At 36.7% G+C, this 288,358-nt stretch overlaps 1 pseudogene; it reads right to left on the minus strand.

Annotated features, from left to right (window-relative positions):
- Nucleotides 1-34,543: 34,543 nt before the first annotated feature.
- LOC133753955 (U2 spliceosomal RNA) lies at nt 34,544-34,700 on the minus strand (annotated as a pseudogene).
- Nucleotides 34,701-288,358: the final 253,658 nt, after the last annotated feature.

Genomic DNA, 288,358 nt, shown 5'->3' on the forward strand with positions numbered 1-288,358 from the left:
CTTGCTCATTGCCCCAGAGATAAACGTTGGAATGTATTCCTTGTCCTTGAATCTCAATTGGGTTTCACACCCTATTGCCTTCATACCTCACCCCCCACAGCCACCTGAAAGACCAGTTGCTTGCAACACTTGGAAGACCAGTTCCTGGAATTCCCCTCCACCTGCTGCCCCCTACCCCCAGCCCCAGCCCTAGCCCTCCTTAAAAAGGCCCGGCCCCTGGGTTTGGGGCCTTCTGCTATATGCTCCATCATGTACACACAAGCAGTTGGTCACCCACCTCTACGGATTGATTTTCTCTGAATAAATTTGGTCTGGCTGTAAATTCATACACTGCCTCTCTATTCTGCCACTCTTTTTCTAACATTTTGGTGCCCCATGTGAGGCACCAATCTGCAACTCTTTTCCTAACAGTTTCGATCTGTTTTTCTGTTCTACCTTCTCACTGTGTCAATCTCTCTTACACGATCTGCTGCTTCATGCCTATATGCCGGTATTGACAAGCATGCCATTTTTTAAGGACTTCTGTATTGCAGCCACCTCTATCTTCAGAAAGGAGATTTTTAAGAGATGGAACTGCAGGGAGAGAGGATTCATACAAACACTGTCTCCAAAACAACCAAATCCTAGGCTTATCAAACTATCTCTGAGAACAAATTGGAAGCCACACCAAATATGCCGAAAATATTCCACTGGTATAGTCCATTTGCCAGATCAACTAGATGCCAACATCTTCCCTACTATGCTTTTATTTCAACTTGCAAGTCAATAATTTTTAAAAAATCTTCCATCAACGTCTGAGGAAAAAATTAAAGGAGTGTGCTGTCCAGCAGCCTTGCTTTACCTTTGAAAGAAATAATTAGTGTAAAGATAGATACAACTCTAAATACAAATATCCTTTTTTAAAAATACTAATAAAAATCATATGTAAAATTTAAATTTCCTTGTATCCTTGTTTCCAAAAGTCAACTCTGTAGATAACAGTAGCAATGTCTGGCATATTGCACATTTCTGCTGGGTCAATATTCTCATCACAGCCTATGTGAATGGCATCCCCTGGAGGTGCAAAGTGTGCAAACTGCAGGGCAATATCTGGAGATCCTGGTCAGCAGAACAGATTTAGGGTAACAAAGGACCAATGCAAAAGAAGCAATTGATTACGAAGAATGCTGATCTGTATCAGTGATATTTCAAGTTCTTGCAAAGTCAAAGAGCCTGCTAACACTTGCAGCTTGTAAGCTTGAGTACTAGCCTGACCTGGCTTTGATGAGCCAAGGGAATTATAATGAAGTGCAAAGCCCAAAACTGTGGAGTTTTATTTGAACCTTTTCTTAACTCTTCAAACCTCCAGGTGTTAGACACCTCAAGGGAACTAGTTTTCCTGTGAGATTTTGTTGTAATTTCCATTAAAAGTTCTTAAGAGGGAAAATATATTTAAAAATATTTATTCATTTATTTTTAAGGCAGAATGAGAAAGAGAGAGAGAGGTCTTCCATCCATTGGTTCACTCCCCAAATGGCTGCAATGGCCCAAGCTGGGCCAGACAGAAGTCAGAAGCCGGGAGCTTCATCAGTGTCTCCCACATGGGTACAGGGGCCCAAGGACTTGAGACATCTGTTGCCTTCCCAGACGCATTAGCAAGGAGGTGGATCAGAAGTGGAGCATCTGGGATTTGAACCAGTGTCGATATGGAATGCCAGTATCATAGGAAACAGCTTTATCCCCCTATGCTACAAGGTTGGGCCAGGGCAAAATATGTTAAGAGACAAAGGGAAGGAACTCCAGTATCTCTAAGAACAGCAGGGAATCTCGTCATACATAAAGACCTTGGAAATCAAAGCCAGCTCTGAAAACAAGGAAGTACCCTTGCTGCTCATGGGCTTTTCATGGCTGAGTAATTTCTGCATCCCTCTGCCACCATTTGGGGGCAACTAATGTCTAAAATCATCTGATTTAAGTTATTTCATCTACCCTACTCCCAGATTCCCTGTTATGCAAGGGTACATCAAAATATTCATTAAACATGGAACAAAAATTAAATTTATTTTGGTGTAGAAATAATTTTGAAATCCATGCATAGTATTTTTATCATACAAATTTCCCATCAGCTTCTTAAAAACCCTTCCTATGCATGGATTTCAAAATTAGCTTGAACCAAAATAAGCATATCATTTAATTCCATTTGCCATGAATTTCTTGAAGTACTTAGAATTTGGCAACTGCTTCTGCCCGTGAACTCTTTTCTAATGGCTGACTAGCATTTAGTTTGTATCTGAAAATACTTTTGCCTTGGTTATGGTTTGAATATCCAGTCTGCTATAAGTGGTAAAAGTGAAAAATGCACTTTAAAAACAGATTCATTTATTTATTTATTTATTTATTTCAAAGGCAGAGTTGAGAGCAAGAGCGAGAGAGAGCTTCCATCCACGGGTTCACTCCTCAAATGATGGCAATGGTTATAGCTGAGCCAGCCAGAAGCCAGAAGCCAGGAGCTCCATATGGATATCCGATGTGGGTGTCAGGCACCCAAGCATTTAGGCCATCTTCTGCTATTTCCCAAGTGCATTAATATGGAGATGAATTGGAAGTAGAACAGCCAGGATTCAAACTGGAGCTCATATGGGATGCAGCATCACAGGCAGCAGCTTAATTCACCGTGGTATAACACAGACACCAGAAACATACTTTTAAACAACACTACAATTTATCAAATACCTACTGTGCCCCAGACATAAATTTAAATAATTTTACTTATTGCCTCAGCGTTAGGAAGCAAATCCAAGAGTGTTTGACACCATGGTCCAAGGTGTTGCAGGTATAGTGTACTATCTTTTTTAATAGATTTAAAACATTTTATCAGCTCCATTAACATACTTTAAGCTAGGTGAATCAAAAGCTTATGCCTTCATTTTCCCTCCATTTTCCGTCTTCCTCATCTATCTCAACTCTGTCATTAAGTAATAATAACAGAACCATGACAAAGAGCTCAAGAGGATTTTTAGGTACACAACATATATCCATGAAATAAAATAGAAAGTAAATGCACAAAATGTGAAACTGCTCTGGAGCTTGTCATAATCTTTTGACTAGTTCTTACATCTAAAATAATAATTTCTGTGTACATTTTATTGCATGGGAAAATTGAACTATTTATTTTCATGACTTTATTATCATCTTCAATCCTCACTGTAAAAAGAAAATTTACAGAAGCTTTAATAATGAAGAGTCTGAGAGTCACTGATATTTATTTTTTAAAGAAGAAAAATGGAGATATATTAAGGCAAAATGTCCTTATCCATTTTGGAGCAAAATCATAGACTGAAAGAGCCATTTGGACTGAGAATGACCTTAAGAAGGTCTGCATTTCCTGAATAGATTCTTAAGCATTCCACAGTCTGGCACCCATCTTTATTGTATGGCAGGTTATGGAAATCACAGACAGCATTATAGTCGCCATGACTTTAAATTGGAAGTAACGTGCAGATGTAGCACCACCAAATATTAACATCACCAATATTACTTAAAAATTACATTAATATATTTGGAATAGGATGGGTAACTGCATTCTCTATTCTCCCAGAATCATGTACAGGAGATTATATCTTTTTTGACCTATTTTCATTTATCCATGTACCACCCATCCTTCTCCAAATTCATTTTTTCCCCTGGCATTAACAATGTCACAGGGATTCAATAGCGCTGTATTTTTTGGCTAAGAATAGATCAGGCCTTGGGAATTCTTGACTTATAGCCAGAGATTAGACACATTAACATTTTATGTATTCCTTGGGTTTCTATCCAGTGGAATAGGAAAGTGGATAATAAATGTCATTTAAAGTGGACAGTATCAATAGATACCATTTGATTGACAAAAGTCAGCTGTGTATCACTCTTTCATTATCATATTTGTTTCTCACAACAATCCTGCAAATTAGGTGGTGTGAGCTCCACTTATCAGATAAGAAAACTGAGCCTCAGAAATGTTGTAGGACTTAGAAATTGAATTAAGGTCATTTTGATTTCGTTCTGAGTTGCATGACCTTCTAATGCCTATCTTAAATTGCGTTTACTGCCTTTTAGGCCTGTTCCTTTTTGTCCTGTCCTTAGAGGTCAGAAGATCAGAGTTTCTGATTCTCATGCTATTTTTTCTTTGTTAATCCATATCCTTTCTTTTTTAAGTTAAAACAATTACAACAAAAAAGAAATATAAATGGAGCCTCAAAAAACAAAAAATAGAACTCCCCTATGATTCAGCAATTCTGGGTGTATATCTAAAGAAACTAAATCCATCTGTTGAAGAGACAACTGCACTCCCTTGTTTATTAGAGCACTATTCACAATACTCAGGAAATGGAAACAATCTAAGTGTCCATCAACTGATGAACAGATAAAGAAAATGTGCTACATATACACAGTGGAGTACTAATCAGCCATAAAAAAGGATGAAATATTGTTATTTGCAACAACCTGGATGGAACCGAGGATCAATATGCTAACTGAAATAAACCAAGCACAGAAGGACAAAAAAGGTGGTATCATGGAAGTTAAGAATAAAATGTTGTTATCAGAGGCTAAGCAGAGAGGAGGAAGCAATGTGGAAAGTGTGATTGATGGCTATTGGACATAGGTAGATATGAGTAAAAAGTTCTGAGGTTCTATTGCACAGTAAAATGACTATAGTAATGTTGATTTACAGCATTTCTCTCTAAGAAAACTAAAAGACAAGATTTTTGGATATTTTCACTGTAATAAATATTAAATACTTGTAAAGATAAATGTATCTGGGGGCCAGCCCTGTGGGTTAAGTAGTAGTCTGAAGCACTGGCGGACCCACATGAGTGCTGTTCTGCTTCTGACCCAGCTCCCTGCAAATGTGCCTGGGATGGCAGCTCAAGATGGCTCGAGTGTTTGGCCCCTGCACCCAAGTGGGGACCAGAAGAAGCTTCTGGCTCCTGGCTTCAGGTTGGACCAGCCCCAGGCATTGAGGGCATTTGGGGAGTGAACCTGTGGATGGAAGATATCTCTCTCTCTCTCTCTCTTTCTCTCTCTCTCTTTGTAATTCTGCCTTTCAAATAACTAAAAACCTTAAAAAAAGATAAGTGTATTTACACTTATTGGACATTGCACAACATAGACACAAAATGGCACATCATATAGTATCCTACAAACATGTACAATTTTTATATCCATTAATTTTTTAAATAAAAACTTATCAAAAAATTAAAAAATCCAACAAAGAAAAAGAAATTCAAACTGAATATCCCTCTACCACAGAAATTCTCCAATGTGCTTTGTTTCATTAAATTCAATACTGGAGCAATGATTCAAGTGAATTGATACTCTAGCCATTTTAAACTATTTTTTATTTTTTTAATATTTACCTATTTTATTTGAAAGGCAGAGTTACAGAGAGACTGAGGTAGAGAGAAAGAGAGAGAGAGAGAGAGAGAGAGAGAGAGAGAGAGAGGTCTTCCATCTGATGGTTCACTCTCCAATTGGCTGTAAAGGCCAAACCTGTTCTGATCCGAAGCCAGGAGCCAGGAGCTTCTTCTGGGTCTCCCACATGGGTGCAGGGGCCCAAGGACTTGGGCTATCTTCCACTGCTTTCCCAGGCCATAGCAGAGGGCTGGATTGGAAATGGAGCACCTGGGACTCGAACTAGTGCCCATATGGGATGCCAGCACTGCAGACAGCGGCTTTACCAGCTACGCCACAGTGCCGGACCCTAAATTAATCTTGTTTCCTTCCTCCTGCATGTTTTTAAATCTCCACTCTTTTAAGGAAGAATTTAGGGGAAAAAAGGACTGATGTAGCATTACAGAAAAAAACATATAAGTTCATTTTATTCTCTTTGGATCCCTTTCTTGTAATGATTAATCAAAAAGGCAAAATAGTTTATGGGCTTCTTGCTCTCCAATTGTCTACACTTATGTCAGATGGAAAATCTTTCCTCATTAGGAAAGACTTGCCAAAATATGTTGGGTTCTCAGTTGCAAGTATAACTACATATGCCAAAGTTGCTTAATGGTCATGTTTTTGCTACATACTGCTAGGTGGTCTCACCCAAAAGTTCAGCTATTTCAAATGTTCTGTCAGTTTCATTGTGGAAAGATTCACCCAGTCTTTTATCATATCAACTCCACTCTACTCCACTCCCCCCCCCCCCCTCAACTCAATTGCAAAGGCACTTAAATGTGCATTGAAAGGCAAAGAGATTCTGTTGCTTTATGATGTCTAACCTTCAATTGGAATTTTTGCTTGGAATACTATATTGCTAGGCCCTGTTGACATTCACCCTTGCTTTGCCCTTAGGAGATATGATAAATATTCATGGATTTTAAGGAGCTTTCCTTCTCTTGATCCTCCATCCACAAAATCATCATGCTATGTGACGCTGTAACTATTTCTTTGTCCAAATATATTAAATTGCCAAGGACTTACTGTATGTCTTGTAAAATATTAGGAAATGACAGCACAATCTCACAAAAGAAATAAAAATAAAAAATGCTAATATTGGCAGAAGTCTCAGAGGAAATTATTTGTCTTTAAAGTTATTTCAGTTATTCCCTTTTAAAATACAATACATAATTCTATGAATATATTACATTTTAATATTTTTTAAGTTTCCCATTCTAAAATTCCCATTTATGTTTACACATGGAGACAGGTTTATAGCTTATGGTTTGTGATTTATCCTCCCGTTTTTGGAGTGCAACTGGCTTTTGAAAGAAATTATTTTCTTTTTCAATACAATTTGGTTGCTTATTAGTGAGTATATTATGTTATTTCCCGGAGACTTCTCTCCCAAGATAACAGGAATGAAAGACATCATTTGATAGGAACAAGAGTGGCAAGATATTGGAGAAGTTGTTAAAGAATCAGCCCCCATCCTCCAAGTGGGCCCACTCACTCATGGCAAGCCAATCATTGCACCTGGGTGGTGGGAAAAAAGTAGGCGTTTATTGTAAAGCTAACAATTTCTGGACTCTCCAAATGATTAATGGCAGTGAGTCTTATAGGACAAAGTTGGAGCTGAGTGGTGCAAAATCAGTTCTAGTTTGTCTACAGTGCTTGTGGACTTTTTTGATTGGTCAGTGATAGAGGACAGTATGCTTATTTAAAATGGCAAAAGTGTGCTCCAGTCTGTCTGGGTCATAGGTAGATTGTATTATTTTGTGGGATCAGGGCCTGTGAGTTCAGGCAAGCTTCTCAGAATATAGCTAGCTTTGAGATATTGACTATGTTAACTACAGAGTCTTTTTTTTTTAAAAAAATTAGTTTATTTAATGGTAGAGTTACAGAGACAGAGGCACACACACATACACACACAGAGAGAGAGAGTCTTCCATCCACTGGTTCGCTCCCTAGTTGGCTGCAACAGCCATGACTGAGCTAGGCCAAAGCAAGGAGCCTGGAACTCCATTGGGTCTCCCAAATGGTTGGCAGGGGCCCAAGAATAATGAGCTACACTTTGCTGCCTTCCTAGGCACATTAGCAGGAAGCTGGATCTGGACCTGACACTCTGCTATGGGTTGCCAGTACTATAGGCGACCACTTAGCTCACTGTGCGTAAAGATGGAGTCTTCATGATTCAGGGTCTCTTTTTGTCTTTACCCATGTGTCACTTTCTTAACTTAATGAATGAATCTACAGAGATTCTGCAAGCTAAGGAAGAGATACTAGCGCCTGACACACTCCACAAAGCATTAGGATAGGAGCTCAGCTTCAGCACCAATGGCAAACATTTGAGAATGGAAATTTCAGGGACGGCACATGTGAAAAACAGTGATGGAGGCTTTAGGATTGGTAGCAGTTTGAGAAAGATGCTTCTAAACACTCAAATCCCTACAGGAGTGAGAATTGAGCCCCACATACAAGGTTATAGCAAGAATTTCATAAATTTCCCCTAAACCTCCAATTTGCATTTCTCACAATATCAGAAATTTATCAGCCAACTGTCAAATTCAAGAAGTTGTTTTAATTAAAAGAGAGAATTAAAGCAGATGTAAGAGTCAGGCTTTGGGTGTGTCTACCCAGGTAAATCCAGTCTTGAGAAAAGCTCATTGGCCCATTGATGCAAATTTTAAAAACAGGGTACAAGCAGCAGCTACCTCCTTGCTACAACTCTAAAACAAAAGTGAACATGCCTTAACTGTAGGAGAGTATGTTATTTTGTAACATTTTAACATTTTGCTGCAGTGGCAAAGCTGCAGCAGCAGCAGCAGCAGCAGCAGCAGCAAACTGAGCAGTTTTTCTGCATGCAATGCCAGACTGAAAAGCTTTGCAGCAATTCTGGGGCCTTTCTATTTACCCAGTGATAATGAATGAAGATGGGACCAGGTCAAGTGTGAGGTCATGGCTTACAATGGACCCATTGAAAGAAGATCAAAAAGGTTTTCTGATTGGAGTTCTCAAGATCTGTTTATTTAAAGAGAAATATTTGTGAACAGATTAAGCTGTGTAGAATGAGTATTTAATCAGGAAAACACATGCCACAAAACTGAATGTAGCACACAATGGAAGGATTTCAAAAATAAGCTCATTGGCTACAAAATATACAAACTCTCATAACTCTATCTGGAATAAAACTCTGTCATCTATCCAAACATTAGATGTTTCTCAGAAGCACTTCTGGACACTTGATAAAAGTAAATAAATTTTCTTATTGTTCATAGTTGTTCTAGCCAGATCTTTGAATTAAGTGGCTATAATTAACTTAACTCTTCAGGTGCTGGGGCAAATATACATGAAATAGAAGTATAATCTAACTACTAGCTTACCTCTTTATTGTTAGTCAATTATGATAACAGCATTGTCTACAGGATCACATTCAAGCTTTAAAATGATTGCATAAAGGGAATCCTATTGCTAAAATACAAAGTCTGGCAGAAACACACCACTATTTTAATTGTCTTCAAAATAGTTAAAGGCCAAGATTCCCCAAGGTTTTACTTGCTGAGTAGAGACCACACAGAAAATGAAGGAATGATGACATCTATTGTCACGTTCAGTTTTTAGTCTGCTTCTACTACATACTTCCATTTTTTGTCCTTAAAATATGCCCCTTCAAGAAGACAAAAAAATCTGCAAAACAAAGAGGGGGAATAGGCTGAGATGCAGGTGTTGTGGCAAGTGTGTGTTTATTGCAAGTTCTTGTCTTCCTGGTTGAGTTTATTCCAAGTTCTTTACTCAGCATGAAATGGAGACCTAAAACAATGCCTTGAATGCAGATTCTACATATCATCAGGCTCCAGGATCCTAGCCACTCTCCCTTAGTTTAACTACCTGAACTCAGGAAGTGGTACAGATAGACACACAAAATTCTAATCTCTAGACACCAAGGGTCTTTTGCTTCTCTGATAGGTGATACCTTGGTTGCCAATATTGTTTTGAGAAGCTTTGTTTAAAGAATTCCTGGTCTAGGCAGAGGAGTTCCAGGTCTGGGGCAGAAAGTAACTAACACTTGCATGTCGCCCCCAGGCTGACTGAAGCCCACTTGGCCACGATAAAAATTTATTGAAGAGTGTGGCACTGCTGACCAACCGGGAACTTAGACACAAGCTGAATATGTAACCAGACCAAATAACTGCTGTGACTCCAAGCAGCCTCTTATCAGCTACCTGGAGACCAACATGCAGCTGTCCCTGTCCTTCACTGCCCTTATTCCTGATACCCCTTTCCTTGTAGCCTCCTTGAAAACATCAAAGCACTCTCTTTCAGCAGGACAGTAGTTCTTGAGACTCAGAAAGTCTGCTATTGTTCTCATCTGTCAATAGATAGATCATAGTTACTTATTTTGATTCAGTATCAGGGGCAGAGACTAAGCTTTCAGTAACGGGCACGAGAAGACTTCTAGGCAAAGGCAAAGATAGAGATGCAGGAGGGGAAGATTTACTTAGAGATAGCACACATTCAGATGTGAGTGCAGACAACCTCTCTCCATGAGGAAAGAATGGCAATTGTCCCTACAAAAGTTGGGGTCACCCCTCTGTAGTTTAGGGGTGTTATCCTGAGTATTAAAATGGGGCAGAGTTTGGACAGAGCTTGAGTACTGCACTTTTTTTTTTAAAAAGATTTATTTGTTTATTTGAAAGAGTTACACAGAGAGAGGAGAGGCAGAGAGAGGGAGAGAGGTCTTCCATCCACTGGTTTACTCCCCACTTGGCCGCAACGGCTGGAGCTGTGCCAATCTGAAGCCAGAAGCCAGGAGCTTCTTCCCAGTCTCCCACATGGGTGCAGGGGCCCAAGACCTTGGGCCATCTTCTACTGCTTTCCCAGGCCACAGCAGAGAGCCGGATCAGGAGCGGAGCAGCCGGGACTAGAACTGGCACCCATATGGGATGCCAGCGCTTCAGGCCAGGGCATTAACCCTCTGCGCGACAGCCCCAGTCCCACACTTCTATGTCCCCTTTCTTTGGTGAAATCTTGGAAATTTCCCAGTGTCTCCACATGGGGCTGCAGTATACACGTGCTCATCATGGCATCTCTTTTATGATGGGAAGTGAGGCTCAGGTGTATAATGGGGAATGGGTATGCTGAGCCCACATCCTTGTTGGATCAGCACAGACAGGTGTGGGGTTTGTATGTGCAAGGCTGCAGCACAAAGGCTGCTGGCAGTCTCTCAGTTCCTCTTCACTCACTAGCTCCCTGACTGCTCACATCACAGGTATATTTAGAACATTTAAGTTTAACTATTATCCTACTGTAAAATAAGGTATCAATTTACATTTCCAAATGTGAGAATATGGAGTTTCAGTTTCTGACTTGTGATGGTCCATCAATCCTTGCTGAAGAAACTTAAAGCAGTCTTTATCCATATTGCTGTCCAGAAATGAAAGAGGTTTTCATACCTCATACTTCATAAATTTAAAAAGTATCTTTGTCATTTTGAAATTTGCCTTTTTAGCTAGATCTAAATTTAGCAAATGACATTTCACAGGATGCAGGAATGCCTTGTGTTAAGGGATGGCTCTCAAGGAGATATAAAGAGCTAATAATATATGTATAAGCCTGCTAAAGGTGGTATACAGAGATGTGCTACTAACTTAAAAGAATTTACAAAGGCCAGCATTGTAGGAAAGCAGATTAAGCTGCCATCTGCACTGCCAGTATACTATATGGGTGCCAGCTCAAGTCCTGGTTGTTCCACTTCTGACCGAGCTCCCTGCTAATGCACCTGGGAAAGCAACAGAAGATGGTCAAGCCCTTGGGCCCCTGCACCCATATGGGGGGCCCAGATGGAATTCCTGGCTCTTGGCTTTGGCCTGGCACAGCCCCAGCAGGTGCAGCCATTTCGGGAGTGAACCAGCAGATGGAAGATCTTTCTCTCTGTCTTTCCATCTCTCTGTAACTTCGCTTTTCAAATAAATAATTTTTTAAAGTAATAATTTAAAACATATTTGCAGGAAAAAAGTTAAAACACATCAACAGGTCTTGCAAATATACATCTTATAATTTTGTATTAATACATTTCATTAAAATGACTAAATTATGTTTAAAGTATATGATTTATAGTTAAATGGAGGCTCCAGGAATAGCAACTGATATGTAGTAATTGTGTATAAGACAAAGCTATGGTAAACAACTCAAGATCAAATTTTTGTATGTTAACATACCCAATTCAAATTGTACTTGATAAGCCCTTTAAAAAACCTAAATCCTTTAAAGAAAAAATAAGAGAGTATGAGAAGAAAGAAACCTTTCCCAGTAAAGGAGGGACTTCTAGAAAAGAGCAGGTTCAAAAAATACTTTCTTTATTGCCTACTCAAATAATTTATTTGCACATAACTAACCCTTCTCCAAATCTGTTTTTTCCCATTACGTGTAAAACTAAAAATACTTGTCTAACAAGCTGAGTGTGTCTAAAATATAAGATATTTTCTACAGGACTATTTGGTTTATGATCTAATTTCATCACTTTTTGTTTTCCTCAGTAGATATGCCCATGCCCCCAAAGTCTGTTGTTGCCTTTGGGAAGTCCTAAATGATCAACACCTTGGTGTATCTTAAAAACGATTTGATGGCAGCCATATTTGTATTGTTATACAATGAGGACCCAAAAGCAACCAAGACCTATACAGTTTACCACTTTGTCATATATAAATTCACCAGATCAGTGTAGAGCTTCCTTATCAGACTCAAATCCAATTTTCAAGATGTTCATCATGTAGTCCATAATATCTTCTTCTCGACTAATGCTTTATCTTTGTGCATTTTCTGTTGGTGTTTATGAGCCTTAAATTTTCCTATTAAAATTATTCGAGCATACTTTTATTATCTCTCCATTTTTATTTGAGGACTTTTGAAGGCCAAGTCTAAGTCTTTTACAATTTTTTAACTATCCAAGCACCTATCACAGTATTTTAAGTACCTAAGGTGCTTCACATTGGTATTTGTTTGAAGAAATCATACTTCAACTCATTCTGCAACCAATTCAGCATGAACTGCATACTATTATTCATGATGCTGGAAGGAAGCATTTGCATGACACATAGAGAGAAGTGCATTGACCTCATTAGTTTACATACATACTTATGGATCTGACCTGAAATTGATCACTTAATATGAAACAAATAACTATTTCTTCTATTCCAAGGTAGGAACTAAGCCAAAATGGAAGAGTTGGCATCAAAGACTGTATCAGAAAGTGGACTGAGGCATAAAACGAGGCTAATCCAAACCTTGTATAACACTCAGTCCACAGAAAAGTTCTTATCTCAGTCCTTTGAAACAAAACAACAAATGCAAAATTGATTCTGTTCTCAGCCAGGATTGACAAGGGCTTTGAGGTTTGTGCATGTTATAACCTACACAATGCTAGAAAAAGAAAGATAAAATAAGACTTTCCTGTTCATGGTTATCTATTCCTGAATAGCAAGCTGTAGATGCATCTACCTCCTACATGATTCATTTCTTGAAACAGACAAAAAGCTCCATGGGTTCCCTCTGATTTGTCTGAACTATACTGCCAGTCTCTGATCCTTCCCTTGCAAAGTTGGCTGACAGCATGAGGTCTTGTTTTCTGACTCAAAATATTCAAACTAAGGTTGTTGAATTGCAGAATGTAGGATACAATTGGAAAGCATAAATGAATCAAACTTTCTCACTTGAATTAACACATAAATCAGATTTATTAGGCTGATTTGTACAAATGAGGGGGGGAGGAGAAAAGTGTACAATTTATAAATCAGTAAATTCTACGTGGGAGGGCAATTACTTGGATTCCGCAACTTTCTACAGTCTGTAGATTGCTCCCAATGTTTCAGCTATCTCATCTTTTCAAAGATTAGTGAGCTTCAGCTAGACACTGGCACAGCTGCAGCTGTTAGAGCAGCCTAGCCAATGCAGCAGAGAAGCCAGGAGAGCACAGAACTAGAAATCTGCATGCTCTCTTTCCTCCAGCCTGACCATCTGTGTATGGATGTCGAGCATCATAGTTGTGCAGCTGTGCTGATAATGCCCTATTATGAAAGGAAATCATTTATCTTCAGATGTAATTCATTTCTCTGCTGTCCATAGCTATAGGACAATACTGAGGCAGTGGTAGGGGCTTTGGGGTGGGGTAGAGTGTGGAGAAGATCCACCACACGTTTATACATGAATACCATAGACCTATGATATAACAACGATGATTTGAGCCTGGGGGTGTCCTCTCTAAAATCCACCTACACTGATTCAATTATCAGTTTGCAGGTGGTAAGCACATGCTCTACTGTGAACACTCTGTTTTGACAATGAGAAGCAGCACTTTTAAAATGTCCTGGGAGCATTGTAATGATAACCTCACTGGCTTTCTAAAAGTAATTTTGTTCAAAGAGACAGCATCCACCCTGGTTCAAAAAATTTAAAATTTATATTTATCTGCATATTATATGTATAGAGAGTATAGTTTTAAAAACTAAAATAACAAGCATTTATATCTCCTGGGCTATAGACAGACATATCTGTAAAAATGGCATCTGCTGTGACATGACTGCATATAATTTTGCATCCAAGTCTCAAATACCAAGTGAAATAATTGAAAAACCTAAGCTGGGGATGTATGTTTTAGTTTCTAGTAGGATAATATTTCACTGAACAAGAATCACGTCAACTATCTTTGAAATTCCTACGAAAGTTCTAGTAGATGTGGTTTTGTTTGTTTGTTGATTTATCCTAACTCTCTGAGCAGAAAGGTTGAAAACTATTCCAGGACCAAGATTCAGTCAGAAAGATATTCTATCTTAAAAATAAAGGCCTTAAAATATATGGACTCATGATCCCCCTTAATCTCAATTATTATTCTGTGTAAATTGTATATTTAAAACGTAAAACCAGATAGAATATGGATTACATATTTTTAAAAATACATAAAAACTAAACAAAAACATAAGATAACAGTCATGCATGGGGAGGAAAATTCTTTAAAAAAATACATGAATTAGAACATTCTGTTAGAAAATACATGAGATTTCATTTAATGGTCTACTCTCAGGTCTATATTTTCATGCTACATACCTGTAGCTGCCATTTTATGCATAGCAGGGATCTGATGATATGGTGCATTAAATTCTATAGATCAAGAGGAAGGCTTGGGAAACTTAATCAGGCCCCTAGGCAAGAAAATTATATGTACCGTAAATACCCACATTTTGCTAGGCTGTAGTTAATGAGTAATATCATACTACTACTGATATCTGTCCCTTATGGTTCAGCAATGTAGAATTTATTCTTTTCTCACCCTATTTGGTGTATGTCTCTTTATGCCATAATATTGCCAATATGAAAAATTAAGTTTGATTGTTTCAGTCTGTCAAGCCTCGTGAGTCCTGTGTTCAATATACTTTGAACTGTTAATACCATTCCAATGGGGAAAAAAAAATCCATGTTAATTGCTTCCCATGCTTAACGCTTCTCTAACAGTGCTTATTCACAGTATGATTTGTAATCTGAAAGGTACTATAAACAGAAGATCAAAACCAGCAAAAAATGCAAAAAATTTACTATTTTTCTTATCTTACTGTGATAAGATGAACCATAATATCTACCCTCTAACAACTGTCAAAGTATATAGCAGAGTATTTCTAACTATAAGCATAATGCTGCAGAGCAGATTTCTACAATCTTTTCATTCTGAGTAAAACACTATACCCATTGAACAGTAGCACCCCATTTACCTAACCTCTCAGGCCTCAATAACTATCATACAAACGTTCTGTTTCTGTGAGTGTGACTACTGTAGATACTTCACATAAGTGGAATCATGCAGCATTTGTCTTTCTGTAACTAGCTTATATAAGAATAGTGCCGGCAAGATTCATCATGTAACATGATACAGGATTTCCTTCTTTTTTTATGGATGGATAATGATACATTTTATGTATATGCTACATTTTCATCATCCATTCATCACACAATGAACACTGGATTTGTTGCCATATATTGTCTATTGTAAATAGTGCTGCAATGAAAATGGGAGTGCAAGTATTTTTTTTTTTTTTAGATTCTGGTTTCAATTATTTCAGATAAATATACAGAAGTGGGCTTGATAGATCATATGCTAATTCTATTTTTAGTTTAGTTTTTTTATGAATCTCCATACTGTTTTCCATAATTGTTGCACAATTCTACATTCACAAAAATAGTTCATAACGCTTCTGGTTCCTCTGCAGTCTGCAAAATAAACATTTTCTGTTTCCCATCTGGAAGGAGGGATGTTTTATATTACAATGACCTTGCTAGTATGAGTGAGGTGATGCCTTTTTGTAGTTTTATTTGCATACTCCTAATGATTAGTGATGTCCAAAATGTTTTCATGTCTCTTTTCTATTTTTGTCTTTGTTGGAGAAATATCTATTGAAGTCATTTGCTTACTTTTCAACCAAGCTGTTTGCTTTTCTGTTACTGAGTTATAAGTGTTCTTTATATATTTTGAATATTAATCCCTTATCAGATGTGTGGTTTTAAAATTTTTTCTCCCATTCCATGGGTTGACTTTCATTCTATTATTCTCTTTGCTGTGCAGACTATGTTTAGTTTGACTTACTCCTCCTTGTTTACTTTTTTTCTTTTGTTTCCTGTGTTTGTTGTTGTTATATATAAGAAATTATTGCCTGGACCAATGTCATGAAGCTTTCTCTCTACATTTTCTTCTTGATTTTTATATTTTCATATCCTACATTAAAATAAACAATTTTTAGTTGAGTTTTGTTTATAGTGTGAGGTAAGCATCCAATCTAATTTTTCTTCACACTCATAGCCATATTTCCTGACATTATTTGTTAAAGAGACTATGTGTTTCCATTGTGTCGTCTTGCAACTCTTGTTTAAGATCCTCAGGCTATGTATGAGTGGATTTATTTCTGGGCTTTCTATTTTGTTCTATTTTTTTAAAGATGTATTTATTTATTTGAAAGACAGAATTACAGAGGGACAGGAGGAGAAACAAAGAGAGAGAGATCCTCCATCCACCAGTTCACTCCTGAAATGGCTGCAATGGCCGGGGCTGGACCAGGCAGAAGCTGGGAGCCAGGAACTTCCTCCAGATTTCCCACCTGGGTGCTGGAACCCAAGTACTCAGGTCATTTTCCTCTGCCCTCCCCAGTGAACCAGCAGAGAGCTGAACTGGATGTGGGGGAGCCGGGACTCAAACCAGTGCCCACATGGATGCTGGCATCACAGAAGGTGGGCTTTATCCAGTATACCACAACACTGGCCCCAATATATATCTATCTTTATATCAGTACCATGTCTTTCTATTGCTATAGTATTGTAATACATTTTGAGGTAAGAATGTGTGAATATTCGTTGTTCTTCTTTCTCAAGATTACTTTGGCTATTCAGTGTCCTTTGGGATGCTACATAAATATTTGGTTGTATATGATCCTTTAATGTGTTCTTGAATCCAGTTTGTAAGCATTTTGCTGAATATGTTTGCATCTATACATATTCACTCAGTATACTGTGCTGCAGTTTTATTTTCTCATAGTGTATTTTTTGGCTTAGGTATAAAGGTATGCTTGCTTCAGAAAATGAGTTTGGAAGTGTTTCTTCCTTTTCAATTTGTAAGAAGAATGTGAGAAAATTTGCTCTTAACACTTTAAGTATTTGATAGAATTTTCCAGTGCAGCCAAAATGGACCAAATATTTATTTGTTGGAAGGTTTTATACTGCTCATTAAATCTCCTAATTATAGTCTGTTCAGATTTTCTATTTCTTCGTGACTCAGTATTAGTAGATTACATCGTTCTAGCATGTATTTAGTTGTGTAATCTCCATGTAGAACTGTTTGAGGTTAACATTGATGAAGATGGAGGGAGTCCTCAGCAGCCAATATTGTGCAAGTCCATAGTGGTAGCAAAGATTATTGAAATTTTCATTGGTAATGCTGCTAAGGTCCTTAGGATCTCTTTTCTTTCACAAAAGAAGTTTTTAGTGATGTGATCCTTCTTTTTTTTTCATTTTAGCTTTATTTTATTCTAAATGTTTGATGGTTTTATCTTTCATAGTTAACATTTTCCCCCAGAAACCTTTTTATTTAAAAAATACAAACTTCATGCATTTCAAAAATATGTCTTTAGGAACATGGTGATTCTTCCCACTGTACCCACCATCCCACTCACACTCCCACCGCTCTTCCACCTCCCTCTCCTGTACCCATTCTTATTTTTACTAAGATGTATTTTCAATCAACTTTATACAAATATGATTAACTCTATACTAAGAGATCAACAAATAGTATGAAAAAAACCTTGTTCCTCAACAGTCAAGACAAGGGCTATTCAAAGTTATAACATCTCAAAGTGTCAATTTCGCTTCTACAGAGTAGCTTTTAGGCACTCTATTAGTTGCCACAGATCAGGGAGAACACACAGTATTTGCTTTTGGGACTGGATTATGAGACAAGATGCACCTTTCAGGCATGATGTTGGCGATGGTGGCACTGTTCGATAAAGAGCCCCATGGAATGGCCATGGAGCTGAGGCCTAAAGCACAGGCCTGGGCAGGGAGGACTATGAATTTGATGTCGGAGATGGTAATAGAAATTGTGCCTGGGATGCAGGCATCACTGTTACTGTGACTGTAACAGTATATGAGGTACAGATGCTTGTGAAGCAGCCATTAAGCTGAGAAGATGTGCACGAATATGTGCAAACTTACAGTGGTTCTGAAGCAGTGCAAGGTATAGTTCTTTATGGCAGATGAGTTGGTGGCTGGAGGATGAGAATTCTCAAAAGAGACCTGTGATCTAGAGACAAAATGAATAATTCACTAACGCAATGACTCTGGTATATGACGTGGGTATGCACAGTGCAGCCTCAGTGGTGAAGTCAGTTGGGTTATCTGCAGCCTGGGGATAAAGTTACATGCAGGAATGGGAACTGTGGCAGCTTTGGTTTGGAAGAGCACACGAGTAGCTGCTTCCTGAGAGGCATTGGGAAGTATGGAAGTGTTTCAGTGTTTCTGGTGTTCTTCAGAGAGAAAGACTATTGCTTACCTCAGTAGGCAAAAGATACTGGTGTCCTCTGTGGAGCAGGATGCTGTAGAGTGTAGTGGATTTTGTTGCATGACTGATTCTGATAATCTCTTCTTTGTTTCTAGTCATATTCTGGCATCCTGAGACAGCTGATCTCATCATATTCATCTCTGTTCTGTCTTCTTTGATCCACTGTGTTGCTACAGAATATTTAATGGAAACTTGATCCCCTCTAGAGCTATTTTGGTTTGTAGATAGCTGTATATATTTGATTTTGAGGGTAGTGATGGAAGCTGTTATCTTCTAATCTGCCAATTTGATGATACGCAAGCCATGTATCTTTTTCTTTTGTTTGTTTAGTATTTGATGACAACTATTTTGGCTTCTGTGTGTTTAATTCATATATCTCCAATTTTTAGAGTGAGTTTTTACAGACTTATTTTGTTCAAGTGTTTGGATCATGTTTCTCTGTTTCTTCTTGTGTCTCACAAATTTATACTAGGATCCATGCATTTGGAAAAAAGTCCACCTCTCACAGTCTTTAAGAACTTTGTACAGAGGAAAGACCTTACCAATACCCCTTTACAGAGATTCTAGAGGTCTTTGAGATCTTTTTTTTGGGGGGTGTACATTCTTTGAGAATATGTATGCAGTTTCTCAAAGAGGCTTACTGGTTTCTTTTTCAAGAGCTCATAATCTCTTTCTCCCTCTTCTGTCTATTTGCAGTACTGCTGATTATTTTTCTCCCATCATCCTCATGTAGATACCAAATTGTGAAGAAGTTAAAGCAATACTCAAATATCCATATAACTATGGCTATGTAAATACTTTTCACATTTATCTGAGTAACAGCGAATAATTATATTTAATTTCTTATAAAACATATCCCTATATATACATTAAAAGGTAAAAATTGCCCATTTTTGAATTAGTCTTCTATGAAAATGTTTTCAAATTTGTAGAGAATATACATAATAGAAGATTAATACATGACCAAGTTCTAGTCTAAGCATTTTAGTTATATTAAATCTTTACAGTAGCCCATCATGGTGAATACAAATATACATGCAAACACACACATACACTCAGTCCCACATCATATATTATATAGTAAGAAATTATTGTTGAATTGTCATTGTTTTTAAATTAATGTTCAGTCTTCATTGTTTTTAACTTTAAAATATGGTACTGTTATATAATCCTTGTAGGCTTGTTTACTTTCTGTTTTTGATATTATACTGCTAACATTCATCCATATTGATGCATGTAACTTCATCTCTTTTCTTGACTCATACATAACATTATATTGTTTGAATAAACTATAATTTATTTCTCTATATTCTGGTTGATAGACATTTGTATTATTTATGGAGTTTTGAAATTATAAACAATCTTTTGCTATGAATAATTTTGTGTATGTTCTCTGGGGAACATATGAAAATACTTCTCTTAAATCTCCAACAAAGAGTGAAAATATGAGCTCATATAGTATATGAGTATTCATCTATAAGATAATATCAACCATCATTTTGCAATTCCTCGAGCAATTTATTTAACATAATTATTGATCCACATCTTCTGCAACACTAAATATTAAGTTCTGTTAGTTATTCATAGAATTTATCATCTTTTAAAATGTTTATTATTTTATTTAGCTGATGGCTTTTATAAATTCTTTCAATTCTATAAAAATATAGCCTTGCACCTTTTAATGGGTGAGAGTGCTGAATTTTCTCTGTCTCGTCTAATATTCTTCTTTTTACTTTGGTCAGTTTCTTTTTAAAACATTCTTTCATAATTAAACATTGCTTCAAATATATTGTGAACTTTGGGTGTCCATTTATGGTTAAAACTGGTATATGCTTGGGCTGGATCTGTTTGTATTGTTGGTATTCATCACAATGACAATTTAGTACAACTCTTTCTATTTTTTACCCAGAATCTCCAAACATGAGTTTTTGGGGTTCAGTTCTTTCAGTTGGAATCTCTAGTTACTTACCTATGAAACCACAAGCCTGGTTGTCAGTATTCTGAGAGTTAAAGATGGTAAGGGGATTTGACATTTCACTGTTCAATGTGTTGACTTTCACTGAATTACACTGTTTCACAACAGCACTTCTCACAACTTTTCCCTGTGTGTGGCCTGGTGTCTCTAACTTCAGAACCTCTCTGACTCTTGCTGCTGCTGTGAGGAGGGAGCACTGAAAGTCTACTTGCTCTGTAGGCTGATTTTCATGCACTTCTACTGTTTGAACTTTTGTCTCATCCTGAGCTTCTAGAATGACTAATGCCTTCAATTTTGAGGCTTTCTGAAATTCTATTGCTCAAATTGATTGAGTTCTATTTGGTATTTCCCTCTTCAAGACTTTAGATCTTAGATTTCTCTAGTCTCCAAGTCATTACCATTGATCTATCCTCTTGAAAAGTGTTAATATCTTTCATCTCTTACTATCATCTCCTTTTTCAATATTTCTATTTGTAGATGCATTATCTTAAAAGTCCCAAATTTTGTCATTTTAGTGGAGTTTCTGGAGGCAGGATTAACAAAATCTGCCATATTTAATTAGAAGATCCAGATGACACAGCAAAGACCATGGCTGAAAAAGAGGCTCCAGCAACCAGCTGTCCGGAGAGTCAGTGATTTGAACAATACATAGACCAAGTCACCTTGACAAGAGCTATGGAAGCCAGGTGAGAGGCCACTGTGCCTCAGCTTTTGATAATCATAAGATCAGGCATATTGAAGAAAGCAAGAGGTAGACTTGTATGTATCCTTCCCCCAGGTCCAAAGAGCATGGTGTGGAGAGACACTTCTTCTTTGGGAGAGGAAGAGGGAACTATGTCTTAGGGCCAGGCCCACTGCAAAAAAAAAATATTCAGTCAAGTTGCTACCTTCAGACCTTTATCTGTGGAATGATTACTTGGATCTTCCTCAACTGGTTGCCTCCATCATCCCTCTACCAACCACCAGAAGACAGCAGAAACACCAGCTGTGTGGAAAGGCTGGGACAAAGAGCTTACAGCCACAGCCCAAGACCAGCACCCAATAAAGGTGCTATACCAAAGGCCTCTATCACCCAGGTGGTTCTCACATATTTAACCTCTAGACTTGCCCAGCAACAGGCAGAAATCTGCATTCCAGTGAATCAGATTCATTTTGGATGGGTCACTGCCAGCCTCCAATAAGCCTAGAGGGCATCCCCAGAATTTTATGGGTTCCAGGAAGTGTGGACCCCAGGAGTGATAAGCCTAGGCCAGTCTGGAGAGTTAAGGGCCTAGACTTATCAATCTGCTCCAAACTTGTTACATCAACAAAAGATAGGACACTCTGTCTTGTAAATCAGCAATAGGCTGGTGAAGCCCAATGCAGTGCAGATCCTAATGGTTTCCATCCCTAAACTGGTGCCTAAGAATGGAGTCTCTAGATTTGTTCTAAAATCAGGCAAGACCTGAACCTTTGTTGGCAGATATGTTTCTGTGTGTAGTGGCGCCAGTCTCTCATGGGCCTAGCATGCACCCTCAAGTCTGAAAACAGGCCAGGCCACTGTAAGAATCACAGTGATCCTCTTGGGCCTACCTGAGTAATTGAGGGGCTACCTATGTCATCTCTCCTTTTACCTGGAGCAGACACAAAGGAATCTCAGGACTAATCTGACTCAGTGCTAGGCTAATAAAACCAGCATTGAACAGATTGTAATGGTCCCTGTCACCATGCAAGTATTTGCAGACTGAGTCTCTGGACCTGCACGTAGCCAGTAGAGTCCCATGGTCCTGGTTGAGCAGTTTTATACCCAAGCCAGCATCACCAGTGACTAATAGATACAGCATCAGACAATGGGTCTGCCTCAGAAGAACAGACTGCTTAGAATTTCTAGAAAGACAGCCACAAAAGGAAGACAGATTACTAAAACTAATTCTTCAATGCATAGATAACTTTCTACTCTAACAAGCATTAAGAGCATTCAGGGAACCATGACCTTACCTCAAGAACAAAATATGGTGCCAGAACAGAGCAATATAGGAATTGAAATTTCAGGTTGCTTGGATGCAGATATCAAAGTAGCCATTTTAAGGAAACTCAGTGAAATTAAAGAGAACACAGAAAAACAATTCAATATTCTAATGAAGAGGCTTGGTAGAGAAATGGAAATAAGTAAACAATGTCAAGCAGAAATCCTTCGTCTAAAACACATACTAAGTGAAATTAAAAATGCAATAGAAGGCACCCAGAGCAAAATAGCTCAAACAGGTGAAAAAATAAGAGAGCTCAAAGAGTGAATAGTTGATATCACATTTTGGAGAAGAAAACAAAAGAATCAAGAGGAATGAAGAAAACTTACAGTAAATATGAGGTAGCATGAAAAGAGTAAATATTCGGGTTATTGGGATTGAAGAGTGACATAAAAATGGCCAACTGTTACATAAAAAAATACTCATCACTAATCATCAGGGAAATGCAAATCAAAACCACAATGAGATATAATTTCTTTCTAATAAAATAGGTTATTATCAAAAAAGATAACAAGTGTTAGTGTGGATGTGGAAAAAGGCAATGTTTGCACACTGTTGGTGGTGATGTAAATCAGTACGGTCATTTTGGAAAACAGTATGGTGGTTCCCCTAAAATACAAAACTACAATATGATTGAGTAATCTCAATTCTGGATATATAACCAAGGAAAATGAAAATCATCTATGGGAGAGGCACATATACTCCTGTGTTTCTTGTAGCACTATTCACTATATCCAGAAAATGTAAATAACCTAAGTGCACATCATCTGATAAATGGATAAAGACAATGTAATACACACACAATGAAATATTACTGAGCCATGATAAAGAATGAAATCTTGTCATTTGCAGCAATATGAATCAAACTGGGGGTCATTATGTTAAGTGAAATAAGTCAAGAACAGAAAGACAAATAAATGATCTTACTCATGTGTTGGGTCTAAACAAATAGGTGGTATTATAGAAGTTACAAGTACAATGATGGTTATCAGAGGCTGAGGAGGGAAGTGGATGGGGAGGGATGGAGCAAGGTTGACTGAAAGGTACTAGGTTATAGCTATATAGGTTTAAAAAGCGCTGGGATATTATTGTACAATAGAGTGAAGATAGATAATGTTAATTTACTGTATATTTCTCTATAAAATTATAGAAGATAGGATTTTTGGATGTTTTCACTGTAATGAAATGTTAAACATGTAAAAGGATAAATATATTTACCCTGATTAGATATTACACAATGCATACATATAACAAAACATCACATAGTACCTCATAAATATGTGTAATTTTTATGTTTCTTAAATTTTCTTTTTTTAAAAACTTTTATTTAATGAATATAAATTTCTAAAGTATAGATTATGGATTACAATGGCTTTCCCTCCCCCCCATAACTTCCCTCCCACCCGCAACCCTCCCCTTTCCTGCTCTTTCTCCCCTTCCATTCACATCAAGATTCATTTTCAATTCTCTTTATATACAGAAGATCAGTTTAGTATATATTAAGTAAAGATTTCAACAGTTTGCCCTCACATAGCAACATAAAGTGAAAAATACTGTTGGAGTATTAGTTATAGCATTAAATCACAATGTATAGCACATTAAGGACAGAGATCCTATATGATATTTTTAAAAAATTGATTAATTTTCTATGCAATTTCCAATTTAACACCAAGTTTCTTTTTCATTTTCAATTATCTTTATATACAGAAGATCGATTCAGTATATACTAAATAAAGATTTCATCAGTTTGCAACCACACAGAAACACAAGGTATAAAAATACTGTTTCAGTACTAGTTATAGCATTACTTCACATTGGACAACACATTAAGGACAGATCCCACATGAGACGTAAGTACACAGTGACTCCTGTTGTTGACTTAACAATTTGACACTCTTGTTTATGGCATCAGCAATCTCCCTAGGCTCTAGTCATGAGTTGCCAAGGCTACGGAAGGCTTTTGAGTTCACCGACTTTGATCTTATTCCAACAGTGTCATAGTCAAAGTGGAAGTTCTCTCCTCCCTTCAGAGAAAGGTACCTCCTACTTTGATGGCCCCGTTCTTTCCACTGGGATCTCACTCGCAGAGATCTTTCATTTAGGTCTTCTTCTTTTTTTTTTTTCCCAGAGTGTCTTGGCTTTCCATGCCTAAAATATTCTCATGGGCTCTTCAGCCAGATCTGAATGCCTTAAGGGCTGATTCTGAGGCCAGAGTGTTGTTTCAGACATCTGCCATTCTATGAGTCTGCTGTGTATCCTGCTTCCCATGTTGGATCGTTCTCTCCCTTTTTGATTCTATCAGTTAGTATTAGCAGACACTAGCCTTGTTTGTGTGATCCCTTTGACTCTTAGACCTATCAGTGTGATCAACTGTGAACTGAAGATGATCACTTGGACTAGTGAGATGGCATTGGTACATGCCACCTTGATGGGATTGTATTGGAATCCCCTGGTACATTTCTAACTCCACCACTTGGGGCACATCCGATTGAGCATGTTCCAAATTGTACATCTCCTCCCTCTCTTTTTCCCACTCTTATATTTAACAGGGATCATTTTTCAGTTAAAATTTAAACACCTAAGGATAATTGTGTGTTAATTACAGAGTTCAATCAATAGTACTAGAACAAAAAAAATACTATAATGGATAAAGTATTGCATTGTACATCAACAGTCAGGACAAGAGCTGATCAAGTCACTGTTTCTCATAGTGTCCAATTCACTTCCACAGGTTTCCCCTTTGGTGCTCAGTTAGTTGTCACCAATCACGGAAAACATATATTTGTCCCTTTGGGACTGGCTTATTTCAATCAGCATAATGTTTTCCAGATTCCTTCATCTTGTTGCAAATGACCAGGTTTCATTGTTTTTGACTGCTGTATAGTATTCTATAGAGTACATGTCCCATAATTTCTTTATCCAGTCTACTGTTGATGGGCATTTGGGTTGGTTCCAGGTCTTAGCTATTGTGAAGTGAGCTGCAATAATAAAAATTTTAAAAAGAAGATTCAAGTTAGTTACTTCTGCATTTTACATTATATGAATAACTTTATACCATGACTAACATGGAATTCTGCATATGATTGCCTTGGTAGCTGATGCTAAGTACACAATTGGTCAGATTATGAAATAATTGGTTGGGTTAATTATAAGCTATCTATATAAGAGCATGATACTGTAGTACAGATCATATCTATTGTTACTATAAAGACTAAAAACAAATCATACTTAGCTAATCAGCCCTGCTCCATAGATGGGATTTGATTTGTTTTTAGATCATATTTAGTCTGGCACTGTGGTATGATGGGTAAATCTACCACCTGCAGTGCCAGTATCCCATGTGGGCACTGGTTTGAGTCCTGGCTGCTCTACTTCTGATCCAGCTACCTGCTAATGTATCTGGGAAAGCAGTAGAAGATAGCCCAAATTCTTGGGCCCTTGCACTTGCATGGGAGACCTGGAAGAGCTTCCTGGCTCTTGGCTTCAAATAGGTCTAGCTCTTGCTGTTGCAACCATTTGGAGTGTGAACCAGTTGATGGAAGATCACTCTTTCTCTCTCTCTGCCTCTGTCTCTCTGTAACTCTGTCTTTCAAATAATTAAATAAATCTTTAAGAAAAACATATTTACTAAAACACATACACATACACTTCATTCTATACTGAATACTATTCACATATATATGTATATACCCATCAAGTTCTAATGTTATCAAATATGGTACACTGCAATCTTTTTCTCAGTGTGATATAAGAAAATAGTACTTATAAATAATATTTGAGTTACACAAATGATTAATAATTACCTTTTTCTTTTTATGTTAAAAAGAAAAAATCTCATACAAAAGTTTTTCAAGCTTCTATATCTTACATACTATTGATCAAACTTTCAAGAAAACACTGGCACTGAAATGGAAGTTAACATTACTTGTATTCTTAAAATTGTTTTAAAATGAGACATATTAACCAATTTGCTTTTAAATTCAGTTGATAAATAGAGTGTATATGGGCCTCTAAACAAAACATAAAATTAGAAACAAAAGAAAAAATAATCTTTTTCTTTATCTTGCTATGTTTTTAGCACTGAAAGTAACTAATTAGCCAAATTTTTTATTTTTCTCAATAAACTCTCTCTAGTCTGTGGTTGATTGTCTATATGTAAGAAATAAAAAATAGCTATCAATAGAAGTGCTATTCAATTATAATCTGTGCCCATTATGAAATTTAACAAGCAATAATATTAAAAGAAAAAATGACTAGATTATTTGAAAAAAAATCCAAAAAAAGAGAAAAGAATTATAATTGTGGTTCTGTGATGGTTAATTTTAAGTGTCAACTCAGCCTGGCCTCTGTGCCCAATTATTTGTTCAAGCATTAATCTGACTATTTCTGTGAAAGTGATTTTTGGAAAGGATTGATATTTAAACCAAGAATTCTTTTAAAGCAGATTATTTTCCATAATGTTGGTAGACTTCATTCAAATTGTGTAAGGCTTAACTAGAACAAAGAGGGGCTTTTTGGGAACAAGAAGGAATTCTGACAGATAACTGATTTTGCTTTAAACTGCAGCTCTTTAGTCTTGAGCATGCAAGCCTACTCCATCGGATTTTGGAATTTCAAAACAACAAGCTAAGACTCTCTGGCACTACGTAATACATGGCACATAGTAGGTAATCAGTGATAATTTCTTGAAGTTATAAATAGGGTACTGAAATTTTATTACTGAAAGTAATATATTCGGGCTCCAATAAGTCAAAAGTCATAGAGAAAATATTTTCCCATTATCCCTTTTAAGATAAACATTGTTAATAATAGGCCCTCAGTGTTTTTTCCTCTGTGCTCACACAAAGGTGTGACAAGTATGTTCACATATAATGCTTTTATTTCAGTTTTGACAAAATAAGATATTGCATGCAATATTTTTTTTTGACAGGCAGAGTGGACAGTGAGAGAGAGAGACAGAGAGAAAGGTCTTCCTTTTGCCGTTGGTTCACCCTCCAATGGCCGCCGCGGCTGGCGCGCTGCGGCCAGCGCACTGCGCTGATCCGATGGCAGGAGCCAGGTGCTTATCCTAGTCTCCCATGGGGTGCAGGACCCAAGCACTTGGGCCATCCTCCACTGCACTCCCGGGCCATAGCAGAGAGCTGGCCTGGAAGAGGGGCAACCGGGACAGAATCCGGCACCCTGACCAGGACTAGAACCCGGTGTGCCGGCATCACAAGGCGGAGGATTAGCCTGTTTAGCCACGGCGCTGGCTGCATGCAATATTTTTCCATGTGATGTTGGAATCTACGCCAGTACATGTAGAATTAATCTTTCTTTGTAATATCTGAATCCTTTGGGTGGACTACATTATATCCATTCACACAATCTATTTTTTGATGGCTGTGGCATTGCTTTTGAACCCTGGGAAGAGTGGCTTCTCCTGAGGGTCCTGGGCTTCAGAGGGCCTAATTTTAGCACTCCTTCAGCTGTTCCACTACTGATGAGGGAAGACTTGTGACGCCAAGAGGAGATTCCAGCTAAAATCCTGGGAGTTCTATTAAGATGACACTTTGTTATTCAGAATTCCAGAATTCCCTTCATAACTTCACTGAGCCCTTCTCCAGGCCAGTTCAAACCTGTTCTCTGTGATCTGTTCTTCCCTTGTGTTCACCAGTAGGCTAAAGGGAATATAAAGAGCTGCTTCTTACACAGATTGTGAATGGACTCTAAGTGAAGTCTTGGGATTTCCTATAGGAGCACACTAACACTAAATTCCTTTTGAGTGACAAAGCTGAATGTGGAAAAAGAAAAAAGACAAGTGGGCCACAGGCCAGGGCTCTGAATAAGCTCTACTTGAATTTCCATATTATGGTACAAGATTCTGAGAAGTACAAAAGTTTTAAATTCACACCTGGCCTTTCATGGCATGTTTAACATATACTTGTCAAAGGAAGTGGAAAAAAGTCATTTAAAAAATTATACATGTGGTATATAGAGGTATCCATTTGTACTCTTTCCTAGAGCTTCTAAAATATTGGTGGAATATCTGCATAATTAAAATATAGGCTAGTGTTTTACATATCATCTTACTATATTTTACATTATTTAAGGGGAATTTGTGATAGACCACTTTGTATTTATTATAGAGAGTAGTGTAAAATCTTTTACATAGTAGACACATAATATATATTCTGTTGAATGTATTAGTGAATGAATTATCTGCCCTAGTACTTACTATATTAGTATTAATCTGATAGCCATTTAATATATATTGTTGAATTGACTAATGAATATGTTTTCCACTGTATGAAGTTCTTTCTGTTTGCTTACATATGAAGATTTTAAGCCATAAATTACATTCCAGCATTTCCTTTGAATGGTAAGGAAAATTGATTTTAATGATAGAGATGCATTAGCATATTATTCATTTAAAATTTATCTATTTTTGCACAGTGCTGTGATGCAGTAGGTTAATCCTCTGCCTGTGGTGCTGTCCCATATGGGCAGTGGTTTTAGTCCCTGGTGCTCCCCTTCTGATCCAGCTCTCTGCTAAGGCCTGGGAAAGCAGAAGAAGATGGCCTGGCCATCAAAGAAGGATTTACTTTTCTCTGAAGGGAGGCAAGAACTTGCACTTTGCTTTTGGCCTTGCCTAAATAATGACGGTTTGTGGATTCAAAAGCCTTCCATAGCCTAGGCAGTTCATGTCAAAAGACTTGGGTGATCACTGACATCATAAATAAGAGTGTCAATTATTAAATCATCAACAGGAGTCACTGTGCACTTACTCCCCATGTAGGATCTCTGTCCTTAATGAGTTATACTATGAGAATTAACTGTAAAACTTGTTCTCAAACATTACATTAGGCTTTGTGTGTCTGTGGATGCAAATTATATAAATATTTACTTAGTATAGAGTTGGTCTCCTGTACATAAAGCTAATTAAAAATGAATCTTAATGAAGAATGGAATGGGAGAGGGAGTAGGAGGTGGACTGGGAGTTGGGGTGGGAGGGCAGGTGTGGAGAGGAAGAACCACTATATTCCTAAAGCTATACCTATGAAATTTGTATTCATTAAATAAAAGCTTTCTAGGAAAAAAAGAAGATGGCCCCAAGTGCTTGGCCCCCTGCACTCATGTGGGGGACTGGGAGGAAGCTCTTGACATCTGGCTTCGGATCAGCCCAACTCAGCCCATTGCGTCCATTTGGAGAGTGAACCAGCAGATGGAAGACCTTTCTCTCTCTCTCTCTCTCTCTCTCTCTCTCACTGTCTGTAACTCTACTTCTCAAATAAATAAATAAAATATTTTTTAAAGATTTATTTTATTTTTATTTGAAAGACAGAATTACAGAGAGAGGTAGAGACATCTGAGGTTCACTTCTCAGATGGCCGCAATGGCCAGAGTTGCGTCGATCTGAAGCCAGGATCCAGGAGCTTCCTCTGGGTCTCTCAGGTGGGTGCAGGGGCCCAAGGACTCAGGAAATCTTCTACTGCTTTCCCAGGCCATAGCAGAGAGCTGGATCGGAAGATGAGCAGCCAGGACTAGAATCAGCACCCATATAGGATGCCGGCGCTTTAGGCCAGGGCTTTAACCCGCTGAGCCACAGCGCTGGCCCCAATAAAATCTTTTTAAAAACATATTTATCTATTTTTATTTGAAATTTAGAGAGAGAGATTTCTTGTTCTCTGATCCAATCCCCAAATACCTGCAACAACTGGACTTGAGCCAAGCTGAAGACAAGAAGCAGTAACTCAATCTGGGTCCTCCATGTGGGAGGTCAGAGCCCAACCACTGTTACCATCCAGGATGTGTATTTGCAGGAACCTGGAATTGGGAGCAGAACCAGGACTCCAATTCAGAGACTCCAAAATAGGATGCAGGCATCCTAAACAGTGTCTTAAGAGTTATAGCACATATTTAATTTTAAATGCTAATTTAATCTTTTTCATGTAGAACTTCACCAATGTGTTTACTACCCTTGAAATTATGTTTTCCAACTTGACTGAGAGAACAATAAATCAAAGTAACTTCCCAGACACAAAATGAGCTCCCACTATATTAAATGAACATGCCATCTCCATCTTATAATTTGATTAAAAATAGCCTATTCCAATAAGTTTGATGGAACAGTCAAGAATAGAATCATACTTTCTATCATTGGATATTTTGCATAAACAAACAAATATGTGGAATCATTGCTTTTTTCCTTAAGCATAAGCTAATGTCACAAAAACTCTAAAATAATGTATTTTTATATACTTAATTGTAATTTCCATGAATACAGAGAACATTGACCCAAGTCATGTAAATATGTATATACCAAATCACCATATTTTGTTAGATTGGCCTTAACTGTTGCCCATGAGGAATAGATAAGTGACTATATCACATAAAATAAACACAGTCACACAAACATGAAAAAAGGAAGCTTCATGTAATTTCTCCCATCTGTTGCTATTATCCATCTCCCTCCATGAGACCCATTCACCTTTTATCATGTTACCTCTTCTATCAAATTGTTTTCCAACAGAAGAGATAAACTAGGCTTCAAGAGTTAAGCAGAGTCTACCGCTGCTATTTTGGGAGTGGAAAAGTGAAAAGGCTTGTATACAAGTGTTCTTCTAGGAATCATAGACCTCTATGTCAGCAATTTCAAGAATGTCTTCATTGAGCTCTTTTTTTTTTTCTATTTTTGCTACTTTTTATGTCTAACTCATTGTCACTTAGCAGCAAATTCCATAAGGAAATGACAATGCCTAGATGAATCAGATGTTGGAATTATCTGACAAAGATTTTCAAGCAGCCATCATAAAAATGCTTCAATAAACAATTAGGCACTTTTGATAAAAGCAGAAAATCATAGAAGGAAATAGAAGTTATAAAAATGAACAAAAGGGAATTTATACAACCAAAAATAAATAACTAAAATAATAACAACAAAAACTCAAAGGAAGGTCATAACAGAATGGAAACGATAGAAGTTAGAATCAATGAACTTGAAAACAAATCAATTAAATTTACCCAATCTGATGAGTAGAGAGAAAATAATAAAACAAACTTCATTTTTTAAAACTTTTATTTAATGAATATAAATTTCCAAAGTACAGCTTATGGATTACCATGGCTTCCCTCCCCCATAACTTCCCTCCCACCCGCAACCCTCCCCTTTCCTGCTCCTTCTCCCCTTCCATTCACATCAAGATTCATTTTCAATTCTCTTTATATACAGAAGATCAGTTTAGTATATACTAAGTAAAGATTTCTACAGTTTGCCCTCACATAGCAACACAAAGTGAAAAATACTGTTGGAGTATTAGTTATAGCATTAAATCACAATGTACAGCACGTTAAGGACAGAGATCCTATATGATATTTTTTTAAGAATTGATTAATTTTCTATGCAATGTCCAATTTAACACCAAGTTTCTTTTTCATTTTCAATTATCTTTATATACAGAAGATCGATTCAGTATATACTAAGTAAAGATTTCATCAGTTTGCACCCACACAGAAATACAAAATGTAAAAATACTGTTTCAGTACTAGTTATAGCATTACTTCACATTGGACAACACATTAAGGACAGATCCCACATGAGACGTAAGTACACAGTGACTCCTGTTGTTGACTTAACAATTTGACACTCTTGTTTATGGCATCAGCAATCTCCCTAGGCTCTAGTCATTATGCTGAGTGAATTAAGCCAGTCCCAAAGGGACAAATATCATATGTTCTCCCTGATCGGCGACAACTAACTGAGCACCAAAGGGGAAACCTGTGGAAGTGAATTGGACACTATGAGAAACAGTGACTTGATCAGCTCTTGTCCTGACTGTTGATGTACAATGCAATACTTTATCCCTTTTAGTATTTAGTACTATTTTAGTATTTAGTACTATTTAGTATTTAGTACTACTGTTTTAACTCTGTAATTAACACACAATTATTCTTAGGTGTTTAAATTTTAACTGAAAAGTGATCCCTGTTAAATATAAGAGTGGGAAAAAGAGAGGGAGGAGATGTACAATTTGGGACATGCTCAATCGGACGTGCCCAAAATGGTGGAGTTAGAAACGTGCCAGGGGATTCCAATACAATCCCATCAAGGTGGCATGTACCAATGCCATCTCACTAGTCCAAGTGATCATCTTCAGTTCACAGTTGATCACACTGATAGGTCTAAGAGTCCAAGGGATCACACAAACAAGACTAGTGTCTGCTAATACTAACTGGTAGAATCAAAAAGGGAGAGAACGATCCAACATGGGAAGTGGGATACACAGCAGACTCATTGAATGGCAGATGTCCTAAATAGCACTCTGGCCTCAGAATCAGCCCTTAAGGCATTCGGATCTGGCTGAAGAGCCCATGAGAGTATTTTAGGCATGGAAGGCCAAGACACTCTGGAAAAAAAAAAGAAGACCTAAATGAAAGATCTCTGCGAGTGAGATCCCAGTGGAAAGAACGGGGCCATCAAAGTAGGAGGTACCTTTCTCTGAAGGGAGGAGAGAACTTCCACTTTGACTATGACCCTGTCAGAATAAGATCAAAGTCAGTGAACCCTAAAGGCTTCCATAGCCTTGGCAAAACTAAGGGCTTTTAAGAGATGTGGTGTGTGTGTGTGTGTGTGTGTGTGTAGGGAGAAAGAGAGAAAAAGAGAAAGAGAGAGAGAGGTTTTAAGAAATGGTTTATGATTATGAAAGCTATATGGCAAGTCCAAAATTAACAGAATGGGTTTTCAGTCGTAGACACAAGGGAGAAACAATGTTGAAGTTAATATTTTTTTTTTAAAAAAGGCCAGCACTGTGGCACAGTGGGTAAAGCCACAGGCTGCAGTGCTGGCATCCCATATGGGTGCTTCCTTCCTTTCCGATCCAGCTCCCTGCTAATGTGCCTGGGAAAGCAGTGGAAGATGGCCCAAGTCTTTGGGTCCCTGCACCCATGGGAGACCCAAAAGAAGCTCCAGGCTCCTGGCTTCAGATCAGCTCAGTTCCAGCCCTTGCAGCCATCTGGGAAATGAACCAGCAGAGGGAAAACCTTCTCTCTCTCTCTCTCCCTCTCTCTCTCTCTCTCTTTCTCTCTCTCTGCCTCTGATTCTCTGTAACTCTGCCTTTCAAATAAATAAATCTTTCAAAAAAATTTTTTAAAATCTTCTTGCAGAATTCCTTTTATTCAGGACAGGTCCTTTTTTCGTCTATTAAAACCTTCAACTGATTGAACAAGGCCCACTTATATTATGTCAAGAAATACACAGTATTCATATTCCATGGGTTAAAATGTTAATTTCACCCACTCAATACCCTCACAGGAACATTCAGAATGTTTTGCCAAATATTTGGCTACCATGGAACAGTCAAGTTGACACATATGTTAACCAACACACTGAAATGCAGGCTAGGAGCAAAACGAGTTATTGGTACATACCTATCAGAATGAATACAATAAAAAAGTAAAAGCCAAGTAAATGGCATCCAGAATGTAGAAAAACTGTTTAACTCCTATATTGCCAATGGGAATGTAAAATAGTACTGTCACTCTAAATCCCAATTCAATATTTTATTCTAATACTAAACATTCAATTTTCATATGTCCCAGCAAGTGCTCTCCTGAGTACTTATTCAAGAAAAATGAAAAGTCAGTTAGCACAAAAATATGTACAAATTACAGTGTAGTTTTATCCACAATAAGAAAAAACAAGTAGAAACTCCAATATCCTGGATGTATCATTGTACCATAATTTTACAAGATGCTACCATTGGATGAAACTTGGTAAAAGATACATAAGTTCTCTCTATTATTTCCTATAACATAGAAATCAAGGATCATTTTAAAATTTTTAGTTAAAAAATATAACAGTCCGGCGCTGCAGTTCAATAGGCTAATTCTCCACCTGCGGCGCTGGCACACCGGGTTCTAGTCCCAGTCGGGGCGCTGGATTCTGTCCCGGTTGCCCCTCTTCCAGGCCAGCTCTCTGCTGTGGCCCGGGAGGACATTGGAGGATGGCCCAGGTCCTTGGGCCCTGCACCCGCATGGGAGACTAGGAGAGGCACCTGGCTCCTGGCTTTGGATCAGCACGATGTGCCAGCTGCAGCGCACCGGCAGTAGTCGCCATTACGTGGTGAACCAACGGCAAAAAAGTAGACCTTTTTCTCTGTCTCCCTCTCTCCTCTCACTATCCACTCTGCCTGTCAAAAAAAAAAAAAGAATTATAAAAAAATATCTACACTTGATCTTAGCCAAAAGGCCGAGAAGCGATAAATATCAAAGACATTTTCAGATAACTAAAGACTTAGAAAATGCCATAAATGGGTATCTTGCATGGTGTATGAATTATATCTCAATAAAACTGATTTTTAAGGTATAGAAATTTAGAAAAAAAGTAAAAACACTTTAAAACATATTACAATTTTCCTATGTATAAATTTTTTAAAGGAAAGATTATTTTAGTAGTGAGCACTGAAACACACTAAATACATGTAATTTAATTGTATCTTAAGTTATATTGAGAGTTGTGACAAGGCAAATTGCAAAAAAAATAGTTCTTGATTAAAAACACAAAGAATGTATACTTAGCAATCTGTGTTGTTGCACAGAAGGTTAAACCACCATTTGCAACAACTGCACACAATTTAAGAGTGCCAGTTTGAGACCTGGCTGCTCTGCTACCCATACAGCTTCTTCCTAATGTCCCTAGGAAGGAAGCTGAAGTTGGCCCAAGACTTAGGCCCCTGACACCCATATGGATACCCAGATGCAGTTCTTGGCTCCTACTTTTGGTCTGGCCCAATCCTGGCTGATGGAGCCATTTGGAGAGTGAACCAGTAGACAGAAGATATTACTCTGTCTCTGTCTCTTTGTCACTCTGCCTTTAAAAGAAATTAATTTAAAAAATTATAAAGTTAATAGTCTAATGATAATACTTCACAAATTATATAAAACAAAACAGAAATTGTAGGAAAAGAAGCAGATTGAGTTACTGTGTGAAAACATCTTCAGTTTTCATATACAGACATTAAATATTAATTAATCCTAGGTCATTTTAAAATGTGTTCATGTTTCAAAAAATGTAAAAATATTCAAACCAAAAAATGAGGAAATCACAGTATAAATATTAAAAAATAGATAACAAAGAAAAAATCAAAATGTATAAAACAAGTTTACAAAAATAAAAGCTTCAACACACAGAAATTTTGAAAATAAATATTAATGGAATGAACCAGCTCAAAGACAGAGCTCTCAAATTTATAGAATCACTAAATCAAATTATACAACTTCTTAAGATATGCAACTACAAAATATGTCTTAAGCAAAAAAATTTAAAAAATGACTCAAGTTTTTCCACAAAAATGAAAATTATAATGTTCAGGTCATAATGATAATGTTTTATTTTATTTTAATTGATATAATATTTTTGCTTATTTTTGGGATATAGTATTATATACATGTATGTAATGTGTAATGATCAAATCTGGTTAATTAGTATTCCTTTCTCAGATGTTATCATTTTTATGTAATAGGAACCTCTTTTCCTTTAGTTACTTTGAAATGTATAGTTAATTATTAGAGTCTACAGCCATCCTAATATTAAGCCATAAAAACTGAAGAAATATTGTCATTTGTGGCAACACAGATGAAATTGAGGACATTTTACTAAGTGAAGTAGGCCAGATGCAGAAAGATAAATGCCACATGTTGTCACTCCATTGTGTGAGTTAAAAAAGTTGATCACATAGAAATAGAGAGTAGAGTTTATTATAGGCTAGGAAGTGAAAGGGGTGGGGAGATGGTAACAGGGTGGATAATGGGTATCATAAAATTTTGAAACATGATGGTGTTTAAGGCCAAATATAATAAACATGGGAGAGAAGTACATGTGTTCATAATTAATGAGTAATAGCCTTGAAATTTCATGCAGTGATGTGCAACATGGCATTTGACATGGTAATTTTAGGGAAAACAAACATAAAAGTTGAAAAAAAACTCCATAAATTATAAATTGTAGGAGATTACAAGATGACAGAATAGCAATAGGATGGTTTGACTTACTCAGGGCAAAATTATTGTTTAAAAAGAGGAATAAATACATTCATAGAATAGAGCCCTGGTGAAACTTCAGCAGTAGACCCAGTGCGAGCAATAGAAATGTTCCAGATCTGCAGCAAAGGAGCAAATAAACAATAGAAAACAATAGAAGCTTGGATCCTGGGAGGAAGATGCCCACCTTCGCAAACCCTGGTTAGAGGGGAATCCACAGCGCTGCTGATACAGCTGGAGGGAGTGCTTGGTGATTTGCTTTTAAAGTTCCATGTGAATTCTCCAAGACAGCAGAGGTGGAAGAAAGAAAAAAGAGAGACAGTGCATCCTTCTCCCTCCCCGCCTTCCCTGCTACAGCAGAGATCTGCAATCAGCAAGGGGAAGGGCTCACAGAGTCACGCCACTTCTTTTTTTCTTTTTGGACATAAGCAAGTAGCTGTCACCCCACCTCCCATGCGTGCACCCAACCCAAACAAGAGGGCTCCAACAATTCAGAATTTCTTCCCACTCTGCACCACTTGCATTGAGCCAGTTGCCGGGCAATGGGAAGGGAGGGAAAGTCACCCCTATGGAGGGGAAGCGCCGACTGTGGGACTCTCCTACCCACACAGCATCATTGAGAAGTGAGAAGGGCTGCAGTAGATGGGCCCCTTACATGCCCAAAAACCACAGACCTAACCGGAGAACTCCCAACCCTCCGACACACACACACACAGACACCAGAGCTGATTGGTAAAACCACACACAGACAGTGGCTCTGGGAACACCTCAGTTTCCACATAGACAGGACTGGCTAGCAAGGCAGATTGGCCCCACTGACAGTCTACAACTCAAAGAGCCCTGGGAGCTGAGTCTGAGAAAACAGTGACTGCATAAGATGAGACAGAGTGTGGCTAGGCCCTGGGAAATGACAGAGTGCCACTCCACACTCTCTGAGCTCCTCAGTTACCTATAACAGCTCGTAGGAGAGGGAACCTTGCCCACAGGAAAGACTCCACAGATCAAATGTGCAGTTTATTAAGCAGAGTGGATGAGTGTTGAGCACACTGGGGACTAACACCGGGGTCTCCATCAGCTCAGAGGAGAGCTACCATGCCCAATGGGGGTCTTACCCTGGATACTTGCCCCACCCTGGAATACTGAACAGAGCACCCTCGACACACCTAGCACATACCTCTTGGTATTCACTGAAAGTGTAGTTGTCCCCCTAAGCCACAGAGATGAAGGCCAAAGACAAAAGACACCAGAGCAAATGCTAAAGAATAAAGGAAAATAATCAAGAAATAAGAATAAGCAAGTCACTATGAGCCCCCTAAAGGAACACTACAACACTTCAATATTAAAAGCTGAAGATGAAGAGATTGAGGAAATGCCAAAAATGGAATTTTCAAAGTGAATCATCAGATTACTCAGAAACAATCAGAAGCAAATTCACAAACTAAAGAAAACTATACATAATATGAATGAAAATTTTCCCGTGAAATTGAGACCTTAAAGAGAAATCAAAATGAAATGATAGAAACAAAGAATTTAATAGGTCAAATAAAAATGCAGTGGAAAGTTTTAACAACATGGTTGGTGAGGCAGAAGAGAGAATATCCGAACTAGAAGACAAATCTCTGGAAATTTTACTGAAAACAAGAAGAAAACTAAAAAACACTGTTGGAGATCTACAGGATACCATCAAAAAGTCCCAACATATGGGTCTTACGAGTCCCTGAAGGCCTGGAAAGAGAGAAAGGATTAGAAGGTCTTTTCAGTGAAGTAACAACAGAAAACTTCCCTAATTTGAAGAAAGGGACATCCAAGTACAGGAAGCACACTATTCACAATAACATCTGGATAAAGAAAATGTGGTATATACCCACAATGCAATATTGCTCAGCCATAAAGAATAAAGTCCTTATATTTGCAATAAAATAAGTGGAACTGGAGAGCACTATGCTAAAAAATGAGCCATAAACAGAAAGACAAGTATGTTTTATCTCATATGTGGAAGTAAATAAATAACTATATGCTTGTGTATTAAAAATTAAATACTGTGAATTCCTTATTATTTAGTATATGGGTATTTATAAACTTTGCCTCCAAATTGTACTCCTTACATAATATGACCTTCTTCCCTCATTTTATGAACTTTGCCATGAATCCCACATAATGTGATATTAATACACCCACTACTGTTTTCAAGAAAAATAGTGGGGTCGGCACTGTGGCGCAGTAGGTTAATCTTCCACCTGTGGTGCCGGCATCTCATATTGGCACTGGTTCTAGTCCTGGCTGCTACTCTTCCAATCTAGCTTTCTGCTGTGGCCTGGGAAAGCAATTGAAGATGGCCCAAGTGCTTGGGTCCCTGCACCTACGTGGGAGACCCGGAAGAAGCTCCTGGCTCCTGGCTTCGGATCAGTGCAGCTCTGGCCATTGCAGCCATCTGGGGAGTGAACCAGCAAATGGAAGACTTTTCTCTCTGTCTCTCCCCCTCACTGTCTATAACTCTACCTCTCAAATAAATAAATAAAAATCTTTAAAAAAAAGAAAAACAGTATGAATCTCTGTATCTATATACATAAATGAAGTTTACACATGAAATGAATAGAGTAAAATGTCAAAAATCAAGTTTATGTGTTCTCACAGGACTCATACTTTTCTGTATTGTTTGAAATATTTTAAATAAAAATGAACAGGAGAAAAATAAAGTATGTCTCATAGACAAAATATAGTTGGAACATATTTTAATTGATTCTTTCAATCACTATTAAGTTCGTCATTTAATACATTTATATTTCATGTAGTTACTGATAACCTAGGATTCAAAACTGTTTTGCTATTTGTTTTTAATGTCTTCCATCATCTTTGTTCCACTATTTCTGCATTACTGCCTCAGTTTTTTTAACAAATATGTTTGAGTGCATTATTTTAACTGCTTTGTCATTTATTTTACTAACATTTTTGAGGAGTTTTAGTAGTGACTGCCCTTGTGATTACATATAACATCATGATTTATAATAGTTATTGCTGTGTTAATAATAATGTGATTTCAATAATACACAAAACATCTAGTTCATTCCATTCTCCTTCCTTATTTTTATTATTTTCATAATATTTATAGCTATCTACACTAAATGACCATCCTTACAGATTTACAATTTTTGCTTATGCAGTTATCTTTAAATAAAACAGTAGAAAATGGAATTATAACAAAACTAAATTTGTTATCTTTTGTATTACTTATGTGTTTATAATCACCTTACTCTTTATTCATTCATGTGGATTTGAGTTACCATGTGTCCTTTCATTTAGGCCTCCAGAACTCTATTTTGTTTTACTTGCAAGGCTAGTGACAGATTTTCTCTGTTTTTGTTTATTTGGGAATATCTTAATTTCTCTATCATTTTTCATTGATACTTCCCCTGAAAATAAAATTCTTGTTTCATAGTCTTTTTTGGGTACTTGAATATGTCATTTCATTGCCTACCATTTCCATGATTATTGAGGATCTAATGTATGCAATTATTTTTTAAAGATTCTTAGCCTTTGTCTGTGTATAGGTAAAAACCTCTGAGTTTATTTGATGTAGAATTCATTGAGCTCCTTGGATGTATAGATTTAGGTTTTTCATCAAGTGATCATTATTTACACATTCTTCACCTTTCTCTATCTTCTGTCCTTAGACTCCTATTATCTGTCCTTTGGTTGTTTGATAGTTTTTTTTTTGTATATTTTTTCCTACTCCCTCTCCTCCCCCCACCCCCGAACCCATCCAAAGTTGCTGTTACTGTGTTTGTTTTTCTTATGTCTATTATTTTCTGTTTCTCTAATAGATTGATTTCAATTTTTTTCCTTCGGCCAGCTCAAATCAACTGTTGATGATCTCTTACAGGTTTTCATTTCAGATATTATACTTTTTAAGCCCATAATTTGTACTTGGTCCTTTGTTACAAATTCTATCTCTTTATTAATATTCTCTGTAATGAAATACTTTTTTGTAATTTCCTTTATGTATTTAGATATGGATTAAAACAGCTAAATTTTAGTGTTTTTATAGTGTATCCAAAGCATTTAAAGCACTGATTTCTGGATATGGGCTAGCCAATGTAATTTCGTTGCCTGTGTCCACATTTTTTGATGATAGCTTGACTATTTTAATAACACAATGTGGCAATTCTGGGAACCCTTCTCCTTCCCAGGCCCAGGTTCTTTTGTCATTGCTCCTTGTTTGCTTTTGCTATGTATTTATTGACTTTGCTGAACTAATTTCATACTGTATTCCTGTGATATATGAACACTGAAGTATATTTGATTAGTGGTCCACTAGTGGCTGATAGGGACCTCCTTTTTTAAATTTGATTTAAGATATGCAAGTTTAATGTATTTTGTATATACAGATTTAGGAACATACCGATATTTCCCATCCTACCTTCTCTCCCATCCATACTTCATCCCTTCTTCCTCCTCCCTCTCCCATTCCCATGCATAATTTTTACAAAGATCTACTTTCAGTTTAATGAATGATCAGAAGGTTAAACCTACACTAAGTAAGAGAGTTCAACAAATAATATGATGAAAACAAAACAAAACAAAACAAAACAAAAAAACTACACTGTTCCTTAACAGAAGAGACCAGGAATGTAAACAATCATCAAATCTCAAAATGCCTATTTCACTGGAATATTTTACATTTTAGGTACTCTATTAGTTACATTGGACCATGGAAAACATATGGTATCTGTCTTTTTGGGATTGGCTTATTTCACTTAAGTGTAATCATTTCCACTTGCATCCATTTTGATGCAAAAGACAGGATTTCATTTTTTTTTAACTTTTATTTAATGAATATAAATTTCCAGTGTACAGCTTATGGATTACAATGGCTTCCCCCTCCCATAACTTCCCTCCCACCCGCAACCCTCCCCTCTCCCGCTCCCTCTCCCTTTCCATTTGCATCAAGATTCATTTTCAATTCTCTTTAGATACAGAAGATCAATTTAGTATAAAGATTTCAACAGTTTGCGCCCACATAGAAACACAAAGTGAAACATACTGTTTGAGTACCAGTTATAGCATTAAATCACAATGTACAGCACATTAAGGACAGAGATCCCACATGAGGAGCAAGTGCACAGTAACTCCTGTTGTTGACCCAACAAATTGACACTCTAGTTTATGGTGCCAGTAACCATCCTAGGCTGTCGTCATGAGTTGCCAAGGCTATGGAAGCCTTCCAAGTTTACCGACTCTGATCATATTTAGACAAGGTCATAAAAGACAGAGTGAGGATAGTAACCAATGATCCTAAGAGTGGCATTTACCAGGTTTGAACAATTATACAGCATTAAGTGGGGAAGAGGACCATCAGTACACACAGGTTGGGAGTAGAGCCATTGGTGGTAGAGTAGAGGTTATGATTACAAAGGAATGAGGCCCAAGTGCACTAGACAGGGTCTAGAACAAAGGACAGAGTCATTATTAGAGGAGCTAAGAAAGGTGCTGTGTAAGCTACAATTAATTTTTCTGATTTAGAGGCAAATAGAACCTGATAGAAGGGGCTTGATAATAATCTGTTGGGGTTTAGGCCTCTGAATTTACAAGGCCTAAAGCCCAACAGGATTTCATTTTTTTAACAGCTGAGTAAGTACTCCATAGTATATATATACTATAATTTCTTTATCCAGTCTTCAGTTGATGGACATCTGGGTTGATTCCATATCTTATCTATTGTGAATTGAGCTGCAATTAACAGATGACTCTTTCATATGCTGATTTCTTTTGGTTTGGCTAAATTCCCAGGAGTGGGATGGCTGGATCTTATGGTAGGTCTGTATTCAGATTTCTGAGGTATCTCCATACTGTCTTCCACAGTGGCTGCACCAGTTTAAATTGCCACCAACAATGGATTAAGGTACCTTTTTCCCCACATCCTCACCAGCATTTGTTGTTTGTTGATTTCTGTATGAGAGCCATTCTGACAGGGGTGAAGTGAAACCTCATTGTAGTTTTGATTTGCATTTCCCTGATGACTAGTGACACTGAGCATTTTATTCAAGTGTCTGTTGGCCATTTGAATTTCCTCTCGAAAAATGTCTGTTCAAGTCCTTTGCCCATTTCTTAACTGGGTTGTTTTGTTGTTGAATTTCTTGAGTTCTTTATAGATTCTGGATATTAACCCTTTAATAGTTGTGCAGTTTGCAGATCTTTTCTCCCATTCTGTTGGTTGCCTCTTCACTTTGCTGAGTGTTTCTTTTTCAGTGCAGAAGCTACTCAGCTTGAAGTAATTCCATTTGTCAATTTTCATTTTGATTGCCTGTACTCCTGGAGTCTTTTCCAAGAAATCTTTCCCTATGCCAATGTCTTACAGAGTTTTCCCCACGTACTCTAATAATTTGATGGTATCAGGTTGTAAATACAGGTTTTTGATCCATTTTGAGTGGATTTTTGTGTAAGGTGTAAGGTAGGTGTTTAGTTTCATACTTCTGCATGCGGAAATCCAGTTCTCCCAGCACCATTTGTTTTTTGATTTCTGTGTGAGAGCCATTCTAATTGAGGTGAGGTGAAACCTTGTTGTGGCTTTGATTTGCATTTCCCTGATGGACTTTCTTAAACTTTTCTTAGGGATATAACTCTCCCAGACTTTGTAGAGAAGTTCTGAGAGTGTATGTGTTGTGGCAGGCCTTCAATGATCAGACACACAGTTAACAGTCTTTTATTCACTTCCTGATTGTTCAGAGATAAAAAGTGAGCCAGAGCTGAGAGTTTAGGGCTTTCTCAAGCTTTTCTTTGGCCCAGTCCAAAGCCCTTGGCATATTCATAGCTCTGTTTATGTGCCTGGTCATCTACATTCACAATAATCTATCAGAGATCTTCTAAAGCCCCTATGAACATCTCATTCTCCACTTTAACCTTTTAAGTTTTTTTGTTGTTCTTCTTGCCTTCCACAGTTCTTATTGCCTAAGGCTTTAGCAATATAATCAAATATTATCAATTGCTTAGAATTATTTTCTTTTGTTTAGAAAATTAATTTATTTGAAAACAGAGAAATGGATTTTGGAGGGGGCAGAGAGAGAGAGAGAGAGAGAGAGGGAGAGAGATTTCCTCCTTCTTCTGGTTCATTCCCCAAGTTCCCATAACAGCCAGGGCTGTGACAGGCCAAAACCAGGTGCTCAGAATTCATTCTGTGTTTTCCATGTGGATGACAGGAACCCAACTACTTGAGATTATCACCTGCTACTTGCCACGGTGTGTGTTAGTAGGATTCTGAAATTGGAAGAGGTACTGGTTGGGACCCAAACCCAGGCACTCTGATATGGGGTATGAGTGTTCCAAGTGGTGTCTTCACGACTCTATAAAACTCCCTCCCTGATGATAATTACTTTCAATAGATTCACCTAAGAAAATGCTGTTTGTGCTGACAGAACCCTGGTCAGATTAAGTTAAGGAGCAAGTTGAGAGTGGGAGTTTACAGGAAACTGCCGGTCATCACAAATAATAATTCTCTCTCAGAACAGGAATTTGGGAGAGCTCCTTATAAGCCATTTTGTTTCCATTCAGCAGTGCTATGCTCCTGCTTTTAACCATATTATGGGGCTGTTGGTTTTCAAGGAGCTGGGCACAGGGTTGTGTGAATAGGGCAATTAAATCTGCACTGAGCTCACCATTCTTAAGCTTCAACTAGTTTTATTGATTAAATGCCTTTTGGATTTTGCAAGTCTTTTGTAAACTTTCAGGGTTTTGAAAACAATTTTGACAAGATTTTGTTGTTGTTGTTGGTTTTACCGTTTCCAGGGGATTAGATTCTCAGACATACTTGCATTATTATCCTTGATATTAATCTCATAAAATATCTATTATTACTATAAATAAATTTCTCACACAATATCTAAAAAGTATAAATCAAAAGAAAAAAGTCTGAAACAAAATTTTTTTGGATACGATTTAGTTTAATTATTAAAAATCCCCTCACCCCAAAGTGATAATCATGGAAATTCACACTAAAAAAAGAATTAGATTTCATCTACTGTATTGGCAAAAGTTAAAAGGCCTGATTATATCAATTGTTAGTTGAGATGTAAAGGGAAAAGAGAACTCTCATGCATATTCAGCTGGGAGCACAAATTGCTGCAAAATCATTTTGGATAGTGACTTAGGGTCATCAAATGCATTTGAAAATATAAACATTCTACAAACCAGATATCCTCCCTATAGGTATGTGTCCTAAATAAACTCTTGTATATATGTATTCAGATACTTGTACAGGGATACGAATTGTAAAATTGAAAAATTGTGGAAGAGAAAAACAAGTTATCATTTATTTAATTTTTTTAATTATGTGACTCATTTTAAATGGATAAATTTCAAAAAAACATGTCAATAGGATAGTAGTCAAAATATAATTTGGAGTGAAAAGCAAGCTGCATAACAATATGTAGAATGTGATAACACTTGTATAATTTAAATTATACAAAGCATCATTGTATTGCTTATGGATACATGTATTAAATAAATTTTTTATAAAATGTTACTTTGATGGTGAATTTTACGTGCCAACTTCATTTGGTCAATTTTTATTCTGGGTGTTTCTGTGAAAGTGATTTTGGATACAATTAACATTTCACTTAGTAAGAGGAATAAAGAATATAATCTTCCTTAAGGTGGATGGGTAGATTGTCCAATCAGGAGAAAGGCCTCAATAACACAGAATGAACATCCCCCAAGTAGGAGATAATTCTCTATGCCTGATGCCTTCAAATTTAAATGTCACCTTTTTGTTCCTGTCTTCAGATTCGAAATATGTCTCAAGCCTGTGGGTCTTTGGACTAGAACTGCATCATCAGTTCTCCTGGCTCTTCAGCTTGTCAGCTCACCCTGCAGACTTTGAGCCTTGAAAGCCAGCATAATTGTGTAAGTCAATCCCTTATAATACAACTCTCTGTTACCTCTACATTCATTTCTCTATCACTAACTATAATCTCTCCTATTGATCCTTTTCTCTGTAGAATCCCAATACCGTAGGATATGAGGGTGCTTCAAAAAGTTCATGGAAAAATGAAATTGAAGATAAGAGCTTTTTGGGTCTGAAACGTTTTAAGCTCCATGCATAGTTTTTTCATAATATGCAGTTTTTATGACTTTTTAAAATATCCCCTCATATTCATGAATCTCAAAATTTTTGCACCAGCATAAACTTATAATTTCATTTTCCATAAGATTTTTGTGGTACCCTCATTTATGCCACAATTATGAGACAATGCTTCTGAAGAGTCAATGAAGAGCAAGTGATTGGTGAAGAGAACAGGAAAAGTCCAGCTGTTCTTCTATTATCTTTGCTTCTACACACACACATACAAAGTTGAAATACAAGTGCAAAAGTGTTAACATTTCTAATTATGCAAGAATTTGTTATACTATTTTCTCTGCATTTCTTTATTTTTAAAAATATTTATTTAAATATTTGGAAGTCAGAGTTAGAGAGAGAGAGAGAGAGAGAGAGAGATCTTCTATCCGCTAGTTTACTTCCTAGATGGCTGCAACATCCAGGGCTGGGCCATGCCAAAGTCAGGAGGCAGGAGCTTCATCTGAGTTACCCACGTGGGTGGCAGATCCCCAAACACTTGGCCATCTTCCATTGCTTTTTCTAGGCCATTAGCAGAGAGCTAGATCAGAAATGCAGCAGCTGGGACAAGAACCAGTGCCCATACTGGATGTCAGTGTCACAGGTATGACTTTACCCACTCTCCCTTCATGCTGGCTCCAGAATTTCTGTACTTAAAGCCTGTCTAAAAAAAGAGTTATCTACATAGTATTTTCACTGGTATTTGATTATAAATTTTCTATCATTTCCATTGTAATTTTTCTTTTAATCTATGAATTACTTAATAATGCAATTAAGGTTTAAAAAATTTAAATATTAACTTCAAATTTATTTATAGCACTGTTAGTGACTATAATGTGCATATTACCTATAATGACCTGATATGCAGTCAAATGCGTAAATTGTCCTTGTGTATATGAAGATATTTTATGATCTGCACTTGTGATGTGTTTGATAAAGTGTATTACTGTTGTTCTAATGTTCTGTTTGCTTGCTTTTTGTCTGTGTGAACCATCAGTTTCTAGTGCAAATGTGATAACATGACTTTCTATTTTCTATGACCTCTGTGAGGCAGGCCACGAATCCAGATCATTTTATCCTGTTTGTCTACCAACAGTAGGATGTTTCCAATATTCCTGGTCCAAGAAAGCTCATAGTTTTCACAATATTCCAAGTTGTAGAATAAAGGAAAAGAAGAAGGGCGATGTTCACTGACTTGAAGGTCACCTCTTATCATATATCCTTGGCCCAAACTTGGTCATGTGGGCACACATGCATGTAAGGAAGACTGAGAAATGTCAACTTTCTTTTTTGTGCTCATGTATGGAACTCCTATCAGTGTTGCTCCCTTAATAATGTTAAGGGAGGCAGGAATCTAGGAGTTAGGGGCAAATAGCAGTCTCTATTGGGCGTTTTCATCAGAAGGCCACTTCTGGAGTTAGTGACTGCCAGCTGTTTTCAGTATAGTTGTCCTTCACCTCAAGTCAACTTCCAGGGAGAGAGCATCAGATTGCATAGCATGCGCTCATCCTTCGGTTAGGGGTTGGGGTGTCAGTGGATGATGATTACTTTGCCACCAGATTGTCTCAAATGGAAAACAGGTAATTGATCAAAATGAAATTGAAGTGCTCTTACAAAGAATGAACGGATCCTAAACAATCAAAAAACAGCAAATGTCAGATACAAGAACAAATACAATTTGTTCAGCCATAAAGAACCATTTGTAAAGTTGCTACTATTCACCAGGGATTATGCTCTGTACTACAAATACAAAAACGACTAAGATGCCATTTTTGTCTCCATAAAACTCACAGCTGAATGCAAAAATCTCAGTGTTATATAATAAAAGTAATCTTTTAAAAAAAGTAGCAAATAACTTGAATGAATTTGCTTTCCAGAACCCCAAATTCAAAATAACCTCTATATTGTAAAATCTATAGGGGAAGAGCCGCTCTGAATCACCCAGTTGATTCATTCTCTGACCTTTTGTCCCTTTGTTCCCTCTCTGAATCTCACATTATACTAGATATTTTAAAAACTCCATTTATTTATTTATTTGAAAGGCAGAGGAAAAAGAAGAGAAAGAATAGGTAAAATTGTGAAGATCAAAAAGGGTAAGCGCATTATGAACTTCTGTTACTCAGTGAAACATCTGAGGTGACTGAATCTTACAGGGTCAAAGCCCATCTTTGACTGTTCTGATGAGGAGTTCACTCTCCTCACCCCAACATTTCATCCACTTTATCCTTAGCTATAACGTTTTTCTTCATAACTCAGATTTCAGAAAACGCCTGCCTCATTTTACTAGAATTTTACTTGATTGTACTGGTGAGAGGCAAAAGATGGAAGCTGAAGAAACCCAATCCTGTAGTTAAAAAGTGGCATTTTCCAATGGTTTAGGAGTTAGTTGAAAATTTTCTTAGGACGAAGTAGAAAGCAGCAAGGAACCTTGAAGCAAAGGAACAAGGCTAGGGACAGTTGGGGTTTACAAGCAAAAAAAAAAAATAGTAAAAGGTTAAAATATTTTTCCCTTTAACTTTTGGCACAGTCATATTTATCAAATCCTTTTACATTTTTCTTTCCAATACTGGAGTTTCCTTTTATTTTTGGTAATATTTTATTAAAATCTACTGTTGTAGATCTTAAATACTCAGCACTATTATACAGTGTAAGGGTGGATGTTTCCACATTATTCCATGAAAATAGGCACATGTATCAGTAGCAGAATGCCATGAAGGAGTACGTAGTGTTAGAGTTCCAGATAGTGTCTTTTACTGATGTTAAAAGAGATTCTCAGTGAAGGTAGAAAAAAATAAAACAAAAAACACCAGCTTGAGAGGCAGCTATCAGGTGGATAATCCAAGAAAAAGTGTGAGATAAAATTAGTTCTTGCCCAGTATACTAGGTAAAGGTGATTGTGCAGGTTGGGAAGAAGGCTGAATCTGGATGACCAATATAGCTCCTTATATTTATGTACTTTCTGAAATAAAATTTCTTTCACTTACACAGTGGCATTCACACTTAAGCACTCATTTTGCTCTTTGACTATTCCCAAAGTCAGGAATAAAAAGTTATCTCTCCTGAGAGATAGCAAAACTGTACATGAGACTATCATTCATGTATTGGTGGATTGTTACTAAACCAAGAACTGAGGACAATATATAAGGCAGTATCCAAGATTGCCTACTTTGCTCAGGACTGCATTTTTTTCTGAGCCCACAGCTATGAGCTCAGAGAATGGAATACACATTTCCATAACGTTATCTCTGAACACATGCCAAGTGGTATTCAGATGGCTAGCTGTTTATCACTGAAGGGTACCTTTTTCTTTGATAGATGGGTCCCTTCATTAGTTATTGATGTTGACACACCACGGTTTCCACTCACTCTTTTTGGTAGTCTGTGGCTATTATTAATATATTCTGCAATGCCATTTAGTGTAAACCCAAGATTAATAACAACTCAATGAATTAGTGCCTGCATTTAATTACAGTTTCTCTATAATCTGTATTTTTTAAAAATAAGCTAATTATAAGAAAATAAATCAGTATCAGGGTTTTACAAATTTTCTTTATTTGTTTCTTTCATAGCCCTCTAGTCAGACAAACACAATTTGAGTTGCTGCAACTTTTGTATTTAAAAAGGAAAGCCCTGTAAACAGAGTATGTAATTGCCTCCATAATACAATCTACCACCAGTCATTTCACTATTATATTTCACTCCTTTAGGGCTTTTCTTCTCTTTCATGAGTTGCCTTTAAGAAAATACCAATAACAATGAGATGAGAAGTGCTTTAAACTGGTTATTTCCTAACACTCTAATTATTAAATACCAACTGAGTTGACATCCGGGGAACAACAGAAGTTGGTTAGGAAATAGGCAACTTGGCACAGAGAAGAGAATGCCAAAATGGAAAAGATGGTAATGGGGGTGAAGTGGGCTGGAAAATAGCCAAACACAAACTTGGCTTCCTTCAAGTTCTTTTGGCAGCCAGGCCCTGTTTATATCAGCAAGAACTTAATGTTAACAAGGATTAGCCTAAGGCAACTAAACAATCCCAACCCATTAACAAAAGCCCCAAATTCTATTGACTAGGCTGTGATTACAAAAGTAAAAGAATGGACACATAAGGTTTAGAAAGTTATTCCTAACCCAAATCATAAGAGACAGGGTAGTTCAAAATGAAGTTAAACTAATATTGCCTTTGGTTTGAGGGATGAGTAAAGACCACAAAGGTTTTTGCTTTCCCTTCTATCTTCAACTCTTGCATAAAATAGGCTTTCAAATGTTAATTGCCTGATATGTTTACACAGATGATACTTTCATAAGTCCCACAAAAAGTAAACTTAATACCAATTTATCATGCTGACTTTGAAACACCAACATAAATGATCCCTTGGAAAAATTCTGTAATACAGAGAAATGACCTATCATCCTATAATTTATGTCATTCCCCCATCCATTATTTTGGAATAGAACAAATATGTCATCATCTTCCACTTTTCAGATGTTGACAATAAGATGCAGAAAGTTTTAGTAACTTATTCAAGTTTCCTCAACTGGTAAGTAATGGAATCAGAGTTCAATTCCCACATCTTTGTCTTATAAACTCATCTTGTTTTCATCACATTTTGTTTTTTCTGTTAACAATAAAAGCTTATCCACAGAAGTTTTTCATTTTTTACCACTATAATTTTTTCTAGGTTTGATCTGAGAAATAACATACTTATCAATATGAAATCACATCCTGTGGAACCTGCTTGAATGGCCTTGGTTAACACGTTCTATTTTGAAAAAGAAAGAGCTAAGGAATGACCTTTGGGACTAAAGACCAAGTGTGGAGTATTGATAGAAAGCAGCATCCACTTTAATTAATGCCCTGTATTTAACTTCTTCACAAAGGCTAAGTTTAACAAGGACCACGTTGGTGATTCCCATTGTCATCTTGTGAAAATATTGTCTGTCTTATTAGGAATCAAGCCTCCTAAATTTATACATAATTATGAAAGTCAAGCACACTTTCATTTACTGACAGCTACTGATGCTTCTAATGAAGTCAGGTGACTTTAGTTCAAATAAACAAATGATTATGGTTGACAGCCAAAGTGTAAACAAGGCCCTAATTAAATTAATGAATATGCTAACTGTTGTGATTATCCCCTAGGACACAATAACTTGTATGTAGTTATCAAAATTTCCATACAAAGGGGAAAAAAATGAATGCTCATGCCCAGAAAGTCAAAGTCCATAGAATGTTACATAGGTAAAAGTATAAGAATCACTGGAATTTTGCCAGTTTATAGACTCCTTCTACATGTGGATTGATAGTTACATTCTTTTTTAACCTTTCAAGCAAAGTGCTCAAACAATGAGGATGGAAGGCATCCTTTCAGGCTTGCATTATACTTGCCCTTTGGTGCTGGAAAAAGAGCACATTACACAACCCTGTTCTTAAATTCTAGTGAAATTACTGGGCCTCAAGCAAAGGAAAAAATCCCCTGAGCATATAGATTAAAAAAGTATATGTGACTTAAAATGGAATGAAAATTAAATTTTCATCAGGCTTTTTTTTTGGTAACAATACTTTATGCTACAAGTAAACAGGATCACATATTTTAGATACTCAAGCAAAGAACACATGAGCCAAGATTATGCATCCTAATTGATTTTAGTAGTAAAGTGCAAAAACTGAAAAGTTACAGAAGTGCAAGAACCTAAGGAATATCTTTCCAAAGTTCACTTTCTGAGAAATCTGGAGTATAAGCTTCAAACAATCAAAATGACTAAATAGACTGCAACCTAAGGACCAGTGGTGAGTATTAAATATGTAATATTTTGTGGAAATGAGATCACATGAAGATTAAGACAGAAAAACTATGTATGTAAACAGATATATGTTATATGAATGTAGCTATAACACAACTGTAAGAAAATGAAGAGAATATGGATAGAGAACATATACAAAAAATTCAATTATTTTCAGTAACCAAATTGGAGTAATAAGTTTTGTATTGTTATTCTGGGACTGTTTTGTGTGCTATTGTAGCAAAGAAATGAACAATTGTGTTACAGTTGAATTCTATCAACCTCTGTATTTCTGAGAAGCAGGATTCTTCATGTGGATAAAAGGAGTTATAGAAGTAATACAGCAAAGAATAAATAGAAGCCGCAAACAACTGCATTAGAATTGGAAGTATTGACATGAATGTACAAGCACTTACATACAGAGATAAGAAATTATATCAATGCAATTTATGTGTAAAATTATAATTATGCACATATATTATAGATTCTATATATAATATGCTATGCTATATAATTTATACATTATATCTCATATATTATAATATACAGTTTATATGCAAATATAAATCATATTAAGTATATATTATATCATAGACATGATTTCATATCTCTAATAAAAAATTTGAAAGCAATGGCCAATACTGTAGTAATGGTTTTTAAATATAATTTCCTACTAAAATGAAACATGGCTTTTTGAAGAATTATATGACACCATTTCTCTACAAAGAAAAGACATTGGTAGGAAAGGTATATGATAAACTTCTAGCATGTGATTATATCAGATAACAAGAAAACTATAAAAATCTACTTTGGCCCCATCAAATTGGACTCAGGAACAAAATTAAAGAGCAACTCACTGGGCAGAGATGGAACAATTTGAGTTTAAATAAGAACAATAAATACAGTGGAATGAGGCACATAGAGTATATTTAAATTCATGATATCCTAATATAATATTAGTATATAATAATTAGTAACCTAAATAAGATGTTAGCTTACCAATTCATTTTCTGGTAAATAAAGGGGAAAAAGGATTTATCTTTTCTTTCCTATATAAACTTTATAACTGGGTAACCAAACTGGTTTATAGGGAGAAATATCACTTTATGATAGCATTCCAATTAATAATTTAAAAACAAATGATAGAATTAGAATATTACCATATTACAGTTGCTATTAATTAATAAATGCATGCACAAAGTATTACGAATTTCTAACAACAAAAATAGAGATCATTATTCCTTATGTCACCTTTTTTTAAAACTTTTTTTTATTTATATGAAGGGAACAAATTTCATGTATTTCATATATACAGTTTTAAGAGCATAATGATACTTTCTACCTTCCCTCCCCCATTCTTTTCTTAGTTTTCTTTTAATTTTTATAATGATATACTTTCAATTTACTTTATAATCACAAGCTTAGCTCTCTGCTAAATAAATAATTCCACAAGTGGTAAGTAGAAAAACTACTGTTTCTCAAAGAGTATAGACAAGTTCTATGAACAATAATCAAATCTCAAGATGTCAGTTTCACTTACATACATTACACTTTCTTTGTATTTTGTATATTACCTAGCACAAATCAGGGGAAACATGATATTTGTCTTTCAATACAATGCATATCTTGCCTAACTGATCAAACTTGAGTTTAATCAAGCTTTTGGACCCTGTTAGTAATTTTCAGGAAGTACTAAGAACAGAGGAATATATTAAACAACCCCATGAAAATGCAATCAGCAAAATCCAGACTGTAGGAAACCATTAGTCAAGTGACCTGAGCTGTACAATAGATCAATTTTAAGAGGGAAATTTAAACAAAATGAAGGAGAAACTTGTCAAATTAGAAATATAAAGGACATATTAAGTGAAAAAAATGGAATGACTATGTTTAAGCATGCACGTTTGAGTGATTAAAAAAACAAAAAAAATTGAGTGATTTTCACTTTTGTTGTTACTTTCTAAAGAAGGAGGTTATAGTTAGGGTGAGGAACATGGAAAGGCCTTTGCATGAATGACAAAATTTTGGTTTTCAGTTGAGTGATGGTTACAAGGATATTTGTCTCATAATATTTCATTAAGTCTGTGTGCCTGTGTTTCTATACATTTTTCAATGGAAAAAGTAACTTCAAAAAATGACTACACTCTAGGACCAAGTAGAGATTTTTGAGAAATACTTTTGACATAACATTCAATGTGAAATGAAAAGTGAAGGAGCAACTGTAGAGCTAAATGAAGAGGTTTTGAGGGCATAGGGCAAATTATTTGGTTTTCCTGGAAAATCACTGCAAACAGATACCAGAGGATTATGGGAGTTATGCTCTTGGAAATTTCCAGTGGAGAAAGCAAGGAGAAGAACGGAACATTGAGAAGAAGCTGGGCTGTTATGTAGTCTCAGAAATTCCTCAACTGACTTCATTAGGAATGGTGAGAGGGCCTTTAAAGGTTGTGTCACAATGGAAAAAGGGTCCAGAATTTTATATTCCTCCTTACTGGACAATAAACTGCTGTGAAAGGGAGAGTATTGTTTGAACACAGCCAAGACAATCCTGAAATGGGCTGAAAGATGAGAGATGATTGCTCACAGAACTCCTGAGAGCCAGAGGAATGAGTTTTTCAATTGTTAAAGTCATCTGGATAATTCAGCACTGCGTTCACGACATTGGTTAGTTCCTGCCTCTCTTTCCTTTCTTAATTTGTATGTCTACCCCTAAACTATGCTAGTCACTTTACAATCACATGTAAATCATCTCGGCATATTTGTGATTTGGGGAACTCTTGGTGCTATTTTAAAGATAGAAAAATAAAATATTCAGAAAGGTTAATATTTATAGTAACTCCATTGTGGATAACTTTGGAACAAGCATGCCACCTATATTATTTATTTGATCATCTCAATAGCCTTATGAGTTAACCTAATTTTTTTTTGACAGGCGGAGTGGATAGTGAGAGAGAGAGACAGAGAGAAAGGTCTTCCTTTTTGCTGTTGGTTCACCCTCCAATGGCCGCTGCGGCCGGCACATCTCGCTGATCCGAAGCCAGGAGCCAGGTGCTTCTCCTGGTCTCCCATGCAGGTGCAGGGCCCAAGGACTTGGGCCATCCTCCACTGCCTTCCTGGGCCATAGCAGAGAGCTGGCCTGGAAGAGGGGCAACCGGGATAGAATCCGGCGCCCCAACCGGGACTAGAACCTGGTGTGCCAGCGCCACAAGGCGGAGGATTAGCCTGTTAAGCCACGACGCCGGCCCATGAGTTAATCTTGATTGAGTCCTTCACTTTACAATGAGGTAAATGAAGTTAAATGATTTGCCCAGCTAGTCATCAGTTGGGCCAGGCTTATCATCAAGTTTGTATAAACCCAGCACTCTACTCTCAACCAGTTTGTTACATATCTTTGTAGAAATCATCTTTATTCACAGAATAGATAAAAAGGCTGATGCAAGAATTTAATTTTCATTTCTTATCTTCCAGTGTTCAATGTTTCTCCTCTAACTTCTCGAGGATCTCATTTCCTGAGAGAGGTCTTTATTTAAAGAATCACTGATTTACTATATTGCCATTTTTAACTAGCAAAAAATAGTCTTCAGTGACTTAATCCAAAGAAGTTTCAAAGGTAAATGTTGTATTCAAAATATTGGACTAAGGGGTAAAATTGTTTTGGGGGCATGGAGGCCTATTTGGACCCCTGTGATGCCACCAAACGTGCTATATCAATTCTTCCTATATGGTAGCCAACCCTACAGGCCATAGAATAATTACGTGGGTAGAGGGCATAATCAATAAGAACAAACTGCAAAAAGATCAAAAGTCTTCACTCTAGATGAAATGAAGATCAAAGGTGAATTTTTCTAAAGTAAGTAGAAGTCTATATTGTGTGGAAAAGATGAGAGCAGACATATATCTTATGTCTCAGAGTTATCAGAAATATAGGGAGACTTTTGTAGATTCAAAGAGGTCAAACTGCGACAAACAGAAAGGAAACATTACTGTAAACTGCAGGTTGCTAATCACCAAATTTCATCACACTTCATAAAGCAGTATAGACTGTCATAAATTGGTTCAAGATGATTCAAAACAATTTATGGATGAGAAACTTAGAATAAAATGAGTGCAAACTTGTGGAAATTACCTTATCTGTTTTTCCTTGTGATGTCTTCTGGTACATCTCTCTAGTATGGAGTTTAAGATTATGTAGACCATAGTCCTGATTAGTGCTCAGGTATGGGCTCCCTTTATTTTCACTGAAAACACATAGCAAATTCCTTGTGCCTCAGGGCAGTCGCCTCTGCTTGGCATCCTGTATTCTGATTTCTTTATGTGTAGCTGATTCCTTTTCTTTTTATGCATCTCACCACATAAACCATCTCCTGCTCTACCCCAGGTTCTGTTGCTCTTTAACTTATATTCTTTTATTCCTTCAGAATATAATCTGTAATTAATTTGTGTTCTTATTTTTTTACATGTTTATTATCTGTTGCCACAACTGGAATATAAGTTTTATGGGGACAGGGAGTGTGTAGGAGGTTCGTTCACAGCCATAGCTCTGGCATTTATCTGAGTGCCTATCACAGGCATATGCATTTACTGAGTAAGTGAATGATTGGATAAATAAATTGAAACTTCTAGAATTCCATTTGGAATAAAGTGAAAATCCTTCTCTCTAAAATAAGGTTTCATAACCTGGGATTTTGTCTTTTACTTTTATCAGTTATATTCTTTGGTTATATTCCTGGTTTATATTATATTTGGTTTACATTATATTCATGATTTTTTGGAGTATTTGTAATAACCTTCTAAGAAATAATTTTACATAATAGCACATACACATACTCACAAGAAAAAGAACCCTTGCTCTTTCTGTTACTATGAAGTGTTTTGATGGATGTGGGCAAATATGCATGTATTATTTATGCATATCTTACCTGGAATTATTTGTCCATTATGTTTCCTATACCAATTATTTGTATCACCCACACACTAACAGTAGCTAAGGACTGTATAGGCGGTATGTTTCTGTAGAACGCACTGTGCTTCTTTGGCAGTGTCTTTAAAGTACAGTACTTGGAATGCCTAGGGAATCTGCTTCCCCTGAAGAATCCTCCCTAAATTGGAATAGACACCTGATTACTGTGGTTGCCAGAATGCATGCATCATCCTGTAGTAGAAGAGAGCTTTGTAAAAAGACAGTCCCTTCAATTTACAGCAAGTAAGTAAATAAAAAAACTAACTAAGTAAAAAAAGCAAACTAAACAAATAGAGTAAAATAAAAACAGTTCTAGTACTTTGGAATAAAGTGCAGAGATCTAAATGTATGTGACTAGTGGAATGTGAGATTTTGATTGTTCAAAGTGAATTCCAACTTGCTGTTTTCCTTAGATGGAGTGGTTCTGATTCTTTATAGAGAGCAATGTTGCAGTTCCTCCAGGATACAGCTAACCATAAACAATGAGTTTTTCAACTCACCAGCAATGTCATCTCAGGACTGATGTTGATTTTGACATGAATATTAAGGGAAAAAAAGGCCTCATAGGGAATCTCCTTTTATAATTTCTTCAGTAACAAGAAGTTAGAATGCCCCTGTGGGTTCTTTTGTTCTGTAGATTCCGCAGTCTTACAAAGCATTTGCAGGTATCTCAGCTTCAAGTGCAGCCAGTGTGCAGCAGTGAGCACAGAGCCAATCAGGATATTTTAGGTCTTGCTGTTGGGGTGCTAGCAACTGGTTATGTAAAAATGAATCATTAAGAATCAACAGGAAAAAATACAACTCATAAGCAACCTTTTTGGTAAAGAAATGATAGTGCCAATTTGCTAAAGTCTAACCACTAAAGAAGGATATGGAAGTTTGATTGTAAGAATGAGATACAGAAGGTACAAGGAGGTATGACATAGGAAAAAGGAACTGGTTCCTATAAAACTGTTTTATTTCCTCCAGCTTTGGCATTTTGTACCATAAGCAGTTATTGGATTTTTATCTGAAATATTTTATGTACTTAAACAAAAAATCTGAAGTCTACGAAGAACTAGGATGAAATTCTTCATGAATTAAAGAGACAATACATGGTTAATGAGTCATCATATAGTCAAAGTGATGACTTATGACTTCATACTCTAAATATGGGAATTACAGGATACCTGCTAACAGTGGACTGAATAGGAGAGTCAGTGAATCTGCACATTAATGTTTATTGCAGCTCAATTCACAATAGCTAAGACCTGGAACCAACCCAAATGCCCATCAACAGTAGACTGGATAAAGAAATTATGGGACATGTACTCCATAGAATACTATACAGCAGTAAGAAACAACGAAACCCAGTCATTTGCAACAAGATGGAGCAATCTGGAAAACATCATGCTGAGTGAATTAAGCCAGTCCCAAAGAGAAAAATATCATTTGTTTTCCCTGATCGGTGACAACTGAGCGCCAAAGGGGAAACCTGTTAAGTGAAATGGACACTATAAGCAACAATGAACTGATCAGCTCCTGTCCTGACTTTAGATGTACAATGTAATACTTTATCCTTTTTAGTATTTGTTGTTGTTGTTGTTGTTCTAGTACTATTGGTTGAACTCAGTAATTAACACACAATTATTCTTAGGTGTTTAAATTTTAACTGAAAAGTGATCCCTGTTAAATCTAAGAGTGGAAAAAGAGAGGGAGGAGATGAACAATTTGGAACATGCTCAATCGGACTGGCCACAAATGGTTGAGTTAGAAATGTGCCAGGGGATTCCAACACAATCCCATCAAGATGGCATGTACCAATGCCATCGCACTAGTCCAAGTGATCAATTTCAGCTCACAATTGATAGCTCTGATAGGTCTAAGAGTCAAATAGATCACACAAACAAGACAAGTATCTGCTAATACTAACTGATAGAATCAAAAAGGGAGAGAAAGATCCAACATGGGAAGTGGGATACACAGCAGACTCATAGGATGGCAGATGTCCTAAACAACACTCTGGCCTCAGAATCAGCCCTCAAGGCATTCAGATCTGGCTGAAGAGCCCATGAGAGTATAGCAGGCATGGAAAGCCAAGATATCATGGAAAAAAAAAAAGACCTAAATGAATGATCTCTGTGAGTGAGATCCCAGTGGAAAGAACGGGGCCATCAAAGAAGGAGGTACCCTTCTCCGAAGGGAGGAGAGAACTTCCACTTTGACTATGACCCTATCGGAATAAGATCAAAGTCAGCGAACTCTAAAGGCTTCCATAGCCCTGGCAACTCATGACTAGAGCCTAGGGAGATTACTGACGCCATGAACAGGAGTGTCAAATTGTTAAATCAGCAACAGGAGTCACTGTGTACTTACACCCCATGTGGGATCTGTCCCTAATGTGTCGTCTAAAGCCAAGTGATGCTATAACTAGTACTGAAACAGTATTTTTATACTTTGCGTTTCTGTGTGGGCACAAACTGATGAGGTCTTTACTAATTATATACTGAAGTGATCTTCTGTATATAAAGAGAATTGGAAATGAAAAAAAAAAAACAACCTGGTGTTAAAATGGAAATGGCATAGAAAATTAATTAATTTGAAAAAAAAATTATGTAGGATCTCTGTCTTTAATGTGCTGTACATTGCTATTTAATGCTATAATTAGTAATCCAATGGTAGTTTTTTCACTTTATGTTGCTATATGGGCAAAATGTTGAAATCTTTACCTAATATATACTAAACTGGTCTTCTGTATACAAAGAGAATTGAAAATGAATCTTTACATGAATGGAAGGGGAAATGGAGCGGGAAAGGGGAGGGTTGCGGGCGGGAGGGAAGTTATGGGAGGGGGGAAGCCATTGTAACCCATAAGCTATACTTTGGAAATTTATATTCATTAAATAAAAGTTTAATAAAAAAAATAAAATGTTTATCAGGTAATTTTAACAAGAAGCATATGGTCAAATCATAAAAAGACTATTTTGAAGAATATTGAAAGCATATTATGTGTAGTTTGTAAAATATTTTTCAATAAAAGATAGGCATTTTTCAAAAAAAAAAAAGTTTAGAAAAGAGGGGCCAGCACTGTGGCGTAGCAGGTAAAGCCGCCACCTGTGATACTGGCATCCGATATGGACACTGGTTCCTGTCCTGGATGTGCCACTTCAGATCCAGCTCCCTGATAATGGCCAGGGAAAAGCAGTGAAAGATGTCCCAAATATTTGGCCCCTGTCACCCATGTAGGAATCCCAGGTGAAGCTCCTGTCTCCTGGCTTTAACCTACCCGAGCCACAGCCATGATTGTCATCTGGGGAGTAAATCAGCAGATGGAAAATCTTCATCTCTCTCCTTCTCTCTATAGTTCTGAATTTCAATAAATAAATCAATCTTTAAAATATTTAAAAAAAAAAGGAGAGTCAGTGAATCAAAAATTTCTGCCAATGCTATTTTTTGTTATTACTCAGCTATGCTATTCTTTTCAGAGAATCACTTAAAGTTTTCATAGGTCTTGGGAAAGTGTGAAATAAACCCTATAAACATCAGGGCTTCAATAAGAGTCCACTGTTAAAAAAGAATTTCTTATTAGACCCCAGTTCATCGCTCTTCCAGTTGCAGTTTAAAAATTGGAAAATATTTTGTTTACTCTTTCCCTCAAACAAGCTATATCCTATGAAGCATGAAGAAAAGTAATCAAGTTGGCATGAAATAAATGCATATGCCAACAACAAGACTCATCAGAATGTTTTGTTCTGTCTAGTGAGAAGTCTAGGTATAAGGAGTTTGCTCTTGTGTAGTGCAGAGTTGAGTTTGAGCCTTTTCCATAGTGTTACTAAGATGTCAAATGCCACTAAGAGGCGACCCTCTGACAAAGGACACATGAGTTTTCTAAATCATTCTCAAATGACTCCTTGGTGAGTGCAAATCAAGTAATACAATGAAAGCAGGAGCAGCATAAACTGCCTCAGTACCCCAGGAGTATCAACCTCAATCCTGTTAAAAATGTTTCACACATAAAATGTAAAACTGAATTTAAGAATTTGGTGAAATCATTTCATAGTTATCACTAGCCTAAGACAAAGCTCTAAGCCTAAAGACAGGTTTCACTTCTAAGTGTTCACAGACTTCTCAATGTATAAGGCGTCAGTAGGTAAGAAAGAGCAAAGAATTCATACATATAAAATGATCAAAGCACCTTCACAAACCCTTCCCTATTCTTTCAGGGGTGCAATAGGACAATTATTATATAAAAAGAATTGATCCACAACTGCCAAATTAGAGATTATCTCTCTGAGGTACAGAGTAAACTAGAAAAGAATGAGAGTTTTGAGTAAGGGAATATTGTTGTACCTTCCAGAGAAGTGGAATGCCAACTAAGTGATCAGCAGGAGGACTGTTCTCCTTTTGTTCTATCATCATACAGAAGGAGTTGAATTTTTGTGCTTAGTCACAGAAATGTGTACCCTATTCCTATATCATTGGGAGGAGAATCATAGAAATTCTGCATTATTCTAATAATGATGAATATAATGATGGTTGTGGTGATGATGGTGATGACGTTAAAGACATCAGAGACCAAAACTGTGTAAGTCACCATAAATGCAGTATTATTTGAACCATAGATAAGGGAGGTAGGAAAGCATTTTGTCTAACTCATGAGAGTGTATCCTCAGTCTTTTATATAGCTTCCATTGCTTCTTAAATTGGCTTCCCTGCTGCACTTCACACCAATGACATGACATCAAAAGCTTCTAGACTCTTCCTCTGGCCTTTGTGCTCATCAGAATGAGAGTGTGAGAGTGCTAGATATTACTGCTTGTATTCATGTCAGTTTCTGCTTGGGAAAGTGTTTTCAAGATGCAGTAATGTCAACCTCATGCATATGGTCAAAGGTTCTCCTTGTATAATGTTGTTGATACAGAACAGTATTGCGTTCTCCCCCTGTAGTCGCATGCATGCCATTTCAGTGGCATTTCAGGTTCACAGGACACTTCCTGGGGAATTGTTATGTCGACATCCTTGGAGCCCAGAGCTCTACAATCAATTGCCATTGTGAAAAAAGATATATTGTAACATTCTGTGCCAGTCAGCGAACTGTGTTGTGACTTTTCTGTTACCCCATCTATAAACCATGGGGTTTATACATGTCACCTCAGGAAGGTATTATGAGAGTTAATGAACCAGAGGTTGTAAGGGGGATTTTAGCTTGTCGGATGAAAGGTGCTGCTTAACTACAGAGCATTCCTGTTTTATGTGGCCTGATTCTTCAGGGCCAAAGCAACATATCAGGAAGTCACAGTACTGCTATTAAAGGGCAGAGGGCACCATCAGTACATTCTCAATGTAAGGTGTAAACACAGTCTCCACAAGGAGCCGTTTGGGATTTTATAACTTACTGTTCAGTGGTGGCTTCTTTCTTTGCTGCAGCTGCCACATCCCCTGCATGATAAAATTAGTCTCATTTTGCCCAATTTGTCCTGGGATCCCTTGACACATCATGCATTCCCTGAAAATCCCTTCTGGATGAAATGAGCTATGGTACAGAAATATAAGGTGTACAAATACATCAGCTAAAATGGATGATAAGAGAACAAACCTGCAGGGCAAGCAGTGCCTCTGGCAGGTTTTTTAGCTGTTCCTTTTGAGATACAAAAGCAGGAGGACATCTGCAGCTGAGATGCATTAAAGAGCTTTTGTTATCACAACAGTGAGAGAAAGTACAGTGAACCAAAGGGGGCAAAAGTGATGTGCTACCTCCAAGTAACATTGGTGAGTCTTGTAGCAAAGGATGCACACACTTAGATTATGAAATATTTCTAACAGGCCACTAATTCTGGTTGCAAGATTTAGCACTATGACAATTCTGCAGAGCACATTCTATTTGATTTGGGGTTCATTTTCTGCTGCACTGACTCCCCTATGAACCACATCATCTCCCATATGCTCTGAACTCAACCTCTTCTGTTCTGCATCGGCCCCTCCTAATAATCCCTCCCAAATGGCTCCTGCTGAGGTACCTTGAGTCCACTGTTTCTTGGGACAATCATTTATTAACATTCTAAATGATTGTATTTGAAATATATTCCAAGAGCTCACATTTATAATGAGATTAGCTGTAAGGGATTTAGAATGCTATTTATTTGTAATTTCTACAGACACTTCTCCGTTTCTATAATATAACTGGTTTTCCTAACCAGGGGAAAAGACCATAAATATTCACAAGTTTGGAGAAAAATCTTTTTTCTTCTGAATATTCAAAGAGAAAGACACAGAAAACAGAGAAGTTGGGGAACTATGCTTCATGTTTGTTTGTTTGTTTTCCCCTATGTGGGGCCTCCTTGCATCTTTTTCTTTGTCCTGCTCTCCTTACCCAAGTAAAGCAAAAATAAAAGACTCCCTCTTGGTTTCCCCCCACTCTGAGATACCCTAAGGCTTACAAGATGATACTTTCTCCATTATAGCCAGTTGCTGTAAATCAGCTGTGTGAATAAGAACACCTGAATCCTTCTAGACCTGTATGTTTACTAAGTTTTACAAGCTGAAAAGCATGGGCTCTTGGGGTATTAGGGGGTGTTTCAACATTGAAACAATTCTGCGGGTTGCTGTGAATACAGCTACAGAAACAGAAAAATCAGTTGTCTCCTTCCTTTGCCACGGAGCTGCAATTTTTCCCCAGGAGCCTTTGACATTTTCTACTTTATGCAACACTTCTTCTTATAGTGTGTAATCTCTTCCCTATTCTTTGAAGAGATGTTTTAATGTTTAGTATTCATTCACTTTTTTTTTAAATGGGGAGACTACAACGTTTTGCATGTTTTTGAGAATTAAGTGTGTTTACTCCCCAGTATATGTAGTTAAACCACTTTGGTCACTGCCTACATTTTGTCTCTGCTGCAGAGCTTAGAGAGATCCCTTGTGCTACATCTTGATTCTTTAAGTCCCAGTTCTGCTTAGAGGAAAGATTTCCAGCCGCTGTGATGTATACAGAATCGCAGAGTAAAACTTGTTTCTTTTGCAGAGCATGGGGCTTAGGGAACCTGATTAATAGCTGAATTGTCAGTGAGTCAAACATAAGGAAAGAAGATGTTTCTTTCATTTTCCTTTGCACTAGTTAATTTGTAGAGCCACTGATTTTCCTTTTCACATTTATAAAGGCGAGAGGCACATTTTTTGGAATGGCACAAAAGAATCAGATGGGAGAAAACTGCCTAACTAGAAAGGAAAACACACACACACACACATATATACATATATATATATATATATATATATAATATATCCTCATGAGTAAATTCTAGAGGATTTTCAGTTTAGTTTGGTTTTGCTTCTATGGCTATTAAAATTTGGGTCTATAAAAGTACCCTATGCTTTTAAAGTGCAGATCAAAGGCTTGATGGAGTTGTACGTTTGCTGCCTAGTACCACACATGAAATGCCAGCAAAGCAATGTTACATTGTGGGTACGATTTCTTTGCTGCATTTAACTCCAATTCGCACATTGTGCCATTGACCTATAGGCTTTTTCATTTAGCAGTAAAACAGAAAAAGGTGATCTTTCTGGAAAATAATGCATATGAAAGAAATGAGAGGTCTCATACTATGGATATGAATACTACCCAAGTATCCACTCATGAAATTATCAGGTTACCAATTTCCATCAGGGTTTCTTGCCATTGAACAAAGAGTGAGTAAAGTTCCGGGGTGCTTTACATTTCAGAATTTAACCTCTACAAGGATCTCAGAGGTATAGAATGTCCTTCCTGCTCTGGAAGCTAGAGTCTGGTGAAGAAAAAAGTAATTGTACAGTGCAAGAAAAATTAAAACAATATTTGGAACACAAGCAGAACCATGCAGTCATTTTCAAGTGAATCTGTGCCTGTGAAATTCCTATGATTTTACAGACATGTTCTGGCATCCACTGACTATATTCAAGAAAGAGGATATAAAGCAATTCTTCAATTCCATACAAGCAGGCAAATTAGGAACCTGCACAACATATTCCTTATTCAGCTGACACTCATATTTGCCTCCCTCACTCCCTGGCCTTTTGCCACACTCTGTCTCACTTTCTTCATGCTGTCCATTTATTGTTATATGCACAAACATTTTCCACCTGCTAGCCTCTCAACTCTATTGAGAGCATGAGGTACGTCAGGTGCTTCAACAAGTTCATGGAAAAAATATCAATCCATGCATTTTGTCTTAATATTTATTTCCTATGAACTGCCCTGGTATTTTATCTAAGTTAACAAATACAGGTAAGTACAACTATTAAGTGGATAGACAAATACATATAATGAATTGCTCAAAGTCACCATTCTAACAAAATTCTCTTTTTTTTTTCTGGTTCCTTTTTATATTACAAAGTCTCTGTCACTATAATGCCTGAGGTACTTTAACTGTCTATGTGTGAGGGCTGATGACAAGAACAAATTTAGGGAATGCAATTTGTTTTAGATTTATCAGCATGCAGGCTAGTGATGCCAGTATCACTCATGGGAACCTCTTAGCACAGCCCCTGGCACATGATAAACCTGGAATACATAGTAGCATTCTTTCTGTTAGTTGTTGCTGTTTCTATGGTAGTTGTTTTTGTTCACTAGCATATAGTTTTTTCCACTAGAGCTGCTTAGATAAAGAAAAGGCCTACTGCTTTATAGGTGTACAGGTTTGCTATGTAAAGCTGCTCCTTCTCTAACCATTGAACATGACTTCTCACAGTTTTTCATTAGTGAAATTCCTGAAAACCTATATGCACAGCCAACTTTATTCTCCCCCTCCACACACTCTCTCTTGCCTTCCTGTTTACTCACCATATTGCTCATCATGTTGGAGGCGAGATGACAAGTCTAGAGAAATTATCCTAAGTCTTCAGACTTAAAGTATGTGGTCTACTTCTCAAACTTTCATTTAGATGAGTGGAACCTTTTCTGAACTCCTTAATGTGCACTTTACTTTAAATTGCTTATTAAACTTAACATCTAGCAATCTTGATACTAGAAAAAACAGTTAAAGCATGATGGGTTATAACATTCTATAGCATTATAGAATAACCATTGTTGACAACGCTTAATTACATATTTCAAAATAGCTAGTAGAGATGCTCATGAATGTTCCCAATAAGAAGAAATGATAAATATTTGACATGCTAGATAAGAAAATTATGACAATCTTATTTTAACTATCACACTGTACTGTACAAATAGGTACAATTTTTTTATGTTACCCAAATAAAAATTTTTAAATTAAGAGCAGACTCAACGCACCAGCGCTGGAACGCGAGGTGAGCCGAACCACAATAGCCCGAGACACCAGCGGGCAAGCGGAAAGAGGAGGCTAGAGGGAACGAGGCTTGAAACTCCGTGGGGAAAAGTTCACCAGGCTAACTAGAAGAGAGAGAGGAAAAAAATAAAAAAAGCGACCGATACGGACACAAGTTTCTCTCTCTCCGCTCACCTCTCAAAGGCGAGCAAGACAGAGCAGGCGCCATTTTGGACATACGTCATAAGCAGGGCGACCTCAGGTCTGCACCAGCCCTGAGCCTAGCAGAAAAACCTGACTCTGGGGGGAGGGGTGAAATAACAGGAGATTAGCATCTAACTTGGCAACCCAGTGGGAGATTTCAGGAGAATTGGAGCCCACACTGAGGGCAGCAGAGATTGCCTGTGTGGTCCCTGGGAAAGAGCTTCCGATCTCTGGCTCCTGTGGGTATATCATTTGCCTGCTAACTACCTCCAATTACGTTCAGCTGTGCGGAATTACTTCCCTTTTGAATCAAAAAAGAGAGAGATTTACCACACCTTTGACACACCCTCAGCCCTGAGAAACCAAACACAGCTCTCAGTCCACGCTCATCTCAAGCCTCTAAGGCACCACTGAAAGCAGACAGTACACTTAATATAGAGCCATAGTGTAACAAGAAAAAACACCACAGTGAAGAAATCAAATATCTCCAACATGCCAAACAACAAACGCAAAAACCAAGCTAACAAGAACAAGGAAGACACTATGACACCCCCAAATGAAAAAGACACCCCAATTCAAGATTATGAAGATGAGGAGATTGAAGAAATACAAGAAGCAGATCTCAAAAAATTGATAAGAACATTAAGAAGTTCTCAAAAACAAATTCTTGAACTACAGAAATCCCTAATGGACAAGGTAGAAAATCTCTCTCGTGAAAATGAAATATTAAGGAGGAATCAAAATGAAATGAAACAACTAGTGGAACAAGAAATGGTGATAGTGACGAGAAATCTTAATGAAATGAAGAATTCAATAGATCAAATGACAAACACATTAGAGAGTCTTAAAAACAGAATGGGCGAAGCAGAAGAGAGAATATCAGACTTAGAAGACAGAGAACAGGAAAGGAAACAATCAAATCAAAGAAAAGAAGAAGAAATCAGAAATCTAAAAAATACTGTCAGGAATCTATAGGATACTCTTAAAAAACCCAACATTCGAGTTCTAGGAGTACCTGAAGGCATGGAGAGAGAGAAAGGATTAGAAGGCCTTTTCAGTGAGATACTAGCAGAAAATTTCCCAGGTTTGGAGAAAGACAGAGACATCCTAATACAGGAAGCTCATAGAACCCCTAATAAACATGACCAAAAGAGATCCTCACCACGACACGTCGTAATCAAACTCACCACAGTGAAACACAAAGAAAAGATCCTAAAATGTGCAAGAGAGAAACGCCAGATTACTTTCAGAGGATCTCCAATTAGACTCACAGCTGACTTCTCTTCAGAAACCCTACAAGCTAGAAGGGAATGGCGAGACATAGCCCAGGTGCTAAGAGAGAAAAACTGCCAGCCCAGAATATTATATCCTGCAAAGCTCTCATTTGTGAATGAAGGTGAAATAAAGACCTTTCACAGCAAACAGAAATTGAAAGAATTTGTCGCCACTCGTCCAGCCCTGCAAAACATGCTTAAAGATGTGTTACATACAGAAACACAGAAACACGGTCACCAATATGAAAGAAGGTAAAGGTAGGAAACCTCACACCAAAAGATCACAGGAATCTCAAACCATATATTAGAAAGTATCTTTGGCTAATGGCAGGGCAAAGTTACTCCTTCTCAATAGTCACATTGAATGTTAATGGCTTGAACTGTCCAGTTAAAAGACACCAATTGGCTGATTGGGTTAAGGAACAAAACCCATCCTTTTGCTGCTTACAAGAAACCCATCTATCCAACAATGATCCATACAGGCTGAGAGTGAAAGGCTGGAAAAAGATATACCACGCCAACAGAAATGAAAAGAGAGCGGGCGTAGCCATCTTAATATCGGACAACATAAACTTTACCACAAAAACTGTTAGGAGAGACAAAGAGGGGCACTATTTAATGATTAAGGGATCCATTCAGCAGGAAGATATAACGATTATCAACGTATATGCACCTAATTACAGGGCACCAGCTTATTTAAAAGACTTGTTAAGGGACTTAAAGGGAGACATAGACCCCAATACAATAGTACTGGGGGACTTCAATACTCCACTCTCAGAGATAGACAGATCAACAGGACAGAAGATCAACAAGGAGACAGTAGATTTAAACGACACTATAGCCCAAATGGATCTAACAGATATCTACAGAACATTTCATCCTACATCTAAGGACTTTACATTCTTCTCAGCAGTACATGGAACCCTCTCTAGGATTGACCACATACTAGGCCATAAAGCAAGTCTCAGCAAATTCAAAAGAATTAGAATCATACCATGCAGCTTCTCAGACCACAAAGGAATGAAATTGGAAATTGGCAACTCAGGAATCCCTAGAGCACGTGCAAACACATGGAGATTGGACAACATGCTCCTGAATGAACAATGGGTCATAGAAGAAATTAAAAGAGAAATCAAAAATTTTCTGGAAGTAAATGAGGATAACAGCACAACATACCAAAACCTATGGGATACAACAAAAGCAGTGTTAAGAGGAAAGTTTATATCAATAGGTGCCTACATCAAGAAATTGGAGAGGCACCAAAAAGATGAGCTTTCAAGTCATCTCAAGGATCTAGAAAATCTGCAGCAAACCAAACCCAAACCCAGTAGGAGAAGAGAAATAATTAAAATCAGAGAAGAAATCAACAGGATTGAATCCAAAAAAAATTACAAAAAATCAGCCAAACGAGGAGCTGGTTTTTTGAAAAAATAAACAAAATTGACACCCCATTGGCCCAACTAACTAAAAAAAGAAGAGAAAAGACCCGAATCAATAGGATCAGAGATGAAATGGGAAACGTAACAACAGACGCCACAGAAATAAAAAGAATCATCAGAAATTACTACAAGGACTTGTATGCCAGCAAACAGGGAAATCTATCAGAAATGGACAGATTCTTAGACACATACAACCTCCCTAAATTGAGCCAGGAAGACATAGAAAACCTAAACAGACCAATAACTGACACAGAAATTGAAACAGTAATAAAGGCCCTCCCAACAAAGAAAAGCCCAGGGCCAGATGGATTCACTGCTGAGTTCTACCAGATATTTAGAGAAGAACTAACTCCAATTCTTCTCAAACTATTCAGAGCAATCGAAAAAGAGGGAATCCTCCCAAATTCTTTCTATGAAGCCACCATCACCTTAATTCCTAAGCCAGAAAGAGACGCAACATTGAAAGAGAATTACAGACCAATATCCCTGATGAACATAGATGCAAAAATACTCAATAAAATTCTGGCCAATAGAATGCAACAACACATCAGAAAGATCATCCACCCAGACCAAGTGGGATTCATCCCCGGTATGCAGGGATGGTTCAACATTCGCAAAACAATCAACGTAATACACTACATTAACAGACTGCAGAAGAAAAACCATATGATTCTCTCAATAGACGCAGAGAAAGCATTTGATAAAATACAACACCCTTTCATGATGAAAACTCTAAGCAAACTGGGTATGGAAGGAACATTCCTTAATACAATCAAAGCAATATATGAAAAACCCACGGCCAACATCCTATTGAATGGGGAAAAGTTGGAAGCATTTCCACTGAAATCTGGTACCAGACAGGGATGCCCTCTCTCACCACTGCTATTCAATATAGTTCTGGAAGTTTTGGCCAGAGCTATTAGGCAAGAAAAAGAAATTAAAGGGATACAAATTGGGAAGGACGAACTCAAACTATCCCTCTTTGCAGATGATATGATTCTTTATTTAGGGGACCCAAAGAACTCTACTAAGAGACTGCTGGAACTCATCGAAGAGTTTGGCAAAGTAGCAGGATATAAAATCAATGCACAAAAATCAACAGCCTTTGTATACACAGGCAATGCCACGGCTGAGGAAGAACTTCTAAAATCAATCCCATTCACAATAGCTACAAAAACAATCAAATATCTTGGAATAAACTTAACCAAAGACGTTAAAGATCTCTACGATGAAAACTACAAAACCTTACAGAAAGAAATAGAAGAGGATACCAAAAAATGGAGAAATCTTCCATGCTCATGGATTGGAAGAATCAATATCATCAAAATGTCTATTCTCCCAAAAGCAATTTATACATTCAATGCAATACCCATCAAGATCCCGAAGACCTTCTTCTCAGATCTGGAAAAAATGATGCTGAAATTCATATGGAGACACAGAAGACCTCGAATAGCCAAAGCAATCCTGTACAACAAAAATAAAGCCGGAGGCATCACAATACCTGATTTCAGGACATACTACAGGGCAGTTGTTATCAAAACAGCATGGTACTGGTACAGAAACAGATGGATAGACCAATGGAACAGAATAGAAACACCAGAAATCAATCCAAACATCTACAGCCAACTTATATTTGACCAAAGATCCAAATCTAATCCCTGGAATAAGGACAGTCTATTCAATAAATGGTGCTGGGAAAATTGGATTTCCACGTGCAGAAGCTTGAAGCAAGACCCATACCTATCACCTTACACAAAAATTCACTCAACATGGATTAAAGACTTAAATCTACGACCCGAAACCATCAAATTATTAGAGAGCACTGGAGAAACCCTGCAAGATACAGGCACAGGCAAAGACTTCCTGGAAAATACTCCAACAGCACAGGCAGTCAAAACCAAAATTAACAATTGGGATTGTATCAAATTGAGAAGTTTCTGTACTTCAAAAGAAACAGTCAGGAAAGTGAAGAGGCAACCAACAGAATGGGAAAAAATATTCGCAAACTATACTACAGATAAAGGATTGATAACCAGAATCTACAAAGAAATCAAGAAAATCCACAACAACAAAACAAACAACCCACTTAAGAGATGGGCCAAGGACCTCAATAGACATTTTTCGAAAGAGGAAATCCAAATGGCCAACAGACACATGAAAAATTGTTCAAGATCACTAGCAATCAGAGAAATGCAAATCAAAACCACAATGAGGTTCCTTCTCACCCCGGTTAGAATGGCTCACATTCAGAAATCTACCAACAATAGATGCTGGAGAGGATGTGGGGAAAAAGGGACACTAACTCACTGTTGGTGGGAATGCAAACTGGTTAAGCCACTATGGAAGTCTGTCTGGAGATTCCTCAGAAACCTGAACATAACCCTACCATACAACCCAGCCATCCCACTCCTTGGAATTTACCCAAAGGAAATTAATTTGGCAAATAAAAAAGCCATCTGCACCTTAATGTTTATTGCAGCTCAATTCACAATAGCTAAGACCTGGAACCAACCTAAATGCCCATCAACAGTAGACTGGATAAAGAAATTATGGGACATGTACTCCATAGAATACTATACAGCAGTAAGAAACAACGAAACCCAGTCATTTGCAACAAGATGGAGCAATCTGGAAAACATCATGCTGAGTGAATTAAGCCAGTCCCAAAGAGAAAAATATCATTTGTTTTCCCTGATCGGTGACAACTGAGTGCCAAAGGGGAAACCTGTTAAGTGAAATGGACTATAAGCAACAATGAACTGATCAGCTCCTGTCCTGACTTTAGATGTACAATGTAATACTTTATCCTTTTTAGTATTTGTTGTTGTTGTTGTTGTTCTAATACTATTGGTTGAACTCAGTAATTAACACACAATTATTCTTAGGTGTTTAAATTTTAACTGAAAAGTGATCCCTGTTAAATCTAAGAGTGGAAAAAGAGAGGGAGGAGATGAAGAGCTATGGGTTATTTAACTATGTGCTTATTTTCAAAGACTTGAATAATCACCTTGTAACAATGATCAGATTTGGTCTATGTTATGTCATGATTTTAAGGAATCTTATTTCAACCAGATATTTTGGATTTTGATATTGGTCTATTATGCTATGTTATATGTGCGTACATATTGTATGTCCACATGGGGAAATTTTATGAAGAGTTTTATTTTAAATGGCTTTTAGATAAGATTGTCCATAAATTTAAGCTGCTAAAATCAATCAAAGATACATTTTAATTTGTATGACCTGAATCTGTGTATCATATGTTTTAAACTTGTTGGTAGAAAGAAACTAAAAACATTTTATATGGTTGTGCTTAAGTTTACTGGTTAAACAAACTACACCATGTTAGATATTTAAGAGGTGTTTTCAAATACATGATTCTTAAAATTTATAGAAGGCATTGGACCTTCCGGTAAATGTTTTATTAAGTTCTTATCTAAGGGTTGAAACGGTTTGCTAAGTATTCATGTAATATTGCTATTGTCAGCAAGTGATCTAGGACTTGCTCCCTCATTTCTCTATTCTAAGCCCAACTTGTTCTTTCACTTCTCTATTCTCTTCAAGGTAGGGAACTAATTCTATTATGAAGGAATCTGTGGGACGCACAATTTAATCTTTAGACCTTATAAGCGATGGCTGACATTTTTCTGTAATAGCATAGCTAAAATAAGAACTTAACTAATAATCTCATAGCGAGATTCACTTCGCCATCAGCGAAGTATACAGTAAGTAGAAAAAAAAAACCTCCCTTTCAGACCAAAGGGAAAGAAAGTTTTAAAGTGAGAATATAATTTTCCTCATGGGCATTGTCTACCTTAGAAAAACTACTACAGAACATGCCTGTGACTATAGACTTGTAGTTCAGGCCACCGAAGATTAAAGATGGGACACGGGCACTCCCTTGACTTGCATCCTCTGGTCAGCTTGAACACAAACCAGGAGGAAAAGAAAGCTAGGCATCAGAAGCAATGGGTGGCAGGCCTATTAATGGCTGATCTGTGCAGTGATCTGCCCCCTCAAGGAGACCCAACAGGCCAGTCCACTGCAGTGGCTTTCAATGTGGTAAGCCTGGGCTTCAGCAGAAGTCAGCTTGTGAAGAGCCCTGGCAGCTCTGCCAAGAGTTGGATCACTGGAAATGGACCTGCCCTGGAATCGAAGGATGCCCAGGTCAGAGCCACAGATCTTATTGGCTCCAAGCTGAAAAGCCCTTCACTCAGCCCAACTTCCAAAGTGACCACTGCAGCTGAGGGTATGGTCAAGTAGGGTCAGCAACATTGAAGGCAGAACTGTAAATTTCTTGTTAGAGATGCCACCTGCCTTTACCTGGCCAGCTCTCCTCCCAGGCCAGCCAAGTAATGAAAGTCAACAGAGTGCCTTCCCCTAGGAGGTTCACACCTCCCTTAGGATATACCCCATGTGAAGAGATAGATAGGTCTGAGCCTCTTAACTTACAAGGCCTAAAACCCAACAGATTATTATCAAGCCCCTTCTATCAGGTTCTATTTGCCTCTCAATCAGAAAAATTACTTGTAGTTTAGACAGCACCTTTCTTAGCTCCTCTAATAATGACTCTGTCCTTTGTTCTAGACCCTGTCTAGTGCACTTGAGCCTCATTCCTTTGTAATCATAACCTCTACTCTACCACCAATGGCTCTACTCCCAACCTGTGTGTACTGATGGTCCTCTTCCCCACTTAATGCTGTATAATTGTTCAGACCTGGTTAAGGCCACTCTTAGGATCATTGGTTACTATCCTCACCCTGTCTTTTATGACCTTGTCTAAATATGATCAGAGTCAGCAAACTTGGAAGGCTTCCATAGCCTTGGCAACTCATGACGACAGCCTAGGGTGGTTACTGGCGCCATAAACTAGAGTGTCAATTTGTTGGGTCAACAACAGGAGCCACTGTGCGCTTGCTCCTGATGTGGGATCTCTGTCCTTGATGTACTGTACATTTTGATTTAATGCTATAACTAGTACTCAAACAGTATGTTTCACTTTGTGTTTCTATGTGGGTGCAAACTGTTGAAGTATTTTATACTAAATTGATCTTCTGTATATAAATAGAATTGAAAATGAATCTTGATGTGAATGGAAGGGGAGAGGGAGCGGGAGAGGGGAGGGTTGCGGGTGGGAGGGAAGTTATGGGAAGGGGAAGCCATTGTAATCCATAAGCTGTATACTGGAAATTTATATTCATTAAATAAAAGTTAAAAAAAAAAAACTACTATAAACATTCACCTGAAAAAAAAAAAAAAGAAAATAAATACCACATCTTCACCTCTGAAAAAAAAAATAAAAATTTTTAAATTAAAACATATGATGGGATTTTGTTTCATTTTCAGTGGAAAAAATACACTAAACTACTAGAACATCCTGGCATATGTGACCACAAGTTTATTCAACTGAGTCAGAAAATTAGAGTCCCACCATTGGGATTCAAATAAATTCATGGGACCTGTCACGGCATAGCAGGTTAAGCTGTCACCTACAGTGCCAGCATCTCATATGGGCACCTATTGGAGTCCAAGCTTATCCACTTCCAATCGAGCTTCTTGTTAATGTGACTGGGAGAGCACTGGAAGGTAGTCCAAGTCCCTGAATCCCTGTACTCACGTGGCAGACCCAGAGAAAGATCCTGGCTCCTGTCTTTGGATTGGCCCAGCTCTGGCCATTGTGATCATTTGGGAAGTGAACCAGATGGAAGATTCTCTCTCTCTCTCTCTCTCTCTCTCTCTCTCTCTCTCTCTCTCTCCTTCCCTCCCTCCCCCCCCTCTGCCTTTGCCTCTGTATCTTTTTCAAATAAATAAATAAATCTTTAAAAACAAATAAATTCACACTAAGAAGTTCACATATCATTTTTACTTTCTTTCAAATCACTTTTGAATGTGTGGTAAGAAACTCATGGGGGCTTCTAGAGAATCATTATTTCTATGTATGAATCCGGTATGTTTTTAGTAGAAAGATTCATCCTGCATTTTTTTTTTGACAGGCAGAGTTAGACAGTGAGAGAGAGAGAGAGACAGAGAGAAAGGTCTTCCTTTCTGTTGGTTCACCCCCTAAATGGCTGCTATGGCTGGTGTGCTGCGCTGATCTGAAGCCAGGAGCCAGGTGCTTCCTCCTAGTCTCCCACGCAGGTGCAGGGCCCCAAGGACTTGGGCCATCCTTCACTGCCTTCCTGGGCCACACCAGAGAGCTGGACTGGAAGAGGAGCAACCAGGACAGAATCCGGAGCCTCAACTGGGACTAGAACCGGGTGTGCTGGCGCCACAGGTGGAGGATTAGCCAAGTGAGCCGCAGCCCCGGCCTCATCCTGCATTTTGACATGGTATTTCTAGGTTAGAAAACATATTTTTTTAATTATAAAAATGCTATTCTTGTGTCGAATGATCAGAGAGGACTTCAAGGAGGACAATTTGGTTGCATTTCTATTGGTGTTTATGAATATTATTGTTATTTTCCTAAGTACTCCTCTCAGGAAACATGCACTTAAATTTTCCATTGTTTATATTTGGGGGCATGTTTTACACATCATGAAAAGGAAAGCATTAGATACTGAATTTCTTTAGTCACTCTCTTCATTTCCTCCCATGAGATGCTATTTTAATATGAGCACATCAGAGAAATGCCTTCTTAACCTCCCACCACTATCCTTACAGTAGAGTAAGTAAGATTCGAAAAGACTAAGTAAAAAGCAGGATGGAAAGCCACTGGGATATCCTTGCTCACTGATTTCAACCAATATTCAGTGTGTATCATGTATGTACCATAAACTATTTTCCTAGAGCATTATGTACCTGGGAGATAGTAGTGAACAAAATCAGCAAGCTCTCTGCCTTTATGGGATTTAAAGTATACTTAATTTAAAGTATACTTTAAAATATATTTAAATGTTCCTAGTCTAACACTAAAGCTAAAATAGTGTGTATCGATGCTCACAGTTAGTCTTTTTATTTTAATTTTTTTTTGAAAGGCAGAGAGACAGGGAGATAGAAGGAAAGAGATCTCTTGTCCACTGGCTTACTCTCAAAACCTTTCACAATAAGCTGAAGTCAGAAACCATGAATTCAAACTGGGTCATCCATGTGGGTAGGAAGGCTCCAACCACTTGTGCAATCACCCTCTGTCTCCCAGGGTATGTATCAGCAGGAAGTTGTAATGCAAAGTGGAACCCAGGCACTCTGACATGCAGTGTGGGTGTTGCAAGTGGTGTTTTAACTGCTGCACCAAATGCCTGGTCCAATAATTTGTATAAATATACATTTTACTTGCATTCTCCTCTTAGTATTATATTGTAAGGGAAAAGCTGGCTATATCCAGTAACACTAGGCCAGTGGTCAAAGTACTGGTACTTTTGGATGTTAGCTATTATTTCTGAATATTGTGACTATCCTGAAGGTCCTGTTCCTGCTGAGACTGAAAACAAAAAATGGGCACTTCTTTTCCTTCTAATGAGGATGTACAAAAGAGCAGTGTCTGATAGAGAAAGCTCATTTTTATGCTAACAGGTGCTTTACCTTTCCCTGCCTATATCCCATTTAATGTTTGCAATCAGGGTAATATAAAGAACAAATGTTTAAAAACTTTGAACACTTCAAGACATCTTATTTTTCATACAATGAGAAATAAGGAAATTTTCTGGATGTATTCTGTGCAAAACTATTCTTTCTATTCCTTTTAATTTTTTCCCTTTAATTAATGAAAAACATATCTTGGGCACTAAACAAGAGTCAGACAAACCTTTAGTTTTCCTAGAGCATCAATCTCATGTTCTATTGCCCTATGTTTTTAGTTTCTTTCATCCCTTTTGCTTGTATTTTTGGCTATTACTAGTTATGTGAACTTAGCTATCAGAGGTACACAACTAAAGGTTTTCTTTTCTAGTGTATTCCTATAGAACATATCCACATGAAACAGTTGTAACACTCATTAAGCAGCCCATTGTTTCTTTATCATAACAAATATGAGGACTTTGATGGCATTCTCTTTATTTCCACATCTACTATTTTTACATTTTAAGGAAGAATCATATTTCTTTAAAGTATGTAATATTTATTCCTTTAAGTTTTCTAATCTTTTTATTTATTTATTTATTTGACAGGTAGAGTTATAGAGAGAGAGAGAGACAGAGAGAGACAGAGAGAAAGGTCTTCCATTTGTTGGTTCACTCTCCAAGTGGCCTCAATGGCCGGAGCTACGCGTATCCAAAGCCAGGAGCCAGGTGCCTCTTCCTGGTCTCCCATGCAGGTGCAGGGGCCCAAGCACTTGGGCCATCCTCCACTGCCCTCCCGGGCCACAGCAGAGAGCTGGACTGGAAGAGGAGCAACTGGGACTAGAACAGGAGCCCATATGGGATGCCAGCTCTGCAGGCGGAGGATTAACCAAGTGAGCCATGGTGCCGGCCCCTAAATTTTCTAATCTTATACAGATTATTTTTCTCATCAGACTAACAATATGACAATATTTTCTGTGAGTTTCTAGTATTAAAATTTCCATGAAAAATCATCACTTTGTTCAGCTTAATAATTAGATAATTTATTGTATGGCTTACTTTGGCTTTGTTTCTATTTGACATGCTTTGAAACAGCTTGTAATTTTGATTTTTTAAAATTATTTATTTATTTATTTATTTGAGAAGTAGAGTGAGAGAGAGAGAGAGAGAGAGAGAGAGATCTTCCATCTGCTGGTTCAATTTCCAAATGGCTGGGCTGGGTCAAGCTGAAGCCAGAAGCCAGTAACTCCAACTGGTCTCTTACATGGGTATAGGGGCCCAAGCACTTGAGTCATCTTCTGATGCTTTCCTATATGCATTAACAGGAAACTGGATCAAAAGTTGAGCAGCCAGGACTTGAACTGGCACATCTGGGATGCTGGCCTTGCAGGCGCAGCTTTACCCTCTGCACCATGATACCGGCCCCTGATTTTCGTTTCATAAGAATCAATTTCATGTTTACAAACAGTTGTCAACAAATGAAGTAAACAATCAAAATGATGAAATAGTCTTCTAAATATTATAGCTTGAGACATGTTACTAGGTGCCCAAAACCAGCAATACCAATAATATCCACAAGTTTCTGAAATTTCTTCTTTTCATTGATTTATTCACTCATTCAATGATATGTTATTGAATTATGGGCCCACTCTGCAGCTGTACTTGTTCAAAGTTTGAAGGAAATGAACCAATATATATATGTATACACACACACACACACACGCATCCAAGAGCTCAGAGAGGCTAGTGTTATGTGGCTGGTTAAGATGCTCTTCTGGCATCCCACATCTGATTGCGGGTTCCAGTCCCTAATGCACCACTTCTGACCCAGCTTCTTGCTAACGCTGTTTGGAAAGCAATGGATGGTGGCCAGGGTGTTTGGATCCCAGTACCCACATGTGAAGCTGGATGGAGCTCTGGACTTCTGGCTTTTGTCCGTCCCAGGCCCCGCTTTCGTGGCAATTTGGGAAGTGCACCAGCAGACAGAAGATCTCTCTGTCTCCCTGTGCCTCTATCACTCTGCTTTTCATAATCTAATAAAGCAGAGGCAGATAAGTAATAGGACTCAACAGTGTAAGTACTATAATATAGGAGTAGTGAGCATTTTCCAGGTCATGAAGATATAGGAGAAAAGGAGGTTAGGGGGTTTTCCATAGGAAAATATTGGGTAACTTTATCTATATATTTAGTTAATTCAACTGATATGCAAGTAGTCCTTCTCTGAATCCCTCTATAACCCACTCCAACCTTCACTGAATTAGTGATAAATACATTAAAATTATTACCCAAATATTTTTCATATTAGAAATTCTAAGTTACCCTGTACTTAAAGAAGCCTACAGATTCATGACTACTCAAGAGGTAGAAATCAACTATATTATATTAAAAGAAACTTTTAAAATTAAAAGGTAATTTAATGTGGAACCCTCAGCTATTGAAGAGTGATTTTACAGTTTCTTCAACTTATGACCCCATTAATGCTCCATTCTCACCTATTGGGAAACTTATGTTAAGGTCTGGTGGGGTTACAAGATGGAGGGAAATGTAAGATGATCATTTACTTCTGAAACCCAATAGCCTTCCTCATGTAAAGGATGCAGTTCGCATCTGTGCTGTTTTTCCACGTATACAGGTCGTATCTGGCTATGAAGCCAGAGACCATGTAGTACGCTTCTTCTAACCTCTCACAGTTTCAATTACAATATGCTGTGTATAGTAGGCTTGCAAAAATACCTACTGTTTTTTGATAAACAAGAGAAAGAAAAAGCAAGCTATGAAGTACACTATAAGAATAGGTTGATTTAAAGATGTAGCCTAAGACCACAAGGATGAAAAGTAGCTGTCACATTTGTCTCCTATAGGCAGCATTTTGGCTATTCCAAGATTACAACTTAGGTTTACCACGTTGTAACAAGAGATCTTTACACTCCATCCACTAGAGGGCAATCAATACATTAGACACAGATACTTTCCCCCACCCTGACCTGGAACCTGGTAACTTTAAGAGGATCAAGTAGACATAAAGAAGAGGGAGATGGCATGGGTTTCATCTACTGAAAACAGCACCATAGTCTCTTTCAGACTCCTTTCATGGATACTGGGCCTAGAAGAGGCAACTGAAAGTAAGCTAGAACCTTCCGTTTGGCAGCAAAACTAAGCCTCTTCTAGACACTTAAAATAGCTCAGAAGTAAATAAACATACCACCTGAGGTAAATGAGATTTCACTCTATATGAAGAAGCCTTTGAGTTTCTCACACAGTCCACTGTATCTGCTACTCTGCCAAGAGGCAATGGTATTGCACATGCAGAGAAAATGTTTGGTGATTAGACCGCTTTTCTCTGATGACTTTTTCTACTAGAGAAAACTCACTAGATTTTGCTAAGGCTGCCATCATGCATGCAACAATAGTTTAAAGAACAGAATTTTAATGCTTTTATGATTGATAAAATCCTGAAAGGACTTAGAATCAGAAAAGAGTATGTGAGCTGCTATAGTACAGGGAGCAGTCACATCAAATATGGCTGACCTCATGGACAATTATATTAAGGCTTCAGTAAATTTGGGAATTTTCTACTGATTCCTTGTTGGGATATGTCCAAAATAAGTTGTAGGTCACTCATTCCTCTTCTGTGAATAGGTACAATGTCTTCCCATGTCATGCAAAGGCTTTATGAAATTTTTACAAGCAATAAAATAGTTCAGGATGCTTAGGAATGGCAAGGAGAGATATCTTCCTTCAATGAGATTGGCTGTGAAACTTCAGGTGCACATGGCATTTTTATCTCTTGACATTTTGTGAAATTGTAGCTGTGTTCATTTATGCTGTGCACCACTATATAGTAAAATCTTAGGAATTTAGCAAACATTTAAAATACATGTATTCAAAATATATTAGATATTTGTAAAGAATAAAAACTGCAAATCTCAAAATATTTTTGAGACAAAGCTACTCTTTGGCAATTGCTCTTTGAAACTAGTTCTTAATGATTTCATGATTTAATGATAATGTTCATTTAGCCTAAGGCTACTCATACTTCCTTAGGTAGCTTAGGAATCCTTTCTTGGGAAAACAGCTGCTGAATTTAATGTAAAGACCTAGTTTCCAAGTTTTCATTAAGACAATGTGAATTTCTAAGCTCTTGCCTTTCTCTAGACTTAGTTTATCTAACATCTATAACTACAGGCATGTGCTAACACATCTAGTTCACACTTACTCCCAACTTCCTCCATGTTTCTAATTTTAAATCTAAAGTAATGCTTCTCATTTTATTACTAAGGTAAATGAATGTAATTATTTCAGCACTTCTGTTATCACTTGTACATAGTGACCTCTTTCTAGTTTTAGGCTCCTGACTCAACATAAAGGTTGCAAAGAGGAGGAATAGGCATTTGTATTATACTGAAACAAAATTGGCTTTGCAATCAGACCCATGAGTTTGACTTTTGGCACCACAGTATACTGAGTAACCTTGGGCCAAACCTTTCTGAGCCTTTTGTTTCTCATTGAGTTATTATGAGGATTAAAAGCATATAATAGCTAATAAACAGTGGATTCTTTCTCTTTGCTGAACCCAAATGCACAAATATTTCAACAAAGGGTTCATTTGTCTCTCTGTCCTTTCCTATCCCTACCTTTACTGTCCCATAAAATCTTAGGAAACATTTAAATTTGCTTTGTGTGTTTTTCTCTCCCCAAATGAGAAAAAAAAAAACATTTTATTGGCTGTTCAAAGAAAGACAAATGATTACAACATGGCAAATTCATCCTTTTTTCTCATAATCACTTTAATTCTACAGAATTTATCAAGTGTCTATGATGTATAAAAGTACTGTACTAGATTCAGGAGAAAAAGTTTTTAAAAAGTTATTTCCTTTTCCTTGCAGGAGCACCTAATTTAGTTAGGGAGGCTGACTTGTTCATCATGCCTGGTTGAAATCAGACTGGAGTCAGCATTCTCACAAGGGTGTAAAGGAGCTGTTTTAGGAGTCTGTGTCTTTATCCATTTTGAATTGTGATTGGTAGAAGTGTGAGGAGAGCCAGGATTCAGGACCCAGGCTTTTTTCTGAACCAGAGACATAGAATTTACTGTGAGGAGTTAGGCAAATATGAGGTTGCTTCAGCCCGTTTCTGTAATCACTGCTTTATAATGTAGTATCAAAAATCGAGAATGTGAATATTCTGAGTGCTAGCATTGTCCCTTTGTTTGTAATAGATTGTAGTTTCACTATCCTGTTTCCCTGAGTGTCTGCCACCACACTGTCTCCTCTCAGCTGGCATCTTGTTGGGTGTCTACTTTCCAGTGTACAGAGAACTTTGTGCAATGAGGAGCTAATGTTGCACCTTCCTACCTGTCCCCCTAGTCACCATTTCTGAAAGGCACAGCTCCTAATGCAGAAAGCTAGTGATAGCTGTAGGGACACCTGGGGGACAAAGTCATCAAATCTGAGCAGTAATCCATGGTGCAGCAGTCGGTGGCATTAAGGCTGTTAAGGCTGTCAGCTACTTCTGCTGCATTGGCAGCCTCCAAAATTCGCCTGAATTCTAAGAGTTCCAGAGTCAAGCTTCTTTTTAGCATTCACAACTTTTTTCATGCTACACTAAAGAAAAAATTTAAGTTCAGGTATTTAGTATACTTCCCCATTACTTTCATGTATTAGTGTTCCACTGCTCTGAGTTTTCTCAAAAAGAAGGGTGCTTAGAAATTTTGTTTCACTTTGACTTGCATTTCCCCCTAGGAATTTCTTTTTATAATGAGAGTGTTGTACATATAACACTTCACATAAGTATAAAGCTCTTGGACCATTACCCAAGGATCTCAAATGCTATGATTTTTTTAAACCTTAAGGAATTGTTGATGAAATCACATAACTAAGGAGTATACATAGACATTCATCTGTAAGTATATATGCATTTCCATATGTATTTGAAAATAATTATTTTCAGGAGAGAGAGATTCCTCTTTTCAACCTTGACAAAATGCTGATAATATGTACCAGCCTTGGGGGAGGCCACACGTATTTTTGCTAAAGGTTTCCTGGTGACTAGAGATATGAACCTTAGTTTTCTAATTGGTCAAGAGTAACTTTTGAGGGCCTGCGCTGTGGCGTAGCTGGTAGAGCTGCCACCTGTAGTGCTGGCATCCCATATGCGCACCAGTTCAAAACCCGGCTGCTCTGCTTCTGATCCAGCTCTCTGCTATGGCCTGGGAAAGCAGTAGAAGATGGCACAGGTCCTTGGGCCCCTGCACCTGCGTGGGAGACCTGGAAGAAGTTCCTGGTTCCTGGCTTCAGATTGGTGCAGCTCTGGCCATTGCAGCCAATTGGGGAGTGAACCAGTGGATGGAAGACCTCTCTCTCTGCCTCTCCTTCTCTCTCTGTGTAACTCTGATTTTCAAATAAATAAATAAAAAGTCTAAAAAATGAGTAACTTTTGGCTTAGCTAACTCATTGGGTGGTTGTGAAGATCAGCCAAGTAAAGCTAAGCAAAAAAAAAAAAAAATCAGGAAGCAAGGGAACGTCTACTTTGTGCCAGACTATTACACATTCCCACCCTGCACAATTTTGTAAATTGAGTCAAGTGAATGAAAGTTTAACTAGTTCAGATTCAAATATCTAGTAAGTGAAGGAGCTGTTTTCAACTTCAGATAGAGCTGATTTCAAAGCTAGCTAATGCTGCCTCTAAGCGACTAAAAGAATTAATTGTTTCTGAGGGGAAAAATCAGGCTTTTTTTGTTTTTTAGGACCATTTATTTATTTATTTATTTATTGACAGGCAGAGTGGATAGTGTGAGAGAGACAGAGAGAAAGGTCTTCCTTTTTGCCGCTGGTTCACCCTCCAATGGCCGCTGTGGCCAGAGCATCGTGCTGATCCGAAGCCAGGAGCCAGGTGCTTCTCCTGGTCTCCCATGCGGGTGCAGGGCCCAAGGACTTGGGCCATCCTCCACTGCCTTCCCGGGCCATAGCAGAGAGCTGGCCTGGAAGAGGGGCAACCGAGATAGAATCCAGCACCCCAACCGGGACTAGAACCCCGTGTGCCAGCGCCGCAAGCAGAGGATTAGCCTGTTAAGCCATGGCGCCGGCCAGGACCATTTATTAAACACTGACCTCTCATTGTTTTTGAATGCAGTATGGGAGGGAATCGGGGGTGGTTGGGTTTTTTAAATGATTTGAATGGAAATTTAACTTTAGAGAATATATGGTTATGAAATATCTACAAAATGAAGATCAAAATCGGTAAATTAGAACATGATAGAGTGGTGGCAATGGCACAATGCCCAACATACCTTCATTTACAGAGGAATGATGAAGTATAAATTATCAGTCTATCAATATACCTACCATAAAAGCCAAATTTCCCTTTAAAAGAAATGCTACACACACATACACACACACACCCCAGAGAGAGAGAGAGAGAGAGAGAGAGAAAGAATATAAATGCATGAATACAGTTGTCCTGCAAAAAATGACCAGTGCAATGAAGAATAAAAACAGGCTTTTTTGCATAGATATTGTCATCCTTGATATTAATTTAAGTGCAATAATTATGAGTTTTTTTGTGAAGTGTGTCACATCTACAATATCATAGCAATACTAAAACACAGTGGCTGTGTGTTCTCAACATTAGCAAGCTACATTCAAAAATACATTCTAAATATATGCATGTTGCCAAAGTGTAGGATAGCAGGAAAGCAGAAGATGGAAGATTCAAAACAGCTACAGAAAAAAAAAATCATTATTCTAAGCTCCAAACACAAGTAGAAATCTAAAACTCCTATTTTTTTTGCATACTGACTCAATATATAGGGATAAGACTATTGATTCACAGAGGGTCTCCAGATTCTTGTTGGAAATTTTGGCTCTTTCTGCTGATTTTTTTCCTTTCTTAAGTGAGGAATAAGCACGTACAAAGAACATCGTTCTTAAGCATTTCACTTCATCAGAATTCATTAGAGCTGATCTGAAGGTTTCATTAGTCTTTAAGAGTACATTAATAAAATCAGCACACACTTATTTTTAATACTATGTATATGAATTATTCTGACAGTCAGTTGCAAAGCCAACATATCAATCCTGAAATTAAAAATGTAGTAGGACAAATTAGTATGTTCCAGCCACAACAAGCCAAGCTGAACAATAAGCTCTCTACTTGGAAATCAGGACAGAGCCATCCTACAAATGAAGAATAATAGTGACCACTAAAGTGGCAAGAAGCTAGGGCCTCATTGGCATTTGAATAAAAAATGCACATCTGCGTATTAAATGTCCTTTCTTTCTAGCCCTATAGTTTATTATTCCCTTTACAAGGAACCTCCCCAAAGCAAGCTTTCAGCCATGTCACCTGTGTTTAGTGCGTCCATTTGTGAAAATCCTAACACAATGCTTACAGTTCACACAATTACAGAATTGACAATGGCCATCTTTTTGTCTGTGGTTTCCCTCTCTCTCTCTCTCTCTCTCTCTGTGTGTGTGTGTGTGTGTGCGTGACAAGCCATATTAAAAAATATTTGGAATCAAAGTGTGTTGCTAACTTATTGCTCCATGAAGTAATGCACCGCCCTAGGTTGCATCAGTTCTCTAGGTCTAATCTGGCTTTCCCCAGTGGCTCCTGGTGCCCCGGGGAGAGACACTGTATCTGTTCCATTTATGAGTAGAAAGATAAATGGTTTTGCCCTTAATAAATGTAGAGGACTAGATGAAGAGCTCAGGACAACCTGCTTTTTACTCCCTTAAGCAGCAAGACCTTTTTAATCCTCCTCATTCCCTCCTCCACTAATTTTGCATGAACTATGCTGTTAGCCACAGAAGATGATGAATGTTTGAAATAGTCCAGTAAGGCTGAGCTAATGAGAGCGTTGTCATTAAAACTGTGCACTATAGCTAAGAGGCAGAATCCAAACTTCTAAGGACACTGATGTTTTATACTTTTCCCCCACTTCTGCTGATGTAGCATTACATATTTAGTCCTTTTCAGCATTGGGACTTCCTTATTCAATGAAGAGACAATTTCTCATCCAGTGTTGATGATGTTTTTGACTGCCTTTAACTAGGATTTTACTGGTGTCCTCTGTGCTGTGTGTTCCCTGTGCAGCAGCTGTGTGCCAAACCTGTCCCTACAGTGTCACACTGTGAACTGTGACTGTTAATAAACTATTTACTGTGTCTCCTTTTACAAGTTGGTACACTTCCTCAGGTGGAGAAGAAGATTTGCAGGGGTCAGGCATGATGCTAAAATGTTTTCTATCTTATTAGGGAAAATTATGTGACTTCCAGAGAGGCACTTTCTCTCTGCTTTAATCAGCTAGAACAGATAAAAACATAATAGACTAAAATAAGTTGATCAGCAGTAATTATAATCATCAATTACATTGGTGTATATATTTCCTTTTTTGAATTTATAAAAGGTACTCATCATTGCACACCCTTTGGGCACAATTAAAGAAGTTAATTAAAAGTTTAGTGTAGTAGAAGTGTTGGCTTTCTCTACTTCAATACAATCTTTCTTTTTTAAATCTTATCAGTGACACAGTTTAGCCTTAAATCTAAATTATTAATATATGATTTTCTCACTTTTTTTGAAACTGGAAAGTGAGAAAGCAATATATGTCTGAATACCTGTTTACTCATATTTCTGTTTAATCTGGTCTCCCCCCTCAACAAACTCATTAAAGGGTCACATAAATAAATAATGGATTCTGGCATTTAAAATTATTCTTATTTTACATATCCTAACACATCAACCTTAAAGTGGTTTGTCAGCAGCTTTATATAGTCATTTAATTGAAAAATGATGTGAACCTTTTTAAGTAGTACAACAAAATGTAGTGTTTATTTTACAGTAAAAATTGCGGGGGGGGGGGAGAGAAAGAGAGAAAGAGAGAGAGAGAGAGAGGAAATGAAAAGCCAAAAGCAATCTTTTTGCCATACAGAATTAATTTCAGAAGATTTTCAGATTATCACATCAAAGTAAGTTGATGTACCTAAATTAATGATACTAAGGTTATTATATAAATCCTTTGATGCCTTAAACCTTTAAAAAAAAGAATTTCCCAACTTTCTGTCTGTCTGCTCCCTCCTCTTCTCTCTTTTCCTCTCTTTTTTACAAACTAATAAAAGATATCTCTAGATCAAACACATGAAAGTCTTCTTTGTTTTGTGGTGAGTTCAGTGGTGGGTGTGGGAGTAGACAAGACTATGGTACATGAGATAAAGGGAAAAGCAAAATATGACCAGTTGCTGAAGTATTATTTTGGTTGATCATGCAGCAATATGAAATACACATGTAGTGAGCTAATGAAACTGACAGAAGTGCTGAAATAACCATATCAACTGGTTACAGACAATTGTGTTTAACCACAAATGCATTGATATTTAGGCTATACATATGTAACTTAAGGTTACAAAATAGCAAATGAAAGAATAGTTGAATATTAGTCATTGAAGAAAGGCAGGTGAGGTATAATTTGACTTGATAAAACGGACTTTCCCTACCATTATTATCATGTGTGTATGTATTTATGTATATACCAAATTAACAAGATCCATAAAACTATATTTTCCCTCCAGACACAGTTTCAGTTAAGATCCAATTTCCTTGGTTTAGCTCTCAGATTTTCTTTACAAATTGTCTGTTCACCTCAATGATCAAATTAACTGGATACATTTTTTAAAAACAACATATTTTGCTCTAATAGCCATAGTTTCAGTGAAGATCCAATTTTCTTAGTCCAGCTATCTGATTGTCTTTTCATCTTGCCAATTTCTTTTGAGTCATGAGCAGCTGGACATGTGGTAATTTGTGCTGAATGTCTAACACAGTGGTTAGTAACATATGTAGATTTCTTTGATAATAGTCCATCAAACTATCAGTAGAATCAAAGAGGATATTGTTTCAACTTTATATGGGATGCCAGATGCCATCGGCTCCATCAGTTTAAATATTTGACGTTTTATAAATTATAATTTGTCACAAATATCCCAGTCTCAGTGTTAGCATGAAGATCTCTAAAACTGTTTTATCTATTCACAGTTTCTGAAAAGAACCATGAGAAATTCAATTTAGTCACATTTTTTATTCTTTTCATGACAGAGCATAATCATCAACAAAATAAAAACAACATAATCTTGGATTATAAGGTTACATAGCCACTCCAGGATCTATTTATGTCACCTGTTTTGGTGATGTTGATCTGACAGCTAATTACTGACTAGCTCATCAGTTCTGTCAACAACCATTCATCTCAGTGAAATAATTTGTCATGATTGTTGAAAGACTGAATTGACCATTAAATTCTAGTCAATATTTAATCAATTCAGTATATATGCATACATACACATGCACACATACAAATGTATTTTAGAAGTCATTTTTAAACTATGTCCACAAGGAAGATAAGCGAAATAAGACAAAACATTCTAGTATTTTTAGCCAACTTCAGTATTTAAAAAAATACTTTTTATTTATTTGAAAGGCAATGAGAGAGAGTGAGAGAGAGAGAGAGAGAGAGAAGGATCTTCCATCCACTGGTTCACTCCCCAAATGGTCACAATGCCCTGAGCTGGGCCAGGCCAAAGCCAGGAGCCAGGAGCTTCATTCGGGTCTCCCATGTGTGTGCAGGTGCCCAATTACTTGGGCCATCTCCACTGCTATCCCAGGAGCATTATCAGGGAGCTGGATTGGACATGGAGCAGCCAGATCTTGAATTGGCACCCATACAGTATGCTGATACTGCAGATAGAGGCTTACCCTTCTACTCCACACTGCCAGCTCCCACTTTAAGCATTAAATGAGATCAAATCCAGTTTCATTAATATGACTGGATGTATGTCCAGAAACTGGATACATAATCAAATGTAAGGCTCAATAGTGTGCCAGTGCCCAAAAAGAAAAAAAATGAAATGAAAACTTGTCTGTAAGATAGCAGCAATTTTTCTAAATTATAATATAATGAAATAATATCCAATTTTCTTTGTATTCAATTTATTAATTTCATGTAAAATCCCACAAAGAAACTAATATTCAAAATATAGATGGTTAGTTCATCTAAATGATACTTCTACTGCTTATGACTTTAAAGTTTTGCATCTCAGTAAAATATAAAAATTTTCTAGCATTAATAGATTTTTACCATATTTTGGACAGTAATAAAATAACAACATGGCTTTAGAACTCTAGACTTATTGAAGAATTGCATGATAAGCCAGGTCAAGCAAAACTGGAAGTTACAGATTATGAAGTTATCTATTGCATAGAGATCATAAAAGCAGTGACTCAAATAGAGTTATATATTTCCCAAACAGCCCCATTCCATGACTTGGTTGTTCTGGACCAAGTTACTATGATTGCCTATATGACATTTCATACCATTTACATGTATGCCAAAATAGGGGTGCTGATGCTTCTGCTATTGATGATGATGGTGGTAGTGGTGGACTTGGTGATAGTGGTGCTCATGGCAGTAAATGTGGCAATTTAATAACAGTACGCTTCAAATTCAAATGAACAGAAATGTATTTTTTCTTAATCAGTGTCCCTGCATTGGTTAGAATATATACCAACAAGAAATGCATTTGGAATGAAGTAAAAATAGATTGTAGACAGGAGCATACATTGATTTTCTTTTTGCAATAAACAGAAACTGCCACCAACAAACACATTGATGGCTAAGCCTACATTCAAATAGCTAAACCTAGCTTTTTCCACTGTACCTTCTGTCTTAGTCTCAGAATTGATACATTATACTTAAAAAAGACACATTAATGTTTTAAAGGAAACTTATTTTAGATCTAATCCCTTTTTAAAAGATACTTCCTGTCCATGATCTATAAGTCTAACATTTCATTGACAACCACTACACAATGAAGGACAGCAGAATATTAGCCAATTAGTACCTTCTTATGAGCTCAAATACATAGATCTTTCCATGACAACTTTTTAAGCTTAAGATATTGCTTCCTTTTTTTTTACAGGAAAAGTTTTTCCTATCCACCAACATCTGCAGTTATGTTTGTATAAATTATTTTTAAAAAAGAGAAAATGGAAATATATTAATAAATTAATCTTCCTTTTTAAAACAATTAACAATGATTGTACACATTTATGGATTACAATGTGGCATTTAATTTGTATATAATGAGTAATGATCAAAACAAGGGAATAATATTTCAACTTCTTTGACATTATTTTACAATAAGGTTGGAGTTTGTGAACTCAAGAGGCTTCCATAGCCTTGGCAGCTCATGACAAGAGCCTCAGGTGATTACTGATGTCATAAATAAGAGTGTCAATTCTTAAATTAACAACAAGAAAAAGTAATAAAAAAAACTTACTTCACTCAAGATAATATCCTCCAGTTCCATCTAGTTTGATGCAAATGGCAGAATTTTTCTTTTTTATAGCTGAATAGTATTCCATTTTGTACATACACCACATTTTCTTTATCCATTTATCTTATGATGGATGCATTCATTGATTCCATATTTAAGCTGTTGTGAACAGTGCTGCTATAAACTTGGTGGTGTTAAGTACCTCTTTAATATAATATGTTCATGCCTTTTGTGTCTATACCCAGTAGTGGGATTGCTGGACCATATGGCGAGTATATTTCTAGTTTGCTAAAAAGTCTCCATACTTGCCAGTGCTGTGGTGCAGCAGGTTAACGCCCTGGCCTGAAGTGCCAGCATCCCATATGGGTGCCAGTTTGAGACCTGGCAGCTCCACTTCCGATCCAGCTCTCTGCTATGGCCTGGGAAGGCAATGGAAGATGGCCCAAGTTCTTGGGCCCCTGCACTCGTGTGGGAGACCCAATGAACTAGCAGATGGAAGACCTCTCTCTCGCTCTCTCTCTCTCTCTCTCTCTCTGCCTCTCCTTCTCTCTCTGTGTAACTCTTTCAAGTAAATAAATAAATCTTAAAAAAAAAGTCTCCATACTGTTTTCTACAGTGGCCGCACTAATTTACAATCCCACCAATAGCATATAAGGGTTCCTCTTTCTCTACATTCTTGCCAGCATTTGTCACTCTCTGTCTTTTGGATAATAACCATCCTGTCAAGGGCAAAGGGATATCTCATTAGGGTTTTGAGTTGTGTTTCTGTGATGGCAAGTGATATTGAGCTTTTTTTTTTTCATATATTTGCTGGCCATTTGTATTTCTTCTTTTGAGAACTGATTCTTCTTAACAGTTGATGAGTTTCCAAGTGGATCTGATGTACTACTTTTCCTTAACATAGCCATTACAGTTAAAAATTCTTCCATTAAACAACAACAAACGTAAAAACAATTTTCTGGAAAATCTAGGCTTTTTATTCTGGTGCTCATTTTGGCTTTCATCCTGTTCTTGCACAAATCAAATTTCTCTTTTTAATGGTAATATTCAGACAGCCCTAACTAACATTTTTCCAAATATTTTTGTTTGTTTCTTTGTTTGAAGGTTGGGTTGACAGAGAATGAGAAAGGGAGAGGGAGAGAGAGACAGAGAGAGAGAAAGAGAGAGATTCTGTCCGTTAGCTACTCTCCAAATGGCCACAATGACTAGGGCTGGGCCAGGCCAAAGCCAAGAGCCAGGAGCATCATTTGGGTCACCCTTGTGGATGTAAGGGCCCAAGCACTTGGGCCATCTTCTGCTGATTTCCCAGATGCATTAGAATGGAACTGAATTGGAAGTAGAGCAGTCAGGACTTGAATAAGCACCCATATGGGATGTCAGCACTGCAGATAGTGGCCTAACCTGCTGTGCCATAGTGCCACCCCCACCTAATTGTTAATTCATTAAGACAAAATAGGTAGAAAAATGTTCTGATGTTCCTTCCAAATGGATAATTGCATTCTGGTGAACCTGAGTTCTCTGAGGTATCCCCAATAAGGAGAAGTTATAAGTCCATGGGAAGAGTCAAACATATAAATTCAATGAAATGGAAGAGTTGACAGTGGTATGAACTGCAAATTAGTTACATCCTTCATGTTTGGTACCAACATCTTTGTATCTAATCAAGAAAACTAAAGATATTTCATCCTTCTAATTTTGACTTCATGCTTTTCTCTGCAGAATCAGGAATCAACAACATTATGTATCTCTGTTTATATCTACTATAAAGACTAGTAAAAGCCTTCCTCAAAGAAAAAGGCATTTCATTGTTTACCAGAAGAAATTTTTGTGTGACGACAAGATTGAATGCTACAGAAGCTATGTGAGTTTCAATTCCGGCCATGTTGGAATAACAGACCAGGCTTACCTTAACTCCCTAAAAACAAAACATAACAAAATTACAAATATTAAACAATGATTTTCAAGACACTGAATAATAAGCAACGGAAGTCAACGATCCTTAAGAGACAGGACAAGGTGTGCTCTATGATTTCCCAAGTTTACTACATTGCTAAGTTTTCAGTATGCAGAGCAGGAAGGGGGGTACAGGTGGAGCACTGTGAACCCACTGAAATGAGAAGACAAAGCTAAGTATACAGAGAAGTCAAGGTAGCTGGATATCACAGAAAAGACTGCAGCAGAAGAGTGAGCTGCACAGAAAGCTCGTGAGAACCATGGAGGGCACCCTTAAAATATTCAGCAGATTACTGACCAGTGCATATGTGTAAAGAAACTACCTACACACTCATGAAAGGCCAAGGATAAATGGAAAGCCACGACCTTGTGGCAAAAAATATCCTACATGGAGGATCTCTATGAGACCTCAGTGGAAAGGAAGGGCCATCAAAGAAGGATGTACTTTTCTCTGAAGGGAGGAGAGAACATCCACTTTGCTTATGGCCATGTCCAAATACCAATGGAGTCTATGGTAACAAAAGGCTTCCATAGCCTTGGCAGCCCATGGCAAGAGCCTCGGGTGATCATTGATGACATAAATAAGAGTGCTGTTAAAGGAACAACAGAAGTCGCCAAGCACTTACTCCTCATGTGGGACCTCCGTCCTTAATGAGTTGTACTATGAGAAGCGACTGTAAATCTTGTTGTCAAACTGTACTCTCTCTGTTATGTGTTTGTACAAACTGTTGATATCTGTGCTTAACATGGAGTTGGTCCTCTGTATGTAAAATCAAACTAAAAATGAGCCATAACGAAGAAGGGGATGGGAGAGGCAGAGGGAGGTGGGATGAGAGTCGGGGTGGGAGGGTGAGTATGGTATCTCCTAAAGTCGTACCTATAAAAAATGCATTCGTTGGGGCCAGCTCTGTGGCTCAGTAGGTTAATCCTCTGCCTGCGGCGCCAGCATCCCATACAGGCGCCTGTTTTAGTCCTGGCTGCCCTCTTCAAATCCAGCTCTCTGCTATGGCCTGGGAAAGCAGTAAAAGATGGCTCACGTGCTTGGGCCCCTGCACCCACAAGGGACACTAGGAAGAAGCACCTGGCTCCTGGCTTTGGAAGGGCACAGCTCCGGCCATTGCAGCAATCTGGGGAGTGAACCAACAGAAGGAGAACATTTCTCTCTGTCTCTCCCTCTCACTGTCTGTAACTCTACCTCTCAAATAAATAAATAAATAAAAATTTTTAAAATGCATTCATTAAATAAAAACAAACAAACAAAAAAGGCCAAGGATAAGGCTTGTTCCAAAAGCCATGGAGAACATCATGCTCTACAAGGAACTGAGGCAAGTATATGAAAGAGTTTGCTTCAATAATGGGGATAATTAACTTTAAACCAAACATTGCTACATTCCCACCCAAAAAATCTTAAAAGCAACACCAGAAGGGATCAAACTGTTTCCAAGTAATTTTAACTGCACTCTAGAACAAAGCTAAAGAATATTTTTGGAATACAAAATTATGTAGCATGCAAGGCCAGCTACATAATTGGAAGAGTTCAGTGGAAAGTGAAATATGGGGCTTTTTGTGTAAGAAGCAGGAAAAGGTGTCATTAACCATATGAAAGTAGAAAGCTTGTATCCCATCCTTCCAAACTCTTATCATGGTGTTTTCTATTTGCTATTTAATGCCTTTCTATGTAGAGAAAAATTAAAATTTTAAATTATTAGCTGAGATTTTACCATTTACCCATATTTTGTACAAAGGTGATTTTGAAATGCAAATGCAGTAACATTTAACTGATATTCAGAAACAACAAAATTATACAATTCTTCCTGGAGCCTGTCAGATCAGATGGACATAAACCAAATAGGAAAATTTGCGAGGGTCTTCCCAAGCATAGAATTAGCTAGGGAGCTCTCCCTTGGATACAATATACTACTTGGCACAGGGGTTTTTTCCTTAGGCAGAATGTAGACCCTAACAGGAACTTTGTGGCTTTGCTCCATGAACTTGTGGTGTGCACATTCACTGGAACTCAATAGCTGCTGGTTCCACTTCCTCCTACTGCCAAACTTATGTGCTTCATTCATTAGGCCCTGGGCAAGGCCATTCAAGAATCTCCTGTCCCCACAGGTTGCCTCTGCAATCCACCATGAATGGATGACCCCAAGAATATTGAAATGTGTTGTTTTGGGACACGCTAAGTTCTTGAATAGAAGGTGGGTGACAGGTTCACCCCACTGTAACACAGCTTTCTGGAGAATGCTTATTAGGCAGGAGACATTGTCAGTCCAAGGTAGGGAGAGCTCCTGCCTTGCCTTCCCCAGAGAATTCCCACGAATAGCTGACCTCTGTTGTGAGACCATTTCTTCAAATAAAAATGTAAAGAGAAATCAAGTATCTAAATTCTTCGATGGGAAATACATGTCTTGTGCTCTCATATTTCTTTGGAGAAACCTCAAGGATTCTTAGGAAACAGTTTTAAAAACATTATTCTAACCAGTGGCAAAGAACTAGGTTAGCTAGAAAAAAGATCTATACATTATTCTAGGGGTAAAGTTCCCCAAGGAATGGATTCTTCCTCTGTTCTGCATTGGCAAGCAAAGCATTTGGGTTTTGGCATACTTTCCCACACCTATTTGTTTTCTAAACTGTTGTACATATGCTATAGTACTGCATTGGATTCTTCCCCACTGATAAGAGCTGGTTGGGTCAAGGTGGACTCTGATAAAAAGGAAGCACCAAAATGATTGCTGGATGAACATGAATGAGGAAGTTTGCCCGACCACAGATACACTAACTCAACCTTATTCTTATTTTCATGAATTAGAATTGAGGGATGGGTATTTGGCTTCATGGTTAAGATGCTTGCTTCCCACCTGGGTTTGATACCCAACTGCAGTCTTGACTCCATGTTCTTGCTAATGCAGACCCTGGGAAGCAGTGGGGATGGCTTAAGTAATTGGGTCCCTACCACTAATATGGGAGACCTGGATTGAGTTACCGGCTTGTGGCTTTGACCTTGAACCCATCCTAGCTTTTATAGACACTTGGAGAGTGAACCAGGGGATGCTTGTGCGCGCTCTCTCTCTCTCTCTCTCTCTCTCTCTCTCTCTTTGTGTGTGTGAATAAGTAAATCTTAAAAAAAGACTTGTAGTGATCTTTATAATTTCCCTGCAATGTGATTCCCTTCTATCATCTCATTAAATTCTAACTATTCTTCAAATCATAACTTAAAAATGATTTCCCCTTTCCATTGTGGGAGAGTGAAACCTTTCATTACAGCCTCTGCCACATTTTTCTAGGTCAAAAACTTTGTTCCATTCATCTAGAACATTTACCTCCAATTGTAATTATATGTTCATTAGTATAATTAAAAATAAATGTCATTGTTTCTCATTAGATTCTAAGCTAAATGAGATGAGAGATGTGTTCTATGTGTTTGCTTACCATTGAACACATATCATTCCAAACATATTTGCTGAAGGAATGTGGAAAGGAGAAAAGGAATTGGGGGATGAGGAATATGAAAAAGGAACATAAATGCACAAATATATATCATAGACTGTAGCAGCTACAACTATGTCATTCTTACATGTTTATGTAGAGGCAGTGAGACAAAGACAGACAGACAGACAGACAGATATAGAGAGCTCTCATCTACTGCTTCATTGCCCCCAAATAACTGCAGTGGTTGAAGTTGGTCTTGGGGCCAAGGAGCTGAAAATTCAATCCAGGTCTCCCAAGTGGGTGGCAAGAACCCAATTACTTGAGCCATCATTGCTGTCTTCAGAGTCTACATTAGCAGGAACCTAGAATCAGCAACTGGAACTGGGAATCAAACCCAGGCATTCCACTATGGGATGCAGGTGTCTTAACCAGCGTATTACCATTAAGCAAAATGCCTGCCCCCTATATTGTTCTTGATAAAGAATTAGGAGTTACTCAGCAAAAGGGTGTTCCTCTTCATGTACTTGGGTTATTGTAGCATACTCTATGATACCAGAAGGCAATAATTAAAGAACATCTTGCTTTTGTCACACCTCAGAAAACTACTCTTTTACTCAAACTTTCCCTTTATCAGTTAATTTATAACCTTTAATATTATTTTTGTGGAAATCACCAGTCATTGAATTATGTTTTAGTCTTTTGATAGAAATACATTTTATCTTGACAACTGAGCCATTAATATGTCAAGTTGTCACATTTAGACTGCATTCTTCTTAATTCTATAGTACTTACCATTATAAGGTACATGTATACAACATCTGGTGTAACACTAGTTTTGGGAAAGCACAATATGTTTCTGTTAGAGCCATCTTTTTTCTTTCATACAATCCTATTAGGCACATTTTATAAAATAATTTTTGATAAAATAGGCTCTAATGGCTTGCTTAGTATCATCAGGGCCATCAGGTATTAGTGCTTACTACATAATAAAGTGATCCTTTTTTCAAATGCCTGATCTCTTACTGCCCAAGACTGCAAAGCAATGGAGTTGTTTCTTTGTTTTGTTGTGTTGTGTGTTATTTAGCTAACTCAGATTATAGAGTAGTATTTTCAGTGTCACAAAGCTAATAGCACTTCTACTTCTTGCTCCATAGAGTGAGAAAATAGGCAGAAAAGGATGAGTGGCTCTTTTGAATCCCACATTGTCTTAGCCCAAATTTTGGTTTTATCATGTATTAGTGTGGCAACCGTGGGGAAGTTGCTTAACCACTTTGTATTTTAATTTGCTCACCTGTAAAATAAGTATTGTAATAGTGTTAACCTTCCAGGATTATCTAGTGAATATTCCATTACATAATAAATTTAAAATGCTTAGGATAGTAACTGATAACAGGAAAAGTTCTCAATAAATATTAGCTATCATCTTTATTATTACAGTACATAAGGTGGTAACTAAACATAAGAGAAACACAAATGGACTAAAATTATGATTCTTGGGCAAAACATGAAATTTAGTAAAGTATTTGATGAGCTTCTTTACTGTCTGGTGCCAGGTGCAAGAGTACTGAGCTTACATTCAAGAGAACACATGTCTGAATGGTAACTAATTTGGTGTAATTCACATATCCTCTCTGAGTTTCAGTTCCTTGTCTCAAACTAAAAATGTGACCTGTCTTTTCTTCCTTAAAGACTGATTGGGAGAACCAAACATTATCTGTGAAAGCCCTCTATCTACTGTAAACCTCTATTCAAATTTGAAGTAGTATCATTAAAAAAAAAAGGCGGTAAGATCAATTGCTCAATGAGAAATTGCATGAACTACATTATGTGCATGCCTGTGATTGTACCTCCAGTGTATAATGCCTTGATCCTCCTTAAGAGAGTATAAAAATCACAAAACTGGTAGCCAATTAATTAAGGTTCTCTTTTGTAGATGGTCACCAATTAGCTGCATGACCCGAGAAAATCGTTTTCCCTCTCTGTGCCTCAATGTTCTCATGTAAAACGAATATGTGTAGTCTGCTAATCACTAAGGTGCCTTCCAGTCTACCACTAAAATATCTGTTAGTCCGTGGAACTAACTCTAGGGGAGGGGAGAATGTTACCTGAGGTACTTCTAAAGTCAGTAGTGAAAGTGCATTTTAACCTGAGCTCTATCAATAATGATAACCAGTAGGGCACACACAGAATCAATTCTTTTGGTAGCTATTTCTGGCTCTGATTATAGCTCAAAATCTGATCAATGCTTAAGTAACAGAGTTGGTCTAATAAGTCTCCAACAAGTTGCACATATTGGAGGAGGCTTATAAAGCCATTCGTAGACTTTAATCCACAGACTGCTAAAGATGTGTGGTCCCCTTGATGCTTCCCTCATGGAATTAAAAGCGAGTCTTATTTAGAACTACTCAAGCTGTATTCATGGGAGCTCATTATGTGCTGGTCCCCTCAGAACAGTATTTCTGTCTGAGCCTTCAGGTGGAAGGCAACTGGAATGAGGAAGTTAAATATGTTGGCTGCCCTGCTGATGCTTTGCTGGGCCTTCCACACTGTGTAGAGTAAGTCATTTGGGGACTTTAGGCTCTCAGCCGTCCTCTTAGAATAGTTGGAGCAATTACTTTAGTGGCAAACATGGAGTAATCATTTTGAAATTCCAGTTTAAGTCCACAGCTTTTTTGAGTTACACAAGCACTAAAATGACCACAAGAGATTCACGTCTCAGGGCCTGGTGACAGCCCACAGCCCAGCATGGCTGGCAAATCTTTCAGTACCACAAATGTGCAAAAATGCTTTCCCTTCCTTTGCCACTCTAAAAGCACATGGCCAGAGCTCCCAGTAGATTCTATGGTGGGGAACTGAGACTAAAGAGTGACTCTACACTTCAAAAGAATATTCTCACTCATGAATTGTTATTATTAGCAAAGGAACACTCAGACATATTATGTAGCTCTGATAAAGTCATCACTCATGTATCTGAATTTATAAGATGCATCATTTCATTCGTGGTCTTACTAGGGAGTCCTATATCTAGAAAAGTTGATTCAGTATCTGCTGTTACAGTAGCCAATATTGCAGAGTGATGTTAACGTTAATGATAATCTGCAATTCAGTAACAGAGTCTCCCTCTCACTTAACAAATATCAGGGTATGTGCCAATCCCGGGAATAAAGGTGTTGTTGGAAGAAGTGTGCATTTCTATTGGTTATCTGGAATTGAATAATTCCTGTCTTAGGCACTGGAATGGGAACTAGGGAGTTGTCATAGGTGCCTCAGTCCTTAAAATAGGCATTCCAAAATGAAGCTGATCAAGTGAAAAAGGTGAAGTCTTCAAGAGGGGAGCTGCTAAAACTTCATTTTACGTCACCAGAGTACTTCTTCCATAAACACTACAGATAAAATAGAAACCATGCTTTCTTTAATTGTGACTGAGACTTGTCTTTACTAATCAAGGGTTATTTAATGACACCCCATTTTATTCTCTACTTCACTCTTATCTCCCTAGAGCACAAGCACCATTTGACCAAAGGACATACTGTAGTTCCCTTATCCACTTATTTCAGTGGTTTCTAGCATACTCTTTGGCAAATTGTAGGTGCTCAATAAATCTTTTCTGGGTGACTGCTTTTCTTCATACATACAAACTAGGTGCTATATCTAATTGCGGAACCTAGGGGGTTTATCTAATTTTGAAATGTTAATTTCAGTGTTAATTCTATCACAGCTTTGGCTGCGGTGATAGAGCCTATTCAGAAGAGAAAAAAGAGAAACTGCTCCTTCCTGGGTCATTTGATTTCGCAATCTGCTTCTTCCTGAAACAATGAAGTGGAAGCTTTTTTTGCTGCTGGACGTTTGTAATACTGAAAACTTGAACACTATTGTACTTAATATGAAACACCCTCTCTTCTGGAGAAGAGGCCGTTATTCTAACTCTGCGCTAAAGAATACCAGATCAAGTTACCAGATCAGTGAGTGCACTGTATAGCATTCTGTTACAAGCTAGATCTCAGAGCCTGAGATTGGATGGCAAACTGAATATCATCCAGTTCACAAGCTTCTAATCATGACCGGCTGGTGTTTATAAGTCTTATGCCAATAAAGGAGTCCAAAAATGACAAATGTAACTGGATCAGAGAGCATTTGGCTCCAATTCACCGTCAATTAGAAATAAAATGATGGATTCCAGATTTTTTTTTCTGAATCGGTGTGTATGTTAAATTCAGCCTCCACCCCTAAACAATCTCTGCAATGCAGAAAGAATGGATATTACGTGAAAAGGCATTCAGGATGAAGAGAAGCAACTTAATTTTTTCACTCTGTAAATTTACAAATGATTCCAGTCTTTGTAGTCATCTTTTCTAAACCTTAATATTGCCCTCTTAATGGGAAAGAAACTTGAATGGAGAAGAGGAATTGTCAAATTGTAATGTGATTTCCAAGGACACCAAAAAAGAATGAAGAAAAATGAGTAAGGTGGTAAACTCTCTGTGAACAAGTATGATGAGGCTAAATCTTCTAAAATCTCAAATACATTCCTTTATAACACTGACTAGTTAAAATTTACTTCTATATTTTGACTGTGTATTTATTGACAAACATAGTCATAGAGGCACTTAAAGAGAAAATATATATGTGCTCTCACAACAACGATGAGTTTTGAGAAAGCCTAGGGAAATATTTAAGGTCTATCTAATCAATAAGTGCAAATAAGTACAAATTCATATTTGGCATGGGAAATTGATGCTAATGGAGTTTTTAGTAAACAGAAGGGGATCAACTACAGAAGGCTTCTGGAGTATCTGTTGAATTCAATACATTCTATCCAAACCTAGCACAGGACCCTAGTCCAGTTAATAGTTGTCTTATACGGATTACTGAAATAGATATCCAGGTGATTTCAATTTCTCCTGTTCTGCACCCTTCAACCTTCAAATAAACCCATCAAATTGACTTTTTTAAAATGCCAGTTTTATACATTTTCACTTCTTTCACAAAACCTTTTTTTAATAAGCATCTCGTTTCTCCCAGAATAAAGTTTAAGCTCTTTGTGCTCTCTCTCAAGAAATACTTTTTTGATATAGTACTAAAAAGCCTACTTCTTCATCTTGTATTAGTACCATCTCTCATATCTATGAATAATTCATTCATTCAACAAATACTTATTGACCATCTACTATGTATCAAGTACTGTTCTAGGTGCTGAATATAAAACACATCTTAAAAACTAGCAAAAAATAAAACAACAACAACAAAAATAAAAACAAACCTCTGTCCTTACTAGATGATATTCAAGTGGGCAAAGAAAGAAAATTAACATTTTAGTTTCAACAAGGTGATACATTTTGTGTAAAAAAAAAAAAAAAGCATAGAAAGCATGAGCAGAAAAGGGTCCCAATTAGAAATATAAGATCGCAGACGAGGTACCTTTTCAGGAAAGACTTACAGGAAATATAGTAGCACGACTTGCAGCTCTCTAGTTGAAATACGTTCAAGGAAAAGGGAACTGCAAGTTCAAAACCTCCAAAGCACAAGCATTTTTAATGTGTTTAAGAAACAGCAGGGGGTCAGTGTGGCTTGGAAAAGCATGAGTGAGGGAAACAATACTAGGTGAGACAGAGAGGGGACAGTTTGTATAGGTCCTTACGGATCACTATGGGGACTCAGCATCTATTCCTAGTTAACTGCAGAGCCATTGCATGTTTTGAGCAGAGAAACAATATAATCTGGATTGCTTTTTAAAATCTTGGTTTCCTGTGACAATTTTCCTTTTTCAAATTGAGATATGATTTGAATGTATTAAAATTCACATATTTTAGCATATAATCCTGAGTCTGACAACTGTATATAGTCGTACAACCAGAACAGTTCCACTTTCTCTCCTCCAAATCAGTAGTCTGGCTTAGTATCTGGTAACCACTGATCAGTTTGTGATCCTGTAATTTTGCCTTTTCCATGTGCTATGTAAGTGGAATGAGAACATATATACCCTTCTGGGTGCACCTTATTTTCCTCTGCAAAATGTATTTGAGATTAATTATGTTGTTGCATGTGCATCGGTCACACATTCCTGTTTATTGCTAAGTAGCATTTCATTATATGATTATATTACTTGTTTTATCCATTCACCCTCTGAAAGCCTTTTAAATTGTTCCCACTTTCTGGCTATTATGATAATTAATAATGCTATGAACATTCAAATAAAAGTGTTTCTTTGGGTATATGAGGGTACTGAAAAACATTCATAGGAATCTATGATTTACGAAAAAAAATGCATGGATTTCAAAGATTTTTGCACCAAAGTAGCACTTATCTTCTAATTACTTTTTTCCCCAGGAACATCTTGAAATACTCTCAAATGTTTCATTATCTTGAATAAACACTTAGATAAAGGATTTATGGGTCTTATGGCAAGTCTATGGCAAATTGTTTTCCTAAGTGGTTGTAACATTTTACATCCTTAATGCATGAGAGTTGTTGCTTATCATGCTTGATGTAATGTTGACTTTTGTTATTGTGGTTTCCACTTTACTATGCATGTAGTGGCTTCTCTTTGTGAATCTACTTTGTTATTCCCTAATGAATAATGTTATGAGTATATTTTCATACTCTTATGTGAAATTTATATTCCATTTTTGGTAAAGTTTTTATCAAATCAGCAGCTCAATTTGTTTTATTGAGCTGTCTTCTTAGTATTATATTTTGAGATTTCTTTAGAAATTCTACATACAAATCCTTGTTAGATATGAGCTTTGAAGCTATTTTCTCCTGTTTTACTGTTGTATTTTCATTTTTTTTTTGACAGACAGAGTGGATAGTGACAGAGAGAGAGACAGAGAGAAAGGTCTCCCTTTTGCCGTTGGTTCACCCTCCAATGGCCGCTGCGGCTGGCGCATCTCGCTGATCCGAAGCCAGGAGCCAGGTGCTTCTCCTGGTCTCCCATGCGGGTGCAGGGCCCAAGGACTTGGGCCATCCTCCACTGCCTTCCTGGGCCATAGCAGAGAGCTGGCCTGGAAGAGGGGCAACTGAGATAGAATCCAGTGCCCCAACCGGGACTAAAACCCGGTGTGCCAGCGCCGCAAGGCGGAGGATTAGCCTGTTAAGCCATGGCACCAGCCGTATTTTCATTTCTTAACAATGTATTTTTTACATAATACTATGTACACTATACATTAAATAAACTGCATACATTGAAAATATATATCTTTCCTAAGTTTGGCATATGTATACATGTGTGAAAACATTACCATATGTAATATGGTGAACGCATTCATCATTTCAAAGGTTTTCTCACACCTCTTTTCATTAAATCAGTAGATTGCTTTGGATATTATGAACATTTTAACAATATTAATTCTTCCAGTCAATGAACATGGGATATTATTACAATAATTTGTATTCTCTCTGATTTCTTCCACTCATATTTGGTAGTTTTCATTGTAGATATTTCACCTCTTTGGTTTATTCCTAGATTTATTCCTAGATTCTTTTTATTTTCCATAACTACTGTAAATAGGGTTGTTGTCTTGATATATTTTTAGATGGCTCAAAATTAGGGTATAGAAACAATTTTGATTTTCATGTATTAACTTTGTATCCATCACATTTACTGAATTAATTTATTAGTTCCAATATGTTTTTGCTAAGATTGCATCATTTGCTAAGAGAAACAGTTCGACTTTCTCCTTTCCAATTTGGGTATACTTCATTCTCTTGCCTAAATTGCTCTGGAACTTCCAGTACTATGTTGATTGAAAGTGGTGAAAGTTAGCCACCTTGTTTGTTCCAGATCTTAAGAGAAAAGTTTACCATTTTTCCTCATTTCATGTGATTTTTACCTTTGGGGTTGTCATATATGGCCTTTATTGTGTTGAGGTATGTTCCTTTTATATATACAATTTGTTCAGTATCTTTATCATGACATTATATTAAATCTCATCAAATGTTTTTCTGAATCTGTTGAAATAATCATATGGGATTTATGCTTGATTTGTTCATGTGATGCATCACCTTTACTCATATGTCTTTTTAAAATTACTTATTTATTGGAAAACAAGGTGCATGTGTGTGTGTGTATGAGAGAGAGAGAGAGAGAGAGAGAGAGAGAGAGAGAGAGAGGGAGAAAGAGAGAGAGATCTCTTCTATCCACTGATTCACTCCCCAAATGGTCTCAATGGCCAGGGCAGGGCTAGGCCAAAGCCAGGAGCCAGGAACTTCAGTTGGGTCTCCTACATAGGTGACAGGGGCAATCCACTTGAGCTAACTTCTACTACCTTCCCAGGCACATTAGCAGGTAGCTGGATCAGAAGTGGAACAGTCAGTATATAAGCCTGTGCTTATATGGGATGTCTGTTTTATAGGCAGGCAGTTTAAATCGCTCTGTGACATTTTCAGCCCCCTAATTTACATATGTTAAATAATCCTTGCATCCCAGGTTTGAAACCCATTGGAACTTAGTGAATGATCTTTTTAATGTGCTGTTTAATTCGATTTGATAGTTTTTTAAGAGAAATTTTTTTTCTATGTTCATTGGGGTATTCATTTGCACATTAATTTTTCTTGTGTTCTTGTCTGGTTTTGGTATCAGGGTAATGCTGGCTTCGGAGGATGAGTTTGGAAGTAATTCATCCTCTTCAATTCTTAGAATAGTTTGAGGAGACTTATCCTTATTTCTTTAAGTGTTTGTTAGAATTCATAAATAAACATCATGTTCTGGCCTCTGATGAAAAAATATTTTTATTACTGTGTTAATTTCGTTGCTCATTATTGGTCTTTTCAATTCCTCTATTTCTAGGCTGGCGCCGCGGCTCAATAGGCTAATCCTCTGCCTGCGGCGCAGGCACACCGGGTTCTAGTCCCAGTCGGGACGCCAGATTCTGTCCCGGTTGCCCCTCTTCCAGGCCAGCTCTCTGCTGTGGCCAGGGAGTGCAGTGGAGGATGGCCCAAGTGCTTGGGTCCTGCACCCCATAGGAGACCAGGAGAAGCACCTGGCTCCTGCCTTCAGATCAGCACAGTGCGCCGGCCGCGGCAGCCATTGGAGGGTGAACAACGGCAAAGGAAGACCTTTCTCTCTGTCTCTCTCTCTCACTGTCCACTCTGCCTGTCAAAAAAAAAATTCCTCTATTTCTTCATGATTCAATTTTCCTAGTTTGTATATGCCCAGGAATTTACCTTCCTTTGATGTTCTTCAACTTGATGCCATGTAGTTTTTCATGATAATCTCTTAACATCCTAGAGAGATTGAGAGAGAAAGAGAGAGAGAGAGAAACTGAGAGATCTCCAAATGACTTCAACATTTTGGGCTGAACCAGGCAGAAGCCAGGGCCAGGAACTCAATCCGAGTCTCCCACATAGGTCTAAAGAGCAACAAATTCCTGAAGCAACACCAGCTGAATCTCAGCACACACATTTTGAGGAAGGTGGAATAGGAAGCAAAACAAGGGCTCAAACGCAGGGACTCTAATATGGGATGCAAACATCCTGAGTGCCATCGTAAACAATATAGAGATTTTATGGCTACACCAATTTTTCTTTGTTTTTCTTTTTTTTTTTTTAATTTTTGACAGGCAGTGTGGACAGTGAGAGAGAGAGACAGAGAGAAAGGTCTTCCTTTTGCCATTGGTTCACCTTCCAATGGCCACTGCGGCCGGCGCACCACGCTGATCCGATGGCAGGAGCCAGGTGCTTCTCCTGGTCTCCCATGGTGTGCAGGGCCCAAGGACTTGGGCCATCCTCCACTGCACTCCCTGGCCACAGCAGAGAGCTGGCCTGGAAGAGGGGCAACCGGGACAGGATCGGTGCCCCGACCAGGACTAGAACCCAGTGTGCCAGCGCCACAAGGTGGAGGATTAGCCTATTGAGCCATGGCGCCGGCCATTCTTTGTTTTTCTAAACTTCCATATTATTTGTTTTTGCTCTTACATATATTATTTCTTTCCTTCTACTAATTCTGAGTTCAAGTCGTTCTTGTTTTTCTAATTCATGAGATGTGTTTTGAGGCTGTTCACTTGAGATCTTTCTACATTTGTGATATATTTATTATGAACTGCCCACTTAGTATCCCCTGTGCTGTATTTAATAGTTTGGAATGTTGCATTTCCATTTTCTTTTTTTAAAGAATTATTTTATTTATTTGAAAGAGTTACAGAGAGTGGTAGAGCCGGACACAGAGTTCTTCCATTCTGCTGGTTCACTCCCCAAATGATTGCCAATGACCAGGGCTGTACTGATCCGAAGCCAAGAGTCAGGAGCTTCTTCCAGGTCTCCCACGAGGGTGCAGGGGCCCAAGGACTTGGGCCATATTCTACTGCTTTCCCAGGCCATCGCAGAGAGCTGGATTGGAAGAGGAGCAGCCGGGACTCGAACCAGCACCTATATGGGATGCTGGTGCTGCAAGCTGGGGTTTTAATCCACTGTGCCACAGCACCGACCCCACATTTCCATTTTCATTTCTTCATGAAACATTTTTTAAGTTATCTTTTAATTTGTTCAGTGATTCTTTGTGCAGGAGCATGCTGTTTAAATTCTATGTATTTATACAATTTTCAGAGTTCTTCCTGTTGTTGATTTTCAGTTTCATTCCATTCTGGTCATGATAGATACTTAATATAATTTCCATATGTTTGAATTTCAAATAAATGTTTTGTGCACTAACATATGGTAAATCTTGAATGTTTAAGTGTCATTGAGAGCAATGTGTGTTTTGCAAACGTTGCACGGAGTGTTCTGTAGATGTTTGTTAAGTCCTTTTGGTCTAGTATCAATGCAATATATTTTGTTGATTTTTTCTGTCAGGATGAATTGTCCATTGTTGAAAGTGGAGGGTTGAAGTGCTCTACTAATATTGTATTGTTCAGTATCTCTCCTTTAAGATCTATTAGCGTCTGTTGCATATATTCAGGTACTCCAAAGTTAGGTGCTTATATATTTACAATTGCTGTATCTTCTTGCAACCTTGACTCTTTTATCATTATATAATAGTCTTATTGATTTCTTTTAATATTTGTTTTTATAATTTTGACTTTAAATTTATTTCATTTGATAAACATATAGGTATTTCTGCTCTCTTTTGGTTTTCCACTTTGCATGGAATATCTTTGTACATCCATTCACTTTCATTCGGTGCCTAGTGAAGTGTTTCCATTGTATGATGCATATAGTTGAATCTTCTTTTTTCATCCATTCTGGTACTTTGTACTTTCTATTTAGATAATTTAGTCGATTTACATTCAAGGTAATTATTCATAGGTAGGAACTTACTATTGCAAATGTATTGCTTGATTTTCAGTTGTTCTGTAGACTCTGTGCCTTTTCTTATTTTGTAGTTAGGTGATTTCTTATAGCACTGTGTTTTGATTTCTTGATTTTTAGTTTTAGTATGCATATAACAGACTTTGTTATCATGGGGCCCATTTAAAAAATCTCATAACATGTTATTTTATTTATTTATTTATTTATTTGACAGGCAGAGTTAGACAGTCAGAGAGAGACAGAGAGAAAGGTCTTCCTTCTATTGGTTCACCCCACAAATGGCTGCTATGGCCAGAGCTATGGTTATCCGAAGCCAGGAGCCAGGTGCTTTCTCCTGGTCTCCCACACGGGTGCAAGGCCCGAGCACTTGGGCCATCCTCCACTGCCATCCTGGACCACAGCAGAGAGCTGGACTGGAAGAGGAGCAACCAGGACAGAATCCGGCACCCCAGCTGGGACTAGAACCCAGGGTGCCAGCGTCGCACGTGGAGGATTAGCCAAGTGAGCCATGGCGCCGGCCATAGCAGGTTATTTTAAACAAATAACAATCGGACAAAAGAAAAGATCAATCTCTACACTTTAACTCTATACCCTCCACATTTTGAATTCTTGGTGTTTCAATTTACATTTTTATATTGCTTATCCATTAATGTTATTATAATTATTTTTATGTATTATGTCCCTTAATCTTTTTATTTAGCATATAAATTATTTATTTCCAATATTATATTATAGTTTTTTGGTTTTGTATGAATGTATACTTTTACCTGTGGATTTTATATCTTTTTTTTTTTTTTTTTTTTTTTTTTACAGGCAGAGTGGACAGTGAGAGAGAGAAACAGAGAGAAAGGTCTTCCTTTGCCCATGGTTCAACCCTCAATGGTCGCTCCAGCCAGTGCACTGTGCTGATCCAAAGCCAGGAGCCAGGTGCCTCTCCTGGTCTCCCATGCGAGTGCAGGGCCCCAGCACTTGGGCCATCCTCCACTGCACTCCCTGGCCACAGCAGAGAGCTGGACTGGAAGAGGGGCAACCGGGACAGAATCCGGCACCCAGATCTCGGGACTAGAACCCAAGGTGCTGGCGCTGCAGGCGGAGGATTAGCCTATTGAGCCGCGGCACCGGCCCAGATTTTATATCTTAAGGTGTTTTTGTATTTCACACTAGTATTTCCTTTCAATCAGTAGAACTCAATCAGTAGAACTCCCTTTAGCATTTCTTGTAAGACAGGTGTGGTGTTAATTATTCTCTCAGCTTTGGTTTGTCAGGGAAGTCTTTATCTCTCCTTCATGTCTAAAGAGTAGCTTTGTCAGCTACAGTAATTTTGGCTGGCAGCACTATTTTTTCCTTCAGCATTTTGCCTATATGAGTATCATATCATCCTATTCTGCCAGCATGGTTTTTGCTGCAAAGTCTGTGTTTAGTTGTATTGGTTCTTCTTTATTTGTGACACATTGCTTATATCTTATTTATCTTAGAATTATTTATCTTTGATTTTTGATAATTATTTCTTGTGGTTAACTCCCCTTTGGGTTTATTAAATTTGAGATATCTGTGCTTCCTGTTCCTGGATGTTGACTTCTTTCCTCAGATTAAGAAAATTTTTTACAATATTTCTTTTTTTAAAAGTTTTTATTTATTTGAACGGAAGTTAGAGAGAGGCAGAAGCAGAGGCAAACAGAGAGAAACATCTTCCTTCCGATGGTTCACTCCCCAAATGGCTGCAACATCCAGAGTATTATTTTTCCTTCCCCAATTTGAATGCTTTTATTTTATTTTATTTTATTTGTAATTTGTCGGTACCTCCACTATGATGCTGAATAAGAATGGTGAGAGTCAGCATCCTTGCTTTGTTTGTGATATTAGGGAGAACCATTCCATTTTTCACAATTAAGTATGATACTAGATGTAGAATTTTTTCCCATACATGTCCATTATCAGATTGAAGAAGCTTCCTTCTACTTCTTAAGGAGAATTATTATTATAAATGTTACATTTTGATAAATATTTCCTTTGCTTCTACTAAGATGATAATATAGCTTCTTCTTTATTCTCATAATATAGTGAAACACTTTTATTATTGTATTATGTAAATTTCTTTATTTATTTGAAATGGGGGCAGGGAGAGAGAGACAGAGACAGAGCGAGAAATTTTCCATCAATTGGTTCATTGATTCACTCTTCAAATGCCTGCAATATATTGGACTGGGCCAGGTCAATGTCAGGAGCCAGGAACTTCATTTAAGTCTCCCATGTACATGATAATGACCTACCTACTTGACCCATCACCTGCTACTTCTTGTGGTATGCATTACCAAGAAGTTGGAACCAGAAGTGGAGCTGGAACTCAAACCCAGGCACTCCAAAATGGGACGTGAGCATCCTAAGCAGTAGCTTAACAACTGAGCCAAATGGTGTACGCTTCCCCATTGACTTTTTTGACATTGAATAGGATTGCATTTCTGTGATAACCCTCTGTTGTTTGTAAGATATTGTCCAACATATATTTCTGTATTTAATGTGCTAGCATTATTTTGAAGATTTTAAGTCTATGTTCATGAGGGATACTGTCATCTATTTTGTAAGGTTTTATATTTTGTAAGGTATTAGTATCAATTTTTGTCTGACTTTGGTATCAGGGTAAGACTGACCAAAAAAATATGCTAAGTGGAATTGGCTCTAATTTACTGGAGATTTGTTCAGATTAGTGAATCTATTGTAGTCCATTCCTTTCTGTTGCTGAGTAGTAGTGTATGATATGGATGTATAATAGTTTTTTTGATTGTTCACTTGTTGAATAGTGTCTAAGTTGTTCCCAAAATTTAGCTATTATGAGTAAGTCTAGTGTAAACAAGCCAGAGTTTACTCATACTTCATTTTCTAGAATGAATTTGGTATGATTTATTTCTGAAATGGTTGATGAAATTTGTGAAGAAATATGAACTCAGAGGCATTTGGGGTTGAGGATTTTTGTATAAAATTTATTTACTTAATAGAAAATTATTTGTATCATCTAATTTTTCTGCAGTGAATTTTGGAATATTGTTTCAGTAAATTAGTCCATTTATTTTGAATTATAAAATTAATTGGCATAATGTTGTTAATGTTCCATTTGTACTCTTTAAAGTCTCTTTAGTTTCTATAGTAATATCCCCTCTTATATTTTTGATATAGAGAATTTATATATTTTCCCTTTTTTAGTGTGGACAGAAACTCAAGAATTTTATTAATCACATCAGAGTCATTGAATTGTTTTATTTTTTTAATTTCCTGAATTTATGCTGTTACATATATTGTCTCCTTCTGGTTGCTTTGGGCTTATATTCTTCTTTTTCTACTTTATGCTTTAACGTTTATTTGAGAGACAGATACACACACATACACAGATAGAGAGAGAGAGAGAGAGAGAGAGAGAGTTCCTGTCTACTGGTTCACTCCCAAATGTCTATAACAGCTGAGTCTGGGCCAGGGCCAATGTTCAGGGCCTGGAATACAATCCAGGTCTACCATGTGGGTAGCAGGAACCCAATTGCTTGAGTCATACCCCTTCCCCAGAATCTACATTGGCTGGAAGCTGGAATAAGGAACCAGAGTTGGGAAGTAAAACCAGGTACTATTAAGTGGGACAGAGACATCTTAACTACTACATTAAATGGGCACTCATCTTTTTTTTTTTTTCTAGTTTCTTAATGTGTAACCTTAAGTCATTGATTTGAGACTTTTTATATAAGTATTTAGTGCTGTAAATTGCTCTGTAAATGCTCATTTACTTTGCACATCAAAGATTTTTGATTTCTTTATCCAATATTCAGTTGATTCTAAGATTTTTTTTAAAATTTGATTCAAAATTCTAAGTTGAACATCTCATCTGAGACTCAAAGTAAACTATTCCAGCTGTGAGCCCCTGTAAAATAACAAATAATTGTAGCCATTTTGCTGCAAAAGACAGGATTTCATTTTTTATGGCTGAGAAATATTCCATGGTGTAAATATACCACATTTTCTTTATGCAGTCATCAGTTGATGGACCTCTGGGTTGATTGCATATCTTGGCTATTGTGAACTGAGCTGCAATGCACACAGGAGTAGAGATAACTCTTTCATATGCTGATTTCATTTTCCTTGGGTAAATTTCCAGGAATGGGATTGCTGGGTCATATAATCTATTTTCATCTTTCTGAGGTATCTCCATACTATATGGCAAATATACACTATGGAATACTACTCAGCATTTAAAAAAATGTCTTTTGCAACACAACCGACACAACTGGAAATCAATACACTTAGTGAAATTAGGCAGTCTCAAAAAGACAAACACCATTTGTTTTCTCTGATCTGTGGTAACTAATATAATAGAGTATCTAAAATGTAATGTCTCTACTGTTGAAGAACAGTGTTTTTCCTCATCATACTATATGTTGAATTCTTTACTTACTGTAGGGTTAATCTTAATGAGTATAATGAAAACAGAAAATAGATTTTTGTAAAAATTAAGAGTGGGAATAGGAGATGGAAGAAGGAGTATGGGCAGGAAGGAGAGTAGGGTGCAAAGAATCATTATGCTCCTCAATTTGTATATATGAAATGCCCTAAGTTTATATACCTTAAATAAAATATTTTTATTATTGTATTTTAATTTGCATTGAATTCAAAATACTTTTAAGTTCCCTGGTGACTCCTTTTATACCCAGGGTTTTTCTAGAGGTACTTTTAAAAATTCTAAATATTTAGGTATTTCACAGAGATTTGTTGTTACTAATTTCTACTTTAATCCTCTCATGGTCAGAGAACACATGAATGACTTTATTTTAAATTTACTAAGTTTTAGTTTACGATCCAGAATATACCATGTACTATCATTTATGTTTTATGATTACATGTAGAGAATTTATAATCTGCTGTTGGATGAAATGTTCCATAAATATCAATTTAGCTAAAGTCAGTTGATATTGTTGCTCATGTGTTATATATCATCATTGATTTTATGTCTACTTATTCTTTTGATTACTTAGAAGTGAGTTTTAAAGTCTCTAAAAATAAATTTTGATCTTTCTGTTTCACCTTTCAGTTTCTTCAATTTTTTGCTTCATGTACTTTTAAGCTGTTTTTCTGTGAATAAATAATTCATGTTCTTGTTTCTTCTTAATGAATTGGACATCCTTATCATTATTTATGCCTTTTTATCCTTTTTCATATTCCTTCTGAAATCTATAATTTCTAATATCAGCATAGCCAATCCCATTTTCATTGGATTAGAGTTCATATGGCATATTTTTCCATCCTTTCACATTCACAATAATGATGCCTTTATTCTAAAGTCAGTTTCTTGGTTAACTCTTGTTTGTCTTCAATCTGACAATCTCTGATGTTAATGAGTGTACATAGGCCATTAATATTTAATATAACTGAATATGTTTCATCTAAAATATATCATGTTCTCAATAATTCGTTGTTCTTTGGATCAATTGGTACTGTAATTCTATTTTATCTCTACTTTTAAACTATCATTTTTAATATTGTTTAAATTAAAAACATTAAATTATAGTCAGTAACTCTAAAATTTATGGCATAGATCTTTATTTAATCACAGTCAATCTTCAGATAATAGAGCACTTTATACAATTATGGATGAGATTTACAACAGTATAATCTCAATTCTTCCTTCCCATCTTTTTTATGTTTCTCATGTTTTTCCTTCGACATATGCTATAAATACTCATCACATGGTCATTATTTTTAAATAATCTATAAACTTTAGTGTGATTAAAATAAAAATGAATTTTATGCATTTTCAAATTTGTTTTGATTTTTTGATGTGTGCAATTTTTAAAATAAATATTACATTAAGGGGGGCAGTGTAGTTGCAATAGCAGTTAAAAGCCACTGCCAGTGACACCTGCATCACGTATGGACACTGCTTCGAGTACCGGCTACTCCACTTCTTATTCAGCTCCCTGCTCATGGCCTGCAAAAAGCAGCAGAAGATATTCCAAGTGTTTGCACCCCTGCCACCCACGTGGAAGACCTGGATGAAACTCCTGACTCCTGGTCTCTGGCTCCTGACTTCGGCCTGGTACTGGCCCAGCCCCAGCCGTTGCAGCCATCTGGGGAGATCTTTTTCTATCTCTCCCTTCACTCCATTTCTTCTTTTAATATTTCATATTAACATCCTTATCACACACAATTTATGAACTACATCCAATTTCCCCTTTTCTTTTTTAAATCCAACATACTTTTTTTTTATTTATTTTAAATTTTCAACATTTCTAGCAGTCTTTATTTCTTCTTCGGGATCCAGGTTTCTTCCTGCTATCATATTCTTTTAGTCTAAAGAATTTATTGAACATTTCTTAACTTATACTTCTGTTACAATCAGTGATCCTGATTTAGATTTCTTAAAAAGTCTATTTTTGAAACCTAATTTCTTGGTTCATAGTCACTTTTGTCTGTTTCAGGACTGTAATGATGCCACACTGTTGAGTTTTGCCTAGTGTAGTTTATGACAAGAAGCTTGCTGCTATTCTTATTCTGTGTATAATGTGTCCCTTTTACCTCCAAATAATTTCAGGATTTTTTCTTTATTTTTCATTTTCAGCAGCTTAAATATGATCTCTCTGTGTATGTACATGTGTGTATTAATGTGTGTATATATGTGTGTATGTGAAAGGGGAAAGAAAGAGTTTGTGTGGTGGGGGTGTTTTTATTCTTGGTATTCTTAGACGTTCTTAGACTAATCAAAAACTTTGACTACTTTTGGAAAGTACTTAGTTGCCATTTTAAATATTTCTTCTGTATGGTTTTCTCTCTCTCTTTGTTGGAATCCAATTACTCATACATTGATGTCCAAATGTTTGATATTTTTTATAGCTCTGGCAGTTTGGTGTTTCAGTCTAGAAAATTTCTATCAATCTTTCTTAAAATTTCATCTTTCTTCTGTTCTGTCCAGTATAGTGATGAGCTCATCAAAAGTGTTTTTTAACTTCGTGGCCATACTTTTTTCCAGAATTTCTATGTAATTATTTTTTATATTTCCCATATCTTTACTGAAATGACCTGTCTCAATGAATTTTTTTTAAGATTTATTTATTTATTTGAAAGTCAGAGTTACACAGAGAGAGAGAGGAGAGGCAGAGAGAGAGAGAGAGAGAAAGAGGTCTTCCATCCAAAGGTTCACTCCCCAATTGGCAGCAACGGCAGGAGCTGCGCCAATCTGAAGCCAGGAGCCAGGAGCTTCCTCCCGGTCTCCCATGTGCATAGAGGGGTCCGAGGATTTGAGCATCTTCCACTGCTTTCCCAGGCCATAGCAGAGAGATGGATAGGAAGAGAAGCAGCCGGGTCTCGAACAGGCGCCCAAAAGGGATGCTGGCACTACAAGGCCAGGACTTTAACATGCTGCGCCACAGCACTGGCCCCTCTCCATGAATGTTATAATGGTTTCCCATGTACATTATTCAACCTGTTAATCATTTATTTTAAAATGCTACTCTGTTATACCAAACTCTGTGCTATAGGTGAGTCTGATTTTGCTGATCTTTTTTTGTTTGTTTCTCAACACTGTCTTTTTTATTTCACCTTGTGATCATTTGTAAAGCTAGAAGTTATGTATAGGACAGTGAAGTCTCAGGTAAATGGTGTTTATGTTTGAAAATCAGCAAATTTCTAACGTGATTATTGTTGTTAATTCTTTATTACAGGTGACAGAAAGAGTATAGCCACAAATTGAGCTGAGTTTTGTTGTGTTCCACAGTCTTTAAAACCCACTGGTTTTACTTTGTGCTTAGAGTGCAAAAATTGGTTGCATTAAGTTTTATTCTTACAGTTCCATTTCCACCATCAGCTTGAGCCTTCTTCTGTGAGCCAGACTCTCAGAAAAGGGAACTTCATGCTCTTTTCTCAGCTCCCAGAGTAGTCTGCTATAGCTTATCACTCTGTACTTGCTGGCTTGTTAGACCAATTTTGTTTAGGCATTCTCTATTTTCCTGGTTCAGTGTCAGATGTAGGTGGGCACTACGTGACTGGTGTTCTTAAAAATGTACTGTCTTGCATCTTCAGTGCATCTTGTATATGAGATAAGCTTTTGTCCCTCCTTTAGTAGAAATGTATTTCTAAGATTTGAGCTCCAGGTGGTTTTCTGCATTTTTTTGCAGGGGTAAAGGATTTTTGTGACTTTTGTTGGTTTTCACTTCATCCAGCAGTGGAATTTCAAATATGTCCTAACCCTTCCACCAGTGACTAAATGCTATGTGGAAACATAGAGGAGAAGCATCTATGCTGTTTTTGTTTTGTTTTTTTGCCTTTCCTGCAGCTGTCACTGATTTTTTTTCTCCAGGCTTGTAGTAGTGAGGTAAGGTCTCTCTAGATTCCTACCCTGGTTCTCATATTTCTCATGATGACACAGTAACCTTCATAGAGAAGAGATAACAAATGTGTGCAAATCACTCTGTATTTCCAGTTCTCAGAGTTATATACCATCATAATAGCCAACCAAGCACTTAGCAATTCTTTGTTTTTTTAAAAAAAATCTTTGAAAATTCATTTTAAACATTCTTTTCTGTGTCTGTGGCATTGCCATCTTCCTCCTATGCTCTGCGCCTGGCATACAAATGTGTGATTGTCACATCTCCTTGAAGACACATTTATTTCCTTAAGTTTACTTCAGTACTCTGAAAATTCAACAATATTTATGATTTTGTAGATTTTATGTTGTATTTTGTGTCAGTAGTTTGGGAATGACCCATACTTCCACATTTCTATAAACTGCCAAAGTCAGAAGCCCCAACTTGCACTTTTAAGGGGTCATTGTAGCTGCTGTATTAAGAATAGACTGTAGGGCAGCAAGGGCAGAAGCCTAGAGCATAGTTAGAAATTTATTGCAGCTATATAGGCAAGAAATTATGGATATTTGGACAGAAATTATAGTGATAGAAAAGATGAAAATTGGACCAATTCTGTATATATTCTGAAGATAGAATCAATGGAATTTTCTTATTGATTAGATGAGAAATGTGAGAAAAAAAGCAGAGTCATGGATTACTCTAAGAACTTGCATTGAGGAAATGGAAGGGTATAATAGGCATTATTGAAATAAATAGGAAAATCTGAAAACTACAAGATATGGTGAAAGATTAGGGAGGTTTTTGGAGTGAATCATGTTTTATTAAGATATCTACTGAATAAGTAGAATACATGAGTCTGTGGATGTAAGCATTTTATAATCAAATAAATATATATTAGAGTATAAGTTTCATGAATATTAGAGTAGGAGTAATAATTAAACCCAAAGAATGATTAAGATCACTAAAGGAGTATGTGGACAACAAGGAAATAAAGTTCAAGGTCTGGTATCAGGGTTTTTCAACATTAGGTTATTTTTATACATGAACTTTTTGAATACAACTCATAGGACTAAAATAGGTAACTTATTAAAAGGTAGAATGTCAGACTTTAGGATATTCATTGAGCAGGTCTTGAGTGGGCCTTGAATTTTAGGGAAGTAGCCAGGATCATGAAGCATACTTTGGCAACAAAGAACAAGAAAATAAAAATATCTAATCATAATCCCTGTAGCATTGGTCTAGACTGTAGTCTTCAGACTATTATTCTTCTAGTAGTAGTAAACTCCTTATCTCACAAGGCAAAGCATTGATATTTTAAACATTTTTATTTTAGCATAATGATATTTGTAATGTCCTGCTGACTATAAGTGCCTAGGACTGAGTCACGGGAACATGTGATTTTCAGTGTTAAAACTACAGGCACGCCAATATAACTTAATCACTAACTGCTAAATTCTAAAATCTTTCTCTGAAGCCATCCCAAAAACATTCAAATATATGTTTATGAAATATCTGAAAATAACCAATATTTTTGGCACATCCCCTCAAGAACAGAATCTACCTTCTACCCTTTGAGTCTGTGTTAGCCTTTTGACTTGCTTTTACCAACTGAATATAGTCAAAATATGTTTAGCAAACTATACCAGGTCACAGAATATGTGGATTCATACAGAAAAACTGTACTTCCAGGTAAAAGAAATAAATGACAATGGAAGAAGTTAAAAATCATAACATCAAATAAGTCTTTCTAACATTTGAAGTAGACAGTACACCTTACTTGTATCTCCTCTTCTCTAGGTAAAACATTCACAATTGTTTTGATTGCCATTCATCTGACTTGATTTACAGACCTTGATGTCCCTTAACAATAGCATGCCTTTTCACATCTTATAAAACTAACTATAAATGAATCTTTTTGGCACCTACCCCCATTTACAGATTTAGGAAAGTAATGCTGCCATAGTACTTGGTTGATAATATTGCTGCTTATATATTTATTATAAAAACATTTTCCCTCTGATGTTTGACAGTATTACTCCATATCCTTCTCGCATCTATCATTACTGCTGAGAAATCTCCAGGCAGTTTGATTTATATTCTCCAGAAAGAAAATATTTATTAATCTATTTATTTATTTTACTGTAAATTGTAGAAATTAAAAAAGTATATTTAAGGTATACAAATTTCTCCTATTTCCTATATACAGATTCAGGAACATAGTGATACTTACCACCCTACTCTCCCTGCCACCCACGTTCCCATGTTCCCATCCTACTTCCTCCTCCCTCTCCTATTATACTGTGGAAACTTTTAAGATCTTTTTATTCTTAGAGTTGTCGAATTTTGTTAAGACGTTCCTAAATGGGTCTTTTTTACTCATTCTGAATGGCATGCTGCAGCCTTTCAATTTGACAATTTAAAGTCCTATATCAGGTCCAGAATAATCTTCCATTATTTTTTACATTATAACTCAGATCTCTTGGATTGACATTCAATGATGCTTGTCTTTTTCTTCGAGAATAAATGTCTAACTTGTATAATTTATTTCCTGATATATTTCCTCAACTGTTTTTTTAGCCCATAAGAGACTGGCACAATAATGCCCAGAAGAGTAAACAGAACTTAGAGTGGTGACCATAAAAATAAAATAGGATGGACACATCTGAGGTGAATTTGCACTTAATTCACAGTATAAACTAATATTTTAAAATTTTCAGATAAAAAAGACTTCAATGTAAAACTTAGAAAAAATGGAAATTGATGTGTATGTACATCAACAAATCATACCCTAACATGGACTATGAAATCTGATTATATTGTGGGCTAACAGAGGAGTTCAAATATTCTCAACATACACACACACACACACACACAAGAAGACTAATTACCCTGGTTTGATCATTATACATTGTGTATGTGCATTACATTATTACCTTGTACTCTATAAATGTGTGCAATTGTTATGTCAATTTTTAAAATCCATAAAAGCAAGACAATAAATATTATTAAATATTTGTTAAAATAATTTCCAGACAATAAAAAAAAGTCTGCCATAACAAAAAGCAAACTACATTGTAGGAGAAGTACTTGCAAATTTTAAGGTATATAATGGATTGATATCCTTTATATAAGTAGAATTCTTAGAAATAAGCAGGAAAAATACAGATAAAAACCTTAAGAATGGGAATTAGTGATTTTTAAGAAAAAAAATATGAGGTCAATAAGCTTGGAGCAGGGATATTGTCATGTTCATTTCTGTATCTGTAGCACCAACAGCAATATTACTATGTAAAAGAAACTCAATAAACACTTGAACAAATAGATGGAAAACAGAACTTATGTTTCAATCTTATAAATGCAAATGAAAATAAGGAAATGCTGTTTTACCTGTCAAATCATTAAATTATTTTAAGATTATATCTAGTGTTGGTTAGCTTAAATAAAAATAACTACTCAAAATCTCTATTAATGGTAACGTAGAAATTGCCAGAAATGTTCTGGTAAGGAGAAAAAAAGTGTCCTTAATGATTTTTAAATCTGAAATAAATTAACAAATAATTAGAAATATTAGATTTATCTAAGCATGTCCAGCACAACAGATTTCATAATAGATCAATTTATAAAAAAATGGTGTGCTATAATAATTTTTGTGAATGACTTCTTTTAAAACCAAAGGCCAGAAAAAATGTAGAAATTAGGGATAGTATGCTCAAAATTCCATAAGAATCTGTGGAAATGCTAAAGTTCTAATTAGAAGGCAGCATGAGAAAAAAAGATTATTTCTCAATGCGTTTGTCTTTCAGAAAATGATTCCTGTTCACTGCAGGGCTTTTGCTTTGCTGAGCATCCCGATTGGGATAACACTGTGCATGTGTCCCCCAAAGGTTCATGTGTCAGAAACTTAGTCCCAAGTGTAGGAATATTAATAGGTGATAGAACCTTTAAGATGTGGGACACAGTAGCATGCAATTTGGTCATTGGGAATGCTGCCCTCAGAAGGGATTAATGTTCTTGTGGTACCTTAGTTAGTTATCTCAAGTGGGTGTTGTAATAACAGAGTAAGCCTATCCCCGGATCGTTTCTGGCTTCCTATCTCACCATGTGATTTCTCTCTCTCTCTCACATACACTCACTCTTATCATGTTGCCTACCATAATGTGAATACAGCCAAGAAGTTAATCCCAGGAGGCCACCCAATCTTGGGCTTTAAGTCTCCCAACTGTGGGTTTAGTAAACCTACTTTCTTCATATATTACCCAGCCTCAAATATTTTGGTATAGCAATAGAAAATGGACTAATGACTATCTTAATGGAAATTATCATGAGCACAGAGAGATAGCAGGAAAAGACAGAAATGAATTATCCTGCCAAGTGTATAATGTAACATGAAACATAAGTTGGGAAAATTCAGGAGGAGAAACAGCTAAAAAAGAAGTAAAGGAAGAAAAATCACATATACCTGTTCTGAAAGTGAGCAAGAATTGAATTTAAAGAATAAAAATGTCTGAACTAAATTTTAAATTATCTATTCCTGTGTGTGTGTGTTTATCAGGGGTAGGAGTTGGGGAGGGAGGAAGATTTGAGAATGTGGTATAAATTTCTTCTTCTGGCTATTCTAAAATATCTTCAATGAAGTTGGCATTTTTTGATAAGGTATTATACAATAGATATCACATGGTGAAAACAGACTATATACAGGGCGAATGAGTATAGGATGGCTGCCTATTGAAAATCAGAAATTATTAAAAATATGAACTCCATATTTTAAAAAAGTATAAATTTACATATCTATTCATGTAGTATTGTATGTGAGTGAGTGTGTGTGTATATGTGTCTCAGGTGAAGAGACAGGTTGAGACTAGAAGTACACACAAAAAATATTTAGAGATATTTTCATTGTGTGGTACGTTCACATGACATTAATTTTTTCTTCAGTTAATTTGCATAATCCAATGTTCTACAGTGAAATATTTTGCTTTTTAAATCAGAAAAATATTCATAAGACTGCTGGAGGCATTGTGTTAATATTATCATAAAAATGCCTTTTTGGCCTCCTTTTATTTCATATAATAGTTCCAACATACATTTCACAACATTTGAAGAACCACAGAATTAAAGGTGCATGGACTTATATCTTGAACATTCTCATCCTTTTCATGTGGTGGAATGCTTAAATAATCTAAGTTCAAAAAATATATTCTTTTGAGAGTTATTGACAAGGAATGGAATTTTTGCTTAATTTTTATTCTACCATTATGGTTAGATTCCAAAAGGACTAGGGCCTTAAGACAGATGTTTGCCTTTGCTGTGGTTAGAAAGTGCACTCTCCAAAGTTTGTGTTGAAACTTATTACCTTTGTAGTGGTATTAAGAGGTGACGCCTTTTGGGAAATTATTAACTCATGAGGAAATACCCTCACGGAGATTTGTGACATTTAAAAGGGCTAGAAGAAACTACCTTAATCTGTTTTTAATCCTCCCATCCCCTGTAGCCATGAGAGGGCACCACGCTTGTCTCCTCTAGAGGATGCAGGAACAGGTGCCATCTTGAATGCAGAGAGCAAGACTTAACAGAAATCAAACTGCCAACAACTTAATCTTGGAGGACTATGAGAAACAACTTCTGTTCTTTATAAATTACTCAGTTTCAGGTATTCTGTAATAATAGCATAAGCAGATTAAAACAGCCTACATCTGGGCCAAATTAACCATTTGAGGACACTCAGGCCTGATGAAACAAAAATAAATATTGAGTAAATAGAATCTCAAAAGTAGCAATTGTCAATTATTAAAACAGTTTTCTGCTGTTGTTGTTGGCAACCTAAGTACATTTGTAAAATAAAAATGGATTATTAGAAAAATATTGACTTCTGGATCTTTTTGACATAACCATGGCAAAATAAAGTGATACATTCAAACTGTAAGCCCAAATAACTTATTGTTGAAATTAACAGATAAAGTAATTCTATCTGATGGCTACAATTTCCAAATATTTACTCTCTACTTGCGTATTCACCTTTGTGGACTGTTAATAGTTTGTGGGTAAGCATGTACTGCAGACCAACTCTAAAGATTATAGTGGAAAGAGTATTTGAAAATGGTTGGGAATTTCTTCTCTTGTTGAATTCATATAAGTGGACTACAAACATACACTACTGTGATTTCTATTTTAAATTGGATGTGGAAGACTCTAGAAGTTGTAGGAAGAACAAGAAAATATAATGGATGGAGAAAGTTTACATCAATATATGTTATAGCAATTAAGGAGTAAAAACAGAATTCTTAAAAAAATAGATTTGTTTATGTTTGCGTTAGCTTAGTTTTATCCTTTCCTTTAAAAAAAAATTGAACACAGATATTTGGGCCAGCATTGTGGCACAATGGGTTAAGTTACAACTTTTGATGCCAGCTGCTATGCTTCCTGTCCAGCTCTCATCTAACGTGCCTGTGAAAGCAGCAGATTATGGCCCAATTTCTTGGCTCCCTTGCCACCAACATGGAAGAACTGGAAGGAATTTCTGCCTCCAGGCTTTAGCCTGGCCAAGCTCTGGCCATTGTGACTAGCTGGGGAGTAAAATAGCCAATGCAGGATCTCTCTGCCTCTCCCTCTCTCTCTACTGCACTAAGTTTAAAATACATAATAAATAAATAAATAAATCTTACCAAAACAATTGTACAATTTACGTTATTATGAGACAAATGTCTTTGTAACTACCAGCCATGTCAAGAAAGAGTTTGCCAACCACACAAATAGTCTCTCCATGTGATCCACCCAAATCACAAACTTTTCATTCTTCTTGTCCAGCACCACTGTTGTCCCAGGATTTGATCGTTTGTTTCTATAAAGAGTGTTTACCACTTTTTTATTGTCCATAGAGGACTAAGTAAAAATGGCCTCGAATTAAGGACTAAGGTATTTCAAGCTGACTCTCTCTCTCTCTTTTTTTAGAAAGCTTTTATTTAATAAATATAAATTTCAAAGGTATGGCTTTTGGAATATAGCAGTTCTTCCTTCGATACCTGCCTTCCCTCCCCAATTTCCGGCCCACTCCCTACTCCCTCTCCCATCCATTCTTCATTAAGATTCATTTTTAATTATCTTTATATACAGAAGATCAACTCTATACTAAGTAAAATTTTCAACAGTTTGCATCCACAGAGACACACAAAGTATAGCTGAAGAGATAGTAGAGGGAATTCTGTACCCTATTAAAGTTAGCACATAATCTGTATGAAAGCAGGGGGAATGGGCTAGAGCTTTCTAGATTTCTTCTAAGTCTAGAATTCCAAGATGTATAATTAAGTTCTCTGTAAAAGAGTAGTTCCAATTTATACATTTGTTCCTTTTGGGTTGTTTGTCATGTTGAGTAGAATAGAGAAAGAAGTCATAATTTTTCCTGTGACTCTCAGGAGTTACCAATTCACCCTGTCGAATATATACATCTTGCAAAGGCTTCTAGTGTTTCTTTTAAAACATGTCAACCAAACAAAATTTTCTCAGTGCTACAGCATGGACTCAGGAGAGCTGATAGAAATAAATAAATAAGCTGAGTAGCTCTAGAGGTATATGTAATATTATAACAAGAGAAGTGAGAAAGTGAAAATAAACTTGGTTTTGCAGAAAGAAAATGTAGTTACTTTGCATTTCACAAAAAGGAGAACCAATTCAATACTGATACTACAATAAAAATCTAAGTATGAAAGTAATACCTCCAGAAAAATTCAGTTGCTTGTTTTGTAAAGAGAAATATCTTTGATTATAATTATTTCTATGCTACCAAGAAATTTGTTCCTGTGATGATGCAGTCTGAAAATTAAAAGTTTATTTATTTATATTTCTGTTGACTTTTTATGACACATCAAGATTTTATGATGCCACATTATATGCGTTAATTGACATTTTCTGCAGAAGTTATGCAATGCCTAGAAAATGGTGCTTTATTTTGTCTGCCACTGTTGAAAAGGTTCATTAACAAACTGGCACATTTCCATAGAAAGCCAAAAATAAAGGCTAACGATCTGATAGTCAGTTGACATGTATATAGTTGTTAAGGGGATTTTTTAGCTTAAAGAAGAGAAGTCTTAAAGCTTAGTGAAATAAGCCAGTACTCAAAAAAAATATATATATACGCTTTCTCTGATATGCAGTAGTTAATGTGGAATACAAAAAATGTATAAGAATGAAACTGACATCTTATGATTTGATTATTGTTTGTAGCTCTTGTATATATTTCTGTGGAACAGTGCTCTTTCTAATTTTTACTTGTTGAACATGATGGTTAGTGGTGTATTTAAGCCTGTGATTATAAAATAAATTGAAAGTATGTTATTGCAAAAATTAAAAGAAAAAAGAAAGCAAAGAGGGGGGACTGAAAGAGGGAAGGAGAGAAGGAGGGAAGTAGGGTTACCTTCTTAGAATTGTACCTATGAAGTTTGTTCTCTTTATGTTAATAAAATTTTGAAAAATATTTGAGATAAGTAAAAGTACTACTCATTTTGAATCCAGAAGGAAGAACTAAATCCAAAGAGTGAAAGTACTTGGGAAACAGATTTTTAGATCAATACAGGGAAGAACAGCAAACGCAATTTACTAAATTAAATGGGCTTTCTCAAGAAGTGGTATTTCCTGATACAAAATAATTTATTGGAGGCTGGCTGAGAATGTTTGCATTTATGAAAGGTTTTATGGAACACTTGGAAAGGGAGAAAAAGAAGATATATCCCTGTTTTAAAAGGGACATTGAGTATGGTGTGGGGGTTCATATACACATTCTAAATTCAAAATATAATATGTTCAACTGGACCACAGATAACTTTTTATGGTGGATTTCAGTTTAGCATTTACTTTTTCCTATTATTTGAGAATGATCAATGTATGATATTTCCAACTTATAATTAATTCTAAAACTTTGACCTACAGAATACATGAGGCTTAATATCAATGCAGTGTCATTTTACTAAAAACTACGGGCACTTTTATTGTTAAACAGAACTCAGAATTCCTCAACTATTAAGATATTAGAAATTAATAATGAGTTTTATTTTACTTGTTTCTGTAATTAGATAATATTTAGTCAAATTTTTTTCAAAAATAATGTATAAAGTAGTAGCAAAATGATTTTAGCAATTAGAAGTTATTTAGAGTAGCAGTAATGAGATATGGCATCAGAGTGACTTTTATCGGGATAAAATAACCTGCATATTGATTGGAATGGTAGTAATGAGAATTTACTCATGCTTATTTCTTGGTTTTGTAAGATGTAACCATTAGTAGAAACTGAGTGAAGAGTACATGGTAATTATCTGCATTATTTTTGGTACATCTGGTGAATCTGTATTTCTAAATAACAATCTTAAAAAGAAAAATGGTAATGAAATACGTCTCCAGGTGCTCACCACCTAACTATATTTCCCTCCAATTCATTGCTTAATCTAGCAGTTCTTGATGGTTTCAGGATCCTCTTACACTCATAAAATTATTGAAGATCCCAAAGAGCTTTTTTCCTGAGTTATATCTATTCATATTTACTATACTGGAATTTAAACTTGAGAAAACTTAAAATATCTGTTCAATCATGGTCTTTGATTTAATTAATAAATTGAAAAAAGGTTATCATTTTTGGAAATCTGGAGTTCTCCAGTAAGCCTGAGAGGAGGTAAAGTTGGAAACTACAATGTTTCATGTTTATGATCTCCTTGTTTGTCCTACAAGCCATTGTTGCAGCAAATATTACCCTCTGTGATACGTATTTTCACTCTGCCCTTTAGCCTTAAAATCTAACATTCCCCAATTCCGAGCCACAAAACAAACACCATCCTTATGGGCAACAGATAGAGGGATTTTTAAAAAGTTTTTTTTTTGTTAAATAATAAGGATAACTTGGATATGACAATAAGGTTAGAGAACAAAACAAAAATAAAATGTCTGTTTTTAAAGATGAGGAATTTCAGAGCTGGTGTTGTGGTGCAGCTGGTTGTTGTCAGCATCCCATATCAGAGCCCCAATACCAGTCCCAGCTGATCTGATTCCAATCCATCTCCCTGCTTATGCACCTGGGAGAACAGCAGATGACCCCCCGCCACCCATGTGTGAGACCTGGATGGGGTTCCTGGCTGTGAACTTTATCTTGGCTCTAGTCCTGGCTCTTGCAGCCATGTGAGGAGTGAACCAGCAGATGTAGGGCTTCTTCCTCAGGCACCCTCCCTTTCAAATAAATAAATCATTTTTAAAAAGTGAACAATTTTGAGAGATCTGATGTACAGTATGGGTTCATTTCCCAAATGTTCCCAACAGCTAGGTCTGGGCAAGGCTTAAGCCAGGAGCTTGGAGATTCTTCCAGGTCTCTCTCTCATGTGGGTAGCAGGTGTCTAAGCACTTGGGCCATCTTCCACAGATTTCCCAGGCACATTAGCAAAGACCTGTATTGGAAGCAGAGCAGCCAGGATTCAAATTAGGGCTCAGATATGGGATGCCAGCATCACTGGCAGTGGTTTAACATTCTGTGCCACTACGTCAGCCTGTAGATGGATTATTTTAGGATAAGAAAAGACATAAAGAAGTTTTTATTATTTGTAATCTGTTAGTAACAAAGACTCAGGCATGCTATGTCTACATAATCTTATAAACTCTGTGCTATTAACAGATAACAAAAAAACTATGCATTTTCATTTCCATTTTTATTTTTAGATATATTTTAATTTTAATTGACAGTTATTTTTAATGTATTTTTTTTTCACAGCACAATTGATCAAAATATTCTTAGACCCCAGATATGCCTAACTTCCCTTTATTAACAACTACAAGAATGGTAAATCTGTTACAGTTGATGAACCTACACTGATACATTCTTATCACAAAGAGTCCATAGTTTAAACTTGGATTCACTCTTGGTACTGTACATTCTAAGGATTTGGAAAAATGTATAACCTGTATCTGTATCCACCAATATGGTATTACACAGAGTAGTTAGACTGCCTTAAAAATCCTTTGTGCCCTTCCTATTTCACCCTTGACCCCCACTAACCTGTGACAATCAGTGATTTTTTACCGTCTCCATGGTTTTGTCTTTTTGGAATGCTGTATATTTGCAATCAGTATGTAACCTTTCTAGATTGATTTATTTCACTTAGTAATATGCATTTAAATTCCCTCCATGGCATTCCATGGCTTGATATATCATTTATTTTTAGCAAGGAATAATATTCAATTGTCATACTGTATCAAAGTTTACTTAATACTTTATCTGCAGAAGTATATCTTGGCTGCTTCCACCCTTTGGAAATTATAAAGCTCCTACAGTCTCTATATATAGGCTTTTGCATTGACATAAATTTTCTGCTCCTTTGAGTCAATACCAAGGTGTGATTTCTGAATCTTATAGTATGAGCATGTTTAGCCTTGTAAGAAGAAGCAAAATAATCTTTTAACATGACTGTACCATTTTACATTACCATCAGCAATGGATGAGAGTTCCTGTTGCTCCATATCCTCTCCAATAAATGTTGCTAGTGTTCTGGACTTAATGCCTTCTAGAAGATGTGAGGGGATATCTGATAATTGTTTTAATTTATATCTTTCTGATTACATATGATGTGGGGCATATCTTCAGATGCTTATTGTGATCTGTATATCTTCTTTACTGATGTATTTGACCACTTTTTAAAAATAATTGTTTTCTTATTGTTGAGATTTAAAAAAAAATGAGGTGGGGAGAGAGTGAGAAATGATCTGCCATTATCTGATTTATTATCCAAATGTCACTGGACATATCCAAATCTGAGAGCCAGAAATTCTAGGCTCGCTTGTGTTGACAGAGGCCCAAAACCACTTGAGCTATTACCTGATATCTACTGGGGTGCATATTATCAGGAGCAGAGCTAGGACATGAGTCTGGGCACTCTGATATGACTTGTAGGTATCCCAACCAGTAGGCCAATCACCTGACCATTATTGTTGAATTTTTTTAAAGATTTATTTATTTATTTGAAAGTCAGAGTTGCACAGAGAGACAGAAGGAGAGGCAAAGAGAGAGAGAGGTCTTACATCTGCTGGTTCACTTCCCAATTGGCCACAATGGCCAGAGCTGGGCTGATCAGAACCCAGGAGCCAGAAGCTTCCTCTGGGTTGCCCATGCAGGTGCAGGGGTCCAAGGACCTGGGCCATTTTCTACTGCTTTCACAGGCAGAGAGATGGATCAGAAGTGGAGCAGCTGGGACTTGAACTAGTGCCTATATAGGATGCTGGTACTGCAGGTGGCGGCTTTACCCGCTATGCCACCGCACTGGCCCCATATTGTTAAGTTTTAATAATTCTTTCACTAAGGTACTTCATAAAGTCCACACAAACTTGAATTAAAAGGTAAATTTATTTTACATAAAACATGTTTGAAATGCACAGTTTTTTTTTTTACAATATACAATATGCATTTTCCATAAACTTTTTGAAGATCCTCTGTGTACACAGATTTTAAATTTTTCACATCATTTTCATGAACTTTTGGAAGTATTCTCACATATTTTGCCTAGCAGTCCTTTATCAAATCTGCATTTTGCTAATATTTTCTCCTAGTCTGTGGTTTTCCCATTTGACTATGTCTTTTGCAGAGCATAAAGTTCTAATTTTAATGAAGTCTAGTTTATTAATTCTCCTTTCAGAGATCATGCCTTTTTTATAATATCTAGAAAGTCATTGCCAAACTCAAAGTCATCTACATTTTCTCTCATGTTATCTTCTCAGTTTTATAGTTTTCTTTTCATATTTATGTCTGTGACCCATTCTGAATTAGTTATTGTGAAGGCTGTAAGATCTGTGTCCAAATTTATTTTTTACATATGAATGTCAAGTTGTTCAACACCATTTGTTCAAAAGATGGTCTTTTCTCCACCGTATTAACTTCCTTCTTTTCAAAGCTAAGTTGTCTATAGTGATGTTTGAAATTTAAAACTTTATCACACAATGCCATTTACATTATCATACCCCAAGTGGAAATATTTGGTCTAAATCTAACAAAGTAGGTACAAGAACTATATGAGGAAACTATACAACACTAATGAAAGAAATAAAAGAGTCAAATAATGGAAAAATATTTCATGTTTACAGATTGGAAGACTTAGTATTGTTAAGATGTCAGTTCTTCCAATTTGATCTATAAATTCAATGTAATTTTGGAAAAAATAGTTATTTTGTGGATATGAACCAAGTGATTTTAAGGTTTATATATAGAATCAAAAGATACAGAACAGATCAAACAATACTGAAGGAGAATAAAGTTTGACAACGTAAACAGCCTGAGTTAAAGATTTATTATAATCTACAGTAATCAATGCAGTGTGATATTGCTGAATGAACAGACTAATAGACCAGAGAAAACAGAGGATAAAGTCAAGAAATAGGCTTGCACATATCGAGGTAATAGCTCTATGGTTAACTTTTAAATGAATTGCTAAACTCTTTTCTAAATTAACTTGAGCATTTTACATTTCCACCAGAAGTGTGCTAGAGTTTCAGTTTGTCCATACAGTAGGTGTTGTCAGTATTTTTAAACTCAGGTACACTAGTGAATACTTAGTGTAATATAGTATTATACCCAACAGTGCATTGGCATTTGTAGTCCTAAGCTATTATTAGTGTTTAATACATGAAGGTGAGGGAAAGAAAGGAAGATCTTGAGTAGATCAGAGCATTCTTCAGTTAATGAATTTACTTCTTTCTATTTTTTTCCATAGAAGAAAATATCACAAAACTTTGCAATAATCTTGAGGGATATTACTCTGACAAGTCATATTAGTTCAATATGTCTTTACTATTAATTGTATAATTCAATGTAATCTTGACTAAATCTCAGATTGAAAAATACTGGACCCTTGAGATTATTTTGTGTTTTTAGATTCAAAATTTAGATTAGAAAATGTATGTAACTTTTTTTTTACTAGAAGTTTCATATCAAATATTTGGAACACTAACCTGCACAACATGAAAAGCAGTAGGGAGAGAACAAAACCACTTAAAATATTGGCTAAGGAAATACATTTTGGTAAATTAGAATTTTCTGCAAAATGCATTACAGGTAGTGATTTCTTGTTATTGGAATTCATTAAAACACACATATTTAAAATTCTCTTAATGAGAAATGTGGAAAGCCTTTATTTTAGAGTATTTTCAACAGATTATTTAAAATATATATTTATATTTATGTATCTATTCATCAAGATTAGACTGAAAGATCTCCAATATCTACACTTCTTTGCCAAAAAAAAAAAAAGAAAGAAAGAAAGAAAGAAAAAGTAATGTGTCTGAGAGCGGCAAGATGGTAGAATAGGAAGGTAGCACACTACTACAGAACGTGCCTGTGACTATAGACTTGTAGTTCAGGCCACCGAAGATTAGAGATGGGACACGGGCACTCCCTTCACTTGCATCCTCTGGTCTGCTTTAACACAAACCAGGAAGAAAAGAAAGCTAGGCATCAGAAGCAATGGGTGGCAGGCCTATTAATGGCTGATCTGTACAGTGATCTGCCCTCAAGGAGACCCAACAGGCCAGTCCACTGCAGTGGCTTTCAATGTGGTAAGCCTGGGCTTCAGCAGAAGTCAGCTTGTGAGGAGCCCTGGCAGCTCTGCCAAGAGTTGGATCACTGGAAATGGACCTGCCCTGGAGTCGAAGGATGCCCAGGTCAGAGCCACAGATCTTATTGGCTCTAAGCTGAAAAGCCCTTCACTCAGCCCAACTTCCAAAGTGACCACTGCAGCTGAGGGTATGGTCAAGTAGGGTCAGCAACATTGCAGGCAGAACTGTAAATTTCTTCTTAGAGATGCCACCTGCCTTTACCTGGCCAGCTCTCCTCCCAGGCCAGCCAAGTAATGAAAGTCAACAGAGTGCCTTCCCCTAGGAGGTTCACACCTCCCTTAGGATATACCCCATGGGAAGAGATAGATAGGTCTGGGCCTCTTAACTTACAAGGCCTAAAGCCCACCAGATTATTATCAAGCCCCTTCTATCAGGTTCTATTTGCCTCTCAATCAGAAAACTTAATTGTAGCTTAGACTGCACCTTTCTTAGCTCCTCTAATAATGACTCTGTCCTTTGTTCTAGACCCTGTCTAGCACACTTGGGCCTCATTCCTTTGTAATCATAACCTCTACTCTACCACCAATGGCTCTACTCCCAACCTGTGTGTACTGATGGTCCTCTTCCCCACTTAATGCTGTATAATTGTTCAGACCTGGTTAACGCCACTCTTAGGAACATTGGTTACTATCCTCACCCTGTCTTTTATGACCTTGTCTAAATATGATCAGAGTCGGCAAACTTGGAAGGCTTCCATAGCCTTGGCAACTCATGACGACAGCCTAGGGTGGTTACTGGCGCCATAAACTAGAGTGTCAATTTGTTGGGTCAACAACAGAAGCCACTGTGCACTTGCTCCTCATGTGGGATCTCTGTCCTTAATGTGCTGTACATTTTGATTTAATGCTATAACTAGTACTCAAACAGTATGTTTCACTTTGTGTTTCTATGTGGGTGCAAACTGTTGAAAGCTTTATACTAAATTGATCTTCTGTATATAAAGATAATTGAAAATGAATCTTGATGCAAATGGAAGGGGAGAGGGAGCGGGAGAGGGGAGGGTTGCGGGTGGGAGGGAAGTTATGGGAGGGGGAAGCCATTGTAATCCATAAGGTGTACACTGGAAATTTATATTCATTAAATAAAAGCTAAAAAAAAAAGAAAAAGTAATGTGTCTAACCTTCTATAATGTGAGTTCTTAAAGAAATGGGAATTCTAGTCATAAGGAGCATAATCTAGGTTTAGAGATATTAGGATACCTGAGGGCCATGCCTCTCATTAGTTTCTAATGTAACAGCAATCTAACACTAAATGGTCTGGAAGCTCAAAGAGTGACACATACATTCATTTTTTATATAACAAATAAATATATCACTCTATCCAATTAAAAGGAATATATGATGCCTTGTAGTGCCAGATTCTTCCCTTAAGTGTCCCTTGTAATTTTTTGAGGTCTAATTTTGGCTCATTTTATACAAATGGCAATATTTAAGTCAATGAATGTTCCAGAAGTAAAAATATTAAAAGTGCACTGTAAAATTCTGTTGATCTAATTTTTTCCCATCTTTTCAGAATAGAATGATGTGTTCCAAGGGGCATGAAAGAAAGTATCCCCACATCCTAAACAGATATATCCCAGCTCTTTAAGCCTTGGCATTTTTGTAAAGCAGGAACACAAATAGAGGATCACTCTTCTTCCAATAAGCGTGTTCAATGCTAATCTGAGTAGTTCTCATATAAGCATCTTGGAAATTATCATATCACCACTGGAATAGGTTTAGAAAATACATATGGCTTTCAAAGGCCGTGTAATTAGCAGGATTCCATTCCTTTTCATATATCCTCCAAATAATATTTCTTTCAAATCTGTGCTGGTCAAGAAATGATGTATGGGAATCACTCACTAAGCATACACCACAAAATTTTAGTTAGAATCTTCTAGATGAGAACATCAACCCAAGAGCATTCATAGACATAGACTCTGGACAATAGGAAAACATTGAGAACAGTGTAGAAATGGGCAAATTAAAAAGGTGATATAGAACATATGCCAATGGTTAGCATCTAACTCCCAAATTTTTGATGCTTATATATTTGTGAAGAAGTGCATAGAAAGAGGTGTTTCCCTACTTTGTGAGCTGAAATGCAGATTGCAGAGACAACAGAAAATTGCATCCCTATGACTAGTGAAAGATGCAAGGGTAGAATCCTTGCCATTTATTTGTCAATTTGTGCCTTCACAGTTAGTCTGATTATTTTTGGAACTAAGGAGACTGTAGGCATGTGGGTCACTTGAGTGATAATATTCACATTAGAAGCATTTTGGCTTTAGTTTATAGCCTCTACATGTGCATCAGTAAATAAAAAAGTGTAAGTGAAAAGCATCATAACCTGAATACTGCTGATCAAAATTACACTGGTTTACATGGTTTACATTTCGTTTTCTTTTCCACGATGGGCATACCTGGGTGACCTCCAGGAAGAGCTCCAGGTAGTATACAATAGAGCAATCTACTTAAAGAGCAATATGAGCCATAGAGATCAGAGCACACCTGTATCTCATTTACTCCATTGACTTTAACACAATGCGCAGCCTATTATGGAAGACTTGCTATATGTACAGCATAATTCTAGACATGGAGATGCAGACAATAATCACTGAAATATATTCTTTGTTCCTACAGAAATTTTTTTTTATTAAATTGAAGGCTTCGGATTCCCTTAAAATGTCTTTTTCCTGAGATTGTCCCCGCTTTGGGTCTTGTATTCAAACAGAACTATTCACCGAACTGTTTCAGTTATCCCTTCACTCATTCTAAACCATTTTACTCATTCTAAGTCATTTTGCAGCACTCACCTTGTTCCAGGGGCTATTTGTTGGAGATAACGAGATGAATGCATTGTAGTCACTGTCCTAATGGAGCTCCAAATCTATAAGGGGCAGAAAGATAATATTAAATGTAACCTTATTGCAATGCGTTAATTTAACACATTATATGTGTAAATATTTGCCTGCACCTTTGAGCATAGAATATGCTATCTATGATATCTTGAGGGCCTCATAAGTAAATTAGTTAGATCATTTCAAAGTGAACATCATTTAATTCTTATAGGACTAAATCCTGAATGAAAAAGAAAACTATCATAGAGTGATTAAAAAAATACCTATCATCTATGAAGTTGCAGCTGCTGGGCTAGGCCAGGGTCCAGTGAGGCTATGACTTCCGGCTGAAATTGGAGCTTGCAGCTCCAGTAAGCATCACTTTGAAAACCACTGGTTTACGCCAGCCACCTCCAAGGTTCTGTTAGCTGCCTGGCCTCACCGGAACTCTGCGCCAGGGGCCCTAGCCTGGACCCAACCTCCTAGCGGGTTGGCCGGGGCCTGGTGGTTTATACCTGTCAGCTGGCCTTCAGACATTGGGGTCTTTCACATAAAAGTCCAGCTTCCCGGCTTCTCCTGAAAAACAACCGCCCGACCACACCGGCTCTCCAGTGGCCCTGTCCCCTGAGGAAGCAAGCCTTTCTGGTCACCGAGGGCCCACTCGGCCTTTCTCCTCACCTAAATTGGCCCCCTCACCTCTGTAGGATATGCCCGCAATTCCCGCGAGGCTGTGAGCCCCAAGCCCGGAGCCCAGGGAGGCTGTACCCCGCCAGGAAGAAGGTACGGCCTGAATACTGAGGTGGGTACCAAGTGAGCGGCCAAGGGCTGGGATTGGAGTCAGGAAGATTTTTGCAAAGGACGGGGCCATAAGCCCGTGGCGTAGCCTCTGTGGGGTGGGAGGGAACCTGTTGTGCCGGCTGTGACTGGTTGACTCCCCAGAAAACCGAATTGGAAGTCGTCCCTGGGGCCTGCAGAGCTACCTCCAGGCCAGCAGAGGGCGCCGAGCAGGTTGCTTCCTGCTGCTTGCCCCTGTGAAGCCGCCTACTCTTGTTCCAAACGCGCTTGCTAGCGCTTCAAGTTCAGGGAATCTGAAAACCTCCAAAGGAGAAAAAAGCCTCAGACGTGCGAAGTGTGGTTGCTGTCCCCAGCTCTGCCTCTTAGCAGCTGCATGAAGAGGTATGGGGAATGATTTTGCCCCGCCCCACCCTGGGCTGTGAGTGAAAGGAGGCTCCTGCAGACTGGGCTACTGGGCCAGGTAGGTCATGTGAATGAGCGAAGGAGGCCCACGCATGGAGCGACCCGCTTCCCTTTGACGTTCCTGCTGTTAGTTGCGCTGATGAGAGAAGTGTTTGCACAATCTAAGGGATGCTGGCAACTCGCCTGAGTGCAACAGAGTGTGGAGGGGACTGTGGCAAGGCCCAGCTCCCATCTGCAGGTGGTAGCTGCCATTCAGTCGCAGCTGATAATTATAATAAGGGAATTTCCGGAGAAGCCAGCTATGTGGATTTTTAGGGGAGATATCCTGATTTTTCAGTTCTTGGCAATGAGTTAAAAAATCAAGCCAAACAAAAGGCATTTTTGCCCAGCGATGGCTCTGTGCCACTGTGGTTTTCTAGGAGGACAATCGCCTACAAGGGCCCTGGTTGTGCTGCCGTTCAGGGACACTGGGAGCTGCCATGGGGGGTGGGGTGGGAGGGTGTGGGGCCTGTACCTAATAGTGTGCCTCCTTGGTGCAGGAGAGATGGTGTCTGTCAGGCTTTGGCTATGGGTGGCTTGTGTACCTACACCAGACGCAGCTCAGTCTGGTGAAAAAAATCTACTTTATTTAGAATTAGTCCAGATAAAGTCATGCTAAGTGAAATGATTCAGACACAGAAAAACAAATACTACTTGTTTTCTCTTATATTTAGAGATCTTTCTTGAATTAGAGCTCTTAGATAATGATATGCCCCTTTCTTCATTTTTAAGTCTTTTTCATGAATCCTAATTTTCTGTTATATTAGTATATCCACTTACATATTCAAAATGGTATACATGTGTATGATTATGACATATGAAACAAATAAGAAAATGTTAAAATTCTTTAATCTATGTGTGCTCATTGAACTCTTTATACTTTTATTATTTGAAAATTTTTTTTTTGGGACAGGCGGAGTGGACGGTGAGAGAGAGAGAGAAAGGTCTTCCTTTTTGCCGTTGGTTCACCCTCCAATGGCCGCCGTGGCTGGTGCGCTGCGGCCGGTGCCGCGCTGATCCGAAGGCAGGAGCCAGGTGCTTCTCCTGGTCTCCCATGGGGGTGCAGGGCCCAAGGACTTGGGCCATCCTCCACTGCCCTTCTGGGCCATAGCAGAGAGCTGGCCTGGAAGAGGGGCAATTGGGACAGAATCCGGTGCCCCGACCGGGACTAGAACCCGGTGTGCCGGCGCCACAAAGCGGAGGATTAGCCTGTTGAGCCATGGCGCCAGCCTATTATTTGAAATATTTTAAAAGAAAAAGAAAAAAAATTCTTGCAGTCACTCTCTATAACCACATCTAATGTTGGTTGCAAGACGTCTTATGTTTAATAACCCCAAAACACAGTTTTTATGTATCTAGAATATCAATAACATAACCATTCAGTAAAATTGTTTTACTGTTTATAATTCCCACTGAAGAGCATGAGTTTTGCCATAGATGTGTCTTTTCCTCAAACAACTGAAAGGCAGACATAGCCTTAGTATATCATGGTCCCTGTTAGAATAATATATTTGTAATTTTGAAATATTTAAAACATATACAGCATACAATATCTTACTGAACAATATTAACAAGGGGGAAATCATCACAGTTTTGTTTTCTCTCATACTGTTTCCCTCAGAGTCAACTAATCTCTATTTCTTCAGATGATCTCCTAGCTTACCTGATGAATTTCAGGTTTTAACAAAATGTTACCAATATATAGTAGGAAGTAGTTTCTAATATGAATAAAAAGTCTAAATCTCACATGTGAACTGAACTCTATTCATCCACAGATTTTTGTCCTGAATCAGGTTCAGAAACTTTATGTGAAAAGAGAGAACAACTTGTGTTTCATCTTTCTGCTCCATTTCTTTACTTGATCTATTACTTCTGTTTTCCTCCAGGTTCAGGGTGGGGTGAAAGGAGAGATGGTAGGGTTTAGAAAAGTAATACCTGAGTTAATGTATGTTACTTCTCCCTAACCCACAGTTTCATTTTCTATGATTTCAGTACTCTGCAGTCTACTGTGATCTGAAAACATTACATAATGGATAATTCCAGAAATGACCATTTTACAAGTTTTAAATTCTGCACTGCACTGTGTGGTAGGATGAAAATTTGTAGCATTCTGGTCCATCTCAACCATGGTGTGAATCATACCTTTGCTCAGTGTATCCTAACTGTATACCCTACTCACTCATTAGTCTCCGTCACTTAATACCCATCTAGGTTACGTCATCATATCATAGTGCTTGTGTTCAAGGAACCTTTATTTTACTTAATAATGGCCCTAAAGTGCAAGAGTAGCATTGCTGGTAATTTGAATGTGCCAAATAGAAGATATAAGCTTATTTTAAGTGAAAGGATGAAAGTTCTCAATTTAATAAAGAAAAAAAAATTGTATGTTAAATATGCTGAGATTTACATTACAACATGTGGAGTCTTAAAGAAATTCATGGAAAATGTGTATTATAATAATATCAATATTCAAGTTTTTCCACTAAAATTTATCTTTTAAATTTCATTTTCCACCAACATTGAATTATCCTCATAAAACATTGTGAGAGACAGAGAGAGAGAGAGAGCGAGCATTCACATAACATTAAAGTATATCCTCATAGGGGCCAGCGTTGTGGTGCAGCAAGTTAAGCTGCTGCCCGTGACGCCACCATCTGTATGAGCACTGGTTCAAGTCCCAGCAGTTTCACTCTGATCCAGCTCCCTGGTAATGAGCCTGTGAAAACAGTAGATAATGACCCAAGTGTCTTGAGTTTGATTCTAGATCTGTCTACTGACTCCACCTTCCCACTAATACACACCTTGGGAGGCATTGGTGATAGCTCAAGTCATTGGGTTCCTGTCATCTATGTGGGAGACTTAGATTGCGTTCCTGGCTCCTGGCTTTGGCCCCTGCCCAGTGCCAGCCATGACAGGAATTTGAGGAGTAAACTAGCAGATGGGAGTGTTCTCTCCCCCCTCCTTCCCTTTGATCTCTTTCTCTCCCTCTCTCTGTAACTCTGATTTTCAAATGCATAATAAAACACTGAAGAAATCAGAAGTCGGTTGGTTGGTTGGTTGGTTGTATAGAAGATCCAATTTTTAAAACTCAAGGAAAATAACAGAATTTAGGGAGATGGATAGAAATGTAGGAAATCATTTCAGTGAAATGGAATAATTTGGTCACAGGGAGTATATCAGTTTATGCCAGATTTTACTAATATAAAGGTATGTCAAAATATGTACATTTGAGGGGAGATTACACATTACTTTTATTTATTTTATTTCCAGTAAAATTTCTTCACAGCAAACATTTTAAAATTATTGTTATTTATAAAAAGGGAACACATCTCATGCATTTCATATATACAATTTTAAGAACATAATGATACTTTCCAATCCTCCCTCCCTCCTTCTCTCCCTCCCTTTTTTCTTTTAATTTGTACAATGACATATTTTCAATTTACTTTATAATTACAAGGTTAACTCTCCAATGAATTAATAATTCAACAAGTAGTAAGTAGAAAAACCACTGTTCCTGAAGAGTATAGACAAGGGCTATAAGCAATAATTAATCTCAAAATGTCAATTTTGCTCATATACATTATATTTTTGTACTCTGCATATTAGTTACCACAAGTCAGGGAAAATATATGATATTTGTCTTTTTGGAACTGACTTATTTCACTAAGAATAATGATCTCTAGTTGCATCTATTTTTTTGGAAAAGTCAGGATTTCATTCTTTTTTTATGGATGAGAAGTATTGCATCGTGTGTGTGTGTGTGTGTGTGTCCTATGATTTCTTTATACAGTCATTAATTGATGGACATCTGGTTGATTCCATATGTTGCTATCATGAGATGAGCTGCTATAAACATAGGGGTACAGATGATTCTTTCATGTGATGATTTTGTTTCATATGGGTAAATTCCCAGGAGTGGGATGGCTGAATCATATGGTAGATCATATGGTATTTTCAGGTTTATGAGATATCTCCATACTGTCTTCCACACTGGCTGTACTAGTTTACATTCCCACCAACAGTGGATTAGGGTACCTTTTTTATTTAAATATTTATTTATTTATTTGAAAGGCAAAGTTGCAGAGAGAGAGAGAGAGAGAGAGAGAGAGATCTTCAATCTGCTTGTTCACCCCCCAAATGACCTTAATGGCCAGAGCAGGGCTGATCCGAAGCCAGGAATGAGGAGCTTCTTCTGGGTCTCCCCTGTGGATGCAAGGACCCAATGACTTGGACCATCTTCTACTGCTTTCCAAAGCCATAGCAGAAAGCTGGATCAGAAGTGAAACAGCTGGGATTTGAACTGGCACCCACATGGGATACCAGCACTGAAGACAGTGGTTTTACCCACTATGCCACTGCACCAGTCAGTAGGGTACATTTTCACCCACATCCTTGATGGTGTTCATTGTTTGTTGATATCTGTATGACAGCCATTCTTACTGGGGTGAGGTGAAACCTCATTGAGTCTTGATTTGCATTTCCCTGATGGCTGGTGATCCTGAGCATCTTTTCTTGTGTCTGTTGGCCATTTATATTTCATCCTTTGAAAAACGCCTGTTCAAGTCCTTATTTCTTAGCCTGTTTCTTAACTGGATTTCTTGTTTTGCTGTTCTTTAGTTTCTTGAGCTCCTTATACACTATGGATATTAATCCTTTAACATATTCATAGTTTGCAAATATTCTCTCCCATTCGGTCAGTTGCCTCTTTGTCGAGGATTTCCTTTGCTATGTAGAAGCTTCTTAGATTGATGTAATCCCATTTGACTATTTTTGCCTTTATTGCCTGTGCTCTTGGGTCTTATTCAAGAAGTCTTTGCCTATTCCAATATATTGCTGTGTATCCTTAATGTTCTCCTGTAGTAATTTGATGGTATCAGATCTTAGATTTAGATCCTTGATCTATTGTGCATTGTTTTTTTGTATACAGTGTTAGCTAGGGGTCTTGTTTCATACTTTGGATGTAGAGATCCCATTTTCTGAACACTTGTTGTTTAAGAAACTATCCTTTCTCTAGGGTGTGATTGTAGTTCATTTGTCAAAGATTAATTATAGATTCATAAATTAATTTGTGAGGTCTCTAGCCTGTTCCATTCGTTGACATGTCTATTCTTGTGCCAATACCAGGCTGTTTTGATTATAACTGCTCTGTGATCTGTCTTGAAATCAAGTATTGTGATACCTCCAACTTTATTTTTATTGTTTAGGATTATCTTAGCTATTTGAGTTCTCTTGTGATTCCTTATGAATTTTAGGGCCATTTTTTTCCAGATTTGAGAAGATGTGTTCGGTATTTTGATTGGGATCTCTTTGTATATGTGAATTGCTTTGAGTAGTATGGACATTTTGATGATACTAATTCTTCTAATCCATGGACATGGATGATTTTTCCATTTTCTGTGTGTCTTTTTCTATTTCTTTCTTTAATGTTTTGTAATTTTCATTGTTTATATCTTTCACATCATTGAGAATTTCTTATCTGAAATTCTAGAACTTTTAATTTTCACACTGCAAATGTAGTTCTCCACTAAATGATACTATGTTGGAAATGACATGAAAAGGATTGGTTTAGGAATAATCATCAAAGGCGATGTAAAGGTAAGATGGGAGGAAGGAATTTTATAGACTATAAGTAGGAAGACCGGATAAAGAACATTAGAAAACTCAGTCCTATGAAGGACTCAAATCAGGGGTTTTTAACAGAAGCAATGCAAAACAAGGAGTAGATATAAGAGGAAAATTTAAGCATCAATATTTGGAAACTGATTTTCTATGAAAGGAATTAGGATAATAGACTTTAAATCCAGGTTTATCATTGGCTTCTGTGTAGAAGGAAAGGAAACAAGTTTTTGGAAAGAAACTATCTCCTCATTTGGTTGTGAGCACAGGGAGACAATGAATAGAAAGCACAAGAGATGAGATAATTGTACCATCTTCCATCTTTTTGAAATCATTGAGTATGAAAATTCTTAGAAATTAATAAAGTAGGCCACAAAAATGAGGCTGAGGAACCCACTGACTGCCACTGAAGCCTTTCTGCTCCAGAAAAGCAAGATTTTCTACCTAATTACATTCTTCTTCATGGGCCTTTAGTCCCATTTCTGATTAGGTTTCCTTTATAACTGGAGGTAAAAGAATATATTAAATCTTAATTTAACCTCTAGTTTCAGACTGAATGAATTTGAATCCAGGCTCTGATAGTAGTATGAGCTTAGAAAAAGTTACTTTTCTATTCCTGAAGTTTTTCATCTTTAAAATTGATATAATAATTGGTTCTTCATAGAGTCACTATGAAAATGAAATGTGCTAATGCATGCAGTGTGCTTATCACAGGTCCTGGCATAATTTATGTTCTCAATTAGTGTTCATGTTTGACTGTTTTGACTTCTTATCATGCCTAGCGTAGTGTAAAATCCACCAATAAATGCTTTCTAAAGTGCTTTTGAACTGATTTACTAAATATAAATTAAATTTCTTTAGAGTTACTTTTTTATTTTTCATTTTAATTTTTAACAGAATCAATATGATTTGTAGATACATCTAAAAATATAATAATATTCCTTACCCCCTCCCACCTTTCTTGCTTCTGACTTTCTTTTTGTATTTTATTTTTGGCTTTTGAGATAACATATTTACTTTTTAAAATTAATAATATGTAACCCTTTTTTCTCATTTGTCTATTGTATTGATGCTTCATCCACCCAACAATCAACATGTGGATATTATAATATAGCCACAACTGATGACATTGTTCCATTTTATTCAGGCACTCGCAGCATGTAAGCACAGTCATAATCTCTTAAGACTAAAGTCATGTTTTATTCCTTTTGTGACATCATATAAAATAGAAAAAAGGAAAGCTTTTTACTGTAAACTAGAGTTGTTTTTGTGAGCAGTTTAGTTTAGATGCAGGAGAAACAAGAAAAATAGATATTTGAGAGATTATAAAAAGTAGATCTTTATCACAATATTTCTTAAGAGTTCTTTGTTAAAAATTAAATAATAAATGCCATGCTGTACAAATCTCCATTACAGGGCCAGAATCGTGGCTTAATGGGTTAGGCTGCCACCTGTGATGCTAGCATCCCATATGGGTGTCGGGTTTGGGTCCTGGCTGCTCCATTTCTAATCCAGCTCCCTGCTAATGTACCTGAGAAAAGCAGTGGAAGATGGCCCATGCCCTTGGGTCCCTATACCCACATGGGAGACCTGGAGGAGTCTTCTGGCTTCCAGCTTTGGCCTGTACCAGTGCTGGCCATTGTGACCATTTGGAGAGTGAGCCAACAGATGAAACATCTCTCTCTCCCCTTCTCTCTCTATAACTCTGCCTTTCAAATAAATAAATCTTTAAAAAATCCATTACATCAGATGAATTAATCAGAAAATTTCATGAGGAATAACAACATCAATAAAATTTATAGAATGGAGCAAGGTTGACTTTGCTATTTGGAAACTAATGCCATCATTGAAAATAAAACACTGTAAAAAAATGACAAATAGTTGCCTCATATTCTCATTTCCAATGATAGTGTTTAATCAAACACCATACAGTAGTCTTTAATACATTTTTGAAATTCACGATATGCTCCTCTTTCAACCCAGGGGGGAAAAGTCTTTTGTCTCCTTAGCTCACCTTTGCTAAAAAAATCCTTGAAAATTGTGTTGACCCTATTGGGGAACTTGGCTTTTTAAAGAAATCTCTAAGTTCCGGTTTTCACTGAGCTCACACTTTTAGTTCAGAGTACATTTTTCTTGATGATGCACATATTGAGTTAGACTTACATGAAATCAATTAAAGAATCAAGGAAAGCTTCTCCCATATGCTTACACAAAAGTTGACTAATGAGTCACTCTGCTAGTAATCAAAGGACTTTTGGTAGTTTACTACATTCTTTAAGCACCTTCCAATATTCTTGATCCTAAAAAATGCTTTCTTTCACCCCTGATTGCCTTCTTCTATTACTGCTTTGTCTCTCTTCTCTACTTTTCAAACTTTTTGCTGTTATACTTCCTTTTTGTGTTTTATCTTTATGCATCCAACTTTTTCCTCACAGTTCTCTACTCATTCTTGTAGTTTAATTAATCTTTGTAACATTTTATTTTACATTTTTCTGTACAATTAAAATAGAATTTTCATTCTTTCCTAACCTCAGAAGTCATCCCTCTCTCTCTCTCTCTCTCTCTCTCTCTCTCTCTCTCTCTCTCTCTCCCCTGTCCTCTCTTTCCCTCCCTTTGCCCTCCCCCATCTCTGTATCCATATGATTGTGTGGTATTTATACCTTCTATGTAATTTTATAGATTAACTCAATATCTTTTTGCTTATTCATAAAATCTCAAGTTTAAGAATGCCACATAACATTTAACACCTATATAACTATTAGAACAAGATGCTCTCAACAATGGCAACAAAATGATGGACATTCCAACTACTATAGAATGCCCATTTAGCAAGATTTATTCTATAAAAGTAAACTATGCATGCCACAATCAAATTTTTAACATGATTTTTTTTAAAAAAGAAGTTCATCTGGGGCCAATATTGTGGCACTCTAGGTTAAACTACCACTTATGACTCCAGCATCCAATATTGGAGAAGCTATTCAAGTCCTGGCTGTACTGCTTCCAATCCAGCTGCATGCTAATGTGCCTGGGAAAGCAATGGAAGATGAACCAAATACTTGGGCCCCTACCACCCACATGGAAGATCAGGATGGAGTTCTTAGCTGCTGCCTTGGGCCTAACCCAGTCCCAGCTATTACAGCAATTTGGAGAGTGAACTGGTAGATGGAAGTCTCTCTACCTCTTCATCTCTCTTTGTTGATTTACCTTATAAATAAATATATGTTAAATAATAAATAAATCTTTAAATAATTAAATCTTAATTAAATAAGTAAAATCACTATGACTTAAAAGAAGTAAATTCATCTGAAATCATCTAATGAAAAGAGAGACAAATTTCCAATAGAATCTGAAAAGTTAATTTCTGGATTTTCCTAAACTGTCATCATTTACTTTATGAGTAGATATTGAAGATAATCTCTACCTTCAAATATATAGCAGCCTTGTTTTGTACTTACTGCCATTTGAAAGACTCACAGCACTCTCAAACTTAAAACATCTGAAATTAAGCAACCTAAATGTCCACCAATGGATAAATGGATAAATAAAATGTAGTATATCATATAATGGTGTATTAGTCAATCATAAAAAGAAGAAGACTCCTGTCATGTGGTACAGCATGAATTAAGTTTGAACACATTATGCTAAGTGAAATAAGCAGTTACGAAAAGACAAACACTGTATGATTCCACTTATATGAGGGATCTAAAGGAGTCAAATACATAGAAACAAGTAGAATGCTAGTTACCAAGTGCTGGAGAAATTGAGAAATGGATAGTTGTTAAATGGGTATATTTCTAATTTTGCAGTAGAAATAATTTAAGAAGCTATGTTGAATAACAGGAGTATATTTAACAGTACTGAATTTTACACTTTGAAATAGCTACAATGCTGAATTATATAGATATTGATATATGGATGAAATTAAATTTGTATTCTTCACCTAAAACTACTTTTTTCAGTCTTTCCTGCTCCATATTCCACATCGACTTTTTCTTTTGTTTTCCCTATTTTGCTAGCATGATCCAGGTGAGCACACCATGAAAGCGTGAGCCACACTTGATAAATATTTCCCCTTTCATACTAGTAAGCAGTTCTTCACAGTCCCTGTCCAATCTACCCCTCAAATATTTCTTGACCATGTTAATTTATTTTGAATTCTATTGCTCCAAAATTTATGCAAGTCATGACCATTTCCTGTCTAGGCGCCTACTCTGTCTCCTATCACTGGATTTGGTTCCCCTCCAACACATGTTTCTCAAAACATTCAGTATCTTGAAAAGATAAATAAGTTGGAATATGCCATTAAAATTAAAATTATTGTATTGTATTGTAAAATTATTGTAAAATAATTAAAATTCTTGTATGGTTTCCCATTATTCTTTGGATAAAGTTTGTAATCTTTCATATGGCCTTCAGGCAGGACTTCACACAAGACTCATCACTTTTCATTTTTACCCTCCATCTCGACATGGCTGCAGGACTGGTCTCCTTTCATTTCCACCCAAATGTTAATTTTCTTAACCTCAAGTATTTCATTAATATTGTTTCCTCTGTACCAGTATCCTCTTAAAAATAATATGTATCTTTCTGATCTTACCTTGAATATAACTTCTCCAAATTGGCATCATTTAACCACTATGTAATTGTGGTTCAATGGAGCACACTTGTATGTAGGGATATATATATATATATATATATATATATATATATATATATATATAGACAGAGAGAGTAAATGGATGGAACAGTGAAATTCAAAAGACAAAAAAAAAATATCAACAACACTCAGGTGCAGAAGTAGAAGATGCTTTGTATTTTTTTCTAGATAGCAACTCTGTCCTTAATAGTATAAGTTAGCTTTGCTGCATTCAAGTCACATACAAATAGAATAACGCTATATATACTTTTTTGCCTAGACTATGCTTAATATTATGTTTGTGAGATTCAAATATGATGTTATCCTGGTTATTTATTTTAATTGACATAGATTTTTCACTATATGAATAAACCAAAATGAAATAATTCATTCTGCACATAGTGGACATTTGTATTATTTCTAGATTTGTTAATCATGTATAATGCTAATATGAGCATTCTGAACATTGCTGCGTGCTTTATTCTGATTGTTTTTGTTTTCTAAAAACTGTTTATTAATATAAAGAGAATAGATTTTAATGGATTTTATGTATTCTATAGGTGCAATTACAAGAAGACAACTACACTTCCTTCACTCCCCTATTCCTCCAACCCTCTCCCTCCCTCCCACTGCTCTCTCCATCAGTTTTTTCAGACATAATTTTAATCCACTCTATAATCATAGGCTTAATTTGCCAGTAACAATAATATTTTACAAGCAAAATGTAGGAAGACCACATTTCCACAGGAGTATAAATACAGGCTTAATATGACAATCATATCCCAAAGTGACCATTTCATTCCTATACATCTTTTTGTATTCTATATTATCTGCCACATATCAGAGAAAACATATGCTATTTATCTTTTTGAGACTGGCTCATTTCATCAAGCATAATGGTTTCCAGTTGCACGTGCTGTCTGCTTTTTTTGACCAATTGTACAAATTTCTGTTGAGTATTTGCCAAGGAGTGAAATTCTAAGTCCAAGGAATATGTCCTTGTTGTTCTTTAAAAGTGTATGTTTAAATAGCTTTAAGTGTTTTGCTGAACATATAAATATTATATGAGAGCTACAGCTGCTTATCAGATTTACAAAATTTGATATTTATGGCATCTTTTCCTTTACATTTCTGCTGCATATGTAGTTAAATTTTCATTTTCCTTCTGACCAGGGAAATTCTTCACATTTTTGATGTACACACACATCATTAAGATGGGCTTTCTCTGAAGGGAGTCTAAAAATATTTGGCTAATATTTCTATTGAATTTTCTGGATTTCATTTTTTCCTTTCAAAATTGTTCTTTGGTTTTTGTTCCTTGATTTCTTGATTGTTTATATAACCTGGATATAAATAATTTCCTGGGTATATGTATTAAAATATCTCATGACACTATATTATTTGGATTTTCACTCTCTGAATAGTGTATGTTAATAAACAAAACTTCTACATGTACTTTAATTTATATTTTCCATTTTTAGTTAGCACATTTTGTGTGCTAACAATCTTTTGCTTAACTCCTCTGTATGTAGATTCTCTTAAAATTTTATGACAGCTTAGGTGTTTTACCTTTAGATTTAGATTTATAATCCATCTGCAATTTGGATTTGAACAGTAGCCCCCTTATTTGTGGAGAAAATATTCCAAGACCCTCAGTCTATGACTGAAACCACAGATAGTCCAGAACTCTATATACTATGCTTTTTACTATATCCAAATGCCTTTCATAAAGTTTAACTTATAAACTAGAATTGGTAAAAATTAATCACAGTAACCAATAATAAAATAGAATAATTATAATATGTTGTTGTAAAAGTTATGTAAATGTTCTCTCTCAATCCATATATTTTAATGTATTATACTCGTTTTTCTTCTTGTGATGATAAGAGGAAGTGAGGTGAATTATGTAGGAATTGGGACATAGCATTAGACCTCCATTTACCTTCTGATAATATGTCAGAAGTAGGATCACCTGCCTTGAATGATATATAATTGTCAAGCATTCACAATGTCAGTGGTTGGATGTCAGGAGTAGATGATGTTAATGGTTGAGGACCATTGATAGCTGAACATTTTTCTTTTTGGAAAAAGCATTGCAAATAACTCTATATTTGGAAGTTATTGTCTATCTCTTTTGAGTGAAACTGCAGAGGCTGTGGTTCTTTGATGACCACACAGGTGATTCTCATGCTACATTCCACCTGAGCATCATATTCCTGATTTTCTTCTGTGCAGTTCAAAACTTCTGCACAGTTAAAAATTTAAGCAAGTTTTAGTATTGTCCACATCGCTTGTTTTACTTTAGTCCCCCTACTTCAGTAGATGACTCAACAAGTTTAGCCAATACGTCATTTGTTAGTACTTCTTGATATCTTTCAATATTTTATTCTACTTCTTTATAAAGCATGTTGGAAAATTTTTCTTCCACTTTTCTTTCTACACCAGTGACATTCCTAACGTCAATAGTGATGCCCAGGAAGTCTTTAATATCATTTAAAACTTCACTCCATCAGTTTTTCCAATACATACTTGTGATTTATGATTTTCATTCATCCAGTGCAGGTTTGTGGAATGTTACTGTGTCAGCTATAGTGAATGGTTTCCAGTATTGCATTATGTCCAAATTAGGATCTGTATCAGTTGTTGATCAACTATAATACAATTCCAGGTGAGCATAGGTAGCCTGCAAAAGCTGAAAGTTGCCCTGATCGAGGATTTGAAGCATTGAGGTCATATTCAGAAGTGAAAATATGACCTCAACATTTTCATTTTTGTAGTAAACATTCAGAATGAACAGGTGCATTGTCTATTATTAGCAAGACTTTAAATTCCAACTCTTTATCTTCCAAATATGTTTTTGCTTCTGGGATGAAGCATTGGTGAAAGCATTTCATAAACAAGATGTCTGTCACCCACACATGCTGATTATGTTGCCAGAACATGGGCAGATAATTATTGTTTTTGCTTTTGAGAGTGCGTGGGTTCTTCACTCTCTATGCTACACCTGGCTTTATCATATTCCCTTCAGCACTGCCACATAATATCAGAATTAATCTATCCTTCCATACTTTATGCCCTGGTGCTTCCAATGCACTTTTGTGAAGATATGTTATACTGGGCACCATCTTCCAGAACAGCCCAGTTTCACTGTAATTGAAGACTTGCATTGAAAGATATCCTTTCTTCTTAATCAACTTCAATTCTGTAAGAAAATGGCAGCAGGTACGTCATCAGCAAACATAGCCTCTCCAGTAGATTTTCAATTTTTCAGTCCAAACCTATCCCTGAATTTGTGGAACCATTCATTACTTGCAGCAAATGGCTTGGTGTGTTTCCTTTCAGGTAATTCCTTGCTAATGTCTTTGTATACGCTTAGTGATTTCTGGTGTGATGCATTGCCATCAGTCAGAACACATTTCCTATTTATGTCTTCCACCCACAACTTTAATGCCTTTTCCATCTAACGAGGCACTTAATCACAAACTGTGGTTGTAATTTTTCCAGTTTTAGGTAGGACAGCCAAAGTGCCATGAAATTCTTTTTCCTTCTTTACAATTTCATATGTAGAAGATTTATTCTTATCATAGACCTTAGCAACCTCAGCATATGATTTTTTTCCTTATTAAGCCTATAATTTTCACATTTTTACTTTAAGGAAGAACTCCACAATTTTTCTTTGAAGTATTCAAGTGGCCAGTATCACTACTCTTACATTAAGGGGTTACATGTGCTGCAATACCACAGCTATCCATCTGATAACCAAGAGAGCTACTAAGTGACTATTCGGCAGGAATTGTATAACTCATGGATATATTGGCCAAAAGGATGATCCATGTTAAAGACGGAAGTAGTGGGCAGCATAATATTACATCTGCTACTCCAAAAATTCTATAATTTAAAACATAAGAAAATGTTTATTTCTGAAATTTTCTAATATTTTTAGACCAGACCAGAGATGACTGTAGGTAATTTAAATTGTGGAAAGTAAAATCCCAGATAAACTACTGTAAATGGAATATGTTAGCATCAAGATTCCTTTTTCTCCCAAAATATATCCAATTAACTCAGCACAGTTTATTGGGAAGAATATTTTCCCTATACCAGAACAATGTTAATTTCATAAATGAATTGACCGATAAATGTGAAGGTATATTCTTGTATTCTGTATCTCGGCCTTTTACTCTACTTGTAACTCTTAATTCTACAGTTTTTGAAATAAAGCATTATATATATATATATATATATATATATATTCCAAATATGTCCTTCTTAACTAAGATTGCCTTGACTACTCTTGAGGGCTTTTAACACTTTTCTTTTTTTTAACACTTCTTTTCTAAAAATACTGTAATGCTCTATAATAAAAATGGTGGTTCACCTTTTAAAATTCCAATATAGAGTTTATTATAGATTATATTCCAATATAATCCTCATCAGATTAAAGAATTTTATATTCATTCTAACTACATTTTGTCTTATTCTGAGTACTTATTTTTAAAATATTTTTCCATATTTATCAAGATAAAATATAATTTTCTACTTTGAAAAAGTGATCAGGCCAGCATTGTGGTATAGTGGGTAATGCTGCTACCTGTGACACCCACATCCCATATGGGTGCCAGTTTGAGTTCTGGCTGCTCCACTTCCAAACCAGCTCCCTTATAATTCACCTGGGCAAACAATGGAAGATGGCCCAAGTCACTGGGTCCCTTCACTCACATGGGAGACCTGGAGGAGGCTCCTGGATTCTGGCTTCAGACTAGTTCAGCCCTGGCCATTGAAGCCGTTTGAAGAATGAACCAGTAGATGGAGGATCTCTCTCTTGCGCTCTCTCTCTCTCTCTCTACCCCCTCTGTCTTTCAAGTAAATAAAAAAAAAATTAAAAAGTGATCAATTATATTGATTGGAATTGAATCTTCTTTGCACTATTTTTATAAAATTCAATTGGTCATGTTGTATTATCCATTCTATATATCATAAGATTTGATTTGACATTACGCTGTTTAAAAATTTGGCATCTATATTGAAAAATATGTTACCTAGAATATACTTTTCCTCCCAAGTCATACTGCCCAATTAATAAAAATGGGAAATATTCTTTTTTTTTCTTTTTTTTGGGACAAGTTTGTAGGAGATTGGTATAATTTTTTGATAAAAAATGTGCACAATTTGAGGTTGGTATTTTTGTGTGTTTTCTGAAAGTATCTAAATAGCAAGGCCAATTCATTTAATAGACATGAAGTACTCAGGTTTTATCTTTATTATGGGCCAGTAAATTGATTTTTTTCTAGTTGCTTACTCATGCTTTCTAATTGTCAAATTATTAATATAAAATGTTCCAAATATCATCTTATTATCCTTTTCATATTTGTATATTGTACCCCTTCTCATTTCTGGCATTGGTAATTTTTGTTTTCTATATTTTTTTACTTACCTTGCCAGAGTTTCATCAGTTTTATAAATAATATAATGGTCCATTGTTTTATTCATGGTGCATAAGAAAATCTCAGTGGGTTAGTTACAAAAGCAAACTATTTTTTCCCCTCTCCTAGTTTTGTGGTTTTGCTTTATTTCAGTCTGTGTGTCAGCTAGGCTTAGTTCAGTCTGCAAATTGGACTTGGTTCTGCTCCATGTTTCTCCTCATTTTCCCTAAAGTAACAAACATTCTGGGCGTGTTCTACCTGGGTCAGATTACAGAAGTGTTAGTTGGGAGAGGAAGAAAACACATTTTTTTAAGACTTAGTTTTGGAACAGATACAATATTATTTCTACAAACATTCTTTTGGCTGTATCAAGTCATAAGGCCAAGCACAAATTCATGTTTTGGTAAAGCAATCTTTGCCCATAGTGGAAGGCATTATAAAGTTACAAAGCAATAGATACTGCATGTACACTTCTATCAACAGACAAGGAGAACAGCTGGCAATGATAATGCAATTCTTCACATTATTCTAGTCAAATAATTAAATTTTAACTATCATTATTTTTTTCATTGAACATTGTTTTTATTTTATGCATTTGTGTTCTTACATTTCTTAATCTCTTCTACTTTTTAGATGCTAGTGGTTTCTTGTTGTGCTTTTTTTGGAATATAAGGATGCAAGCTTAAATTATTTGATTTATTTATTTAAATTATTTATTAAATTTATTTAAATTATTTGATTTAGCCTGTTGGATCACATATGCACATGAAAGTGATTATTTAATTTTTTCCCATAAATTTTGATGTTTTGCCTATATTAATTAAAAACATTTACTAGTTTTGTGTCCTTTTTAAAGTTTATTTTATTGTTAATTGACACATAATGCACAAATTTGTGATGTACAATGTGATGTTTTCATAAACATATATATTGTGAAACTATAAAATCAAGATAATTACATATTCTTCAGCATATTTGCTTACTGTTTCTTTGTAGTAAGACATTCAAAATCCTTTATTTTAGCTGTTTTGGAATGTATAATATATGATTATTGACTATAATCATTTTATTATGCAAAGTAACACAAGAATTTATTGATCTTATTGTAACTTTGTACATGTTCATCAACATCTGACCTTCTCCCCCTCCCAACCTCTCTAGCCTCTGTTTAAGCATGAGTCTTAACTTCATCTTGAAGAATATCTCTTGATTGACTTTTGAAGATTCCTCAAATAAGTGAAATAATACATTATTTGTTTTTCTGTGCCTGGCTTATCTCATTAAAACCTTTCAGATCTGTCCATTTTATAGTAAAAGGTAAGGTTTCATCCTTTTTATGGGTAAATAATATTCTGTTGTGCACTGATATCACATTTTCTTCATCCATTTATTTGCTGATGGATAATTAGGTTGATTCCAATTCTTAGCTCTTATTGTGAACATTGCTACAACAAATATTTGAATAAACATACCTCAGCATACTGATTTCATTTCCTTTGAGTATATACATAGTAGTGGGATTGTTAGATCACTTGATAGTAAATTTTTAAATTTTTTTAGGAACTTTCATACTATTTTTGTTAATGACTGAATTGATTTACATTACACCATGATCTCTTATATGGAAATCCCTTAAGAGTCTATCAAACATCTGGTAGAGAAAGAAACTGGCATTTGACACAACAGGTTATGTCACTCCTTGCAATGCCTTCATTCCATATCAGAGTGAGATCAAGTGATATTTGTCTTTCTGTGCTCAGATTACTTCATTTAACTAACTACCTCCAGTTCCATCCATGTTGATTCAAATGATAAGAGTTCATCATTTTTATGGCTGAGAAGTATTCCATTGTATACATGCACTATATATGGCAGTACAGATGTCTCTTTAATAGACTTTTTTTAAAGATTTATTTATTTATTTGAAAGAGTTACGCAGAGAGAGGAGAGGCAGAGAGAGAGAGAGAGAGAGAGAGAGAGAGAGAGAGAGATCTTCATCTGATGGTTCACACCCCAGATGGCCTCAACTGCCGGAGCTGTATCGATCTGAAACCAGGAGCCAAGAAGTTCCTCCAGGTCTCCCACGCAGGTGCAGGGGCCCAAGGACCTGGGCCATCTTCTACTGCTATCCCAGGCCACAGCAGAGAGCTGGATCCGAAGTGCAGCAGCAGGGTCTCCAACCAACGCCCATATGGGATGCCGGCACCTCAGACCAGGGCATTAACCCACTGCGCCACAGTGCCAGTCCCTCTTTAATGGACTTATTTCATTTCCTTTGGATATATATCCAGTAGTGAGATTTCTGGATTATATGGTAGTTTTATTATTAGTCTTTTGTAGAACTGTTTCAACAATGGCTGTCCTCATTTTCATTTTCACCAGGTGTGTACAAACATTCCATTTTCTCCATAACCTTGCGACACTTGTAATCTTTTATCTTTTTAATAATAATCTAAAAGGAGTGAGGTGGTTTCACATTGTAGTTTCCTGCATTTTCCTTATGATTAGTGTGGTTGAGCAACTTTTCATGTGCCTGTTGGCCATTTTTTAAAATTTTTTGACTTCTTCTTTATATATTTTTGGTATTAACTCTTTGTCAGATGTGTAGCTGGCAAATGTTTTCTCCAATTCTGCATGTTGTTGCTTCACTCTCATTGCTTCCTAAGATGTGCAGAATCTCTTTATTTTGATGAAATCCCATTTTTATCTATATTTGCTTTGGTTCCTATATGGGTTGGAAAATCCATGCCCAAGGGCTGGAGTTGTGGTACAGCAGCTAAAACCACCACCAATATGGGTGCCAGGTTGAGTCACAAATGCTCTTCTGACCAACCTGCATGCTAATGTATCGGGAAGGCAGCAGAATAAAGCCCAAATATTTGGATACCTGGATGGAGTTCTTGGCTCCTGGGTATTTTTTTTTAATTTAGTAATTATAAATTTCCAAAGTACAGTTTATGGATTGCAATGGCTTCCCCCCCCATAATTTCCCTCCCACTCGCACCCCTCCCATCTCTTGCTCCCTCTCCCATTCCATTCACATCAAGATTCTTTTTCAATTATCTTTATATACAGAAGATTGATTTGCTATATATTAAGTAAAGATTTCATCAATTTGCACCCACACAGAAGCACAAAGTGTAAAATACTGTTTCAGTACTAGTTATAGCATTACTTCACATTGGATAACACATTAAGGACAGATCCCACATGAGAAGTAAGTACACAGTGACTCCTGTTGTTGACTTAACAATTTGATACTCTTGTTTATGGCGTCAGTAATCTCCCTAGGCTCTAGTCATGAGTTGCCAGGGCTATGGAAACCTTTTGAGTTTGCTGACTTCGATATTATTCTGACAGGTCATAGTCAAAGTGGAAGTTATCCTCTCCCTTCAGAGAAAGGTACCTACTTCTTTGGTGGCCCCATTCTTTCCACTGGGATCTCACTCACAGAGATCTTTCATTTAGGTGGTCTTCCTTTTTTTTCCAGAGTGCCTTGGCTTTCCATGCCTAAAATACTCTCATGGACTCTTCAGCCGGATCCGAATGCCTTAAGGGCTGATTCTGAGGCCAGAGTGCTATTTAGGACATCTGCCATTCTATGAGTCTGCTGTGTATCCCACTTCCCATGATGGATAGTTCTCTCCCTTTTTGATTCTATCAGTTAGTATTAGCAGACACTAGTCTTGTTTGTGTGATCCCTTTGAGTCTTAGACCTATCAGTGTGATCAATAGTGAACTGAAATTGATCACTTGGACTAGTGAGATGGCATTGGTACATGCCACCTTGATGGGATTGTATTGGAATTCCCTGGCACATTTCTAACTCCACCATTTGGGGCAAGTCCGATTGAGCATGTCCCAAATTGTACATTTCCTCCCTCTCTGTTTCTCACTCTTATATTTAACAGGGATCACTTTTCAGTTAAAATTTAAACACCTAGGAATACTTGTGTGTTAATTACAGAGTTCAACCAATAGTACTAGAACAAAACAGAGAAAAAATACTAAAAAGGATAAAGTATTACATTGTACATCAACAGTCAGGACAAGAGCTGATCAAGTCACGGTTTCTCATAAAGTCCATTTCAATTCAACAGGTTTCCCCTTTGGTGCTCAGTTAGTTGTCGCTGATCAGGGAGAACATATGATATTTGTCCCTTTGGGACTGGCTTAATTCACTCAGCATAATGTTTTCCAGATTCCTCCATCTTGTTTTGCAAATGACCGGATTTCATTGTTTTTGACTGCTGTATAGTTTTCTATGGAATACATGTCCCATAATTTCTTTATCCAATCTACTGTTGATGGGCATTTGGGTTGGTTCCAGGTCTTAGCTATTGTGAATTGAGCTGCAATAAATATTAATGTACAGACAGCTTTTGTGTTTGCCAATTTAATTTCCTTTGGGTAAATCCCAAGGAGTGGGATGGCTGGGTTATATGGTCGGTTTATATTCAGGTTTCTGAGGAATCTCCAGACTGACTTCCATAGTGGCTTAACCAGTTTGCATTCCCACCAACAGTGGGTTAGTGTCCATTTTCCCCCACATCCTCTCCAGCATCTATTGTTAGTAGATTTCTGAATGTGAGCCATTCTCACCGGGGTGAGGTGAAACCTCATTGTGGTTTTGATTTGCATTTCCCTGATTGCTAGTGATCTTGAATATTTTTTCCTGTGTCTGTTGGCCATTTGGATTTCCTCTATTGAAAAATGTCTGTTTATGTCCTTGACCCGTCTCTTAAGTGGGTTGTTTGTGTTGATGTTGTGGAGTTCCTTCATTTCTTTGTAGATTCTGGTTACCAACCCTTCATCTGTTGCATAGTTTGCAAATATTTTTTCCCATTCTGTCGGTTGCCTCTTCACTTTCCTGACTGTTTCTTTTGAAGTATAGAAACTTCTCAATTTGATGCAATCCCAAATGTTAATTTTTGCTTTGAGAGCCTGTGCTTCTGCGGTCTTTTCCAAGAAGTTTTTGCCTGTACCTATATCTTGCAGGGTTTCTCCAATGCTCTCTAATAATTTGATGGTGTCGGGTCATAGATTTAGGTCTTTAATCCATGTTGAGTGGATTTTTGTGTAAGGTGAAAGGTAGGGGTCTTGCTTCATGATTCTGCATGTGGAAATCCAATTTTCCCAGCACCGTTTATTGAATAGACTGTCCTTACTCCCGGGATTGGTTTTGGATCCTTGATCAAATATAAGTTTGCTGTAGATGTTTGGATTGATTTCTGGTGTTTTCATTCTGTTCCATTGGCCTATCCATCTGTTTCTGTACCAGTACCATGCTGTTTTGTTAACGACTGCCCTGTAGTATGTCCTGCTTTTGCTGTATCCCATAAGGTTTGGTATGTTGTGCTGTTTACCTCGTTTAATTCCAGAAAATTTTTGATTTCTATTTTCATTTCTTCTATGACCCATTGTTCATTCAGGATCCTGTTGTTCAATCTCCATGTGTTTGCATATGCTCTAGGGATTCCTGAGTTGCTATTTTCCAACTTCATTCATTTATGGTAGTGCCCCTCTTTGTCTCTCCTAATAGTTTTTTTTTGTAAAATTTATGTTATCTGATATCAAGATGGCTATGCCTGCTCTTTTTTTCATTTCTGTTGGCATGGTATATCTTTTTCCAGCCTTTCACTTTCAGTCTGTATGCATCTTTGTTAGAAAGATGTGTTTCTTGTAAGAAGCAAATAGATGGGTTTTGTTCCTTAACCCAATCACCCAATCTGTGTCTTTTAACTGGTAAGTTCAGGCCATTAACGTTCAATGTGACTATTGATAAGTAGTAACTTTGCCAAGCCATTTGACAAAGATATTTTCTAATATATGCTTTGAACTTCTTGTGATCTTTTGCTGTGAGGTTTCCTTCCTTTACCTTCTTTCATGCTGATGACTGTGTTTCTGTGTGTAACACATCTTTAAGCATCTCTTGCAGGGCTGGACGAGTGGCGACAAATTCTTTCAGTTTTTGTTTGCTCTGAAAGATCTTTATTTCACCTTCATTCACATATGAGAGCTTTGCAGGATATAATATTCTGGGCTGGCAGTTTTTCTCTCTTAGTACCTGGGCTATGTCTTGCCATTCCCTGCTAGCTTGTAGGGTTTCTGAAGAGAAGTCTGCTGTGAGTCTAATTGGAGATCCTCTGAGAGTAATCTGATGTTTCTCTCTTGCACATTTTAGAATCTTTTCTTTATGTTTCACTGTGGTGAGTTTGATTACAACATGTTGTGGTGAGGATCTCTTTTGGTCATGTTTACTAGGGGTTTTGTGAGCTTCCTGTACTAGGATGTCTCTGTCCTTCTCCAGACCTGGGAAGTTCTCTGCAAGTGTCTCACCAAAAAGTCCTTCTAATCCTTTCTCTCTCTCTGTGCCTTCAGGATCTCCTAGAAACGGAATGTTTTTTTTTTAATAGTATCCTGTAGATTCCCAAGAATATTTTTTAGATTTCTAATTTCCTCTTCTTTTCTTTGGTTTGACTATATACTTTCCTGTGCTCTGTCATCTAAGTCCAATATTCTCTTCTGCTTCACTCATTCTGTTTTTAAGGCTCTCTAATGTGTTTGTCATTTGATCTATTGAATTCTTCATTTCATTATGATTTCTCATCACTAGCAAAGTTTCATGTTCTACTAGTTGTTTCATTTCCTTTTGATTCCTCCTTAAGATTTTATTTTCACGAGAGTGATTTTCTGTCCTGTCCTGTATGGATTTCTGTAGATCATGCATTTGTTTTTGATAACATCTAAATGTTGTTATCATAAATTTTTTGAATTCAATATCTTGCATTTTTTCTGTCTCATCATCTTCATAATCTTGTATTGGAGTGTCATGTTCCTTTGAGAGTGTCAGGATGTCTTCCTTGTTTTTGTTTCCTCAGTTTTTGTGTTTGCTGTTTGACATTGTGGAGATATTCTTTGGTTTTTTCTTCATTTTTTTCACTGTGGTGGCTTTTCTCATTATACTATGACTCTAGTTTAAGACTGTTTGCCTTTTGTGAATCTCTAGAGGCTTTTGATGTGTGTGGCTTGAGATTTCTGTTCAGTTCTTCAGGGTTAAGGGTGTGCCAAATGTGACACACCCAGGTTTGGTGTGGTAAATCTTCTCTAGGAGATCTCTCTCTCTCTCTCTCTCTCTCTCTCTCTCTCTCTTTATTCAGAAGGGAAGTAATTCCACTTAGCTGAGCTCTTCTCCTCAATGGCCATTAGTGCCTGAGCGCTAGGCCCCGTGGGTATAATATTCGTCTGCTTTGTCCCAAGGACCACACAAAGGATCTGTGCAGTCCTCAGTGTAAGCTCAAATTCCCCTGCAATGTCTTTCACTGTTAGCCAGGGCTGCCTGAGCTTGTGGTGTCTCCCACCTAGACTACTCACGTTTCAACCACACCATGAGTTCTCCCACACAGCCTCTGTTTTTTTTTTATCTTTTCACAGTCCTGGTTCATAAGCTCTGCACATTCACTAGGTCTCAGTCTCCTATTATTACTCCCCACCAGAGTCAGGTGTTTCTATTTGGCTGAGTGTGGGCACAGCCCCAAGCTGGCTCAGCTGTTAACGTATGTCCAAAATGTCACCTGCTCTATTGGCTCATATGCCTTTGTAAGGTGATTGGAGAGAGAGAATCGTGTCTGTACCATCCCTTTTATTTTTTCTCTCCTCTAGTTAGGCTGGTGTACATTCCCCCACGGGGCTTCAAGCCTCAATCCCTCTAGGCTCTTCCTGCTGCTTTTCTGCCAGTGTCTCAGGCTACCGCAGTTTTGTCTCACCTCACTTTCCAGTGCTGGTGCAGAGGCTGTCAGCAGCTGGGGTCCTGGCTCCTGGGTATTGCTTGGTCTGTCACCGACTATCAGAGCCATTTGAGTAGCGAGTCAGCAAATGGAAGATCTCTTTCTCTCGTCCTCTTCCTCTCTCTCTGTCATGCTGCCATTCAAAAATATGAAATCAATGTTAAAAAAAGAAAATCCTTGCCAATTGCAATGTCGTGAAGTGATAAATATTCTTGAAATAAATGAATATTAAAACTTAACATATCAAAACCTGTAGGATACAGCAAAAGCAGTGTTAGAGGGAAGTTTATAGCATTAAGAGCTTATATCAAAGAAAGAGACATGTCTCACATTAAAGATCTAATGATACATCTTAAAGACTTAGAAAAACAAGAACAAACCATGTCCCAGATTATCAAGGGGTGAGAAATGATTAGGATCAGAGCAGAAACAAAATTGAAACTAAAAAAAAAATTAACAAAGCAAAAGGTTGGTTTTTTGAGAAGATAAACAAAATAGATAAATTCTAGTGAGACTAACAAAGAAAAAAAGAAGAACTCAAATAAAATTAAAGGTGAAAAAGGAGATATTACAACTGACAGCACTGAAATACAAAGGATCATAAGAAGCCACTAGGAAGAACTATAAGCTACTAAACTGGAAAACCTTGAAGAAATGGATAAATTCCTGCATTCATATAACCTACCAAGATGAAATCAAGAAGATATAGACAACTTAAAGAGTTCCCTAACAAATAATGATATTGAAGCAGTAACCAAAAGTCTTCCATCATGGAAAAGTCCTGGATTTTAACTCTTTACTACTGAACTCTACAAAATATTCAAAGAGAAAGTAATTCTAATAATCTTCAAACTATTCCAAAATTCTGAACAGGATGGAACTCTGACAAAACTCTGACAATCTCTTTTTTTTTTTTTGACAGAGTGGACAGTGAGAGAGAGAGAAAGGTCTTCCTTTTTGCCGTTGGTTCACCCTCCGATGGCCGCCGCTGTAGGCGCGCTGCGGCAGGTGCACTGCGCTGATCCGAAGGCAGGAGCCAGGTGCTTATCCTGGTCTCCCATGGGGTGCAGGGCCCAAGGACTTTGGGCCATCCTCCACTGCACTCCCTGGCCACAGCAGAGAGCTGGCCTGGAAGAGGGGCAACCGGGACAGGATCGGTGCCCCGACCGGGACTAGAACCCGGTGTGCTGGCGCCTCAAGGCGGAGGATTAGCCTAGTGAGCCGTGGCGCCGGCCGACAATCTCTTTTTATGAGGTCAGAATTACTCTGATACTAAAACCAGACAAAGACATCACATGAAAATTCCTGACCTATATTCTTATTGAATATAAATGCAAACTTTCTCAACAAAATACTAGAAAATTGAATCCAAAATCACATTAAGAAGATCATACATGACAGGCAAGTAGAATTTAGCCCAGAAATACAAGGGTTGTTCAACATTTGCAAATCAATAAATGTCATAAATTACAGAAACAGAATGAAGAACAAAACCATAGGGTCAGTTCAATAGATGCAGAGAAAGCATTTGATAAGATTCTACACCCATTCATGATAAAAACTCTTCACAAATTAGGTATCAAAATAACATTACTCAAAATTATAAACATATATCACAAACAGCCAATTTCATACTGCATAGGGAAAAACCTGAAAACATTTCCCTTCAGATCTGGAATAAATTAAGAATGTCGACTTTCGCCATACTTATTCTGGAAGTTTTAGCGAGAGCAATTAGGCAAAAGAAATAAAAGGCATTAAAATAGGAAAAGAAGAAGTCAAATTATCCTTGTTTGTAGATGACATCCTCTTTTACATGAAAAACAAACTTAAAAACCACATCAAAAAGCTGTTAGAATTGATAATCCAATTCAGTAAATTTGCATGTTATAAAATAAACACAAAAAACTGCAGTTTTCTGTATGCTAATGATGAACTCACAGAGAAATCAAGGAATAAATCCTATTCACAATAGCCACTCCCAAAATCAAAGAGTTAGGAATAAATTTGACCAATGAATTGGAAGATCTCTACCATGAAAATTAGAAAACATTGATGAAAGAAATCTTCAATGACACACAAAAAAGAATGACATTCCTTGTTCATTTATCAGATAATCAGTATCATTAAAATGTCTATACTACCTAAAGCAGCCTACACATTCAATGCAATCCCTATCAAAATACCAATGAAATACTTTACAGAATTAGAAAAAGCAATCCTAAAATTTATATGGAATCACAGAAGACCTCGAATAGCTCATGTGATCCTGAACAAGAAAAATCAAGTTGGGGACATCACAATACCTGATTTCAAAGCATACTACAAAGCTATAGTAATTAAAACAGCTTGGTACTGGCATTAAAACTGATATATGAATCAATGGAACAGAATAGAGAGCCCAGAAATTAATCCACATACATATAGCCAACTGATTTTTGACAAAAGTGCTCAGACCATACAATGGAGAAGTGGATAGTCTTCAACAAATGGTGCTGGCAAAATGGATGCATAAATATAGAAGAATGAAATTAGATCCATATGTATCACCATATACAAAATCAACTCAAGATGGATCAAAGACCTAAATTTAAGACCTGAGACTGCTGGAAGAAAACATAAGGGAAACACTTCAAGACATTGGTGTAGGGGACGATGTCTTATTTAGATATGACCCCCAAAGCACAAGCAATAAAAGTTAAACTAAACAAATGTGACTATAGCAAACTCAGAAGCTTTTGCACAGCAAAGAAAGCGATCAATAGAATGAGGAGGCAGCCTACAGTATTGGGAAAAATATTTGCAAACCACCTGTCTGACAAAGGATTACTAACCCAAATATGTCAACAATGTAAAAAAAAATCAACCAGAAAACCAACCAATCCAGTTGAGAAATGGACAAAGTACTTCAAAAGACAGTTCTCAAAAGAAGTACAAATGCTCAACAAATATATGATAAAAATGTTCGACATCCCTAGCTAACAGGGAAATAAAAATAAAAATCACCATAGGATATCATCTCACGTTTATCAGAATGGCTAAAATCCAAAAACACAAGAGAGTAACCAACACTGGCAAGGATGTGGAGAAAGAGGAACACCTATATATTGTTGGTGGGAATGTAAATTAGTGTAGCCACTGTTGAAAACTGTGTGGCAAGTTCTTAAAAAAATAGAAATAAAATTGCTATATGATCCAGCAATCTTACTACTGGGTATAGACTCAAAAGACTTGACCACAGTGTATCAAAGAGATGTCTGCACCACCATGTTCACGATAGAAAATTTGAAATCAACCAAGGTGCCCATCATCAGATGAATGGCTAAAGAAAATTTAGTATAAATACACAGTAGAATATTATTCAGCTATAAAAAGAATGAAATTTTATCATTTGAAGCAAAATGAACACAACTGTAGGACATCATGTTGAGTGAAATAAGCCAGACAAATACTAAATGTTCTCTATGTGAGAGCAAAAATTAAAAAAATAAAAACAATAAAAAAGAAGAAAGAAATGTCTGAGTGTATCAGTATTGCTGCAAAACTAGTTTTTTAAAACTTTGTTTTATACCTTTGTCAAACCAATGGTAAACAGTGTTAAACTACTATAGTTTTAATGATCTGTGATTACTTTAAAATTTACTGTATATGGGTTAAATGGTCATTTTTCCATCCAATTATTGTTTATAGCCATTGTCTGTATGCTCCCTAAACTAAGGTATTTTGCTTTTTACTTGTTAAACTTGTTAGGTTAAGTATTAAGCCTTTTTACTATAATGTAAGTTTAAAATTTTATCTCAAAAGCCAAAATAAGAAAGAAAGTGAGCAGGAAGGAGCAGGGGAGTGAGAGAGGGTAGTGAGGAAGGGAACGAGAAAGGGAATATCATTATGTTCTTAAAATCGTATCTACAAATCAACTCAATCTGTAAAAAATATTTAAAAATTAAAATAAAACATAAAGCAAATAAAAATTTTTAAAAAAACTTAAAAATTAAAAAGGTGGAAGGAAGGATGTTGAATATCTTCATCACAAAGGAATAATAAAGGAGGATATAAAAAATGTTTAACCTCTTTTATATTTAGGTCTTTATTCCATTTTGAGTTGACTTTTCTACATGTACAGGGTTCTAGTTTCATATTTCTGTATGTGGATATCTAATTTTCCCAGCATCATTTACTGAAAGACTACCCTTTTTCTATGGACATTTTTAGCATCATTATATAAGATCAATTAGTTAATGTATGTGTGGGTTTGCTTCTAGGGTCTTTATTCTATTCCTTTCACCTAATGATTTGTTTTTATGCCAACATCATTCATTTCTAATTACTGTAGCTTTGTAATATATTTTAAGGTGAGGTAGTGTGATGTTCCCTGCTTGTTCATTTTCTTCAAGATCACTTTAACTATTTGGGATTTTGTGGTTGCATACAAATTTTAGCAGTGTTTTTGCAGTTCTGTGAAAGCTGTCATTGGAATTTTGATAGAGATCGTGTTGAATCCTTTAAATTCTTTGAATAGTATGTACATTTTAATAATATTGATACTTCCAATCCATAAATACGATCTGTTTTTCCATGTGTTTGTGTCCTCATCAGCTTCTTTTATCAGTGACTTAGTTTTCATTACAGATATTTTTTACCTCTAGTTAAATTTATTATTAGGTACTTTCTACATCTATTGTCAATGGGACTGCTTTCTTGATTTCTTTCTCAGATTACTCACTATTGATGTCTAACAATGCCACTGATTTTTGTACATTAACTTTGCATCTTGCAACTTTGCTAAACTTGTTTATTTGTTCTAACAGTATTTTCCTGCAATCTTTGGGGTTTTCCACATATAATAAACAAACAGTGAATGTTTTACTTTCTCCTTTCTCATATGTATGTCCTTTATTTCTTTCCCTTGGTTAATTACTTCATCCAGGAATTCCAGTATTATGCTAAATAAAAATACTAAAATACACGTTTTTGTCTTGTTCCTATTTTTAAAAAGATGTCCTTCCATTTCCCCCCATTTAATATGATGCTATCTGTTAGCCTGATAGGAGTTTTATTATATTGATGTTTATTCCTTTTATACTTAGTTTGTTAAGAGTTTTTATCATAAAAGGTTGTTGTGAAGAAATAAATTAAATGAGACATAAATAAATCAAAAAATACTCCATGTTTATATATTGGAAGAGTTAATATTCCTAAAATGTTCATATAACACTAAATGATCTACAGATTCAATGCAAACCTATAAGCATTAAATGCCATTTTCAGCAGAAGTAGAAAATAAGTTCTAAAATGTTTAGGGGAACACAAAAGACCCTGAATAGTTAAAACAATTCTGTGCAAAAATAACAAAGTTAAAAGCATCACAATTCCATGATTTTAAAATATAATACAAAGATGTATTAATACAGTAGTCTAAAAACAGAAACATAGACTAATAGAATGGAATAAACATGTCAGGAATAAATCAAGGCATTTTCAATCAATTCATTTTGACAAAGGTGTGAAGAAAACAAAATAACGAAGGACATTTTCTTCAATCAATGGTTCTGAAAAAAAACTGATAGCCACATGTAGGAAAAACAACCTTCTTCACACCATATAAAAATTAAGTCAAAATTGGTCAAATACTTAAATGTAGTATTTGAAACTGTAAAATTACTATAAGAAAAGTTAGGGTAAAATCATGATACTGGTCTGTAAACTGATTTTATTTTTTGTATTTGCACAAGCAAAAAAGCAAAATAGATACATGGTACTGTGTTAAACTAGAAATCTGCATGGCAAATAAAACAATCAATGAATTGAAGAGATGACTTATGAAATGAGAGATAGTATGTACAAAGTCATGTATAGGATAAACTGTCAAAATCCAAAGAAAAAATATTTAAACAACTCAGGAAACCAAACAATCTGATTCTTAAAAGTGACAAAAGACTTGAATATCTACGTGTTCAAATAAGACACAGAAATGGCTAACAGGCATAGGAAAAAAATACTCAATGTTACTAATTTTCAGGCAGTATGTAAATTAAAATCACAATGATGTATCACCTCAAACTAGTGATAAAATAGATATAACCCAGGTTATCATCAATTGGCAAATCATCTATTAATTAGCTTTTTGATACTATTATAAAATATCTAACATAGGCTACTTAGGAAGGAAAGTATTTTACTTGAATTCATGATTCTGTAAGTTCAAGTTCAAGATTGAGTGGCCATATTAATTTGGATTTTAACAATGGTTGTAAGAATGGATGGCAGTGGTGGAGCATGGGCACAGGAATGATCATAAGGTAAGGGAGCGGAATGAATAATTAGGCCCTACTTAGGATTTTATAAACGCATCATCTCCTGAGAACTACTTTCTGAGGGCGTGCCCGTCATGATCTAACAACCTCTCATTAGATCCACTTGTCAAACACCATAACTGATTTATTGAAGTCTGGCATAAGTTCAATATTTAAAGTATTCTAAATGGATAAGTAAAATGTGTTATATATAAATAATAGAATATTATTCAGCCTGAGAAAGAATGGAATACTGTCATTTGTGACAACATGCATGAACCTGTAGGGCACAATTATGTTAAGCTAAATAAGCCAAGCACAGAAAAACAAATGCTTCATGATCTCACTCGTGTGACATCTACAATTGTTGAACTCACAGAAATGGAGAGAATAGTGGTTACCAGAGGCTGTGGAGGTGTGGTTGGAGAGATGTTGGTCAAAGGATATAAAATTTCTTAGATAGAACAAATAAATTCTTGAGATCTATTTTACAACATGGTGGCTGTAGTTAATAAAAATACATTGTATTTTTAAAAATACTAAGCAATTCGATTTTTGGTGTTTTGTTAAAATAATAAATTTTTGGGGCCAGCGCTGTGGTGTAGCAGGTAAAGCCACCACCTTCAGTGCCAGCATCCCATATGAGTGCCGGTTCAAGTCCTGGCTGCTCCACTTCTGATCCAACTCTGCTATGGTCTGGGAAAGCAGTAGAAGATGGCCCTAGTACTTGGGTCCCTGTACCTGCTTGGGAGACCTGGAAGAAGCTCGTGACTCCTGGCTTTGGATCCACTCAGCTCCAGCCGTTGCAGCCATTTGGAGTGAACCAGCGGCTGGAAGACCTCTCTCTCTCTCTCTCTCTCTCTCTCTCTCTCTCTCTCTGTGACTCTGCTTTTCAAATAAAGAAATCGTTGAAAAAATGATAAGCTTTTGAGGTAATGCACATTCTATGCAGCTCAATTTAGCACTTCTCAATGTATACTTTTATTTTAAAATATTATGTTTCTATGATAGATTTTTACAATTTTTGTTTTTCAAAACAATTATTTAAAATAAAGCCAGATTAACAAATGAAATATAAAAATGCGATCTTTACATTTACAGTTAGATTTTTAATTTTATTCATTGTACATATTTATGGGGTATATGTGTATTTATGGGGTGTACATATCATTTGATATGTGTACCTAATATATAATGTTCAAATCAGTAATAAGCATTTTCATCTCATATGTTTAACATTTTTGTGAGAAGCTTCAAATGTCTCTCTTCTAGATTTTTATGAAATGTATAAAACGTTATTTTGTCCACTCTGCCTGTCAAAAAAAAAGTTATTTTAAAACTAATAGTCACCCAGCAGTTCTGTAGAACACTAGAACTCATTCCTCCAATATAAATGTATTAGATTCTTTCAAAAAATTCATGGAAAATGGAATTAAAAGATGAATTTATGGTGCCTTTTGCCACAGCAGTTAAGAATGTCACTTGAGATGCATATATCTATATTTAAGTGTCTGCTTTGACTCCTGGCTGCTATGCTTCTGATCCAAATTCCTGATGCACACCCAATGAAGTAACAGGTGATGGCTCAAGTACTTAGGTCTCTGCTACCAACATGGGAGACCTGGTTTTAATTCTGAGCTCCTGACTTTAGCCTGTACAAGGCCCAGCTCTTGAAGGGAGTTAACAAACTAATGGCACATCTCTATCACTCTCACTTTGTGTTGCGCGTGCGTGTGTGTGTGTACCTTTCAAACAAAATGAAAATGAATATATAAAAATTTAAAAAGCATATAAGTTTATTTTCATTCAAAAATTTTGAAATTCATGAACGGTTTTTCCATAACACATTTCCATTTATTTTTGAAGAATTTTCTTGGAGTCAGTGTTGTGACACAGTGAGCTACTTGCCTCTCTAACATTCCATATTAGAGTGCCAGTTCAAGCTCTGATTGCTTCACTTCCTATCCAGCTCCCTGTTAATGTGCCTGATAAGGCAACAGAAGATGACCAGAGTGCTTTGGCCACTGCAATCCACATGGGAGACCCAGATGGAGTCCCTGGCTCCTGGCTTTGACCTGGCCTCCTGACCGTAGACATTGTGGCCATTTGGGAAGTGGATGGAAGTTACCCCCCCTTCCCTCCCTCTTCTCTCTCTTCACCCTCTCCCCTATTCTCTCTCCCTCCCTCTGTTATTCTCACTCCAGGTTTCAAATAAATAAAAATAAATCTTTAAAAAAAGAATACTCAAATATGGGTATGCATTATCCAACTTCTTTTTCCTCCCCATCCACCTACCCTTCTCACTCTAGTGACCACTGTTTTACTGTCTACTTCTATGAAACCAACATTCTTAAGCTTTGGAAAATGAGTGGGAACATGTAGTATTTGCCTTTCTGTGTCTGCCTTATTTTACTTTATATATTTATCTCCATCTCATTAATGTAGCTGCAGAGTACAGGAGTTAATTCACTTTTATGGCTGAATAATAGTTGATTCTTTACTGATTGTTTTGATACCTCGGTTGATTCCATGTCTTGGTTATTGTGATTGATGCTGCAGTAAACATAAAAGCGTGGCTATCTCTTTGATACAGGGAGCTCTTTTCCCTTGGTACCAAATAGTAGGATAGCCGAGTCATATGACAGATCTCTTTCAGTTTTTGAGGAACCCTCATACTATTCTCCATAATGGTAATAATTAACGTTATCATCAAAAGTATAACCTGCACCTCTCCAGCATTTGTTATATTTTTGTTTTCTTGATACTCATTCTAACTAGAAAGAAATGATATCTCATGATTTTGATTTACATTTACTCGATGGCTAATGACATTGACCATTTCTGTATGTTTTTTTTTTTTCCATTTCAATGTCCTCTTTTGGGAAATGTCTATTTACATCTTTAGCCAGTTTCTTACCTGGATTGTATTTTGTTGTTAGAGTTTATTTTTAAGTTCATTATATATTCTGGATATTAACCCTTTATCAGATGAATAGTTTGAAATTATTTTCTTCTTTTTGTGAGTTGTCTCTTCAGTTTGTTGATCATTTCCTTTGAGTGCAAGTTTTTTGATTTGATATAATCGCATTTTTCTATTTTTGCTTTTTATCTGTACATTTGAGGTCTTTTCCCAAAATTAATTTTCTATGCTGATACTTTGCAGTGCTTCCCCTGTGCTTTATTCTAGAAGTTTCATAATTTTAGTTTGTACATTTAGGTCTTTGGTCAACTTTGAAATTATTTTTTGTATAGGGTTGGAGGCAGTTGTTTAGTCTCTTTCTTCTGTGCAAATGGATATTCAATTTTTGCAGCACCATTAGTTAAAGAGACATTCTTTTTTCCAATGTAAGTTTTTAACACTTTTCTCAAAAATAAACTGTAAATGAGTGGATTTATTTCTGCATTATTTTTTCTGTTGCATTGGGCTATGTGTCTATTTAAATGCTAGTATCATGATATTTTGATTACTATCACTTTGCAAAGTGTTTTGAAATCAGGTAGTCTGATGCCTACAGCTATGTTCTTCTTCCTCAAGATTAATGTGATTATTCTGAATATACCAAAGTTCCATACAAATTTTAGTAGCATTTTTCTATTCTATGAGTAAGGCAATTTGTATTTTGCCTTGCATTTCATTAAACCAATAAATAACTTTGGGCCTTTTAAGAGCATTAATTCGTCAATCCCTGTGAATGGGATGTCTTTCCATCGTGTGTATGTGTGTGTGTACATCCTGTCAATTTGATCAGTGTTTGGTGGATTTCACTGAACAGAACATTCACTTATTTGGTTAAATTTATTCTTTTGTATGGTTTTTGCAGCTATTGTGAGTGGAATTGTTTTCTTGATTTTTTTTTTTTTTTGGGGACAGGCAGAGTGGACAGTGATAGAGAGAGACAGAGAGAAAGGTCTTCCTTTACCGTTGGTTCACTCTCCAATGGCCGCTGCGGCTGGCACATCATGCTGATCCGAAGCCAGTAGCCAGGTGCTTCTCCTGGTCTCCCATGCGGGTGCAGGGCCCAAGCACTTGGACCATCCTCCACTGCACTTCTGGGCCACAGCAGAGAGCTGGACTGGAAGAGGGGCGACCGGGACAGAATCCAGTGCCCCGACCGGGACTAGAACCCAGTGTGCCGGCGCCGCAGGCGGAAGATTACCCTATTGAGCCATGGCGCTGGCCTTCTTGATTTCTTTAAAAAAAGTTAATTACTGGTACCTAAAAATGTTACTGATTTTGCATGTTCATTTTGTATTTTTCAACTTTCCCTGAATTATTAGTTGTAACTAACGGATTTTTTGTGACATTTTAGATGTATTTATATATTACAACATCATCTGCAAAGAGACACAGTTTGACTTCCTTTTTACTATGGATGCCCTTTTATTCTTTCTGTGGCCTAATATCTCTTTTTAGACATTCTGTTATTATGTTGAACAAAAGTTTTGAAAATGGGCATCCTTGTTATGTTTCATAACTTGCAGAAGACACTTTGAGCTTTCCTCTATGTACTTCTATGTTCTTACAGTTCAATTTTGGTAATTATATATGTCTAGGAATTTTCGTTTCTTCTAGGTTTTCCTTGTCTTTGTTTTTGTTATGTAGAGTTGGTCATAAAAGTCTTTAATGATCCGGTATTTCCCTGGTATCAGCTTCAATGACTCCTTTATTATTTCTGATTTTATTTATTTGAATCTTCTCTTTTTTATAGGTCGATTTAGATAAAGCCTCATTGAGTTGTTGTCTTTTTAAAAAATCAACTCTTGGCTTCATTGATCTTTTGTGTATTTTTTTATTTTTTGGCCTCTACTTCATTTGTTTCTGTCTTGATTTTTGTTATTTCTTTCTACTACTTTTGGACCTAATTTGCTCTTGTTTTTCTAGTTCTAGGTTGAAGTCATCCTTTTGTTGATGTAAGTGCTTATTGCTATAAATTTATCTTTATTTTTCCTTTCTTTTTTTGATGTAGAGAACTGTTTTGTAATTTCCTGTTTTGTTGATACTTTCACTAATATAAAATGTCTTTGTTGTTTCTAGTAAATTTTTTGTCCTACATCAATTTATTTTATATTGATATAGTCACTTCATTTTTTTTCATGTTGTTACAATGATATGTATTCATCCATCCTTTTGCTTTCGATTCTTATGTATCTTTGAATCTAAATTCCACCACCTGTGGACTGCATGTTGTTGACCTTTTTAAAAAAATCTATTCCAAAAAACTGCATTTTGATGAGATGCTTTAAAATATTTATACTTAGTTATATCAGTAATATAGTTACATTTACATTTGTGGTTTGCTCTCTCTTTACTATATGTTTTATCTATTTTTATTCATCATTTACATTATTTTACAACAAGAATGTGTCCTATTGTGATATTTGAATTTATTAACTCATTTTAAAACTCTTATATTTGTAGTTTTTAAGTGGGTGCTGTAGCACTTACAATATATGTCTTATCATAATGCATTTTAATGTAATAAATTAATTCCAGTGAGATATAAAATTTTAATTCTATTTGATCTATTCTCTCATCCACCCATTCTATTCTATTATTGCTCTACATACTATGTCAATATAAGCCATAAATTTAAAAATACATGTTTATAATTATTAGTTTATATAACTTTATGCTTTTTTTAATATTTTTCTTTTTTTCTTTTTTTTATTTTTTTGACAGGCAGAGTGGACAGTGAGAGAGAGACAGAGAGAAAGGTCTTCCTTTTGCCGTTGGTTCACCCTCCAATGGCCGCCGCGGTAGGTGCGCTGCGGCCGGCGCACTGCGCTGATCCGCTGGCAGGAGCCAGGTGCTTCTCCTGGTCTCCCATGGGGTGCAGGGCCCAAGCACTTGGGCCATCCTCCACTGCACTCCCAGGCCACAGCAGAGAGCTGGCCTGGAAGAGGGGCAACCGGGACAGGATCGGTGCCCCAACCGGGACTAGAACCCGGTGTGCCGGCGCCGCAGGTGGAGGATTAGCCTGTTAAGCCACGGCGCCGGCCTAACTTTATGCTTTTTAAAGAATTTCAGACAAGAAAGTAGGGCAATTTTGTATTTATCAAGTTTTCTATATTAACCTTTTTATTTACCATTTTTCTTCATGTCTTCCTGTGGTCTTGATTAATCTCCTGATATTACATTAATACAGTATAGCTTCCCATAGATTTTATTTATCTGGTGGTATTACATTGTTCTGATATAACATTCTTCTCAACTGCCATTATTGTACTTTTTTTTTTTTCAAATATATAGCATTTTTTGTGTGAAAAAGTCTGAGCATACATTTACATATGTATAGTAGTTTGAATAATCTTCTAAATTAAGTTTAAAAAAGATAGAAAAAGATGCATTGTTGTAGGGATCCTGCTAGCTACTAGTTATGTTTTTCAATTTTACATTCTGTAACTGAGGAAGTACCTAAAGGGTGAGTTCATGTACCCAGTGGACCCATTTTTAGATGTATCAGAGCTAAATTCCCATTGATTACCTTACTGCCTTAAGCTCCTATTCTGACTACCACACAACAGTGACATTTTGGATCCTCAGGTATTAGTTCTGAGGCAGTGTCTTGTAGACTTCAGAAGTTATGATTATTTCTTTTTCTCAATGCTCAGTCACCCAGGTGAAAGGCCATATATTCCTTTGAGGAATAGAGGGAGAATGATTAACTATACAGTTTTGGTTGTGCACCAGAGTATTTTCATAAAAGGACATTACCTCCCCTTCATTCATGGAGTCTGAGTCTATAAACATGTTCCAGTCTGGGAAATTATTGAGGGATCTTGTCTCTGTTTTTACATCTTACACTAGACTTATTCCTTTGACCTCAACCTTTTTGGTTTATATAGATAAAGTAAGAATGTATTAGGTTTCCTAATTTTATGTCTAGGAAGACCATGATCATTTTAGGAGCATTATAGTTCTACATGGGTCATCCTTTTTGATTTCTGCCATGACTTTGCTTTTGTTATACTAAGCCTGCATACCTTGTCTTTGGCAGTTGAGTACTGCTGGTTGGTCAGTGCCATTTTGGGTTACAAGTACTCTCATTGAATATAAGTTTCCCAATCAGTGGCTACAGAAAAATCATGAAGCTCTTTAAGGAAGCTAAGCCTCTTCTGAAAAAGCAGTTCTCCCGTGGTAGGATGTACATCTTTTAGACATAGCTTACCACCTACGTAGATAACATTACTGGTTCTATTCATTTTTCCATTTGGATTTAAAATACTCCTTGGTGTCTTTTGCTTTCAGTATTTTTGTGTAATGTGGGTCTACTTGTAATGCATTTTTAGTTTTTAACTTTTAATAGCTTTATTTCATTTTTATTTTTGAATGATTATTTTGGGGGATGTAAGATTATTGCTTTACCTTTTAAAAACTTTCACCTACTTGAGTACAGTATTCCATTGCCTTCTGAATTCCATTATTTCTGTCGAACACTCAGTTGTAATTTTATTAGAGTTCATTTGATATTATATGTTATTTTTTCTGTAACTGCTTCCAAGATTTTCTTTCTTTGTCTTTCAACATTTGTCTTTTTATGGGTCTTGTGTTTATAATGCTTATACTTTATGGGAAATCTTGGAAACATAGGTCAATGTTTTTCATTAAATTTGTAATCTATTCAAATATACTTTCTCATTTTTTGACTCTCTTCTCTTTCACGGATTCTCATTATGTATATGCTGGTTTACTTAATCATGTCCCTCATTTTTCTGTGGTGCCTTTCATACTTATTCATTTTTTCTCTCTCTTTTTCACATACCCTTTTTTCTATTGATGTGTATTTAAGTTAGTTAATTCTTGCCTATACCAGCTCAAAACTACTGTAGTATTCCTCTATTGAATTTTTGTATTGATTTTTATGCTTTTGAACTCTGGCATTCTCTTTGGATTTCATTTTATAATTTGTGTAACTTGATTTCTATTTCCTATTTGATGAGCAACTGTCATAATACCCTCCTTTATCCTTTCTATATGTACGTTGACACTTTTTTTTTTCCCTAATTGAACATCCGGATCTCACAGAGACAATTTGTATTACTTTCTTCTTTGTCTGTATATTGGTCACATATTCCTATTTCTTTGTTTCATAATATTTTGTTCAAAAATGAGATTTTAGATAATGTATGGTAACCACTCTGGATACTGATTCCCTTTTCTTTCCCCCCTCCAGGATTCTGGTTCATTATTGCATATGTGTGTGTGTGTGTGTGCGCACGCGCGCACGTGTATTTAATTATTGGAATGAACTATATTAGGGAAGTCTCTTTCTTCCACAGCTGAAATCTCCTTGTGCATTCATATACTCTTCGAAAATTAGTCGTGATTCTGGTTTTAGATGGACTCTTTTCAACTGCCATTTCTTTTTTTTTTTTTTTTTTGACAGGCAGAGTGGACAGTGAGAGAGAGAGACAGAGAGAAAGGTCTTCCTTTTTGCCGTTGGTTCACCCTTCAATGGCCGCCGTGGCTGGCATGCTGCGGCCGGTGCACTGCACTGATCCGCTGGCAGGAGCCAGGTGCTTCTCCTGGTTTCCCATGGGGTGCAGGGCCCAAGAACTTGGGCCATCCTCCACTGCACTCCCAGGCCATAGCAGAGAGCTGGCCTGGAAGAGGGGCAACCAGGACAGAATCCGGCGCCCTGACCGGGACTAGAACCCAGTGTGCCTACGCCGCAACGCGGAGGATTAGCCTGTTGAGCCACGGCGCCGGCCCTCAACTGCCATTTCTTTGACTTCCTTGTTTCTAACCTATCTGCTCTATTAGTGTCACATTTACCTGTTAGTGTTATTGATAGCTAATTACTCTATGTTACTGAGCTCCTTAAATTTATGCTCTATGTCATAAATTTCTCCATAGTCTGATCCCATTGAATTTGGTTCCCATGATAATGGCAAGGTGCTGTCAGTTTTTAAAGCTTGCCCTGACACTATCATGAACAGAAATTCTGTACTATTTCACTGGAACTGGAGAAATTAGTAAAGGGAACTCACTCCTTATGGCTGCTTCGTTTAGATTGTTTGTAGTAGGACCTTTGTGTTTGTGTAAATGTGTATGGAAACACATGCCAACTAATTGTTACTACTGCCTTGTGTAAACCTTCAGAATTCTAAAGCCTGGAAATGTGGTGACTCTTCCTCAACACTGCTGGAGAATTAGGCAGGCTGCCCTCAGCTTGCCTTGGCTGAGGAGGGGAAGTGTGCCACCCCCTACTCAGCCTTCCCCTAACCCTGGGGGACAATCAGACACTGTGGGGAGCCCAGTCTAAGCAGGATCTCACTGTATTGTAAAAGGGAGATGTTTATATAGCTAAGGTACAGAGTGGATGTGGGCAAGGGGTGGGGTGATGTGATGCAAAAGGGTTTTAGCCACTCCTATTATACCACCTTAATGATCTTTAGGCAAAAGCGCCCTGGGGCTGAGTCCTTTGCTGCCAGGGATTTGAAACTTAAAGACAGGTTTTCAAATTCGAGGCAGGTTCAGGAAGTTTCCTCTAGGCCTCTCTGGATTCAACCTCCCCCACATGGAAGGATGGGATCTGCCTAAGGTGACTAGCTTCTCAGGCTATTTGGAACAGATCTTCTACCTCAGTAAGCTGGAGATATATTAGTTGCTACTCAGCTGCTAAGAGCAGTTTTCCCACACACAGAGTTGTGGAGGACAGAAGAATTGTTGTTGCTATCAACTTGCTCACATGAATTGTCATTACATAATGGGAATTGAGAGTGGTGGAAGCAGGTGTCACCTAGCAGATCCTTCCTGCTCCATGTAGGCCACTCATGGCACAGAGCTATGGAAAACGAGTTCACTGTTGAGTTTCATTCACTGAAAAAAAAAGCATGAGATACCTCTTAAACATACCTTAGGGAATTATGAAATATGGGAACTACCTCTTCACTATTTATTTCACTATGATAGTTCTTTTACAAGACATAGCTGTATGTTAATATGGGTAGTTTCTTGTTTGAATTTATTGACCTCCTACTGTTGGAATTTTCCATGTGTCTTGTTGAGTAAATGGTTCTCACCATGTTCTGAACCCTTTGATAAATATCTAGAGATCTCAAACACTTACCATTGCCATTTAAAAATATCTCTCTCTAGGAGAAACTCTCAAAGTTCCCCACACTTCCATCCTGGAAATTCCTGCCCTCTAAATATATTTTAAACTGTGTTCTCTATGTAGTCAATATTAAGTACATACATTTATATATTAATCAACATACTTGCCATTTCATTGTTTTTTCATTCTGTACCTCAATTCTACTTTTGTTTTTTTTATCACTTTATTTTTCCCCGAAAAAAAGTGTATGTATTTAGTTCTGCCTGGCTGATAAAAAATGCTTTGGTTGGTATTCATCTGAAAATATTTATTTCCTTCCACTTAAAAATAATATTTTAGCTGAGCATAAAATTCTGAACTGGGGGCCTGGCACTGTGGTATAGTGAGGTAAGCATCTGCCTGCAGCGCTGGAATCCCATATGGATGTGAGTTTGTGCCTCAGCTGTTCCTCTTGTGATCAAACTGTCCGCAATGACGTGAGAAAGGAGTGAAAGATGGCCCAAGTGCTTGGCACCCGCATGGGAGACGTGGAAGAAGCTCCTGGCTCCTGCCTTTGGATCAGCCCAACTATGGCCATTGCAGCCATCTGGAGAGTGAACCAGCAGATGGAAGACTTTTCTATCTGTCTCCCCCTCCCTGTCTATAACAGTACCTCTAAAATAAATACATAAAAGTTTTAAAAAGAAATAATTCTGAATTGGTAGTTACTGCATTTCACTATTTAAAAATATCCATGTTGTTTTCTACATTAAATTTGTTGAAAATTCATTTGTCAAATTTCACCGACTTCTTATTTCTTTCTTTCTTTCTTTTTTTTTGGTAGGCAGAAGGAAACACACCTACCATCACATATGTGTTTAGAGATTTTATATTTATTTTGTTTGTATTTCATAAAGCTTATTAAATCTATGGTTTGATATTTTTCATCAATTTAAGAAACTTTTCAGTCATTTATTCATCTGAAGCTGCTCCTAACTTATTGTTTGCCCCTTCTCCTTCTTTGACTGCAATTGAATGAAATAGAGACCTATATCTTATATTATTTTCTGCATTTTCCAGTTAATTTTTTTCTTTGTTTGAATGTTTTCTGAAGGATATCTCTTAGTTTGTTAGCACTATCTTCTGCAGTATCTAATTTGTTGCTAACCCATCTAAATAATTAGTTTGGGTATCTTACTTTTCAGCTTTAAAATCTTTCCAGTGACTCTTCTTTGATAGATTCCAACCTTATGATAGTCTTTATTTTTAAAATATATTTTATTTAATTCTCTTTTCGATTCTGCAACATTTCATTTATAATTAAAGTTCTTTATATACAAATTTTACCTCTACCTCACTTGTAGGATTGTTTTTATTACCAGATTCTTCTTGCTTTTGGCATATGATTTTTGTGTTTTGATATAGTTAGCAATTTTAATTGAATGCTAGACATCTCTGTCTTCCTTTGGTGAATGTTCAACTCTTTCTTCCAAAACAGTAGTGGCTATTCAACATCATAAAATCTTGGATTTACAGGTTCAGGCTATGGTGAAGCCTGGCTAGACTTAGTCTACCCCCTGTTCCTGTCTAGTCCTTGAGGGTCTTTAATTAAGTTGTTGATGTATTTTTTCCTGACTTATTCCCCTGAACTCTAATCTTGTTCTTACAAAACAACCATGAAAACAGCACTCTTTTTTTCTGAATCTTTCCCCTTAGGTTTTTAGCATCCAACCCGATGTAGATCCTGAATTGAGCAAATGTTCTATAGGTAAAACTAGCTGTTAAATTGAGGCTACCCTGCTCTCTGCAAAAATTCTTCCCCAATTTTTTGTCACCTTGTAGTAGCACTCCATCGGACTCATCACTAGATTCATAGCCTTCGGCCTCCTGTCTCTGCCCAAATTCATTAAAAGTTGCTGAAACTCTGCTAACTTTTCTGACATCATTCTCTCTTTGAAGTCCTAGCCCCTCTAGTTCTCCTTGTCTCAGCAGTTCAATGCTACCTTCAAATATATTATTTCTATATTTTATCCAAGGCAGTAACACTGATCTGTTTTCAGATACTCCATATGACCTTGATACCTAATTTATCTTAGGTCTTCTCTGTTATTCTTTTTCCTAGTATACTGTTTTAATCTTTAGAACACACAACACAATGCACAAATGTGTATTTTTGTTGCCACTGGTTTTGGTTCTGCCTGCTCTACTTGACTGTAACATCCCTCCCCTATTATATCATCTATCACAGTGCCTGCAATGTAGAAGAATCTCAAGAAAAATTATTTAACAGAATAATTGAACATTTCTTTGATTATTGTGAACTCTGAAACTTCAGGCTTTCTAACTACTAGAAATGTGAAGTGACTTTATATTTCATGTACAGGATTCTTATACAACCACAGGTATTGTGAATCCCTGGACCACAAAATTAACCCTGTACTCACTATGATGAAAGGGTCATGTTCAAAGACTTACCCTCCCTAAGGCCAGTACAAGTCATACACAGTGCTCAGTAACTTCCTCTTGGAGAAGGATACTGTGAATGGGTGAAATAAATTAAGCTTTTGTCATAGAGTACATAATGAAAAAGGCAGCACCATATACCTTTAGCAGATGAGTGACTCCACAGCCTCTTTTAAGGGTTTATATAATATGTTTTCATTATAAATTTTAAAGGTTTAGATCATAAGAACTATGGAAACTGCTTTAAGTATGATGAGATATCCTTATAAACATACTCATAATGAAAATTAATTACACAAGGAATACTTTGGAAACTTCGTAGAAATGTTCTGTAATTTGCCTAAATGAGTGTGCATATATGTGTACTTTATGTTAACTAAGATAAAATGAAGGTTTTAGATAACCATATTTTCATTTATCACTGCTAGTCAACAATCTTCATTATCACAAATAACTCAGTGTTGACAATATTGTCATATTTATTTTTCAAGGTTAAACATAGCTATATGAATATGTAAAAGATATTTTATTTTTTAGAGAACTGGAGTCATTTAGTCAATAATTACCTCAGTACACTCAATAGTGCTTTAGTGTACTGAAAGCATCAATCTGTACATGCAGTGTATTTTTTGTATATTCAAAGAATAACATATTCACAGAAAACCCAGGATGACACTTAAATAAAGTTCCACTAGAAATGTTAATATTTTGTTTCAAGAATTATTTCAAAATTTTATCCATGTTTCAAACAATTGCTTGATTATTTCAAAATCTACTTCATATATAAAATAACACATACAACTTGAACTGGCATTGTACATTTTCCATTAGAGATGTTTATAAATCTTACTTTTTGTTAGAAAGCAAATTTAGTTTATAGGTTGATATACATTTGTGTTTCTCTGCCTTTAAACAATATTATGTAACTAAGGGGTCCTTTTTATTAATAATATTAATACTCTTCTCCAATTTATGTGATTGTAGATAATACACATGATCTTACAGAGAAAATATACATTTCCTTTTGTAGGTGATGCCATGAGGCTGCCTGCCTAGCCCATGCAGTTAGCTTGACTGCTGGCAGGCGGTGGGAGCCCCAGGCACATTTCCCCCCACCCCACCTTCTGCAAATCAGGTAATCTGTTCCCAGGTGTGGCCCAGGCCCACCTAGAAAGCTACCTAGCTATGTGACCTTCAAGCGGATTGGAGAAGCATAGTAACACCAGTGTCGGTTCTGTCCAATAGAGTTAATGTTGCCCTGAATTAGTTACGCCCCTTCTGCCTGCCCTTTAAAACCTTTTCCTTGTAATATAAAGAAAAAGTTTGCTTCTTCCTCTCTCTGCTTACTTATGTAGCCAGATCAGCAGGTGCTATAGTTTGAATACAGTTTGTCACCATCAAAACTCCTGTTGACTCTCAGTTTCCATTGTAACTGTGTTGTGAATTATTGGCAATTTTTTATTTTATTTTATTTATTTATTTTTATTTATTTTTTTTATTTTTGACAGGCAGAGTGGACAGTGAGAGAGAGAGAGACAGAGAGAAAGGTCTTCCTTTTGCCGTTGGTTCACCCTCCAATGGCCGCCGCGGTAGCGCGCTGCGGCCGGCGCACCGCGCTGATCCGATGGCAGGAGCCAGGTGCTTATCCTGGTCTCCCATGGGGTGCAGAGCCCAAACACTTGGGCCATCCTCCACTGCACTCCCTGGCCACAGCAGAGAGCTGGCCTGGAAGAGGGGCAACCGGGACAGGATCGGTGCCCCGACCGGGACTAGAACCCGGTGTGCCGGCGCCGCAAGGCAGAGGGTTAGCCTAGTGAGCCGCGGCGCCGGCCGAATTATTGGCAATTTTAAGAAGGATTAGTGTCTTTACTGAAATACTGGATTAGATTTTGTGGGAATGGATTATTTTTCTTGAGAAAGCATTGCTATAAATTTGGTTAGCTACTTTGTCCCCTCCCTCTTCCACATGTGCCTGGTTGGTATTCTGCTTTCCATTGAGAGTTGGGGTAACCTGAGGCCCTCATCAGAATCTCTGTCCTTAATGTGTTGTACATTGTGATTTAATGCTTTAACTAGTACTCAAACTGTACTTTACACTTTGTGTTTCTGTGCCGGTACAAACTGTTGAAATCTTTACTTAATATATACTAAATTGATCATCTGTATATAAAGATAATTGAAAATGAATCTTGATGTGAATGGAATGGGAGAGGGAGTGGAAGATGGGAGGGTTGCGGGTGGGAGGGAAGTTATGGGGGGGGGGGAGCCATTGCAATCCATAAGCTGTACTTTGGAAATTTATATTTATTAAATAAAAGTTAAAAAAAACAAAAAACAAAATATATGAAACAAAAAATGAAAAAAACTGATGGGAAAATACATAAATTTCCAATTATAGTTTGAGACTTCAACTCCACATTATCAATAATTCATAGAACTGCTAGACGCAAAACTAGCAAAGATAGTCAACTCAAAAATAAGCTAATTAACAATATGTAATTAACTTCTATAGAAATTCTAGGCAATAACTATAGCATATAGCAACTGAATGTTATCAAGTTGTATTGTTCTTTGATTACTGAAACCAACTTCAGTATATTTTTAAACATTGAAATAATATATTCTCTGACCTTGATGAATAAAAAGTAGAAATGACAGAGAATAGTAACATCTTCAAATACAAAGGAATTTCAAAAATTTCATGGAAAATTAATGTTATGAAAAAATTATCTACAGACTCCAATGGTTTCTTTCAAAATAAAGTCATGATAATTTTCCAGAATACGTATGAACAGAATCTAGTTTGAAACATTAAGAAGGATAAGACATCAGTTGGAAGAAAGGGCCCCACCAGAACAACAGGAACACTGCTAAAACTGAAGAAAGAATAAATACAAAATTTTCAGTGAAGCTTGGGTGGAAGAATGGTGAAATCATGATGCTTTACCAAAAGATTTGGACACAATGCCCTTAAAGAATTCAGGAGTTTTTAAATGTATAACTCATTTTAAGAAGAAACAAGATGGTGTTAAATATGAAGTGCACAGAAACAAACCATTCATTATTTTTTCCTAATTCAAGAGAATCAGCCATTAACAGAAGAAACAATTGCCAATACCACAGACATCTCATTTAGCTCAGCATATACAATTGTGACTAAAAAAATGAAGTTGAACAGTTTTAAACAATGGAACTTTCAATCCAAATTTCAAATGACTGAGGTCAAGATCCTGAAGCATTTCCTTGAATAATTGAAACAGGAGAAGAAACCTGGCTTTATCACTTGACTCTGGAGACCAAAGCACAGTCAAAGCATTGCATACCAAGAAGTTGAAGAGGTTCATTTGACAGCAGAGCAGGGGCCAGTGCTGTGGCATAGTGGGTAAAGCTGCCGCCTGCAGTGCCAGCATCCCATATGTCGCCAGTTCAAGTCCCGGCTGCTCAACTTCCCATTCAACTCTCTGCTATAGCCTGGTTAAGCGGTAGAAGATGGCCCAAGTTCTTGGGCCCCTGCAACCACGTGGGAAACCTGGAGGAAGCTCCTGGCTTCGGATCCACGCAGCTCTGACCGTTGCAGCCAATGGGGGAGTAAACCAGCGGATGGAAGACTCTCTCTCTCTGCCTTTCCTTCTCTCTCTGTGTAACTCTAACTTTCAAGTAAATAAATAAATCTTTAAAAAAAAAAAAACAGAGCAGACATGTCAAGAACAAAGGGGCTGGCGCCACGGCTCACTTGGCTGATCCTCCACCTGCGGTGCCGGCAATCCAGGTTCTGGTCCCAGTCGGGGTGCCAGATTCTGTCCCGGTAGCTCCTCTTCTAGTCCAGCTCTCTGCTGTGGCCCGGGAGGGCAGTGGAGGATGGCCCAGGTGCTTGGGCCCTGCACCCATATGGGAGACCAGGGGGAGGTGCCTGGCTCCTTGCTTTGGATCGATGCAGTGAGCCGGCCGTAGCGGCCATTTGGGGGGTTAACCAACAGAAAATGAAAGACCTTTTTCTCTGTCTCTGTCTAACTCTGCCTGTCAAAAAATAAAAATTAAAAAATTTAAAAAATTAAGAGTGTAGACACAGTACACCAAGCTATGGAAACTCAGTGTAGGAGACTGAGAGGGGTCGATGTTGTAGAAGCCAAAGAATTCCATCCTCACAAGAATCCTCAAAAAAAAAAAAAAGGTAAGGGCAACAGTTTTTTTGGAAGTTCAATGCATTTTGCTAGTTGATATTCTTGTTGACTCTTAAGTATTCAAAGCATGATCATATTTACATAGAAAAAGAGAGTTTTTAAAAACTTAGCCAAAGTTTTAGCAAAAAAAAAATGCATAGGAAAACTTGACCAGAGTTATTCTCTACACAATAATGGTCTTCCTCCTTCCTTTTCATAAAGAAGGGCAATTTGGCAAGAATTTTGATGGGAATACATTAGGCCTCCAATGTACATTCCCGATTTGGCTTCTTCTGATTTGTTTTTGTTTCTTTCTCTCTTTTTTTCTCTCTCTTTTTTTTTCTCTCCCAGGCCACAGCAGAGAGCTGGACTGGAAGAGGAGCAACCGAGACCAGAACCCAGTGCCCATATGGGATACCAGTGCTTCAGGCAGAGGATAAACCAAGTGAGCCATGGCACTGGCCCCTGTTTCTTTCTCTTAGAAAAGCTTTAAAGGGCACCCATTTTGCTCAGTTAATAATGTAAAGATGATTGTATTGACAGGATTAAATTCCCAGGACTCTCAATTTGTCAGCAATGGAATCAATGGCTGGTGTCATTACTTACAGAATTGTATTGAACTTGATGGAATTAACCTTGAGAGATAAAGTTTATATTTTTATTTTGACCTTTTAATTCCATATCCATAAACTTTTTGAAGATTCTTCTTACATGAAAATTAAAAACAAAACACATTTAAACAATTAAGTATCAAAGAGAAAGATGAAAGGAAGTAAAAACTACAAAGAGCTAAATTAAAATGCACTACAGCAAAATCTGTGAGAAGTTTCTAAAGCAGGGAAATTGAAAGGAAGTTTTATAGTATAAAATGCTTACATTAAAATTTTCAAGAATGGAGTAATAGAAAAGAAAAAAAAACAAATCAATCATAAGAAAAGAATGTAAGATAATATCAGAGCTCAATGAACTTTCAAACAGGAAAGTGATGAAAATATCCGTGAACTCAGTAGCTAATTCCTTCTAAAAATTGATTCAGAAAGATCTAGCAAGACTGAAAAAGATAAAAAGAGCAAAGACATTGATAATCAAAATTAGGAATAAAACAAGTGAGATCCAGGTAATTAAACCATGATAATGAAATTTTATTTTGGACAATTCATTTAACATCATAACAATGAGAAAGGAAATTGACCAATTCATTGAAAATTACACAGTCCCCAAATTTAACCAACATGCAATAGCATGAAAAGTCACATCAGCATGAAATGAATTTTTAATTAAGAAGTTTCAAAAAAGACGCTTTCAGGATTAGACTGTTTTTCTGGAGAATTTTACGAAATATTTGAGGATTAATTAGCATCAATTGTACACTGGTATTGTAATCACTTCCTGTTTACCCTATTGGTTAGAGCAGGGTATCTGTCCCTCAATTAGTAAGTGATGGCCAAACACTCAACATTTGACAATGATAAACTTAATACCAGATTAAACTTAATATAAACTTAAACCAGATTACTAGTGGCATATACTTAGAGATTTGGGGAGCTGGACACTGTGCACAATATAGAACCACAAGAGCCAGAAGGAGAGGTGTCCCATTTGTTCCTGTGGTGGGATTTGTTTTGTGTGTTTGAACACAATTGGTTCCTGAATTAAGATGGTTCAACTCACAATTTTTCAACTTTAAATAGTTGCAAAAGCAATAAACATTAAAAGGAAACTTTAATTTGAATCTTGAATTTTAAACGTTTCCTCAAACTAATGTTATGTTGTAAATACTCCCTTGCAAGTGGCAGTGAGCCACAGCTCCTGTTTCCATCCAATTTTCCAACAGTGTAGAGGCTGGGTGGTGGCAGGAGATGATTCAAGCAATTGCAGCCTTGCTGTCCACATGGGAGACTTGGAATGAATTCCACGATCCTGGTTCTGAACTTGGCCCAGCCCTGGCTATTGAGGACAGTGGGTAAGATATTATATTCTCTCTCTCCCTCTCTCCCTCTCTCCCTCCCTCCCTCTCCCTCCCTCCCTCCCTATCTGTCTTCTGCCTGCCTTTCAAATACAATATAGTAAAATATATCCCTGATAATCTAATTAGAAATGGACAACAGACATGACATCTCACCAAAGAGGATACACAGAAAAGTATATGGAAAGATACTCAGATACATTAGTCATTGGGAAAATAAAAAATTATAATTAGTTATCAGTATAGATATATCAAGAAGAAGAAAACAATATATACTGATAACACCAAATTCTGGCAAAAGTATAATGAAATAACATGACTCAGACACTACTGTTAGAAATTTAAAATAATACAGACACTCTGGAAAACAGTTTGGCAGTTTCTTATAAAAGTAAATTGCAACTACTATAAGACTCAGCAATTTCACTCTGGGAGAATTTACCCATAGAAATAAAAACTTATACAAAAATGTGTATGTGAATGATCATAGGAGCTTTATTCATAATATTCCAAAACTGAGAACAACTTAATGTTCTTCAATAGGAAAATCGTGAAACAAATCATTGTACCATGAACTCAACAACAGAAAGCAATGAATTATTGATATACAAGGTAACTTGCATGAATCTCCAAGGAAAGGTGCTGAGTTTTAACAAAAGCTAATCACAAAGGGTCACCAGTTGCATAACATCATTTATATAACATGCTTGAAATGGCAAAATTATAGAAATGGAGAACAGTTAAGTGATGGCCAGTGGTTACAGACAGAGAAACAGAGGTGGGGATCTCAACAAGATTAATAAAAATATAAGATATTCCTTCAATAGTGGAACTTTTCTACACTAATATTAGTATCATGGTTTTGCAAGATGCTACCATGACACCAATTAAAGGAAACTTTGTAAAGAGCACAAGGGACCTCTGTTATTTGTTAAAACTCCATGTGAATTTAAAATTATCTCAAAATAACATGTTTAAGTGCTCCACCCACTAGGTATGTGATTTTATTAACTGAAAGTAGAAGGTACACAGCATTTATTCATTGAGGTAATTACTTTTGGTGTTCAAGTTTGGATTGGAAGATTTTACCCTTTGTTAAAATGTTCCCTTCTGTATACTGCTTTGCTTAACTAGCATGCAGCTAATTAAGTTTGTAAGCACAAATACATCTCAATTGTCTGAGATCTTTATAATACTTCTGGCTACATGCTCAGAATTTTATGTTTTGTTAGGATTATTGTTAATGCATATATTGCTCTGCAGTTGCTACATGGTGCACTTTTTATTTATTTAGCTGAAACCTTGTGCTTGGCAAATAGCAATTTGAGTAACATGAACCATGATAAAGAAACCATCAGGAACTTATGGGCTAGCAATTATTTTGCATAAAATAAGGAAAAGAGGCCAAAACACTCATGTATTATTTCTTTTGTACTTCTGCAAGTAAACCTAGTTTGTACAACTTCCACCTGCTGCAATATTCTTATTCTATAGCAATACTGTTCTCTGCTTTTTTGTCCTTTTGCATAATTATTACCAAGTATCCAGTATCCTATCTCTTTGCTCTTTCTTGCATGCAGAACATGCTTCCTGCAATCTGTTCTCTTTTCCCCGAGTGTCTTCCTTAAAGAAATCAGTTTACATTGACATTGAGTAGACAGTAGAAGAGTCCTGCTGGGTGCCCTCACCATAACCTGATTTCCTTCCTATTTGTTCCATGGGAAATGGTTACCTGCAGTGTTTAAACACACTTTTAGACTGCTGATTCAGAACTAAACAACTTAAAAAGCATATAGAAATGGGATTTGCAGGATCATTTGGAACGTTAGATCTTTTGCTCAAAGCATTTTTGCACAGCACTAGTAGTTATTTTTATGTAGTGACAGTAAAGTTTGGGATGCAGAAATTCAATTCCATTGTCCTACTCATGGTATGCCATGCATGACTCCTAGATGACATGCCCTATCATGATGGCATGTGTAATTATTTTTAATGTTCCTAGTCACATAAAATTCTTCCCACAGTTTCCTAAAGACAATATATTTTATTTCCAAAGGCATTTCTGACCATTTCTATAGACATATACTCGAATAGGCTTTGAGAGCTCTTCAGATTGTTATTAAGCTTGGAGTCATTTGGAGATATGATCTGTTTCAAGCCCACAGTTCTCATTTTCAGATAGCTCTTTGGTGAACTTTGAGAAAATAGATACAAGAATCTCAGCCATGTTCCTGAAGTAGTGGCAATCATTGCAGGAATATCACACAAAAAAAGATAACTTGTCCTTTCACTTCTAAACCCAAATGAAAACCCAGACTGAGTGAATCATAAACAGAACAAAATCTAGAAGTAAGTCAGGGTTCATATGGCTATTTCCCATTGAAGATCTACTCATTAAAACCAGGGTTCATTTTCATGCAACATTGCTAATGTAGCAATTTTAAGCACTACTAAAACTGTTTTTTGATAGTTTGAAAGTTCTTTCAATATTTTGGATAACAGTCCTTTATCAGAGATGTCTTCTGTAAATATCTTCTAGTTTGTGGCTTCTCTTCAGTACTTTCTTAACACGGAACTCTTAAAACTTAATGATAAGAAAATGTAAAATGTTATTAAAAATGGGTGAAAAACCTGAACAGACACTTCATCAGTGAATATATACAGACAACAATTAAGCTGGCTTTAATACAACAAAAATACCTTTGAGTGGGTAATATATAAACAACAGAATTTTACTGCTCACAATTCTATAAACTAGGTATATGCAATTAAAGGCTCCAACATATTAGGTGCTTGATAAGTGCCCATACATCATAGATGGTGCTTTCCTTGTGTCATCACATGCTGGAAGCATAATTTCTGTATCCTAACACTTAAGAAGAGGAAAGGATTCTCCTTTTATAAGGGTACTAAAGCCATTTATGTTTTTTCAAAAGACACCAACACTTAAAACTGTAACACTGGGGAGGAGAACCAGTATATTCATTTTGAGGTGACACCAACATCCAAGCTATAGCATAAGTATATAAATTCTCACCATCACATGTGAATCGGGAGTTGGAAATTAGAATAAAAATATAACTATAGAATGACAAAATTCCACAACACTGACAACTTCAAATACTGCAAAGGATGTGGAGTAGCAGACTTTAGGCTTGCTGGTGGAAATGAAAAATGGTACAGTCACTTAGGAAGTTTGTCAGTTTCTTACAAAATTAATGTACTCTTATCACAAGGTCCAACAACTATGCTCCTTTGATTTACTCAAAATATTGAAGAATTATGCTCAGAAAAACTTACACATGGATATTTATAGCAACTTTAACTCACAAATGATAAAACTTGGAAGCAACCAAGAAGCCATTCAATAGGTAAGTGGATAAAATAGTATTCATCCCTAAAATGAAATGTGCTATCAAGAAATGAAGACATTGAGGAAATATAAATACATATTATTATTAAGTGGAAGAAGTCAGTTTGAAAATCATGGATATTGTATGATTCCAACAATATGACATTCAGGTTAAAAACCAAAACTATGGAGACTAAAAAGGGCAGTGGATGTTAAAAGCTCTAGTTTGAAGTGAGAAATAAGTAAAGCAAAGAGGGTTTTTAGGATAGTCACACTACTCTCATTAACACTGTAATAGTGGATAGGATTCACTATAAATTTGTCATAACCAAAAGAATGTGCAATACCAAGAGTGAGCCCTAATGTAAACTATGGACTTTGAGAGATAATGATGTGTCAAGGGAGCTTCATTGACATTAATGTAACATGTGGGGTAGGATGCCAATAGTAGAGGAGATTGTGTGTTTGTGGACAGGGGATTAATAGGAACTTTGTAATTTCTTCTTAGTTTTGCTATAAGCCCAAAACATTTTTATAAAGTTTATGACTGATTTTTAAAAAATAATAAAAGATAAATAAATATATGTCTTTGATTAAGGAAAATGTCATGGATTTTTAAGTCATCTAGCAAGCCCAAAATTTCTGGAGTTCAGCTACTGCAAGATTAAACTTGCAACTGATTAGAAAAGATGGCAAGTGATCTGTGCATATCACAAGCAATAGTAATTTTTGTGCCTGGGATTGTGATGCTGGACTGAGTATCTTTTCTTATAGAGATTTCTATAATCAAGTCTAATAGAGACAGAAATTAATTAGCATATTTATTTTCTCTAACCTAGTCTTAATTCCTTTAGTTGCATAGTAAATTTTGGTAACTGGTAGAGTAGGAAAACATTTTCTTTATAAGATTTTTTGTTATTTTGGTACTCTGTATTTCTATATACATTAGAAACATTTTGCCAAATTCTGTACTTTATACCCTTGGGATTTGATTTTAAGTGCATTAAATTTATAGATCAATTTAGGGAGAATAAATAATTTGTAATATTAACTCTTTCTATTAATGAACAAGGTGTATCTGTAAATTTATTTGTGATATTTTAAAAATTTTATATTTTCTACAAAGTGGTCTTACATTTATTAAATTTGTCCCATAAATGCCCACATATGTTTTGTTGTTTTTGCATGACATAACTTTAAAATTAATTTTCTAACTGTTGCTGGTGTTAAGAAGTAAAATAACCATTGGTATATTAATCATTTATGCAGAAAACTTGCTACATTTTTGTGCAAATAATAATAAATTCTCTATGTTATACTGAATCTCTATGATTATGTAGTCATATCATCTTTGAAAAGTAAAAGTATTTATTTACTGATAGAAATACGTTCTGTCAGCCAGTGCTGCGGCTCACTAGGCTAATCCTCCACCTGCAGCGGTGGCACCCCGGGTTCTAGTCCCAGTTGGGGTGCCGGATTCTGTCCTGGTTGCTCATCTTCCAGTTCAGCTCTCTGCTGTGGTCCAGGAAGGTGGTGGAGGATGGCCCAAGTGCTTGGGCCCTGCACCCACATGTAAGACCAGGAGGAAGCACCTGGCTCCTTGCTTCAGATCGGCACAGTGCCACCGGCCGTAGCAGCCATTTGAGGGGTGAACCAATGGAAGGAAGACCTTTCTGTCTGTCTCTCTCTCTCTCACTAACTCTGCCTGTCAAAAAAAAGGTAAAAATATTTAATCACTATTCTTAATATCTTTGTTTCCTGTTCCTTTTGTACTGTCCAAGGCACAAATATTAATGTAGAATAAAATACATGAAAGAATGTATTCTTTTCTTTTGCCTGATTTTAAAGACTTTTAATATACAACATTAAGTGTAACATTTGTTTATATTTTAGTAGATACACTTAATCAGTTTTAAGAAAGTTATGTTTCTATTCCTAGTTTGCTTGCTTGCATTTGAATTTAATTATTTTTGTGTATCTGTTAAAATGTCAATATTTCTTTTCCCATAATCTGTTAATGTGGTACATTTGTTTAATGTTGAACAATATCTTTTCATTTTATATTTTCTTTTGTCAAAAATACTTATTTATTTGAAATGTAGAGTGTGGGGGGGGGTGTATGAGAGAGAGATGTGTGCAAAAGAGGGAGGGAGGGAGAGAGAGAGAGAGAGAGAGAGAGAGAGAGAGAAATATTCCATCCACTGGTTCATTCTCCCAAATGGCTAGTTCTGGTTCTGGGACAGGCCAAAGCCAGGGGCCAGGAACTCCATCCTACTCTCCTACATAGATGGCAGGGTCCCAAGTACATGGGCAATTTTCTGCTGCAATCCCAGGCATGTTAATAGGAAATTGAATCAGAAGCAGAGCAGCTGGGACTCAAACAAGAGCTGTGATATGAAATACTGGCATTGCAAGTAGCAGTTTAACCTGCTATGCCACAGCATCTATCCTTATATTATCCCTTTAACATAATATATTAGATTTAATTTGTCAATATTTTATATATTGTTATAATTCTGTGATTGAATTTTTGTTTATTTTTGGTATCCAGGTTACACATGGCTTCACAGAAAGTTTTGTGTGCACTCCTTTTTACCTTAACTTCTTGTGTATAAGAATTGATTTTGATATTCCTTAATATTTGCTATAAAACTTTTCAATATTATTATCTGGAAATAATGCCTTATTATTTGTTGGAGAATTCTTAATTATATGTTAATTTATTAATGGATAAAGAAATATTTAAATTTATAATCCATATTTTCCAGAAACATGTATATTTTGACTGTTTTTAAATATATTGATGTAAATTTGTTCCAAATATTATTCATTTTTTTCTGATGATTTGACACTATTATTCCTTTTAAAACACTGTTTCTAGTGATGTTAACCATCAGCATTATAAAAATTATGATTTTCATTTGATGAAGTTTTAAGTATTCTATTATTATTTACAGTCTATTCCTCTACATATAATGCAGAGATAATTTTATTTAAAAATAAAATTATTTATCATTTTTACTGACTTTTTAATTTTGGATTTTTTTTCAAAGAATGTGTTCTTCATGATACTAACTCCTTGCAGTTTGTTGAGACTTATATTGCTGGCTATGATATAATTAATTTGAAAATAAAATAAAATGAATTATCACTACTTATAAAACTATTCACATTTTAAGTTTTACCTTCTGTCATTTTTGGTGCAATGTTTCATGGAATAAATCCATTTTACCTGCGTTCTCAGATTTGTTTATAAAGTTTTAGTAATCATTTTTAATGACTATAGAATCTATAATAATAACTCAAATTTAACTCTAAAGACTGATAATTTGTATACTTTTTCTTCGTTCTTGATTAAGCTAAATAGAGGTTTATTAGTTTTGTCAACAATTTCAAAAAACTATATTATGTTAATGCTTTCAATTTAATTCTACTTATGTCTTTGATACTTTCCTTTTACTTACTTTGGATTTGTTTTTCTATTCCCACCTGCTTAAGAAAGAAATTTAAATGTTTATACTGTTTTTCTTTATGGATATATGATTTTCAAACTATAACTTTTCTTTTAAATATTGTTTTAATTGTAACCCACAAAATTTCATGTATTTCATTACCATTAAGTTGGAAATATTTATTATTTCACTTAAGATTTCTTATCTAACCCATTGTGTTTAGAATTTATAGAGACTTTTCTAAATATCCTACTTTTTCTAATTTCTAATTTAATTTCATTGTTTAATTCCATTAAACTCTGGATTTAACCTGTTCAGCTTAGTTGAGATTTGTTTTATAGCCCTGACATGTGGCCCATTTTAATGAAATTGCTTTGTATCCTTCAAAGGAAATTTTATTGCACAATACCTAGGTGCTAATATTTGCTCATATATTAACCTTTAATATTTATATTTTGCATGGCTTTGAGTTGCTGTTTAGTTTCTTTTTATTTCATCTTGTTGGGTTCTCTTTAACATTTCTTATGGGGCAAGTCTTGTGTTAAAGTGCTTTAGTTTTTCTTTAACTATGAGTGTAATAGTTTATCCCTCATTTTTCTTTTTTTCTTTTTTTTTTTTTTTGACAGGCAGAGTGGACAGAGAGAGAGAGACAGAGAGAAAGGTCTTCCTTTTGCCGTTGGTTCACCCTCCAATGGCCGCCGCGGTAGCGCGCTGCGGCCGGCGCACCGCGCTGTTCCGATGGCAGGAGCCAGGTGCTTCTCCTGGTCTCCCATGGGGTGCAGGACCCAAGGACTTGGGCCATCCTCCACTGCACTCCCGGGCCACAGCAGAGAGCTGGCCTGGAAGAGGGGCAACCGGGACAGGATCGGTGCCCCGACCGGGACTAGAACCCGGTGTGCCGGCGCCGCAAGGCGGAGGATTAGCCTAGTGAGCTGCGGCGCCGGCAGTTTATCCCTCATTTTTCAAAGATAGTTTTGCCATATATAAAATAATTATTGGTTGATAGATCTGTTTCATTTCAGCACTTTAAATATGTTATCCAGTTGCCTTATTGTTAACAAAATTTCTGCTAGAAAATTCAGTTACTCCTAATCAGGAGTTTTCATTTGTGGGAAGTTCCTTTTCTCTTGCCTCTTTCTAGATTTTTCTGTTGTCTTTGGCTTTGAACACATTGATTTTTATTTTTCTGAGTGTAGATCTCTTAATTATTCTACTTGGATATTTTTGAGCTTCTGATGTTTATATGCATACATTTTTCATCAAATTAATGAAGTTTTCAAGTGTTACTTCTTCAAATAATCTTTCTGCCCCTTTCTTATTCTCTTTTTCTCCTTCTGGAACTCCTTTGATGCAAACATTATTCAATTTGTTGGTGTTCCATATAAGTCCCTTAAAGTCTGCTCACTTTTCTTCCTTCTTTCCTTTGTTTCTTCCTCAGATTTGATAATTGCAAATGATTTATCTTCAAGTTTGCTCATTTTTTCTTCTGCCCATTTGAGCCTGCTGTTAAACCCCTTCAATAACAATTTTAATTTCATTATGTTATTTTTCAGCCTTAGATTTTCCATTCAGTTTATTTTTCATCTCTTTATTGATATTACATTTTGTTCATTTATCATTTTACCCATTTACTCTAATTCTTTGTCCACATCTGTGGTTTTAAACAGCTCCTTCAGCATAATTAAGGCAGCTGCTTTAATTTCTAAGAAATGTAATGACTGTACTTATTCAGAGAAGATCTCTGGCTATTTTCTTCTTTTTTTTTTATTTGACAGATAGAGTTAGTGAGAGAGAGAGAGAGAGAGAGAGAGAGAGAAAGGTCTTCCTTCCAATGGTTCACTCCCCAAATGGCTACTATGGCTGGAGCTATGCCGATCCGAAGCCAGGAGCCAGGTGCTTCTTCCTGGTCTCCCATGCGGGTGCAGGCACCCAAGTACTTGGGCCATCCTGCACTGCCTTACCGGGCCACAGCAGAGAGCTGGATTGGAAGAGGAGCAACTGGGACTAGAACCCTGTGCCCATATGGGATGCCGGTGCTACAGATGGAGGATTAACCAAGTGAGCCATGGCGGCAGCCCCAATTTTCTTCTTTTTAATAGGCTGAGTTTTCCTATTTCTTTGTATACTTTTTGATTTTGTTGTGGCTCATAATTGGGCATTGGAAAAACCAATTCCCCCCTCAATCTTTGCAGACAGTTCCTATGCTTCATTCATCAGCTAGATGTAGTCTGATCTTTGGTATCAGAAAGTGGTAAAAGCTTTATCTTCTCGGGAGTTTTCTGAGCATGGATTTGACTGTGTCTATTTCTTTTTTGATTTACCTGTTGATGTAGTTGCATTTGAATGTTTTATTTTTCCAAAGAGTCTTTATCTACTTTCTTGATCATTTTGATAGTCTTTTGTAATATCTTACTGTAGGCATCTGAGGGTCCTATTCTTTCTGCAGCTTTCATGAGTTGTGCCTCCTGTTTCTCCCTATTTGTGATCTGAGTTAGAAAAAATAGAGAACGGTCTCTCACATGCCCCGCTAACCAATTAGAATGTTGTAAGTAAAGTCTGTTCCACCCCCTCCAGTTTGAGAGTTAATTGTGAACTAAGCAATCCTTCCTCCTTCTAAACAATACTGTCTCATGCAGAGTGGGATGTGGGACATGGATAAGAACAACTGTTTAGGAATTTCATACTATTTTGAATGTAGTTTTTCCTTAATTGGCACTTTCTTATTTGCTGTAGATGTTTTAAATGTTTTTCATATCTCCCATAGATTATTTTATATACTCTCTGGGTTTTTATGTTTCTTTGGCGATAACAATATCCTGGCACTTCCTTGTCCACTCGGTTCTGAAATAATTCTTCCCTTTCAGCTTTGATTTTTGCAGAACATACATAATTTGATTCAATCCTAAAATTCACATGAAGGCTGGCTTATGTTTGAGAATCCTCAGGAGACTTTTTTTCCCTTTCCATAAAGATCCAAGTTCAGAATAAGCAGGTATTTGAAACTCCCTCGGTTGGGAATGATCTTTTTTCTTATTCAATCACGCTCTGAGCATGTGTTTTTTTTTTTTTTTTTTTAATGTGAGTGCTTCATGTGGAGCACTCAATTCAACTTCCCACCTTGCTTGGGCACTAGGTTCTATTTCTTCTCCTCTACTTCTGACCCATTAAAACCAGGGATTGGTAGAGGACACCAGAACTGCTGTGGGCTTCAGTGTACCTTTGTGATTCATTCTTTCTTGTTATTTTTACCCCATAATGATGGTCCTTACTTTCCTGACATTTCTACTGTACATTTAACTTTTTATACTATAGCTTATCCTGTATTTTAGTGTTTTTAATAAAAGGAAATATTTTCAAAACATGTATTTCACTATTTTGTCACCCACATAAATCATTTATCACTCACTTATATCAGTTGCTCTTTACAGGCTGTAGACCACATGATTTTCATCCTATCTTCTATAGCTCTTCTCCATTCAAAATATTAATTAAAGAAACAAACTCTCAGTCTTTGGTAATGAATATTTCTACCTTTTGTTTTGGAAATTGCTTCCACAAGTCTTAATTTGTGAACATTTTGAAATTACAAGTGGCATACAGAATATGATTAACAAGAAAATATTAAATTTATGGTTAGCAACACTTGCTCTAGATTCACACCCACTGTTCAATTGGGCTTTCCAAATTTCTCTCTATTTGGATATTTTATTTTAAGTTCAAGATAACAGACCTCAACTTTTGAACTCAGTAGTTACCCTTTTATTGTTTTGACCCCTTGTCATTTTGTTTTCACTCATTTTGCTTCTTAATTCTAAAAAAAATATTTCTGACTGTTTACCACCTGTATCAATTAGACAATGTAAATAAGAAAGTTCACATTATACAGTTTATCTACCTTTTCTAATGTTTAATAATATTTGGACAAAGAGGTGATTAATAATGAGTATATTTTATTTATCTGACATTGACTTTAAACTCATGAGATGTCTGTAACATGCAGATAAGTCATCAAGCCTCTTTCAAAAATGGATGTTAGGCACAACTCCAACATTCATAATGCCCCCAAAATTGAGAAAGACAAAAACGTGTTATATCTTGTAGCAGCTGATAACATCATGTTGACCGCATGAAAGCAAACCATTGATCAGTTTGCTGCGGTATAACAGAGAAAGTTGTCTTGCTGTAGGATCATCAAATGTTAGAATCATCTTTGTCCATATTTTTAAATATGTCAACTTTAAAAATATACTACCATATGAATTAACAATCTAATGTTCTATACCCAATATCTGTTTTCTGTTAAAAGGAATATCCGCGTCTCCACTCTCAATACTTGTGGTCTGTGTAGGACTGAGACCTATATAAAATAAAAGCTACTATATATCAAGTACTTATGTGTCATGCAATATGCTAATTAATACACACATAATTTTCTATTGAGACTATATTTCTGTGAAATGAACATTGTAATGTCCATTTACAGATGTACAAACTGAAGCTCAAGAAGTTTAAATAATTTGCTTCAGATAACATATATGATAAGTAGCAAATCAGATCTGAACTGTCTGACCCCATGCTTATGCCTTTAACCATTATGCCATCTGATACTCAAGTTTATACTCCTTTTTATTTTTTATAATTTTTAAAAATGTATATAAAGTGAAAAAATTTTATGTATTTCATATATTCAGATTTAGGACCATAGTGATACTTCCAACCCTAGTCCCCCATCACCCACACTCTAACCATCCCTCCTTCCTTTCTTATTCTTTCTTTCAATTTTTACAATAACATGCTTTCAGCTTATTTTATAACCATGAGTCTAACCCTCTAGTAAGTAAAGAATTCAATAAATAGAAGAAAAAAAACACTGTTCCTCAACAGTGGCGACATAGTCTGATAACAATAATGAAATCATGAAATGTCAATTTTGCTCATATGCATTACATTTTTTTTTACATTCTTGGTTACCAGATATCAGGGAAAACATATGATATTTATCTTTTGTGGTATAACTTGTTTTACTAATTATATTGGCTCCCAGTTTCATCTATTTTGTTTTGAAAGACAGGATTTCATTTTTTATGGCCGAGTAGTATTAAATAATATATATATACCACATTTTATTTATCCAATCATCAATTGAAGGACATCTGGGTTGATTCCATACCTTAGCTATTGTCAATTGAATTGAAATAAACATGGAGGTACAGATCACTCTTTCATATAAAGAATACATTTTTTGGGGTTAATTCCCAGTGGTGGGATGGCTGGGCCATATTGTAGATCTATTTTCAGCTTTCTGAATATTCTCCATAATGTCTTCCACAATGGCTGCACTAGTTTACATTCCCACCAATAATGAATTAGGGTACCTTTTCCCCCACATCCTCACCAGCATTTGTTGTTTATTTTTGTATGACAGCCATTCTAACTGGGTGATATGAAACCTCATTGTGGTTTTGATTTTCATTTCCCTGATTTCTAGTGTTCCTTAGCATGTTTCATATGGGTATTGAATATTTGAATTTCCTCTTTTGAAAAATGCCTGTTCAAGTTCTTTGTCCATTTCTTAACTGAATTACTTGTTTTGTTGTTGTTGAGTTTCTTGAGCTCCTTATAGATTCTGGATATTAATTCTTTATCAGTTACATAGTTTGCAAATATTTTCATCCATTCTGTCAATTACCTCTTCAGTTTGTCGAGTGTTTTCTTTGCAGTGAAGAAGCTTCTTAGCTCGATGTAATCTCATTTGCCCTACTTGTGCTTTGATTACCTGTGCTTTCAGGGTCTCATAGAAATCCCAGAAACAAATCTACACATCTACAACCAACTAATATTTGACAAAGGAGTTAAAACCAATCCTTGGAGAAAGGACAGTATCTTCAACAAATGATGCTGGTAAAATTAGATCTCTGCATGCAGAAGTATGAAAGAAGACTCATCCCTTACACCTTATACAAAAACCAATTGTAAACGGATCAAGGATCTAAGTATATGACCTGATACCATCAAATTAGTAGAGGAGAACATTAGGGAAACTCTAATACATATCTTGGAAATGTCTATACTCTCAAACATTGCAAAAATTATCTGTAAACTAAATGACAAAATAAAACAAGGAAATAAATGACTTAGGCATTCAGGAAGAGGAGAGGAAGGATAGATAATAAAGATGGACTAGAATATTAGGGAGAAATAGTAAATGATACATTCGATTAAAAATCTATAAATATATAATCAGAGACATAAAATACAATTCAAAACCAATTAGTCATGTCCTCCCATTTGGAATACAAAATGTCACATAGAAAATACGTAGAATTACATACAAGGACATAAACCATCCAAAATCAGAACTAGATGTTAAAGTGAAATTTAAAGGAAAATAGTTATGCCTCTCATAAAACATGACAGATTTTACTCAAGAGTTACCTAGGGAGATAACACATTTTCGCAACATATGTTAGACTGTGTACAATGAACCAACATTTACAATAAAATACAACTCTCTTAGAAATAGGCTGTGCCCAAATTCCCCCATGAGGCTTCTAAAGATTCTATTATTGCATTTGCACACTGCTTAACAATATTTTTAAATTAAAAAAAATCAAGACTTTTGAAATGTGATTTTCAATTGGGCCATTACAAATTTGCATGACAGCAAAGACAGGATTTATAGTCTCAATAATTTTCATATGCTGATTAAAGTCATAGTAATGTCAGTTACTAGAACATGTTGACTTCAATAATTAATTTCTCCAACATATTTTTCTCTTTGGAAATAAAGGTAGACTCATTTATATGCAGCTAGTTTGATGCTTCACAATGTTGGTCTGTATCCTCTTGTGAGTTTTCTTTTCTATGCTATACCAATTTCTCTTACTCTGACTTCTGTGTTACTTCAAGGAGTGATACATGTCTAAAAATATACTTAGAGTGGACTGATAAAGTTAAAAATGATTCAGGCCACACAACAGTCTTCAAAAAGAGGAAATCTATGTAAAATAATTTTCCTCATAATTCATATTTCACCTTTATCACAGTATTTGGTGAACTTGATGGTTTTGCCCGAGTTTGATCTGTTGGCCAAGAAGTAGTACACAAAATCAGGATTGATTAATAGTATTTCAGGATACAGGGAGCGACTAGGTCTCCAGTTTATATTTCATGTGAAAATAAATATCTAATAGGTAATTAGAATAATGGCCAATTTCCTATATGCTTTGATACTTGTGTTAGGACACCGTATCGGGCCTCTTGAATGGTTTTAACAAAGTCAATTATGAGCTAACTTCAACTGCAAAATCAAGGCCTATTCAAATCAATCTCACCATGATAATCATTCTGGGAAACACTGAGATCATTGTGTGACCACAATGTAGAGAAAATTAAATGATGATCTATGAGCAAAGAGGTAATGATTATACTTCAAAAACAGGCTGGAACACAACTTGAAATGCTACAACATTTATCAGTAACTCCTTAGGAGAGGGAACCTCTAAATGATATTGATAAAGACAGACAGAGAAGCTGGCTATATTTGGGAAAGTGTGTAGTCATGGGAGCCAAAACAAGATAGTGTTTCAAGAAGGTCAGGCAAGTTAAGGATTGATCATTGTTCATTGAAGGATATGGAGGTTATTTATAATTTTAGCAAGAGCAGTTTTGTGAAGTGATGAGGGGATTTGGAAATCAGGTTAGTAAGTGATGATGAGAAAGTGCAGAAATGTAAATGACTTTGAAATTCACCACTTATACCAGAACAAGACATTTGAATATATTAGCTTCCATTTATGTATCTCTCCCATGAGGATAAGTATTCATTTTTACTACCCCTATTGGAAACATTAAAGAGCACACTTAGAACACTGGATTCACATGCTAACAAATCAAATGTGAGAGTTAAAAGGCATACTTTCCACTTAGTATGTGCCTATTTTATTTAGCAAGTGTGATTTTTCCCAGTTTTGCCCTTTACTCTCAAGAACAGCAGTTTGCATGCACTCTTACCCCACCAGTCCCCTAGTAAATCTTATTCACAAAGATATTGTTAGAATACTTGTCAAATGAATCGATGAACTCTTGATATAGTAATGCTTGAATCTAGGAATGTCTCTGAGAGAAGAAGAGTTTGGTGTTTTTTGTTTTGTTTTGCTATTGTAATACTATATCTTTTAAAAGTTATTTAAATGTCAGGGTGAGCTATGAGATCAACATGAGTTGTTAATGCAATCAATATGTCAGAATGGAAATAAATATTTTCTCTAAATTCCAAATTAGTGAAGCAGCAGACTCCTACAAAAACTGTAATTTGCTCTTTAAAGCTATGGAAGGCTGCCATATGAAATACTACTCTAAATCTCATCCAGGATACACTACAGGGTCAATCAGTGTCTCAAAAGCAGTGAAGCTTTAAGCAGGTCTCAGTATAGCTCTGAAGACAGGTAAGGTCAGGTGCATGATACAAAGGCGTTTTGACAATATGATAAAGGCCCTAAAGGAGGGAAAAGGTGCAGATCAAGCAAGCCCTGAAGTTCACATTTTTTGACTACAATAGAGGTGCAATATCATCAAAACCAAGAGGTGATGATGGTGTCCTAAGAAATTCTGCTAAATCCTGAAACTGTGGACTATGATACTATTTCGCAAGGCCATGACCAAGGACAATGAGGTATAGTGCTTAGTAAACTGCTCCTGTGAAATAAGTGGATGGTCATAACATCTGGAAACAACCTATAGAAAGTCCATTTGGGGGGTGGCCGGTGCTGTGGCGTAGTGGGTAAAGCCGCCGCCTGCAGTGCCCACATCCCATATGGGTGCTGGTTCGAGTCCCAGCTGCTCCACTTCCCATCCAGCTTTCTGCTGTAATGCTATGGCCTGGGAATGCAGTAGAAGATGGTCCAAGTCCTTGGGCTCCTGCACCCATATGGGGAGACCCAGAGAAAGCTCCTGGCTCCTGGCTACAGATCGTGCAGCTCCAGCCATTGCAGCCAATTATGGAGTGAACCAGCAGATGGAACACCTCTCTCTCTCTCTGCCTCTCCTTCTCTATCTGTGTAACTCTTTCAAATAACTAAATAAATCTTTGAAAAAAGAAAAAATGTACATTTGTTACAAAAAAAGGTTATATATAGATGTGTTGTTTTTATTGGTTTGCTTTTTATGTATGTGTTTCCCCTCAGAAATACCAAGATCCATGAAAATAGAAGTTATAATTTAATTTTGAAAACAAAACCAAAATAATAGAAAATAAAAAGTAAGCAAGTGTCCAGATATACTGCATATGTGACAATTATGTCAAAGAAAATACAAGATCTTTAGTGACTTTTTTGATCCTGAGGAACATGTTGTTTTTGCAGGGTATAAGAATATTGCTGGCAGTGGGAGTTACAAAAAATATGATTGACATCTTTAAATTTACAAAGGATGATAATAAAATCTTGTCAGGCTCTCCTTTTAGTTCTGTGCAGTAACATGAAAATCAAAGTGTCATTTGAAATTAATGGATGGCAAATTTGGATATAATAAAAAAATTACTGTTGCTGTGGTCAATGCGAAGCAGGCTGCAGGACTGGTGAAGGTCACAGAGGCCGATTCTCTAGTTGGCTCTGAAAGGGTTTGGTAATTTTATGACCACTAATAATGTTTGTGGATTTCATGCAAGCTAAGCTAATGAAAAGGGTAGTCAAAGCCATGCTGCAGTGTTTAAAATGGTCATCCCCCATATGTCAAAGAAATCATTTCATTTTTACCTTGCATCATTAACTTAGACCAAAAAAAAAAAAAGAGAGAGAGAGATTTTCTCCATCTGGGGGAATGTAGCCTAGGCACTGTGCTGCAGAGTCACCTTATGATTTCATTAATAGCATTGATAAAGATACTTCACATTTGTATATGTTAACAGTTTTCACAATACTTTATATTTGGTTCTTCATTCACTCCTCATACTACCCTCAAAGTTATATAATCCTAGGGGATATTATTCTAATTTTTTGCTTCTTGTTGTTGAAAGTGAGTAAAATTCAGGCCAGACATTTCTTAGAACTCAGCTAGTTTCCTTTACTATGGATGGATCCATATATTCAGAGCACAGGAATAATGAAGCCAAATAATTTCTGGTTGCTCTGGATTTCATTTTTATCATCAGTAAAGTGGAGAAGAGAATCCTGAAGGTACCTCCCAGCTCTAACTTTACATATAGTTATGAGTCCTAGGCTACTGTCAAGGTCAATCTCACTTTACCATTAAAACCTTAGTCTGAAAATTGAATCGATAATCCTTATAATATGCATAAGGCTGTGCAAACTTTACATAAACTGTTAGGAGATGATATGTTTATTTCCACATGGATGTGTTTTATCCCCCAAACTCTCAGGTGCAGATGGTCAACATTTCAGAGATTCCAATCCTATTTTCTTGTTCTTTTTATTTTTTTTATAATATTTATAATATTCTCTGTAAAATAAAACATTATATTTACAGCTAGTATATCGATGATATGTTCAAATTTTACAGGGCCATGAACTTAGGTGCATCAATGTGTGATATATTTTTCTAAAATTGAAATTAATTTCTATTGGAACCTCCATTTTGTCTGATACAGAAAATGTAGTCTAATTACATCCAAACAAAGCCACTTTGATTTTTTTTAGTCATTTCAATTTACATGTGATCAAATTAGAATATTTTTTGTCTCTTCTTCCTAAGATATAGTCTAAAACTAGAAGGGTATTTATACAAATCCCACAATGTCACTAGTAGGGATGAGCATTACACTCCTGATTTTGATATCGTGATATGCTAAGATGCAATTAATTCTATCTATTACTAGGTTACATTCCCTTGCTAGCTGACATCATTTAGACATAAAATAGCCCTTACTTGAATCCCTGCAGGATTATCCACACTTGACCTCTGCTATTACCTTCTCTCATAGCATTCACAAAAAGCTCCCGTAGGCCAGCAGGCTTTCTGGTATCCTCAGTTAATTTCTGCACCTGATTACTGAGGACCACAGGAAAAGTTTGTAGTTACTTTGCCCCTTTAGGAAATCTGAGGCACTATCTGGTACTCATTCGATGTGTTATACTATTAATTCTTATAACATGATGTCAACAGCAATTTCCATGAGGCTTGCAGATTTTCTCTGTTTCAACAGAGAAAGAATTTCATTTTTTTTTCCTTCTGGATAGTTTCCAGCTTAAAAGGGGCTGTATTACCTAATTTCTCAGTATTGTGACTTAGTTTTATGTTGTTTCTAAGTTGGTATTTTCTCTCCAACTTTTTATTGCCTCTTCTCTAGCTCAGAAACCACATTTTTCTTCTTCCTGTGACAGGAGAAACTGCAACTAAGTGTTCTTTCCAAATATAAGGTTTATGCTAGGACTTGGGACCTTGGAAGCTCACATCAGTAATATTTTTGTATTGTTTTTGTTTACATTTCATGTGTGGCCTCACATCCATGATAATAGAGGCCAAATTGAGTTTAAGTACGAATGAGGGTGAGGTAGAGGCCAACAAAAATGGATAGAAGCCCACCAAGTGAAATAAATAGGGAGAGTAACAACAGAAAGAGCTAATCAGGGATGCTTATAATTTGCATTTCATTGAAGTAACTTGAATCACACTCAGCAGTTTATTGAAATATTACTTCTTAATAAAGAGCCAACCAATCTCTTTGCCACATTTTTTTTATAAATAATACAGAGACAAGGTATAATTATACCTTCCATACTTACCTCATAGGCTGATGAAAGGGAAACAGGAATAATAGATATAAAGCACTATTATAATCAAGAAAAGCATATCCATCCAAACATTCTGGATGGGTATTTCCCCTAGTGGTTAAGACAGCCGGAGACACCTGCTGCCCACATTGGAGTGTCTGAATTTGAGTTCTGCTGCTGATTCCAACTTACTGCTAAAGCACACCCTTGGCGACTCAAGCGATTGGGTTCCTGCAGCCCATATGTGACACTCTGATAGAGTTCTGGGCTCCTGGCTTCAGTCTGGCCTGGCCCCAACTATTGCAGTCATTTGGGGAGTAAATTAGCACAATAGAGATCTCCATCTATCTGTCTCTGTCTTCCTCTGTCTCTTTGCCTTCCAAATAAATAAATAAAATAAATAAAAATATGAACAAAAATTTTACCATCTGCTGCTCCATTCAAAGACTACCTATTATTTTGGGGCTGGCACTGCAGTGTTGTAGGCTAAGCCTCCTTCTGTGGTGCCGGCATCCCATATGGGTGCCGGTTCATGTCTTGGCTGTCCCTCTTCTGATCTAGCTCTCTGTTATAGCCTGTAAAAGCAGTACAAGATGGCCCAAGGGCTTGGGCTCCTGCCACCCATGTGGGAGACCCGGAAGAAGCTCCTGGCTCCTGGCTTCAGATACACCCAGCTGCAGCCGTTGTGGCCATTTGGAGAGTGAACCAGCGGATGGAAAACATTTCTCTCTATCTCTCACTCTCTCTGTTTGTAAATCTACTCTCAAAGAAATAAATACAGTCTGTAAAAAGAATACCAATTCTTTTAGCAATTATCATCTGGAGGCAATGATGTAATTTATATTAGTAATTGTGAAATCTTCACTTGCATCTTTGCTATTTTCTATGACAGAAAATTATTTGAAATAATTGGTGATAACATTAGTAGAATCAGGATAGATAGGCAGGGAAAAGACATTTTACTTGATCATAAAACATAAAATTTCACTCAGTTGCACTTAGTCTTTACATATTGAAAAACATTTTGAGCTAGAATACAGATCTTTTCAGAAATCTTTAATCTGGGGCTGGTAATGTAGGTAGTTAAGCCTCTGCCTGTGACTCCAGCATCCCACATGAGAATTGGTTCAAGTCCCAGCTGCTTCAATTCTGATCCAGCTCCTTGTTTATGTGCCACAGAAGGCAGCAAAGATGGTCAAAGTATTTGGGCTGCTGCCACCTATGTGAGAGACACTGATGGAATCTTGGCTCCTGGCGTTAGCCTGTCCCAGCCTTGTCTACTGTGGCAATTTGGAAAGTGAACCCATATACAGAAAATCTCTATCTCTGTCTCCCCCCTTGTTTCTCTCTCTCTCTCTCTCTCTCTCTCTCTCTCTCTCTCTCTCTCATATTATATATATACATATATATATATGTATATATATATATATAAAACCTTGCCTTTCAAATAAACGTTTTTTTAAAAAAATATTGAATAGTCATCAAAGGGTTAATATGGGGTAATAAAATGGGTGCATGTGCTTCTGTGTGTGCAAGATTGTGCACACACTGTGGCAATTGAGGAAAGAGAAATATGAGTTTTCTCCTTTCCATCAAAATTTAATCTTTCTCAATTCATTCCAAATTCTACAAGCCTCTAACAGAACAGGGAAAATGAGCTACAGGACTTGCAAAGAATAAAATAAAGGACACTATTACTGAGCTATAAAGTGCAAAGCATTTTGGAACATATCACTGTTTTGTTGTTTCAGTCATTTCTTGCCTCTGTTGTTGTTTCAAGTCCCATGCACAGATTAGGAAAGTCCCCAGCCTACAATTTCCTATTGCTTTATGCTTTAGACATACTGAAGCATTACTCAATGGAGACATAGGCCTTTGACCACATTTCTTGGCTGGCTCCACACTCAGTCAGTTTTGCCATCCTTTTCAGGAGCAGGCTTGCTAGAGTTGAGACTGATATAAAATATTTTATGTGGGTGAGAGTTTAAAAAAAAATCTAGTCAAAATCTTGTCAAGTTCCTCCTCCTCAAAGAAAGAAAAAAAACAAAAAAACAAAACAAAACAAAACAAAAAAACCTCATTCCCTACACAGAAACCAGCATGTTATGGCCCAAAGAGGAAAATCAGTAAAAATGATCCCAAATGGAAAAAAAAAATTCTCATCTGCAGCAGCAGCTGGAGACGGGCATTAGAACTGAATGTGGTTTAGCTGCTATAAAGATGATGAAAATGGATGAAACTGTGCTACTTAATGGGGTGAAGGGATTGGTTGAACTCTGTTCAGAAGAAGCATTTCAATAAATTGCTGAATGTATGTATTTCAGGGATGCTCTCAAAATTTGTTTTTTACCAAATGTCAGTTAATTTAGGATGGATGTTAGAAGTAGCAAGCACCAAACAGATCCTTTACGAAAAGACTTAGTACAGAGTAATAAAGACCTCAGTCCATCCACATGAAACTTAACACAGTAATTCAAAACAAGGATCACATTTTCTGAAGTTGTAGTTATGGGCACTAAAACTCACAGCTATAATTGATTGGTGAAGCAGTGGTCTTTGCGATATTCTTGACTTCATTGTTAGAAACTGATCCTGTCATTACAAGAAAAAAAAAAACAGAAATACAAATAATCCTGATTCCCCTTCTTTCTTACATTTGGATGTGTATTATGGGAAAATGGAGAAGAAATATTGTCCTTGTCTAACAAAATTGTCATTTGCTACAATTTGGCATACTGTTTTCATATTCAAAGGAGTGATAGAACTCAATTTACCTAAAGCAATATGACTCAATTTGATTCATTAACATAAGACAGACTTCAATTCTGCTGCATAATGTGAAGTGACTGAGGGATTAATGTCTCACACTTGATTTAAAAAAACATAGTTATATAAAAACTACATCCACATTCCTTCTAGGTTAGCTGTGTGAGCATATTCTTAGCATACTTGAATTAGGCATGATGCAAGTCACTGAGAAAGCTGAGTGGGGATTACTAAATGGAAATGAAGGCTTTTGCTATTTCAAGGTCACTAAATCAAATCTCAGCTAGGGAAGCTAGGAAAGTAGGGAATGTGGGTCATTACCATTCTGAGACTACTTAGAAGCCAAAATGAAATGAATCAGTGGTCTGTTTCTACTCTTAGCAAACTGTGTCAAATTGCCCCAACAGCACCAACACAATTAACATGAAATAGAGGCCTTCCTGGCAGTCTTAAGAAAATGCTCAATGCCAGTGTTACATGGGGGACCAATACAATAAGTCGAATTCTACCTCTTACCTATGAAAGTCATTACTTCAGGAAGGAGTTATTATACTTTCATATTAATAAAAAAGTCTCGGCTGGTGCCGTGGCTCAATAGGCTAATCCTCCGCCTAGCGGTGCCGGCACACCGGGTTCTAGTCCTGGTCAGGGCGCAGGATTCTGTCCTGGTTGCCCCTCTTCCAGGCCAGCTCTCTGCTATGGCCCGGGAGTGCAGTGGAGGATGGCCCAAGTGCTTGGGCCCTGCACTCCATGGGAGACCAGGATAAGCCCCTGGTTCCTGCCTTAGGATCAGCACAGTGCGCTGGCCGCAGCACACTGGCTGCGGCGGCCATTGGAGGGTGAACCAACGGCAAACGGAAGACCTTTATCTCTGTCTCTCTCTCTCTCTCACTGTCCACTCTGCCTGTCAATAAATAAATAAATAAATAAATAAAAAGTCTCATATGGTAGATATATCTTTAATTCCTTGAGAGAACTCCATATAGTTTTCTATAGTGTCTATACCAATTTGTATGCCCATCAACATGGTGATGAGATACTTTTTCTCCATAGCCTCAGCAACACTTGCAATATTTTGTCTTTTTGGTCCTAATGGGTATGAGGTGATATCTCATTATGGTTTTTTTTCTTTGCATTTCTCTGATGCTTACTGATGATGAACATTTTCCCACGTACCTGTGTATACCTTCTTTAGAAAAATGTCTATTCAGGAATTTTGCCCATTTTTAACTGAGCTATTTTACTTATTTATTACCATTGAGTTCTATGAATTTCTTGTGCTTTTAAAAATATTTAGTTATTAGTTTATTTTAAAAACAAAGTGACAGAGGTCAGGAGAGACAGAAAAAGAATCTACCATCCACTGTCTCACTCCCCAAATGGCCACAGCAGCCAGGGATGGTCCAACCTGGAGCCAAGAGCCTGGACTCCATCCAGGTCTCCCACATGTGAGGCAAAATCCCACACACTCAGACCATCACTCGATTTTCCTAAGCATGTTAGTGGAGAGCTGGATTGAAAGCAGAGCAGTGGGGACTGGAATCAGCACTTTGATATGGGATGCCAGCATCACACACTGAGCCACAATACCAGGCCCAAGTCCAAATATATTTTGGATGTTAACCCCTTATTAGGTATAGAGTTTGCAATTATTTCATCCCAATCCATAGTTCGTCTTTAAGCTTATTGATTGTTTCTTTTGCTGTGGAGATTTAAAAAAAAAATTACAGACCTCCACTTGTGTATTTTTGCTTTTGGAAGCATATCCAAAAGTCATTTCCAAGATCAATGTCAAATAGTTTTCTTCTAGAAGATTCATGATTTCAGGACATACATTTAAGATTTTAATTCGTTTTGAGTTGATTTTTATGTGTGATATAAGTTAAAATCTACCTTCCTTAGCATGTGGATATCCAGCTTTCTCAACATTTATTAAAAAGACTGTCCTTTATTTGATATTTGTTCTTGAAACTTTTGTCAAAAATGGATTGACAGAAATGCCTGTATTTTTTTTCTAAGATTTCTATTCTGTTCCTTTAGTTTATCTATATGTTCATAGGTCAGTCACATGCCATTTTGGATTGTGTATCTGTGTGCCAGATATTGAAATCAAGTAATATAAAACTTCAGTCTTTGTTCATTTTGTTCAAAATTTCGGGTTTTGTGGTTCCCTGAAAATTTTAGTTGGTGTTACTAATTTTGTGAGAAAGTCATTGGAATTTTGATAGGGATTGCATTGAATCTGTGTTTCTTTAGCAATCACAGACATTTTATCAATATTATCTCTTCCATTCTGTCAACATAGACCATCTTTCCATTTGTTTATGTTTTCTTTCATTTCTTTCATCAATGTTTTATGTAATTTTCAATATACAGATCTTTTACTTCCTTGAATAAGTTTATTCCTACGTGTTTTTCTTTGTGCCTATGATAAATAGAATTCTCTTTCAGATTTCCTTTTCAGATGGCTCAATATGACCTAGCAACCACTCTAAATATTTCTAAAAAAAAAAAAAAAGACTGATTGCAACATGGCTGAATAGGGAAATGACATGCTGATTTTGACCAGGGGAGGATAACAGAAGCAAATCAGAGAAACAGCATTCCCAGGGGAGAGTTGGAGAGAAGTTTGCAGTGGAAATTCTATAGAAAGAAGAGAGGTATTTTGTGGGGAACCACATGCCAGCTGCTCGTGACAACCATTCCCTGTGGCTAGAGGGCAAGTAGCCTGGCTCACTTAAAAACAATGGACTGAAGTACATCCTGTTTTTCATGCAGGACTCAAACTGAAACAATAGTTTGAGGAAGCACATCCTGTTTTTCATGCCCATTTTTAGTAATCGGGCTGTGGACTATATAAGAGGGACGCTTGGGGAGAACAGGGAGAGGAAGGAGAGAAGCAATAAAGAAAAGCTGAAAAGCGCATAAACGTCATGGATTCTTGCTTGATATACGGATCTCGGTCTTGTCAGGGACCCACTGATTTCCGACAGTATTTTGTACCAGAATGGAGAGTACAAACACACAGCCTTGAGTGGGGACACAGCCCAAGACACACAGCCAGGGGCTAGAGGAGGCACCATCTTCTGAAAGCAAGGTGAGAACAGACTGTGGCAGCCTGTGTCACAGGTGATATTGCCTGAGGGAGAACCCTGCAGACCACACATACTTTGAGTCTGTCATACAGTACTAGTGGGGAGCAGGTTACCCAACTAACCCCGTGAATGAAGAGCACATTTCTTTCTCCCCATCCTTCCACAATGGTGCACTGTGAGCAGCAGGGAAGAAGTGCCATATTAATGCCAGCAGAGGCTGCAGCAACACAAGCATATTTGTGACTAGGAGATTTTATTAGATGGATAAATCTACATTCCCCTCTAACTTTGATCTGTCCTAGAGGGATGCCAGGGGTTTGGGCACCCACTTAGGATTGTGAGGCGTGCCCATTCCCCCACTCTTTCATAGCTCTGGGGTTCAAACTTGCAAAGAGGAGCACCCACAAGCATCAGACTCTGGGAATGCTTCTGCTCTCTCTGTGTATGGAGCAGGCTCACGGGACTGAGATTGGATTGCCTGTACCCTGTGACTGTGGAAGCCTTGCACACTATGACCATGTGAATTCTATGAATTCATGATAGGTTAAGAGATATTAGTTGGATCTCCATGCAATCACCATGTTTGGCTCATAGATCCTGAATCCCTGGGTCATTGCAGAGGGTTCTGTGCTCACACAAAGATCCTTTGTGCAGTTCATGCACCTGTGTGTGTTGGGGTTGTAGCCATTGTGGGCTAATCCTGAGCATTGATCACCTCTTAGAAGAGAGAAGCTGAGGCTGTGATTATGCCAGAAGATGTGATCATGCCCTCCCCCTTGTTGCCAACAGACATGTATAAAACCCAACATGGATGTCACCCTGGACCCCTGCCCCATGCTTGAGCACTAACCAGAGCTCCTTTGCCCCACCCAACACACGTCTCTGGATAGCTACTGAAGGAGCAGATCCTCTACTAAGTGACATAAACATATTTCAAAGATAAAAGCCATCAGAGGAGAAAACCAACAAGTGTATCCACAAATGCCAAAAAATAAATGTAGAAATACAAGAAACAAGTACAAGGAAGACAATATGATTCCCCAAAAGGAACACAAAATTTCAATATTAGAATGTAAAGAAAAAGAGCCTGATGAAATGCCTGAAAATGAATTCAAAAGAATGATCATAAGTATACTCAAAAACACAGAGAAACAAATTCATGGGGTAAAGAGATCCATTCATGATATGGATTAAAAATTTTGACAAGAGGGATATAGAAAATAAATCAAATACTAGAAATTAAGATTTCTATATGTCAAATAGAAAATACAGTGGAAAGCCTCAACAACAGAATTGGTGAGGCAGAAGAAAGAATATCTGAGCTAGAAGATAAATCCTTGGAAATATTTCAGTCAGACAAAAAAGAGGAAGGAATAATTTTAAAAAAACAAAATGATATTCAAGATTTAGGGGATGCTATCAAACAAACACACGTGTCTTAGGAGTTCCTAAAGTTGTGGAAAGACAGATTGGATTAGAAGGAATATTCAGTGAAATAACAGCAGAAATTTTGCTAATTTAGAGAAATAAAGGACCCCCAGGTACAGGAAGAACACAAAACTCCTACTAGACATTATCAGAAAAGATCTTCACCAAGAAACATTGTAGTCAAACTTTCAAAGTAAAACATACAGATTCTAAAATGTGCACAAGAGAAATCCTAGATTGCCTTCAAAGGAACCCCAATTAGACTAACAGCTGATTTCTCATCAGAAACCCTAGAAGCTAAGAGAGAATGGAGAGACATAGTCCAAGTCATAACCGAAAGAAACTCTCAATCCAGAATACTGTACCCAACAAAGCTCTCATTTATAAATGAAGGTTAAATAAAGACCTTCCAAAACAAATAGAAATTGAAAGAATTTTTCACCACTTGTCCAACCTTACAAAAGATCCTTAAGATTGTGCTATACCCAGAAAAAGAGATTGATAGTCATCATTATGAAAGAATATGTAGTCAGAAAATCAAATAAAAGTACAAAGGAAATACAAAGCAAAAATAGGAATACTTATGGATAAATGTCAGTATCACGTCATTACTTACCAATAATAACACTGAATATAAATGGCCTGAATTCTCCAATTAAAAGTCAGAACAACTGAATGGATTACAAAGCAAGACCCATCTGTTTGCTATCTAAAAGAAACACTCCTCACCAACACAGATCCTCACAGACTGAAAGTGAAAGAATGTAAAATATTCCATGCTAACAGAAAACAAAAAAATAGCAGATGTAGCCATCCTAATATCAGACAAAATAGACATTAACACAGAAAAATGTTAAAAGTGACAAAGAATGGCATTATGTAATGATTAATGGGTCAATTGAACAGGAAGGTGGAACTAGAGTAAATGTATATGAACCCAATGCCAGTATACCTGGCTATTTTAATCAAATGTTAATGGATCTAAAGGGAGAAATAAATTCTAATAAAATAGTAATGGAGAACTTCAACACCATTTCATAAATGGACAGATCAACTAAACAGAAAATCAACAAAAGAATTACAGAGATTATCAATATATTGATTGAATAGACCTAACTTACATCTACAGAACATTTTATCCCACAGTAGCAGAAAGGACAATTTTTTCATCAATTCATCTAACTTTGTCTAAGATAGACCATATGCTAATCCATAAAGAAAGTCTTAGTAAATTAAAAAAATACCCTGAAATATAATACCATGTATCTTTTCTGATGAATCTGGAAATTAACAACTTAAGAAACTCTATAAAATATGTGAAACACGTGGAGACTAAGCAGCACACTGCTGAATGAAGAGTGGGTTATAGAAGAAATCAAAAGAGAAATCGAAAAATTCCTGGAAATGAATGAAGATGACAACACAACATTTTAAACTTAGGATATACAGCAAAAGTAGGGTTAAGAGGGAAGTTTATGCCAGTTTGTGTCTACATCAAGAAATTGGAAGGACATCAAATAAATGATTACCAATGCATCCCAGCGACCTAGTAAAACAAGAACAAACCAAAAGCAAACTTAGCTGGAAAAATAAAATTAAAGTTAGAGATGAAATAAGCAAAATTGAGACAAGAAATATAAAACATCAGTGAAATGAAGAGTTTTTTTGAAAAAATAAATAAAATTGAAACACCATTGGACCAGTGACCCCAAAAAAGAGGGAGAAGACTCAGATCAATAAAATCAGAGATGAAAATAGAGATGTTACAACAGATACCACAGAAACAAAAGGAATAATCAGGAACTACTACAAACTGTTATATGCTAAAAAATTGAAAACCTAAATGAAATGGATAGATTTCTGGACAGATACACTCTACCAAAATTGAGTCATGGACATATAGGAAACCTAAATAGATAATAACAAAGACAGAGATTTAATCAGTAATTACCCTCCCAACAAATAAAAGCCCTGGACCAAATGGCTTCAATGTTAAATTCTATAAAACTTTTAAAAAGAACTATTTCTAATTCTTCTCAAAATATTCAAAAAAAAAATGGAAGGGAGGGAATCTGCCCAAACTCCTCTCTGAGGCCAGCATCACCTTAGTTACAAAACCAGAAAAAGGTTTTTAAAAAGTAAGAGAATTAAATATTAATATCACTGATGGACAAAGGTACAAAAATCCTTAACAAAATACTGGCTAATACAATCCAACAACATCTGAAAGATCATTCACCTGGACCAATTGGGATTTATCCCTGGTATACAAGGATGCTTCTGCATATACAAATCACTAAATGTGATAATCACATTAAAAATTGAAGAATAGGAACTATATGATTATCTCAATAAATGAATGAAAAACGTTTGTTAAAATACAACATTATTTCATGATAATAAAATAAAACCCTAGCAAACTGGATATAGAAGGAACATTCCTCAACACAATCAAGTCAATATATGACAAACCCACAGACATCATAAGATTGAATGGGGAAAATTTGTATTTCCACTAAGATCCAGAACCAGAAAAGGATACCCACTTTCTCCATTTCTATTCAATATATTTCTGGAAGATTTTAGCCAGAGCCATTAGGCAAGAAAAAGGAATAGAAGAATTACAAATCGGAAAGGAGGAAGTCAAAGTATCCCTGTTTGAAGACGACATGTTCCCATATATAGGGAAACCAAAAGACTTCACTAAGAGACTCTTGGAACTCATAAATAGTTTGGTAAAATGATAGGATATGGAATCAATACACAAAAATCAATAGCCTTGTATACACAGGCAATGTCATGGCTGAGAAAGAACTTGTGAATCACTCCCATTCAAAATAGCTACAAAAATAAATACCTTGGAATAAATTTAACCAAGGGCATCAAAGATCTCTATGATGAAAATTACAAAACATTAAATTAAGAAATGGGAGACAAAAAGGTGGAAAAATCTTCCATGTTCGTGGTATGTAAGCAATTAACAGATTCAATGCCATACCAATAAAAATACTAATAATATTCTTCTTAAAAATAGAAAATATGAGGCTAAAATTAATATGTAAGTACAAGAAACCCTGAATAGCTAAGGAAATCCTAAAAACAATAACACCACCAGAGGCATCACAATAGCAGGCTTCAAGACATATAATTTTCTAATCAAAACCGTTTGGTACTGGCACAAAAATAGACATGTAGACCAATGGAATAGAATAGAAAACTCATAATAAACCCATGCATCTATAATCAACTAATCTTTGACAAATGAGCTAAAATCATCCTTGGATAAAGGACAGTTTCTCCAACAGATGGTACTAGAATAATTGGACCTACACATGCAGAAGTATGAAACAAGACCCCTACCTTACACCTTCTACAAAAATCAACTGACAGTGGATCAAGGATCTAAATCTAAATCTATGACCTAATATAATCAAACTACTAAAGAATAACACTGAGGAAAATCTGCAAGATAGTAACAAAGGCAAAGACATCTTGGAAAGGACCCAAAAGCACAGGCGAGCAAAACAACAATAGACAAATTGGATACATGAAGTAAGAAGACTCTGCACTGAAAGCAATCACTTAGCAAAGTGAAGAGACAACTGACAGAATGGGAGAAATTATTTGCAAACTATTCAACAGATAAAGGATTAATATCCAGGATCCATATAGAGCTCAAGAAATTCAACAACAAAAGTAACCATATAGTTAAGAAATGGGCAAATAAAGGAAATGCAGTCAACATATGAAAGAATTATCTGTACCGCTTTTTATTGCTAAGCTATGAATCAACCCAGATGTCCATCAACTGATGACTGAATAAAGTAATTATGGTATATATATATATATATATATATATATATATAAAATACTACATTCTATAATACATATTAATATATAGTAACCAATATGTATCAATATAATCAATAATTACTGTATAATTATATAATTGTCATATAAAATATAATTATATGATAATAATCGTGATTATATATTTATTTGTATTATATAATTATAATTATATAATTATAATATTTAATAAAATACATTATATTTTATGTTTTATATGATATATAATAATTAATATATAATATGTATTATACACATAATGAAATACTACTTAGCTATAAAAAAAGAATGAAATTTTGTCTTTTGAAGCAAAATAGATGTAACTGGAAATCATTATACTTAGTGAAGTAAACCAGTTCCAAAAAGACAAATACCATATATTTCCCCTGATCTATGTTAACTAATAGGATACCAAAAATGTAATGTAGAGGAGTGACGTTGACATTTTGAGCACTTGCATTGATTGTTCAGGAACAGTGTTTTATTTTTCTTACTATTTATTGAACTCTACTTAGTCTATCATTAATATTATGATTAGAGAGTAAACTGAAAGTAAATCATTGTACAAATTAAGACAGGATTACATAGGAAGGAGGAGGATAGTTGGGAGTGTGGGTTAGAGGAAGGGTAGGGCAAGAAATCACTGTGTTCTTAATAAGTAAATATGAATTACAAGAAATCTGTTTAACTTAAATAAAAAAATAAAATTGTTTAAAAGAAATGGGCAAAGAACTTGAACAGACATTTTTCAAAGGATAAAATACAAATCACCAGCATACACATAAAAAGTACCCAGGATCACTAGCTACCAGGGAAATGCGAATCAAAACCACAGTGAGGTTTCACCTAACCCCAATTAGAATGGCTCTCACACAGAAATAAAAACAAAACAAAGACTGCTGGGGAGTATGTAGGGAAAAACAAACCCTGGGGATTGGTGCTGTGGCACAATAGGTTAAGCCACTGTCTGCAGTGCTGGCCTCCAATGTGGGCACAGGTTCAGATCTTGGCAGCTCTACTTCAGATCCAGCTCCTTGCTACCAAACCTGGGAAAGCACCAGTGGGTGGTCAGATTCCTCACGCCCCTGCACCCACATAAGTGACCTGGAAGAAGTTCCTGCCTTCTGACTTTTGCTTGGCCTAGCCCTGGTCTTTGTGGCCATTTGAGGAGTGAACCAGCAGATGAAGATCTCTCTCTCTCTCTCTCTCTCTCTCTCTCTGTAACTCTGCCTTTCAAATAAATTTATATATATATATATATATATATATATATATATATATACTTTTTTTTTTAAAAACCTAATCCACTGTGGGTGGGAATGCAAACTAGTACATTATGGAAGACAGTATGGAGATTCTTCAGAGATCTGAAAATAGATCTACCATGTGACCTAGCCATCCCACTCCTCTGAATTTACCCAAATGGAATGAAATCAGGATATGAAATAGTTATTTGTACCCCCCTGCTTATTGCAGCTCAATTCACAATAGCTAAGATATGGAATCAACCCATGTGTCCTTCAACTAATGTCTGGATAAAGAAAATGTTGAATATATACACTGTGGAATACTATTCAGCCTTAAAAAAGAATGGAATCTTGCCTTTTGCAACAAAATGGTTGCAACTGAAAAATATTATGCTTAGTGAAATAAGTCAGACTCAGAAAGACAAATATCATGTTTCTCCAATATGTGGCAGTTAAAATAAAATACAAAAAATATAGAATTGAAAATGATATTTTCTGATATGGTTGTCATTTTTAGCACTTGTTTATACTTCTGTGGAGTTTTGATCTTCATACATTTTACTTTTGGAATATTATGATTAGTGTTGAATTAAGCCTGTGAATATAGAGTGGATTAAAATTATTTCTTTGAAAAAACTGAAAAAGAGATGGGAGGGAGGGAGGGGGTTGGAGGAACAGGGGAATGAAGGATATGTGGTTGTCTTTTTGGAACTATACCAATGGAACACATTAAATCTTTATATTAACACAAGATTCAAAAAAGAAAATAAATTTAGAAATATAATAACAGGTTCTTCATTTTACATAAAAATACATATAACTTTTATTAAACATTTGATAATTATGTTATAAGAGACTTATATGTATTGTTATGAAAAAGGCTGAATAATTAGCCTTAGCTAAAACACCCTAGAAGAACTATACATCCATTATTTCAAATTTAGAATAATAATTTAATAATAAGCAGTTACCACAAAATGGACTCTTCCTCACTCTTATTCAGAATTTCAATGTCTTTCTCTTCTTTATACCTCCTAAATATTTGATTGTCAACTAATGGAGTATGAAGTATTCAATCAAATTACTGTTAAGTATAAAATAACAATGTATATTGAGCAAAGAATAAAATAAATTAAATAGGTATCTTAAAGATATACATGCACTTCTATTTACAATGCAGTATTATTCTCAAGAGCCCAGTGCCCAGTGAGAGGTGAAAACATTCAGGAAGTATGTGTGTATGTGTGTGTGTGTGTGTGCTATTAATATATAAGTTGTGCATACATACATTGGGGCAGTTCTAAAGTTCATGATAAATGAAATTAAAAGATAAGTTTATTTTGGTATAAAAATATCTTGAAATCTGTGTACTCTTTTTCATAACACACATTCTTCATGATATTTTTGAAGATTCCCTATAGGCATGAATTTTTTTTAAAAAGTTGCAGCAAAATAAACTTAGCTTTTAATTTCATTTTCACTGAATATTTTCAAGTATCCTTGTGTGTGTGTGTGTAATAGAATATTATTGAGCCCTAAAAAGGAAATCCATGAAGCAACATGGATGAATCTGGAGGACATAATGCTAAACAATATACACGTGACATAAAAGAACACTCTTGTATGTGGAATCTTAAAAATTAAGGTTCATATAATCAGTAAATAGAAATATTGGTTACAGAGACACAAGAGGTGGAGAAAATGGGGTGATGTTGTTGAAAGGGTACAGAATTTCAGCTATATGGGAAAAACTCTAGAGATATGATTTTGAGCATGATTACTATAACTGATAACACTGTGTTGCATACAGGAACTACACTAGAATTAATTTTAAGTGTTCTCACCACACATAAAAAATGTGAACAGGTTAAGAAGCTGGCATGTTAATCCATTTGACTGTAGCACTCAATGCAGTATGCGCTTGTATAACAAAACATCATATTGTCCAATCTCAAGTACAAAAATTTTTTAGTAAAAATAAATAATCAAGTAGTGAATCCTCAATACCTTCTAATTATTACTTAAAACAAAATCAAATTTCTATAACTCATCATCTTAAACATATTTACTAAAATTGATTTCTACTTTCTTTCTTTGAAATTCTAGTAAATATCCAATTACATATGATAGTTCAAAGAAAGTCAATCTGTTGAAAAAGGATCAGACCAGAGCGGCAAGATGGCGGAATAGGAAGGGAGCACATTGATAGCTCGTCAAGACACACGTTAATATAAGTGGAGATACTGCAGGGTCAAGCAAGAGTAGGGGAATAAACAGCAGAGGAAACTCTTCCGGAACTAGTGATTCACAGTGGACCTGCGTGGAGAGCGTGGGAGCCCAAGTTCGGGACACCAGCGGCAGACTCAACGCACCAGCGCTGGAACGCGAGGTGAGCCGAACCTCCATAGCCCGAGACACCAGCGGGCAAGCGGAAAGAGGAGACTAGAGGGAACGAGGCTTGAAACTCCGTGGGGAAAAGTTCACCAGGCTAACTAGAAGAGAGAGAGGAAAAAAAAAAAAAAGTGACCGATACAGACACAAGTTTCTCTCTCTCCGCTCACCTCTCAAAGGCGAGCAAGACAAAGAGCAGGCGCCATTTTGGAGATACGTCATAAGCAGGGCGACCTCAGGTCTGCACCGGCCCTGAGCCTAGCAGAAAAACCTGACTCTGGGGGGAGGGGTGAAATAACAGGAGATTAGGATCTAACTTGGCAACCCAGTGGGAGACTGCAGGAGAATTGGAGCCCACACTGAGGACAGACAGATTCCCTGTGTGGTCCTTGGGAAAGAGCTTCTACTCTCTGGCTCCTGTGGGTATATCATTTGCCTGCTAACTACCTCCAAGTACGTTCAGCTGTGTGGAATTACTTCCCTTTTGAATCAAAAAAAAAAAAAAAGAGAGAGAGAGATTTACCACGCCTAACCTGGGAGTGTCATCTTTGACACACCCTCAGCCCTGAGGAACCAAACACAGCTCTCAGTCCACACTCATCTCAAGCCTCTAAGGCTCCACCGAAAGCAGACAGTCCACTTAATATAGAGCCATAGTGTAACAAAAAAAAAACACCACAGTGAAGAAACCAAATATCTCCAACATGCCAAACAACAAATGCAAAAATCGAGGTAACAAGAACAAGGAAGACACTATGATGCCCCCAAATGAAAAAGACACCCCAATGCAAGATTATGAAGATGATGAGATAGAAGAAATGCAAGAAGCAGATCTCAAACAATTGATAAGAACATTAAGAAGTTCTCAAAAACAAATTCTTGAACTACAGAAATTCTTCATGGACAAGATAGAAAATCTCTCTCGTGAAAGTGAAATATTAAGGAGGAATCAAAATGAAATGAAACAATTAGTGGAACAAGAAACTCTGATAGTGACGAGAAATCATAATGAAATGAAGAATTCAATAGATCAAATGACAAACACATTAGAGAGCCTTAAAAACAGAATGGGCGAAGCAGAAGAGAGAATATCGGACTTAGAAGACAGAGAACAGGAAAGGAAACAGGCAAACCAAAGAAAAGAAGAAGAAATCAGAAATCTAAAAAATATTGTCGGGAATCTACAGGATACTATTAAAAAACCCAACGTTCGGGTTCTAGGAGTTCCTGAAGGCATGGAGAGGGAGAAAGGATTAGAAGGCATTTTCAGTGACATACTAGCAGAAAATTTCCCAGCTTTGGAGAAGGACAGAGGCATCTTAGTACAGGAAGTTTATAGAACCCCTAATAAACATGACCAAAAGAGATCCTCACCACGACATGTTGTAATCAAACTCACCACAGTGAAACACAAAGAAAAGATCCTAAAAGGTGCAAGAGAGAAACGTCAGATCACTCTTAGAGGATCTCCAATTAGACTCACAGCAGACTTCTCATCAGAAACCCTACAAGCTAGAAGGGAATGGCGAGACATAGCCCAGGTACTAAGAGAGAAAAACTGCCAGCCCAGAATATTATATCCTGCAAAGCTCTCATTTGTCAATGAAGGTGAAATTAAGACTTTTCATAGCAAACAGAAACTGAAAGAATTTGTTGCCACTCATCCTGCCATGCAAAAGATGCTTAAAGATGTGTTACACACAGAAACACAGAAACATGGTCACCAACATCAAAGAAGGTAAAGGAAGGAAACCTCACAGCAAAAGATCACAGGAAGCTCAATTTCTCTTTGACATAGAATTAAACTCTGATGCTCTGTTAAAGCAATGTGTTAAAGTAATCTATTATGTTCTCTTGATGTCTGTTAAATTCTAATTGTTTAAAAACAGCTGAATTTTTATTAAGAGCTATGGGTTATGTAAATATGTGCTTATTTTCAAAGATTTGAATAATCACCTTGTAACAAGATCAAATTTGGTCTATGAGTTTATAATTTTAAACATGGCGACTTAAAGTCTTTTGTCATCCACAGTTATATATGATGTGCTGCTCATAAAACTAACGCGTTGTTGGTTCTGTGTGTAGCTGTCCTCCTATAGGTTCCTGTGGACTTTTTCCAGCCACTTCCATTGTATTCAGTACTTTGGGATGGCTCTGTAAACAGATGAAGCCAATAATGTATTAACAGTACCAACTGAGAGAAAGTATGGTTAACTGAGGTTACTAAAAAAGCAATTCAAATCAATTGGCAATCTACAAAAAGAGTTAAAGATTTTAAAAGCTATTATTAAAAATGCTATATTGGTCTATTATGCTATGTTATATGTGTGTACATATTGTATGTCCACATGGGGAAATTTTATTAAGAGTTTTATTTTAAATGGCTTATAGATAAGATTGTCCATAAATTTAAGCTGCTAAAATCAATCAAAGATACATTTTAATTTGTGTGACCTGAATCTGTGTATCATATGTTTTAAACTTGTTGGTAGAAAGAAACTAAAAACATTTTATATGGTTGTGCTTAAGTTTGCTGGTTAAACAAACTCCACCATGTTAGATATTTAAGAGATGTTTTCAAATACATGATTCTTAAAATTTATAGAAGGCATTGGACCTTCTGGTAAATGTTTTCTTAAGTTGTTATCTAATGGTTGAAACTGTTTGCTAAGTATTCATGTGATATTGCTATTGTCAGCAAGCGATCTAGGACTTGCTCCCTCATTTCTCTATTCTAAGCCCAACTTCTTCTTTCATTTCTCTATTCTCTTCAAGGTAGGAAACTAATTGTATTATGAAGGAATCTGTAGGATGCACAATTTATTCTTTAGACCTTATAAAAGAGATGGCTAACATTTTTCTGTAATAGCATAGCCAAAATAAGAACTTAAATAATAATCTCATAGCTAGATTCACTTCGCCATCAGCGAAGTATACAGTAAGTAGAAAAAACCTCCCTTTCAGACCAAAGGGAAAGAAAGTTTTAAAGTGAGAATATAATTTTCCTCATGGGCATTGTCTACCTTAGAAAAACTACTACAGAACATGCCTGTGACTATAGACTTGTAGTTCAGGCCACCGAAGATTAGAGATGGGACACGGGCACTCCCTTGACTTGCATCCTCTGGTCTGCTTTAACACAAACCAGGAGGAAAAGAAAGCTAGGCATCAGAAGCAATGGGTGGCAGGCCTATTAATGGCTGATCTGTACAGTGATCTGCCCTCAAGGAGACCCAACAGGCCAGTCCACTGCAGTGGCTTTCAATGTGGTAAGCCTGGGCTTCAGCAGAAGTCAGCTTGTGAAGAGCCCTGGCAGCTCTGCCAAGAGTTGGATCACTGGAAATGGACCTGCCCTGGAGTCGAAGGATGCCCAGGTCAGAGCCACAGATCTTATTGGCTCGAAGCTGAAAAGCCCTTCACTCAGCCCAACTTCCAAAGTGACCACTGCAGCTGAGGGTGTGGTCAAGTAGGGTCAGCAACATTGCAGGCAGAACTGTAAATTTCTTGTTAGAGATGCCCCCTGCCTTTACCTGTCCAGCTCTCCTCCCAGCCCAGCCAAGTCATGAAAGTCAACAAAGTGCCTTCCCCTAGGAGGTTCACACCTCCCTTAGGATATACCCCATGTGAAGAGATAGATAGGTCTGGGCCTCTTAACTTACAAGGCCTAAAGCCCAACAGATTATTATCAAGCCCCTTCTATCAGGTTCTATTTGCCTCTCAATCAGAAAACTTAATTGTAGCTTAGACAGCACCTTTCTTAGCTCCTCTAATAATGACTCTGTCCTTTGTTCTAGACCCTGTCTAGCGTACTTGGGCCTCATTCCTTCGTAATCATAACCTCTACTCTACCACCAATGGCTCTACTCCCAACCTGTGTGTACTGATGGTCCTCTTCCCCACTTAATGCTGTATAATTGTTCAAACCTGGTTAATGCCACTGTTAGGATCATTGGTTACTATCCTCACTCTGTCTTTTATGACCTTGTCTAAATATGATCAGAGTCGGGGAACTTGGAAGGCTTCCATAGCCTTGGCAACTCATGACGACAGCCTAGGGTGGTTACTGGAGCCATAAACTAGAGTGTCAATTTGTTGGGTCAACAACAGGAGCCACTGTGCACTTGCTCCTCATGTGGGATCTCTGTCCTTAATGTGCTGTACATTGTGATTTGATGCTATAACTAGTATTCAAACAGTATGTTTCACTTTGTGTGTCTATGTAAGTGCAAACTGTTGAAACCTTTATACTAAATTGATCTTCTGTATATAAAGAGAATTGAAAATGAATCTTGATGCAAATGGAAGGGGAGAGGGAGCGGGAGAGGGGAGGGTTGCTGGTGGGAGGGAAGTTATGGGAGGGGGAAGCCATTGTAATCCATAAGCTGTACACTGGAAATTTATATTCATTAAATAAAAGTTAAAAAAAAAAAAGAAAGTCAATCTGTTAAAGGGAAAAGTTATGAGATACTATCCAATTTAGCAATTAATACTATATTTCATTTTCTAAGTCTTATATCCAAATTTTTACTGCAGTAATAATACTTTTGCAAATTTTCATAATTTAAAGAGTGATGTAGAGTATTTGACCAAAATTTGGAAACATAATTTCTTCTCTGAGGTACCTTGATAGGAAAATTTACCAAGTACAGTTTTACACCAAAGGAACAAGTTCAAAAGCTTAAAAAATGTACTTAGGCTGTCAATTGTGTTTTGGTTAAACAAAGCAAGCAGATGGTTTGACATTTCCATGAAATTTATGAGTTGCAATATTATGTCAGGGATTACAAACTGGCATATTAGATAGCAGAAGTGATGTGTGTAGTAAAGGAAAGGAAAGAGATAAAGGAGGATGTTGGACAACATGGTATTTTTAAAAAAATATTTTTAAAATAAATGTTTTATTTTGAAAAAAAATAGATTTACGGAAACATTGCAAAGATACTACAGGCACTCTGTGTACTTTTACCAGTTTCCTCATTTTTTAAATATCTTAGTCACGATTTGTCAAAGTTAATAAATTAACATTGGTAAATTACAATAATCCAAAATCCAGATTCTAGTCAGTTTCCTTTGTTTTTATCTACTGTCTTTTTCTGTTATAATAATCATATGACATCCAGAATACCACATTTTATTTGATTTGATATTTCCTCCAATCCGTGAAAGCCTTCCTCAGTCTTTTGTTTGTCACAACCCTGATAGACTAATACTGACATTTTGTAGTAGGCTCCTTAATTTAGGTTAGTCTAATGTTTTCCTTTCTCTTTTTTTAACAATGACATACTTTCAGTCTATTTTGTAATCATAAGCGTAACGCTCCACTAAGTAAAGGATTCAACAAATAGAAGAAAAAAAAATCACTACTCCTCAATAGTAGAGAAAAGGACCATAAATAATCAAATATCAAATGGGATTATGGGTTTTGATGAAGATTAGCACAGAGGTGAAACACCCCACTCTGGTGGGTATGGCAGTTTGGGAGAGAATCCAAATCCAAATCCTTGAAGGGCTATATGCAAACATTATTTGGAATTATTAAGTAAGGATGATATGTTTCTTTAAATCCACTTATTTATTTATTTGTTAATTTATTATATCAACATTAAATCTTATGTATTTATTTAAGGCTTTGAGTTGTAATCCAATATTATTATATTAACTTATCTTTCTAAAAATTTTTGCTACCCTTGATCATTGAGATCTCTTTCAGGTAGATTCCTTTAGAATTTTGAGTATTTCCTGTTTCCAAGCGCTGTAAGATTCTCCAGGCTTATCAATCTCTTCTCGATGAGGCTAGTGCTGTGGAGCAGCAGGTTAAGCCACTGCCTGCAGCACTGGCATCCCATATGAGATCTGGTTGGAGTCCCAGATTCTCCACTTCTTTAGCTCCCTGCTAATGTGCCTGGGAAAGCAGTGGAGGATGACTTGAGTCCCTGAGGCCAATGTGGGAGACCCAGAAGAAGCTCCTGGCTCCTGGCTTCAGCCTGGCCCAGCTCCAGCAGTTGTGGCCTTTTGGGAAGTGAATCAGTGGTTAGAAGATTCTCTCTCTCTCTCTCTCTCTCTCTCTCTCTCTCTGTGTGTCTATACTTCTCTCTCTGTAAGTCTGTTTTTAAATAAATAAATAAATCCTATATAAATAAATCATAAATATGATTACACACACACACACACACATATATATATATATATATGTATTTCATGCTCCAGCTCTAGAATCAGCAATTTATGCAAGGATCCCAATTGCTCTGTAGTGAGAATGTTATTTAGAAATGTATATCTGGACACTGGGTGTACATACTGTTGCTGTGGTCATAACATTTTGCAAATATTTATATTTGAAAGCCATTGATATATTATGGCCTATAAATATCACACGAACTATTAGTATTTATTGGATTTTGACCTGAACACTTCATATATGTTTTTATATATGTTAATTAGTTTTTTATTCCTACAAATATGTTTTTCAGTGATTCATAACATATGTGTTGAGGAGATACTTGATCTCAGTGTATAAATACAGTAATTTGGATTCACCAGTAATTTCTTTAGGATACGTGAAATTAACTGGTATACTCTGTGAGCCTATCACAAATGTGAATAAATGATTTGGTAAGAATATATAGCTCTATTTTCCTTTGTGGACAGAATGGATTGGATGTATACACTGAGTCTTTATAAAATTAAAGGAGATGCTTTGTACAACCAGATTAATATGGGTAAAGCAACTTGCAAATTTAAAAAACTTTGTTCACTTGCTGTTGGCTATATTATCTAAATATGATCTAGATTCATAATACTAATTATCTTCTTTAAGAAAATAATATGCTGATTTCTAAAGCCTCACATATAGAAGTATATAAAACAAAAATGACAGTTTCTGATAACTAAAACTTCTAATCCAACAATCTGACCCAAATGTAAGTATCATTAACATTTCACATTTTTCTCTGTACTTGTATTCACATGCCTATCTTTTCGCATGAGCACTTCATTGTTTCAAAAGAATGAAGTAATAATACAAATTCTGTTCTGTGACTTATTGATTATATATCAATATACACTGGTACTTGAAAAGTTCATGGCCGGCGCCGTGGCTCAATAGGCTAATCCTCCACCTGTGGTGCCAGCACACCAGGTTCTAGTCCCGGCTGGGGCGCCAGATTCTGTCCCGGTTGCCCCTCTTCCAGGCCAGCTCTCTGCTGTGGCCTGGGAGTGCAGTGGAGGATGTTCCAAGTCCTTGGGCCCTGTGCCTGCATAGGAGGCCAGGAGAAGCTCCTGGCTCCTGGCTTCGGATCAGTGTGGTGTGCCGGCCGCAGAGGCCATTGAGGGGGCGAGCCAATGGAAAAGGAAGACCTTTCTCTCTGTCTCTCTCTCACACTGTTCACTCTGCCTGTCCAAAAAAAAAAAAAGTTCATGGAAAATGTAATTAAAATATAAGATTATTTTTGTGCCAAATTTTTTTGAAATCTGGGGCCAGCATTGTGGTGTAGCATGTTAAGCAGCTGTTTGCAACACTCGTATCCATACTGGAGTGCAGATTTGAATCCTAGCTGCTTTGCTTCTGATCCAGCTTCCTGCTAGTACCCCTCGAAGGCAGCAGAAGATGGCCCAAGAGTTTGGGCCCCTGCCACTCATGTGGGAAACTAGAAAGGAGTCTCTGGCTCCTGGCTGCATATTTGCCCAGCCCTGGCTGTTGCAGCCATTTGGGAAGTAAACCAGAAGATGGAAGATTTCTCTATTTTTTTAAAAATTGATTTATTTTATTTGAAATTCAGAGTCACACAGAGAGAAGGAGAGGCAGAGAGAGAGAGAGAGAGGTCTTTCATCTGCTAGTTCACTCCCCAGTTGGCCCCGATGGCTGGAGCTGTACCGTTCCTAAGCCAGGAGCCAGGAGCTTCGTCCAGGTCTCCCATGTGGGTGCAGGGGCCCAAGGATGTGGGCCATTTTTTACTGCTTTCCCAGGCCATAGCAGAGAGCCGGATCACAAGTGGAGCAGCCAGGACTAGAACCAGCACCCCCATATCTCTCTCTCTCGATCTTGCTTCTATAGTCATTCTGCCTTTCAAAAAAAATGAAAAGAAAGAAATATAAAGAGAAAGAAGAAATCCTTTTTAAAAAATGAAATTCATATATATGTAGTATCTTCATTAATTTCATAGAATTGAATATTATTAAAAAACTACACATGGTTTTCAACAATTTTGCACCAAAATAGATTGTTTAATTCAATATTTCCATGAAAAATTTCAAGTACCCTTGTATATTAGAAATTTTTCAGGCCGGCGCCGTGGCTTAACAGGCTAATCCTCCACCTTGCGGCGCCGGCACACCGGGTTCTAGTCCCGGTCGGGGCGCCAGATTCTATCCCGGTTGCCCCTCTTCCAGGCCAGCTCTCTGCTATGGCCCGGGAGTGCAGTGGAGGATGGCCCAAGTGCTTGGGCCCTGCACCCCATGGGAGACCAGGAGAAGCACCTGGCTCCTGGCTTCGGATCAGCGAGATGCGCCGGCCGCAGCGGCCACTGGAGGGTGAACCAAAGGCAAAAAGGAAGACCTTTCCCTCTGTCTCTCTCTCTCACTATCCACTCTGCCTGTCAAAAAAAAAAAAAAAAAAAAAAAAGAAATTTTTCTATGTGTGTACCCATAGATCTAGAAAAATTTTTTAAATAAGTTTATAAATCTTTATTGTATGGATATGCCTATTAAACAGTTCACTGCTCATGGACATTTGAGCTATTTTGTTTTTTTTTTGCAAGGTATTCATAATAAAACATATTTGCTTATGCAAAAATGCTTATAGCACACATTCCTAAGAGTGGAACAACTGAGTCAAAGATTATATGCTGGGGCCAGAATTGTGTCATAGCAGGTAAAGAAGCTGCCTGCAACATGCCAGCATCCCATATGGGCACTGGTTTGTGTCCTGGCTGCTCCACTTCTGAATCAGCTCCATACTAATGGCCTGGGATAGTAGCGGAAAGTGGTCAAGTATTTGGGCCACTGTAACCCAGTTGGGAGACCTGGGTGAAGCTCTGGCTCCTGTCTTCAGCTTGGTCCATCCCTGGCCATTTTGGCCATCTGGGGAATGGACTGGTGGATGGAAGAGCTCTTTGTGTGTGTGTGTGTGTGTGTGTCTTTCTGTCTCTCTCTCTCTCTCTGGAACTCTGACTCTCAAATAAATAAATAAATCTTAGACACAGACTATATGTTTTATAATTATTATAAATACACTTAAAACTGACTTCAAAAAAATCAACAATTCATAGTACATAGAAAGCATATGTGTTGGTATCCCTACACTCTCATGCATGTGAAATGATATTACTCCTTCTGAATTTAAAATCCAAAAACAGATATTTAAGAGTTGGCTTAATTTGCACCTCTCATTTTTAATATACTCTTCGCATGTTCATATGATATATATATAAAATTATTCTCCTTTGAATTCCTTTTTCACATACTTTGCCTATTTCACTTTTTATTTGTAGTTAATATTTCATATATTATTGATATTAATACTTTACCTTAAATATTTCTCCTGCAGTGTATTTACCTTTAAATTCATGTTGTTATCTTCCCTAACACAAAACTTTTAGATTAATTAGGTGCTTAAAAATATTCATATTTTCGTTCATGATTTCTGGATTTTCAATGCTTTTCAGGAATAATTTACCTTTATATAGATTATAAAAGTAATTCCCTATATGATGCTCTCAACATTTTAAAAATTATATGTTTTTATCTTTAATCTCTGTAGCATTTTTAATGTTAAATCAATATATACATTATGATATTATATATGTATAGTTCAATGGATAGAAAGTTCATATGTTTATATTTCATTTATTTACATACTCTTTGATTATCCTGGCAATAATTTTACTATTAAAATTAAATATTGATAACAGTATTTTTATAATTTCAGTTAAATTTAATAATTTGTCCACTACCTTCTAGTTTTACTATCAAGAAATCTTATATCAATATAACCAAGTTCCATTTTTAATGACTTTGGTTTTCTTTCTGAAAATTCTTAGCATCTTCTCTTTATTTCTCATAGAAAATGGAATTAAAAGCTCTTTATTTTGGGGGTGGGAATTTGGCAGAACTGTTAAAATGCTCCTTGAAAAATGCACTATATCAGAGTGCCTGGATTTAACACCCTGATCTGATCAGATTTTAGCTTCCTGCTAGTGTGCACCCTGGGTGGAAGCAGGTGATGACTTAAGTAGTTGGGTCCTGTCACTGCCACCCATGTGTGACACACAGATTTCTGGGCTTTTTGCTACAACCTGTTCTACCCCAGCTGTTGCAAGCATTTTTTGAGGAATGAATACATAGATGGAAGATCTTTCTCTCTCTCTCTCTCTCTCTCTCTCACACACACACACACACAAATAAAACTTTTATAAAACTGTTTACTTTAGTGCATTTTAAAATCCATGTATCTAGGAGCCGGCGCCGTGGCTCACTTGGTTAATCCTCCGCCTTACAGCGCCAGCATCCCATATGGTTCTAGTCCCGGTTGCTCCTCTTCCAAAACAGCTCTCTGCTGTGGCCCAGGAAGGCAGTGGAGGATGGCCCAAGTACTTGGGCCCCTGCACCTGCATGGGACACTAGGAGGAAGCACCTGGCACCTGGCTTCGGATCGGCACTGCTCGCTGGCCATCTGGGGCGTGAACCAATGGAAGGAAGACCTTTGTCTCTCTCACTATCTAACTCTATCTGTAAATAAATCAATTAAAAAATTAAAAAAATTAAAATCCATGTATCTAAATGGTCCTCAAAGCATTCATGAAAAATGTATTGTGAAAAAATTATGCATGGATTACAAAATTTTTGCACCAAAATAAATTTATCTTTTAATTTTATCTTTCATGAACTTTTAAAATTCTCTCATGTGTGTGTGCATGTAAGCTTTATTTTGAACACTTCCTGGCTTTCTGCTATGACAAGATACTGCAAGTTTATGTTGTGCATTTCTATTCTCAGTCCTAGAATCAGCAATTTTTCCAAGGGACCCTGATCCTTTCTGTTGAAGAATGATAATCAGAAAACAATATCTGTATGCTAGGTATACTCATTTACTACTGGAATGCATTTTTTAGGCTATGTCAGTGGACAGAGGTAAGAAATACATGCAGATATGTGAATACAATACATACTCACACAAGTTACATATATGTAACCATCCCTATTAATATTAAGCAAACCTGAGTTCTTACTAATGTCTCCAGTCACAATTCATTACCACACTTACTCCAACTGTGAAAAACCTGGCTTATAATAACTGCCATCCATTCGTTTAACAATTCAGCTGCTATACCTGTAATGATAACATCAAAATTGTTAACACATACCTTCCTGGAAAAAACAATTTTATCAATGAATTTACAGTGGTTATTACAGTTGCTCTTGTCTTTAGTCTAATAGATTACTTTATTCCTGAAGTTATTTAGCTTTCAATATTTCCTCTTAAATAAACTTAATTCATACATTTGTAATACAATTGTTTTGTCACATTCTGCAGTACATCCTGGCATGCACTGATCTAAATGATTTTAAATTTGCATTTATTAAGGCTCACTTTTTTTTTACCATGAAGCTTTACAGGTGCTTTGTTTCTTTTTTAATTTGATGTTTCAATTGTTCATTGCTTGCATATAGTAAAATAAGTGATTTACACACTTTATGATTTTACATCCTCCAAACTCCAACTTTGATAAATTCCTTTTTGGTTTTTCTTGCTTATTTGCTTGCTTGCTTGCTTCCTTTCCATCCTTCTCCTTCACCTGCCTCTCTGTCTTGCTCTCTCTCTTTCTCCCTACCTTCCTCCCTCCCTCCATCCATCCATCCCTTTTTCTCTCTTTCTATCCTTCTTTCTTCCTTTTTTTCTCTTTTTGTAGATAGGTAACCATGTCATATGCATTTAAAACATTTTTCTTTATTTATTTCCTATATATATATATATGTAACTATTATTATCTTATTGTACTCTAGGAGTTCCAGTTTGATGTTGAAATAGTGGTGAGAATACAGCATCCTTGCTTTTGCCTCAGCCTTGAGGGAAAATATTATGGTCTTGCACCATTAAGTTTAAGTTTTATGTTCTTTGGAGATCATCTTTTTCAAGTTAAGGAGCTACCTCATTATTCCTAGTTTGCTAGGAGCTTCCATCATGAATGAATGTTGGATTCTGTCAAACATTCTGTCAGCATCTATTTTTATGATCATATGATTTTTCTTCTTGTTGATGTGACAGATTATGGTAATTGATTTTTGAATGCTGAGTCAGTCTTGCTTACCTAGAATAAATCCCATGTTATTGTTGAATCTAATTATTTTTATGCATTATTGTATTTGGTTTACTAATATCTCATTGAAAATGCTTGTATTTATGTTAATGAGATACTGAAATGTAGTTTTATATCAGCTTTGTCTGGTTTTTGTAATGTTGGTTAGAGCATCACTGACTTCATAATGGAAGTTATGCTGTGTACTGTACAATCTGCATCTATTCTCTAGAAGTGATTGTGGATAATTAGAAATTTTATCCCTTAAATATTTGATAAACACAACAGTGAAATCATCTCAGCGTTTCTTTTTTGGAAGTTTACTAGTCATTGAGTGAATTTCTTTAATTGATCAAGAGCTTCTCAGGCTGTATATTTCTCCTGTGAATTTGTGTTGTTTGTTTTTGCAGGAGTTGGTGCATTTCAAGTACATTATCAAACTGAGGCATAGAGTTGTTTATTCCCTTATTATATTAATGTATTCAGGATGAGTAGTAATGATTCCACTTTCATGTAAGATATTGGCAATTTGTGTTGCCTATGTGTATTTCTTTTTGAGTATCGCTAGAAGTTTATTAATTTTATTGATTTTTATCAAAGAACCAACTACTTTTCATTGATTTTCTGTGTGGTTTTCTGTTTCTAAATTTTACTGATTTCTGAAGTAATTTGCATTCTTTCTTTTTTCCCACCAATTAGGCTTAAATTACTTTTCTTTCTCTAATTTATTTTATTTATCAAAGAAGGTGAAAGACAACACACACACACACAGCTTTCATCCACTGGTTTATGCCCAAAATGCCCACAATAGCTGGAGTTGGGCCATGATGGAAGCCTAAAATTGGGAATGCAATTCAGGTCTCAACTGTGGGAGACAAGAACTCAGTTACTTGAGCCACTACTGCTGCCTACCAGGCAGGATGCTGATAAGAAGATGGGCTCAGGATATAGAGCTGGGAATCCAACCTAGGTACTCAAATATGGGATGTGGACAACTTAACCACTAGAGCTAAATGTGTACTCCCTCTTTCCCTAGTTTCTTAAACTAAAAGTTTAATTATTGATTGTATATATCTGCTTTATTTTATAACATACATAGGTAATGCTCTAGAATTCTTTCAAAGCAATGCTTTCAGTGCAACTCAAGAATTTTGTTAGATTCTATTTTCATTTCTATTTAGATCAAAATTTTTAAAAAATTCTCTTGAATCGTGTTCTTTATTTTATGGATTATTTAGGGGATATGTTATTTATTTTTTATTTTTTATTTTTTAATTTTATTTAATGAACATAAATTTCCAAAGTACAGCTTATGGATTACAATAGCTTTCTCCCCCCATAACTTCCCTCCCACCCACAACACTCCCCTCTCCCACCCCCTCTCCTCTTCCATTCACATCAAGATTAATTTTCAATTATCTTTATATACAGAAGATCAATTTAGCATATATTAAGTAAAGATTTCAACAGTTTGCACCCACACAGAAACACAAAGTGTAAAATACTATTTAAGTGCTAGTTCTAGCCTTAATTAAACATCTAAGAATAATTGTATATTAATTACAGAGTTCAACCAATAGCTTTAAGTAGAACATAAAAAATACTAAATACTAAAAGGGTAAAGTATTAATTTTTTTTCTTCTTTTGGTTTGTTATATATTTATTATTATTTTTTATTTAATAAATGTGAATTTACAAAGTGCAACTTTTGTATTGTTGTGGCTTCACCCCCAACCTCCCTCCCTCCCATGGCCCTCCCCTCTCCCACTCCCTCTCCCATTCCGCCCTTCATCGAGTTTCATTTTCTATTACCTTCATATACTGAAGATCAACTTAGTATATACTAAGCAAGGATTTCAACAGGCTGCACTCACACAACCGCACAAGGTATAGGGTACTGTTCGACTAGTAGTATTTTTAAGTTTCATAGTAAAACACATTAAGGACAGAGATCCTACGTGGGGAGCATGTACCCAGTGACTCCCGTTGTTGTTTTAACAATTGGCACTCTTACTTATGACGTCAGCAATCACCCGAGGCTCTTGCCATGAGCTGTCTAGGCTATGGCAGTCCCTTGAGTTCACCGACTCTGAACTTGTTTAGTCAAGGCCGTATCGCAGTGGAGGTTCCTTCCTCCCTTCAGAGAAAGGCACCTCTCTCCTTGATGGCCTGTTCCTTCTGCTGGGGTCTTGTTCACCAGGGTCTTTCATTTAGATTGTTTTTTTTTTTTTGCCACCGTGTCATGGCTTTCCATGCCTGCGAGACTCTCATGGACCTTTTAGCCAGATCCGAATGTCCCGAGGTTGATTCTGAAGCAGGAGTGCTGTTTTGGGCATTTGCCATTCTATGAGTCTGCTGTGTGTCCTGCTTCCCCCGCAGGATCATTCTCTCCCTTTTAATTCTATCCTTCATTATTTGCTTATACTGGTCTTATTTGTGAAAGCTCTTCGACACATACACAATCTTTTTGATTGGTTGTGTATTTATACTTATCACTTTACCAAGTGCGCTGGCATTGGTACCTGTCTCCTTGGTAAGATTGATTTGAAATCCCCTGGCACATTTCTAGTTCCACCATTGGAGGTAAGTCCGAGTGAGCATGTGCCAACCTATATATCTCCTCCCTCTCTTATTCCCACTCCTATGTTTAACAGAGCTCACTTTTCTGTTAATTTTAAACACCTAAGAATGACTGTGCATTGATTACAGAGTTCAACCAGTGGTCTTATGTAGAACAAACAGAGCAACAACAACGACAACAAAAATACTAAAAGGAATAAAATAGTAAGTTGTTCCTCAACAGTCTAGACAAGGGCTGATCATGTCATTGTCTCTCATAGTGTCCATTTCACTTCAATGCGTATCATTTTAGATGCTTGTTTGGTTGCCATCGATCAGGGAGAACATATGATATTTGTCCCTTTTGGACTGGCTTATTTCACTCAGCGTGATGTTTTCCAGCTTCCTCCATTTTGTTGTAAATGCCCGGATTTCATTGTTTTTTTACTGCTGTATAGTGTTCCATAGAGTACATATCCCATAGTTTCTTTATCCAGTCATCCATTGATGGACATTTAGGTTGATTCCATGTCTTAGCTATTGTGAATTGAGCTGCAACAAATATTGAGGTGCAAATGGCTCTTTTTTTCCCCTTTAATTCCATTTGGGTAAATTCCAAGGAGTGGGATGGTTGGGTCCTGTGGTAGAGCTATATTCAGGTTTCTGAGGACTCTCCAAACTGTCTTCCATATTGGCTTTACCAGTTTGCATTCCCACCAACAGTGGATTAGTGTCCCTTTTCCCCCACAACCGCACTAGCATCTGTTGTTGGTTGATTTCTGTATGTAAGCCAATCTAACCGGAGTGAGGTGAAACCTCATTGTGGTTTTGATCTGCATTTCCCTGATGGCTAGGGATCCTGAGCATTTTCTAATGTGTCTGTTGGCCATTTGGATTTCCTCTTTTGAAAAATGTCTTTTAAGGTCCTTGGCCCATTTTTTTATTGGGTTATTTGTTTTGATTTTGTGGTGTTTATTGATCATTTTATAGATTCTAGTTGTTAATCCTTTATCTGTTGTGTAGTTTGCAAATAATGTCTCCCATTCTGTCGGTTGCCTCTTCACTTTCCTGACTGTTTCCTTCGCTGTAAAGAAACTCTTCAATTTGAGGTAATCCCATTTGTTTATTTTATCTTTGATTACCCGTGCCTCTGGGGTCTTCTCCAGGAATTCTTCGCCTGTTCCAATATCTTGAAGGGTTTCCCCTATGCTCTCAATTAGTTTTCATGGTGTCGTGGCACATCTCTAGTTCTTTGATCCATGTTGAGTGGATTTTTGTATAAGGTGTAAGGCAGGGGTCTTGCTTCATACTTCGACATGTGGACATCCAGTTTTCCCAGCACCATTTGTTGAAGAGGCTGACCTTGTTCCAGGGGTTGGTTTTAGGTCCCTTGTCGAATATGAGTTGGTTATAGATGTTTGGATGGATCTCCGGTGTTTCTATTCTGTTCCATTGGTCTATCCATCTGTTTTTGTACCAGTACCAGGCTGTTTTGATTATAACTGCCCTGTAGTATGTCTTGAAGTCTGGAATTGAGATGCCTCCAGCCTTGTTTTTATTGTAAAGGATTGCTTTAGCTATTCTGGGTCTCCTGTTTCTCCATATGAATTTCAGCATCGTTTTTTCTAGGTCTTTGAAGAATGACTTTGGTATTTTGATTGGTATTGCATTGAACTTGTAAATTGCTTTTGGGAGAATGGACATTTTGATAATATTGATTCTTCCAATCCATGAGCATGACAGGTTTTTCCATTTTTTGTGTGTGTGTGTGTCGTCTTCTATTTCTTTCTTTAGTGTTTTGTAATTTTCATCATAGAGGTCTTTGACATCCTTGGTTAAATTTATTCCAAGGTACTACTTTATTATTTTTTGTGGCTATTGTGAATGTGATTGATCTTAGAAGTTCTTCCTTGGCCCTGGCATTATCTGTGTATACAAAGGCTGTTGATTTCTGAGCGTTGACTTTGTATCCTGCCACTTTACCAAACTCTTCTATGAGTTCCAATAGTCTCTTATAGGAGTTTATTGGGTCCCCTATATATAGTATCATGTCATCTGCAAATAGGGATAGTTTAACTTCCTCCTTTCCCATTTGTATTCCTTTAATTTCTTTTTCTTGCCTGATGGCCCTGGCTAACACTTCTAGGACTATATTGAATAGCAATGGTGAGAGTGGGCATCCCTGTCTGGTGCCAGTTTTCAATGGAAATGCCTCCAACTTTTCCCCATTCAATATGATGCTGGCCATTGGTTTATCATAGACTGCCTTAATTGTGTTGAGGAATGTTCCTTCTAACCCCAATTTGCTTAGGGTTTTCGTCATGAAAGGGTGTTGTATTTTGTCAAATGCTTTCTCTGCATCTATTGAGATAATCATATGATTTTTGTTTCTCAATTTATTAATGTGATGTATTACATTGATTGACTTTCAAATATTGAACCATCCCTGCATACCAGGGATAAATCCCACTTGGTCTGGGTGAATGATCTTTCTGATGTGCAGTTGGATTCGGTTTGTCAGAATTTTGTTGAGTATTTTTGCATCTATGTTCATCAGGGAGATAGGTCTGTAGTTTTTTTTCTCTGTTGTGTCTTTTCCTGGCTTAGGAATTAAGGTGATATTGGCTTCATAGAAAGAATTTGGGAGGATTCCCTCCCTTCCAATTGTTTTGAATAACTTGAGAAGAACTGGGGTTAGTTGTTCTCTAAATGTCTGGTAAAATTCGGCAGTGAAGCCATTCAGTCCTGGGCTCTTCTTTTTCGGTAGTGCGATTATTACTGATTCAATTTCTTCCATGGTTATAGGTCTGTTTAGATTTTCTATATCTTCACGGCTCAGTTTAGGAAGGTTGTATGTGTCCAGGAATCTATCCATTTCTTCCAGGTTCCCCAATTTGTTAGCATACATCTCTTTGTAGTGGTTTCTGATGATTCTTTTTATTTCTGTTGTGTCTGTTGTTACATTTCCATTACTATCTTTGATTTTACAGATCTGGATCTTATCTCTCCTTTTTTTGGCTAGTTGGGCCAATGGTGTGTCGATTTTGTTTATTTTTTCAAAGAACCAGCTCCTCGTTTTGTTGATCTTTTGTATTTTTTTTTTGTTTCAATTCTGTTTGTTTATTTCTTCTCTGATCTTTAGTATTTCTTTCCTCCTTCTGGATTTTGGCTCAATTTGCTGCTGTTTTTCTAAATCCTTAAGGTGCATGGAGAGTTCATTTGTTTGGTTCCTTTCCAGCTTCTTGATGTAGGCACCAATTGCTATAAACTTTCCTCTTAGCACTGCTTTTGCTGTGTCCCACAGGTTTTGATAGGTTGTGTTATCATTTTCATTTGTTTTTAGAAATCTTTTGATTTCTCTTTTAATTTCTTCAATGACCCACTGTTCGTTTAGGATCATCTTGTCCATTCTCTATATATTTGCATATGATGTAGAGATTCTTGGGTTGTTGATTTTGAGTTTCACTGTGCTATGATCTGAGAAGCTGCATGGTATAGTTTCAATTTTTTTGAATTTGTTGAGGCTCCCTTTATGGCCTAGCATATGGTCAATCCTAGAGAACATTCCATGTACTGGGGAAAAATATGTGAACTCTGTGGCTGTGGGGTGGAAGGTTCTGAAAATATCTATTAGGTGTATTTGGTCTATAGCGTCAATTAACACTGTTGTTTCCTTGTTGAATTTCTGTCTGGTTGATCTGTCCATTGGTGAGAGTAGGGTGTTGAAGTCCCCTGTTACTATTGTATTTGAATCTATATCTCCCTTTAAATCCTTTAGTAATTTTTTCAGGTAGCCAGGCGCCCTGTAATTAGGTGTGTATACATTTATAATAGTAATGTCTTCTTGTTGGATAGGTCCTTTAATCATTATATAGTGCCCTTCTCTGTCTCTTGTAATAGTTTTTATGTTAAAGTCTATTTTGTCTGATATCAGGATGGCCACACCAGCTCTTTTTTCATTTTTGTTAGCTTGGAGTATCTTTTTCCATCCTTTCACTTTCAGTCTGCATGCATCTTTGCTGATAAGGTGTGTCTCCTGAAGGCAGCATATAGATGGATTCTCTTTCTTGATCCAATCAGCTAGTCTATGTCTTTTGGTAGTAGAATTAAAACCATTCACATTCAGTGTGATTATTGTTAAGTACTGTCTTTTCCCATTCATGTTTCCTAAACGAACTGTTTATGTATTTTGAACTTTGTTTGTAGGTTACTCTACATTCGCTTTTTTTTGTAGTGAAGTTCTTGTTTTTGTATTTCTGTGTGCAGCACGTCTTGGAGCAAGTGTTGTAGGGTTGGACATGTGGATACAAATTCTTTCAGTTTCTGTTTGTTTTGGAAGATCTTTATTTCCCCTTCATTCATAAATGATAGCTTTGCAGGGTATAGTATTCTAGGTTGGCAGTGTTTGTCTTTTAAAACTTGAAATATATCATGCCATTGTCTTCTTGCCTGTAGTGTTTTCGATGAGAAGTCTGGGGTGAGTCTGATTAACTTATCCCTGAGTGTGATTTGTCGTTTTTCTCTGGCACATTTTAGGATTTGTTCTTTGTGTGTCACTGAGCTGAGTGTTGCCACAATGTGTTGCGGTGAATTTCTCTTTTGTTCTACCCTGTTCTGAGTCCTGGCTATCTGTTGAATTTGCCTGTTGTTATCCAGCTGCCTTTGTTTGAAGTTTTCTGATATTATTTCATTGAAAACACCTTCCAATCCATTCTCTCTTTCCACCCCCTCAGGGACTCCTATTATCCGAACATTACACCGTTTGAATCCTGTAGGTCTCTGACCATATTTTTTAATTTTTAAATTTTTTAATTTCTTCTTCCTGCATTTGAACTGACTGTATTATTTCTGGAAGTTTGTCTTCGAATTCTGATATTCAGTCTTCTATTTCATCTGTTCGATTTCCGAGGGATTCCACGGTGTTTTTTATATGGTCAATTGAGTTTTTCATTTCCAGTATTTCATTCTTGCTTCTCTTTAGGATCTCTAATCCTTGGGCTTGTTTTTCGTTCAGCTCTCGACACTGTTTCTCATTATTTCTAAGTAATCTGATTATTAATTTTCTGAATTCTTTTTCTGGCATGGTTTCAAATTCTTATTCTTCTTCAGCCTCTCTTATGGTTGGTTTAGTCTGCTCCATTGGCGAGTTTATATGTTCTTCTATATTCTTATTGTGGGTTTTTGTTTTGTTTTTTGGCATTCTGTCTGGGTGGTTTCTCAGGTTGATTTCCCTCTGCTATGGGCTGCTGTGAATCTGTACCAATATCCAGTGTAAGCAGCCTGCTCTGCCTTCTAGAGTTTGTTTATTTTTTACTTATTTATTTACTTATTTTTTGTAACTTGAGTGGGCTGGTGTCAGGGCTTTGAGGTGCCAATCTCCGCCCCTTGGGGGCCGGTTTCCTTGTTCCTATGTTCGCCCTTACGTGTCTGTGCCTGGGGTTCGTTGGTCAGCCACTCTCTCTCACTGCACCTCCTGCGTGAGGAGTGTCAAGTAGCTCCAGACCCTGCTGCTTCCTCCTTCGGAGCAGAGGCCAGCCTCCTTTAAGCCCGAATGTAAACAAACAAGATGGCTGCACTCTGCCCACTGCAGATCTGATTGTGGGATGGGCGGCTCCTAAGTATCCTGGTGTTTTTGATCCCTCAGTTCATCCTCCTGGATCCTGTCCTCTTCCCGCGGGCGCTATTCAATTTTTTTTTTCTGGTAACTTAAGTAGACTGGTGTCAGGGCTTTGAGCTGCCCTCCCTCACTGCCCGCCCCTGCACAAGGAGTGTCACTCCACTCCACCTTTGGGATCCGCCCCAAAGGTTAGTGCAGAGGCAGAGGCAGTTCTCCTTTATGCCCAAATGTAAACAAACAAGATGGCTGCTTCCCACCCGCTGCAGCTCCGATTTGGGGAGGGATCCTGGATTGTTTAGTCCCTCAATTAGACCCCCTGAATCGCGCACTCTTTCTGAAGGTGCTACTCACTCTGTTCCGTTTTCTATTTCCTCCCCCACTCAGTCGTGCGTGTCTCAGTGTCCATCCCAGGGTGGGTTGGGGGAGGGGCAGCGGCGGCTGTTACAGCAGTGCTGGCAAGTGCCCTGTCTCACCTTGGCTTCTAGTGCTGGTGCATACACACTCCTGCTGGTGTCCTGCTTTTCAGGCGTCTGCGTCCTCCTTGCAGGTCCACCCTGTCTCCCCAGTTACAGAAGAGCTTCCCTTTCCACAAAACTATGAATTCTTACCCCTCTTTGAACCTTCCCTTCCCGGACCATTGGTGTGCTCCCTCCCTATTCCACCATATTGGAACCTAATCCAAAAGCGGACTCCTCTATTTAGGGGATATGTTGTTTAATCTCTAATATTAGGTTTTTTTAAGCTATCATTATGTAATTGATTTCTAATTTACAATATAGTATGAGAACATACTTTTTACAATTTCAGTATTTTTAAGGAAATTGTTAAAGTATGTTTTATGAAGAAGAATATGATATTTCCTGGGTGAATACTCTGGGTACGACTAAAAATAACTATTTATTTACTTATTTATTTGAAGAGCTTGTTTGCTTCCAAGATGGCCCCAACTGCCAGGGCTGGGCCAGGCTGTAGCCAGGAACAAGGAATTTCATCCAGGTCTTTCACGTGGATGCAACGGCCCAAGTACTTGAACCATCCTCCACTGCTTTCCAAGGTGCATTAGCAGGGAGCTATATCAAAACTTGAGTTGTCAGCAGTTGAACTGATGCCCACATGGGATGCCAGGATCACAGGCAGCGACTTAACCCTTTATGCCACAAGCCGGTCCCCCATTTTAGTTTTTCTTTTGAAAAATATCTACTTGGATCTTGTGTTCATTTCTTAACTGGATTGTTTATTTTGTTGTTTAATTTCTGGGATGCCTTATACATTCTGTATCTTAATCCTTTATAACATATATAATGCAAATATTTTCTCCCATTCTGTTGGTTGCCTCTATGTATTCTGTGATATTAAACAAGTGTATAATAAAAGGTATCCATGATTATAGTGTGATACAAAGTAGTTTTATCACCTTTAAAATTATCTGTGCCTCATCTAGTCATTCTTCCTCCAACTTTAATTCTGGCAACTCCTGATACTTTTACTGGTTCTATAGCTTTTCCTTGTCTATATTTTCATGTACTTGGAATCACATACAATGTGTGGCCTTTTTCTTTCAGGTAATAATGTACATTTAAATTTTTCTCATGACTTGATACCTTATTTCTTTTTAGCACTGCAAAATAGTCCATTGTTTGGATGTGTTGTTAATACCCTATTCTCCATGTACCTACTAAAAGAAATATTGTTTGCTTACAAGCAATGGCAATTCTGAACAACACTGCTATAAATATCTATGGAGAGTTCTTTTGTTGTTGTTGTTGTTGACAAATGTCTAAAGTCCCCCAGGTAGATAAGAATATGATAGCTGGGTCATATATTAAGAATATGTGGTGTTTTATAAGAAACTACCAGTCTTCCAATGTAGCTGTATCTTTTTGCATTCCAATTAGTAGTGAATGAGAGTTCTTACTGCTCTTACAATATTACCAGGATTTAGTTTTGTCAAGGTTCTGGATTTTGGTCTTCCTAATAGATGTATACTGGCATCTCATTATGTTCATATGTATTTCACTAATGACATAATACAAAATATCTTTCTATGTATTTATTTCCATCTATATATCTTCTTTGGTGAGGTATCTATGTAGGTCTTTAGACCATTTTAAGGTCATGTTTTTGGAGGCTGGTGCTGTGGTGCAGCGGGTTAACGTCCTGGCCTGAAGCACCAGCATCCCACATGGGCACCAGTTCTAGTCTCGGCTGCTCCTCTTCTGATCCAGTTCTCTGCTGTGTCCTGGGAAAGTAGTAGAAAATGGCCCAAGTCCTTGGGCTCCTGCACCCATGTGGGAGATGCGGAAGAAGCTCCTGGCTCCTGGCTTTGAATCGGTGCAGGTCCAGCCATTGCAGCCATCTGGGGAGTGAACCAGTGGATGTAAGACCTCTATCTCTATATCTAGCTCACTATGTAACTATGTCTTTCAAATAAAGAAAGTAAATCTTAAAAAAGTCATATTTTTCTAATTAATGAATTTTTAATATTTTAGTGCATTTCTGAAAAGAGGCTTTTTATCAGATGTGTTTTAAAAATATCTTTCCAATTCTGTTTGCCTTTTGCCATTGACATTATCTTTTGCAGAGTATAAGTTTGTTTGTTTGTTTATTTATTTATTTGAAAGTCAGAGTTACACAGAGAGAAGGAGAGGCAGAGAAAGAGAGAGAGAGAGAGAGAGAGAGAGAGAGAGAGAGAGGGAGAGGTCTTCCTTCCAATGGTTCACTCCCCAGATGGCTACAATGGCTGGAGCTGCCCCATCCGAAGCCAGGAGCCAGGAGCTTCCTCCAGGTCTCTCACGTGAGTGCAGGGGCTCAAGGACTTGAGCCATCCTGTACTGCCTTCCCGGGCCATAGCAGAAATCTGGATTGGAACTGGAGAAGCCTGGACTAGAACCAGCACCCATATGGAATGCCGGCACTTCAGGCCAAGGCTTTAACCCACTGGGCCACAGCGCCGGCCACTGCAGAGTATAAGTTTTTAATTTTAATGTCCATCCCATCAATTTAAACAAATTTTACTTTTTATTTATTTGTTTGAAAAACAGAGACACACATAGAGAAAGAAAACTAGAGAGACAGAGACACACAGAGATGGAGGAAAGAAAGGGTGGGGGAGAGAGAGAGAATCTTCTATCCACTGGTTCACTACCTAAATGCCCACGCTAGCTGCAACTGGTCCAGGCAAAAACTCAGTAAAGGTCTTTCATATTAGTGTCAGGGACTCCTACTACTTGATTCATCACCTAAACCTTCCCAGCAGGAAACTGGAATTGGTATTGGAGCTGGGACTTGAACCCAGACACTCCAATATGGAATGCCAATATCCCAAGTAGCATCTTAACTCCTGTGACAAATACTCACTGCCAACCTAACAGTTTTTAATGTCATGAATTTTGTTTTCGCATTAAAATCATCACCAACCCAAGTTATCCGCACTTCTTCAGTTATCTTCTAGGAGTTTTATATGTTTGTGTTTTACATTTAAATCTATGATCCATTTTGAGTTAATATTAGGTTTGTGCCTAGGTTATCATTTTCGCATATTGATGTCTAATTGTTCCATCACTATTTGTTCAAAATGCTGTGTTTTCTCCATTTCATTTCCTTTGTTTCTGTGTCAGAGATGTGTTTCCTATATTTATATAGGTTATATTTCTGAGCTCTCTGTTCTGGTACATTGACTCATTCACGCATTCTTTTGACAATACCAAACTCTTGATTACTACAGCTTTGATTTTTAAACCTGTGGTGTCAATCATCTTAACTTTGTTCTTTCAATCACTACTACACTGTCTATTCTGGATTTGTTATCATTCTATATGAATTTTAGAATCAGCTTGTCAATGGCCACAAAATAACTTGGTGGAATATTTACTGAGATTTAATTGAACATATAAATCATGTTTGGGAAAAACAATAATTTGAAACTTTTGAATTTTCTTATTCATGAAAATTGAGTATCTATTTATTTAGATCTTTTATTTATTTCAACAGAGTCTTATAATTTTCCTCATGTAGATCTTAAAACATATTCTGGTTGATTTATACTTCAGTATTTTATATTTTGAGATGCTAATGAACAAGGTATTATGTATTTTAATTTGAAATTACACTTCTTCTTTGCTGTCATCAGAGAACTGATTGCTTTGTATAATAACTTTATATTCTAAAATCTTACTAAATCCTTTTTAGTTCTAAGAGCTTATGTATTTATACATTTATTTGTTGGTGAGTCTTTCCAAATTTTACATACATTACTATGTCATCTTTGAACAAAGTTTCATTTCTTCCTTTCCAATCTGTGTAGCATTTATTGCCTAACATAACCTTAATTCCATTAACCAGTATGGTGAGAAAGGGGACATCCTTAATTTGTCCCTGATATTAATGGGAAATTTTCATGTTTCTAGCCATGAAGTTTGATGTGAGCTCCATTTTCTGTCCTGATGAAATTTATCAAGTTCAGGCAGCTTCTGTCTATTACTATTTTACTGAGAGTGTTGATCATGGTTTTGTTTAATGCCTTTTCTAAATCCTTTGATATGATGATATGATTATTCTTCTTTAGTCTATTGATATACTGGCTTGCATTAATTAGGTTTTGACATTGAAACAACTTTGCATACTTGTATTATGGTCTGAATGTTTGTAACCCCCAATTTCACATGTTGAAACTTAATACCCAGTACAATGATATTAAGTGGTGGGGCTTTTAGAAACTTATCAGGTCATTGGGTTCCATCCTCACAAATGGGATCAGTGCTCTTATAAAAGAGGCTTAACAAGGCTTATTTGCTCCTTCTGACATGTACAGCTACAACAATAAAGCACTACTACTGAAAAGGAAAGTGAACTATCACCAGACACTGAAATTGCTGATGCCTCAATCTTGAACTTCTGAGCCTCAACAATGGTGACCAACACATTTCTAATGTTCATAAATTGCACAGTTTAAGCTATTTGTTGTAGCGACATAAATGGACTAAGACAGAAATTGGTACCAATAGTGCAGAGCTACTGCAACAAATACCTAAATATGTGGAAGCAGCCTTGGAGCTAAGTAATAATAAACTCAAGAAATTTGAAAAACACTAGAAAAAGATTATATGGCCATTAAAAGAGAGTAAAGGGTGACCTTGGTGAGGGCACAGAAGAGAGATATAGAGAAAATCTTTTTAAAGATTTTTTTATTATTTATTTATTTGAAGGGCTGAGTTACAGAGAGAGAAGGAGACAGAGACACACACACACACACGCGCACACGTGCACACACACACAGATTTTCTCCACTGGCTCGGTCCCCAAATGGCCACAGTGGCCAGCAATGGGACAGGCCAAAGCCAGGAGCTAGGAGCTTCATCTGGTCTCCCTTGTGGGTGACAGAGGCCCAGACACTTAGGCTATCTTCTATTGCTTTCCCAGGCCATTAGCAGAGAGCAGGATCAGATGTGGAGCAGCCAGAACATGAATCAGTGCCAATTGGGATGTTGGCATTGCAGGCAGTGGCTTTACCTGCTACACCACAATATTAACCATTATGCTCTACTTTTTATTATTTCATTTATTCTGATTATTTTGTTTAAGTTGCTCTTCTGTTTCTAGTTTCCTAGAATTGAAACCTATGGGACTAATTTTACATTTTTCTTCTTTTTCATTTTTCATTTTATTTTTATTTGAAAGACAGAGAGACATAGAGACAAAGTAATTGCCCTTTTCCTAATTTACTCTTCAAATGTCCACAAGAGGTGGAACTAGGCTAGGGCAAACCAAGAGCCATGTACTCAATCTGGGTCTCCCATATGGGTGGCATGGAAGTCACCTACTTGATCAATTAATTGCTGTCTCCCAGGGTTTGCATTAATAGGAAGCTTGAATTGTGAGTGGAGTTGTGACACAAACCAAGCTTCCCTGCATGTCTCTCAAGCACTGTCTTAACTGATGTGACAAAAACCCACCCCTTTTCTTCTTTTTAAACATATGCATACAGTGCTATAAATTTTCTTCTAAGCATGTTCTTTCACCACATACCACAAATTTTTATAAGTTGTATTTTCAGTTTAATTTAACCCTAGAAATTAAAAAATTAAGATTTCTTCTTTGACTCACATGTTATTTAGATGTGTATGGTTTAATCTCTAAGTACTTCAACATTTTCCTGGCTCTATTTTGGTGGATTTCTTCTTTAATTGTATTTTTGTCTGACATCATAAGATTTGTGCTATTTTAAATATGCTAATATATGTTTTATTTCATAGAATGTGGTCTATCTTGGTGACTTTTCCATGCAAGTTACAGAAAAATAGGTATTATACTGTTGGATGAGGTAGTCTCAATATTCCCATTATATCCAGTTGATTGATGGTGTTACTGAGTTTAAATATATACTTGTTTAAAGACAGAGTTACAGAGAGAGAGAGAGAGGGAGACATCTCCGATCTGCTTGTTTAATCCCCAGATAGCTACAATGGCCAGCACTGGGACAGGCCAAATCCAGGAGCCAGGAGCTTAATCTAGCTCTCCAATGTGGGTGGCAAAGGCACAAATACTTGGGCCATCTTCCTTTGCATTTCTCAGGTTAGCAGGGAGCTGGATCAGAAGTGGAGTAGCCGGAATTTAGCTGCTACACCACAACTCTGAACCCCATGCTCTAATTTTCATTATTTCTTTTACTATGATTATTCTGTGTGGAATGGGCCCAAGTACTTGGAAAATCTTCTGGCCCCTCCCCAAGCACATTTGCAGGAAGCTGAATCCGAAGTAGAATAGTCAGGTCTCAAACTGGCACTGAAATGCAGAATGCTAGCATCACAAATGCTGTTTCAAAACACTGTGCCTCAACACTAGCAACAGCAATATATATTTTTAACTTATCTAAGTCTGTATTCAAATAAGACTCCACTGCTTCAGGGATGATGTAGGTGAACTATAAAAAACTATTTCGAATTGTTCCCTTCTGACATTTGTAATGCTGCCGTCATGTATTTCATTTTCTCAAATAGTGTGATAACCCAATTATTATCTTTATTGCTTTATTATTTGCTTGTTACTTTTAAAATTAAAGAAAATGACAGAATAGGGGAAGATGTACTAAGCTAGGCTAGGGCTAAATAGTAAAAAAGTGTAGGAAATGCATTCTTACAGTAGAATTAGAGTGTAAATCATAGTGGAAATTCTAAGAAAGGAAGAGGAAAGCTTTGGACCTGTATGCAAGGTGCGGATGCACACCATCAACGTGGACACAAAACATGACCCCAGCAGCTGGGAGCTGAAGAAAGTCACAGCTTGAAGATAGAGGTGAGATCAGACTGCAGCAACCCATGGTGATATAGTCAGAGGGAGAGCATGGCATGAGTCTGCCCTGGAACCCTATGGGCTAGAAGGTACCTGTAGACCCAGTGTAAACAGAGCACATTTCTCTCACCTCATCCTCTCCACAGTGGTGCCCAGTACCCAGCTGGGAGAGGGTGAGCGGCATTTGGGCATAAGTAGAAGCTATGGAAGCCCTTGCATGTGGACAAACTAGCTGAGACAGGACACTACTTTCTCAGTAGTGCTGGTGGCAGCAGCAGGGAGAGGGCAATATTCAGCCAGTGGCTGTTGTGTATATGTGTGATCCAGAGATTTTAGAAGAGGGAAAATCCATGGTCCCAACTGTATTTGAGAATGGCTGGGAGGATTAACAAAGGGCAGGGCACCCACATAAAACTGTGAGGCACCCCCAGCCTCCCAGCATACCACAGGCTCCAGGGCTCAAGCTGTCTAGGTGGAGTACCCACAGATAACTAGCTCAAAGAACATCTGCCTCTCTGTGATTCAGACTGGCTGATGGGGCGTAGCAGACCCTCTGTACCTGGTGGCTATGGGAACCTTGTGTGCTGAAACTGCAGGGATTCTTTGGATGCATTAGGGGGTGAAGAAAGTAGCTTCATCTCTGGGCAATCACTGTGTGTGGTTCCACACTCTTGGAGCTCCCTAGTTGCCTAGGGCAGGTCACAGCAGCAGGACCCATGCTTTGAGTGAGGATTGTGCAGTTCATAAGTCAGCATGAATGAGTATTGCACCCACTGGGAGCTAACACATGGGCAATGATCACCTTTGAATAGAGAAGCTGAGGGTGTGATCACACTAGCAGAGGTAAACATCCCCACATTCTGTTAACAAGAGATCTACCATGCTCAACTTGAATGTTACCCTGGAGACTCACCCCACCCTGAAGAACTGATCAGAGCTTCCTGGCCACACCCAGCACACAACACTGGATATTCACTGAAAGTGCAGGCATTCCACTAAGCCACAGAGGGATAGTGCAAAGACAAAGGCCATCAAAGGAAAAAAAAAACAAATATCATCACATATGTAAAAATAAACACAGAAATTCAAGAAATATGGAAAAGGAAGACAACATATACCCCCAAAGGAACAAAACAACATTTCAATATTAGAATATGAAATGAAGAGATTGATGAAATGCCAGAAATTGAATTAAAAAGATAAACATAGGATTAATCAAAAGCGATCAAAAAAAAAATCCATGAATTAAAGAATTCCATACATGACATGAATGAAAAATGTTCCCATGAAATTCAGATTTTAGAAAGAAATAAAAATGAAATATTAGAAACAAATAATTCAATAGATCAAATAAAAATGTGATGGAAGGCCTTAACAAAAGGCTTGGTGAGGCAGAAGAAAGAAAATCCAAGATGGAAGACAAATCTTAGGAAATTTTTCAGTCAAGCCTACAAAAAAGAAGAAATTATAAAACACAAAAAAAACCATGTTAGAGACTTATGGGAAACTATCAAATGATCCAATGTGTGCATCTTAGGAGTTCCTGAAGGTGTGGAAAGAGAGAATGGACTAGAAATAATTACAAAAAATTCTGAAATTTGGAGAAAGAAAGGGCCACCCAAGTACAGGAAGCACATAGACCTCTTACTAGACATGACCGGAAAAGATTTTCACCACAACACATTGTAGTCAAACTTTACAGAGTAAAGCATAAAGAAAAGATTGTAAAATGTACACAAGAGAAACACCAGATTACTTTCAGAGGACCTTCAATTAGACTCACAGCTGACTTCTCATCAGAAACTCTACAGCCCAGGAAAGAATAGAGAGACAGAGTCGAAGTCAACCCAGAATACTGTACCCTGCACAGCTCTCATTTATGAATGAAGGTGATATAAAGACCTTTCATCACAAACAGAAATTGATATAATTTGTCACCACATATGCAGCCATGCAAAAGATGCTTAAGGATATGTTACACACAGAAACACAGAAAGATAGTCATCATTATGAAAGAATGTGAAGGCAGAAACTTTCCCAATAAAAGTACAAAGGAAATCCAAAGTAGATAATAAGAATGCTTACAGAAAAATGGCAGAGACAAGTTGTTACTTACCAATCTTAACCTTGGATGTAGATGGCCTCAGTTCTCTAGTTAAAAGGTACAGACTGGCTGAATGGATTAAAAAACAAGACCCATCTTTTTGCTGTCTACAAGAAATGTATCTCAGCAACAGAGATACATGCAGATTGAAAGGGAAAGAATGGGAAAAAAGATATTCTATGCTAATTGAAAACAAAAAGGGTAGGTGTAGCCATCCTCATATGAGACACAATAGATTTTACACAGAAACTTTTAAAATACACAAAGAAGGACACTATGTAATGATTAAGGGATGAATTCAATGAGAAAATGTGACTTTAATAAATGTATGTGCACCCAATCACAGGGAGCCTGGCTATTTAAAAGAAATATTAATGGATCTAAATTGAGATATAGACTCCAATGCAATATAAATGGGGACTTCAACACCCCACTTTCATCAATGGACAGATCAATGAGACAGAAAATCAACAGAGAAACAACAGGACTAATCAACACTGTAGATCAAATTGACCTAAGTGATATCTACAGAACTTCTCACCTCACAGTTGTAGAATATACATTTTTCTCTTTGGTGCATGGATCTTTCTCTAGGATAGACCATGTGCTAGGCCATAAAGTAAGTCTCAGCAAATTCAAAAAAATCAAAATCATACCATGCATGTTCTCTGACCACAACGGAATGATGTTGGAAATCAACAACTCAAGAATCTCTAGATCATATGCAAACACATGGAGACTGAACAACATGGTCCTGAATGAACAGTGGGTAATAGAAGAAATCAAAAGACAAACAAAATATTTCTAGAACAATTGAGTATGACAATACATCACATAAAACTTATGAGATACATCAAAAGCAGTATTAAGAGGGAAGTGCCTCCATCAAGAAATTGGAGCCGGTGCTGCAGCTCAATAGGCTAATCCTCCACCTTGTGGTGCCGGCACACTGGGTTCTAGTCCCGGTCGGGGTGCCGGATTCTGTCCCAGTTGCCCCTCTTCCAGACCAGCTCTCTGCTGTTGCCCGGGAGTGCAGTGGAGGATGGCCCAAGTGCTTGGGCCCTGCACCCCATGGGAGACCAGGAGAAGCACCTGGCTCCTGCCTTCGGATCAGCACAGTGCGCTGGCCGCAGTGCGCCAGCCGTGGCGGCCATTGGAGAGTGAACCAATGGCAAAGGAAGCCCTTTCTCTCTGTCTCTCTCTCTCACTGTCCACTCTGCCTGTCAAAAAAAATTTTTTTTAATTTAAAAAAAAAGAAATTGGAAAGGTACCAAATAAATGAGCTATCAATGCATCTTGAGAACCTAGAAAAACAAAAAGAAACTAAGGTCAAAATTAGTAGGAGGAAATAAATAATTAAAAATAGAGAAGAAATAAACAAAATTGAAACCAAAATAAGAATACAAAAGATAAGTGAAATAAAGAGCTGTTTTTTTTTTTTTTTGAAAAAATAAACAGAATGGATGCACCATTGGACCAACTAACCAAAAAAAAAAAAATGAGGTAGAAGACGCAAACCAATAAAATCAGAGATGAAAAAGGAAATGTAAAAATGGATGCCACAGAAATAAAAAAAGAATTATCAGGAATTACTGCAAAGAACTGTATGCCAACAAATTGGGAAACCTAGAAGAAATGGATAGTTTCCTGGACACATACAATCTACGAAAATCTAGTAATGAAGACATACAAAAATTAAGCTAACAAATAACCAAGACAGAGAATCTTTAGTAAGACTATCTCGCTGAAGGAAAGCCCAGGACTAGGTTCTTTCACTGCTGAACAGACTTTTGAACAAGAACTGATTCAATTCTTCTCAAGCTATTCAAAACAATTAAACCTTTCAATGAGACCAGCATCACCTTAATTCCTAAACCAGAAAATGATTCAACAGAGCTAGAGAACTATAGTCCAATATCTCTGATGAACATAGATGCAAGAATCTTCAACAAAATATTAGCTAATTGAATCCAACAACACATCAGAAAATCATTTTCCTGGACCCAGTGGGATTTATCCCTGATATGCAGGGATGGTTAAACATTCACAAATCAATAAATGTGATACATCACATTATCAAACTAAAGAACAAAAAGCATTTAGATATCTCAATAGATGCAGAGAAAACATTTGATAAAATACAAGATCCTTTAATGATGAAAACGTTAAGTCAGTTGGGTATAGAAGGAATGTTCCTCAACACAATCAAGGCAATTTATGACTATGGGTCATAGTCATAGTCAGCATCCTATTGAATGGGGAAAAGTTGGAAGCATTCCCCCTAACATCTGGGAATCAGACAAGGATGGCTACTAGACCACTGTTATTCATATATTCCTGAAAGCTTTAGCCAGAGTTATTAGGCAAGAGAAAGGAATCAAAGGGATCAAATTGGAAAGGAGGAAGTCAAACGATCTCTATTTGCAGGTAACATGATTCTATACATAGGGGATCCAAAAGACTCCACCTAAAATGTAATGGAGTGAAATAGACATTTTCAGATTCAGTGGCTTTTTATAGCCCTTGTCTCTTCTGTTGAGGAACAATGTTTTTTTGTTTCTTCATTGTATTTGCTGAATTCTTTATTTAGTATAGGGATAACCTTATGACTATTAAGTACACTAAATATATCTTTGTAAAAATTAAAAGTGGGACTAGGAGAGGGAGGAGGATGAAGTGTTCCAGCATGAATGGGAGAGAGGGTAGACTGGGAAGTATCACTGTGTTCCTAAATCTGTACATATGAATTACTTGAAACTTGTATAACAGAAATATAATTTAAAACAATAAAAATTAATTTTCTAATTGAAATTGTTTTGGGGAAGTGAATTCCAAGTCATCAATACATGCCTTGGCTACATTGGTTCTACTAATTAATGAGCTCATATGAGTATAAAGCATTGTTGATTTATGTTAGTTTTTTTTCTTTTAATTTCTAGCATTTACTCTTGTTTCTTTCTTACAGTTTTCCTATTTCTGCTTATTATCCATCAATTCTTGCCTGTTACCAAGTTTTTTCATTTGAGCCTTTGGCATATTGATCATAGTTATTTAAATTCCTTGTGATAATTCCATTACTTTTGTCATGTTTAAATCTTGTTAAAATGATTTCTTTTTCACTTCAGACAGTACAATTCTTGCTTCTTTAGATTACGTGAAGTTGTTGGCTGAAAAATGGACATGAACTACCAAGTAAGACTAAATTATCAAGAATGGTCTTTAGTTTAAGAATCCATTAATTCAGATAGGAATTAGATTTTTTAATTTTTTGTACATATAATATGCCAGGTACCTATAATTCCCCCAGGTCGCTTTGTTTTGTCTCTTTCCCTGGGGCTTCATTGTGTATTCCTTCTCAAAGAAAGTCTCTTTTACAATTCTTTCAGTTTAATCCTTTATTATTGTATTGGAATTCTGTTGATGTCATAATAAGGTATAGGGGAAAGAAAGCATTCTACAATTTTCTGTTCAAATCTCAGCCTTTTAATGACCTTATGAATTGGAGCTGTGATCTTCACATGTATTTCTCAGTAGGTACAGTTATTTTTTTCCCTTGCCCTATATTTTCTTCCCTTTCTATAACATTGGGAATCTTACTTTAGACCTCTGGCTCTGGTTGACTACATATTTTGTTCTTAGTTGAGATGAAAAGACTACCGGGGACTTGAGATGGTGGAAACTCTTTCCTTGTGCTTTGATATGGCTGTTATTCCCCTCACCCACCCCCACCCTGGAGAGTAGGACTCTGTTTTGGAGAAAGCTACTATAGGTATATTTAACAAGTGTCATTCTTTCCCTTTCTCTGCTAGAGCCATAAAATAATCTTCCTTGCACCTTCAACATGAGAAACTAGAAGTTATATACACAAAAATGTTGATATCTCCATAATCCATGTTCCCTTGGAGTTTCTCACTTCAATGCTAATCTACAATCAGCCTCCATCAATTCAACAGAATTACCATATAAATATACCTATAAATTTTTATCTCCAATCACCTCTGTTCTTAGCAAGCAAATTTTAAGGTTCACTCTCTGAATCTGCTTCTCAGTTCAGAATTTGGGGTGTCATTTTGCTCTGCGAACTTGGTTTTCTTATGGGTTAAGAAAAGCAATAATTTTCAATTTATTCATCTTTTCCATACTAAAGGCTAGCAGTGATGACTTAAAGTCTTTCCATGTTATAACTGGATCTGCAGGGCTCACTGTAAAATATTTTCATGCAGCACAAACTGGAACCAATATGTATACTTTTTCTCAAGGGATATTTAGGAATTGTGGACTATATTATTCTATCTCTACTGCTTTAAATGTGATATTAATAATAGAATGAACATGAATATTTTATATGCTTGTTTCTGATTTTTTAAAAATTTTCTTCTGAACATTCCTGTAATAATAAAATTTTCTTTTAAATGCAGTAATCTTGTAATATGATTTGACATTTAATATTTTTGTTATACACAAAAGTAGTATTTGGTATTTTAATTGGGGAGACATTAAATTAAAATAAATGTAATTTTGTAGTTTGATCATCTTTCAACTCTATTAATAGCCTGGCTAAAAGTGTGTCTATTTTGTTTCTCTTCTCATAAAACCATCTTTTGCCTTGTTGATTTTTTGTATTTTTTTATTTTCAATCTCATTTATTTCCTACATGGTACTTCTTACTATTTTTCATCTTCTGGTTTTGGGTTTGGTTTATTCTTGTTTTTCTAAGTCTTTGAATGCATCATTAGATCATTTATTTATTCATTCTAGTAATTTTGAATATATCCACTTTGCTTTTCTGTATAGGTCATAACTTTTCTGTAAATATTCTGTTTTCATGTTTCTTTTGAGTGTTTACCCCTATTTAAGGGAAAGGGGATGTTGGTTTTATTGTTGCCTACACTAGATTTTTGCACTGTGCTGTTAAATGACAGCATGGTTAAAAAGCATTTTTGTGTATTCTTAAATGGGAATATCTGTAAAGCTTTACTCTCACAAATGTTTTCTTAACATTTATGGTAGTTTCTGTGGTAATATGCTCACTTAACATCCATTAGAAACATTTTCTAATGTGCCCTCCTTTATGGCAGTGTCTAAAATGCTTAAAACCTTCTTTACAGTTCCAATGTTCCTTTGCAGCAAAGTTGTGAATATAATGATGTCTTCCAACCTGATTCATTATCAAAGATTTTTAACACTAATATGAGGTAGTTACTAATGTAATCACACTGCAATGCTTTGATAATGTCTTTGTGAATATCCAGAGAAAGGTTCAAGTTGTTCTACTGTGCAATGTTTAGAATGGTAGGTATTTGTACGCAATTTCAGAGGTGAAAACAAACCCAATTACTATTTCAATTGGTTGTAACTGATTACTAGTGAGGTTGAGCAGCATTCATCTGAATGTTTTATCTGCCTGTTAGTGTTTATTTATGTTGTTCATTTCCTTTGTATTGATTGTATGGTTTTTACTTATACCTAAAAGTCTTTTTTTTATATTTTGGCATTTATCTTTTGTCAGTGATATATGTTGCACACATTATCTCCAATACCATAAATTGTTTTACAATTCTATATTGTGTTATAAAGAAATTTTCACATAGTAAAATCTGTAAGATTTTCTTGTGGATTCTAGATTGTAGATCTTCTCTATAAATCTTTCTGAACCACCAATTTTATTTAAAATATTTAGTAATTGTTTCTTAATGATGCTTCAATGCATTGTTATTTGGTATATAAATAATTAGACATGTTTTAATGAACAGTGGCATATAGAAGAAATCAAAAGGGAAATTTAAAAATTCCTTGAAATGAATGAATATGAAAATAAAACGTATAAAAACTTATGGGATTCAACAAAAGTAGTGTTAAGAGAAAAGTTTATAGATATTAGTGCTTACATCAAAAAATTGGAAAGGCATCAAACTAATGATCTATCAGTGTATCCCAAGGACCTAATAAAAGAGCTGCAAATGGCTCAATTCACAATAGCTAAGACCTGGAATCAACCTAAATGCCCATCAACAGTAGACTGGATAAAGAAATTATGGGATATGTACTCCATAGAATACTATACAGCAGTCAAAAACAATGAAATCCGGTCACTTGCAACAAAATGGAGGAATCTGGAAAACATCATGCTGAGTGAAATAAGGTAGTCCCAAAGGGACAAATATCATATGTTCTCCTGATTGGTGACAACTAACCAACACCTAAAAGGAAACCTGTTGAAGTGAAATGGACACTATGAGAAATGATGACTTGATCAGCCCTTGCCCTGACTGTTGATGAACAACTTAATACTTTATCCCTTTTAGTATTTTTTTGTTCTACTTAATACTATTGGCTGAACTCTGTAATTAATGCACAATTATTCTTAAGTGTTTAAACTTAACTGAAAAGTGATCCCTGTTAAATGTAAGAGTGGGAATAAGAGAGGGAAGACATGTACAATTTGGGACATGCTCAAGCTGACTTGCCCCAAATGGTGGAGTTAGAAACGTGCCAGGGGATTCCAATACAATCCCATCAAGGTGGCATGTACCAATGCCATCTCACTAGTCCAAGGGATCAATTTCTGTTCACAACTGATCATAATGATAGGACTAAGAGTCAAAGAGAGATCACACAAACAAGACTAGTGTCTGCAAATACTAACTGATAAAATAAAAAAAGGGAGAGAACGATCCAACATGGGAAACGGGATACACAGCAGACTCATAGAATGGCAAATGTCCTAAACAACACTCTGGCCTCAGAATCAGCCCTTAAGTCATTCAGATCCAGCTGAAAAGCCCATGAGAGTATTTCAGGCATGGAAAGCCAAAACACTGTGGCAAAAAAATGACCTAAATGAAAGATCTCCATGAGTGAGATCCCAGTGGAAAGGACAGGCCATCAAAGAAGGAGGTACCTTTCTCTGAAGGGAGGAGAGAACTTCCACTTTGACTATGACCTTGTCTAAATATGATCATAGTCGGCAAACTCAAAAGGCCTCCATAGACTTACCAACTCATGACAAGAGCCTAGGGTGATTACTGATGCCATAAACAAGAGTGTCAATTTATTAAGTTAACAACAGGAGTCACTGTGCACTTACTCCTCATGTAGGATCTCTGTCCTTAATATGCTGTACATTGTGATTTAATGCTATACCTTGTACTCCAACAGTATTTTTCACTTTGTGTTTCTGTGTGGGTGCAAACTGTTGAAAGCTTTACTTAATATATGCTAAATTGATCTTCTGTATATAAAGATAATTGAAAATGAATCTTGATGTGAATGGAATGGGAGAGGCAGCGAGAGAAGGGAGGGTTGCAGGTGGGAGGGAAGTTATCGGGGGGAAAACAGCCTGATACTGGTAAAAAATGTATACATTATACAATGGAACAGAATATAAACCTTCATCTATAGCCAGTTAACTTTTGACAATCAATCTCTGGAGAAAGGACGGTCTCATTAACAAATGATCCTGGAAAAACTGAATCTCTGCATGCAGAAGTATGAAACAAGACACACACTTTACAACTCACACAGAAATCAATTATAAATGGATCAAGGATTTAAATCTATGACCTGATACCATCAAATTACTATTGGAAAACATTGGCGAAACTGCAAGACATTGACATAGGCAAAGAGTTCTTGGAAAAGATTCTAGAATTACAGGCAGTTAAAGCAAAAATAGACAAATGGGATTACATCAAGCTAAGAAACTTCTGCACTGAAAAGGAAACACTCAATTAAGTGAGGAGGCAAACAAGGAAATGTATTCACAAACTATGCAACTGATAAAGAAGTAATATCCCTAATCTATAAACAGCACAAGAAAATCAACAACAAATCAAAAAATCCAGTAAAGAAATGGGAAAATGACTTGACTAGACTAAGTATTCCTCAAAAGATGAAATTCAAATGGCCAATAGACACATGAAAAAATGCTAAGGATTTACTAGCAATCAGGGAAATGCGAATAAAATAAAAATGTTGTTACACCTCATCCTAATTACAATGGATATCATCCAAAAATGAAAAAAAAAATTCTGTTCAGTTGTTGGGGAGAGGCAGCTTGATGGGAATGTAAACTAGTTCAACTGTTATGGAAAACAGTATGGAGATTCTTCAGAAATCTGAAAATAGGTCTGCCATATGACCCAACCCACCCAATCCTGGGAATTTATCTGAATGATATGAAATCAACATACAAAAATGTTATTTGTACCCCCATGCTTATTGCAGCTCAATTCACAGTAGCTAAGGTATGGAATCAACCCAGATGTCCACCAACTGATTACTTGATAAAGAAAATGTAGTATATATACACTATGGAATACTACTCAGCCATAAAAACTAAATCCTGTCTTTAGCAACAAAATGGATGCAATTTGAAACCCTTATGCTCAGTGAAATAAGACAGTCTCAAAAAGACAAATATAGGTTTTTTCTGATATGTGGCAATTAACATAGAGTACACAAATTTTATAGGAATGAAAAGGTCACTTTAGGATATGATTGTCATTTTTAACTCATTTTTATACTCTTGTAGAACTGTGATCTTCGTAACTTTCTACTTGTTAGGTATTATGATTAGTGGTGAATTAGGCCTGTGAATATAGAGTGGATTAAAATTATGTCCTTCCAACAACTGATGAGGAGAGGGCAAGGGGCAGGGGAGTGAGGGAAGTGTGTTTGTCTTCTTGGAATTGTACCTATTGAATGCATAAAATATGTTCTATTTACATTAATAAAATTTTTAAATTTTATTTATGTATGTATTTATGGATTCAAAAAATCCATAGCAGATTATTTTTTCAGAGATTATCAATCTATATTTTAATTAAGGTAACAACTGAGAGTGTGATATGAAGTTTACATTTTAAACAAATTTTTCACAGAGACCTAACACATGTCTAAAGGGATTTACAATGTAGCTATAGATGCAGGTCTAGTCCATGTTAAGAACTGAGTGAGCTGATGATGGATCATCTTGGACATCAGTTAGTTCTTAGGATTTAAAAAAAAGTTTGGTGTTTTAAAAGTAACCCACCATCCCAGTATGAATGCTTAGACTTCTGAGACCATGGCTTCCAAAATCATTCAATACTTGAAAGCTTCATTGAAGCTTCTACTGTCAGTGACTGAACTATGCCACTCATTATTTCAGAGCTCAAAATTTAAAAAAAAGAAATACCACACACACACACAAACACACACACACACACGGAGGCTTCAAGAATTTGCTATTTAAGAGGATGGGTCTTTGTCTTTCTCTACTCTCCCATCACTTGTACCACTCTCTTCCCCTCCCCCAATTTCTCAGCCAGTGGCTTGGCTAGATAAGCTGATTTAACTTCATAGTTGGAAAGGGGGTCCGTCTCCTTGTCTAATTTCAAGAATTAGCACCTCCAAGACAGAATGATCCAATCAATTCCCACCTCCAAAATGGCAGCTTTGGTAACTTACACACTGACTTAGTCCTTTGTGGCTAACCACATTAAGATCAGGCAGGGAATGCCTTGGCCTACAGGTTTCAGGCATTCACAACTTTTCAATAGTCTCTGGCAGTCCTCACTTATGGTGTCAGTGACTTTTTTTTTGAAAAGGTAAAATGTCCTGAACATAGAACCGAGTCGTCAGTTAGTTGCTGTTTCTGCTGTTTCACCTTTCCCCAATCAGACCCCAAATGTTAATCAAAATGATCTAACCCATCTCCTTCCATCCCTATTCCATACTTCCCACCCCCAAATAATACACCAATAATAGCCAAAACTACACACTTGCTAAGCCATAATAATGCAGAGTTAACACTATTGGGAAGAATGCTGTGGGTCTTCTTTGAAAGAAGTTCTCCCACATGGCAAATTCTGCAAGTTTTGTCCATTATAGCAGGTCTTTCACTTCTCTCAGAAAAGCACACATAGGGGTGCATTGAAACACTTATCCCCATTCCCCTCCACTGGGATGGGTGTGCAAACTACACAGCTTGGAACAGCTTGAAGCACTTAGACTGCTGCAAGGCACAGAAACTGTACTGGCTCTTTAAAGGACATCTTCTCAAGCCACCTCTGTGGTATCAAGACAGGGAGGACTTCTTCCCTCCCCACTTGAAACCTGCAGTAAGATGTGACAGGGGCTGCTACTCAGGAGAGTTTATTCTTCTCTTCTTCTTCATCATCCTCTGAGGGGTAGCGATGCCATGTCAGCCTTTCCTCATAGAAGGAAATGGCAATCTGTGGGCACCTAACATTGGCTTCATTGTCAGGGACCAGGTCAGCCTCAACAGAGCTTCTCCATTTCATGAGGAACATGAGCTTTCCACTGGAATCTGTAGCTGCAATAACCTGGTCTGGCTCCAAACCTCAGGCAAAGCCTCATGACTTTTCTGATCTTGTTTGCTCTCTTCTCCCTTATCTGCAGAATCAGAATCAGCTTTGCCCTTGCCTCTCTCTGACTTACCCATCTTATGTACTGTTTTCTGTGACTGCAGAAACTCAGCAATGAGTTTTGAGCCATGGAAGTCAACTAGCAGAAGCAGAAGAGCCGGGACATGAACCAGTGCCCATATGGGATGCCAGTTTCAAAGGTAGTGTCTTTACCCAGTACGCTGCAATGCCAGCCCCCACATTTCCCATTTCTTCACTGGATTATTCGTTTTACTGATGTTGCATCTTTTGAACTTCATATATATTTTTAGTATTAGTTTTATACCAGATGCATATTTGGGAAATATTTTTCTCATTCTATACATGTCTCTTCACTCTGTTGTTTTATGTTGCTGAGCAGGGCTTCCTTGTCTGGTATAATCCCATTTATCTAGTGTATTTTTTAGTTGATGTGCATTTAGATCCTCTGGAAAAAAAAAGCAAAACTACTACATATGCAAATGTTTTGGAGTGTTCCTTTTGTACCTTCATAGTTTCAGGTCTTATATTTAGATACTTGATTTATTTTAGTTGATTTTTGTATTAAGTTTAAGGTAGGGGTCTTACTCAAACTTTGGCATGTGGAAATCCAATTGTTCTGATACCATGTTTTTAAAAGATTGTCCCTTCTGCAGGGAATATTTTTAGCACCTTTGTCAAAACTAAGTTGGTTTTAGAGAGTTGGGTTTGTCTCTGGAATTTCAATTCTGTTACAGTGGTCTCTCCTTCTATTTTATGCCAGTATTATGATTTTTTAGTTATAATATTCTATAGCATGTCTTGAAATCTAGTGTGGTGATGACTCCATATTTGTTTTTATTGTTGAAGATTTTTTTGGCTATTTAAGTTCTTTTGTGTTTCCATATGATTTTTTTTCTTTTTCTTCACTCAATAGTTTATTATTTTTGAGATAACATATTTTTAATTTACGTTGTAGTAAAAGGCTTAATGATCCACTAAATAAAGAGCTCAGCAAATAAAAAGCGACAATAATTCACCATGAATATATAGGCAAAGGCTACAAACAGTAAAAAACTAAAAGATGTTCAATTTTACTCATTTAAAATAAATTTTAAAATAACCACAGATCATTAAAGCTATAGTATATCATTCTTAACAATTTGTTTGGCAAAGGTTTAAAACAAAGTGTAACAAACCATTATGTTTTCAGCAAAACTGATACACACGTGCATCTTCCTTCCTTCCTTCCTTCCTTCCTTCCTTCCTTTCGTTCTCTCTTGTTTTTTGGATGGGATTCTCTCTCTCTCTCTCTCTCTCTCTCTCTCTCTCTCTCTCTCTCTCTCTCTCTCTCTCCCCCCCTCTCCCTCCCTCTTTCTCTCTTTTGGCTCCAACATATAAGAGAAAACATACAGTATTTATCTTTCTGTGTTTGTCTTCTTTCATGCAACAAGATATCTTCCAGTTATACCTGTTGCCGTTGATTTCTCAACAATGTTGCAGTGGGTTCGTTTCTGAGAGGAGCAGCATGGTGGGGGCAAGAGGCGCGGAGTCAACACACAGACCCCAGGAGTCGGGTGAAAGCAGGCTTGAGGCGAGCAGCCCGCAGACTCGTTTATTGCAGTTGGTACAACAGCTTATATAGCCAAGACCAGCCAATCTGGTCAAGGGGCGGTCTATGCCCCAACCAATCACAGCCTGTTGCCAGGCAGTTTCCAAAGCCATCCAATCACAGCCTGTCGCCAGGCAGTTTCAAATCCATCCAATGACAGCCTGTTGCCAGGCAGTTTCAAATCCATCCGATCACAGCCTGTTGCCAGGCAGGCTCCGTTGCCAGGTGGGTTTCAAAGCCATTCCTGAGTAACTGATGCTCACTTGCCAGTGGCCACCTTGGCGTGGCCTTCTCATTCCACTACATATACCCATTTTTGATGCAAAAGGTAAAGCTCCACCTTGGTGGCACCATTTACTGAAGATAAATTCTTTCTCTGGGCACTTTTATAAAAAATTTAGTTGCCTATATATATGTGGATTAATTTCTGGGCTATGTCTTTTTTTCCATTCGTCTATGTGTTTGTTTTAATTCTAGTATCATGCTGTTATAATTAATACAGCTTTGTAGTAATCCTTGAAATCAAGTGTTGTGATGCCTCCAGGTTGATTTTTTTTTTAGTTGCTCAGGATCTCTTTGGCTATTCTGAGCTTTTTTTGATCCATACAGATTTTATTTTTATTTTTATTTTTGACAGGCAGAGTTAGACAGTGAGAGAGAGAGACAGAGAGAAAGGTCCTCCTTTTTCCGTTGGTTCACCCCCCAAGTGGCCGCTACGGCAGGCTCGTTGCAGCTGGTGCGCTGTGCTGATCCGAAGCCAGGAGCCAGGTGCCTCCTCCTGGTCTCCCATGCGGGTGCAGGGCCCAAGGACCTGGGCCATCCTCCACTGCACTCCTAGGCCACAGCAGAGAGCTGGACTGGAAAAGGAGCAACCGGGACAGAATCCGGTGCCCCGACCGGGACTAGAACCCGGGGTGCTGGCACCACAGGCGGAGGATTAGCCTAGCGAGCTGTGGCGCTGGCCCAATCCATACAGATTTTTATATTGAGTTTTCTAATTCTGTGAATAATATCATTGGTATTTTGTTAGGTATTGCATGAATATTTAGATTGGTTTATAAGTTCTAGTAGCTTTTTGGTGGAGTGTTGAGGTTTTTCCATGTAAAACATCTTCTTATCTGCTAACATGTGTATTTTGACTTTCTCCTTTACAATTTTGATCTTTTTATTTTTTTCTCCTATCTAATTGCTCCTGCTAATATTTTCAATCACATATTGAATAAGAGTGGTGAAAGTGGACATCACTGTATGCTTCCAGATCTGAGGGAAATGCTTTCAGCTTTTCCTCATTGAATATGATATTGGCTGCTGGTTTGTAATATACAGTCTTCAAATTTTTGAGGTGTTTTCTTTTTTTTTTTTTTTTTGGACAGGCAGAGTGGACAGTGAGAGAGACAGAGAGAAAGGTCTTCCTTTTTTTTTCCTGTTGGTTCACCCCCTAATGGCTGCTGCGGCTGGCATGCTGTGGCCGGTGCACCATGCTGATCCAAAGCCAGGAGCCAGGTGCTTCTCTTGGTCTCCCATGCGGGTGCAGGGCCCAAGGACTTGGGCCATCCTCCTCTGCACTCTCGGGCCACAGCAGAGTGCTGGACTGGAAGAGGAGCAACCGGGACAGAATCCAGTGCCCCAACAGGGACTAGAACCCGGTGTGCTGGCACTGCAGGTGGAGGATTAGCCTATTGAGCCATGTAGACGGCCGAGGTGTTTTCTATACCTAATTCTATACCTAATTTTCTATACATGATCCTCTGGATGATTATCATCATGAGAGAATGTTTAATCTTATCAAAGGCTTTCTCTGCATTAATTGAGATTGCCATATGTTTCTTGCTTTTCATCTGTTTATGTGATTTATGACACTTAACTGATTTCTGAAAGTTGAACTACACTTGCATCTCTAGGATAAATCACACTTGGCTGTGATGTATGATCTTTTTTATGTGCTGTTGATTCTGGTTTGCTCGCATTTTTTGAGAGTTTCTGCAATTATGTTCATCAAGGATGTAGGTCATTATTTTTCTTTTTGTGGTGTGTCTTTGCTGTGGTATCAGGGTGATGCTATCCTCATAAAAAGAGACTGGCAGCGTTTTAAACTTTCCAATGTTGTGTAATAGTTTGTAAATTAGTGACAGTTTATGACACATTGACTATATATGCCTCGGACAAAACTTTTTTGGTTGAGTCTCTTTCAGGTCCTCTGAGCTTGCATCTGGATATCAATGTCGACATTAAGACTTGGTAAGTTTTCAACTATTATTTCATTTAGTAGATACTCAATGTATTTTTCCTTCTCTTCTCATTCAGGATCCCCTATAAAGCAAACATTTGGTCACTTAATGGTATCCTATATTACATATGGACTTTTTCATTCTTTTCCATTCTTGTTATTTTTTATTTAATAAGTGTAAATTTACAAAGTGCAACTTTTGCATTGTTGTGACTTTTTTCCCCATAACCTCCATCCCACCCGCAGCCATCCCATCCCTCTGAGTGATTTCTTTTGGTTTATTCAATGTCATTTGTGTCTATAAATTACACAGTCATGTCATCTGCAGCAGTTCATAGGTGATGAAGTATGACTTTGAGGTGAACATGGGCTTTTTTCCCATTGGGAATTCTCAAAAACTTGAATATTGGTTCTTTTTATGGCATCTCAGAGACCCCCAAAACTTTTCATTTTTTTTCCATCTGAGATATTTCAAAAGACTTGTCTTGAAGATCAGATAATCTTCCTTTTGCTTGATCTAGTCTGTTGTTAAGGCTTTCCTTTGTATTTTAAATTTGATTGGTTGAATTCTTCATTTCTAATGTTTCTGTTTGGTTCTTTTTCAATATTTCTCTCTTTGCCAACTTTGTCATTCATATAATGCTTTCACTTCTTACTACTCCAGAACTGGGATGGTTTCAGACTCCGAGTTAATACCTGACTCCAGAGCACCAATAGTAGTGCTAATGCTGATCTCATCATTTCATCTCCTGACTTGGGTATTGGTTGAGAGTTTCTGTGTCAGATCTACCAATAGTACCAGCAGGTCCTTCTTCCAACATTTGAGAAAATCCTGACTCAAGTCCCTCCATCAGAATATGGCTGAGGACCTGTGCATCAGGATCCCAGGGTAAGAGCACAAAACTCTGGGCCAGAGATTCCTGCAAGTAAGCCTGTACTGGGTTGTATTTAGCATAGAAATATCAGGCCAAAACCCTAAGCAAAGGCACTGGGTGCTGTTTCTAGACAAGGCATGCAAAATCCAGGACAAAGCCTCAGGACAGAATCCCCAGTAAACATCATAGATATGGTTAGAAATCCCTGGCAGCTATTCATTAGAGAGGCAAGAGTCCTGATAGTGCCCAAGGTGGGTGTGGCTCAGAAACTCTAACTACTGTCAATGGAAGGGGCCAAGTGGTACAGAATTTAGTCTGCAGGCTCTTCTATGTGCTAGTGTTGGAACCATGCTGGTTCATTTTTCAGAATAAGCCAATGTCCCAAAATTATTCACCCTCCTAGATGTGTGTAGTTTACAGAACATGGACAAACTCCCTAGTGCATGCTCAGACCATATTGCAAAAACAATTGCAAGTGTTTCGGGAGCTCTGAGCCCCAGTAGGCAGACTAGCTAGTGGTATGAGAATGCTGAATGAGCCCCAGTGTGCACGGGTTCCAATAACAACCAGAAATATTTCAAGTAGTAGAGGATGGGAGGTAGTTTGGAGTAGGACAATCCCCAATTCTGAGGAGGCAGGCATTCCCACTTCTGAGGTCCTAGGGTTCTACATATCCAAACTGCCCTGCTCCCACTGTCCCCTGAAATTCAGAGTGCAGTGTGGGCTGTAGAGTTGGGATCACCCTTACTCTGTTGGACCCAGTTGGACCGGTGGGGGTCAGTCTTCCCTTTAAGAATTCAAGAATATTCACAGGGACCCTCAGAGGAGGCATGTCATGGCTTCTATCTCTGAGTATGGTTTCCAGCAGCAGTGACTTTTTTCAACATGGCATCACCACTGCTACAGCCTGTGCTCTGAGCATTGAGGGAACAGAAAACACAAATTCCTTCTCTTGAGCAAAGTGAGCAATGAATTTTCCAGGAAGCAGTCCTTACTGAGTTGTGTTCTTTAGTATTCATGCAGACGGGCTCCACTGAGGCTCTCCTACACATCTTTTCTCCTGCAACAGAGAATCTTCCTGGACATGGGGCCCAGTTGACTTTGTTCCTCTATCTATGTTGCGATGCCTTGTCTTGTGTTGTGTTCCCAAAGTTCCCTTACTGCATTCAGCTGCTCTTCCTCAGGCACCCATCTCATGACGTAGCTCCTCTGTGGAAGAGGTGAATGCTGGACTTCTCTGGTCTGCCATCTTGAAAATAACTTATTCTCTCTTAATCCAGGTGTCTACATATCATAGAAATATGTTATTAAAAAACAGTGAATTTCATAAATACAAGAATTGTGTTTGGTTTGTTTCAGTCATTATTTTACCCCTAGCATTTAGCACAAACCCTGCAGATAGTAGGCAGTCTATCTATCTATCTATCTATCTATATATATATATACACATATATATACACATATATATTTGTTAAATATATATAAATGAATATATGAATTAAGCACTAAAGTATATTTAATTGTTGCATTAAATTGCCTTTGTTTTGTTTCTTTGTTTGTTTTTCAGCTTAGTAATGCCAAATTCCTTTGGCTTTTTTTCTAATTCTTTCTCTGTCCTAATCTTTGCATTATCTTAGAGTTTGTCAAATCTGGATGATTGATTCTTCCATTTTAGCATCCCACTTTTAAACTGTTTTATTTTTTTCTTCCCCTTACCCAAACAGGCTTACAGGATAGAAAGCGTCCTCTATTTGTAGAATTATGAAGGACAATAATTTATACTATTGTGAGTCATAATAATTTAATTATTTACAGACAAGGACCCAGCTTAATTCTCACAAGCTGAAGATTACCAGTTTCAAATGATAGCCATTAGGAAGAGTAAATATGCAATTTTTGAGCATGGATTACAATAGGCATATGTACTTGTCAGTGGGGCACTATTGTTAGGGAATTAATGATGCCACATGCCAACACAGGACCAGTGGAAAACATAGCAAAAAAGGAAAGAGAGAAACTCTGGAATGCTTAATATACAAGAATTCCAAAGCCAGAATCTACATATTTATCCAAGGGCTATATAATGAATAATGATAATATATTAACTTATACTTGAAGTGTAGTGACTCAAAAATTATATTATACAATCACTCCTAACTTTAGCACTATAGTACTAAAGAATTGAAAATCATGTTTCTATTAATAATGGCAAGCGTGATCAAATTGTATAATCAAGAAATCTATTAGGTTATCAAAAGTGCATCATGTTTAGTTTCTGATATTAAAATCCATGGAAATAGCCACAAGACAAGTGACTCAAATCTCTCTAGATAATCAGAGTTAGGAAATACTATTTAATGTCCCTACTTGCCACACTCACCTTGAACCTTTTATTTTACATTTTACACATTGTAATAAATGATACATATTTTTAAACTCTTGCTGCCCACAAAAGTTTTAACAGCTCAACTACTGAAGTTATTTTGTGGCCTAAGGGTCCTTCATTTCAACATGTTCATTCTCCTTCTAAGGATTATTTTTACAAGTTTAATGAAACACATTTTTAATTAGCAATGCACTAATGAATAAATATAAACAGATATATGCCCCAATGCACAACCTGGTAAGGAAATCTATAAGCTTGAACATAAAAAAACTTAAGCCCTCAGATGGAAGAAAAAGATTCAAAACACACAGCAAACACTCACTAAAATAACTTTATCAAAATTAAATAAAAACAAAGTGATTTTTTAAAATGATTGCAGGAGCTCATTATTTAGGAATTGATTTTTATAAATTTTGTTCCTCCAGTAGAGGTCAAGATATTTTTTAAAATTTTTGAATATATAACAAAAGCACAGTATGTTGGTTACAATACAAAGAGATATTAGACAAGAATTATAACTTTTCAATACAAAAAGTATAATGGTATTGGACCAATACTCTAGCATAAATTCATATTAGATTGTTATTTAGTTAGTAAAACATGCAGAAATATCAAGATAGGATTTTTTTTTTGTTAAAACGAGTCTGTGACAGATTAGCTGTGTAATTTGGAGAAATGGAAATTTATCTCTTTTTTAAGTGGTTTTCAATACTATTTTCTTAAAATTCTTCAACATTGTTGAGGTTTTAATTGACAAATTTGTTCACATTTAAGGTAACAATGTAATGATTTCATACAATCCTATTTACTGAAAACAAAATAATATAAAACATTTAACTTATAGAAACACCAGAATAAAATGGTGGTTGCTATGGTCTGGGGGTTAGAGGAAGTGGGAGATGTTGGGAAGGAGTGCAAATTTGCAGTATGGGATAAATGAATTCTGGGGACCTGAATAACTTTTGCTATTTCAACCTTACTTTTCATTTATATATAAATCGTATATAAATGTGTGTATATATACACATATGTACATATATATAAATACCACTCTGAACAAAATTTTGGAATGTAATGATTTAATTAATAATTATCACAAAAATCTATATAGATAAGTTGTTCATAAATTTTATGCCCCACATTTTTTTCTGGAGATATTTCAATTTTCTTAAGATTTATTTATTTATTTGCACTTGATCTTAGCCAAAAGGCTGAGAAGTGATATTTATTTATTTGAAAGGCAGAGTTACAGAGAGGCAGAGGGGGAGAGAGAGAGAGAAGAGAGAGAGAGAGAGAGAAAGAGAGAGAGAGAGAGATTGAGGTCTTCTATCTTCTGTCTCACTCCCCAAATGGCTGTGACAGCCAGAGCTAAGCCAATTCAAAGCCAGCAGCCTGGAGCTCGTCCAGGTCTCCCACATGGGTGTAGGGGCCCAGGGACTTGGACCATCTTCCACTGCTTTCCCAGGCACATCATCAGGGAGCTGAATCAGAAGTGGAACAGCTGGGACTTGAACCTGAAACCCATATGGGATTCTTGCCACTGCAGGCGGTGGTTTTAACTGCTATGCCACAGCACCAGCCCCGATATTTCCATATTTAAGATTTATTTATCAATTGATTTCAGAGGCAGAATGAGAGAGAGAAAGGGAGAGAAGGAGAGAGGAAGAGAGGAAGGGAAGGGGGTGGGAGAGAGGGAGGGAGGGAGGGAGAATCTCTTCCATTCACTGGTTCACTACCCAAGTGGCCACAATGGCCAGGGTTGAGCCAGGCCAAATCCAAGAGCCAGGGGCTCCATCCTGGTCTTTCACATGAGTTGTAGCAATCATCTGCTGCTTTTCCCAGGCTATTAGCAGAGACCTGGATTGGAAATGGAGCAGCTGGGACTTGAACCAGTGCCTATGTGTGATCCTGAAGTCACAGGTGCCAGTTTTATCTGCTATACCACAATGTCCCCAACCCCCGATATGTATTAAATAGGAACAATGATATAGAGAATCCTTGCCTATTTTCTGACAGAATGGTACAGCATTTTCATCTTTCAATATTGACAAACTATTTGTAGGATTTGAAAATTTTTATATAGCCTTCATCAGGTAAAAAACTCTTTTCTATTCTAGAGTTTGAGAGTTTTTTTTAAAAAATATGGATGGATATTGAATTTTGCCCAATGTTTCTGTATATCCAATGAGATGATCACCTTTATTCTTTCCTCTGCTAATTTGGTAAATGACATTGTTTAATTTTCCAATGTTGAACCTACTTTCTACTCTTTGGATGAATTTCATTGTGACATTTTATCTTGTTTACATACTGCTGGATTCAATGTACCACATGTTGAGGATGGGATTTTCTTTGTTTTTTTTTTTTTTTAATGAGGGATATAAGTCTGTGGTTCTCTATTCTTTTGATGTCTTTATGCAGTAGTCAACAATATCAGGGTAATACTGAGTTAGGAAACAATCCTGCCTCTCTTATTTTCTGAAAAAAGATTACTCTGGGAGAAGTTAAGAGTGAAACTGCTTGGGTCTGGAGCTTTTTGCTTTGTTTTGTGTATATGGAATGTTTTTAGCCAATGACCCAATTTCTTTAATAGATATGGTTCTATTTATATTATTTCTAGTTGAATGAGATTTTGGCAGGTTGTGGGGTTTTTTCTTTAATTCTTCCATTCCTGATGTTGGTAATATGTGTCCACATTTTTTCTTGTTCAGTCAATTTTATTAGAGGTTTACCAGATTTATTAATCTTTCCAAAAATTGTATTTGTCGTCATTGATTTTTTATTTTATTTTTCTGTTTTTGATTTCATTTGTTCTGCTTATCATTATTATTTTCTTCCTTTTTTCTTGATTTGGATATAACAGGCTATTTTTGTTCTCCAGTTTCTCTAGGTAGCAGTTTAGAAATCTAATTTTATATCTCTCTGATTTTCTAAGGTGGTTAATCTTGTCAGTTTCCATTTAAACATTGCTTTATCTCCAACTCCCAAATGTGATATTTTGTATTGTCATTTTAATTCAGTTCAAATTCTTGTTTAATTTTTCCTTGAAAGTTCCATTTTGATACCTATACATTAAATAATTCTTTCTTTAAATTTCAAGTTGTATGGCTGGCGCCGCGGCTCAATAGGCTAATTCTCCGCCTGTGGCGCTGGCACACTAGGTTCTAGTCCCGATCGAGGCACCGGATTCTGTCCCGGTTGTCCCTCTTCCAGGCCAGCTCTCTGCTATGGCCCAGAAGGGCAGTGGAGGATAGCCCAAGTCCTTGGGCCCTGCACCCGCATGGGAGACCAGGAGAAGCACCTGGCTCCTGGGTTTGGATTAGCGTGATGCACTGGCTGCAGCACGCCGGCCTCGATGGCCATTGGAGGGTGAACCAATGGCAAAAAGGAAGACCTTTCTCTCTGTCTCTCTCTCTCTCTCTCTCACTATCCACTCTGCCTGTCAAAAAAAAAAAATTCAAGTTGTAGATTTTCCAGATATCATTGTACTATTGTTTTTTGTTTTACTCTGTTATAATCCAAGAGCAAACATTTTGTGACATAAAAATTTTTAAGAAATTTATCACTCCAGGGCTGGTGCCGTAGCTCACTTGGTTAATCCTCCGCCTGCAGCACCGGCATCACATATGGGCGCCAGGTTCTAGTCCTGGTTGCTCCTCTTCCACTCCAGCTCTCTGCTGTGGCCCAGAAGGGCAGTGGAGGATGGCCCGAGTGCTTGGGCCCTGTACCCACATGGGAGACCAAGAGGAAGCACCTGGCTCCTGGCTTTAGATCGGCATAACTCAGGCCGTGGTGGCCATTAGGGGAGTGAGCCAACAGAAAGAAGACCTTTCTCTCTGTCTGTCACTCTTACTGTCTGCAACTCTACCTGACAAATAAATTAAAAAAAATAAAGAAAAAGAAATTTATCAGTCCGATATATATATATATATATATATATATATATATATATATATGTAATATCTTGGTACATGTTCCATATCACCTGAAAAGAATGTTTAGTATGTCTTTGTTTTGTGTATTGCTCTCTAAATATCAAATAGGTAAAGGTGATTGAGAATTTTCTCCAAGTTATACACATTCTGATTGATTTCTTGCCCATTTGTTTGTTAATCTCCAAAGAAAGAGCACTAAACTCTCCCCTTTATTTTCCAATTTTTCTTTTTGCATTTATATTGAACTAACTCTTGACTTGTATTTTGAAGTCCTGTTGTTACACGCATACAAATTTAGCATTTTGCTTACCAGGTGAATTATTAATTTATTATAGTATTCCGTCCCTATTTTATCCTTGACAGTGTTTCTTTTTACTTTTAATGTGTACCTGATCTGATATTAAAATATTTATTTTAGCTTTCTGTTGGTTAATGCTTACAAGTTATATCATTATCCACCACTTTACTGTTAATCTATTTATGTCTGTTTCTTAATATACATTTATTGTAGAGAACATATTATTCAGTAGTGTTTTTAAATTCAATGTGACAACTTGTCATTTTAAAAAAAAACACACTAATTTTATTTATTTGAAAGGCAGAGTTACTGAGAGAGAAGAAGAGAACAGAGCAATTGTCCATCTGCTTTTTCACTTCCGAAAAGGCCAACAATAGTCAGAGCTGGGCCAGACTGAAGCCATGAGCCAGGAGATTCTTCTGGGTCTTTCATTTGGGTGCAGGAGCCCAAGTACTTGGGACATCTCTGCTGCCTTCCCAGGTGCATTAACAGGCAGCTGGATCAGAAGTGGAGTAGCGGGGGGCCGACACTGTGGCTTAGTCGGTAAAGCTGCTTACTGTAATGCCGGTATCCCATATGCGCACCAGTTTGAGTCCCAGCTACTCTACTTCTGATCTAGCTCCCTGGTGTGGGAAAGCAGCAGCAGATGATCCAAGTCCCTGAGCCACTGCACCCATATGGGAGACCTACAATAAGTTCCTGGCTCCTGGCTTCAGCCTGGCCCAGCCCCAGCCCTAGCCCTTGCAGACATCTGAAGAGTGAACCAGTGGATGGAAGGGATGGAAGATTCTCTCTCTCTCTCTCTCTGTAGCTGTGCCTTCAAATAAATAAAAACAACTCTTAAAAAAAAGAAGCCAGGATTCAGACCTGTGCCCATATGGAATGCTGGCATCACAGGTGGAAGCTTTACCACAGCACCAGCCCACAATTTTATGTCTTTTAAATAATGTGCTAAGACTTCTCATGTTTGTTGTTACAGTTATTGTTGAATTAAATTTAATCATTTAGGTTTTTCTATGTATTCTATGTATTTTTTATTCCTTTTTCTCCCTCTTGTCTTCTTTTCGGTTAATTGAGCATTTTTATTATTCAATTTCTTCTCTGTATTAACTATTTATATATCTTTTTAAAATTTCATTCATGATTGCAGTGCAGTTTACCTTTAATTATTCAGAGCATATTCTGAAAATAATATTAACATTTCCTGTGTAATAAAGTATCTGAAAATATTTCCCAATTTTCCTTCCCACCATTAATACCATTATTGTCATGCATTCTACTTTTACATATGTATAAACATAATATCTTGTTACTGTTTTTTTGCTTTAGACAGTTATATTCTGAAGTAATTAAAATAGGAATATAATTTTATTTTATTTTAATAACTTTAGTTCATAATTATTTCCTCTTATAGAATAAAGTTTCTGTAGTGTGTTCCTTCTGCCTGAAGAGATTCTGTTAATATTTCTTGTGGAGTAGATCTGACATCAGTATATTCCCACAATTTTTCTTGTTGCTCCTGTATATTTCTTTTTGTCTAGGTGCCTTTTTATGATTTCTATTTATATAAAAGGAACAAATTTAATGTATTTCATATGTACAGTTTTCAGAGCATAATGATACTTCCCAGCCTACCTTCCCTCACTAATATCTTCCCTCTTTCATCCTGTTTTAATTTTCTTTTAATTTTTACAATGGCATACTTTCAATTTTCTTTATAATCACAAGATTAAACCTGTGTATACAAAGGCTGTTGTAAACCTCCACTAAATGAAGATTTCAACAGGTATTAAAAAGATCCACTGTCCTTCAGGAGTATAGACAAGGGCTATAAAAATAATCGAGTCTCAAAATATCAATTTCATTTATAAACATTACATTTTTGTACATTGTATATAAATTACCACACACTAGGCAAAATATATATCTGCCTTTTGTGGACTGGCTTATTTAGCTAAGCATAATGGTTAAGATTTTTTTTATTTTTCTTCAGCAGTTTGAATTGGATATGCCTATGGATTTGTGTGTGTGTGTGTGTGTGAACCTGCTTTTTATCTTGGTTGGTATTCTTTGAGCTTCTTGGATTATGGTTTAGTGTTTATCATTAATTGACAAAATTTTCATCAGTTTTTTTTCAAATATTTCTTATACTCTTGTCTCTCTCTCTCTGTCCTCTCTCTCCCTCTTCCCTCTCCTTCTACCTCTTCCTCTCCCTGTCTCTGTCTTCTTCTGATATTCCATATGGATTAAAGATATAACAGTGATTCAATGAGATTATAATGGAGTTGAAAAATTCCTGTTGCCTAGTGATATTGTATTCATCAAAACATCATGTGCATCTCACCACATGTTCGTGGTGATGCTGGTGTAAACCAACCTGTGCTGCCAGTGAATACTTAATAATGATAATAAACAACTATATTATTGTTTTTAAAATGTTATTCATTTGTTTGAAAGGCAGAGATACACACATGCACATGCACACACACATGCACACACACGGGGGGGGGGAGGGCAGAGAAACCACTTATCTAATAGTTCATTTTCCAAATGTCCACAATGGCTAGAGCTGGAGATCAGGCAGGAGTCAGTAGCCAGAAACTCACTTCAGGTGCAACAAATAGAGGGCAATGATCCAAATACTTGAACCATCACTTGCTGCCACCCAGGGTTCACATTAACAAAAATCTGGAATCTGAAATGGAGCTGGGATTCAAATGCAGGCATTCTGATATGGGATGAAAGCATCCAAAGTAATGTCATAACCAATAGGTCAAACGCGCACCCCATATATTATTGTTTTATGTATTTTTTACATTATACCTTTATCTTCATTTTCAAATAAACTCCTTCTACTTACTAAAAAAATCATCTCTTTGCAGATGATATGATTCTTTCTTTAGGGGACCCAAAGAACTCTACTAAGAGACTATTGGAACTCATAGAAGAGTTTGGCAAAGTAGCAGGATATAAAATCAATGCACAAAAATCAACAAATAAGGAAGTTGGGCTGAGTGAAGGGCTTTTCAGCTTAGAGCCAATAAGTTCTGTGGCTCTGACCTGGGCATCCTTCGACTCACCCCTGTGAGAATGGCTCACATCCAGAAATCTACCAACAATAGATGCTGGAGAGGATGTGGGGAAAAAGGCACACTAACCCACTGTTGGTGGGAATGCAAACTGGTTAAGCCACTATGGAAGTCAGTCTGGAGATTCCTCAGAAAACTGAACATAACTCTACCATACAACCCAGCCATCCCATTCCTTGGAATTTACCCAAAGGAAATTAAATTGGCAAACAAAAAAGCCATCTGCACATTAATGTTTATTGCAGCTCAATTCACAATAGCTAAGACCTGGAACCAACCCAAATGCCCATCAACAGTAGACTGGATAAAGAAATTATGGGAAATGTACTCCATAGAATACTATACAGCAGTAAGAAACAATGAAACCCAGTCATTTGCAACAAGATGGAGGAATCTGGAAAGCTTTGTGTTGAGTGAATTAAGCCAGTCCCAAAGAGACAAATATCATTTGTTCTCCCTGATCGGCGATAACTAACTGAGCACCAAAGGGGAAACCTGTTGAAGTGAAATGGACACTACAAGAAACAATGACCTGATCAGCTCTTGTCCTGACTCTTGATGTACAATGTAATAGTTTATACTTTATAGTATTTTGTTATTGTTGTTGTTGTTGTTCTAGTACTATTGGTTGAACTCTGTAATTAACACACAATTATTCTTAGCTGTTTAAATTTTAACTGAAAAGTGATCCCTGTTAAATATAAGAGTGGGAAAAAGAGAGGGAGGAGATGTACAATTTAGGACATGCTCAATTGGATTTTCCCCAAATGGTGGAGTTAGAAACGTGCCACGGGATTCCAATACAATCCCATCAAGGTGGCATGTACCAATGCCATCTCACTAGTCCAAGTGATCAATTTTAGTTCACAATTGATGGCTCTGATAGGTCTAAGAGTCAAAGGGATCACACAAACAAGACTAGTATCTGCTATTACTAACTGATAGAATCAAAAGCGAGAGAAGGATCCAACATGGGAAGCGGGATACACAGCAGACTCATAGAATGGCAGATGTCCTAAATAGCACTCTGGCCTCAGAATCAGCCCTTTAGGCATTCGGATCTGGCTCAAGAGCCCATGAGAGTATTGTAGGCATGGAAAGCCAAGACACCATGGAAAAGAAAAAAAAAGAAGACCTAAATGAAAGATCTCTGTTAGTGAGATCCCAGTGGGAAGAACGGGGCCATCAAAGATGGCGGTACCTTTCTCCGAAGGGAGGAGAGAACTTCCACTTTGACTATGACCCTATCGGAATAAGATCAAAGTCGGCGAACTCTAAAGGCTTCCATAGCCTTGGCAACTCATGACTAGAGCCTAGGGAGATTACTGACGCCATAAACAAGAGTGTCAAATTGTTAAGTCAGCAACAGGAGTCACTGTGTACTTACACCCCATGTGGGATCTGTCCTTAATGTGTTGTCTAATGTGCAGTGATGCTATAACTAGTACTGAAGCAGTATTTTTATACTTTGTGTCTCTGTGTGGGTACAAACTGATGAGGTCTTTACTAATTATATACTGAATTGATCTTCTGTATATAAAGAGAATTGGAAATGAAAAAAAAAACAACAACAACCTGGTGTTAAATTGGAAATGGAATAGAAAATTAATTAATTTTAAAAAAATATTATATAGGATCTCTGTCTTTAATGTGCTGTACACTGTTATTTAATGCTATAACTAGTACTCCAACGGTAGTTTTTTCACTTTGTGTTGCTATATGGGGCAAACTGTTGAAATGTTTACCTAATATATACTAAACTGATCTTCTGTATATAAAGAGAATTGAAAATGAATCTTGATGTGAATGGAAGGGGAGAGGGAGGGGGAAGGGGAGGGTTGTGGGCGGGAGGGAAGTTATGGGAGGGGGGAAGCCATTGTAACCCATAAGCTGTACTTTGGAAATTTATACTCATTAAATAAATGTTTAATAAATGAAAAAAAATATCATGTAGGATCTCTGTCTTTAATGTGCTGTACACTGTTATTTAATGCTATAACTAGTATTCCAACAGTATTTTTTCACTTTGTGTTGCTATGTGGGGGCAAACTGTTGAAATCTTTACTTAATATATACTGAACTGATCTTCTGTATATAAAGAGAATTGAAAATGAATCTTGATGTGAATGGAAGGGAAGAGGGAGCGGGAAAGGGGAGGGTTGCGGGTGGGAGGGAAATTATAGGAGGGGGGAAGCCAATGTAATTCATAAGCTGTTTTGAAAATTTATATTCATTAAATAAAAGTTTTTAATAAAAAAAAAAGTCATCTGGAAGACAGATGTCGAGTCACACCAGCCATAGCTGCATGAATCTCATATCACTTTGTTTCAAGGGGCTGTGTTAAGTGATTAAGCTACATCACTTAGGGCTGTGTGAGTAACTCTATGATGTACACAGGGTGACAAAATAAGCTAATGATGCAGTTCTCATTCCCCATTACTAGTGAAGGCATCACTGTGCCTTTTCTTTTTAATACTGTTTTGCTATTTACATTGTATATGGTTGTGATCATATGACATATTTCATATATACATTTATATAATATGTTTGCATTTATATGCATATTATTTGAATTCAATTCAAAGTATAAAAATAGTAAGCTCAGTGCAAAAAACACAGAAAAGTACTTGAAAGATAAGTAATTTGCCGGCACCGTGGCTCAACAGGCTAACCCTCTGCCTTGCAGCGCTGGCACACCGGGTTCTAGTCCCGGTCAGGGCGCCGGATTCTATCCCGGTTGCCCCTCTTCCAGGCCAGCTCTCTGCTATGGCTGGGGAAGGCAGCAGAGGATGGCCCAAGTCCTTGGGCCCTGCACCCGCATGGGAGACCAGGAGAAGCACCTGGCTCCTGGCTTCGAATCAGCACGATGCGCCGGCCAGCCATTGGAGGGTGAAACAATGGCAAAAAGGAAGACCTTCCTCTCTGTCTCTCTCTCTCACTATCCACTCTGCCTGTCAAAAAAAAAAAAAGAAAGATAAGTAATTTAAAATGAAGAAAAATACAACATAATTATGTTCATTACACTAAAAAAGATTTTAGGAGTATACACCAAAAAGTTAACAGTATTTCTTCTTGGTTGGTGGTTATTTTTAGTCTTTTAAAAATGCATAACATAGAAATGCATTAACATAATTGAGATTAAATTGTATATACAAATATTTAAACATAGTAAACATGAACATTCACAGGTATTTGATTAAAAATATTAAGCAGAAGCTTCTTGCAGATAGTAAATTGCTTTACCTCAATAAAGAAAGTTATTTAATATATATTTATATAACACAAAAATCACTTAATTATTGACTATAAAATTGTTATTATGTAGTTATGCAGTTATACTTTTATATAGTATTGAAAAACAAATGTCTTACTTATAAATTTTCCTGACAGAGTGTCTCTAAAGTGTTGCAATCTTTGCCAACAAATATTAGAGCAGATGGGCCAGTGTTGTGGCACAGCATGTTAAACAACCACCTCCAAAACCAGCATTAGCTATGAAAGCCTGTTCTAGTCCTGGCTGCTCCACTTCCAGTCCAGCTTCCTGCTAATGAGCCTGACAAAGCAGCAGAAGATGGAACAAGTGCTTGGGGCCCTGCACCCATGTGGGATTCCTAGATGGAGTTCCAGGCTCCTCACTTCAGCCTGGCCTAACCCTGGCTGTTGTGGCCATTTGGAGAGTGAACCAGCAGACAGAAGATCTCTCTCTTCCTCTCTCTCTCTCTCTCTCTCTCTCTCTCTCTGCCTCCTCCTCCCCCATGTGTGCAACTCTGCCTCTCAAACAAATGAATCTTTACAAAAAGCAAACATTAAGCCAAAATACTAATTGTTTTTGAGGACCAAAAACATATTAAGAAATTCTAAATAATTCTTGGGTGAATATAGTAGACTTTTCAAACCCACAGTTTCTGCATCCACAACTTCCAGAAACCAAGGTACAAAATGATTTTTTTTAATTCCAGAAAGTTCCAAAAAGCAAAATTTGAATTTGCCATACCTGAGCACTACCCTGAATCCATGTGAACTTATCTAGCATCTACATTATTTTAGGCATTATAAATAATCTAAAGAAAATTTAAAGTATATGAGGGGATGCTTGTAAGTTATATGCAAATACTATGCCAGTCTATATAAAGAACTTGAATATTTGAATATACCATAGACATTGGTATCCTGAGAGGGTTCCAGGAACCAATTTCCTGTAGATAATAAAAGGTGACTATTTTCTTTAAGTAATTCATATTCCAAGAAGATATAAAACCAATCCAGGTCACACGAATCCTGAAAACCCTGAATTTCCATGCCCAATTTAAGTCAAATGTTACTCCACTTTCTTGGAAAACTTGTGGCCATCTAAACACATTATGCTGCACATTCTGTGTTTCTCAGTCCATTTCTGTGTCAGGCAGAATTCGAACACAGCTCTAGAAAATCCTGTATCTCTGGTATACATACACTTTCTCCTTGTTACCTAATGAAATGCTAACTTACCTGCTATTTTGAAGCAAAGTTGTACATGTAATTAAGGGCACAGATCAGTTGACCTTGACATGGTACTAAATTTTAAGTTTCTATAATGGAAAATGCTATTAATACAAATGTTTGAGAATTAAAAAGTCTAATGATCTTGTGTTACTAGACATGATAGTTATCTTAATGAGAAAGCCCCAGAGGCCGAAAGGGTTAAATACTTGCAAAATCCTACAGGTGCTTTCAAAAATACTGTGAAGTAAGCAAGTGTCTCTTGTTGGTTGATGAGTTTATAATTTTAAACATGGCAACTTAAAGTCTTTTGTCATCCACAGTTATATATGATTTGCTGCTCATAAAACTAAAGCGTTGTTGGTTCTGTGTTTAGCTGTCCTCCTATAGGTTCCTATGGACTTTTTCCAGCCACTTCTTTTGTATTCAGTACTTTGGGATGGCTCTGTAAACAGATGAAGCCAATAATGTATTAACAGTACCAACTGAGAGAAAGTATGGTTAACTGAGGTTACTAAAAACAAAAAGCAATTCAAATCAATTGGCAATCTACAAAAAAGAGTTAAAGATTTTAAAAGCTATTATTAAAATTGCTATATTGGTCTACTATGCTATGTTATATGTGTGTACATATTGTATGTCCACATAGGAAAATTTTATTAAGAGTTTTATTTTAAATGGCTTATAGATAAGATTGTCCATAAATTTAAGCTGCTAAAATTAATCAAAGATACATTTTAATTCGTGTGACCTGAATCTCTGCATCATATGTTTTATACTTGTTGGTAGAAAGAAACTAAAAACATTTTAGATGGTTGTGCTTACGTTTACTGGTTAAACAAAGTACACCATGTTAGATATTTAAGAGGTGTTTCCAAATACATGATTCTTAAAATTTATAGAAGGCATTGAACCTTCTAGTAAATGTTTTCTTAAGTTGAAACTATTTGCTAAGTATTCATGTGATATTGCTATTGTCAGCAAGCGATCTAGGACTTGCTCCCTCATTTCTCTAATCTAAGCCCAACTAGTTCTTTCATTTCTCTATTCTCTTCAAGGTAGGAAACTAATTCTATTATGAAGGAATCTGTAGGATGCACAATTTAATGTTTAGACCTTATAAAAGAGATGGCTAACATTTTTCTGTAATAGCATAGCCAAAATAAGAACTTAAATAATAATCTCATAGCTAGATTTACTTCGCCATCAGCGAAGTAAACAGTAAGTAGAAAAAACCTCCCTTTCAGACCAAAGGGAAAGAAAGTTTTAAAGTGAGAATATAATTTTCCTCATGGGCATTGTCTACCTTAGAAAAACTACTACAGAACATGCCTGTGACTATAGACTTGTAGTTCAGGCCACCGAAGATTAGAGATGGGAAATGGGCACTCCCTTGACTTGCATCCTCTGGTCTGCTTTAACACAAACCAGGAGGAAAAGAAAGCTAGGCATCAGAAGCAATGGGTGGCAGGCCTATTAATGGCTGATCTGTACAGTGATCTGCCCTCAAGCAGACCCAACAGGCCAGTCCACTGCAGTGGCTTTCAATGTGGTAAGCCTGGGCTTCAGTAGAAGTCAGCTTGTGAAGAGCCCTGGCAGCTCTGCCAAGAGTTGGATCACTGGAAATGGACCTGCCCTGGAGTCGAAGGATGCCCAGGTCAGAGCCACAGATCTTATTGGCTCTAAGCTGAAAAGCCCTTCACTCAGCCCAACTTCCAAAGTGACCACTGCAGCTGAGGGGATGGCCAAGTAGGGTCAGCAACATTGCAGGCAGAACTGTAAATTTCTTGTTAGAGATGCCACCTGCCTTTACCTGGCCAGCTCTCCTCCCAGGCCAACCAAGTAATGAAAGTCAACAGAGTGCCTTCCCCTAGCAGGTTCACACCTCCCTTAGGATGTACCCCATGTGAAGAGATAGATAGGTCTGAGCCTCTTAACTCACAAGGCCTAAAGCCCACCAGATTATTATCAAGCCCCTTCTGTCAGGTTCTATTTGCCTCTCAATCAGAAAACTTAATTGTAGCTTAGACAGCACCCTTCTTAGCTCCTCTAATAATGACTCTGTCCTTTGTTCTAGACCCTGTCTAGCACACTTGGGCCTCATTCCTTTGTAATCATAACCTCTACTCTACCACCAATGGCTCTACTCCCAACCTGTGTGTACTGATGGTCCTCTTCCCCACTTAATGCTGTATAATTGTTCAGACCTGGTTAATGCCACTCTTAGGATCATTGGTTACTATCCTCACCCTGTCTTTTATGACCTTGTCTAAATATGATCAGAGTCGGCGAACTTGGAAGGCTTCCATATCCTTGGCAACTCATGACGACAGCCTAGGGTGGTTACTGGCGCCATAAACTAGAGTGTCAATTTGTTGGGTCAACAACAGGAGTCACTGTGCACTTGCTCCTCATGTGGGATCTCTGTCCTTAATGTGCTGTACATTTTGATTTAATGCTATAACTTGTACTCAAACAGTATGTTTCACTTTGTGTTTCTATGTGGGTGCAAACTGTTGAAATCTTTACTTAATATATACTAAATTGATCTTCTGTATATAAAAAAACAGAGCTTTCATCCAATGAGGCTAATTTCATCATATATCCTGTTGCAGTGTCTTAAGCTACCACTTAGGATGCATGCATTCATATGAACCAAGGCTACTGTGTTTCCACAACAGCTCCCTGCTAATACACCTGGGAAGGTGGTGGATAATGGCTTGAGTGCTAGGATCCCTATCACCCACATTGGAAACTCAGATGGTGTTCCTGGATCCTGGCTTCAGCTTGGCACAGTCCTAGCTGTTGTGGCATTTGGCAAGTGAACAGGTAGATAGAAGAGATATCTCTCTATTTATCTCTCTCCTTCTCTGCCTGGCACGTTGTCTCTAAAATAATAAATAATAAATGTTTTAAAAATATGTATAGTTTTTAAGTTAATAAGTTGGTGGTATTTTGTTGCCAGCAATAGTAAAAGAATGCATAGCCTAAGATGTAATGCATTCAAGTTTTTTTTTCTGCCCTGTATTCTTCTGCCTCTAATGTTCTGTGCTTTTATTCCCTGTTAAAATTGTGTAATACCCCCTTCCCTTACTGAACTTAACACTGCTTTCTCTTGAAAACCAAACATATGCTTGACAGACATCTTCATGTATTAAATATCTTGGCGGAAACAATTTTTCCAACTCTGCCTTGACTGAAACAGACTCTTCTTCATGAAACAATGTTATCTATAGCATTTTCAAAGAAAGGATGCTCATTGTTTGTTACACTGTGAACCTCAGGACCAGGATTTGAGCAAAAAAAGACTAATTTTGTTGAATGATCATTGTGTTTCAGGTACTGTTCTAAGGAGTTGTGGTAACAAATGTTACCTGCTTGATAATATTTTTCTATCCTCCTTATGAATGGAACCACGATATTATGAGGAGAATAAAATTTTGAAAAATGAACTACATTTTCCAGCCTACCATGCAGCTACAGATCTATGTGGAGTATTTCTGGCCAATGAAATATGAAAGAATGTTGATTTGGACTTCCTGGAAAACTCTTCAGAAAATGAGGAGGATTCAATTGTCATAAATGTTTTGCTATTTGCTCTTTTGTCATATTTCCGGCTTAAACTTTGTTGCATTGTCTTTATGGTAGAGGATTTAGAGGAAGGATCCATTTGAAAATAGGAAGCCTAGATTCACTTCCAAAGACTGATAGAGTGAAAGAAAGACTGAGAACACTAATAGAAGCATTGAATCGTCACCCCAACCCTGAATTGCCTACCTACAGCTTTCTTTTCCTGGAATCAAGAAAAACAGAAAATCAAAATGTTTCCCTATGTTTCTTTAAACTGGATTTTATTTTACTTTTAACTAAAACTGTTCTTAATTTGATAGAGCATTCATTATGCTAATTTATTAATTAAATACAATTGTGCTATGTGAGTAAATTTAGTATCCTCATTGTAGAAATGAAGAAACAGGCAGAGAGAGTAAATATAAATTTTCCAAGGTTATTCAGCTACATAAGAGCCATCTTTTGAACCTAGACAATTTTACTTCAGGTTATACATTCTGAATTCAAATACTCTACCATGTTTGTTTCATGCTAATACTTCCAAATCATCACTTTCCCATCATTAAGTAAAATTCCTGCTCTTTTGAGGTCTGTAACTTATGGGCGTATTAATCCATAAATAATCACATTACAGTCATATACTCAGCTCCTAAGAATTCGCCGAGATTGGGTGAAGCCTTTGACACAGTTTATAATCTGTCTATCCAAACCAGGTCTTTCCATTTAACTGTATACTTCTTTAAACAATTCATATTCAGAGAAGTTCTCTACATTATTTTAGACAGTCACCAAATCCAATGACTATACTGTGCACTTTAATAATGGAATTGCCTCTGAAATTCTAAACTCAGAATTTCCGATATGGAATCACTATCCTCTGCTCATATATTCTTTCACTCAATAATTCGCAGTGTACCTGTTCCTATTATTCAGGTCACTGAAGGCCTCTATATTCCTCTCACCTATCAGCCATCCATTCTTTTAAAGTTTATTTTTATATTTCCTATAGTTTCCTTTATTTTCAGTCATTTTTGTGCTAATATGTTAATCTCCATTACTTCTAGTCCATCTTTCTGGCAGAAATCTAATCCTGAAATCTTGTTGCTTACATCCAAGTTGCTTATTAAGAATAGAGTAGATTGTGTAGCTGTAAAGGTAAGAACTATCATAATGTGAATGGAAGGGGAGAGGGAGCGGGAAAGGGAAGGGTTGCGGGTGGGAGGGAAGTTATGGGTGGGGGGAAGCCATTGTAATCCATAAGCGGTACTTTGGAAATTTATATTCATTAAATAAAAGTTTTTTAAAAAAGAACTATCATAAATCCATAAACACAGACTTGTATATTTGTTTCCTTCTCTATAATGATTATTACAAATCCTCTAAATTTTTGTCCCAAATCCTACATTCTTATTACCTTACCAATTTCATTAGATTACTTTTCTTCTACTTCAGAAAGATCATTGAAGGGGCAGGAATTTGGTACAGCAGTTTTATCTAATGTGGGATGCCCTCATCCAATTTTAGAGCGCCTGGATTCTAGTCCTGGATCTGCTCCTGATCCTACCTTCCTGTTAATGCATACTCTGGGAGACTGGTGGTAATGGCTCAAGTACTCAGGTCCCAATCACTAATGACTGAGTTCCAGGCTCCTGGTTTCAGCCTGGCCCAGCCCTTACCACCATGGACATTTTGGGAGTGAACCAAAGGAAGGAAGATCTCTTTGTGTCTGTATCTTCTCTCTCTCTCTCTCTCTCTCTCTCTCTCTCTCTCTCTCTGCCTTTCAAATAAAATAAAAATTAAACAGTGGAGATTTTAAAAACAAAGAAAATTGAATACACCATTTCATCTATTTGCCAAACTGGAGGATTTTAATTGGATCCTTAAAACTCTTCCACCCACATTCTCCCCTCAAAATTTTCCATCCTCTAAAATACAATAATTGTAGTTCAACTCCAAGAGCTCACTTTGGATTTTATCAAAATTTTGTTAGCTTAAGGGAATCAGCTTTCATGAATGTAGTGTACGTTTGGAGTTGTCACCTTATTCTAGTGTAATTAATTTTTTCTTGTTAATGTCATTTGTTTATTTTGTGGAATTCAAAGTTTAATTGTTGAAGGCATGTTTCTATATTTCTTTTTTTTTATAAATTGCCAAGTCTTTTTTTATCAAGAAAGATTTTTTTCATATTATAATGTGATCAAATATTTCCATTTACTCATCTTGTATTAGATCCCCTTATTTTTCTTCCTTATTAGTACATCATTAATATCACTATATCACTTTGTCACTGAAGACTGTATTCTTGTGCATCTCAAACTAGGTTTCAATATAATTGACTTGGCCGGCGCCACAGATCACTAGGCTAACCCTCCGCCTGCGGCGCAAGTACTCCGGGTTCTAGTCCCGGTTGGGGCGCCGGATTCTGTCCCGGTCGCTCCTCTTCCTGTCCAGCTCTCTGGTATGGCTCAGGAAAGCAGTGGAGGATGTCCCAAGTACTTGGGCCCTGCACCCGCATGGGAGACCAGGAGGAAGCACCTGGCTCTTGGCTTCAGATCGGTGCAGGGTGCCAGCTGTGGCGGCCATTTGGGAGGTGTACCAACAGAAGGAAGACCTTTCTCTCTCTCTCTCTCTCTCTCTCTCTCTCTCTCTCTCTCTCTCTCTCACTGTCTAACTCTGCCTGTCAATATATATATATATATATATATATATATATAATTGACTTAATTTTCTGAAGATTTACAGACTATACTCCAATACAAATCTCACTAGTCATTTAGTTTCCTTAGTTTTTCAGTAATCCTTTTCATCTGAATCTATTGTGTATTCATCTTTAATTTTTCTCTGCCTTTAGATTTAGAGAACTTGAATGTATTTTACGTTGATGGGCATTGTAATAATGTTATAACTGTGTGTGGGTTTGAAAGAGAGGGAGGAGAGAGAGAGAGAGAGAGAGAGAGCTTCCATCCCACTGGTACACACCCCAAATGGCCACAATGGCCATAACTGGGCCAGGCTGAAGCCAGGAGCTTCATCCAGGTCTCCATCATGTGTGGCAGGAGCCCAGGTACTTGGCCATTTCTGCTACTTTTCCCAGGTTATTAGCAGGGAGCAGAATCAGAAATGGAGCAGCCAGGGCATGAACAGCTGCCTATTTAGGATAATGGCATTACAGTCAGTAGCTTAACACACTGTGTCACAATACTGGCCCTGAATCTTTTAAGAAGTTACATACTGAACTCATTTTTATCCTCCAAATCTTTGAGAAACTGAAAAATTTCTTCACAGGCTCATGTTGTTTTGGTATTGTTGTAATTAAGCTGATTTTTTCTTGACTTATTTTCAAATAAAGCTACTATTGTCTGGTCCCAATGTTGACAATAGGTGGTTGCTATATATAACTCTTATTATGGTTAACACAGAGAAAACATCTTTCTTAGATTCATAGCTAGAAATAAATTAGATACGCTCAATTTCTGATGCCATTTTCATTCTTTCAAGTAAGATTCATGTAGTGTACTGAGAAAAATATCTTTTCCTATTCCTATTGACATATCTCTGATAGTCTAAAAATGTGACTATAATAAATGTTACTATCCCCACCACACAGCTTTCTCCATACTTTTCTGGTTATTTTTTTTTTTGCCAGGCAGAGTTAGTGAGAGAGAGAGAGAGACAGAGAGAAAGGTCTTCCTTCCGTTAGTTCACCACCCCCCCCAATGGCTGCTGTGCTGATCTGAAGCCAGGAACTGGGTGCTTCCTCCCGGTCTCCCATGTGGGTGCAGGGCCCAATCACTTGGGCCATCCTCCACTACACTCCTGGGCCACAGCAGAGAGCTGGACTGGAAGAGGAGCAACCAGGACTGGTACCCGACAGCCCAACTGGTACTAGAACCCGGGGTGCCGGCACCACAAGCGGAGGATTAGCCAAGTGAGCCACAGTGCCGGCCTACTTTTCTGGTTATTGTGTCCTTCTTACCACTACTTCCAAACCACATTTGGTTGGAATATAACACTTGAGATTCTAAGATGCAAATTTATTCCGAATTTATTCTCTCTGAATTTGTTTTCCCTTCACTAACAGCTCAACTGTTTTCTTGGTTTTAGTCAATGAATTTTGATGGCAGGTGCAGAGGAAACAAATAGTGACTTCTTCAAAGAGTATTTGTCAGAGGGGTGGTATGCTACTGATACAGACCTTGTGTAGCTAAGAGAATGATCTTTCTAAAACATTGCTTTCATTATGGTGTGCCCTGTTCCAATACTTACAAGATAAAATTGAATTCTCTTAGCTTGACATTCAAAGGTCGCCTAAATAAGAACAGTTCATAACCATCACAGCACTTTGACTCCCACTACTCTTCTCTTTCCTTTGTCTCTGTCTTCCCCTGATTTTCAGGTCAATTTACAGAGACTATCATCCTTACAATATCTTTATCTTGGGAACTGCATAACACTTATTTTACATGCTATATGCCCTGTAGGCTCTAAACTCAATGATAGCAGGTATTGTACTTAATTCTTTCTCATTGCCATTTGATTCTCTTTTATTTTCCAGGCCCTACAAAATGTCTGTGCTTTATGCTTATATTCATCTCATATATATATGACAATTTAATTTTCATGTACAGGTATCAAAAATACTTGTTAATCTTATTAATATTACTGATCAACTGAATGCCTGTCATAGACTCTGAGATCTTCTCATATTACCTATTTATGAAAACCAATCTATAATTCCTATCCATTCTTTCACCTCCTCTAAAGATAAAATGATAATTCCAAATGGAAATTATTTTTTCTATAATTAAAGTGTTTCGAAAAAGATAATTTAGAATTCTATGTTCCAGGATTGGGTGTTTAGCCTAGCAGTTAATATGCGAACATCCCACATAAGAGTGCTTGGTTCAATTCCCAGCTAGAGTTCCTAATTCCAACTTCCTGCTAATGCAGACTCAGGGTTGGAGAAGAGGGGTCATGATAAATAGCTCAAGTAATTTGGTTTATGCCACCGACATGGGAGACCTGGTTGAATTCCCAGCTTCCAGTTTTGACCCATTTGGTTATTGTAGGCATTTGGGGTATGAACTAGCTGATGTTTTTTGTTTTTGTTTGTTTGTTTGTTTTGTTTTTCCTTTCTCTGTTTCTCTGCCTCTTTCTCTGTTTCTGTCTCTCTCGACATCTCAAGTGAATAAAAAAAAAAAAATTAAAGTTCAGGGCCGGTGTTTTCGTGTTGTGTGTTAAGCTGCCACCTGGGACACCGGAATTTCATAATGGCACCGATTTGTGTCCTGGCTGCTCCATTTCCAATCCAGCTCCCTGCTAATATACCTGGGAAAAGCAGTGGAAGATGGCCAAAGTGCTTGGGTCCCTGCCACCCACATAAGAGACCCCAAAGAAGCTCCTGGTGTCTGGTTTCAGATTGCCCTGGCTATTGCAGCCATTTAGGGAGTAAACCAATGGAAGAACTTTCTCTGTATCTCTGTGTCTGAAAGTCTGCCTTTCACATAATGTATAGCAAGTTAAACTGACATCTTCTGATTTGATTGTTGTCTATAACCCTGTCTATATCACTGTGGAACAGTGATTTATCTACTTTTTACGCACAGATCTCTTTGCTTAGAGGAGCCTTGAGCCTCTGATTATAAAGCATATTGGAACTAGGTTATGTCAAAAAATTAAAAGAAAAAAATGAAGGAGAGAAGGAGGAAAGTAACATATTCTTGGAATAATATTTATGAAATTCATGAAATCTGTTCTCTCTATATTAATAAATAAAAAATAAAGATAAATAAAATTCTATGCTCCTATTGGAGTTGACAAGCAGCACTGCTGTACTAGAAAAACCAGGATAAAGGAGGGGGAAAGAATTACAATTTGTATGAGGAAAAGTTGTAAGGTATATTATATGCTTCAGAAATATATTTGAAAAAATTAAAATAAAACCAAAAAGATTCGGTTCTCTAAAATGTTTATGCTTTCAGTTTTAAAGAGTTGGGGGAGCATGGTAACATATTCTTCAAAACATGCTGTGGATTTAATTAACTGCTGCTAACAGACCTATGACCTCAGGCAGGTCACAGAATTTCTACAGGCTCAGTTTCATCACTTATAAAATGTATATTCCCACCTACCTTACAGGGTTTTGTGAGGATTAAGTGAAATAATAATTGCAGAATGATTTTGTTAAACATTATTAAATGTAGGAGAATTATTATCATTATTAACACATATTCAAAGAAATATCCTCAGTAAAACAAAATAAGAAATTCTGTAGAAGTATATGATATTAAGAGCCATGTAACACCTTTCAAAAATTCTGAATGTTAAGAAGCAGTAAGACTATTAGCTTAGAGTTGCCAGATAAAATACAGGCTGCCCAGTTAAATTTGAATTTCAGATTAACAACACATATGTGTTTTAGTGTAAGTAAATTACATACATGGGCTCGTGCCTCTAAAGCACATCGAAGAAACTGACAAATAGCTAAAAATTAGGAATGAGTTATCTATCTCCACAACTTCTTGTCATTGATATTTAAGAAGGAAAATGGATGGAGATTTAACATATAGATGGGGAAATAATACATTTTTCATATTACAGTGTAGCAGATGTTGGTGATTCATGATTCAATTTTTTTATTAAACTTTTATTTAATGAATATAAATTTCCAAAGTACAGCTTATGGGTTACAATGGCTTCCCCCTCCCAAAACTTCCCTCCTACCCACAACCCTCCCCTTTCCCGCTCCCTCTCCCCTTCCAATCACATCATGATTCATGATGCAATTTTAATTTGTGTGAATTCTTAGAACAAACATACCTAGGGTCACATATAAAAACATAAGCATTTCTTAAAGTTTAATAAAATTGATTTCTGGATCATTCACTCTGTTATATTTTTCCAATATGGCATATCACTGTGAATAACAGGTGTAGATCTTCAGTGGTTTTATAATATCTTAGAACTAATAGTGGTGCTGAGAATAGATGGCTTATCTTCACGGACTGGGTATGACTCTAACAAACAGTGAAAGAGAACAAATGATTGATTACAAATGACCATAAGAACATGGGGGTTAAAAACAAAAGCACACCAATTGATTTAGTTTACCAAATATAAGTGTTGTTTTAGAAAAAAGCACATGAAAAACATTAGGGCAATGCCATGGGAAGTCTGTGCATTTGCAGATATTTAAGTGCTTGTTCATCTCTCATAATCACTTTGTCCTTAACTAATAAATTTCATTCTGAATTTCCTGCTGCAAAGTTAGCTAGTTTCTTGTCTAGTGTGAAATACTTTTTTTTAAAGATTTATTTATTTATCTGAAAGACAGGTTACAGAGAGGCAGAGGCAGAGAGAGAGAGAGAGAGAGAGATCTTCCATCCACTGGTTCACTCCTCAAATGGCTGCAAAGACAGGAGCAGGGCTGATCCGAAGCCAGGAGCCAAGAGCTTCTTCTTGGTCTCCCAAGCAGGTGCAGGGCCCAAGCACTTGGGCCATCTTCTACTGCTTTCCCAGGCCAAAGCAGAGAGCTGGATTGGAAGTGGAGTGGCTACCTACCTTCCATATTATTAAAATCAAATATGTACATATTCAGATGCATAAAAAGAGGTAGGTAACAGATGACTTTCTTTACTATTAAAATTACTAACATGTCATGTAAACTATCAATTTCAGGCACCATTATTATTGCTTCAGCCTGTCCAGTTCTCTCTTAAATGTATTGAATTGGAAGAACTGCCTTATCCTTTGTCTCTTCTAAAGTAGTGAGCCCTTGTTTATGAGCCAACAGACATGCTTTTATTAATTCATAAATCCAGGTGTCAACTATGCCAGGCTATATATTCCTTGCTATACTCAGAAAGTTTACCTACTCAAGTCTCATTTGTTTGGTTATATTTTTATTTCTTTAAAAATTTTTATTTTAGAAAAAATACAAAAAGCTGGATGTACTTCATTAATTATGACAAAGATATTAATGTTAAATATTAATAGGGAGAATGTGGTGAGGAGTTTATGGAAACTGTATTACAAACTTACAAATTTTCTTTTGTAAATTTAAAAGTATTCTGAAATAACATGCTAAGAAATAAAAAAAATAATTACACGTATTTTGGGGCCACAGTGTGACATTTCAGTGCATGTATAAAGTGTACTGATAAAATCAGGGTAATAAACATTTTCCCTGTCCTAACATTAATAACATAATCATGAACTATATTCACATTTCTATTCAATGTGACATTAGGAACTTAATCTTTTGATCTAACTCCTACTTGGTACCTATTTCCAAACTCCAACATTCTCTACCCTTTCAGCTTCTAGTAATCACTATCATGTTTTCAGAATGAGTCTTTTGTTTACCATGCATATATGAAGGAGAACATGCAGTATTTGTCTTTCTGTGTGTATCTGGCTTGTTTCACTTAACATGATGTCTTTCAGTTCCATTCATTTTGCTATAAGTGGCAGTTTCTTTCATTTTTGTGACTGAATAATCTTTCATTGTGCATATATACCATATTTTCTTCATCTCTTCATCTGATGATGCATACCTTGGTTGATTCCATAAATTGGATAACGTGAGCAGCACTGCAGTAAACATGGTGAGCAAGTATCTCTGATATAATAATTTCCTATCTTTTGAATATAAACCAATTACAGAAGTAGTTGGATTGTATGGCAATTCAATTTCTAGTTTTAAAGGAACTTGCATATTGTTTTGCATAGTGGCTCCACTAACATTCCCATCAACAGTGTATTAGTTCCCCTTTCTTTCCATCCACACCAGCGTTGATTACTTGCTGTCTTTTTTATAACAATCACTCTAATAGGAATCAGTTGATCTCCTGTTATGGCTTTGATTTGCATTTATCTGATGGCTAGTGATGTTGAACATTTTTTCATATACTTGTTGGCTATTGTGTTTCTTCTTTTGAGAAATGTCTATTCAGGTCCTTTGCTCATGAGATTGACTGCTTTTTGTTGTTGATTTTTTTGGCTGCTGATATGTTCTGGATATTAATCTGTTGTAAGATAAGTAGCTTTCAAATATTTTTTTCTGATTTTGCTGGACGTGTCTTCACTCTTTTGATTCCTTTTTTGTTAAACAGCTCTGAGCTTAATATAATCCCATTTGTCTACTTTGCTGTTGTAGCTTGTGCTCTTGGGGCCTTATCCAAAAAACCCGCTGCCTACACCAATGTCTTGAACTATTTCCCCTATGTTTTCTTCTGGTAATTTATAGTTTCAAGTCTTACATTTCTGTATTTGAACCATTGTGAGTTGATTTTCATATGTGATAAGAGACAGGAATTATTTTCTGTTTTCTGAATATGTATATCCAGTGTTTGCCAGTACCAGTTATTGAAAAACAATCCTATATCCAATGTGTGTTCTTGACATCATTGTCTAAAATCATTTGGATCTGTGCATGTGGACTAACTTCTGGGTTATCTATTACGTTTCCTTTATCTATGTGTTGAGATTTATACCAAAACCATACTGTTTTAATTAGTATCAATTTGTAGTGAGCTTTGAAGTAAGGTAATGTGATGCCTCCGCAATTATTTATATGTTTAATTTTACTCCAGATCACATTGGTTATATTGGGGCTCTGGTGGTTCCATATGAATTTTAGGATTTTTTTTCCTAATTCTGCAAAGAATGTAATTGAAATTTTGATGAGAATTGTTTTGAATCTGTAGATTGTATTAGATAGTATTAACATTTTAAAATATTAATTCTTACAATCCAGGAATATGGAATACATTTTCAATTTTTGTGTCCTTTAGGATTTCTGCCTTTTGCGTTTTATAATTGGTCAATGTGGAGATATTTCACTTATTTGGTTAAATTTACTACTAAACATGTTATTTTTATAGCTATGTGAAGGAGATGCTTTCTTGATTTCACTTTGATAAAGATAATTATTTGTGTATTGAAGTGGTACCTTTTTGTATGCTGATTTGGTATTCTGCAATGTAATTGAATTGGTTTGTCAGATGGTGCAGCTTTTGGTGAAGTGTTTAGGTTTTGAAATCTTAATATATACTAAATCAATCTTCTGTATATAAAGATAATTGAAAATGGATCTTGATGTGAATGGAATGGGAGAGGGAGCGGGAGGTGAGAGGGGTGTGAGGGGGATGGAAATTGTGGTGGGGGGAAGCCATTGTAATCCATAAACTGTACGTTGGAAATTTATTTTTACTAAATAAAAAATTAAAAAAATATATCATCTGCAAACATGGATATTTTGATTTCTTCCTTTCTAATTTGGATATGATTTATTTCTTTATCTTTTCTCATTTCTTTTGCTAATACTTACAATACTATATGGAATAAGAATGGTGAAAGTGGACATCTCATGTTGTTTCAGTTTGAGGGAAAATGCTCTAAACTTTTCCCCATTCAGTATATCGGCTGCGGCTTTGCCCTATATATCTTTTATAGTGCTTTAACTAAAGCTGAATGCAACACTTATAAATATACAGTTAATATCTTTACATAAAACAGTCACATTAAGTTATTCTATTCTGTATATGTAAATTAACCATAATATTCCATGAGAAAAGTCATCAGCGGCTGTTAAAGTTAAAATATTTATTCTGCACTAGACACTACACTAGGAATTTGAGCAACTACAAAGATGAAAAAAATATTACCTACATACAGTAAGCATACAGTATAGTAAAATAGATGGGCACGATGGAAGTTCCTGGCTCCTGGCTTTGGGCTGGCCCAGCCCAAGCTGCTGAGGCCATCTGGGGAGTGAATCAGCAGATGGATGACTTGTCTCTCTGTCTATCCCTCTCACTGTATAACTCTGACTTTCAAATAAATAAATACATCATTAAAAATAATACTTATACAAATATATTTTTTCAATTAATAATTTTGGTTCTTCATACATATCAATTATTTTCTATAATATATCTATGTATCAGTTATTTTCTCTAATATTATGTAAAATATTATATCCCTTGATACCAAATAAGTTTGTGTATGGATAGGGT

This window comes from Lepus europaeus, chromosome X, assembly GCF_033115175.1.
Source record: "Lepus europaeus isolate LE1 chromosome X, mLepTim1.pri, whole genome shotgun sequence".
NCBI lineage: Eukaryota > Metazoa > Chordata > Mammalia > Lagomorpha > Leporidae > Lepus > Lepus europaeus.